The sequence below is a fragment of the Stenella coeruleoalba genome (assembly GCF_951394435.1).
Source record: "Stenella coeruleoalba genome assembly, chromosome: 1".
Lineage (NCBI taxonomy): Eukaryota > Metazoa > Chordata > Mammalia > Artiodactyla > Delphinidae > Stenella > Stenella coeruleoalba.
The window spans coordinates 107,695,881-107,979,737 of NC_137169.1; the positions used below are offsets into that span (position 1 = coordinate 107,695,881).

General features: G+C 43.2%; 12 protein-coding genes and 1 pseudogene across 34 annotated transcripts in view; 10 read left to right on the forward strand and 3 right to left on the reverse strand.

Moving 5' to 3' along the window:
- Nucleotides 1-11,802: 11,802 nt before the first annotated feature.
- On the reverse strand, nucleotides 11,803-26,443 carry ANP32E (acidic nuclear phosphoprotein 32 family member E). Of its 2 annotated transcripts, XM_079936587.1 has the most exons (7): nucleotides 26,137-26,443; nucleotides 23,144-23,293; nucleotides 22,538-22,660; nucleotides 21,256-21,421; nucleotides 20,019-20,200; nucleotides 14,832-14,886; nucleotides 11,803-14,093 (listed from the first exon to the last, which is right to left on the reverse strand). In XM_079936587.1, the coding sequence occupies exons 1-7, from the start codon at nucleotides 26,188-26,190 to the stop codon at nucleotides 14,023-14,025; spliced, it is 801 nt and encodes a 266-aa protein (XP_079792713.1). In that variant the 5' UTR covers nucleotides 26,191-26,443; the 3' UTR covers nucleotides 11,803-14,022. The 2 variants fall into 2 exon arrangements, with proteins under 2 accessions (XP_079792713.1, XP_079792714.1); XM_079936588.1 differs by lacking the exon at nucleotides 23,144-23,293.
- Nucleotides 26,444-42,439: 15,996 nt separating this feature from the next.
- Nucleotides 42,440-48,780, forward strand: CA14 (carbonic anhydrase 14; the record flags this gene model as incomplete). Of its 2 annotated transcripts, XM_079922890.1 has the most annotated exons (11): nucleotides 42,440-42,494; nucleotides 44,465-44,485; nucleotides 45,450-45,629; nucleotides 46,142-46,284; nucleotides 46,511-46,606; nucleotides 46,802-46,868; nucleotides 47,066-47,223; nucleotides 47,332-47,452; nucleotides 47,672-47,692; nucleotides 47,818-47,902; nucleotides 48,025-48,780. In XM_079922890.1, 11 exons carry the CDS (start codon nucleotides 42,440-42,442, stop codon nucleotides 48,086-48,088), a joined length of 1,011 nt encoding a protein of 336 aa, XP_079779016.1. In that variant the 3' UTR covers nucleotides 48,089-48,780. The 2 variants fall into 2 exon arrangements, with proteins under 2 accessions (XP_079779016.1, XP_079779015.1); XM_079922889.1 differs by lacking the exon at nucleotides 47,672-47,692 and having other exon boundaries at nucleotides 47,332-47,458.
- A 155-nt stretch (nucleotides 48,781-48,935) lies between these two features.
- APH1A (aph-1 homolog A, gamma-secretase subunit) lies at nucleotides 48,936-52,438 on the reverse strand. 2 transcript variants are annotated; one of them, XM_079927906.1, is made up of 7 exons: nucleotides 52,105-52,435; nucleotides 51,377-51,547; nucleotides 51,137-51,210; nucleotides 50,778-50,900; nucleotides 50,497-50,624; nucleotides 49,953-50,076; nucleotides 49,416-49,615 (listed from the first exon to the last, which is right to left on the reverse strand). In XM_079927906.1, the coding sequence occupies exons 1-7, from the start codon at nucleotides 52,215-52,217 to the stop codon at nucleotides 49,551-49,553; spliced, it is 798 nt and encodes a 265-aa protein (XP_079784032.1). In that variant the 5' UTR covers nucleotides 52,218-52,435; the 3' UTR covers nucleotides 49,416-49,550. The 2 variants fall into 2 exon arrangements, with proteins under 2 accessions (XP_079784033.1, XP_079784032.1); XM_079927907.1 differs by lacking the exon at nucleotides 50,497-50,624 and having other exon boundaries at nucleotides 48,936-49,615; nucleotides 52,105-52,438.
- Nucleotides 52,439-54,711: 2,273 nt separating this feature from the next.
- LOC307191437 (uncharacterized protein C1orf54 homolog) lies at nucleotides 54,712-60,286 on the forward strand. 3 transcript variants are annotated; one of them, XM_079931552.1, is made up of 6 exons: nucleotides 54,712-54,878; nucleotides 56,071-56,154; nucleotides 56,556-56,614; nucleotides 57,032-57,142; nucleotides 59,244-59,345; nucleotides 60,018-60,090. In XM_079931552.1, the coding sequence occupies exons 1-5, from the start codon at nucleotides 54,833-54,835 to the stop codon at nucleotides 59,340-59,342; spliced, it is 399 nt and encodes a 132-aa protein (XP_079787678.1). In that variant the 5' UTR covers nucleotides 54,712-54,832; the 3' UTR covers nucleotides 59,343-59,345; nucleotides 60,018-60,090. The 3 variants fall into 3 exon arrangements, with proteins under 3 accessions (XP_079787678.1, XP_079787679.1, XP_079787680.1); XM_079931553.1 differs by having other exon boundaries at nucleotides 59,247-59,345; XM_079931554.1 differs by lacking the exon at nucleotides 59,244-59,345 and having other exon boundaries at nucleotides 60,018-60,286.
- A 1,904-nt stretch (nucleotides 60,287-62,190) lies between these two features.
- Nucleotides 62,191-66,806, forward strand: CIART (circadian associated repressor of transcription). 2 transcript variants are annotated; one of them, XM_079940667.1, is made up of 7 exons: nucleotides 62,223-62,267; nucleotides 62,381-62,460; nucleotides 62,830-63,246; nucleotides 63,414-63,489; nucleotides 63,717-63,795; nucleotides 63,929-64,031; nucleotides 66,136-66,806. In XM_079940667.1, exons 3-7 carry the CDS (start codon nucleotides 62,842-62,844, stop codon nucleotides 66,661-66,663), a joined length of 1,191 nt encoding a protein of 396 aa, XP_079796793.1. In that variant the 5' UTR covers nucleotides 62,223-62,267; nucleotides 62,381-62,460; nucleotides 62,830-62,841; the 3' UTR covers nucleotides 66,664-66,806. The 2 variants fall into 2 exon arrangements, with proteins under 2 accessions (XP_079796792.1, XP_079796793.1); XM_079940666.1 differs by lacking the exon at nucleotides 62,381-62,460 and having other exon boundaries at nucleotides 62,191-62,267.
- Nucleotides 66,807-72,226: 5,420 nt separating this feature from the next.
- MRPS21 (mitochondrial ribosomal protein S21) lies at nucleotides 72,227-89,962 on the forward strand. 2 transcript variants are annotated; one of them, XM_079919599.1, is made up of 3 exons: nucleotides 72,227-72,303; nucleotides 72,737-72,851; nucleotides 85,272-89,962. In XM_079919599.1, exons 2-3 carry the CDS (start codon nucleotides 72,769-72,771, stop codon nucleotides 85,450-85,452), a joined length of 264 nt encoding a protein of 87 aa, XP_079775725.1. In that variant the 5' UTR covers nucleotides 72,227-72,303; nucleotides 72,737-72,768; the 3' UTR covers nucleotides 85,453-89,962. The 2 variants fall into 2 exon arrangements, with proteins under 2 accessions (XP_079775725.1, XP_079775726.1); XM_079919600.1 differs by lacking the exon at nucleotides 72,227-72,303 and adding an exon at nucleotides 72,310-72,521.
- Nucleotides 89,963-94,677: 4,715 nt separating this feature from the next.
- Nucleotides 94,678-114,126, forward strand: PRPF3 (pre-mRNA processing factor 3). The gene is made up of 16 exons (XM_079929255.1): nucleotides 94,678-94,930; nucleotides 96,910-97,100; nucleotides 97,774-97,904; nucleotides 99,910-100,056; nucleotides 101,640-101,723; nucleotides 101,934-102,154; nucleotides 103,124-103,430; nucleotides 104,108-104,274; nucleotides 105,056-105,135; nucleotides 107,115-107,258; nucleotides 108,204-108,303; nucleotides 108,476-108,589; nucleotides 109,960-110,078; nucleotides 110,348-110,431; nucleotides 111,483-111,544; nucleotides 113,764-114,126. The coding sequence occupies exons 2-16, from the start codon at nucleotides 96,956-96,958 to the stop codon at nucleotides 113,908-113,910; spliced, it is 2,052 nt and encodes a 683-aa protein (XP_079785381.1). The 5' UTR covers nucleotides 94,678-94,930; nucleotides 96,910-96,955; the 3' UTR covers nucleotides 113,911-114,126.
- A 7,538-nt stretch (nucleotides 114,127-121,664) lies between these two features.
- Nucleotides 121,665-211,268, forward strand: RPRD2 (regulation of nuclear pre-mRNA domain containing 2; the record flags this gene model as incomplete). Of its 6 annotated transcripts, none has more annotated exons than XM_079944461.1 (12): nucleotides 121,665-122,989; nucleotides 159,021-159,150; nucleotides 177,550-177,650; nucleotides 178,521-178,598; nucleotides 179,874-179,926; nucleotides 180,533-180,659; nucleotides 182,351-182,526; nucleotides 192,615-192,897; nucleotides 194,149-194,409; nucleotides 196,637-196,837; nucleotides 200,239-203,002; nucleotides 210,670-211,268. In XM_079944461.1, exons 1-12 carry the CDS (start codon nucleotides 122,785-122,787, stop codon nucleotides 210,761-210,763), a joined length of 4,473 nt encoding a protein of 1,490 aa, XP_079800587.1. In that variant the 5' UTR covers nucleotides 121,665-122,784. The 6 variants fall into 6 exon arrangements, with proteins under 6 accessions (XP_079800587.1, XP_079800588.1, XP_079800584.1 ...); XM_079944462.1 differs by lacking the exon at nucleotides 210,670-211,268 and having other exon boundaries at nucleotides 200,239-201,420; nucleotides 201,561-201,789; XM_079944458.1 differs by lacking the exon at nucleotides 210,670-211,268 and having other exon boundaries at nucleotides 200,239-207,812.
- Nucleotides 211,269-211,782: 514 nt separating this feature from the next.
- On the forward strand, nucleotides 211,783-223,128 carry TARS2 (threonyl-tRNA synthetase 2, mitochondrial). 7 transcript variants are annotated; one of them, XR_013831558.1, is made up of 19 exons: nucleotides 211,783-212,072; nucleotides 212,397-212,593; nucleotides 212,908-213,031; nucleotides 213,709-213,833; nucleotides 214,616-214,733; nucleotides 214,852-214,916; nucleotides 215,171-215,249; nucleotides 216,430-216,576; nucleotides 216,767-216,865; nucleotides 217,169-217,386; nucleotides 217,865-218,027; nucleotides 218,245-218,382; nucleotides 218,565-218,642; nucleotides 220,543-220,643; nucleotides 220,852-220,953; nucleotides 221,128-221,200; nucleotides 221,681-221,795; nucleotides 222,215-222,342; nucleotides 222,762-222,877. XR_013831558.1 is itself a non-coding variant. In XM_079944519.1 (18 exons), exons 1-18 carry the CDS (start codon nucleotides 212,007-212,009, stop codon nucleotides 222,784-222,786), a joined length of 2,043 nt encoding a protein of 680 aa, XP_079800645.1. In that variant the 5' UTR covers nucleotides 211,783-212,006; the 3' UTR covers nucleotides 222,787-223,128. The 7 variants fall into 7 exon arrangements, 4 of the variants coding, with proteins under 4 accessions (XP_079800645.1, XP_079800644.1, XP_079800646.1 ...); XM_079944519.1 differs by lacking the exon at nucleotides 222,215-222,342 and having other exon boundaries at nucleotides 221,681-221,805; nucleotides 222,762-223,128; XM_079944518.1 differs by lacking the exon at nucleotides 222,215-222,342 and having other exon boundaries at nucleotides 222,762-223,128.
- A 329-nt stretch (nucleotides 223,129-223,457) lies between these two features.
- ECM1 (extracellular matrix protein 1) lies at nucleotides 223,458-229,874 on the forward strand. 2 transcript variants are annotated; one of them, XM_079927931.1, is made up of 10 exons: nucleotides 223,458-223,788; nucleotides 225,043-225,105; nucleotides 225,186-225,287; nucleotides 225,393-225,470; nucleotides 225,565-225,645; nucleotides 227,012-227,334; nucleotides 227,603-227,977; nucleotides 228,492-228,712; nucleotides 228,882-228,969; nucleotides 229,397-229,874. In XM_079927931.1, exons 1-10 carry the CDS (start codon nucleotides 223,719-223,721, stop codon nucleotides 229,625-229,627), a joined length of 1,632 nt encoding a protein of 543 aa, XP_079784057.1. In that variant the 5' UTR covers nucleotides 223,458-223,718; the 3' UTR covers nucleotides 229,628-229,874. The 2 variants fall into 2 exon arrangements, with proteins under 2 accessions (XP_079784057.1, XP_079784058.1); XM_079927932.1 differs by lacking the exon at nucleotides 225,393-225,470.
- Nucleotides 229,875-231,032: 1,158 nt separating this feature from the next.
- Nucleotides 231,033-237,888, forward strand: LOC307197013 (serine/threonine-protein phosphatase 6 regulatory subunit 2-like; annotated as a pseudogene). Its single transcript has 2 exons — nucleotides 231,033-231,130; nucleotides 236,150-237,888. The product of its transcript is annotated as a serine/threonine-protein phosphatase 6 regulatory subunit 2-like (transcript).
- A 23,271-nt stretch (nucleotides 237,889-261,159) lies between these two features.
- Nucleotides 261,160-272,725, forward strand: ADAMTSL4 (ADAMTS like 4). 2 transcript variants are annotated; one of them, XM_079930764.1, is made up of 18 exons: nucleotides 261,160-261,267; nucleotides 263,673-263,819; nucleotides 264,038-264,095; nucleotides 264,399-264,754; nucleotides 264,939-265,620; nucleotides 265,862-265,964; nucleotides 266,734-266,870; nucleotides 267,229-267,433; nucleotides 267,661-267,833; nucleotides 267,988-268,099; nucleotides 268,204-268,389; nucleotides 268,585-268,714; nucleotides 269,052-269,256; nucleotides 269,589-269,765; nucleotides 270,083-270,289; nucleotides 270,382-270,561; nucleotides 270,835-270,979; nucleotides 271,130-272,725. In XM_079930764.1, the coding sequence occupies exons 2-18, from the start codon at nucleotides 263,800-263,802 to the stop codon at nucleotides 271,264-271,266; spliced, it is 3,213 nt and encodes a 1,070-aa protein (XP_079786890.1). In that variant the 5' UTR covers nucleotides 261,160-261,267; nucleotides 263,673-263,799; the 3' UTR covers nucleotides 271,267-272,725. The 2 variants fall into 2 exon arrangements, with proteins under 2 accessions (XP_079786890.1, XP_079786891.1); XM_079930765.1 differs by having other exon boundaries at nucleotides 270,741-270,979; nucleotides 271,130-271,263.
- An 8,630-nt stretch (nucleotides 272,726-281,355) lies between these two features.
- The window catches only part of MCL1 (MCL1 apoptosis regulator, BCL2 family member), a 5,126-nt gene continuing 2,624 nt past the window's right edge, over nucleotides 281,356-283,857 (reverse strand). For both annotated transcript variants that reach the window (XM_079915999.1, XM_079915998.1), the window contains one exon: nucleotides 281,356-283,857. This exon is cut by the window's right edge and continues 483 nt beyond it. The gene's annotated coding sequence lies outside the window, so the exon portion shown is untranslated.

Below are 283,857 nucleotides of genomic sequence, written 5' to 3' on the forward strand. Positions count from 1 at the left end.
AGGGTTGCCTGACAATGAGCTGGCTGGTATCTGGAGGTGCCTGATCTCACCTTCCTCCAAAGTCTCCAACTGCTGGACAGCTAGTGTTTCCAGCAGCTCCCTAAAGAGCTGGCACCCAAGCTCAGGCTATTTGACACCCAAATTCAGCTCCACTCTCAGCCCACTCCCATGTTTGACCACAGCACACCTGGTGCACTCAAGCAAGTACACCACTCTCCTGGAGAGTGAGTGCATGGCCCCTTGCATCCTCCTGAACCTTCTATTTATGAATTCCTGCTTGAACCAAATAATACTTGGTGTTGATTGCCTGAGCCCTTTGCTTGAGGAAATGGGTTTAAACCCTGACCTCACATTATGCACCAAAACTAATTCTGTAAGGTAAACAAAATAAAGTCAGTAAAATAAAGTTAACAACAACAACAACAAAGGTTAATAAAAATAAATCAAGACAATGAAAAGCTAGAATAAAGTAGAATTAAATGATTTTCAAATCTCTGGAGGGTGAGACAAATTTCTAGGTTTCATAAGAAGAAGATAAATCACAAATAAAAACACTAATTGATTTACTACTTACTACATAAATATTTTAAACATTCATATAACAACAAAAAGACAAAGAGAAGAAATATTTCATCTAATATGACAAAAGGTTAAAATCCCTATTACATAAAAAATTAATACAATTGATTTTTTTAAATCAAATCATTGAAGCCTAATTGATAAAGGTTATAAACAATCTACAAAGGACCATGCAACCAGTAACCAAAAAAATGCAAATGAAAGCAACAACAAGGTACCATTTTAACCTACTTTTCCTCCTACTTTTCTGACAGCTCCTTCTTAGGCTCTTTTGCTCTTCATCTCCCCAACCTCTGTATGTTGAAGTGCTCTAGGAATTCAATAGTATTTAGACTCATTACCTAATGACCTCAACCAGTCTCATGGCTTTACATAGCACCTATTTATCACTGATTCCCAAAATTTATATCTCCAATTCAGACTGGAATATCCAGCTGCCTACTTGCCATCTCCACTTGAATTTTTAACAACAGACTCAAACTTAATGCAAATATATCTCATTCTGTACTACTGATAATGCCCCTCTCTCCCAAACCAGATTCTCCTGCAGTCTTCTCCTTCTCAGTTGATGGCAACTCCATTCTTCCTGTTGCTCAGGCCACAAATCTTGGTACCATCTTGACTCCTCTCTCTCATATGCCACATCTCAGCAGTCAGCAATTTCTGTCAGCTCCACCTCCAAAATACACCCAGAATTCAATTCACTTCCCCCACCCCCACCAGGATCCAAGCCACCATCATCTTTCACCTGGATTATTGCAATAACCTCTTAACTGGTGTGCTGGCTTCTGTCCTTGCCCCTCTTCCTCTGTTCTCAGGAGAGTAGCCATAGTGAATCTCTTAAAACCTAAGGCAGATGCTCTCACTCCTTTGCTCAACTCTCCAATAGTTGCCCATTCCCATTCAAAGTAAAATCCAAAGACTTTACAAGCCCTACATGATCTATTCCCTTCTTACCCTACCTCATCCCTTATCGCCATGACTCCATCTAATATTGCTATCCCTCTTGCTTACCTTCTTCTACTCATGTGACTCTGGTGTCCCTCTAACCACACAAGCCATGCTCCTACCACAGAGCCTTTGCATTTGCTATTCTTTATCTGGAATGCTCTTACCAAGATATCAAATCGCTCACTTTCTAATTTCCTTTGGGTCTTTACTAAAAATTTGCCTTTATTTTCCTCCTCCCCTTTCCTTCATTTCCTGGCAATTCAGTCTTAAAGGTATTCAGTGGGGGCAGAACAAGGTACACTGGCCCATAGTGGTGTGTCAGAGCCAAGCAGGACCAACAGGGCACCCATGCAGAGGGGTGGCCTGGCATATGGGGTGTCAGACCTGAGCAGGGTGAAGACATGCTTACATGGAGTGGTGGAGCCCATATTGAGCCCATACTCAGTCAGAAGGGCATCGAGGCAGGGGAAAGGGTGGCAGCGGAAGAAGAGATTATTTATACACAGAGGGTTTGATCAAATAAGTAAATACATTGAGGATAAAGACAGCTAATTTCCCACTAATACAGTATAGAGGTACAAAGATGGAAAGGGATAAAACTAGAATGAAAACTGAAGTGTTGGATTGAAATTGAAGTGAACTCATGGTTTTCAATACAGTTATAGTATAAATATAGTATAAATAATAAACATAGTATAAATAAATATATGTATATATTGTTTATATATATGTATATGTATACATACAAAAATATTCTCGGTCCACTGAAAGTACCTGGAAGGAGCAAAATGCCAATAGCAATGAGCATACCTAGCGCACAGAGTGTGGCTTCAAGATAGCATTCTCAAGGGCTCCTTGGAGAAATGCCTGATTCCAGGGTTGGGGCAGGAAAGTACAAGATAAGCCTGGAACATCTTGGTATGCCAGAAAGCAAGGACATGTTCAAAGAATGATCGGGACATGATGAAAAGACACAGAAGCTTAGCTTGAAATGTTCCAACAGGAAAATGTGAAAATAGTTTTACCACCAAAATAATGATACTAGCTCACTGATTAAAACAGGAAACTATGAGCTCATATAGACATAGACAAATAAACTGAAAATTTGATGAGAAATGTCATCAAGTATCTCCCCACAAAACACTTAATTACAAAGAGAAGACGACTAACTTTAAAGTGGCGAAGTTTGGAAGACACCATTTAAATCAAGTGATCAAAGTAAACAGTATCAGTAATGGGCCAAATAGAAATTATGTGCCATCTGATAAGATACAACAAGAATACAGCATTGCTTCTGTGATATTCCTGCCAAAAATGTATAACTTTAAGTCTAATCATAAGGAAACAGCAGACAACCTAAATTAAGGGCTATTCTACAAAATAAGTGGCCTGAAATTTTCAACAGTGTCAAAGTCATAAAAGTTGAAGAAACACTGAGAAACTGTTTCAAACTGAAGGAGACTAAAGAGACAAGATAACTAAATGTAACAAGTCATAACGGAGAACTGGATCTTTTTGCTATGAAGGGCATTATTGAGACAACTGACAAAATTTGATGGGGGGGGTAGGGATGAGGATAAGACAGTAATAATGTATCAGGGTTAATATCCTTATTTTGATGGTTACATTTTGGTTAAGTAAAAAAACGTCTTGGGCTTCCCTGGTGACACAGTGGTTGAGAGTCCGCCTGCCGATGCAGGGGACACGGGTTCGTGCCCCGGTCCGGGAAGATCCCATATGCCGTGTAGTGGCTGGGCCCGTGAGCCATGGCCACTGAGCCTACGCGTCCGGAAGCTGTGCTCTGCAATGGGAGAGGCCATAACAGGGAGAGGCCCGCGTACCGCCAAAAAAAAAACAAAACAAAAAAAGTCTTTGTTTATAGGAAAGACACCCTGAAATATTTGGGGAAGGTGGAACATTATATAGGTAAGTCACTGACTTTCAAATGGTTCAGGAAAAAAAAGGTTTTGCTACTATGCTTGCAAGTTTTCTGTAGGTTTGTGATTTAAATTTAAAACATTTTTTAGAATTTTGTCACTTATTCAAATGAAACCTTTACTAGCCACTCTAAAATGCTCACCCCAATGACACTTCACGTTCTCCTTCCTGCTTTAGTTTTCCCCTTTAGCACACATATTTCATTTATTTATCTAGTTGACTGTTTCACCCAGGAGGATCTATGAGGGCAGGAATTTTTGTCTGTTTTATTCACTGCTGTGTCATGAGTGCTTAGAACATTGCTGGAACACAGCAAGTGCTCAATAAATAATGAAAAAATAAATGGATAAGCCTGTTAAATAAATGTTTGAAGAAAGATATAACCATTACAAGGATGGGTGAAATAAAACTGTTACTCTCATCATCAATGATAGTTTGTTAAAAATCCTTTTGGAATTGAAAGTCATAAAAATATTAATATCCTTTAACCTATAAATTCCACTTCTGGGAATTTATTCTAAGGAACTATCCTAAAATATGGGGAAGTAATCACAATGTCAAGGTGTTCACTAGAGTGAAAAACAATAATAAAGGAGAGAGAGAGATAAATATTCAAAAAGCATTGGATAAAGTATGCCATACCCACAGATTAAAATTCTATTTCAAATCCCGCCATCCTCTGAGCCACCTCTCGCAGTCAGTGCGTCCCAGTGCATTCCCTCCGTGCCCCTCCATCTGTACCCACATTTACACCTCCACACACACCCGAAGCCACAAAGTATACTCTGTGCGCTCCAACTGCACTCTGTTTTTACCTTCCTGGGAAACCCCACACTCCACCCACCTGGACCAGGCCCTGGCCCTCGCCCCAGCCTGCAGCCGTCCCCTATGCTGTTGAAAAGAGAACATTTCCGGATGGAGGGGCTTGGGTAAATGGGCCAGTTTCCCCATCGCAGGGTGCTGGCAGTTGGGCTGGGTCCGAGAGACCGGTGCCCTGAGTCTGTTCTTCAGGGGAGAGGCTCCAGGTACAGGCAGCGATGGTCTCCTGAGACGAATTCTAGACACCTCACTACTGCTGGGAGGAACAACCGGCCCCAACGATGTGCGTTCGGGTTGCTTTGGCCTTGGACCTTGGGGCCCCATGGTTCCTGGCCAGGGGCTCACGTCACTGCCCCAGAAGAGACTTGCGCCCCTTGCATGTTCAGTTCACTCCCCCGTTCTGGCCTCCGGCTGTCCTGCCCCTGCACAGCTTCGGAGCCAGAGCCCTGTCCCGGACACCTGGCCACAGGCCCTGAGCCAAGGCGGCGCTGCACTGTGACTCTGAGTAGGAGGGAAGGCACTGAGGAGGACTGGGGTTTGCTTAATAGGTGGGATGAGCCACACTCCTCACGAAGGAGTCTGGGACAAGGGGCCTCCAACACTGGGGCACCCAGGTGTAAAAGAAAAAACAATTAATTAATATATTAATTTAAAATAAGGCTATAGGTATAAAGTTTCAATTATGCAAGATGAAAAAGTTCTACAGACCTGCTGTACAACATTGTGTTTATAGTTAACAATGTAGTTAAATTTTAGTTAAAATTTTGTTAAGAGGGTAGATCTCATGTTGGTTTTTTATCACAATAAGAAAAAGGCTATAAAATATATATAACTACATGTAAAGGATGTTTTAAAAAATCTATCATGCCAATCTTTGTATGAGTACAGATAAGGAATTAATAAACACATTAAAAAATTCTATTTCATTTGAAATTCCATTTGTTTTGAAATTTCATTTCATTTGAAATTCTGAAAATGCGGGAAACTGCTTTTTTAAATGTATTATTACATGAAGGGAAAAAACAAACAGAATATAGATTTACAGTCTATTAGTCCAACTAAATAAAAATATGCACTTTAATAAGCAATTATTGTATTGGGGCAAATTTTGTTCTTCTCTATTTTCCAAATTGTTGGTAATATGGTTGTAATTTACATTCTTAAAATACATCTATAATAAATTTATATTTACTTTTAGAAAACACATCATGGATGAAATTAGCTAGATATAGAAAGTATTAACCCCATGAAAGAATAACTGTTTGGCTGAAGAGATTAGGAACATACAAACCAAATATTGACTAGTCTGCATTCAAATATGACTAAATATAAAAGAGGTAAAAAAAATTTAAACCTGTTTGAATAAAATGTTAATAGAAAAAAGTGATTTACATAAACTCAAAAGAAGAATTTGGCAGTATCAGTGTATTACTGCTGATGCAAGACATGTTAAATGCAACAAACTCTAAAACCACCAAAAAGGTACACTCTACTGGATCAGGGTAGGTTCATCATGCTTGTCAGGCCAATAAAGTATCCTTCAAGACTATCCAGCACCCCCCGTTCTGATTCCATGCTCACCAGAGAGTCTTCTGATTATTATCTTGGCCTCCCGGTTAACTTCTTCTAGGAAAGGCATATCCTAGACCTTCACATAGCCACATGAGTACTTGAAATAGGGCTAATCTGAATTGACATGTGCTGTAGGTATAAAATCCACCCCTGATTTTGAAGACTCTGTATGAAAAAACAAATAAATAAACTACCTCAGTAATAATTTTCTTGATTACCTGTTGAAATTATAACATTTTGGATAAGTTGGGTTAAATAAAATATGCTGTTAAAATTAATTTTACCTGTTTCTTTTTATTTTTTTAATATGGCTAAAAAGAAAATTTTAAATTACTTTTGGGGCTCACATTTGTGGATATTATTATATTCCTATTGAACAAGAACACTGAACAAGAATACTGCAGTTGGGACTTCCCTGGCAGTCCAGTGGTTAAGACTTCACCTTCCAATGCAGGGGGTGTGGATTCAATCCCTGGTTGGGGAGCTAAATCCCACATGCCTTGCGGCCAAAAAAACAAAACATAAAACAGAAGCAATACGGTAACAAATTCAATAAAGACTTTAAAAATGGTCCACATCAAAAAAATCTAAAAAAAAATAAAAGAACACCGCAGTCAATGTAATTATACCATCTCCCTATAAAGCAATAAATTGACCCTCTGGTTTAGACATTAGCCTCTTGTGAGTTTTCATGGCACAAGCCTGTCCCTCACAGGCTGATCAACTTTGCGTTGACAAAATTAAGCCATGCTAAATGGAAGATGAGACCTTCACTGAAGTGAGCAAGTCAAGGTTCTGGCATCCTCTGAGCTTCCTGGGCACAAGCTGTCAGCTCAGTCATTTCTCTACCTTCCATCATTTTCTCTCTCAGTTCATAATCTTGTGTTTAGACTGTGTTTTTCAAAGGATAGGGTTGTGTATTATTTATCTTTGTTTTCCTAGCACTTAGGTGCTTTAAACAAAGATATTAAAAAGTTTGTTAAATGAACATTTTTCTACATCCTTTGCCTTTGATCATAGCTACAGGCCTCCTTGCCTTGAAATACTGTGCATAACCTCCTCACTTCTTCATCCGTTAACTGCCACTTATAAAGATTGAACACATAAAAACCTGAAAGTGAACTTATACAGTCACGTGAGCTAAAAACAATAATATCTAATGTGGAGTGAAAGCTTCATAAGCACCACAGCACACTATATTATCAAGGACAGAGCCTTAGAGACAGACTACAGAATTGATATTTCATCATTATGCAATGACCTACATTATATGACCTCTTATTTGTCCCTGAACTCCAACAGCAACCTGAGGCTAATATAAAACAGTGGTGGAAGGGAAAACAGATGACACAAAAAGAAAAGGAGGTTTATTATGGGATCAGTGTAATGATTTGGCTTCATAACATAGACCAGATGGCAATAGCCCCTTTCTCAGCAGGTGGCTTCTCAATGTCCTATGGGTTGTAAAAAACAAATTCACTATCAACCTCCTCTGCTAATAATTATTTCTGAGTACTGTGGCAGTATCAAAACCATGGTGAAAACACACACAATCCCTCAACACAAGGAGAACTAAATAAATAAACTTCTAAATATTTACTTCTGACAAAAGGAAAATCCTCTTCTGAGAAATGCTGTTACCTAACAGATCTTGGCTTCTAAAAAGCCAGGTATGTTCTCATCTTTTATTTTAAATGAAGAAGATGGCCTTTGTTTTACCCAATTTTTTGGCTGTTTTGCAAAAGCCATTGAAAATGCCTGAGAAAGGATTGGCATCAGTTTTACTGAGGTTTAATATTTATAGTTGCTAATTCTGTAAAATCATGAACGCTTTTTCTTTTTTTTTTCTTCACCACGCGGCTTGTGGGCTCCTAATTCCCCCACCTGGGATGGAACCCGTGCCCTCTGCAATGAAAGGGTGGTGTCCCAACCAGTGGACTGCCAGGGAATTCCCCATCCTTTAATATTTTATAAAAATTGTGTATACAAGAATTCGTTTGCCTTCATTTTCCATACCTCCAAAGAAACCTTTCTGGTGTACAAGACAAACTGAATCAAATAGTCTCTGAAAGGTGACTTACCGATTCCAATAAAAAGTATAATTTGATGACAATTTCTCTTCAATAGTTTGAGACACTTCTAACAAACTACAATTCAGTTGCCTTAACTAAAAGCCTGCAAACTGACCTTTACAAAATTTTCCCAGTAGAAGCGTTCTTTCATTCTAGGAGAGAGAAAAGATCGTACATATGTTACAGCTCTTTATCATTTTACATATGGGCTGAGCGTCATCTTTTAGTGACTTCCCTCCAGATAGTTGGTTGCTCTAATATTTTCCAGAATTGATTCGTCCTTAGGTACCGACTTGACTGAACTATTAAGGCTCACATCAATCCAGAAATTCTGGCTTTAAGATAGGGAAAATGGGAATAGGAACCGCAGAGCTGGCTAACTCCTAGGGACAAGAAGCAAAGTTCACCACCAAACGAAGGTCACTCAAGTGCAAACTTGAAGCAGAAAGGCACAAGGAGAGGGAGAAACAAAGTGGCCTCAGCTCGAATCGCATTTAGAGATCTAGAAAACAGACATAACACATCTCAGTTTATAGTCGTTAAATCGGATGATATTCGTGAACGTGGGACTAAGAATCATGCAATATTTGAAAAGTAGAAAGGAAACAGAAGCTCTGTAAACCGTTAAGCGAGGGCTGTAAAACGTGAGTAAAGAAAAGGAAGGTCGTAAGGACCCCACCTTCCGGGAGAGTTCCAGTCCGCGTTAGCTGGCGGACTCAGGAAGAGGAGGAAGAAGAGGAGGGAACACTTCAGCGGGACCCTTGGCGCCCAGGCTCCCGGCGCGACTTGGAGCAACTCGCTGACGCATGCGCAACTCCCTGACCTAAAGACGAGGGGGCGCCCCGGCCCTCGTTTATCTAGAGGCGGGGAGGGCGGGGCGAAAACACGTGACCGGGTTGCGGCATTTCTGGCCCAATCCGAGGCGTCTCGGAAAGCGCCCTTGCAGAGCAATTCGGGTGGCCCCTGTTCGTCCGTAATTTCCTGGCTATTTGACTCCGCTCTTGAATCTAAGAATTTAGTTTGTCAGAACTTTCTTCCGTGTGTTCCGTGAATGAAATTAGTGGCACACTCTAAAGTGACTGGCGCTTTTTATTTATTTTTCTCTATAACTAGAGTGTATTTCTGTAATTTCAAGTCCTGTTGCTCTCTCCCCAGCACGCTCAGGTCCTCTTCCTACTGCGTGAGACTCCAGAATCGCTGGAGGGCGCCTTTATGTAAAATCAATCCCCTAGGAAGAGAAAAACTGCTTTATATCTCAGTCGTAGAGGATTAGGGAAATTAAGGTAAAAATTTGAAGAGGCAAGTGTCCCACAGGACTACCACAGATAGCCTCAAAGACATACCCTAAAAGACTACTTTATTTCAATATAAGCATTTAAGTAAAATCTCCCGCTCTGTTTATTCCAGGCTGCTATCAAGAATCTGAAGCAATGATACTGGGATAAGATTACCTGCAAGATGTGGTTGGTTCGCCCCAGAGGAGTGTTACGAGAAACAGGTTTTAGAGAAACTCAGTCTTAAAGCTGGAGTCCTTGAAGTGAGAAGGGCATGGAGTAAAAGCAAGATGGATGGGGCTGATTTCTAGGGTTCTGATCCATCATGAACTGACTTTTACAGCCCAGGAACCTTGGCATTGGGAAATCAAGCAGTACTGCAAAAGGATAAGATGCCAAATATGTCGAAACAATAAAAAAAGGAAATTTCCCTCCACATATCGCAATATGGATAGCTTGGTAAAAATAAGACCCCTCACCTGGAATCCTGTTCAGGAAGAGTTCACTCATTTCCTACAAATAATAAATCCTCAACACTGCAGAAATGAGTCTGTTCATAACTCAGAATATTCTCAGAAAACGGGGACGGGGTGCACAGCTAAAAGCTCTGAACCTGCACTGGCTTTTCTGCTAGAGTTGCAGCGTGATGGTAATTGCTGCTTCCCTTGCAGACACTAGCTTCCTCTGTTGCTGCTGTCATTGGTTCTTAAGAAATATAGTTGCTCCAACTTCAGTTCCTTCCATGATACTTATAGATTCTTCTACCAACCCTAGTATTCCTCAGACACAGCTGTCTATATAAATGACATTGAGCTCCATTGAGTACACTGCTACTGGCTTCTTGGTGCCAAGAGAAGATGACTGTGGGAGAAAATGCCTTCCAGTGGAGAAACCCAATAGCCTCTGTGAGTTAATTCTGGAGCTGTGGAGTGAGTCTAACCAGGAAAAGTTACAACTAAAGTGGAGGGCACAGGTCATGGCCTTCATCTGCAAGATGGTGCCGTCTGAGTATTTAATAGGAGAATCAGAGAAAATAGGGAACTGTTTACAAAGTCACTTCTTGAACAGCTAGAATGAGTTGTTTTCACCAGTGTTGTGTGCCTATTTGGTGGCGTCAGTATTGACAAGTAATGTGGATGTGTCCATTTTATAAGTAACCAGGTACAAATGATGCCTCAACAAAAATCTAAATTATTTGTAAATATTCATAACATTGAAAGTCATACTTGCTTCTGATTCCTACTCAAGCAGAACTGCTGTCATGGGATAACCCTGCTTCAGGGTCTTACCACCCAAAAAAGTGGCTAGATTTGTATAAAAGTATTTTACCAATATATAAAGCCTTTTTAAAGATTCTCCTGGAAATCATTTTGTAATTTCCATTTTGTGGTAGAATCTGTTCTCCTTCAAGTTAGGGCTCTTCATTAGACTAGTAGTAACACAAGTAGCTGCCTCAGGCCAAATTACCCAAGCCTGGTTCTCAAATCTTAGGCTGATTAGTACATGAAGAAGGAATACAGTAGTAGAATGCTATTATTAAGCAACAGCTGCAGAATATCATTGCATCCAGTACTAGGAACAACAGAGGGGAAATTTTCAGCAACAGGGAGAATAAATGTCACGTGTTCCAAAGCCTCTCTTTAAAATATAGAACAAGGAATAAACAATACATGAAAGTATTTTTGAATCACAATCTGTCACAGAATTGCTTCTTTACCTTCACAATCTGTCACAGAATTGCTTCTTTGCCTAACACCTCCACCAAAAACTTTTAGTGTATTTCTACCATCTTCTTTAACCAAGAGGGGAAAGGCTTTGAATATTTTAAGCCATAAAACCAAAAAATACCATACTAATTTCAATAAATAATTCCTGCAGTTGAAATATACTTCAATATTTTCCATCTGTCAGGAAGCAGAATTCCATAATTAAAATACCTTTTCGATATTAAACTGTAAAGCAATCATGAAAACATTACTTAACATTACACTTATGCCTTGACTTTATAAAATAGATTCGAGTTGTCTACAAATGAAACATTTTAAAAATCACTTATCACAGGAAAGCCAAAATGAGAGCAGAAAAAAATGTTTGAATCAGGTTGGATTTACTCAAGGTTAACATGCAAGAATTATTTATACTTACATTACCTAAGGACTCTGAAGGTAAACATTATACAGTATTAATGGAGACTTTGCACTCATTTTAGAAAACTATTTGGTGTACAAGAGGTTTATAATCACTTTAGTTAACTATAGATATAGTTACTTCAACTGTAGGTAATAAGTTATTACTTCAAATCAAAATACAAAAAGTACTGGCTCAATCTGCAACTCAAAAAGGAAAATCAATTTTTTCTGCTCTTTGGAAAAAAAGTTAGTAAGCTGATGAGTTAAACTATCACATTGTAGTACCTCATATCACATCCAAGCGTTTGAATGTTAACTTTCAAGCTGATTCTGTTTCTAAAAAGACCTTCAAAGCCCCCAATGGTGGTGTTCAAAAAATGAATGTCATACAGTGAAACTAATCATTAACAACAAATCTTCAATTTATTTGAAGCAATTCGATTTCAAAAACTTTAAGTTACAGCAGTCACAGAAAAAAAAACACGGAACAGTCAGAAATAATAAAAGAATAATGAGGAGTACTGCATTTTTTTGTTTTTAACACTGTCATGGCTTTATTCAAAACACAGTTGCACAAAAGTATTAACTTCAAAGTTTTTAAGGAGGGTTTCGAGGAATTCAACACACTATATACATACTGCCATACAAAGAGCATTAAAATAGGACCAAAAACTTCTACAAAATATAAAACCCACCCTTACTTATTTGCATGAAAATACCACCCACAAAGCTAAGTAAGTCTTAAAAAGTTTTTTGGAGGCTCTAAGTGTTGTTTTCAAACCAAAGAACTCTCATTTTGATTGCACAATAAGATGATTGATAAGAAAGTCAATACATAGATTTAACTTTTAAAATAAGTATTTTATAATCTGGCATACTATGCAATGAGAACCCTTAACGGACTAAAACAGGGCATTATAATTGTTAAAAAGGAGTAAAATGTTAGCCTTTTGGAGATTCCAATCCCCCCACTAAACTTATCCCAACAGTTTTATTTCAGTCAGTTATGCAAATTTTTTAGTTTATCCACAAATAACTTCATCATTTTTTACTTTAAATCCCCAAGTCATACATTTTAAACCAAAAAAGAAGCAATACTATATTCAGTAATTTAAATGTGTCCCAGTACGAAAGTGTAACTTCAATTAATTTGCTGATACTAACTTTTTAAAAACTTACAAATATTCAAAACAAAGGGGAAAAAATTTTTAGATAGCCAAGATTAAGAAAGCAATTGCCTTGAACATGGAGCCTCCACAACAAAAAAAGGGGATGTACTTGCCTACTCATAATATTATATTTAGTAGCTGTATAAGGAAACACACACTCACAGTTATCCCAAATATTTTTCTATTTTTAATGGACATCCACCTGAAACCAAATCTTAATTTTAATATTGATTTACTTTCAAATATTTTTCCAACTGTCCAGTATATTTCAATTAAATGCTATATCTGGTAATGCTTTAAAACTATAGAAAGAATAATTAAAGGTTCTACTCAGGAAAATTAGAAGTACTTTGCAGAGTGGTATCTAAATCACTTGGGAAGCTAATCTGATTTGAATGTCTCATTAATTATCAACACGCAATTGTTCTGACTTTTGAGGAACACACATGCTGCTTCCAAGAGCCTCCTCTGCTTCTTTTCTTTCTTCATCCTCCTAATACAGTCTGTACATCTTGTCAAGAAAGAGATTTACAGTAAGCAGAGTCTGTTGCATAAAACTGTATTGATAATAATATTCCTATTTCAGAAAATACTCAATTTCTTTCACTTAGCTTGTTTAAAGCTAAGACAGGTCTGAAAAGGTGGTTGAGGTATAAGACAAAGTCATCTTGGGTGTCCATAAGTTTCCCAACTCTTTTTTGAGAAGAGGGGAGTGAAACAAGAAAGGAAGGTGATCATAAAAGAATCACTGAGAGGAAAACAAAGAATGCACACTTAAAACAAAACAAAATAACAACCGTTGGCAGGTCATGATCTTCGACTTGAAGAAAGGGCTCTCCTACATGTCTCTGAAATCAGTATAAGCAATTTTTCCTTGGAAACTAAAATCTTCTTAGTCACCTGGCTTAAAAGGTTTTAGAAGCCTTCACAAAAGCCATGAACTATATTGTTGAATAGAACCTTTACTATTCTGCTCCTACTTTCCAAGCTACTCATGTGACAAAAAAGCACCCAAATACCCTCAGCCAAAAAAAAAAAGTCACTGCCTTCAAACTAAAGATCTCTGGGTTGCCCCTAAAAAAATAACCAACTTATCATTCAAGAGACTATTTTCATTCCAGATTCCAGCCAACTGTGATTTCAGTTAATTTATAAATAACTTTAAAATCCTATGAATGAAATGCACCATATTACGCCTGTGTAAAAGCAATCATGTTTTAATTATACTAAAAATGACTAACACAGTGAACTTCAATTAGAAAAATTAAGATTCTAAATAAATTGCTAGGGAATTTCACAATGGGGTCAATGAAAATTTGTCTCTACATACAATATGATCATTAACAGACTAGTTAATCTTATTTGGAATGGTAAGGCAAAAATAGTAAAACCACACTTTTCCTATAAAAAGTTACACATTATCTTCTGTAGGGATAGCTATCGTACATGAAGAAACAAAGAAGATGTGATCACTCTATTGCACACCCAGGAACATTAGGGAATCTGGTCTTAGAATGATCTAGTCATCTTCTTCCTCTCCATCATCTTCAGCATCTCGTTTCCTCTTTTCCCCTCGAAGACCTTCTTCTTCTGAAAGAGTAAAAGGAAAACTGTAAAATACTTAATTTTAACAAATGAATATTTGTTAAGCTACAGAATTTTGAATCTTAGTGAAAAGTTAATGGCGTATGAAAATTATAGGTTAAGTTTCTCCTCTGCATTACTTTCAATTTCAGTATTGAAACAGCCTTAATAGACTTAGAAATCCATAAATAATGACAGCTTGCTATGCGCCTTAATAGACTTAGAAATCCATAAATAATGACAGCTTGCTATGCACCCTTGTGGCCAAATCATGAAGTACAGATCAAAAAACCAAGGGCTTGACATCATTGGAATTGTTAGTGAATTTTTAAATTTCTTGAAAGGCCTAGGTAAAGAGAAGCAGAGAGCAAATCTAAAACGGGCATTATCTGGAGTTCAACTGTTCTTCTCTTATAAATAAAGTTTCACCCCCTCCAAAATGAAAGGCCCTAAGAAAATAATAAATTGAGCTTATGGTTCCATTATCTCTTCATTCCTGTTTAGAAAATAAATGTTACAAGCTGTTTTTTTTCTTTTAAATGGAATTAATGAATACCCTGAGAAAACTCCTCTTTAAAAAAGGTTTTACACCAAAAAAAAAAAAAAAGGTTTTACACCTTTCAAGGAATTCTATTATATGTTACCAACATCAAAGAGATCAGTGATAATTTGAATTATAGACTCATTCTTTAAAATCCATGAATAATAGCTTTTTAGGATTTTTGAATGGCTAATGTAACTCACCCTCTTCTTCTTCTTCTTCCCCTTCTTCAACGTAGTCATCATCATCTTCTTCATCCTTGAGATTCAAATATTCAGTTTGAATATGATGCAAATGAACTTATTTTCGAAACAGAAATAGACTCACAGACATAGAAAACAAACTTACGGTTACCAAAGGGGAGAGGGGGTGGGGGAGGGATAAATTAGGAGTTTGGGATTAGCAGATACAAACTACTATATATAAAATAGATAAACAACAAGGTCTTACTGTATAGCACAGGGAACTATATTCAATATCCCGCAATAAACCATAATGAAAAAGAATATGTATATGTATACATATATATGTATAACTGAATCACTTTGCTATATACCAGAAACTAACACAACACTGTAAATCAACTATACTTCAGTTAAAAGAAAAAAATTCAGTTTGAGAATAAATAAGCCATGACATGGGCTATTCACTGTTTGATAATAATACATTCCAATAGGAGCAAAAACTATGGTCATCCTGTGTTCTGACAACCTCTGCCTCACTTACAGAGGTCTTTTTTAAAAACCCAACTAAATCTAGTTTCTTCATGAAAACAAGTTATGTTTGAGACCAGCAACATTCAAAAGAACTTTCTGCAACAATGGAAATGTTCTGTACCTGTGCTGTCCAATACAGTAACCACTAGCCACAGGTGGCTCCTGAGCATTTGAAATGTGACCAGTGCAAATGAGGAACTGAGTTTTAATTTTATTTTACTTTAACTAAATAAACAAATGTGCCCGGTGGCTAATGGACAGAGTAACTTTTGACTATTTCAAAGACACAGTCTTCTGTTTTATAGACTGAGGAAGGATCACCTGAATCTTAGCCTGAACACAGCTACACGTGTTGAATAAGTCACTTAATCTCTCTGGACCTTAGTTTTCCAATCAATGAAAGAAAGTATTCATCTAGAAAGATCTCTAAGTTCCTTCTACATCTAAAAATCTACACATCAAAATAGCAAATGTCAATAAAAATCACAATAAAACTTGATCTACAACCCCTGTGGAATGAGTTGTTCTGGATAGCTAAGATTTAAACATAGCCTTGAAACATCATAACCATTTATTTTTTAATTTAGCCAACTGGGATAAAATCTCTAAAGTACATTGCACACTTCTACCATTTTATGCTAAACCTAACAAATCTTTTTCTTGAATTGTCATAGTCACCATTGTGACCATGAGCAGTACACTAATTAGTATATGCCAATTCTCTCAAAGCCTATTAATATATATAAGATGGTTTTCTCCTTTTTAAAATGACCCTGGCCTCTACTTTGAGTTGTATCTTTCCACAGTTTTTATGCCTTCTCTTTTGCAGTTAGTTACTATTTCAATTTTAATCTGCTATGGATTCAGAAAATAGATCAACAAGCTTACCAGAGAACTGAATATAAAAGAGAAAACAGGATTAGAATAATGGCTTGAATACTCTCCTACAAAGAAAATGTCTTTTGTTACGTATACCTTTCACAGTTACCGTCTTGTGCTTGGTTGTGTTCCAAATGGTTAAGTTCTAATATATGTTTGAAAAAATGGAATCAAGCTAGGGGTTGATTGGAGGGTCCCCCCTCCAACCCCAAAATAGTTTACCCCTCCTTAAAAATAGTTTAAATGGCAAATGTTAAAAACTGCTGGGTAGTTAGGAAAAACTTGGACAACCGACACTTTTCAAAGTATCCACAGCTCTATTTGTGTCTATAAATATTAAACAGAACCTATTTTTCCAGCATTTAGCTTAAAGCCCCTGAGAAACTAAACTGCATGACACTTATATCAGAAATCATTCTTATACAGTCAATTCAAACACGAAAACATTCCATACCAGAACACCCAAGCTGCCAGGAGCATAAGCAATAGATGGGGTAGCAAATAAACTAAGGAACTATAGTAAAAATCAGGAGAATGTGTGGGCTTACATTTAAAGAAGAAAAGAAAGGAAGAGAAGAGGGGTAGAGGAGAGAGGGGATGGAAGAGTGGGGAAAGAGAGAGGAAAAGAAGGAGAAAGAAAAGGACATTTTAAACATTTCAAATCTGCAAGGAATGATAAATGAGGGTATTTAAATATTTATAATTTTTTAAAAGCCACTTGAAATACTAATCACATTTATTCATGATAATTTAGAAAAGCCCAAGTCTAAAAAGCAAATCACTTCTCTGGATTTTGTTTTAAACAAAACATGATTAATCAATTCATGTTTTTATGCCTTTTAAAAAAATATATCATCTATTAGATTACCAGAGACTTGCTCTGTAAAGATTATGGTCTTAGTTCCTAACTAGTGGGTAATAAAATGTTTCCTCATTTGTACTATGAATAGTTCAAGAACACCATAATTCCCAATTCTTCTAAAGCCCCCATCTCCATTTTTAATGAAGTATACTACACATACATAAGTCCTTCTTTATACATATTAATTCCTTACCTCTGAAGAGCAGCTGAAATAGAAACAAGACTCAAACAAAACAGAGCTAATCAAATACCATTTCTGTTTCCTTCTAATTTCTTTTTTAAGTCTTATAGTCTCTGAAGTTTCTCTGGCTCTTAGCTTCTAAAAACAAGACTTCGGGCTTCCCTGGTGGCGCAGTGGTTAAGAATCCGCCTGCTAATGCAGGGGACACGGGTTTGAGCCCTGGTCCAGAAAGATCCCACATGCCGCGGAGCAACTAAGCCCATGTGCCACAACTACTGAGACTGCACTCTAGAGCCTGTGCTCCGCAACAAAGAGTAGCCCCTACTCGCCGCAACTAGAGAAAGCCGGCATGCAGCAACAAAGACCCAATGCAGCCAGAATACATAAAAATAAAATAAATAAATTTATTTTTAAAAATAAAAACAAGACTTCATTTTAAAAAACATCCAAATTATCTCATCATGATTGAAAACTTCTGGTCCCAGCTACCACATTGACTTAATGTTGTATGTATTATCTTAGAGATGTTTGCTCTATACTCCACATCATTTTTAGTTAATATTTCCCAGTACTCAATGGAATGATAAACATAAACATTTGCAGTTAGCTGAAGGTCATTTTTAAATGACTTAATACTATTTAAAGAAGAATTACTGGCAGAGAAAATAAAAAGTCAATTGCAGGGAATTCCCTGGTGGTCCAGTGGTTAGGACTCCGTGCTTCCACTGCAGGGGGCATGGGTTTGATCCCCGGCCAGGGAACTAAGATCCCGCAAGCAGTACAGCACAGCCAAACAAACAAACAAACAAACAAAACAAACCAAAACAAAGTCAAACTGCAAAATAACAAGTCCATTATTTTACTAAGTAAATTAAAACTTAGGGGAAAAATATTCAAGTTGTATGCTGATGTAAACTGAATAGGTTGCCTTTCTCCCTGAATACTTAAAATGCTTAAAAGTTCTGTTCTTCATTATTGTAAAGCTAACTCACGAAAGCCCCAAACAAGTTTAAGTCCCATTTTTTCTACACTAGTTTCATATTTAAAATGGTATCAGAGGGCTTCCCTGGTGGCGCAGTGGTTGAGAATCCGCCTGCCAATGCAGGGGACACGGGTTCAATCCCTGGTCTGGGAAGATCCCACATGCCGTGGAGCAACTAAGCCGGAGCGCCACAACTACTGAGCCTGTGCTCTAGAGCCCATGAGCCACAACTACTGAGCCCACGTGCCGCAACTACTGAAGCCCGTACGCCTAGAGCCCGTGCTCCACAACGAGAGAAGCCACCGCAGTGAGAAGCCCATGCACAGCAACGAAGAGCAGCCCCCGCTCACCGCAACTAGAGAAAGCCTGCCCGCAGCAAAGAAGACCCAACACTGCCAAAAATAAATAGATAAAATAAATGATAAAATTTTTTAAAAAATGGTATCTGAGAAACATCATCATTAATTAGTGATACTGTCTATCTAACTAATGTAAAAGTCATTAGGAGAACAAACAAAAATACAATTTCTAGTCTAAATAAGAGATGTTATTTTTAATAAATATTACTTTAAATTATGAATTATGAAAACAAAACTCAATAATTTAACATTAGGAGAAAATAACTTATCTAAACTCCCAGGGACTAAAGATCATTTGTTCAAGTCAACTGATTTCCTGTGAACCTACTATGTCCCAGTCAATGTACTGGATGCTGAGATAGAAAAATGAACAGCCCTCCCCTGAAGGAGCTATCTAGTAGAAAGTGGCCAAATAAACAAGTTTTTACAGAAGTGTCTACAGGCAACAGACACCTAATCAAGGTTCAAAGGTAACAGAGGAAGGAGTGACTGTCTCTTAAAAATTACAGAAAGCTTCAATAATGAGGCAACGCCAGAGTTGACTGTTTAAAGATAAGAATCACGAGGCATGATTTGAGTGGTAGTTACACAAGTATGTACGTATATAAAATTTCATGGAGTTGTACATAAAATCAGTCCACTTTACATGCTTTAGTATATTTATGTTTACCTGAGAAAAAAGAAAGTAAAGTTCATCAGAAGGCATGGGTAGAAAGTCATTTCAGATAGAGTAAACAATGTGTATACAGACAGAAAGGCATTAATAGCTTCGTGTGATGATTTAATTTGGTATTGAGGGAGATGAAGCTAGAGAAGGTAGCAGAGGCTAGATAATGAAGGGCCTTGTATGTCTTGGTGGCAACAGGGAAACATTAAAGGGTTTCAAGCAGGCCAGTGATATGATCACATTTGCATGCAGACTACACAGGCAAGCACTATGGAGGATACAACAAAGTGGTGACGCTGTTCTCAAAGAGACCATTTAGAAAACTACTAGAAAAGCATAAGCAAGAAATAATTAGGGGAAAGTTTTCATGAGTGCCTATAACGTGCCAGCAACTAGATACTTTACACATGTTAGTTTGTTAAATCCTTAACGACCCTATGAAGTTGGTATAATCTCAGTTTTATAAATGCAGAAACTGAGGCTCAGAAACATTTGTAAAATGTTTCCACTGTCCCATGCTGCTGAGAGAAGAACCGATTTGAAAGCTATCTAGGAGGTAAAATCATAGGGTTTATTATTATCTGGATATAATATGAACTGAGGGGCAGTGGGAAAAAAGATAGGCACACGCACACACACACAAGTTAGAAACAACTCTCAGATTTCTACACAGCTTACTTTTTATATTACTTAACCCTATGCCTAAACAGTTAATTTTCAGTGCACATAAGAAGGTCTATTCACCTGAATTTCTTCTTTCATTAAGTATGAGAGGCCCACCTCCTCTTCTCCCTCTCCCAGTTCTGAGCCTGCTTCATCTTCATCCTCATCCTCATCCTCGTCCTCCTCCTCTTCTTCCTCTTCCTCATATCCTTCAGGTGGACCAGCTTCATCTTCCTCTTCCTCTTCATCATCTTCATCTCCATCTTTAAAAATATTTTAAAAGATAAGCAAATGTTTTTGCCTTGGCCCCTCAAACTCGTAAGCCAATGGGTAGAAAGTATATCAGGGTGATTTTTTTTTTTTTTAAGATTTCTCTTTTATAACATCCCATTTACTGTTTGAGAAATATGGTGTCTAAATATTAAAATTTTCCCAACGTATAGATTTTTCATCAAAACATTACATGGACTGAAGTTTATTTTACTTTGTGGACACTTCAAAATCTGCCTGTCCATCATTCCATCATTTTATAACACTGTTTATCTATCAAATTCTTCTTACATGTGAAAAACTTTTCAACCAGTAGTAACAGTGTCCCATTACTGACAACAGCTTTTCTGTCATCAGATCTATTAGTCACCCATTTATCCAAAAATGTATATTCAACTCTCTAAAGCATTTCCATCACCACCACCACCCCCCAAAAAAAAACATATCCATTAACAGTCACTCACCATCCTCCTCTCCCGCAGCCCTGACAACCGTTAATCTACTTTCTGTCTCTATGAATTTGCCTCTTCTGGGCATTTCATATAAATGGTGTCATACAATATGTGGCTTGAGTACGGCTTCTTTCACTTAGCAGAATGTTTTCAAGGTTCACACACTGTAGCATGTATCAGTACTTCAATCATTTTTGTGGCCGAATAATATTCCATTGTATGGATTTATCACATTTTGTTCATTCATCAGTTGATAGACACTTGGGTTGTTTCTACTTTGTGACTTGTATGGATAATTATGTGATGAATGGTTCTTTTTTTTTTTTAGTACTATTTTAAAAGTTACCACTTTTACTGGGTGGTGGTTAAGTTTACAGAAATATAAAATTTCATGGAGCTTAATATTATAACAATCATTAAATTCCCCAAAGCTATCAGAAATCTGAATGAATACAAGACTAGGGCTATGAGTTTTTAAATTTTTGTCTTACTAACGTCTTTTTTTCCCCACACCTAAATACCCAGGCCCAATCTAATCTGCCAGCTAGACTGGAGACTATAACTGTGACACATTTATGAGTATTAAGAATGATTACCTTCATCATCCTCTTCTTCTGAGTCTGGTGCTTCATTATCCTCCTGGTCAAATCCATCTAAGTATGTGATTTGCTGTAGCAGTTCAAAAATACTTTCTCTATAATCTTCCAGGTTTGTGATCTCACAGTTAAACAAGTCAAGACTCTTCAAATTCTTAAGATTTTGCTGGAAAAGTAAAAAGTTAAAAATTACATTCAAGATTTAAAAACTCATGTTATTTATTTTTAATTCATGAACCAGAACATGTATAAAACTTTAAATCAAGAGAATGATTTTTGGATTTTTAGAATTTTATAATGAAGGGTTATTATATCAAGCACAGCTAATTCTCTTAATGAGGCCCTGGCACCTAAACTCCACGGGAGTAGGAACTTTGTTTTGGCAACTGCTGTATCTCTAGCACCTGGCTTAGTGCCTTACTCATAGTATGCACTCAGTATACTTTGTTGACTGAATCTGTGCCTAAATAGGCAACAACAATAACATGGTTAGTTTAAATCCACAGTCAAGCTTATTTTCAACAATTTCAACCTCCTCCCAAGCTTTTTTTAAAAAATCAGAGCAACAATTTTCAGAGTTTCACTTCATCCCCTTTTCCTTCCCTCATACCAGAAAACAAAGGAGCAAATAAAAATAATCAAGAAGAAAGAAAAAGGAATAGAATTTAAGAAAATACTGGAAATTTTAAAACCAGATATTCAGCTCCTGAAGTTGATGATAAAATAAATTTCTCACTGATTTAAAAATTTATCTGGGGCTTCCCTGGTGGCGCAGTGGTTAGGAATCCACCTGCCAATGCAGGTGACACAGGTTCAAGCCCTGGTCTGGGAAGATCCCACATGCCGCGGAGCAACTAAGCCCATGTGCCACAACTACTGAGCCTGCGCTCTGTAGCCCGCGACCCACAACTACTGAAACCCGCGCACCTAGAGTCCGTGCTCCGCAACAAGAGAAGCCACCGCAATATGAAGCCCGCGCACCACAACGAAGAGTAGCCCCCGCTCTCCGCAAGTAGAGAAAGCCCGCGCGCAGCAACAAAGACCCAACGCAGCCAAAAAACATAAAATAAAATCGTAAAGTAAATAAATTTATTTTTAAAAAATTTATCTGAATGTTTTACTCCAAAGGAAAATAAAGCAGTATCATCTAGATCAGGACATATAAGAAATTCAGAAGTTTCAAATGAGTGACATAAATACAAGTCAGTAAGATAAAATTCAAGCAAATCTCAGAAAAATTCAACCAAAAAAAGCAAGTCCAGAGACAAACCTTTCCACTTACCAGAGCTTCTACTGTACTAAGATCTTTGATTTTGTTTCCACTCAAATTGAGGTAGGTAAGGTTTGGACATTTCTCTGCCAGGACTTCCAAGCCTCCCGAGATTATATTGTCACTAAGTTCCAACTATAAATTCAACATGGGGAGAAAACAAAGAATGGTGAAGGCTTAGGACACATCAAAGATTTCTCAAATGTATCAATTTAAAGAAGAAAACAATTGTCATTCTCTCTGGCTTCAAGGGACTGTCACAGTCTTTAATTTCCAAAATCCCACCTATGACTGCCAAATAAAATATTAGAATCTCTATATAACAGACTTCTAACTCAGTTTTGGTTCCAGTTGTATAATAGTTGGATTTTATGTTTCAAAGAAAAACATTTGGTAGATGTTAAATTCATGCCATAAAGCGATTTCATTAGTCAATTTAAATTTCCAAAAGTAATATGACAGCTGATTTCAAAATCCTACAAAACCCCATTTTCCTACCTCTAGAAACTTAGAACCTTCTAATTAAAATGCAGAATGGTTGTTTCATTTGGGAAAAAAATATACATAATAGCCCACGGCATCAAAATCATGATGCTTTCACGCCTAGTGCCAGCTTACCTTTCGAAGTTTATTTAAGCTGGGCAGCCGGGCCAGTGAACTTAGTTCCACATTAGCCATACTCAGAAACTCTAGTTTTTTAAAAGTATCATTCAGGCCCTCAATTTCCCCATTGACACAGAGGCAATTATCAAGGACCAACTCTGTCACCTATAAGAGAGAATATGAATGATTCTTTAGTTTGCAGTCTGTTTAGCAAAAGACCTGGGTCCTGACACTCTGGAAATGTGAATATTAAAACCATCAATTCCCTCATATAGATCCTTTTCATTCTCCCCCCAAATTGAAATACAGTCTTAAGTCATCATTATAAGTTAACTTTTTAAATTTAAACTTGGACTAAGAAGTTCAATGCCTGTTTCAAATCACTAATAAAAAAATTTTAATTGCATAAAAAATAAGACTTTGAAAAAGGTCCCATGTGAAAATTGTTTCTGACCCTCATGAAAAAGACCCTCAACATTTGGCATATATTTATGCATGAGGGGATACCAAGGCTACTGAGAAAGGATTTAAGTGAGTCCTAAAACAGCAGGGAGAAGAAAGGAAATTGTTTTATTCACTTTTTCAGTTTAAACCCCCTTATTTTGGTTGATAAATGTCACCAAAACTCAAAAATACCTTGTTACCCTTCATGAAGAAATGTTAGAAAGCTCCTTCTGAGGCAGCCCAGCGTTCATATGTTATTTGTTCTAATATCGAGGCGAAACAATATCACCCAGGACAACACATCCTTGACAAAATGCTATTTTTCCCTGCCACCCTGGTAGAATTTTTGTGACTTCTCCCCAGTCTTGGGAAGGGGTTGCTGGATCCTCTCTTAGGTCAGAGTTGTAACAAAACTTTCCGGTGTGGGCCTAAATGGACTTAATCTTAAGAGGGAGGCAGGAAACCCTGGCTCTCCATTCTCAATGCAAAAATATGTTTGAGGTATTTTGAGAAATAAAAATTAGCAACAAGGAATGCTACCTTCTCTATTTGAACATGACATAATTATTTCAGGAAGCAAAGAAGGCATCATAATCTGTTTAGAGAGGAGGAAGCCAAGGCCCAGAGGGTAAGCATGACTGCCTAGGGTCAGTCACAGTATGTGGCAGAGCTGTGCCTCCACTTTGTCTTCTGACTCCTAGTCTAGCTGAGTGGAGGAGAGAGGGCCACTAGGTTTGGTGTCAGAAAACCAGTTCTTCCACTTGAGTAAGTAACTTCACTGCCCTGAGACTCCTTTTGCTAATTTGGATTCTACAACAATACCATCCACCTTACAAGTCTGTCGGAAGGAGGAAACAACAAACACGAAAAGTGCTTTGTAAACTGTAAAGGGCTATACAAATAGAAGACCGTTATTACACCACAGGGGAAGGAGGAGAGGCTGCAAAAAGGCAACATCCGGCACTCCCCAAAACTGGCAAGGAAATTACTAGGGATAGGATAGGTATAAGAATGGGGAAGGAGGGGCAAACCCACTTTTCCAACCCAAGACATAAAAGAGTATTCGAAATGTGTGCTTCTTTGAGAGAGCATTTTAACTTTGATTTTGTTTGTTTTTTCCTTAAGCCCCTAAAGACTAGGCCCTAGGAAACTTCAAGTTATCTGTGGGATGATAGTAGTGACTGTTTCCTCCTCCCTGCTATCTACCAATTTCAGCAAAACAGAGACTTTTTAAAAAGTACATAAGGACCTTGGATTCCCACCCTTCACGCCGCCACAGCCCACCGAACAGACCCTACTCATCCTCCACGCTGGTATGCACAAGCACCACCTCCACCCCTGCTGGAAAAAAATTATATCCCTTATATTGCAATTCTGGGGTTTATTTCAGAGGCCGCAATCAGCAAGACCCTATAGACATTTTCCTCTGCGACCAGAAATGCGAGGTTCCTCGTTGGCCATGGGCCCCGCTCTCGCGACCTGCCGCTCCGACCGACGGGAAACCCCACAAGGGGCGGGGACTCCCCAAGGAAAAAGGGGGTCGCCTCCCAGCCCGCGTTCCCCTAGCGCCTCCGCCCCGGGCGGGGAGAGCTGGGTGAAGCCGAGGAGGCGCCCGCGAAAAGGAGGCGGAAACGCCTCCCGCCCGACCCCCGAAAAGTTGACCACGACCCCGCCTCACGTGGCCCCTCCCAACCCCGTCTCTTTAACTAAGGCGACAGCAGCGAGAGCGCATCATTTAGTTTCGCCGAGCCCATCTTGAAAACACGAAACTTCTACGACCCATTTGTTGAGTTTTGTGAAACCGTCTCCAGGGATCAAAATTGGAGTTGCAGCCACCACTACGACACGCCGAATTTCGTTACACCGCGGGGGGACGAAGGGGATAAAGCCTCGTGTCCTCTCCCCACCTTCGGCCACTGCGACGAGTCCCAAAACTTACCCGCGGCCGAAGAACGGGCCGCTGACCCAGATTCCGCCTGGCGGCGGGCGGCGCGCACCGCTTCCCGGGGGAGTGGGCGCCGCCAGCAGTGGGCCGTCCGCGGACTCCGCGAGCGACCCCAGCCCGCGCCCGGCGCGACGTCGTCCAACGCCCAGGGGACTCGAGGCCGGAGACGCCCCCCAGCCCAAAAAAAAGAGTTGGCAGCACTGCAGAAAAGTTGGACTAACTTCTCAGGCGACGATGGCTGCGGCAGAGGCGAGTGGGACTGGGGGGTCGCGCCCACGCCGCCGGCCCCAAGGAGCTGGAACGTGAGGAGCGAAGCGGCCGAGCGGCCCCCAACACCCCGCTTCCCGCCTCCACGAGGCCAGGACGTCTGACTCGAGGAGAGGCGAAGGGGCTTAGCCCCCAAGCACACACAAAAACGCCCCTAGAAACTTAAACCCTTCGCCATTTTAAGTAAAAGATTTTAATGATTTAAAAGTTAAAATTAAATATTTTCCCCCAGCCCTACCCCCAGATGGGGGTTAATTCATTACCCCGCCCCACACACCCTCCAGGACCCCCAGAAACCCGATCCTCCGAATACAGGGCTGGTGAGGAAGGGGAGGGGGCTGAGTCATCTCACCTCCTCCGGGGCTCTGTCCCTTAACTCCAGGTTAATCCTCTTCTTCATCTCCATGTCCTCCTCCTGCTCTTCTGCTACTACTCTCCTCCCTTACCTTTTCCTGCCTTTCCCACTACCCCCAACCCTAAAATTTTAAAAGATTTGGAAATGAATGAAAAGAAATGCAAATATAAACGCCCACCACCACCACCAGATAGGTGTGGGGGAGAAAGAAGGGAATAGCAAATGGAGTCCAAGGAGTTGGGACTCTAACTCAGCTGCCCCCACCTTCTTGTCCACACACTCGCGCGCGCACTCACACGCACACACATACACACACCCGCAGTTCCTTCCCCTTCAATGGCTGCTCGGAGACTGAGCCTCCATGACACGGCACCGCCAACCCCCTGGCCTACACTCCACCCACCTCCCGAATGTATTGGTTGATTCTTCAGCATCTCACTACTCCATTGGGTTACATAAATGTCTATCAGTCTTTAGGGCGGACCTGAGCCAGAAACACTGTGCCTATTGGCTACGACCAAGCGCGCAGTTAACTCCGATAGGTCCAGGAAGGTGTTCGTCCCGGGGAAATGATTTTGAATCCCAGTAGCCCCCCTCCTTTTCTTTGTGTGATTGGCGCGCTTTCCCTAGGCGACCGGACGGTTTTGAAGCCTGTCGGGTTTCTTTTTGTTTTTGTTTTGCCTGATTTTAGTGTTAAAGGAAGGAAGAAAGCATCCTTCTGACGTGTGGAAGTTGCGAGACAGATAATTTAGCACACGGCACCCACCCCGCTCTTGGCGGTTTTAAAGCACAACTCCTGCTTTGCAGCCAAAGTGTACAGCAACGTGCACATCACATAAAAAGGACGCCTTCGTGGCACTGTCCTGCCGGAGATAGGCTTCTGGTGCAGAACCAGAGCAGGGATAAAGATGGTAGTTTAACTTCCAGCAGGAAGGACTGAACGATTTTGAAAGCAGTTGGGTGAGGTATAAGTTAGGCACCTTTAAATAAAACTATCCTGGAGGAATTGTTACTGAGGTAATTGTTGCTGTAATAAACACTAAGACCTTGGAGGGAAAACAGTGCTGGCCTAACGAAAATCAGACATCAACGCACATAGAAATGGTACTGCAATGCCTATCCTTTCTAAAATCCCTTTGGTTGGTTTCCATGGAAATCTGTAGTTTAAATGTGCTTTTAAAAGTCTGTCAATGTGGAATATAAAAGAGGTGTAAGAATGATTTTAAAAAATTTTGTCTTGAGAGTCTAGTTTTTCTTAGTTCTTGCTTAAATTCTGTCCTTTCCATTCCTTTATACCTTTCTCAGGGTAAATACCCAAAGAAATTCCAGATGATTTGGGGAAGGAAGTGGGTGACTTAGTACAACCTCTCCCAGAGCTGAGTGTTTTATTTGCTATTTTTCCAGCTTCTCAAGTTAGAGACCTTAGGATACAGATTTCTAACCACTCCACACTACCTCTCCTCCCATACTGAGACACACAGCTCCTCAAATAGCCTTACATTTAAAATGTAAATATCTGGTATTTGGCATGTTAAGTACTTTAAAGGAAAACAAAATAGTGATTGTCTTTTCCTTGCCAAGTGTTTCCTTTGAATTCCCTGAAAAGGAAATTTTATGAAGATGAAAACAAAGCGGGAGAGGGAGAGCTTTTGGTATAAAATGACATGGCAGGGGGCAGGTATTTGGAGTTAGTTTAGTTTGTTTGTTTGTTTGTTTGAATACAGGCCAAAGGAAGCCAAGATGATATAAAACTGAACCAAAATGAACTGAGGAACAGTTCAAGGAAGAGTTTAAAAAACAAGAGAAGGAAAAAAGGGGCTACAAAGAAACCTGGAAGCACATTTTAGTACCAGCTTAGGAAGAAGTCCTGTGTTCTGATCCCCCTAGCCATTGCAGAGTCTGGAACTCTGGAATGGAATCTCAGAGAGAGTTCAGGGACGGAGATTCAGATTTGGGAGTCATCCACATATGAGTGATAGTTGAGGGCATGAGAACAAAATAAGATGTCCACAGAGAATGTATATAAGAAGACTTATCAGGCAAAGGAGAGCAAAACATGGTTGAGGGGAAAGAGGAGAGAGAAGTTAAGTTGTCTACCATAGTTGTCAAAGAAATTGAGGAGCAGGTAGAAAAGAAGGAGGTGAATTTGTGGGGAAAAAATGTATGGAAGCCAAAGAATTTCAAGGGGGTTAAATGGTAGGGCTTTTGTAACAGAACACAGTAGACAGAATGCGAGAGTGGGCTAGAAATACTGAATGTGAGGAAAGGCCATGAATTCATTTCCCCACTGGATAGTAGCTGCAGAAAGTACACCATAGTAAGCATAAACAGGGATCCACGAAAGTGGGCCTTACCCCCCATACCCATTGTCCCCACCCTCATATCATCTCTTATCTCCATTACCTCAATACCCTGAAACTTTCTAGTCTTAATCAAGAAACCAGGATAAAAAAGATGCAGGGGAATAGAAATTCCCCACAGGGCTAGTACACAGAAAGAAAGGTGCCCGGGAAGGGGTTGGATGAAGAAGAATACTACCAGACTAGCAGACAGGTGTATGGAGCTAAATGAAGGATAAAAGAATGAAATACAGTCAGACATGGAAACAACCTAAATGTCCATTACAGATGAATGGATAAAGAAGATGTAGTGTGCATGTGTATGTATGTGTGTGTGTGTGTGTGTGTGTGTGTGTGTGTATATATACCTTTAAAAATGAAATAATGCCATTTGTAGCTACATGGATGGACCTAGAGATTATCATACTAAGTGAAGTAAGTCATAAAGAAAAAGACAAATACCATTTGATATCACTTATATGTGGATGCTAAAATATGACACAAATGAACTTATCTATGACACAGAAACAGACTCATAGGCATAGAGAACAGACTTGTGGTTGCCAAGAGGGAGGGATGGATTGGGAGTTTGGGACTAGCAGATGCAAACTATTGTATATAGAATGAATACACAACAAGGTCCTATTGTATAGCACAGGAAACTATATTCAATATCCTATAATAAACCATAATGGAAAATATGAAAAAGAATATATATATAGGGACTTCCCTGGTGGCTCAGTGGTTAAGACATCACACTCCCAATGCAGGGAGCCGGAGTTCGATGCCTGGTCAGGAAACTAGATCCTACAGGCATGCTGCAACTAAGAGTTCACATGCCACAAATAAAGAGCCTGTGAGCCGCAACTAAGGAGCCTGCCTGCCACAACTAAGACCTGGCGCAACCAAAAAAATAAATAAAAGAATATATACATATATATATAACTGAATCACTTTGCTGTACAGCGGAAACTAACACAACATTGTAAATCAACCATACTTTAATTTTTTTAATTTCTTTAAATTAAAAAAAAAGAAATAGAGTCAGGAAAAAAGCCAAACTTGTGAAGTAAAACATGTTTTAAGCTGAAGTAATGAGGCAGGGTTTAAATGGTAGAATAAAGAGTGAGGTTAAGGATTCAGGAGTCAAGGAGCAAGGAGTGGAATGAATGAGAGGACAGTTCAGAACACTCCTTTAATGCACCAATAAGAAGCATGCATCAGGATATTATTAACTCAACATCTTTAACGTTCAAAAACTAAAGTCATTTCCGCTGCCGAATATCTTCTGTTGCCTCTCCAGATCCACTCTTCACCCTTCTCCACCCTGCTCTGCTACCCAAAACCCACGTGAACTGCATCAAGTCCTATGACTTCCTGCATTGGGTCCATGGGGGAGGGGCACTGACAGGAAATTGGAAGTCTGCAGGAGACTGAGGTTGGAGTATTTTTTCCCCAACTGCCTCTGTGTCAGGTGGGTACAAGAGGACCAACTCCTTCTACTGAAAGCCACAGATCTGTTTGGGGCTATAGCCAACACTGTGATGCACCACCCAGATTTTCCTTCAGGAACGAGGACTTATTCCATGGTACTGGGAGTACTGCCGGAAGATGACCTTCAGCTGTCAGTACTTGTAGGGGTTGCCTCAGCTGAAGAAAGTTGCCTTGCCCAAGGTTATACCTCCTTCTGGGGGCATCCTACATCCAGTGAGTGATCAACACTGGGGTATAAAGGCCCAGCCAGCCCTTTTGCCCTGACAAGACTCATTCATCCCGGCTCTAGAGCACCCCCAGGGGTTGACTGAGAATTTTGTTGGACTGCATTGCCATTCAGTTTCTCCCACAGCTTAATCCTGCTTCCTTCTCCTCCCTTCCACAGGTATTGGTCCCAAGAGCATTCCCCTGAAAATATCAGTAAATATCCCGAATGCTATTTCCATCTCACAGTTGAGTTCCTAGGGAAGCAAACATGTGACAGAGCCCCTCTCCACATAGCTACCCTCTGAGAAAGCCCAAACTGACCTATGGGAGAAACTACATGGAGAAGCCTCCAGCCTACATGGAAAGGTGAGAGGTACCCAGCCAGCCCTCAGTTTCTCCAGGCCCCACTGTTTCCAGCTCCAGCCACTGTCTGATTGCAACCACATAAGAAATCCAGAGCCAGACCACCCAGCTGAACCTGTCCCCAATTCCTGTCCCACAAAAACCATGAGAGAGAATAAAATGATCATTTAAACCTCTAAATTCGGAGTTGTTATACAGCAATTGTAACTTGAACAACCCCCTCGATCACATTTTTCTGATCAAGACTCACTAGTGCCCTTTTGCTCTGTACTGGTGATAGTCATTCTACTCTTTTTAGTTTTTAGTTTTGCTTATGCTGTTCTTCTACTTTAACCAAAATGATTTTTACCTCCTCTGAATCCTTAGGACTTATTAAACGTATTCAGCGTTTATCCTATGCTGCCTTGCAACGTCTCATAGGTGTTATCTAATTCAATTTGCCCAACCAGATTGGAATTTCCTAGAGAAAAACCAAGTCAGTAACTTGGTTTCCTCTGGCATCACTCACAGGCCTTAGCACAGTGCTGAGCACACAGTGGGTACTCAAGACGTGTTCAGTAATTGATTATGTCTCAAATAACTCTGAGATGGTAGTTGAAATTCATACTTCCATTAGGAAATACAGAGTTTGGTTGATGCCTTCTTGAGGAATAAGTAATAGGAGCTAAGGATAACTGCAAACTTCTCTTCCTCTTAACTTTTTACCTTTCCGTTTTCCAAACTAGTTAATTCGCAGTCTCAAGACAAAACTAAGCTGGTGCAACTAATGCCAGTGCATTTTCTCCAGAGTTCAGGCTGATTTAGAACCACGAGAAACTTTTCCTACCCATACCTCTGAGAAATCCCAGAAAACCATCCAACAGGGTCGCTACTGCCCCTCTTGGCACCAGGATAGATGATCAATACTCAAAGAATATGAACAATTCTACAGGCTCATTGTGCTAATATTCTGTGAAAAGCTTCCAGGTCAACACCCGTCAAGGCAAAGTAAGTTGTTATATTTGTATAGGATCTTAGAGTTAAGGGCTATATATCTCTATATCTATATCTATACCTATATCTATAACTATCTAAAATGAGCTACCTTTCCAAAGGAAAAAAAGGAAGTTTATTGTGGCTAAATGGTGGGGTAAATTGTCTCCAAAGATGGCCATGGACGATTTCTCCCACCCTGTGCATATATGGCACTCATCCCATCAAGAAGTGGAGTGTATTTCCCCTCCCGTTGAATCTGGGATAGCTTTGTGATTTGCTTTCACCAACAGAATGTAGTGGAAATAACACTGTGCAAGTTCTGGGCCTAGCCCTTAAGAGGCCTGGTATTTTCTGTTTTTGCTCTCTTAGGGATCAGTTCTCAAATAAAGAAGTTCAACTAGGCTGCTGGAGAGAGAGGCCATATTTAGAGAGAGGCCCTAGAGGATGAGAGACTATAAAGAGAAAGAGAGCCCAGACATCCCCCAAGCTGTCCCAGCCGCCCCCGTGGAGGTCCCAGCCATGTGAGTGAAGCCATCTTGGATCGTCCAGCCCTTGTCAAGCTGTCCCAGCCAACATCATGTGGAGTGGAGATGAGCCATTCTACCATGCCCTGCCCAAATTTCAGAATCTTAAGTAAATAAAGCATGGTTTTGGTTTTTTTTTTTTCCGGCCACACCGCACGGCCTGCAGGATCTTAGTTCCCTGACCAGGGACTGAACTTGGGCCTGGCAGTGAAAGCACCAAGTCCTAACCACTGGACCACCAGGGAGTTCCCAGCACAGTTGTTGTTGTGGGGTTTTTTTTGTTTTGTTTTTTTTGGTTGTGTTGGGTCCTCGCTGCTGCACGCAGGCTTTCTCCAGTTGCAGCGAGCAGAGGCTACTCTTCGTTGCCGTGCACGGGCTTCTCATTGCAGTGGCTTCTCGTTGCAGAGCACAGGCTGTAGGCATGTGGGCTTCAGTAGTCATGGCACGCGGGCTCAGTAGTTGTGGCTCGCGAGCTCAAGAGCACAGGCTCAGTGGTTGTGGCGCACGGGCTTAGTTGCTCCGTGGCATGTGGGATCTTCCTGGACCAGGGATTGAACCACGTCCCCTGCATTGGCAGGCGGATTCTCAACCACTCAACCACTGCACCACCAGGGAAGCCCCACGGTTGTTATTTTAAACTACTCAGTTTTGAGGTGATTTGTTAGCAATGGATAACTAAACAATAGCAAAACTAGGGATACACTCAAGGTCCTACGATTAGTGCTTTGTGAAGATGAATCTGAAACCCGGTTCCTCTGATCAAAGTTCACATCTTTTTCCGAAGGTGACCATTATAATCCTGTTTAATTCATGTACACAAAATGTTCTGCTCCCTAAAATATTCTTACCCCATTAATGCCCAAAATGCCACACATAGATATTCAATCTTATGACCCCTGTTGAGATGTAAGAACTCCACTAAATTTTAATTTAGTTGAAGATATTTATCAGATTTTTTTTGAGAAAAGGGTTTGATTGGCACCATGAATACTATAAAATGATTGAACTGCCACACATTTTCCAGGTTTTTTCCAATCTCATTCTTTCTTTAATTTGGGAACCTTTTCTCTGTAGGGATTTTCAGTGAGTGGCGAAAAGGGAAGCATACCATTACAATAAACTCTTGAGTTTTGCTGTATGAATACCAAATTCTAGGAAATATCTGCAAAAGGATAAAATTCTAGGTTGATATTCCCCAGTTTGAGTCACCTCTTTATGAGGTGTACAAAGGGAGTACAAAACAGTTTTAACATTAGTCAAAGTAAAACAAAATTGGGAGAGTAAGTCTCCTAGAAATAAATCTATATTGCAATATCAAATAGAAATGATTTAGAGATTTTGCACTCTAAGAATTATTGCATCATTGCATTTCTCCAGTAGCACAGATAATAGTTACCTTAAAAAAATGTGTAACCTTGATAACAAGGTAACTTTCAAAAACTAACTTGAAACTTCTAGTTAAACATGGAGAATTTAATATAGTACATACTTACCTCCATTCCTTCCCAAACCTACTAAAATGACTTTGAAGGAATAAACTTAAACCCAAAATGACAAAGAGACTGAACAAGTAGAAGACAGTTGATGAGAGAGCCCAACAAAATTATGGAATCTGTGAAGCTGATGAACCATGTAGTTCAGAAAGGCTTTCTCCTCACTTCTGATGTTTTCCTTCTTGAAAAAAAAGAGCTCAGTTAGTACAGTTGGGCCTCTCCCAGTCCTTTGTTCATCCACCCTAAGTGGAGTATTCCACTTCCTTCCATCCTCTGTGCTCCTGGGAGAGAGAGCCTGTTCATCAGAACACACATTCTGCTGTGTTCCTCCACACTGAGGTCTGCCCCAATCCAAGCTGCCTGATTCTGGGGTACAGTTAGCAGGCCCACTGACTGTCAAACTAAGCTGCATCCTCCAATCTGGCCTCCAACAGTAACAAAGGAGATATGTTGACCTCCATATTTACTTTTTGCTTTATTTCTCAACTTGTTCAGGATGCTTGCACAAAGAAGGAATGCTATTATTGGGACCCCCTCAGAGACCCCATTAGACTAGAGGTAATTGTCTTAGCAGAGAGGAGAAAGTTGAAACCTTACTGCCTGCAGGAGATTGAGAGACAAACTGATTTACACTGTAGAACCCCACAAAGATTTTGAATTTGGAAACACTAAGAATCCTTGAAGATGAGGGTGAGCATAGGGCTAAAACAGAAGAAACAGGGCTTCCCTGGTGGAGCAGTGCTTAAGAATCCGCCTGCCAATGCAGGGAACACGGGATTGAGCTCTGATTCGGGAAGATCCCACATGCCACGGAGCAACTAAGCCCATGTGCCACAGCTACTGAACCTGTGCTCTAAAGCCCGTGAGCCACAACTACTGAGCCCTCATGCCACAACTACTGAAGCCCACACACCTAGAGCCTGTGCTCCACAACAAGAGAATCCACCGCAATGAAAGGCCCACACACCGCAACGAAGAGTAGTCCCCGCTCGCCGCAAGTAGAGAAAGCCCACGCACAGCAACGAAGACCCAACGAAGCCAAAAATAAATAAATAGTACACACCCCAAATTAAACCCAAAATGAAATATCACTACACACCTATTAGATTGGCTACTTTTTTTTCAACTGACTGTATCAAGTGCTGGAGCAACCAGAGCTCTCAAACACTGCTGGTGGGAATAAAATACACTATGAAGAACAGTTTGGCAGTTTTCACAAAGTTAAACATACACTTACCACACGACCCAGCACTAGGTATTTAGTTAAGAACAATAAAAACATACGTCCACTCAAAAACCTGTACTTGAATGTTTATAGTGGTTTTACTTGTGGTTCCTGAAAACTAAAAACAGCCCACATATTCTTCAACTAGTGAATGGATAAACCAACTGTGTACAACTGTATAACAGAAAAACTCAGCAGTAAAATGAAGCAAACTCCTGATACGCAACAACATGAATGAATGCTGAGTGAAAGAAACCTGACTCAAAAGGCTACATGCTGTATAATTTAATACATAAGACATTCTGGAAAAGGCAAACTTATAGGGTGAGAAACAGATCAGGAATTATGTCCGGGACAGGGTGATGTCCTGATTATGATGGTGGTTACACGGCTTTATGCATTTGTCAAAACTCATAGAACTCTACACTAAAAAGGGTGGGGCTTCCCTGGTGGTGCAGTGGTTGAGAGCCCGCCTGCCGATGCAAGGGACACGGGTTCGTGCCCTGGTCCGGGAAGATCCCACATGCCACGGAGCAGCTGGGCCCATGAGCCATGGCCGCTGAGCCTGCGCGTCCGGAGCCTGTGCTCCGCAATGGGAGAGGCCACAACAGTGAGAGGCCCGCGTACCGCAAAAAAAAGAAGGGTGAATTTTACTCCATGTAAATTACACCTCCAGAAACCTGACTTTAACAAAAGGAATGAGTTTGAAATTTTTCATAATAAAGAGTTTTTTTGAAAAGTATACACCCTCTTTCAATTCTACTTCTAGGAAAGAGTTGGACAAATGTGTAAATATATATGAACGAGAATATTCTGATTGAAGTATTGTTTGTCATAGGTAAAAATTTTTTAAAAAATGAAAAACACCTACCAGTCCAAAGGCAGAGGATTAGTTAAACACATTGGGTTTCTACTATACAATACTATGCAGTTTAAATTGCTGACAGGGATATATATTTATTGACATAGAAGAATGTTCACAAAGTAGTGTCAAGAAAAAAGGTTATAGGCCCATTATGTATATAGCTTGGTCCTATTTTTGTAAAAAAAATAATATTTATACACACAAAATATATGCATTTAGATATAGCATCATAGAAAAAAGATTGTAAGTTAGTAGAATGGTAACAGTGGTTATCTCTAATTAGGAGAATTTTGAGTGATGTTATTTTTCTTTTTTGCTTTTTGGAATCTTCTCTTTTCCTTAAAATAATCAGGTATTATTTGTATATTGTAAAATAATAATTAAGAGGAAAAGTGACAAGCCATTGCTAAGATCTGATATTCTCTACCATTCTGGAGCCAACTCCAACATTTCCTTTTTATTTTTTAAAAAAGGAACAAAAAGAAATTCTTGCCAATGTGCATGGATTTGTAACCAGCCAGTGATGGTGCTATTTAAATAAAATATATGTAATACATGAAACAATAAGCATGTTTGATGGTAGAAAAATGGGGAGAATGCAGGATCTATGAGCTCATAAATAACTGCATTTCACTTTTGCAGGTATTGCCTTACAAATGACTCGAACCTTTAAAAAAAAAAAAAGGTTTGTTGGTTTTGTATTTGTATTTCCTCCTCAAAGCAATGACTCCCCACCAGCTACAGGGAATTAACTGAGGCAGAAGCAGCCAGAGTCAAAAATGTCATCTGTTTCCTTTAAAGGTTTTTGGTTTTGTTTTTAAAGTATCTTACATTTTGAGTGGTGGGTCTGTCAGAGCCTGCTGCTTTGTCCTAGTAATATTTCTACATGACCCCAGCCAAGCCACTTTACCTTTCAAGACTCAAGCTCTTTTTTTTTTTTTTGCGGTAGGCGGGGCTCTCGCTGTTGTGGCCTCTCCCGTTGCGGAGCACAGGCTCCGGACGCGCAGGCTCAGCGGCCATGGCTCATGGGCCCAGCCGCTCTGCGGCACGTGGGATCCTCCCGGACCGGGGCACGAACCCGTGTCCCCTGCATCGGCAGGCGGACTCTCAACCACAGCGCCACCAGGGAAGCCCTCATGCTCTTTTTTTAAAAAAAAGTATAGATATTTTGAAGCAAATAAAATGTCGATGAAAGCACAGCAAGCTCTTTTCCTTTAAGGTTTCAAAGAAAACCCAAATCATTTGTCACAATCTGATCTGAGAACAGACTTCTTATTTGGGGGATGATTAAACCAGTAATAAGCTACCATCGTCACAAGATTTTGCTATATTATCATCTGATTCCTATTCCTATAGCAATTCAGACATAACAATTCTTTAAAAAACAAAGAAAAATATCTTTAACTAGAATCTTCTCACTATTGAAGGGAAGTGGCATAAGTGTTACTGTCTTTTGCTTGGGTTGGAACACAACCTTCATTTGAGTTAGATGAATGGTAGAGAATAAAAAGAAAAGGGAGAAGTCAGGCAGAATGAGGAGGCCACCAGAGTAGATGGAACAAATTATTATAATTCCAGGGCACCATGATATCCTTTCTTGCAGAGGAAGCAGTTTATTAAATATACTAAGGAGAATCCTGCTTTGACATAACGTATCCTTTGGCGTCATCTCAGAGACAGTGAAGCATGGGTCTGCCTGCTGTGGAGTGCACTTTTTATGTTCTCATATATAACTATAGGCCCTGGTTACGCACCCATCCTGTGGAAAGATTGTTGACATCAGCTAAAGAAAATCTCACTGCCAATTGTCCACCCCCCTTGGTTCACATAACACTTTGTTCTACCACTATTTAGAACTTCTCACTGTTGTATTCTAGTAACTGGGTAAGGTATCTGCATCCCCTAAAGAGATTGTGAAGTTCTTGAGGGCTGGGATTATGTCATTAATTTTTTCTTTCTAGGGCCTGCCATGTTGCCTAGCACCTAGAAGTACTCAATATATGTTTGTAAACTAGTGAAAGTATTGTCGCTAACCTTTGCAGAAGGGACTGCAAGAACAACTCCAGATGGCTGGAATCTCTACAAAGAATGGCAAACTCCTGGGAATTCCCTGGCAGTCCAGTGGTTAGGTCTTGGTGCTTTCACTTCCGTGGCCCAGGTTCAATCCCTGGCTGGGGAACTAAGATCAAGCCAGGCCGTGCGGCAAAAAAAAGAAAGAAAAAGCAAACTCCTTACCACCTCTGCACCTCCAATAGGTGTAGAGCACTGATTCTCAAGTGTGGGCCCTCAGACCAGTACCATCTAACAGGTCACCAGGGGACCTATTAGAAATGCAAGTCTCTGGGCCGTTCTCACCTTCTGAGAAGGACCACATTCTGCCTATGGAATGTGTCTCTCTGCTTTCACTTTCAGGGATTCAAGAATCCCTCTTGAATTCTTTCCTGAGTGAAGCCAAGGACCCTCACTTGGCAGCCTGTCCCAGGAACTTGCCCAAGACCTGGGACATGACCATCCTCTTGTGTCCCATTTTCCTCCAACCTCTTTACAAAGCGTTATTAATAAATCTACTTTTTACCTATCAAAAAATGCAAATCTCTGGACATACTCCAAACCTACAGAATCAGAAACCTTGGGTCAGAGGCCCAGAAATCCGAATTTTAACAGGCTTTCCAGGTGATTCTGATGTACAATGACGTTTGAAAACCAAAAAGAGAAAGTTCAATGGCGCCTATGTCCTTTTTCTGGTTTAGCTTAGCAGCTCTATGACTAGCCATGGGAAAATCCATAAATCCTTCAAAACTCAGTCTTTATAGGGTATAACAAGAGAGTTGAAATGATGCCTGAGGACCCTCCTGGCCTAAAATTCTCGGAAAAGGCAGAAAGAAAGTAAATAAATATTCCAGTGACTAGACTCATTCATTCAATCAGCAAATATTTATGTACCAGGCAGTGTTCTGAGCATGGAATCAATGCATGACACAAAGTTACTCCTTTTTAATTAAAGTTGCAACATTTCAGACCACAAACTTTGACCTGTCTTCTGTCTACAAGATTCTCATACTGCATCTGTCATGCGATGTGAACTGGAAAACCGAGAAAATGATCCAGAGTTCTGACCAGCCCCTCCCCCAAATTACTTTGACTTTAATTCTTGAAAGCTTTTGTGTTTGCTTAAGGGCCTTCAGTACCAGTGTGTTAGAAGACAAGCGTGTGATAATAAATGCGATTATCAAAATAGACTATCTCTATGTTACTATGTTACTCTATGTTACTACTCTGTGTTACTATGTTACTCACGGCGCAAAGTTGCTTGCCCTTTTAGGAAACTGAATCCATCTAATTCTGTCTCCTCATCGATTCTCTCTTCTAGGCAATTAGTCACCACCTGTACTGTTTGAGCAAATTTCTGTGTTGACCATTCCTCTTTCCTTTTGATCTGCCTCCCTCCCTCGCTGAACTCTCATATTCCCCACCACACAAACTCAGAGCACTTAGTGGGTTACTGCAAGGTGTTTTAGACTATTTACCGTATTTAGTAAGTTTAAATATCCTTTTAAGAAAGGACCCTTTAAGGAACTTCCCTGGTGGAGCAGTGGTTAAGAATCAGCCTGCCAATGCAGGGAACATGGGTTCGAGCCCTGGTCCGGCATCCCACATACCGCGGGGCAACTAAGCCCGTGCACCACAATTACTGAGCCTGCGCTCTAGAGCCCGTGAGCCACAACTACTGAAGCCCTCAAGACACAACAACTGAGGCTGCGTGCCACAACTACTAAAGCCCACGCGCCTAGAGCCCGTGCTCTGCAACAAGCCACCGCAATGAGAAGCCCATGCACCGTAACGAAGAGTAGCCCACGCTCGCCGCAGCTAGAGGAAGACCCAACGCAGCCAAAAATAAATAAATAAATAAATTTATTAAAAAGAAAAAAAAGGACCTCTTAAGAAAAAAACAAACCCTTGGGACTTACGTTGTGGTCCAGTGCTTAAAACTCCACGCTCCCAATGCAGAGGGGCCAAGCTCGATCCCTGGTCAGGGAACTAGATCTCACATGCATGCCACAACAAAGATCCCACGTGCCGCGACTAAGACCCGGCACAGCCGAGTAAATAAATAAATAAAACAAGGCAAGAAAAAACAAACCCAAAAGTCACCACACTTGGATACCTTTGACTCTCTGACTGGTTCATATTTCACTGCATTTGGAAGGACAGGAGATGGCGCCAGAAGGCAGCAGAACTTGGTTTTATCAGGGTTTCAGCCAACCCCAGAGTGAGCAAAGGGCTAGAGGGAGAAGTAGGAATTAAAACAAAGGCGTCAGAGTTTGAGTAGCAACTGTGGGGGCGTTTTTTTATTTTAACATGTAGGGGTCCTCCTGACACTACTCCAAATCAGCCTGGTGACAACAGGAATATCCACAGTAAAGCCAAAGGTAAAAATAAAGGTAACTCCAATAAAAATTTTAAAAAATAAATAAATAAAGGCAAGTGCCTGGAGTTTGCCTCCTTTCCCCCTCTCTCCTAGATACCAGGGCCTTCGTCCTTTTGGGAAGCATGAGGGCCTGGAGGGACTCCTCACTCAGAAGTGGGAAGATGCTGATTTGGGGCTAAGACATCTTTGTGAAACATTATTCAGTTGTGTAGGCAAAATGCCAAAGCCCACCAGTAGTGAAACACTTCCCAGAAGGAATCACACACAAAACATTTTGAATTGAAACTTTAAAAATTAAAAAATTCATAGACAACCAGGAGGTGGCGCCTGGTAAGACACGTTACCTACCTTGGGAGGCTGCATCACAGCCCCAGACACTCCAGGGGAACTCTGTCCTGGCAGAGGTCATTCTGTCCGGGCCTCTTCTTTCCTACCTTGCAAAAGATGTCTCTGCTTTCTTTCTTTTTTCTGTTCCTCTGTGTTAACTGTCCTGATTCCCAGGAAGTATAATTTACACTTTAAGCCTTTTCTTCTTCTTAGATGGGATGAGTGGGGCTTTGGGGGAATATTGAAACATAAAACTTATCTGTAAGGGAAAAGTAATTCGGAGGGTGATGAAAGAATTAAAAAGGAAATGACATCTGCAAAATGGCTTTGCTTTGCAGATCAACCACAGTGGACAGAAAAGCATGGTAGGCTCCTGCCTCTGCAGGGGCTGATGATCTAGCAGATGCATTATTCTGTTCACTTGGCTTTTATCCTGCACCCTTATTTAGCTTCCGCTCCCTTTGTTTTGGCTATTTATTGCTACTTGGCAGAAGCAAGGAGGGCAGAAGGAGCTCAAACGGGTGCATCTTTCTGGCTGTGACTCCGGTGAAGGGTATCAGGAAAAAGAGATTTCAAAGTCTGGCCTGAAGTTATCTTTGGGTTTCACATTCTGTAGTGAGGGATTTAGGATGTACATTCCAATCGGGATTTCCAGTCCCGTGGGGGAACAAACACCAGCCCACATTCCTGAGACTCGGCAGCCTCTATGCTCCACTTGCCCAGTTCTCTGGTGGCAGGTTTCACTCAGTCCCAAAAGTCCTGCCTCAGCCCTTTGTTGGGCAGGAGGGAAGACCCTGGGCCCCTCTTCCACTCCAACAGGATCACATGGTCTCTCTCTGCTCCCTCCCCTCTCTTGCCCTGGAGTCCGCCTTTTTTCTGATGGTGGTAGTGATTGTTTCTAAGGTCACCCCGTCTCTCCTCCTGCCCTGGCCACCGTGCCAGGGGTCAGTGTCCTCTTTGGTGACAAAAGCCGCCCTAGATCTGGGCTCCCTGGGGAGGGAGATGGCTGGGCCTCACAGTTGGAGCCGCTGTCTCTCCAGGGTGTTGCTGCAGCCCCGCCCCCCGCTGGGCACACAAATGGGCTTTATTCAGCAAACAAAACCACCCCCCTCCCAGGCCACACAGGCACGTGGACCCAGCCTCACCGTGGGAAGCCGGTGGTGACAGGCGCAGGAGAAGATCGCTCCAAACGAATTCCCTTTGCCTCACTTCTCTTCCTTATTTTCCACACCCCACGTTCTGGTCCTTGACTTCCTCCCCTCCACCCGCACCCTGAGTCTCCCAGCTCCTTCTCGTTTACCTCTCTCCTAACTCTGCACTCTTCCTATTCCAGGGCACTCACATTCTGCAGGGCGTGGGGAACGGGTCCTCCCACCATCTGCCCTACACCATCCAGGGAGTTGCTCCTCAGAGGAGAAGCCAGATGGGGAATAAGAACCCCTGAGGGAGCTGGATGGGACCCCAGAGGATCGGACCCCCAAACCCTCCGTTCCTGCCCCCGCCCATTCCAGGGGACACCCTTCTCAACAGTGTCTGTGTGAATAGCAGAGGAAGGAAGAGCTCACCCCAGCTGCGCTCCTGAGCCAGGGCCAGGTCCCCTGCGAAACCCGCTGTGCTGCGCTCTGAGCAAGGCCATCCTGCATGCTTAATCGGCTATTTAAGGAGCTGTTCGCCAACAACCCAGACAGTCCCCACTCCCCACGTACACCCGTCCAGAGCCACCTTAAAAGCGGGAGGCAATTGTGAAGTAGCTGGCCAGCAAGTGAAGTGAAGACTGCAGCGGGAGATAAAAAAGAGAGGGCAGAAAGAGAGGCAGAGAGAGATTTATCCTGGGAACCCGGAAACTCACGGTACCCCACTGAAAACCAAATCCCCTGGAAGCCCGCAGAGGCACAAAGAAAGCAAGAGAAAAAGATAAATACACTCAACTCCAGGAAACTTCTCTTCTCTCTCCCCCACCCCTCCGCCTCTCTCTCTCCCCTCCTCTCTTCCCCCCTCTCCCTGCCCTAGTCCTCTAGTCCCCAAACTCCCAGTACCTTGTGTTTCTTCCAGGGATACCATGTTGTTCTTCATGCTCCTGCTAGAGGTGATTTGGACCCTGGCTGCCAACGGGGGTAGGTACATCTGGATGTCTGTGTGTATGTCTGTGTGTGCTGATGTACACATGTTGCCATGCATGCTTAATGGAGGAGGAGGAGTGTAAGAGGAAGCCTAGGGCTGGAATAATAGGCTCAGGGATGCAGGGGAAAAGACAGGACTGGGGAGGAGACCACTTTCCTTCTTTTCCCTTTGCCATTCCAGCCTTGCTGTTCGTGGGGATGGGGGCAAACTAGCCTGGGTCAGGATGTGTACACACACTGCGGGAGTCACTTTGCAGGCTGCAAATTCTCTCCGGAGCTCCTTCCCCCGCTGCCCTGGTCCCAGGCAACCCTCCGGTCTTCTTTATCTACAAACTCATCCAATTAGGGAGCCAAAGAGGCCTGGAGTGAAAGGATAGAGGACTGATGGGGTGGGGGGAATACTCCTGCCTCCTGCCAAACTCACACCCTGATCCCTGACTATGAACCTCATGGCCAAAGTCCCTTCTCGGTTCTATGGGGCGACTAATTTCCCGGTTTTTCCTGAAAGCTGTAGCAATAACAGTCAACACTCTTGGGCCCTTTACAATTTACACAGGACTTTCAGGAACTCCCAGGAGAGGAGGATGGACTCTTGAGGGGGAACAGGCCGAGGTGCTCCAGGAATGTCCCCAGAACCCCTAGCCCTCATTTTTGTGATCCCTGTGCCTAGCACATAGCAGGTGTGTAATTAAAATTTGTTGGAAGAACAGGATGAGGGGGGTATCTAGAGGGCAGAAGGGGAACACAAAGAAGATGATGGTGAGGGGCACCCAGCCGAGGAGAGTTGTAAATTGCACCTGAGGAGAAAGGAACCAATTGGGGAAAAGGAGGAAGAGATGTAAAACTACTGTGCTGAGGATTTGGTGGGAGGGGAAGGGCAAGGCTCTCAGCCTGCCCAGAACCAGGGAATTCGAGTTGTTGAAGTGTCCCACTGAGCTGGTGAGTGAGAGGCTGCCTCCAGCCCTCCCTTGCGCTGCTTTTCAGAATTGTCTGAACGAAGGGATGGGCCAGGAGAAGAGCCCAACGATGAGATCAAGGATATCTTAGAAGTCTGAGGGGTTTGTTTAAGGGAATAAGAGAGAGAGAGAGAGAGACAGGGAGGAAGTTAGAATTTTTCTCCAAAGTTTCTAGCAGTTTGAATAATGCAGAGACAACCCACAGGAAGGCCTCCCTTTCCCCTTGAAGCAGTTTGGCCCTGGGTGAGAGCTGGACCAGCAGGCCCCCGACCTTTTAGCTGGAGACAGGACTGCACGAGAGCCTGGCATGTGACCCAGCTGGCAGTGCCCTTTTCCACACACAACGCTTCACTTTCATCCTGTCCCTGCCAGCCTGGCGGCCTGTGCCCACCCACTACCCTCAACGTGGAGCGGACCCTGCCCGATTCCCACCTTCCCCAGCCATCTGGGAATCTAGGGAGCAGAGGTTCCTGGTGATGGGGAAAGTTTCCTTTAGAGTTCCTGGGACCAGAGGAGGAACTTAAATGTTAATTCACAGCTCAGTGCCTTCTTTCGTGCAATGCTTCCAAGCAAAGGAATAATGGCCCTCTCCCCTCAGCAGCACTGCCCGCCCACGCTGAACTCCTTGCCCCTCTCTTTGTTCCAGTCCCTTTCTTCCAAACCCTACACCGTCACCTCAGCCCCATCTTCTAAGAGTTAGATTGGCTTGGCAGAGGCTGTAGAAAAGTGAGGGTTGGGTATTTTGCACATTTGGATCCAGGTTAATTTTAGTCTCCTGGCTTTATCTCTTTTCATTTCTCCTCCCCCTTTACTCAGCGAGCACAAGCACAGCCTGGTTGGTGATTTTAAATAGGGCCCCCCCCCACCCTCGACCTTTCCACCGAGGTGTCCAGTTTCAGGGCTTCCTTTGGGAAGTGGTAGAGCAGAGGGAGGAGAAAGGGGGGCGGGGTGGAGGAGGGCCCTGCCCCAGGCTGCGCTGGCTGTAACTCAAATTATTCTGCCTTGCAGGTCAACACTGGACATATGATGGTGAGAGCAGAACCCAAGGCCTACCGACACCCCTTTCCCACTGGGACCTCTTCACCTGGCGGGAAGACTTAGCCACGTGGGTTGGGAGGTTTCCTCCAGCTTCTCACCCTAGCTCCTTCCTTCCCCGACTCCCCATGCCCCAGCTTTCACATATATGATTCCTAGACGCTGTTCTAACAATCAAATCCCACACACCCTGATTCAGCAGAAAAGCCAGTTATGTCCTCAGTCAATCTGCGCGGGAATGAGGGAGCTGGAGTGGAAAGGGAACTGGGTGGAGAAAGGCGCCATAAGCTTAGCTGCCAATTCTCCTCCTGGCTCGCTTTCTATCCTGATGGATCCTACCCCCACCTGAATCTGGAATTGGGACAGAGCTTGAGGTCAGGGGTGAGGAAGAGGTCGGCAGGACAGTTTGTGACCCTGGCAGAGGTGGAACCCGATTCCTTTGCGTTTCTGATTAATAACTTAAACCGAATTCCAGAGTCAATGCAAGGTCCAGTGCGAAAGCAAGAAGTGAATGATGGAAAGTCAGCAGATCTGAATCTTAAGGCCACCTGATAGGGGGGCCCCAAGGAGACCCTACCTCTCTAGGACCATTTCATTTCCCCAGTTTTCCTGCTCCTACTCAAATCCCACCTTTCTGGGTATGCGGGCTTTCTATCCATCCCCTCTTCCTCTCATTTAGCTTTCTTGTCTTCCAACAAGAAGACAAGTAAGTAAAAGCAACTGCTCCCCGTTCATCAGGAGAGCTGGGGAATCATCACTGCCTCTGCGTAGGTGAAGGGACTGCAGCAGCAAGTCCAGGAGGGGCTCCTTGCTCACCCAGCCCCGCACACCTGGGGGCTTCATCTGGGGTGGAGAGAAGTGCATTTCTGCCTCCACACGGGTAAAGCTGGGTGAAGGGTTGCTGAAGGGTGGTTAGGGGCTGGAGGACAGGACAGATGTCTGTGGTAACCCCCACCAGGTCCACATGGTCAAGACCACTGGCCAGCCTCTTACCCTGAGTGTGGAAGCAACGCCCAGTCCCCCATCAACATTCAGACAGGCAGTGTGACTTTTGACCCTGAGTTGCTACCTCTGCAGCCCCATGGATATGAAGAGCCTGGCACCGAGCCTTTGGACCTGCACAATAATGGCCACACAGGTAAAAAGACCAGGCCTCCAAGGAGATATAAGCTCCAGTTCCAATCTTAGGAGTCAGAAGTGAAGAAGCATTCTCCTAACTTCTAAATTCTCAGAAGGTTTCATCTGTAAATTTGGAGACATGAGAATGGGGATCAGGCTCCTGTAGCCAAAGGTGGGAACTGAATGTGTAAGATCAAGCTTTATGGGTGGGTTAGCATCATGGCATTGACTAGATCTTTACGAGAAAAGCAGTGGCTAGGACTTCCAGCCAGTGGTCCAGTGGTTAAAACTCCAAGCTCCCACTGCAAGGGGGCACGGGTTTGATCCCTGGTCGGGGAACTAAGATCCCACATGCCGCACGCAGGGCGCGGCCAAAAAGAAAAAAGAAAAGCAGTGGCCTATGGGAAGAAGTGGGTGATGTGCAGGGAGACAGAAAAGGCTGGCCAAATCTCCCCAAAGTGGTGGCAACCCAGGGGTGGGAACGTATCCACATTCGTCCACCAACCCTAACTCGCTCTCTTTCCCTCACAGTGCAACTCTCTCTGCCCCCAACCCTGTATCTGGAAGGACTTCCCCGAAAATACGTAGCTGCCCAGCTCCACCTGCACTGGGGTCAGAAAGGATCCCTGGGGGGGTCAGAGCACCAGATCAATGGCGAAGCCACAGCTGCAGAGGTACCAGGGAGCAAAGCCTGGATTAGGACACAGTGGTAGGCACTGTCGGTGCCAGGGGCAAGGAAGGATCTGGAAACTGGGGAAAGTCATACTTGGGGGAAAAGGGCAAGCTTTGTGGGACAGATTTAGGGCGTGCTAGAGGTGGTGGTGGTGGCTAGGATAAAAGCTTTTGGGAGGGGGTGGTGGAGAAACATTAAATGATTCAATTCCCTCTCCCCTCCCTCAGCTCCACATCGTACATTATGATTCTGATTCCTACGAAAGCTTAAGTGAGGCTGCTCAGAGGCCTCAGGGCCTGGCTGTCTTGGGCATCCTCATTGAGGTCAGTGGCCCCCAATCCCTCCTTGGTCTCTCTCCACTTCCTCTGCATCCCTCAGTCCTATTTTGCCCATGTGTGCTGCTGGTCGCCCTCCCAAGACAAGTCAGCAACCCATTCTGACTATTTATCCTATACACAAGTGTCTTACTCCAAACATGGACTCATCCCGAACTCTCTCACCCTTTCCTCCCCATACAGGTGGGTGAGACTAAGAATCCAGCTTATGAACACATTCTGAGTCACTTGCATGAAATCAGGCATAAAGGTGAGCCCTAAAAAGCTATCTTAAGACAAAGTAACATTAATTAGGCTTCAGGGAAATTTCTCAAAAAGGCCTGAGAGGCCTGGAACGAGGCAGTGAGTTGGGGCCGGAGGTAGGTAGGGTGTTCGCTTCTAGGAGCCCTGTCTAGGTAAGCGAGGGTGCAGTGAGAGGGAGATGAGTCCTAGTCTGTTCTTGCCCAGATCAGAAGACCTCAGTGCCTCCCTTCAACCTGAGAGAGTTGTTCCCCCCACTGCTGGCGCAGTACTTCCGTTACAATGGCTCGCTCACCACACCGCCCTGCTACCAGAGTGTGCTCTGGACGGTCTTCAGTCGAAGGGCCCAGATTTCAATAGGACAGGTGAGTGGTGGAGAGGTGAGACAGCAGACATAGCTGTAACCTCAAACCCTTTCCCACTCCCGAGAGCGAGTGCCACTTGTCCCTTAATCCCACTCTTCTACTTCTCAGCTGGAAAAGCTTCAAGAGACACTGTTCTCCACGGAAGAGGAGCCCTCTAAGCTCCTGGTACAGAACTACCGAGCCCCCCAGCCTCTCAATCAGCGAACGGTCTTTGCTTCTTTCATCCAAGGTAACTGTACAGGGTTCAGAAAAGGAGACGGGAAACTGGGGGACTCAATGGCAGGAACTAGGGAACCCCTGGGAAGGAAAAGAAGGCTAACAGGGGAAGGGATTTCCAGGACTTGCTTGGACTGGGAACCATGCCCCAACCCCGAGTACTGGCACAGTGTGCTACTCCCAACTGGGGTGGGGATCTAGTCTCACTGACCCAAGTTTTCTTCCCTTACAGTGGGATCCTTGTATACCACAGGTAAGACAGGCCTACCCATGTATCGAGGGGTGGAGTGCAGGGTAGGGTTCTCCTCAGTGAGTTAGGGAAAAGCTCAATATCTATGTTAGTCTTAGGCTGACACCTTCCACCTTTATCTCTCCCAGGTGAAATGCTGAGTCTGGGAGTGGGAATCCTGGTTGGCTGTCTCTGCCTTCTGCTGGCTGTTTATTTCATTGCTAGAAAGATTCGGTGAGTTCCTATTCTCCATTCCTCCAGTCTTTTCTTTGGCGTTGAAAAGCATTCGCCTACTCCACCTCGAATCTGTTTCGCCTAGGACATTAGCCATTTCCACGAACCATTCTCCCTTTCAGGAAGAAGAGACTGGGAAACCGGAAAAGTGTGGTCTTCACCTCAGCACGAGCCACCGAGGCATAGACTCCTTCCCGGTCACCACAGATGGCTTCCCCTCGCCTATCAGGGAGCTTCTAAAGTGGGGTGCAGGGACTGGCCAGAAAATACTGTAGGAGTAGGCTGACATCCCTCCTTCCTCCAGACAGCCCCTACACAGAGGTATGGACAGGCTCTCATTCAAGGAAGAACAGAACCTTCAGCCTCTCAAAACACGTAGATAAGGACAGCCCTATGTTGACAATGCAGAGGGTGAACTGTGTTTAGTTGTAGGGGAAGCTGGGGATGTGCCCCAAAGTCCCCCACCCCCTCATCTCTGTATCCCTGTCCCGAGATATAGTACAAGATCTCCCCTTAGGAAAAAGGGTTGCTGCTGCTATGTTTTTTTCCCTCAATATATTAGGAAATTAAATTTGCCGACCCCGCCTCTGGCCTTACTTTGGGGGCTCTTGAGAATGGGAGAATTCCTTAATGCCTCAGATGGCAGAGGTGGGCAAAGGGTATGGAAAAGGACGAATGGGTGAGTAACTCCTTTTACCCCAATCCTGGAGAAGGGGAGATCCACTGCTGGAAAATGCTTAACCCAGAGCTTCTGACATGTTAGACCCCCAGCCCAGATTTCTGCCCTTGTATCGAAGCTATGCTTGGAGGGAACGAGAGGTTGCCAGGTTAGGAGGGAGGTTGGAAAAGAGACATGAGAGGGCAGAAACCTCAATCAACATGTTATCCCCTCCTTTTAAAGCCAAGTTCCCCCACAATTATAAAGTCCTTTTTATTGGTCAAAATCACAATCACCTTGATTAAAAGGATGGGATACGCCATCCTCAGCAGAAAATGATACAGTTTATAGAAAACCTCCCCGCCCCCCCCACATCCCCCAATTAAAAACTAGAAAAAAATCTGCCCTCCTTCCCTGCAATGTCACAGTAGGCTGACTCCCCCAGTGGCACTGCAGCTCTGGAGTGGGCCAGCTCCCCGCAGCACCCTCCAGTTCACCTTGGGGAGAGGAGGGATGCTGGTGGTCAAGGAGGTTGAAACATTAGTTCCAGTAATACCAGTTCCCAAACATGCACTTCCTTCCTTTCCCCCAAAGCCTGGGACCAAGGGGAAAGCTGGATAGATATAAGCCCAGCCATAAGGAGCAATTTGAGGAGGGAAAATATAGTCCAAGGAGGTTAGGAGAATTAACACATACTTCCTCCCTCCTCCCACTTCAAAAGAAAAAGGCAATTTGGGGGTCTTTATCACACCAGAAATGGTTCCCCTCAGACCTGAGAAAAAGACTTAAGATATCCAGTCTGGGGAGGGGGTACTGGGAAACTCAGAGCTCATCTACCCTTGAACCTCCAATTGACTTCATCTCCACAGCAATGGCTAAACTAGGTCCCTTTTCTTGGCAACCTGCACTGTCCAGAACAGGAGATGGAGAAATACAGGGCGAGGAGATCAGGAGGGCACCCCAGGCCCAGGGGTCCCCCCCAAGGTTCCCTCAGTCCTCGGGTGGGATGCGCAGGGCAGAATACACCATCACCCGACTGTCCTCCTGCCGTCGGCCTGCAGAGGGGAATGGGGGTGAGTCTCGGGCAGGGTGAGAGCAGAGCACTGACACATGGGGAGTCCTGGACAACAAGGGGGGGGTCCCCAGATGGTGGGGATAAGTGCAGATTCAAACCCACCAGTCACTGACTGGCTGAACCCAGACTGCTCCTGGTAAAGCCTAGAGACTAAAGGTCATGAGTGGACAAAGCAAAACCCTGAAGGTGGTGGAATAGACCGACGAGGAGACAGAGAATGGTGGGCAATGGACCCGGGCTAGGGCTGGGCTCAGTCACGGGCAGTGGGCAGGCAGGTGGGATCTGTCAGGCGATCAGTCCAGGTAGTCAGTCCTTACACGAGAGACTGCGCTGGATACTTCGGAAGGACCCTCCAGCTGTGATGAAGGCCCAGAGGCCCATGGAAACAGTGACTGCATAGATGGGCAGCAGGCTGGCCTCGTACCAAGGGTTCAGGAATGTCTGGGGATGGGGGAAAGAGTAGAAAAGAGGTTAGATTCTTCCTCTAATCCCCATATTCTCTTTGTGCCTTTGACCCAAATCTCCCCCAGGTATCTCACTCGAATCTCCCAGTCCTTCAGAACACCGATATCATCACAGTTAAGGGCATTTGTGATTTTTCAGCCCCCTCAGAGGTTTCTGCCACTCCTGCTCACCTCAGGCCATCTGCGTTAGTTTGACTAATCCATTCAAACTCCTCCCTAGAGCATCCCCGAGCAGGTTATACAATTGATGCTGAGGTGAGAGACGTCTAAAGACTCACCTTTCTGCCTCCTCCCAAGGTAAGTTTTTAAATGTTAAGAAGTGAGAATATATTTCCCCTCCATCCCACTCACCATTAAGTTCTTTTCTCTCTAACTCAGGCCCCTGTCCCCAACTCACCAGTCCCGATGTCAGTAGGTGACTCCCAACCACCAGGCCCAAAGCCCAGTACCGTCTCCTCTCACAGGCATCAAAGAACACAACTCCCCAAAAGGTATGGAGCAGGATAATGGCTGCTGTCAGAAAGGCTGCAGGGAGGGAGATGGGGATGAGATACATCCCTCATCTTCTCCCAGCCTCCTGAGATGTTGAGCCAAAGAAGTCTCCCAGGGAAGGCCAATAAATCAAATCAGGGTCAGGGATGAATGGGGCATGGAGGCAAGAAAGAAAGTGGACCTTACCTGAAGTCAAGAAGTAATAGGGTGAGTCTCCATGGATCCCAACCACACCTGGCCCAAGTGCATCGGCCAAAATATTGATAACAGAGAAGACACCACTGATGATACCGAAGGAAAGACCAGAAACTGGGGGGGAGGGAGGGCTTCATCAATGTCAAAGATCACTATAGCCTTATTACCAGTGATCCCTCCCCATTCCCAGTCACAGTTCCCCCACACCTACTCTCCCTCCAGACCACCTCTCCTTGGAAGTCAGGTATGAAGAAAAACAAGAAGCCGCTTAGGACATGTGGATGTTTAGAGACTTCCCTGGGAGAGAGGAGTGTCCAACTCCCTCCTCCAGTCCCTCTCCCTTGGCTCACCATAGGCCATCTGGCGGATGGAGATGGGTGATCTTCCGTCCTCACTCAGCGATGCTAACCCCTCATCTGCCTTCCTGGGGTGGGGTGGGTGGGATAGGGGAAACATGAGGGAGGGCAGGAATCGCCTTCCCCTCTAATATCTTCCCTTAGTACCTCCTCGTTCAAACCACCACCCAGGGCTGCCCCACTTATAGTTCAGTCTTCTGCCCTTCTCCCCTCCAGACCACCCCAACTCCTTACTTAAGCAGCTTGTAGTAGGCAAAGCGGAACACCTCCTGTAGAAGGACAGAGACTGCAGCACCAAAAATCAGAAGGCCATACTGGAGTCGGGCATCCGACCGGTCGGTCACATGGACCAAGATGAACCAGACCACAGAGGCCAAGAGCAGGGAGACCAGCCAGAAAAATGCCCTGAGGAAAGACAAAGGCAATCAGACAAGCAAGGGTAGGGGGCAACCAGGGAAATCAAAGAGGGGAACCAACCAAGGCTGCAGCATAAAAAGTGGAAGTTAGACTTCCGGATTGTCCAGGGAGACAGGGAGGAGATAGGATAGGTGTCTCCACCAAGGGAGTTTGTAGGGATCTGAACGCAGGGAAAGGGTAAGAAATCTGATTAAAGAGTCTTCAGAATGATGAGAGCCAGAGTGTAGGAGGACAGGAGGGCGAGGTATCCATTCCTGGATACTCCCTTAAGGCCGGCCGAGGTCAGCACAGCCCCCTTCCAAGTCTTCGCCTTGGGCCTCCTCGGACGTCGCAGGAGGAGTATAGGAGGAATCTGTGCGATCTCTGGAAGGCGGAAACCAACTGCGGGAAAGGGCGAATCACCCAGATCCCTGACTCGACCCTCTCCAATCTTCACCTCCGACTTGTCTCCCCCTCTCAGGCTCCCAGCTCGCCCCAGTTCCTCCAGCCCCTTTTGGATCTCTCTCTTCGGCGTCCTCCCGCGTCTCCCCAACCCCTTAACTCACCCCGCGACCAAGATGATGACGCGAAGCGGGTCTCCTGCCACAGTGATCAAGAAAAGCGCAAAGGCCGGGCCGAAAGCGACGAAAGTGCATCCGAAAAACACTGCGGCCCCCATGGCTGGGCAGCTAGGGGCGAGGTGGGGGCCCGGCCAAGAGAGGCGAAGGGATGAAGCACGCCAGCCAGGGAGTCCGCGTGGGGTGGCGACGCGACCCCGTGAGGGGCGCGGTGCAATGTCACCCCGGACCCCCGGGAAGGCGGGGACACCGAAACCCCAGATACAGGTCGGCGCGACTTCCTCTACGGAAGCCGAGGAGGGTACAAACCCCTGCCGCGGCCCCATGGCCACCTCCCATCTAATCCCCACCCCCCTGGAGGCCAATGGAGAACCCGCGGGGGCGGAGCTGCGGAGGCGGGGGCGTGGCTTCACGACGTGCTGGGAGTTGTAGTCCTGCCCTCCTCCTGGACCTCGGCCCTGGGAGTGGCTCCAAATGGTTAAACATGTGGGCTGGGCCCGAGCCCAGTTTCCTGGTTCGGTTCGACTTTGGTCGCTGTTCCCTTTCGGTATTTTATGGGGCAGGGTGGTAGCAATCCTACGCTTCTTGAAGAGCTGCAGAGGGGGGAAGATCCTGTTGGAACCTAAAGGACAAATACAAAGAAAGCACAGGATAGAGGGTGCAGGGAGATAGGGACGGGTATTGTTCTTACTTGAATGAGAGGAAATGAGCTAGAGCTACTGCCTAAGAGATGAAGGTTACACTTAAAAGTAGGAGCTCTTTGAACAGGCTAGTATAGGAAGCATGCAATACAGTGTATCGCTAATGAAGCCTTCATCCATAATGACAAGAGAATCAGAGGGAAGTAAAAGGAGCCTGGAGAGCAATGTTAGGAAGGTTAGAGGGGATTTTGAGTTAAAATCGGGAGTTGAAGTTGTTTGTAAAAAGCAATTCGAGCTATGGAGTTGGAAAATGACACCCCACCACCACTAGCCCACCAAGTTACTCAGTTCCTTTTATGTCATACTTCCTCCATTTATTTTCTGAAAATGAACCTCAGTAGTGTCTTTTCCTCAGGATGGGGGAAGAGAAGGCGCAGAGGATGCATATTAGAGCAAAAGAAAGTTAAAGTATGAGAAGAGGGTATTGTATCCTCATTTGGATGCAGGTGGGGTTAGTCCTTAGGGAGGATGTTTGGGAAAAAGAGTACCAGGATGGGAAAGTGAGGGAAACTGGAATATTGTTCTTGAGAGAGTAATCAAAGTACCCAAAAAATCTATAGAAATTCTTCAGAGAGAACCAGGCTTACTTTCCTTCCTGGAAATGATTTATGGCAATGCATAGATGTACAGCCACATAAGAGTTTTCCATTTTTTTCCAGGAAATTCTGGAAAGGAGCTGAAGGAATAGATTATATAGATGTACGTGAGAAGTCACCATGCAAATCCTCCCCCAATAAGGTTAAGAGGGTGGGAACATCCTGGCCAGTGCTCAAGACTCTATTGTCTTGCTTCTGAGCATAGCAATCCAGAAGAGATAGGGATAAGACAACTCTTCTCATCTCTCCTTCGAGCTGTTACCACAGCATTTGCTGACTTAAGAACGGGAATCAAACCTATCTTGTTCATTGGTAGTTCCACAGAGACTTGCATAGTGTCTGACTCATAGTAGATGTTGAATGGATGTTTATTAACTCCCTTAAAAAAAAAATACCTGCATTCTTTTCTTATTCCCTTGCCTCTGAACCCTGAATTGCCTATCAGACTAGGCCTAGCACACTGTGCCTAGCACATACATTATGTTTGATGTTTCTAAATTGAATTGAATGAAAATGGGAAATATAAAAGCAGAGAGAAGGATAAGATGAACTCCACCCCTGTAGGCTAGAATGAAGGGAACATACCAAGTGACTGAAAGTGGGAGAAGGGGTGTGGCATATACAGCAGGGAAAGAGACTACCTGCTTCCTCCCTTTTCCCATCCTGTGTGCAGAAAGTTGAGAAAGAAGTGAGGTGAGATCAGTACTTAGCAGAGAGGAAGTAACTAGTCTTGACTGAAAGTTGTTTTTTTTTTGAAATCAGAAGCAATGCAGCAGGTGCTTGGAGAGTCAGACAATGATGTTGATATTGTTCCCATACTTCATAGTCCGAGACACGCAGAGAAGGGAGACTATTTTCAGTCTAGAAAAAATGTTCATCCCTTCCTAAGAATATTTTGACTGTGAAGAAAGAGATTGTGATGAAGCCTCAGAGAGAAGGGCAGCTCTGGATAGTGATAGTAAGTTAGGGACAGTGAGAGGGAGGGTGAGCTTTTTGTGAGGACTGGGAACAAGGAAGGAAAGTAGGTGAGAGGGGAAACTCCTTGGTAGGCTGGGGTTTTTGTTGTTGTTTGGTTTGGGTTTTGGCGGGGGGGTTTTGTGGGTTGGTTTGTTTGTTTTGTTTTTCTGGAAGTGGCAGCAGGAGGCCTGAATGGATCTAGTCTAGAGCCAGAGGGTCTCAATGAACATGTTTCCATCAAAGTTCACTTTGCCTCTCTTGATCTGGGTAGCTGTGGCTGAGGACCGCACTGGTAGTAACTGATGGCCCAGTCAGTAAGCAAGTGGGCGGGGAATTCCCCCCCTGGGAGAAGATTGCTGCAGCTCCTTCCCTGCTTTGGAGGAGGGCAGAAGGCGGGGTAAGTTTGGTGGGAAACGCTGTAATTTCCTTTTTTACTTTCAAGGCACTAGTGCAGAATCCAGAATGGATGTCCTCTTTGTAGCCATCCTTGCTGTGCCACTCATCCTGGGTAAGTACACGTCTCTCTCTGAGCTTTTGAGCCAGGTCTTCTACCATAAATGGGGTGGGAGAAAAGAAAATGAGGAGAGGGTGGGAGGTGCAGTTCAATAAGGAGTGATAACACTTTCTCAACTGTGTTAGATGTCAGGGGCAGAGGGGAAACCTGGAAATTAGGGCCAGGAAAAGGGGAGGAGAGCATAGTCCTGTCAAAGAAGAGACAGCTGATGGGGATGGAGCCCCAGCCATGGGGAGGTCCTAACAAGAGTGAATTCAGCTCACCATAACCACAGAGTTGAACAAGATGAGAAGGACTAAAGTGAGAGTGGAGAGAGGTGGACTCTTTGAAGGTGGGGCAGTCTGAAACTAGCAAGGGAAGCCAGGGTATCTTCTTTCCCAGCGAGTTGGAGAAAAACTTTGTATTAGTAAAGACACAGAAGGGGTGGCTTTTCGATAGTGAGTACTGTCTGCCTTCAGGGACAAGGTCCCAAAAGTAGCTTGGCTCCTTCCCTCCTTTGTTCCCAGTCTGCCAGGTGCTCTTATTGTTTCCTTTTCCTCCAGACTCTGTGTCATTGCTTGGGGTTAAGAGAGAGCATTCAAGGAGCTTAGGGAAATATTTAGCAGGAGGCCTAGAATTCCTGACCCAGTCAAGTCCAAGCCACATATTTTTAATCCTGGAAAGGAAGAAAAACTAATGCAGATGGATCATTTAGTCCAGCTGACTCATTTTAAGAAAGCAGATGTTAACTGGCTTGTTCAGAGATATTCTACTAGTTAGCATTGAAACTGGAACTAAAGCCCAAGTCCAAGAGGCTGTGTGTGTGTGTTAGTTGTGGGAGACACTGATAAGAGAACATCTCTCACAAATACAGTAAGTCTAGAGCATACTGAGGAGTGGATTTGGAGGTCTTAATTTCTGGTGTCTCTCTGCTTCCTACCTTTTTAAGGCTTAGTTTGGGTTACAGTGTGTGAAGGGACCCGTTTTCTCTTCTGGGAGTTCCCGGATTGAAAGGGCACAGTGTAACAGGTCTCATCAGAGTTATGGAGCCCAGAAGACTGAGAAAGGTTTAGAGGTACAGAGGCAGGGAGATAGTAGAGTGGAGGCAGAAGGAAAGGAAACTGATAGAGCTGAGGTCAACGTCAGGTGTCCTTCTATTGCTAAGGAGTTCCAGATGCCCCCTGACCTCTAGTCCTTGTCCCCCTAGGACAAGAATATGAGGATGAAGAAGGACTGGAAGAGGATGACTATTATCAGGTGGTCTATTATTACACAGTCACCCCCAACTATGGTGAGTATGTATAAGGTTCTGACCCTTCGCAGGATGGAGAGAGGTTTGGGAGATGCTCAGTTCTGACACTTTGACGTTTCCTTTACAATGGTATAACTAGGTCAGAAAGAAATGTGGCTATGAGCAAAGACTATCAAGCTCATGATGTTATGTCTCAAACTAGTGATTTTCAAGCCTTTAGAAATTAGAAATTTTTCAAATTTGTACATGATTTTAGACACCAGATTGAAAATATAAATGCATACACATTCACAAACATTTTAACATCAAAAGCTCGTTAGAATTATACCAGTAAATTTTACAACTTGAGCAAATTGAAGTATTCTGAACAGTTTCTTCCTCTTCTCATTTCCAGATCTAGTGCTACCTTTGTTACTACTAATTTTTTTTCTCCTCCCCAGATGACTTTGGTGCAAACTTCACTGTTGATTACTCTATGTTTGAGTCAGAGAACAGGCTGGTGAGTGATATCTACATGACCCTCTAGGAGGATCAGGATAGGTAACAGTTAAAAAGAAACTGGTCATTGTTGAAATGTAAGTGACAAACAGGAATAAAAATTAGTTAGGTGAAGTGAAACTAGGTAGTGAGCCCAAAACAAATTTGTTAACCAAAGCTGGGGATGAAGCCAGAATGCAGTAGGTTTGCTAAGACACTGAAAGGGAGGAGCAATCCTTGAGTCAAGGGAAATGGTGAATGGGATGGGTACATAATCCATGCAAACATGAAGTAGGGAAGATCCCTGAGTTTAAGTCTTGGGGGATGGGAAGGGGGGAGAAGAGGTGGTGAAGGAGAAAAGAACTCTAAATAGAAAATCTGTGAGGATGTTGGATGGAGGCAGTGATAACTCTGTGTTTCCTAATCCTACTGAGGGCAGAACAAGTGGGATAAGGAGGTAATGGAAGCAGTAGAGACTACCATTAGTCGTGAAACAGACCCTGCAGACCATCAGAAGCCTGTAACAGAGAAACCAGTGACAATGGAACCAGTGAGTGGATTGGGGATAAGGGGGGGGGGCGGGGAGACAGACAACCCTTACCCTGGATAGATCCCAGAGCTGGTGACGTGCAGCAGAGGGAGGCTTTGGTGGATGGGGGAGCCAAATAACTAGTACTACAATGCAGGTGTTCATCTCAACTTGGCCATCATTTCTTTCACTGAGATTTAATACTAACCCGTATACAGAACACTGGGAAGATTTGGTGCAGTTAAATTTCAGTTGAATAGTATTTAATGTGTAAGTAACCTATGCCTAGAGCTGCTGCTGCTGCTGATGAGGATGAAAAAGAAATCTGTGATGTTGTTATTGTCCTCAAAGTATTCATAAAACTCAAGTTTACACTTATGAAACATTTAAAACAAAATGAAAAGATTTGTAACAATGTTAAATTGCATATACATTTGACAGCATATGACAAACAAGTGCTTTAGGCTGTGGAAGGAGAGAGATAGCACAGGCTGAAGTTGTCTGGAAGACTTTTAGGAGGTAATTATGCTTGAAATACACTTTGAAGAATAGGTGAGCTTTTGGTTGGCAGGAGGTTATGAAAGGATGAAAGCAATTAGGGGGAAGAATAGTTATTCCAAGAGTGAAAGAGCTGCATAGACAAGGGGGATAGAACAAGCAGGGTATGTTTAGTGGATGGAGTATGACTGAAGGAGAGGGTATGTGGGAAATTAAGAAATAACATTTACAATGCTCCAACTATTTGCTTGATAATCTCACATATGGGAAGATAGGGCCAAATTACAGAGTCTGAAGTATCAGGGAAGGTTCAGACTTATAAGCAATAGGGAGCCTAGTAAGTTCTTCAGTGTGGTAAACACACAATGAAAGTGGTATTTTTGAAAAATGATTTATCTGGTTGTATGAAGGATGCAGTGGAGTGGAGAGAGACTCATGAGATTTGCATCATTCCAGAAACAATCCATTAAAGGTCTGGACTAGGGAAGTGGCATTTTGAATGGAGAGGAGAAAAATAAGAAACATTTTGAAGAAAATGCCTTGCTCCAGTGATAATTTCATATGGGCAATAAATGAGGAGAGAGTTAAAATAACTTAAAAGTTTTAAACATGGATATCTGGGAAAACGGTTGACCAAAATGGGAACTGTGGGAGATTAAAATGATTTAGGAGTGAAGTTATAAATTTGGTATTGGCCAAGCTGAATTTATAATGACAGCCCTATGAGGGTGTCATAAAGGTAGCTGAATTAAGTCAGTGCTACAGTTCTAAGTGCCAAGTCACAGTCACAAAAGTAGAGCTCATTAGAGCCAGTACACACAGAAGACCAAAAGGCCAATGACTGTGCCGGTAGTTAGTAGAAGAGGAATCAACAAAGGAAATGGAGACGAGCTGATTGGAGAGGTAGGCAGATAGCCAAATTTGTTTTTTAAAGTCTAGAAGAGAAAGCTTAATACAATCAATCAAAAGCTACCAAGAGGCCAAGGAGAAGGAGGTGATTGATAATCACAGAGAAAGTAGTTTTAATTGAGTGGATGTAGCAAAAGCTAGATTTTGTGGTGTTAGAGCGGGAATACATTGTGAGGAAGTGGAGGGAGAGGATAGACCAACCATCTGAGAAATCTGGTAATGCAAAAAGAGAAGCAACAGCTAGAAAGGGCAACAGGATCAAAGTGCAGTCTGAATATAGTTGAACACAGATGGGAAGATTTAGTAGAAATGGAAAGCTGATGCTTGACAAGGACAGATAAATATTTTAAAGTGTATAGTAGGCTCTCTTTAGATTGTAAACTCTGTGAGGACAGAACCACTGTCTTAATTATATTTATGTCCCCCCTATGGCACCTAGCACAGTGACTAGTATAGTGTCATGCACATAGCTTAAAAAACAAAACAGAAAACATCTCATTGAATTGAGTCAGGTCTCCCTGGTATGGTCAGGAATGGCTGAAAGGCACAGAGGAAAGGACTTCTTATAGTGATGGGGAGGAGGGCTGGATCTTTCTCTAAGCTCAGAGGAAAGAAGACAGAGATTGGTGTAAAGAGATGGTTATCCTTCCAGAGTGGGAGGTGGGCAGTAGGAAGGGTGACACTAGCCTACTATGAGGGGATGTCTGTATTTTAGCAGAGTCCAGATCTGAACAATGCTGTATCCAGTCTGCAGAGTCCTGGTGCACTCCTCCTGTCCTGGGCCCTCGTTCAGGGGGGGATGTATTTCATGTAGAAGGTGAGAGTGCAGCCATTGGCCTTGGGGGAGTCTGTGAAGCAATTTTACCAGTATCTCTGGCTAGTGTTTCCAGCCTGGTCAATTCTGTCTGAGCTGCTTAAAGAGGGATCACATATAGAAAAATCTTATCTAACTTTAAGGAGGTTTAGGAGATGTTGAGGCAAAGGCCTTTGTCATAAGAGTCATTACTCTTTCTGAACTGGGAGGATTTCAGGACCTCCTAGAGCAGAAGCAGGTGGAATGGAGAAGAAACTTCTCCAGGTTTCCAGTCTGCCTCGAGGAATCAAAGCTGGCCTGGTTTAAGGCTCTTCAGGTGCTAGAGGGCAAAATGGGAGGGGCCCTACAACCTGGCAGAGTCAAGAGGCAGAAGTGGGGGTGGTTCCCTAATGTAGGGGAGAGATGTGGAAAGGGGGAAGGAAGAGAAACCTGTATTATAGGGAAGGAATTTACGTTGGTAATCTAAATAACTATGGGCATGAAGGGTTTAGCAGAAGGAAGGAGTAAAGAGGGGAGGGGGACACATGTAGTGGATGTCATGGGGAAATCTAGCTCAAAATAAGAAATCTGGGGGGTTTCCATAGAGGTGGGAGGGGCTTCCTGAGTCCCCTGACCCTGTTTTTTTGTTTTTCCCTTTCTTCGTTGTTTTTGTTTTTTTTTTTTTTTTTTTTTTAGGAGAGGGAACGCTGCTACGACTCATTGGATGGGGATTTGGGAAGAGGAGAATGGAAGATTAAATAAATAAATGAAGTAATCTGGTTACTCTCTACTCCTTTATGAGGGTCAGTTCTAAAGCTGCAACACTGAAGAGAGCACCAGGATATAGGTGTGTGAAGGGTAGATTAGAAAGGGAGTTAGGTGACAGTAGAGTTAGAGGGAATTATTAGGGCTGTGAAAAAATAAACCCTGAAATTTTGGGAAGAATGGAGAAAAACACCCACAAACAACAGGTTTATTCACAGCCTGTAATTCCCTCTAATTCTACTGTTTTGCTTTATCATATATGGTGTTGAGACAGTATATCTGGAGAAAGAAAGTTGAAGTGGAACCCTTTTTATAAAATAAGCACATTGTTAAACATACGTAAAATATCAAAAACTACTTAGAATAGATTTTTAAAATTCACACCCTCCTCCCCTTATCTCCCCCCTCCAGCCCCTAACTATGTACCTTTTCAGTTAGTAATTAAGGCATTCGAGGACAGACTGTTTTTTTCTTTTTATAAATTTATTTATTTATTTTTGGCTGCTTTGGGTCTTTGTTGCTGCAGGCTTTCTCTAGTTGCAGCGAGCGGGTGCTATTCTTGGTTGCGGTGCGCGGGCCTCTCATAGCGGTGGCTTCTCTTGTTGTGGTGCACGGGCTCTAGAGTGGGCTTCAGTAGTTGTGGCTTGCGGGCTCTAGAGTGCAGGCTCAATAGTTGTGGCACATGGGCTTAGTTGCTCCGCAGCACGTGGGATCTTCCTCGACCAGGGCTCGAACCTGTGTCCCCTGCATCGGCAGTTGGATTCTTAACCACTGCGTCACCAGGGAAGCCCAGGGACAAACTTTAAAAAGAAAAAAAATTTTTTTTTCCTTTTATCCTTCGACCCTAAAAAGAACTGGGCTGCCCCCTTGCGGCCTCTTCGATGTTATAGCTTCAATCAGCCCACAATCCCTGGGTCCTGTCCCCTTCTCTCCACTGTGCTCTCAATACTGCAAGGGGGAGTTCCCCGGTGGCTTAGTGGTTAGCCCTCCGGGCTTTCGCTGCGGTCACCCGGATTCAATTCCTCGTTGGGGAACTGAGATCCCGCAAGCCTCCTGGCACAGCAAAAGAAAACAAACAAAACAAAACAAAGCACTGCAAGGGCCAGTGAATAGTAAACTCCGGACTTGCCACCCTCCGTCCTTCAAATCTTCTCCAGAGGACAAATGAAGAAACTGAATCTGGACAAGTACATAATCTAGGAGATCAGAGACCTACCCACTCTCCTTTTCTTGTGCTAAGAAACACAGAACTAAGGCGCAGGGCCCGGGGAACCGGGGTAGAAAAGTCAGGAGCAACCCGGCGGGGCTTTGACCTCTGGAGTCGTGGCGGGCTGGCATCTGAGCTGGTAACGTGCGTGGCGGGTTACATAAGGAAAGGGCTGGTGGAGCCGCCCCAGCGGGAGCCGGGGAGAGGACGCGGTGTTCTCGGCAGCAATCCCCACCCTCCTCACCCAGCAGGGCAGGAGGCACCCAACTTGTAGGAGAAGGAGGAGGAGGGGAGGGTGAAACAGAGACCGGGAAGTCACGAGAGCTGGGCCGCCGAGAGGGGGAGAGTATACATAGTGGCACACATCCATTGTCTCACACACGTTGCAGACGCAAGTCGCTGATCGTTTCCACGTGCTGCACTCGTGAGCGGAGGCGCTGAAAGAGGGGGCAGAGGGGTCGGTTCTCAAGGAAGAGCCAAGAGTCCCACATCTCAATGCGCACTCCTTAGGTCACACAACCAGTCTGCACACTCCAGCTGCGCGGCTCCGGCACACCACCATCCTATTTAAAGCCACAGGCTCCGCCCTTTTCCTCCCCTCCCTTCTTTTCCACTCTTTTTCCATCCTCCTCCTTCTCTCATCACCGGGTCCTCCTCGCTAGCCGCATGTAGGGGCGGAGCACGGAATGCTTACCTTCCAACCAATCGTCACCTGACTGCCTCTTTATTGGCCGAGCCCCTGTATGCTGTAGCAAATGGAATGTGAACTTCAGTAACGAGAGTCACGTGCCACCGGCTAGACAACCAATGAGGTTGCGAGGTCTGTGTACGCCGGGGGAAGGCACGTGCGGAGCTGCACGTGTCTGGGAGGGGGAAGGGGCGGGACCCAGTGGGAGGGAGGCGGAGGTGGGTAGCCCTGACCCGACAGTCGGAGTAGGAGCTGGAGACAGCCTGGGCTGAGCCGACCGACACAGGTGAGGAGACTCAGGTCAGGGAGCGATCCGCGCAGCAGGATCAGACCCGGTGGGAGTGGGCTTAGGGACTCAACGCGGATATTGGTATTGAGAGGGATCGCATCACGTGGCAGGCGCGACTAGAGATGGTCCGGCGCAGGGATCCTGATCAGAAAGATTGGCAAGAGGAGGGAGGTTGCTGCCGGGTCCCTAGGTGGGTTCGGGTGCCGCAGATTTCCAGCTTGCCGGTGGCGTGATCTCAGGTAGAGAGGCTCACTACGGGGTCAGGATGAGACCAGAAGAGGCGAACCGGGGAAAGGTGTCAAATCATTATATTTACTCTGAACTAAGGGAAAAGAGTCTGTGTCAGGCTAAGAGCTGCTCTGCGGAGGCCAGAGAGGCAATCCAGGTTCTTAATGGAGGAGAGGAGGTGGGGAAGATGACTTTTTAAATTGTCCCTGAGACAGGTAATATTGGGGAGGGAGGGAGGAGATATTATGATCGCAGACAGTACACCCTAGTCTCCCAGTCCATTTCCTAATACTCAGATTCTGGTTTCAAACTCCCTCTCTTTGCTCTTCAGTTGCAGGTCCCGATGTTTGGGTACTCCGGGAGCTGCTCTCCAGCCCCTGCTTCTGAACCCATGGATTCTCCATCTAGCGTTTCTTCCTACTCTCTTTATTCCTCTTTTTCCACCTCCCCAGTGAACAGTGACTCTGGCTTCCCCTCCGATAGTGAGAGGGACGACAAGTGGGCCCATGGCCCCAGGCCAGACACTGTTGGTCAGAGGGGAGGTTCTCGGCCCAGCCCTGGTCCTATCCGCTGCAGGCAACGACCCAAGGTTTCCAGTAAGCAACCTACAGCATCTCACTCGGAACAGCGGGGCTTGGCTTCTTCTATGTCAGGATCTGGGGTCAAAAGATCAAGAGGTGGTGAATTGGAGACCAGTCTAAACATCCAGGGTTGTACCACAGAAGGAGACCTGCTCTTTGCTCAGAAGGTAAGAGAAAGCTGGGGAAAGGAGATACGACCAAGTGGCTTAGCACCCAGTTGGTTGGTAAGGACCCCATGAGGATAGTATTGGCTCTCAGATTGGGAGATGGAAGAATAAGTACTGGTGTGGGCAGTTCTTGGTCTTCTCATACCCTTTGTCCTGTTTTTCTACAGTGTAAAGAGCTCCGAGGATTCATACCCCCTCTCACAGACCTACTGAATGGACTGAAGATGGGTCGATTTGAGAGAGGTAGTTGTCTGATTACTTGTATTCATTTGAGCTACATTCATCTCTCTGTCTCTCAAAATATGTTTTGAATGTGTATTTCTCTTAAGTCTTTGTTTGGGGCCTGGATGATTAGCTTTTTCTCCTGTGACAATTTCTTTAGGTGAATCCATTTTAACCCCTTCTGTCTTTCCTTTACCTGATTAAATTCTTGAATCTCAATCCTTGATCTTTCTCTTTCCTGACCCCAGGATTGAGCAGTTTCCAGCAGAGCGTGGCAATGGACAGGATCCAGCGTATAGTAGGTGTTTTGCAGAAGCCACAGATGGGGTAAGTCCCCTTGATTCTTTCCTCAGTACTTCATAAAAGAGCTCTTTCCTCAGTACTTCATAAAAAAGGACCTATCTCCAGTCCTGTCCTGTTGCTTTTCTCACACCTAATGGCTTTTTTTTTCTCCTCACAGAGAGCGTTATCTCGGAACCCTGCTACAGGTAGAAGGAATGTTAAAGACTTGGTTTCCTCATATAGCTGCCCAGAAGTCATCATTGCATAGTCAGCTGACCAAGGTGAGAACTTATAAACCTGAGGAAAAGGTGGGGAAATAACCAAAGAAATGAAGTGTACATGCAGAAATGGGCTCCCTCTTGCATTTTCTTTTGGATCTTTTCAACAAGTTTTCTTTTCAGGGAAGGGAATGCCTAAACTTCCTTCATTGTCTTGATTCCTAGGTGTTTGGGGGTTCTATTTTGTTTGGATCATCTCAAGGAACTCCATGGAATTTAGCCCTGTTCCTCATGTTGTAGCTTATCTGCTTTCTGCATAGATACAGAATGCTTTTTACCTGGCCAAATGAATCATGCAGGAAGATTCCTCAGCTTCTCTCTGCAAATCTTTTCTCTTCTGCTGCCCCTAAACCCCTTTCCCTCTCCCTCTTTTTACTCCTTCCCAAGTACCCTTGTATCCTTCTGGAAGCATGGGTTTTGAGGACTGGTCACAAGAAGTACATCACTGGGAGGGGTGAAGGCACCCATGGGGCACCCATAAGGAGAGTGTTGCAAAGATTCTTTTATTTTTTTATTTATTTTTGGCTGCGTTGGGTCTTCGTTGCTGCACGCGGGCTTTCTCTAGTTGCAGTGAGCGGATGCCAGTCTTCGTTGTGGTGCGCGGGCTTCTCATTGCGGTGGCTTCTCTTGTTGTGGAGCACGGGCTCTAGGCGCACAGGCTTCAGTTGTTGTGGTACGCGGACTTAGTAGTTGTGGTGCACGGGCTTAGTTGCTCCGCTGCATGTGGGATCTTCCCGGCCCCATGTCCCCTGCCTTGGAAGGTGTAATCTTAACCACTGCACCACCAGGGAAGTCCCTGAAAAGATTCTTAGATCTAGTGTGGAATGACCTATTTTCTGTGCCTTCAAATAATAGAGTATGTAGGGGGCACTCAAATGATAGGGAGAGGAATGTTTCCTGTAGCTAATGGACAGTCCTTGTTTTCAACTGCTGTGGGAATAATTGAGTTGTAAATAAGCAGGAGGGGACTTCCCTGGTGGCACAGTGGTTAAGAATCTGCCTGCTAACCCAGGGGACACGGGTTCGAGCTGTGGTCTGGGAAGATCCCACATGCCACGGAGCAACTAAGCCCGTGCGCCACAGCTACTGAGCCTGCGCTCTAGAGCCCACGAGCCACAACTACTGAGCCCACGTGCCACAACTACTGAAGCCCACGTGCCTGGAGCCTGTGCTCCTCAACAAGAGAAGCCACCGCAATGAGAAGCCCACGCACCACAACGAAGAGTAGCCCCCGCTCGCCACAACTAGAGAAAGCCCACGCAGCAACGAAAACCCAACACAGCCAAAAATAAACAAATAAATAAATTTAAAAAACAAAAAAAGCAGCAGGGGGACTTCCCTGGTGGTGCAGTGGTTAAGAACCTGCCTGCCAATGCAGGGGCACAGGTTCAAGCCCTGGTCCAGGAAGATCCCACATGCCGCTGAGCCACTAAGCCCGTGTGCCACAACTACTTACTGAGCCTAAGTGCCACAACTACTGAAGCCCGCACGCCTAGAGCCCGTGCTCCGCAACAAGAGAAGCCACCACAATGAGTAGCCTGTGCACCACAACAAAGAGAAGCCCCCGCTCGCTGCAACTAGAGAAAGCCCATGCATGCGCAGCAACGAAGACCCAAGGCAGCCAAAAAAATAAATAAAATAAATTTATTTTAAAAATTAAAAAATTAATACATAAACATAAGCAGGAGGATCTTGCCTGCATATTAATCTACACTTCTTAAGGAACTCAACATAGGAAATTAGAACTTAAAATACAGAAATTGGGAAATGATGATTCCAGTTAAAAATAGACTTTTTAGAAAGAAGTTCTAAAATAAATTAGTTTATAAATAGTGAGAATCTATGGGACTGTTTGTTTTATTTTGTATACGTGTGAATAGCCAGCGCCTATATAGTGTGTGGTACAAGAATTTGTTAAGTAAATGAAAGTACAGTTTGGTTACTAAAACTTTTACTTAATCATGGCCTGACAGGAAATTATCTATTGCATAAAACAAGGTATGTTAGCATTACAGAGTTCCCAAGGAAAGCAAATGTTTAAGCAACCGGGTGGAGTTAATCTGAAAGCTTTCTCATATAATTTTTTCTCTTTTCTCCCTGTCCCTAGCATTCTCCAGGCCACCACAGTTATCCAGCTGCTTCCTCTCCTGCACTTTCTGTGGAAAAGATGGACCAGACACAGCTAGGACAGCTAATATTGAAACCAAAGCAGCCGTGGCACCTCACTGAATGGCCAGCTATGAACCTCACTTGGATCCACACTACTCCAATTTGCAATCCCCCTCTCAGTTCCCCAGGTACCATCTCCTTTAGCCATGGTCCTTTAGGCACTGGAACCAGCATCGGTGTCATCCTTTTCCTCCAGCATGGAGTACAGCCCTTCACCCACTCAGCCCCAACCTCTCCAGTTCCATCTACTACTACAGCGTCTCCTGTCATCCCTGGTGATCCTAAGAAACTATCTGGAGAGGGGCCTTGTTGCCACAATTTGCCAGTAACTCTGCCATCAGACTGGAGCTGTACCCCATCCCCTCCTGGTCTACCCACCATGACCAGAGAGATGACCATGGGAGACCTACAACAGATGAGAAGCCACCCTTCTGTTGCTCCTGATGTCCATCCTCTCAATCCCTAATGCAGGACTTGAGACTGTAGTTTCTAATTTGTGTAAATATATGTCTCTCTATATACTTTTTAAACTGTTAATGTGTGAATTTGTGTTGAGGGAAGAGAAATCCTTTCTGATTAAATAAATTTTATACCTAAACAGTTTGCTGACAGGGGGAAATTGAAACCTTCTGCCTCGAATACCAATATTTATCCTCTGAGCTGCAGGAAAGAAAGGGGATGGGAATGTTTGTGAACCCGAGCTCCACCAAATTAGAAGTCTGGATGGGACAATATACGTCCTGTGGGAGAGGAAAAGGGACTCTCTGCTGCAATCTTCCTAGGGAGCACCCTTGGGACAGTTACAGGGTTCAGAGTTGGGTTGTTTTTTCATTCAGGCCCAGAGACTAGTATCTTTCTGTTCGTGTCTCTCACTCTTGTAACCTTCCAGCTGGCCCAGACTAGCAGGTTCTACTGCTCTGGGGTAGCTCTTTGCTTTATTGGGAGCTGTTGATGCTTGTGGCTAAATGCATATGTAATCTACTGCTGCCAGAGGAGGGACACAAAAGCCCAGAACAGCCACTGTGGTTGCCAGTTTTGAAGAGGAAGCGGTGCCCCAGAACTGTCAGAATGGGAAGTCCCCTCAGATGCTGGGCCTCCTTCTTCAAAAACCTGCAGCTGCTAAATGTATGCTACCCAGTGTCATCAAAGGGCAAAACTGAAGTCTGTGAATTTACCTACGTCTACCCTTCTCCATGCATTACTGTTTCTGATTTGTCACAGTTTCCATCAAAACCATGTCCTCTCCCAGCCTTGGCAATGTTTCAGACTACTTAGTCATTTTAGTTATTGCACATTGGCTACTTAGCATATTTCTCATAGCTGGTTATACATCTTTCACCTGTTTCCCAAGTCCTCTGTTCTCAGTGAATTATTGTCTCATTTTATTTCAGACAACATGCCCTCCCCTTAGGGCAAACTTCTCCAGTTGTGCTTTTGATTACCTTGCACCTCTGGAACTTTTGCTGAGTCACTTACGCCCTCTTTACCTTGTAACTTCCATTTGTTATTGAATTATTTATTCTTTCTTTCTCCTACAAGTAATAATTATTCCTTGTGCAAGTATGATTAGGTACCCCTTCTTGAAAATATCTCTCGAGAGACTTCCCTGGTGGCACAGTGGTTAAGAATCCCCCTGCCAATACAGGGGATGTGGGTTCGATCCCTGGTCCAGGAAGATCCCATATGCCATGGAGCAACTAAACCCATGCGCCACAACTACTGAGCCTGTGCTCTAGAGTCCGTAAGCCACAACTACTGAAGCCCATACTCCTAGAGCCCGTGCTCTGCAATAAGAAAAGCCACCACAATGAGAAGCCTGCGCACCAAAACGAAGAGTAGCCCCCACTTGCCACAACTAGAGAAAGCCTGCGTGCAGCAATGAAGACCCAACGTAGCCAAAAATAAGTAAGTAAATAAATAAATTTTAAAATAATTAAAAAAAAAAGAAAATATCTCTTGAGCCCAACTGCCCTCTTTCTCATCTTTTCTCTATAATTCTTGACAGAGTAGGGACTTCCCTGGCAGTCAGTGGTTATGACTGTGTGCTTCCACTGTAGTGGGCATGGGTTTGATACCTGGTCGGGGAACTAAGATCCCCCATGCCGTGCAGTGCAGCCAAAAAATTAAAAAACAAAAATGAACAAACAACCCCCCCCAAAAAAGAAGAGTAGTCTAATCATACTCTTTCTGACTCCTTTCCACCACTCAGTCCTTAAATTCTTGCAGCCTAGCGTCCACTGCTATCACTCTACTGCACCTTCTTAAGTCACTAAGAAGATCTTACAGAATTAGAGTATTATAATGTAGCTTCCATCCAGTCAATAGCTTGATCCAGGGGCTTTTACAAAGCCTAGGTACTCCATGCTCTCAGTATCATTTGACACTCTTGGTAATGCCTACTGAAACTCTCCTCCCTTGGATCCCATGTCAGCACGCTATCCTAATTCTCCTCTTACCTATCTGGCAGCAACTTCTATATCTCTTAATAGCCTCACTTCTGCCCACTCCAGAGTATGCATGTTCCCTTAGGCTCAGCCCTTGGCTCTTTTCTCTAACTACATTCCTTCACTTCAAGGTTTCATCTCCTTTCATGGTTCTAATTATTGCCTCAACTTAGAAGACTTCTGAAGCTTCATCTTCAGTCCCAATCTTTCCTGAGATGACATACTGAATGTCTACATTTCTGCTGGACAGTTCCATTTACATATTACTAACACTTAAAACATTGAAAATTTCAGCATTTTAGTGCCAAGAGGGTACCATCTGTATCTAATTCAACCCCTTCATTTTATAGATGAGAAAACTTAGGTAGCTTGTGTAAGACAACACAATGTGTCATACGGAACTCATTTTCCAGTCTGGTACCTTTTCTAGTGCTCACCAATCAAACTATTATCCTTCTTTTAGAGATGTCCCGTTCTGCCTTTTTACAACCTCTTTTTCTTCTGTTAATGATGGTACCATCATTTTTCTTTTAATTCTTTAAAATATTTATTTATTATTTATTGAGGCCGCGTCAGGTCTTAGTTGTGGCACACGGGATCTTCATTGCCGCGTGCAGGCTCTTTAGCTGTGGCATGTGGACTCTTAATTGCAGCATGCGAACTCTCAGTTGTGGCATGCGGGATCTAGTTCCCCAACCAGGAATTGAATCTGGGCCCCCTGCATTGGGAGCACAGAGTCTTACCCACTGGACCACCAGTGAAGCCCCGGTACCATCATTTTTCTATATAACTAGGCTTAAAACGTGGTGTATTTAATCACCAAATCCCTTTTATTCTGTATTTGGAATGTCTCTTGAAATCTATTTCTTCCTATCCATTCCATTGCCACCTCTCTGGTCTAAACCTTAACTATAGCAATAGCCTCTCTTACCTCTAAACCCTTCTCACTGATAACAAGATTAGTCTTCCTGGAACAATGCTTTGCATGTCATTACCTATTCAATGGCTCCCTGGTATTTTGAGAAGAAAGTCTAGAGCCTTTAGTCAAGGTCTCTGTTTCTCCCTCTGCTCCCCTGTATGATCCCTCTGTTCCAGGTTTTTGTTGTTTTTGTTGTTTGCCCTGAACACTGTAAGCCTTTTTGCCTCTAAACTCCTGTTCATGCCATTCACCTTGCCCAGCCTTTCCTGCTTCTGTTAACTAAGCCCTACACTTCTTTCCATGACTAACTCAAGTCCTTCTCCCAATTATTCGCTCCATTAAAGATATATATGCTTAGTCTTTGGCCCTTTACTCCTTCAAATGAAGTCAGGTACATAAACTGCTTAGTACAAGGTTTGGTATATTGTAGGTTCTCAAAAATGCTACTTTTCCTCTTCTTATCTTTCAAAGTATTTTTATATTTTATCCCATTTGATTCCCATGACAAATTTTGTGTGATTGACAGCAGATATTAGTTCCATTTTACAAATGAGGAAATAGACTGAGCGTTTAAGTCAGGGCTTAGCAAGAGCCAGATAGATATATGCTTTGTGGGCCATACATCTCTGCTGCAACTACCCAACTTTGCCATTGTAGCCCAAAGCAACTATACCTAATATATAAACAAACAGCACAGCTGTGTTCCAATAAAGTTTTATTTACAAAAGCAAGAGTGGAGCTGGGTTTGATCGGTAGGCAGTACTTTGTAGACTACTGGTTTAAGTGACTTGTTCAAGGTCATATGCCTCAGTATCAGAATTTGCGTAGAATCCAGATCTCCTGACTTCCAATCCTTGCTTTACACTATATTATGTTGCCTATGTAATTTATTTTGCATTCAATATATGCTACCTTGTTTTACTATTTATTTTTTATGGCTACTTACTGTCTTTTGGTAGTCCAAGAGTCAGTGGCATGACACAAAGTAGGCATTCAATAAAAGTTTGTTGATAAGCATAATCATGTTCCAGTCTAGCTCTATTTTGGTACTTTGAACCTGGCTTACTCTAAAGCAGGCTTCAGGGTTTTTTTTATTTTTAGATTTTTTAAAAAAATAAATTTATTTATTTATTTTTATTTATTTATTGGGTCTTAGTTGCTGTGTGCAGGCTTTCTCTAGTTGCGGGGGCTACTCCTCCTTGCGGTGTGCAGGCTTCTCATTGTGGTGGCTTCTCTTGTTGCAGAGCTTGGGCCCTAGCCCCAGTGGTTGTGGCTCGCACGCTCTAGAGTGCAGGCTCAGTAGTGGTGCACAGGCTTAGTTGCTCCGCGGTGTGTGGGATCTTCCCAGATCAAGGCTCGAACCCGTGTCCCCTGCATTGGCAGGTGGATTCTCAACCACTGCACCACCAGGGAAGTCCAAGGCTTCAGTTTTTGTGTGAGGTCTATTAGCATAATTGATGACGATACATCTGTGTGTGTGTATGTGCCTCTGTGTTTTAGGGGAGGTAACCAAAGAACCTTATTACACAAGTACCTGGTTAGGACCTACTTTCTTCTGCGCCTTTCCCTACTGTATTCCAGTAGATCTGAACATATGTGAATAACCATAAAATGATATATATGTAGAAGTAACATACGAATAAAATAAAAGGAAAGCTGTTTCCACAATGAGGAAGAAATAAAAAAGGAGTTATTTATACTGTCACTAGGAGACAAATGAGATAGAAGCTGACATAAAAGAGTCTTTGATTCTAAATCCTGCAGGTGTTTCCCAATTCTTGTTTTTTTTTAATTTATATTTTTGTCTGCGTTGGATCTTCGCTGCTGCTCACAGGCTTTCGCTAGTTGAGGCGAGTGGGGACTACTCTTTGATGTGGTGCACGGGCTTCTCATAGTGGTGGCTTCTCTTGTTGCAGAGCACCGGCTCTAGGCGCGGGCTTCGTTGCTCCGCGGCATGTGGGATCTTCCCAGACTCGTTGCTCCGCGGCATGTGGGATCTTCCCAGACCAGGGCTCAAACCCGTGTACCCTGCATTAGCAGGCGGATTCTTAACCACTGCGCCACCAGGGAAGCCCTGTATTGATTCTTTCTTCAGTGATTTCACTGTATTTAGTGAAATGTCTGAGAAGGTGATGTTATAGGAATCTGATAGTATGTTCATTTCATTTTTTTTTTCCTTAGTTTTCAGGCAGATGAGGGGGTAAAACTCTTTTCCATCCGGAGAGCAGATCTCAAGGAATCTGTCCTTGGCGAAAACAGGAAGCATGCTCAGGAAGCTTCGCCTATTCTTATTTTCCTTCCAGAAAAAGAAATGGATTATCTATTTAAGGTTTAATAGGATTACAGCAGAGATTGGCACCACATTTTAAATCAACTATACTTCAATTTAAAAAAAAAGATTTAATAGGATTAAGGGGTACGGAATCGGGCTGACCTCTGATGCCGAAGGACGGCGACTCCACGAGAAAGCGAGGAATCCGTTTAGGGCAGAATTTAAGGCAACAAGTATTTTGCTTTGTCAGGTGTTGAGTCCAGGCCCGGGGGTTGGCGGTGGTGGGGGAGGATTAGAGAAACAGCCAACCCCGGCCAGAAGGACGGTTGCCATGGTTTCCACGTAGCTTCATTTCCCTTTCAGCCTCATTGTCTTCGCGCGGCGCTGGAGATCACGCAACTTCCGCTTCCGGTCGGGGCGGGCTTCCAGTCGGCTGGGCGCCGAGCGTTGAGGACCTTGTGCGGGGGAAGGGTAAAGTGAGGCGGGTGTGGCGGGAGGGCGGGGTTCTCGCGATTCCCCCCTTCCAGGCACGGAGAGACCCTGTTCCCGGCTCCCACCCCAAACCGTCCTGGGACGAGGAGCGGTAATTGGGAGGGAGAGGGGACGCCTGCGGCGCGTCCCGGTCTCCCATGACCGGCCAGATAAATCTACGTGGGGACGCCCTGCTACCGTCTGTCTTCTTCCCTATGGTAGGGTTTGTATTGGCAAAGAGATCGGGCGAATCTTGATAACAGTCGCGTATACTTTCTAGGATATGAGGACTTGCAGGTGCCCCAGTCGCGCATGTTCCAGAGCCCGTTGCATTTCCGGTTCCTGAATAAGCTACGTCGTTGTGTATTCTGTTGTGTTTCTCTTTATTAGCTGGTCTCTATACTTTACTACCCCTTTCTCCATCATACTTTAGGTCCTGCAGACTGAAGACTTAAATCCAAGGTCATGGCAAAACATCTGAAGTTCATTGCCAGAACTGTGATGGTACAGGAAGGGAATGTGGAAGGTGCATACAGGACCCTAAACAGGTAACTGGTTAGGGACCAGAATCATGCCTAGACCAACTCTTGAGAAGTGCGGTGGTTATTCTCTCACTTCCCCTGTTGTAGGTTGTCTCAAACCAGTGCCAGCCCAGGTGTTCACAGCCTTGAAACTTCTCAGACCCTCAGTTTACTATATTAAAAATGAAATTCTTTCCCAAACCTAACTGTGAGGCTTACTTATCAGCCGTCATTCCTTTGATAATGAACCTGAATTCTATCCAAGACTTTAAAAAGAGCCCAAAGGGAAAATCAAGTTATAAAATTGCTAGTAAGCGAAAACATAGTACATGATATATAGAAAGCTGAGTGAGGGATTGGTGTGGGACAAGGCTAATGGAAAAGATGAACTCAGATTTGGGATCTTAGAGAAGCAAGCAAGAGATAGAAAAGTGTTACAGGTTCAGAGAAAGGTTAACAACACAAGCAAAAACAAGATGGAAATGAACTGGCTGGAGTGGAGGAGCTGTATTGAAAGGTTTTGAATGCTAGGGTAAGAGATGTAGAATGACTCTAATAAAAAACGCCTCACAGTTGTGGTTTCTCAAGAAAATAGTTCCTTAAGCTTCCCTTATCACTAGTTGTAAGGATTTTGAGTTTCACTTATCATTTTTTCCCCAGTGAAGCAGAGTTTGGAGAAACAAATGCTTGTTGAGTTGAATTATCAAATAATTATATGAAAGAGATGTTAATATATGAGCTGGTCCTCTGCCTTAAGGCCACTAAGGTGGTAGCTTTATGTCAGAAGTAAGAGAAGCCTAGGGAGATTGAGTTATATTCCTTGGGTTACAATTGTTGAATGGTGGAAAGAAGCATAAATCACAATCTTCTAGTGCAATGTTCTTTGCTCTGTTACTACATTATTGACTAGTTTCTCTGGAAATGGAGAGACCTATGGCAGTCACTCTGCAGTTAAGAATCCTTATTTGATTGGGTTTAAATATAGGTGGGGTTCTTGGGGACTAAGAAGGTAAATGAAAGAGAACCAATTCTTATCCAAGCAAAGAGTTCTAGGTGTGGAGGGCTGGATGGCAGAGGACCATAGTAAATGAGGACAAAGGTGCTGTCAGAAGCTATGTAATTGAGAAGCAGTTGCAGGCTGAGGATGATTTGTATGTCTTTTAAAAGGATCTGGTCTTGGGTCAGCCTCTTCTTTCAGTGACTGTGCATGCCAGTCATATCCTTGGGCAGAAGCTGTTCCCTCTGCATTTTCACTTGCGTCTAAAGTAAAGATAATCAGTTAAGTACAGGGCAGTAAGATAATCCTATTTCATGTTTTTGTATTGCTGCTCATTCCCTACTCTCCTATTTTAGACCTTTAAGTGGCATGTCTGTGGGAGGGTTGAGATGTCTAATGATCTTTCTCTGCCCCTATACTGGAAGTACCAAGTGAATGTCTTTACAGATTCTGAAGTGAATTAGCTAGTGAGATGAAATGCTGAATTTGGGGAAAGGAAGTCTTGTAGATTACCTCACCCTTCTGACCTCTTCCTGTAAGTTTTTTGTTTGTTTGTTTTTTGGTTGTGCAGTGCAGCTTGCAGGATCTTAGTTCCCCACGAGGGATTGAACCTGGGGCCCCTGCAGTACAAGCGCAGAGTCCTAACCACTGGACCGCCAGGGAATCCCAAGTTTTTTTCTGTATGATTTATTTTGGTGGATTTAGATGGGTCTTCTAACTAGGGTGACTGTGATGTTTGTATTGTTAAGGGATGTCAAAGGGCAGCTGTTAACCTGATGGTAAAACAAATTGCCAGAGGCTCAGCTTTAGCTCCCCTCACCTCTTTTATTCTTAAAGAACAAATAACACAAAAGCAAGAATTTTGTTTTTAGGAAATTAACTACTCTGATGAAGAACCAAAAAATAATTTGTGCAGCATTATTTATTGAACTATTTCTTACAGTTGTATCAAGAAAGTAGCTACAGGGAATTCCCTGGCAGTCCAGTGGTTAGGACTCTGCCCTTCCACTGCATGGGGCACGATTGGGGGTGGGGAGGTGGGGGCGTGAACTAAGATCCCACATGCTGTGCAGCATGGCCACAAGGCCAAAAAAAGAAAGAAAGAAAGAAAGTAGCTGCAACTTTAATACTTTTTTTTTTTTTTTTTTTTTTTTTTGGCGATACGCAGGCCTCTCACGTTGCGGAGCACAGGCTCTGGACGCGCAAGCTCAGCGGCCATGGCTCACGGGCCCAGCCGCTCCGCAGCACGTGGGATCTTCCCGGACCGGGGCATGAACCCGTGTCCCCTGCATCAGCAGGCGGACTCTCAACCACTGCGCCACCAGGGAAGCCCCTTAATACTTTTGACCAAAGCCAGGCCTAAAAATAGTTTTCTCACATAAATGAGGCAGTGTAACTTAGTGGTTTAGAGCACAGAGCCAACTGACTGGTTCAGATCCCTGCTGTGCCATTTATTGGCCTCATAATCTGTGATTAGCTACTTAATATCTCTGCCTCAGTTTCTTCAGTAAAATGGAACTAATAATAGTGCCCACCTCATAGGGTTGATGTGAGGATTAAGTTAGTAATATAAATAAATTGCTTAGGACAGTGCTTGGCACATAGTAGGCATTATGTGTTAGCTATAATCATAATTTGGAAGTAACTGTAAGGGAGTTTTTACCCTTTTGGTTTTACTTCGTGGGTGATTTGTTTATTCATTTGTTTTGAGAGATTGACAGTTTGCTTTAACTGTTTTTTCTCTTATGCTCCCTGATTATCAAGTTATGCTCAAGGTGGCCTGGAGGTGAAAAAATGAGAAAATAATTTAGCTTTATTTTGTCCTGAGGCTCTAGTTGGCTGCTGGTATATTGGAATGACTTTTCCTATACATGCTGGTACTTTCCAACCAAGGCTTCTTCTCTATATGCTAATGCTAATCTCATTTTGAAATAACAGCATTTACTCCCTCTGTATGCACTGCTCCCTCATCCCCCATTTCCACTTACAAAAATTGAAAACCTGAAAAACAAAATGTTTCTAACTTCCTTCCTAAAGGAGTTGATCATCTCTCTATTGATGCCAAGTCTGCAGAAAGCATAAGGCCAATTCACCTTCTGAGAGAAGACTCTTCTTCTATTTTTTTGCCTGGGATTGTTCTAATTAACCTGGAAACAAATCTCTGTATCTCCGCCTCTTATGAAATCCTAATTTAGCAAATACCTTTGTATTTAAGCAACATGAGGGTTTTGCTTTTCCTGTTTTTTCTTTTCTTTTTTTTTTTTTTTTCATTTTGTCTGAAAATCTTTCCTGATCCCAGGTGTGGAGTGGGTGTAGGTGAGAAAAAAAGAAATAAATGACAGAAGGTGAGGTGTGTTTGGATACCTTCTGTCATCTGGCCTGACCTAATACTATCTTATACCTTCTTGTTCCTAAGAATCTGTTTTCAAATATCTCTAAATTGATTTCTTCCTTCTTTCCTTTTTTCTTCCCTCCTTCCTCCTTTTTGTTAAACAAGAGCCCCATACTTTTAAGATTCTCTTTTTATAGGTGAATTGCAGTTTATGCATACTTTTTTCCTGGGTAGAAATGCTCATTTTAGTCAGAAACAGCAGGAAACTGGTCAGTGTAACGCTATGTGGTTTTTGACCCTGCTGCCAATCACCTGGGGGAATCTTTATTTAAAACAAAAAACAAAAACCCTTGTGATGTCAGGGCCCAACCTGAGACTAAATCAATCTCTCGATGGTGGCGTCTGACCAGCAGCATTTTTTACAATGTCTCATGAGATTTTAATATTCAGCTAGGATTTTAATAGTCTTAAGGGTAGAGACCTATGCTTTTTCATTTGTATATTCCTTGCATTTACCAAAGTGTCAGGTGCATAGAAAGCTCTCAATAAATGTCTACTTAATGAATATAAATGTTCCTTTATCTTCTGTCACTCCCTAAGTTTAGTGTTTGTCAAACCTTTCCACTGAAGTATACTTAACAGGAGAGGAGAGTGAAGGAACTATAAGGGGTTCTTCCACCGCAAGCAAACATGGAATTTCTTTTTTTAATCTCTCTTTTTTAAATTAAAATTTTAGGTGATTTTTATTTGTTGTCTTTACATTTGTTTTAGGGCTAGCACCCCCACTTCCACTCTAGTTAAAGTTGGTCCTCCAGGCAGATGCATTGAATTTATCTAGAGATTTTTGTCTTTGGATAGTACCCTTGGCATTCTATCAAGTATCCTAGGTAAGAAATGTGGTATTACTTTTTCCTCACTCCAGGGAGGAACATAGGAATAGATCTGGGGGGGAAAAATAGATCTGAGGGGGGAAAACAATGTACATTGCTGAAAAAGAAAAGAATTTGATCAGAAAGGAGAGGCATGGTTAGGCAGAAAAAAAAAATGAAGAAATTCTGGTCCCAGATACTCAGGGCCTGAGGTGTGATAATCTCGTTTTAGGCTTCCTTATGAATTTGGAAAACTCGAACTTTGTGACTAAGGTTATCTAGGAAAACAGTGCAAGAAGTGCATGGTTGGAAGAAGCCAGCCTGGAGCAAGTATTATGGCAGTGATTTTTATAATCTTTGGGGAGGATATGTATTTTGTCAATGTAGATTTATTCTTTAGGAAGCTGCATTTATGTTCCTTTTTATCTTGGAGTGTTAGATACATATCCTTAAATTGTATTTTAGCCTCAGGAGAAAAAAGTGAACAAATACTTTGTTCTTAAAATAGGCAAGGACTTTTAAGCATCCAAATGTGAGCAGGTTGGTTCTGGAGTGTCCCAGCCTTCCTATCTGTCAGTCTGTCAAACACAGTAAACACAGTATTTTCTTTCTTTCCTTTTTTTTATAAATTTATTTATTTTATTTATTTTTGGCTGCATTGGGTCTTCGTTGCTGCGTGTGGGCTTTCTCTAGTTGCGGGGAGCGGGGGCTACTCTTCATTGTGGTGCACGGGCTTCTCATTGCGGTGGCTTCTCTTGTTGCGAAGCATGGGCTCTAGGCGCGCAGGCTTCAGTAGTTGTGGCTCACTGGCTCTAGAGCGCAGGCTCGGTAGTTGTGGCGCATGGGCTTAGTTGCTCCACGGCGTGTGGGATCTTCCCGGACTAGGGCTTGAACCCATGTCCCCTGCATTGGCAGGCGGATTCTTAACCACTGCACCACCAGGGAAGCCCAGTATTTTCTTTCTCTTTCTTTCTTTTTTTTTTTTAATTTATTTATTTAATTTATTTATTTTTTGGCTGCGTTGGGTCTCCGTTGCTGCGCGTGGGCTTTCCCTAATTGAAGTAAGCGGGGGCTACTCTTCGTTGTGGTGCACAGGCTTCTCATTGCGGTAGCTTCTCTTGTTGCGGAGCACAGGCTCTAGGCACACAGGCTTCAATAGTTGTGGCATGCAGGCTCAGTAGTTGTGGCTCATGGGCTCTAGAGCTCAGGCTCAGTAGTTGTGGCACATGGCTTAGTTGCTCTGCAGCATGTGGGATCTTCCTGGACCAGGGCTCGAACCCATGTGCCCTGCATTGGCAGGCAGATTCTTAACCACTGAGCCACCAGAGAAGCCCTTTTTTTTCTTGTATTGAAGTACAGTTACTGTATAATATTATATAAGTTACAGGTGTACAATATAGTGATTCACAATTTTTTAAAGGTTATACTCCATTTATATTATTGTAAAATATTGGCTATATTCCCCATGTTGTACAATATATTCTTGTAGCTTATTTATTTATTTATTTGGCTGCGCCATGCAGCTTTGGGGACCTTAGTTTCCTGACCAGGGATCAAACCCAGGCCCTGGCATTGAAAGTGGTGAGTCCTAACAACTGGACCGCCAGGGAATTCCTCTTGTAACTTATTTTATACCTAATAGTTTGTACTTCTTAATCCTCTACCCCTATATTGCCCCTCCCCTCCCCTCTCCCCACTGGTAACCACTAGTTTGTTCTCTATATCTGTGGGTCTGCTTCTTTTTGTTACTTTCACTAGTTTTTTGTATTTTTTAGATGCCGCATATAAGTGAGATTATACAGTATTTGTCTTTCTCTATATGACTTATTTCACTTAAGCATAATGCCTTCCAAGTCCATCCAAACACAGTATTTTCTGACACTTTACTTCTTTTCCTCTGGTTTTCCGTAATGTCCTCTGGCTGCCTTTGCTGTATATCTCTCTTAAATCCCGGGCTTCTCCTCGTTTCTCTCAGCTTTCTGATAGTTGGTAGTTTAAAAATAAGTTGCATGTTCTGTGGTCTAATTACAACAATAGGTATGAGAGCAAATGAGAGGAGAGGGAGGTGGTTAAAGCTTTAGCATGTTTGGAGCACAGATGTAGTCTTACATAGGAAATAGCCTATGTGTCTGCACAGTGAGACCACCACAAAATGCTTGTTATATAACCAAGGGCCCTCATTGGTGCCCTGGGATGAAGAGATGGAGAGTGGGGGGTCATTAGGAAGCCCTGCGTGATTGGCTGGTGCCCAAGTAAAGAAAGGCAAGCACACTGGAAGCATGCCCAGTTGAACCCTTTTATTCCTGGTAGGTGAGCTTCTGGGCCCATTGAGTCCTTCTGTGTACATGTTGATCCTGATGTAGGCTGGCTACACTGACATGTGAGTCTGCCACCCCCAAATTCCCCAGCCCAGACAGCTCAGCTCCTTTTACATAGTCTGTTGAACTGGCAGCTGAGTTCTCCTTAAATGTTAGGTTGCCAGGTGCCCAAACTCCAGGTTGATCTGTTTACTCTAAACCCCTTGGTTGACTAGTCCTTGAACTACCTGTGAAAGCAGAAGCATCATTAGTAACACCCTCTCTATTTACTTCATGAGTTCTACAAAACTCTTCCTACATCCTTTATTAGAAGTGAGTTGAGTAGATGCCTCTACTTTAGGGATTCTGGAACATTTGAAGATAATCTGTGCTTTTTCAGGATACCTAGAAAGTGCACGGTAAGGAAGGAAATCCTCACCTTGCACCTTGGAATTTATTTGGTTTGTGTTTTGGAACTAGAACCATCCAAGGAACACCATTTAGCAACCCCATCATTATGTTGGGGGCCACCGATCTTTTCACTTTTTTCACCTCCTCTAACATTCCTTTGGTACTTTTTTCTTGTCTGTCTTTTCTGCCTGACCACACAGGCATTTACTTGGTAAGATGATCACTTCTGTTTCAGAACCCTTTTGAAACTCCAGTAGGATACCTGAGTGTGTTTCTAAACTCCTCCTCCTTTTGCTGTTTTCTTTCATACTACTTTAAACTGTCTTTGTCATTCCAGTAGGCTCTTCTTCCTAGGTGAAGTCATATCTAGGGTCTCTGTTCTTTTCATAGTCTCTCCTCAAATCCAGTCTCCTTGCCCTTTTTATATTTCCAGTCTTTCCCTTTCAGGCACTTTTTTTGTTGTTGTTTTTTCTGTTTTTTCTCTAATATACTAGTCTCTAGTCCAAAAAGTGGCCTTCATTAAATAGCGGTAAACAGGGTCTAGACAGAAATAAATACTTAATTGTTTGGATCAATTCCTTTCCCTTTGTGTGCCATGTCTTCTTGGCTTGCATCTTTTTACTCTAATTAAGGAGCCTGGCCCAGCTCTTTCCTCCCTCATTTTTCGCTTTGCCCATGGGCACCGCAATAATTTGTCTTTCAAACCTCAGTGGTTTTTGTTTGAGAAGCAGAGTGCTATTACAGAGCACTGCACTAAAGACCTGAATTCTACTGCTAGCTCCATTTTGTGACCTTGGGCAGGTCAGCCTCTCTAAACTTCAGTTTTCTAATCTGTAAAGAGATGACGGGAACTCCCCTGGTGGTCCAGTGGTAAGATCCTGCATGCCGTGTGGTGCGGCCAAAAAAAAAAAAAGATGACATTACCTGCTTAATCAGTTTCATAGGATAATGATTAGGGTCATGGATATGAAAATGCTATCTAAAGTCTAATGTGCCATTTTAGTAAAGGTAATATTGAGGCCTTCTGAGCTAATATTCCCAAGAACTGTGTCTGTTAGAAAGTAACTTAATCCCTTGAGCTGTGGACATTTGTCAGTCACCAAGAGGATTCATTTTTGTCATACATTTACTGATATTTGCTCTTTTGCCAAGTACTATATTAAATGCAAAAATAAAAGACTTAATCTCTAACCTTAGAAAGCACACAACCCTGTAAGGGAGAATTTAAAAACTAAAAAACCAAACATGGCTAAATATAATACTGTCTGATCAGTGCTTTAAAAGTGTACTGTGGCATTGGTTCTCCCTGGACCATTAGCAGCAAAATCATTTGGGAACTTGTTAGAAATGCAGATTTGTGGGCCCCACCCTAGACCTGTGGAATCAGAAACAAGGTGGCACAGCAGTCAGTGTTTTAACAAGTTTTCCAGGTGACTGTTGCATGAGTCTCAAAGTTTGAGAACCACTGTGCGTTGGGAACAGAGAGAAGGAGTGATTAATTTCTCCTGGACCAGTTTACAAATATCATTACCCGTTGATCTGGGCCTTTGAAGAATAAATAGCCTTTCATAAAACAGAAAAAGAAAGGAATCATATTCTCAGAGAACATCATGAACAAATGTAAAAAATACATGTGTAGTGTGTTTGGAAAACACCTAGTTCAATATGACTAGACATAGGCTTTTTAGGACAAGTTATTAAAGATAAAGCTAGAGAGAGAGAGGGTGAAGCTCAATTGTTTAGGACTTTGAGCTTAGACTAGTGGTTCCCAAATTTATCTGCACATTGCAATTACTTAGGGAACTTAACAAACCCTGCCCGTGTCCCTCCCCTCTTGTGACTTAATTGGAATGTTTTAAAGATCCCCAAGTGATTCTAATGTGCAAACAAGTTTGGGAACCACTGGCTTAGACTATTTTGTTTATTGGGAAAGATTTTTTAACATCAGAGTACACAATCTGATTTATTTTTTATAAATTTATTTATTTATTTATTTTTGGCTGCATTGGGTCTTCGTTGCTGCGTGCAGGCTTTCTCTAGTTGGGGCGAGCGGGGGCTGCTCTTCGTTGCGGTGTGCAGGCTTCTTATTGTAGTGGCTTCTCTTGTTGCGGAGCACAGGCTCTAGGAGCACGGGCTTCAGTAATTGCAGCACGCGGGCTCAGTAGTTGTGGCTCATGGGCTCTAGAGCGCAGGCTCAGTAGTTGTGGCGCACAGGCTTAGTTGCTCCGTGGCATGTGGGATCTTCCCAGACCAGGGCTCGAACCTGTGTCCCCTGTATTGGCAGGCGGATTCGTAACCATTGCGCCACCAGGGAAGTCCCACAATCTGATTTATGTTTTAGGACAATAATTGGTGTAGGGAAGGAGAATGGAAATAGGGCAGCCTGTTTACCCTTCACAATTCAAATAAGGTATCCGTTAGAAAGCTTTCATAACCACCTTCTTATCAAATCCAGATTATATACCTCTCCTGTGTGCTTCCCTTATCTTTGCATCTATCACATTCTATTGTAATTCTTACATAATTGTCTTCTCTACTAGACTGCAAGGGTAGGGAACTATGCCTAAGTTTGTTTTATATCCTCAGCATTTAACACAGTGCCTGGTACAGAGTTGGGATTCCATAAATACTTATTGATTAAATGACCAGTTAGATGATTATTTCAGTATAGGTATAAGGACCATAATAAGAGCTGTAGCCATAGGGAAAGGAGAGAAGGAAAAGATCTAAGAACTATTTCAGGTTATAGAATGTATAGGATATTGTAAATGTGAGTGTAGGAAGTAAAGGAGAAGGCCTACTCCAGGAACATGGTGAGATTTTTAGCTTGACTAACTGGTGATGCCATTAGCAGAGAGAGTACAGAGGAGGAAGAATGAATTTTAGGAGGAGATAATAAAATTGGTTTTTGTGGGGTTTAAGGCAATTGGAAACATCAGTCTAGTTCTAAGATAAGATTGGGGCTAGAGATAATGATTTAAGAGTCAACCAGTGTCTGGGTCCGTTCTCAAGTGTGGCTCTACATTAGAATTACTGAGGGGTGTTTTAAAATATACCCAGTGTATAACCCCACTGGAGACCAATTAAATCAGAATCTCTGAGGAACGGGACCAAGGCATGAATACTTTTTAAAGGCTCTTCAGGAAATGATTGCATTGTGCACAGGGTTGAAGCCCGTGGTAAAGTTTAAGGGAATCATGTAGAACCAAAAAGGAGGTGGTTTACAGTCAGAATCTGGAGGGATACCAACAGTTAAGGGTAAATTAGGAAGAAAGCCAGCAATGGAGACCCTTTTGTGGGCCAAGATACTGAGTCTTTGGTGCCCTACTTTTTTTTGGCTGCGTTGGGTCTTCGTTGCTGCGCTCAGGCTTTCTCTAGTTGCGGCGAGTGGGGGCTACTCTTTACTGCAGTGTGTGGGCTTCTCATTGCGGTGGCTTCTCGTGGTGGTGGCTTCTCGTTGTGGAGCACGGGCTCTAGGCGCGTGGGTTTCAGTAGTTGCAGCATGTGGGCTCAGTAGTTGTGGCACGTGGGTCCTACAGAGCACAGGCTTCAGTAGTTGTGGCACACGGGGCTTAGTTGCTCTGTGGTATGTGGGATCTTCCTGGACCAAAGATTGAACCTGTGTCCCCTGCATTGGCAGATAGATTCTTAACCACTGTGCCACCAGGGAAGTCCCCTGGTGCTCTGCTTTTCTATTGTACAACTCTAGTGTTGGATCCACATGACTTCTGGGCATGACTGTGTTTTCAACAGAACCTGAATTATCTACTCCTCCCACTTCTGGGAGTTGGCAACAATTCCCTTGCCTCCCATCTCCCTGCCACTAAAACCTAGACAAACTGATCTTACAAATCAGCAGGAGCCTAGGAGAGGATCCCAAAGGATAGTGGTTCCCATGTCTATTCACATTTGTAATGTACCCAAAGCTCAAATCTTTTCAAGTACATGTTCAATCTATTATTGTTATCTTGGGCCTTTGGTATAACATACCAGCAATAAATAGGGTTTCCCACTGAGCGAAAGTAGCTGGTAGTTTCTTACTTTTATTTCCTTCTGCTGTCCCCCTTCCAGTTATAATAGCCATGTCTCAACTTCTCTACCTCCAATTGTGTTTTTGACTTACTTTTTACATGTAATGAAAGGAAAGAGTAGGCAGGAATGGGGTCGTGTAAGGTGCCTCCAGACCTCCTCAGGACCAACTGATGATGAGTTGAGAGGGAGAGACAAGTTTCAGATTGGAGCCAGAGCTCTCAGGAGCCCAGGGATAAGGTAGGTTATAGAATAAACCCCCGTGTCCTCTTGGCTCAGTGAGAACAAAGGGGCTGGTTTGAGTTAAGCATGTTATGAATCCAAGAGAAACTGTGTTGTAAGGAATTAGGTGGGCAGGAAAAAACAAATTGAACTAAATTAAGATTAATAAAATATGGTTTCTGTCTTCAGGGATTATTAGTCTAGTGAGGGAGACATTTGTATAAATAACTAACAGAATGGCAAAATGAAATAATCTCTAAATAGGTATACAACAAAATTATTTTCTCTAAGAAGATGAGAAAGCTTTTGTGGAGAGATGGCATCTGGATTTAGCATCAAAAAGATGTGGAAAATCTCAGAAGGTTGGCAGCTAGGGGTTGGGGATGGCATTCTAGGCTGAGGAAGCAGTGTGAGTAAAGACTTGGTATTAATGTGTGTTCAGAGAGTAGTCAGTAAAATAGTGTGGTTGGAGAATGTGGTACATGGAAAAATCATGGTTGAGGCTGTTATTTTTTTTTTTTTTTTTTGCGGTACGCGGGCCTCTCACTGTGGTGGCCTCTCCTGTTGTGGAGCACAGGCTCCGGACGCGCAGGCTCAGCGGCCATGGCTCACGGGCCCAGCCGCTCCGCGGCATGTGGGATCTTCCCGGACCGGGGCACGAACCCATGTCCCCTGCATCGGCAGGCAGACTCTCAACCACTGCGCCACCAGGGAAGCCTGAGGCTGTTATTTTAATGCTCCCATTTGTATCACTGTTGTGATAAGGGCCTCTTCTTTCCCTGTATTAAATGGGCCCAGATATTTCTCAGACTTACAGACTTCAGCTGCATCAGCTCTTAAACACAGTAGGGGTGGAACTACATTCTCCACTAAGGACCACATAGGAATCACCCCTAGTTATTTTTTCCCATTGCAAATGACTTACCCATTTGAAAATTCTGAAATGGCCCCTTGGTTGAGACTCACTGCCATAGGGAGCCACTGTTCTTTTGGGTCTGTGCCATATCCCTCAGGTGTGTTGTGGTAGGAAAAAAAAAAAGGTTGAGAACATGACCATGACTATAAACTCCCCAAGAACAAGGACTATATAATTAATTGCCTTTTTATTTCCCCACATATTACTGTTTGGTGCCTGGCCTCTATATGTTGGCAGTTAATGCTGTATTGTCACTATTTCACACCATTTTTACAGACACCAGTTATTTGGTCAATTGACTTCTGATCATTGTGAAACTGGAAAAGAACAATAAGGAGCCTAAGCCTCTAACTTCATTGCCTGTCTTTATACAGAATCCTTACCATGGATGGGCTCATTGAGGACATAAAGCGACGGCGATACTACGAGAAGCCTTGCCGCCGGCGACAGAGGGAAAGCTATGAAACCTGCCGGCGAATCTACAACATGGAAATGGCTCGCAAGATCAACTTCTTGATGCGAAAGAATCGGGCGGATCCGTGGCAGGGCTGCTGAGGCCTGTGGATAGGAGGCCCCATGTGAAAATCCTTATCCAGCTGTCTCCACCTCTTTTCTTTCTCCCACCCCATTTTCTCTTACCTTTCTTACAATAAACTCACATATATGCAAGAAGGCCTGCATATATAGAAGCAATCCCACTAGTCAGCAATAGACACTTTCTTGTATTAAGTCAAAGAGAAACCGAGTCCAAAAGTAGTCTGGGAGTAGAATGGTGGTTGCCAAGGGCTGGTGTTGGGAGGAGGGGAATGGGAAATTATTGTCTAATGAGAGCAGAGTTTCAGTTTGGGAAGATGAAAAAGTTCTGGAAGTGGATAGTGGTGATACTTGCACAACAACGTGAATGTACTTAATGCCACTGAACTGTACACTTAAATGATTAAAATGTTAAATTTTATGTTTTGTATATTTTACTGTAATTTTTAAAAATTATTTATTTATTTATTTGGCTGCGCCAGGTCTTAGCTGCAGGACACAGGATCTTCGCTGCCGCCTGCGTGATCTTTAATTGTGGCATGAGGGATCTAGTTCCCTGACCAGGGATCGAATCTGGGCCCCCTACATTGGGAGCATGGAGCCTTAGCTGCTGGACCACCAGGGAAGTCCCTATATTTTACTGTAATTTTTTAAAATGTAGTCTGAAGTGGGAAATTTTTTAAAATGTAGTGGAGTATATCTACCATGTCTAATTTTTATGAAACCCAAAGCAAGATCTTATTATTGGAAAACGATCTATTCCTCTTTACTGAACTGCCTTCCAACTATTAGGTAAAAGGAAGAGGAAACATGTATATATTTGGAATAAATTCTACTTCTGAAACACCCATCAACCGGGGTAGAGAGCTGGACCCTTCCCCAAAGGAATCCTTAAGACAGTCTAACATTCACCCCTGTTTTGTCTTTCCTGTGGTTTTCCTAAAGGAGGCTAGTGGAGGGTTGGTGGAAAAGAAAGCAGTAGATGGATGGTAGGAAAGAGAGAATGGGGGAGTGTTAAGAGAAAGAAGGGCACAAATCCAGAAATACCTACAGCAGTGGTTCTCAAAGTGTGATCTTCGGATCAGTAGCATCACCTGAGAAATTGCTAGAAATGGAAAATTTGGGACCTACTTTAGACCTTCTGAATTGGAAATTGAGGTTGAAGCCCGGCAATCTATTTTAACAAGCCCTGCAGGTGATTCTGATGCAGGCTAAAATTGGAGAACCATTGCCCTATAGTACTCAAAAGAGATTCCAGGTGGAGGTCCCAACTACCACCCCTGCCCTCCTCAACAGGCACTCCTGGGCATGGGACTCTTGACAGCTGGGGCATCTGACCACTGTGGGAAGACCAGCTGCTCTGCTTCCTCTCCTGCTGTGTTTCCTCTGATCTTGGTCCCCTAACAGCCATGCCTGCTAGTATAAGGAGAGTTGGTGCCAACCCCTGTAGGAGAATGCAGAGGGTAGGTGGAAGTGGCTAGCCCATCTCTCCTCACCCTGAGTGGAGCCCACTCAGCATAGTGTTAAAAAAGGAAGTAAACAATGTATAACTGATTCACTTTGTTATAAAGCAGAAACTAACATACCATTGTAAAGCAATTATAGTCCAATAAAGATGTTAAAAAAAGGTAAACAGAGCCAACTGCCAAGCCTCCTATCTCTCCAGATTACTAGTGTTCAAATATTGCCCCCTTGTGGTACAGTAGCGCGGCTTCAGATTTCTGGTCTTAATTCTGTCTTCAGTGTCTTTTTCTCTCTTTCACAATAACCATACTTACTGATTAAACAGCAGATATCATGGAACCAGTGTTCCTTGTGTCTCAGGGCTTCATTGTCTTTCTTCCACTCATCAGGAATAAGGCCCATGGTGAATAAAGCATATTATTGGGCACTACATAGAAACAGCTTATAAATAGAAGATCTGGTCCTTGCCGTCTAGAGACTTACATTGCGGTTTGAGAAATTCTATATACAGACTGTCTTCAACTCTGTTACTTTTGTACAACCTCATTTTAATAAGTTAACAAATTAGACACTGATACTTCTGAATCACCTTTCAATCTCTGAATTTGGTCTTCAGTACATTACTTCTGAATGATTTTGAGCCACAGCATGTTATCACCTGTTGCCGATTGCTGTTGCTAAAGAATAAAGACCTGGCTTCTGCCAAGATGGCAGGGTATGTTTGTGATAGCAGTACTAGGTCTGTTACTTGGCAGCACTTCTCCCTGTTAAGTGGCAGCTTTTCTCTGAGGCTAAAGTTGCTTCTGTCGTCTCTCCAAAATACTAAGGGGTGGCTAAGCTCTGGAATTCGTCTCTGAAATTATCCCCTGCTTGTCCTAATCTCCAGTCCTGACCACTGTCCATGTACCCTGGAGCAGTGAACAATGATGGGTTGTAGCAGGTGGCCAGTAGAAAAGGCCTCGTGTGTGAGAAGCGGGTAGCTGACTTGGTGAGGTCCCAATCAGCTTGTGCTGTCATGGAAGAAAGACCTTCCACTCCCTGCTCTGGGAAGCTAGAGGATACCTCATGGTCATTTAATGAGTGGGGATTGCCCTAATCTTTTTATTCCTGCATCACCTTCGGGAGAGGGGTGCTTTAGTATTTACACAGTTACAGGGCGATAGATACAATACCTCCTACCTTGATCTTTGGCACCTATGACATCTCTTAGATGTCCACTGGATTACCTCTGTCAGGCATGTTTAGTACTCTGGAAACAGGTACCCCTTTAAAATTGGACTCTGTTGAGTAACTTTGACATTGTACTTTTTAAAGTTTTCAGAAGTGCACTAAGTACAAAATAAGTTTGCCTATATGTTAACTGAAAATACTAAGGAATAACTACTCACTGTATACAGTAAGTCCTCTACATACAAACCTTCAAGTTGCGAACTTTCAAAGATGTGAATGTGCGTGCCAGCCCCTGCATGCCAGCTGTTGTACTGTACTACTGTACTTTTCAAGGTACTATACTGTAAGATTAAAAATGTTTTATTTTTTGTGTTTATGTACATATTATTTGTGTGAAGAGTATTATAAACCTATCACAGCACAGTACTATATAGCTGATTGTGTTAGTTGGGTACCTAGGCTAACTTTGTTGGACTTACAAACAAATTGGACTTACGAACATGCTCTTGGAACAGAACTCGTTCATACGTAGGCGACTATTCAGACTGTATTAAGTGTAGGTAGTTGAAGGAAAAGGAAAAGATTGGAGCTTCTAGTATGTGCCAGCTACCTTATATGCATAGTTTTTTACATAGTCAAAAAGATCTAGATTCAGGGGCTTCCCTGGTGGTCCAATCGTTAAGACTCCTCACTCGGGCTTCCCTGGTGGCACAGTGGTTAAGAATCTGCCTGCCAATGCAGGGGACATGGGGTCGAGCCCTTGTCTGGGAAGATCCCACATGCCGCGGAGCAACTAAGCCCGTGTGCCACAACTACTGAGCCTGCGCTCTAGAGCCCACGAGCCACAGCTACTGAGCCTGCGTGCCACAACTACTGAAGCCCGAGCTCTGCAACGAGAGGCCACGCAATGAGAAGCATGCGCACCGCAACGAAACAGTAGCCCCTATTTGCCACAAATGGAGAAGGCCCTCGACAGCAACGAAGATCCAACGCAGCCAAAAATAAAAATAAATAAATTTATTAAAACAAACAAAAACTCCTCACTCCCAGTGCAGGGGGCCCGGGTTCGCTCCCTGGTCAGGGAACTTGATCCTGCCTGCCGCAAGTAAAGATCCTGCATGCTTCAGCTAAGATCCCACATGCCACAACGAAGATCCTGCACACGGCAATGAAGATCCCATGTGCCGCAACTAAGACCCAGCGCATATATATATATATATATATAACATGAAGTTTACCATTTTAACCATTTTTAAATGTACAATTGAGTGTTATGTAACTATTACCACTATCTATTTCCAAAACATTTTCATCACCTGAAATAAACTAATCATTAAACAATAATTTCCCACCCTCCACCCCCTGCCTCCCCATAGCGCCTGGTATTTGTCTATTCTATTTGTCTATTCTAGGTACTTCATATAAATGGAATCATACAATATTTTCCCTTCTGTGTCTGGCTTATTTCACTTAGCATATTTTCAAGGTTTATCTATGTTGTACTATGCATCCGAAATTCATTCCTTTTTATGGAGGAAAAATATTCCATTGTGTTTATATATATGTATACATGTGTGTGTATATATATATGTGTATATATATATGCCACATTTTGTTTATTCATTCATCTGTCATTAAACACTTGGGTTGCTTCCACCTTTTCACTAATGTGAATAATGCTGCTATGAACGTGGATGTACAAGTATCTCTTTGAGACCCTACTTTTAGTTCTTAGGGTATATACGCAGAAGGAGAATTGCTGGATTATAGAGTAATCCTGTTTTTTGAGAAACCACCATGCATTTTTCCATAGTGGTTGCACCATCTTACATTCCCACTAACAGTGTGCAGGGTTCCGATTTCTCCATATCCTTGTCAACCCTTGTTATTTTCTGGGTTTTTTGATAGTAACCAACCTAATGGATGTGAGGTGGTATCTCCTTGTGGTTTAGATTTTTATTTCCCTAATGACTAATGATGTTGAGCATCTTTTCATGTGCTTTTTGGCCACCTGTATATCTTCTTTGGAGAAATGTGTAGTTAAGTCCTTTGCCCATTTTTTAATTGGGTTATTTGTATTTTGTTGAGTTATAGGAGTTCTCTATATATTCTATATATTAATCCCTTATTATATATATGACTTGCAAATATTTTCTCCCATTCTGTGGATTACCTTATCTCTCTCTTGATGGTGTCCTTTGATGCACAGAAGTTTTTAATTTTGAAGTCCAATTTATTTTTTCTTTTGTTGCTGTGTTTTTGGTGTTATATCCAAGAAAATTACTGCCAAATTCAATGTCATGAAGATTTTCCCGTTTTCTTCTAAGACTTTTTATGGTTTTCGCTCTTAAGTTTAGGTCTTTGATCCGCTTTGGGTTAATTTTTGTATATGGAATGAGGAAGGGGTCTCATTCTTTTGCATGTGGATGTCCAGTTTTCCCTCCACCATCTGATGAAAGACTGTCCTTTTTCCATTGCATGGTCTTGACACCGTTTAAAAAACACAACTGACTGTGGACTTCCCTGGTGGCGCATTGGTTAAGAATCTGCCTGCCAATGCAGGGGACACGGGCTCGAGCCCTGGCCCGGGAAGATCCCACATGCCACGGAGCAACTAAGCCCACGTGCCACAAGTACTGAAGCCCGCGCGCCTAGAGCCCGTGCTCCGCAGCAAGAGAAGCCGCTGCAATGAGAAGCCTGCGCACCGCAACGAAGAGTAGCCCCTACTCGCCGCAACTAGAGAAAGCCCACGTGCAGCAACAAGGACCCAATGCAGCCAAAAAAACCAAACCAAAACAACAACTGACAGTATGTGTGAGGTTTACTTCTGGGCTGTCTAATCTATTCTGTTGATCTATATGTCCATCCTTATGCCAGTGTCACACTAAATACGTTTTATTTGTTTTCTGTTGTTGTTTTTTAAAATCTATTTTATTTTTGGCTGCGCTGGGTCTTCGTTGCTGCACATGGGCTTTCTCTAGTTGTGGCGAGCGGGGGCTACTCTTCGATGCGGTGCGCGGGCTTCTCATTGCAGTGGCTTCTCTTGTTGCGGAGCACGGCTCTAGGCGCGCGGGCTTAGTAGTTGTGGCGCACGGGCTTAGTTGCTCCACGGCATGTGGGATCTTCCCAGACCAGGGCTCGAACCTGTGTCCACTGCATTGGTAGGCGGATTCTTAATCACTGCGCCACCAGGGAAGTCCCTAAATATGTTTTATAAGTTACATTTAATCTTCACAATATTCTTTTAAAGTAGAGACTTATTCTCATTTTATAATTGGGGCAACAACCTCAGAAAAATGTATTACCTGAAGGAATCACAGACTCACAGCTAGTAACTGCGAGACTAAGATTTAAACCCGTCTGATTCCAAATATTGGAAATAAAATCAGTTCCTAAAAAAAAAAAGAAAATCCCTATGGGGAATTGAATCCAGGTAGTTAAAAGCACTGAAAATAAATTTACAACTCTGCAGAGTTAGAACTCATTAACCCATTCAACAGACTTTTTGGAGTGACTACTTATGTGAGACATTGGTTTTAGGTGCTGTAGATACAATGAGGAAACTGAGGCATGAATTAGGTGAGCAAGAAGTACCCTCAGTTTGCTACTCAAAGCCAGGATTTATTCACTGTTTCATCCTGCACCATCAGGGAAGGTAGATTTTGGTACATACTTCTCAAGCTTATTAAAAACCAGACTTTAAATACAAAAATCTGGTGCTCCCTGGGAAATTCTAATAACCTCCCTAGAGAATAACTGCATTTTCCAGTGAACCTACTATCTAAGAAAACATCTTAGGGTTTTCATTTCTGTCATTTGTAATCTGGAAATAATACGTTTTTTTTGAATTTTCCATGTATAAAATTGTGTCAATTTGGGGGCATGCTTTTTCCAAACTATACTTCACTCACACACAATGCATTTCAGAAACACTGGTTAAAAGGGTATTTAAAGTAGGTTTAAAGCCTCATTTTGAAGAAAGGGAAAAATACAGGCTTATTGGTAAAATGAGAAAAACATTGAGCCCTTACTATGCCTGGCACTATCCTAGGTCCTGGAGATACAATGTAACACAATTCCTGTCTGTAAGGAATTTCCATTCTTTTTTTTTTTTTTTTTTGCAATCACCTTATTATTGTTTCAGGCAAGATCATCAATGAATGCTAAAATTAGAAGGTGAAAATTTGATGAGAAACATGACATTTATGTAGTCACCAAGCATCTCCCCCATATTCTTTTTTTTTTTTTTTTTGGCCGCATCTTGTGGCATGCAGGATCTCAGTTCCCTGGTCTCAGTTCCTGGACCAGGGATCGAAACTGCACCCCATGCAATGGAAGCATGGAGTCTTAACCATGGACTGCCAGGGAATTCCCAGGAATTTCCATTCTTTAGGACACCAGACTTCAGCAGGTTCTGAGGCCTGTAAGATCCACTGCTAAAAAAGATCTGTTCTTTAATTCAACAAATATTTAATTGTGCCAGGTGGTATTGTAGGCATTTAAGATATATCAATGAACAATGATTACTGCCTTTATGGAGTTGACATTCTAGCAGAGGGAGTCAGATGATAAGCAATAAATATAATAAGAAAATTACCTAGTACTAGTAGCATAAGTGGTGATAAGTACTATGGAAAAAGGAAAAAGGAAACAAAAAATGGGATAGTTAACTGTGCCAAGCAGACTTCAGAATTAAATAGGGTGGCTGGGGAAGACTTCTCTGAGGTTAATTTTGAATAAAAATCTGAAGGAGTTAGGGAGCAAACCATGCACATATCTGGATGAAGAGCAATTCAGGCAGAAAGCAACAAGTGCAAAGGCCTTGAGGTGAAATTATGCTTGGCATGTTCAAGGAACAACAAGGGGTAAGATCCTGGAAGTGAATGAGTGAAGAAAAGAGTAGTAGGTGAGATCACAGAGATAATGGAGTGGGGCAGATCTTGTAGGGCATTTTGCTCTGAGTGCTATGTAAAGCCAGTGGATAGTTTTGAGCAGGGAAGTGATACAACATTTCTGATGTGTTAACATGATCATGATGGCAACTGTGATGAAACTAGACTAAGTGAGGACAAGGTGGAAGCAAGAGAAAGCAGTAAGACTACTAAAATAATCCAAGCATAAAGGTGATAGTAGTGTAGGGTAGTGAGAAGCAGATGGTTTCTGTATATATTCTGAAAGTAGGGCCAATGGAACTTGCTGATTGGCTGGAGAAAAACAGAGGGGTTGAGGATGACTGAGATTATTGGCCTGCATAGCTGTCAACTGAAAGAAAAATGTACAACATGAGAGTTGTGAGTTTAGTTTTGTACAGGGTCTTACTGAGGGAGACACATGTTCAAGAAGCACTTGAAATGTGTTCCACCAGACTACAAAATGGGGGAGGCTTATAAAGGCAAAAACCACAAGGTTATAGTTAGTTACGTGAGTTCTTTATCAAGAATTATAATTGGAGCTGGCAAGAAGTAAGGGTGCTTGTTTTGGGGGGGTTTTTTTTTTGGCTGCACCACACGGCTTACACAATCTTAGTTCTGAGCCCAGGCCCTGGCAGTGAAAGCGCCAAGTCATAATCACTGGACCGCCAGGAAATTCCCAAGGGTGCTTGTTAAATAAGGGTTGGTTGGGGTCCGAATTGGTTGCACGGTTACAAGGGGAGACCTTGAGACCATAAGGATGCAGTGGCTGTGTTGTTCTGAATATGACCAGTGGTGTCCTTGGGTTCTGTACAGTTCAAAGAAAGTTCAGGTTCTCGGTGGGGCAGAATTGTGTCTGAGACCAGATCCTCAATGGCCTCCCAACTCCATTTTTTATACCTGTACTGTGGTTACTCCATTATAATTTCAATTTGTCATCAACTGTAAGAATATGGTTGCCATTAACTGAGATGAGAAAGACTGTGTTGGGAGCTGGTTTTTTGGGGATGGTGGTGGTTAGAATCAGGAGCTTAGTTTTCATCATGTAAGTTTAGGATGTCTACTATACATTTATGTAGCCAACTGGATATATTATTATATGTCAAGTAGCTGCATTGAACTCTGTGAGAAGCACTGTCACTCTTGTGGTCTTCACAGCAACCCTATGAGGTGGATTTTTTTTTTTACAAGTGAGGAAAGAGAGGGCTTAAGTAACTTGCCTAATGTCGCAGCTAAAGTGGGAGAGCTGGAATACAACTACAGACACTGGCTTTAAAACTCGTGCTCTTGCTTAATCATTAAGTAATACTGAATCTCAGTGGATGCCTGACATATAGTAATAGACACTCAATAATTATTTGTTGCGTGAATGAATGGAAGAAAAAAACAGTAAAGGGGAGGGATGGGCTACTATCTTCAGAGTCCTCCTATACTCGTTGTCTTTCTGGGTGATCTCTGGCACCACTGCGAAGTTAGGGAAAAAGGCTAAGGAGGGGGCCGGGGGGCGGCTAATGCTAGTGATCACGACTCTCGCAGGGTTTACTTTCTATCACAAAGTCCAGGTTTAGCCCAAACGCAGAAGCCCCGTTTTTAGTTCTACCATGACCTTAGCGCACTTATTCTCCACACTAGGAATGCTACAAGTAGCCCAATTTATGCTTCAGGGAACATTAACTTTGCAATAACCTAGCTAACAGATTTACCTGGGGAAACCGAAGGAGGCAAGTAACGCGCAAGCGGAAAACTTTAAAGCGCCGCCACGCAGGCGCTCCGCCGCCGGGAAAGTACCCACTACGGCTGCGCGAATTGGCGGCCCCGCCCTCCCTCGTCACGTGCTGTGGGACCGCGGCGTGGCGGCGGCAGTGGCAGTAGCGACGGCAGGCCATAGGGCGGTCAGAAGGTTTCCGGTTCCGGTGTAACGTTCGGGCTCCGTCTCAGGGGCTGAAGTTAGTGAGGTGAGTAGTGGCCCCGGGCCCGGAGAGGGTATCCTCGCGTCCTAGTGACTGGGGCTAGGGTTCCATCCCAAGGGGAGCACAGAGGCGGGAAGGTTCAGTGGAAAGGAAGCTGAGAAAAGAACAAGTTCTGTGGGAGAACGGGTTGGAATGAGATTGTTGAGAGGAAAAGGGCGGGGGCGGGAAAGGGACGAGCTGAGGAGACTACCTCTGAGATGAGGAGTTGGGGTAGAACGAGGCTGGGTTGGGGGCGGGTCAGAGAGACGGAAAGAGCAAAAAGAGAAGAATGGGGGTTTCAGGGAGGAAATTGGATTTGTAGCAAAGGAGAGCACCGAGTAAGGAAATGCTTCAGAGGATTAGAACCTGCTACCAGCTCATTCAGAGATCATTCTGCCTTCCTTTCCTTCCACACCATAACCACACCCCACCCCAGCCCCGCTCCACGCAGTTATTGTTGAATATTTGATTTGTGACAAAGCTAGTTACCGTTTGGAACTTTTATTTTGGCCACTGGCTGTTTAGTTTGCACGTTATCTTATGGAAGAATGGGTTGAAGTTGAGTACATTTGTTCATATGGTGCTTGGGCACACATTTCATCTGATAGAATTAGTTATGCAATCAATAGTTATTGAATGAATTAAGTGCCATATAGGAATGGCAGTCGTCCTCATTTTGTAAGATGAGTGAACCCAGTCTGAGAGGAATTACTTGTCAGAAGGCTGGTAAATGGTAGAGCTCGGTGTGAGCTCTTCATTCTCTGTGGTGTCTGAATATGCTTTTGAGCAATGCACATGTTGAGATTGATAGGCTCTACTGCTATCTCATGATGGGTAAATAGAGCCACTGTATTCATATAACGTGTCACTGAGGCACAAAATCTTTCACTCGTAGTTTCATGACTTGAATCTACTTGCTTCATATGGTTATACCAAAATTAAATACACTATTTAGCAACAGTTCTTATAGAAGATAAACCTGCCAGAAATGTAGAAGATAATCAGACTGTACCTTATAGGAGAAAAGATGTCTTAAAACATCTTAAAAGATTGAATCCCAGATTGGACCCTGATGTGTGGCACTGCTGGGAGGAGGTTAGCTTGGAATTGAGGTCAGTCTAGCTTATTGACTTTTAGGCAATATGGAGAAAGTCAGGGAAATAAAAATTTTCTTTATGCTCATGAAGAGTTTTGAGATTTAAGTAGGGGATAAAAACGTAAACATGAATAAAATTTAAGAACTGTACTAACTTACATTAAACAACAAATTAAAGATTGTTGTAGAGTCTTTTATGATGGTGTTTTCTCTATTAAGCTAAAAAGTAGAATAAAGGTGAAAAGAGAGAGAGTACATCCAAAACGAGGGTAATCTTTTCTGAACTGAGGGATTAGTTATGACAGAGACCCTGTAGAACATGAGAGAAAAGTATCTAGGTACAGAATTCCCACTGGGATGAATATGAGTACAGAGAAATGTGATAGAACAGTCTTAAGGATTAAGAGTTTTAATATAGGATGACTGACCTGGATAAGCCCTCTCATTTGTGTCCCTTAAAAGAAGGCCTGGGTTAAGGAATGCTTGCCCAGAAGTAGGAAGAATAGAACGGCTGGGCTCTGAGTGGGCTTTTTCAGTCTTGTTTTCATGTTATATGCTTGCCAGTCCTTGTTGAATATGACAGAATCAAAAAAGAAGCTAGGACTCATTTCTCAGACTAGGTTATTCCCAAGGTTTGCTTGTTTATTCCACAGGTTTCACTGATCCACTGATACTTACTGAGTTAGGGTTAAAAATCAAACAGAATGTAGTCCTTTCTGTTTTGAAGTATGAGTTGTAGGGAAAGTATTTGGCTTGAAATGAAGTAGAAGAACTTGCCTAGGATTGAGAATAGAGGTGGGGAAGGCATTCCTGATATACTTACTGTTGCCTGGGGTTATTTTAATCTTCTCCTGTCCTCTAACTTAACTCTTTACTGGTTTCTTTTTAGGTGCAGTATTGAATCCTATTTTGAGCTATCCTCCTTTTCCTGAGGAATGGCACTGTCTAAGAGGGAGCTGGATGAGCTGAAACCATGGATAGAGAAGACAGTGAAGAGAGTGCTGGGTTTCTCAGAGCCCACAGTGGTCACAGCAGCACTGAACTGTGTGGGGAAGGGCATGGACAAGAAGAAGGCAGCTGGTATGTACCTTTCTGAAACTTCTGGCTTAACATGTAGGATGACCCCAAATACTGCTTTGAACTTCCCCAAAATTCTCTCTGTTGGGAGTGTCTAAAAAAAGGTCAGGCCAGTTTCTCTTGCATTATAATGGAAATAGCCTAAATAATTAATATTGCTTTTTCTCTTATTTTTTATTTTTTATACTATTTGTGACATATTTTGAATCTCAGACTGATTTCCTTTGACCACTGCACTGAGTTACCTAAATTATATTTACTTAGGAAATATACTAAAGTCAGATGGGTATATTCAGATTCAGATCGACATCTAAACATTTAGAAGTCTCTATAAAATACATGAAAAATGTTGAGGAAGGCAGATTTTGTTAAGGTAGTCTCCTCCAACTGCTGTTTGGGAAAAGTTAGAGTGGTTATTCATCTTAAACTTTGATGCTCAGCCTAAACAGGTTACTCTGGCTATGCTACTTCCTATGCCAAAAAGTTATAACTATTTTTATCTCGTGGGGCAAGGTCATTCAGTGTAAGAGAATGTATGAGAATCCTACAAAGAACTTAAGAAAGCATTTCTCTCCCTCTTAGGGATAAAATTCCAGTGTTGGCATCTATTGTATGCCTAGTATTGGACTAAGTACTTTTACGTTTTCAACCTTACCACCTCTTTTTTTCTTGCCAGACCACCTGAAACCTTTTCTTGATGATTCTACTCTCCGATTTGTGGACAAACTGTTTGAGGCTGTGGAGGAAGGCCGAAGCTCTAGGCATTCCAAGTCCAGCAGTGACAGGAGCAGAAAACGAGAGCTAAAGGTAGGTTACAGTTAACTATCTGACGAGCTTGGAGTGTTTTGAATGGTAACAAAGTTGCTGAGCTTACCTGGCTCACACTTTAATATCCACTATTAGAATACCTAATATTTAAGAGAGGTACTTAGACATTGGAGTAGAGGGGGTGAACATGTATTATCACCATCTTATGGTGATGAACTACCTAAGTTCATGGGTTGAAACGTTCCAAGGAAACAGTAGGTAGCTTTGTCCTTTTTCATATACAGTTAGGAGTTTTGGTTCTCATGTTTCCCTAAGTCTCTCTCTTTTTCTTTTTTTTCAATAAATTGATTGCTCTAAGATTTTATGCTTTGATTTACTTGAGGCCTAATAGATTGCTTCACAGTGTGACTTCACTGCTACCTGAGCCATAGACCTCATTGTTGGTCCTTTAGAGATATTACTCTGCAATGGACTTCTAGATGGGACACCTAACAGCAATTGATTTTTTACTGTGTGTCTTGAGAGCCTACTGTTTTCCACATAGCATATTGCCAGTCCTCTGGCCCCATGAGTGGAATACTTAAAGGGACCATCATTACCTCCCTTACCTCCTTCTCTTTTTATCCTATAGTTGCTGATTGGTCATGGCCTCTTTCAATATTAGCAGTGTCAAGTAGCTGATCTATCTCTTTTCTCTGTCTGTCTCTTAAAAAAAAAATCTTTTCTGTGACTCCCATCAAAAACCTTCCAAAGTGCTTTTGATATCCTGGCTATCCTTTTGCTTTTCCTGAGGCACAAGAGTGAATAAGCAGTGTCTGCTTGGTCCCTGGCCAGGCTGTGGAACCAAGAGAAATAGAGATTTGTGTGCTTTTTGTGTTTAGGGTTTTGTAGCGTTATCAGAGGAATGAAAGATAGTCCTTGCCTTAAAGGAATTTGCAGTTTAAGGGTTGGGGGATGGGAGGACACAACAAAATACAGTCACAAATTATGAAATCTGAGTAGCAGTTTCATGTAAATTTTAGTGTTGACTATAGAGTTTCAGACTTCGTTGAATTTTGTTACATTTAAGGGGGAATGCTTGATGCATAGTATACACAGATCTGTAGAGTGAAGATTATGTTTTGATAGGGCGTGCTACTGTATAAGTGCTGAGGGCCTGCTGTGAATAAAGTGACTACATTGGGTGGGATTAATAAAAATGGTTTCTTGAAGGAGGTATCTAGATAGCCTTGGGATTCGGGTCCCATTTTGGTCCATTCAGTCCCCACCCCACACAATATATTATGGGAGAGTCCTTTTTCTTGAACTGTAGGAGTTCCAGGAAGCGCTCGCCCCTGGCCGAGGATATGTCCTTGCAAAACACGAGCCCTCCTAGTGAAGAGGGGATGTCACCCAAAGCCTACCACCGGTGTGTACATTTGCTTTTTCCCATTGTCCCTTCCAGTTGGCCACTCTTGGTCCTGTTAAGTTCACCTTGCAAATTAGTCAACATATTTGAGTTCCCATTGTTTGATGAGAACAAAGTGTTATTGGGGAATACTGAAAAAGAGAGAAAGCCCCTGTCCTGGAAGAGCTTAGACACTAGTTGGGAGAAAGTACGTACTAACATTGAAAGACTTAACACTTGGCAAACAGAATATCAGCAGTGTAATTTTACTTAGTATGAACCAAGCTCTTAAGCGCTAAAAGGATGTGAAACAACAGTTTGATCAGAGTGGGTTGAGATTATTAATGAGAAAAACTTCCTGGAGGAGGTGAGTTTTAGGCAGGATTTGGACTGGGGGAAAAGTTGAGGGAGATCATTACAAATGTGGGCAGTAAGATATGCAAAGACCTTGGGATGGGAACATTTATAAGCACATGGGATGAAATTTGTTTGACTGGAGTAGGAGAATAATGAAGTTGAGATGGGTGAGATGGTCCATTTGGTGGAGGGTCTAGAAGACTCTGGGAAAAGCCACAAAATGCTGATAAGGACTAGGATTATTCTTCCCTTCTCCCATGGGCAGGGATACAACTCTTCTTTCATCTTGGGTTCCCTTAGGAAGTGTTTGGTGATGACTCTGAGATCTCCAAGGAATCATCAGGAGTAAAAAAGCGACGGATACCCCGTTTTGAGGAGGTGGAAGAGGAGCCAGAAGTAATCCCTGGGCCTCCCTCAGAGAGTCCTGGCATGCTGACTAAGCTCCAGGTTAGTAATTAAGAACTGGAAGCGGTGGTTTTGAGAGTTGAAGAAGTAAGAGATGGATGGGTCCAGATTTATCGTGGCCTTAATTTGAATTAATTGTTAGCATTGGAAAAATTTTATGTCCTGCTTTATGTTTCATCATTTCTTGGTTTAACCAGGAGTATTCCAGTTGAAGGCTTTTGAAATAGCATTTACTGAGCACCTATTATGTGGCAAGGAAGGTGTGTTACGTACATCATTTGCCCAAATATCTACCTCACTGTGTCAGTAAGAAAATTATTGAAATGATTAGAACTTAACATGATGGCAGAGAAGTATTTCCAAATACTATAACACAGAAAAGATATAATCCACTTAAATAATTTTGAGTTCACTTTGTATGTTTTTAATAGGAATTATCTGTGTATTTAAAATGGGCACTGTTAAAAAATTTGGGGGCTTCCCTGGTGGCGCATTGGTTGAGAGTCCACCTGCCAATGCAGGGGACACGGGTTCGTGCCCCGGTCCGGGAAGATCTCACATGCCGTGGAGCGGCTGGGCCCGTGAGCCATGGCCGCTGAGCCTGCGCGTCCAGAGCCTGTGCTCTGCAAAGGGAGAGGCCACAACAGTGAGAGGCCCACGTACCACCAAAAAACAAACAAACAAAACAAAAACAAAAACAAAAAATTTTGATACTATGTAAGTAGTAAATATTTCTTGTACCACTTAAAATTTGTTACAGGAGAAATAGAATATATACATATATATGGATGGGTGGGTGGATGGACGGATTTGCATATTATATATGATATTTCTGAAAGGAAAGAAACTGATGGTGATGTTTTTTTATAGAAAATGGGGTGGAAGAATTCACAGTATACCCTTTTGTACTTTTTTGCATTTTAAACTATGTAAATATACCACCTATTCAAAAAAATGTTTAAAATAATTTTTTTTAAATATTTTGAAGTGCCTTGACACAGGACTCCTGGAAAATTCAAGAAGAGTTATTTGATCATGTCCTCAAAGCTTATTATTCTGAACTTCTTTAGGGCAGAGGAAAGTATTCACAGAGATTAGGAAGTAAGTCTTCACATTGTTGGCTCCCGTTACCCAAACTAGGAACTCAGGGACAAATAGGTGATTTTTTTTTAAAGTGTAATAATGTTTATGGGTTCTGTCAGTTTTGCATGCATTTTCTAAATGTTCACAGTTGCCCTGTAAGGTAGGTACCATTTTTACCCCTTTTAGACACTTGGAGGTTTAGAAATTAAATACCGTGTTCAAGGTCACACAAGCATTAAATGGCAGAGTTAAGATTCAAACTCAGGTTTCCCTGACTCCAGAGTCTTAATTAGCAAGCTATGTTACTATCAATACTTAACATGCCAATCCTGCCTTGGGAAGATAGGTTGAAAAATTCCAGTGCTCAGTTGTGTACGCTTATCTTTATTACATTTTCTAGCCTATGGTACAAGCAGAATATGATGGGGTCATTCAAAAATTTTTTGTTCTCTAAACCTGAAAGCCCTTTGAGTTTAGGAACCTGTATGAGAGAAATAAAAAGATGTTAACAGTTTTTCAACTTTTTCCCCCACTGAGAGCAGATCAAACAGATGATGGAGGCAGCAACACGGCAAATCGAGGAAAGGAAAAAACAACTAAGTTTCATTAGCCCCCCTACGCCTCAGGTATTGTAACCAGATTTCTCTGAAAATAAGAATCTTTAGCACAGAATTTCTTGCCACCCACTCAAATGAGAGTCCAGAAGATGACTGCATGTTCCACCCCCAATTTGCCACAGTCTACCACTCTGTGGCGGGTTGGCGGGGGGCGGTCGGGGGAGATCTGCCTGCCTGTCTAATTTTTCTGATTCTGATTTCTTTTTCTCTGTCTCACAGCCAAAGACTCCTTCTTCCTCCCAACCAGAGCGACTTCCAATTGGCAACACTATTCAGCCCTCCCAGGCCGCCACTTTCATGAATGATGCCATTGAGAAGGCAAGGAAAGCAGCTGAACTACAAGCCCGCATCCAAGCCCAGCTGGCACTGAAGCCAGGGCTCATCGGCAATGCTAACATGGTGGGCCTGGCCAATCTCCATGCTATGGGCATTGCTCCCCCGTGAGTATCTGTTTCATGGAACTCGTTTCTGAAGCTTGAGAAGCAATAAATACCTTTGAATGTTATTGATCCTCTTCTTGCAAGGAACTTAAATAATTTCTTAGACAGTTTCATATTTCTTACATATACTCAATAAATACCAATTGAATTTATTCTCTTGGTCACCTTGTTGCAGAGTTTAATTTATCTTCTTTTTACAATTGGTAGAACTGAAGTTAAGATTATTCCTCTAATATTGGAGCTAGGAATAGAGCCAGGTTTCCTGGATCCTAGGTCAGAACTATATCCATTAAACCACATTGAGTGAGACCAGATCTGAGAGTTCTCTACAACTGGGTAAAGGTGATAGACTTCATTTTTAACACCTTAGTTGGTTTGCCATCCCCTGTCTGACTCAAGAATTAAGGAGTAAAGGAAAATATGATTCCAATTTCTTACCATTGTAATTTATAAGTTCATTTCATCTGATTGTACTCTATACTCAACTGTCCAGTTTGATAGTTTCAGTCAAGATGTTATTATTCACTGATGGGTTTATGTTCCTTAGAATTTTGTAACCTAGTTGTCTTTGTTGGGTTTTGATTTTTCCTTTTTTTTTTTTTTTTAAATTTTATTTCTTTTGGGCTGTGTGTTGGGTCTTCGTTGCTGTGCGGGGGCTACTCTTCATTGCACTGTGCGGGCTTCTCATTGTGGTGGCTTTTCTTGTTGAGCATAGGCACGCGGGCTCAGCAGTTGGGGCTCACAGACTCTAGAGCACAGGCTCAGTAGTCGTGGCGCATGGGCTTAGTTGCTCCGCAGCATGTGGGATCTTCCTGGACCAGGGATTGAACCTGTGTCCCCTGCATTGGCAGGCGGATTCTTAATCACTGCGCCACCAGGGAAGCCCTGTTTTTTATTTTCTGCTTGTTTTTTTTTTTGCTTGACTTATTGTTCCAAATGGGATTTATTCCTTTGTGGGCTATTTTTCAGGAAGGTGGAGTTAAAAGATCAAACTAAACCTACACCACTGATTCTTGATGAACAAGGTCGAACTGTAGATGCAACCGGCAAGGAAATTGAGCTGACACACCGTATGCCTACTCTGAAGGCCAATATTCGGGCTGTGAAGAGGGAACAATTCAAGCAACAGCTAAAAGAAAAGCCATCAGAAGACATGGAGTCTAATACCTTTTTTGACCCCCGAGTCTCAATTGCCCCTTCCCAGCGCCAGAGACGCACTTTTAAATTCCACGACAAGGGCAAATTTGAAAAGATTGCCCAGCGATTACGGACTAAGGTATCTGGCTTAGAATATAATCTAGAATTTTGAAGAAGTTAGGAAGGTGACAAAGGAAATTGAATATAGTCCTGAAATAACCATCAACTCAGTTCTCTATGTTTTTGGCAATTAGATAAACAAGTAGTAAAGCAATGAGTAATTTTTAAAATACTATATTTTTTCCTGGAATACTTGATTTTTAGCTGATTTGTCTTCTCAGTTACTTACATTCTACTTAGGTAGAAATAAAATTGAATTTGAAAATTCTCCACATAAAAGGTCAGTGGAGGGAAACCGTTGAGAACCCTCAGGGCAACTAATGAAAGCTAGCCTGGTGTTAAAATTTACTGCAGACAGTCCACACACTTGGATAGTTTGATTGACTGTATATTTGATGACTTTTACCTTCTTGTTTTCATCCTCTCAGAATGAGGTTTTTCATAAAATTCCATTTCTGCATATTTGCTGCAGGCAGGCACTGTGGGGTAAAGGGCTAGTGATGAGAGTGAAATGTATGTAAATCAACCAAGTAAAGGATAAAGTAAAGCAGAACAGCTCCTTTTTCTAAGCTTTCAGAAAGTATGAATTTGTTGCATTAGATGTAAAGAGTTCAACAAGGGAGTGTTTTAAAGTTTGGGATTCTACTACTTCCCTGTTTTCTTTGACTTCAATTTATCTTCTTGTCTTGTCTTTAGGCTCAACTGGAGAAGCTGCAGGCAGAGATCTCACAGGCAGCTCGAAAAACAGGCATTCATACTTCAACTAGGCTGGCCCTCATTGCTCCTAAGAAGGAGTTGAAGGAAGGTGATGTCCCTGAAATTGAGTGGTGGGACTCTTATATCATCCCCAATGGCTTTGACCTGTGAGTTTGTTGGTTAATACCTTTTCATAAGGCTAGAGTTTTAATGGGAAAGATGGTACTTGTGCATTAAGTAAAAAATTTAAATCCAAGGAAGATAGATAACCGTATACAAGCTCATATATTTGTAAAGAATATGTTGTATGGGTTGTTTTAGTTTTTTCGGTTAATGTAGGAGGATTGGGCACATATAGTCTAAATAATCTATACAAATCTGTAAAATTTCTGCTTGCTTTGTTATACATTGTTATTTGTTTTTACCATATTTGTTTTCTTAATTATCTTCTTTTGCTACTTGTAATAGGTGTTTACATTTCTTAAAGATCCAGTCCTAGAATAGAGCAAGGATTCTTAGTTGATGGGGGAGAGAATGATAAATAAAGCGTATAAGAAACATTTGGCAAGCTTCAATCATATCTGCTCCATTATTCTGATACATGGCTTTAGGAGACTGTCTCAGCCTTTCCTTATGCTTCCTTTGTCAGCCTCTGTCCCAGCGAATTATTGTTACTAATGAGAGAATATGTGTCCATCAGGGGTGTTAGGGTAGAAAAAAAAGGTTGACAATGACTGGTGTAGCGAGTGCATCCAACCTTAGTGGGACCATTTTGTCATCTTGAAAATTATAAGTAATATATTACATATTATAGACATGCAAATACTGTAAAAAGTTCTAGAATGCATTATGGGGGGGTGGATTTTTTCATTGTGTTTCTGAGATTCCCTCTCTCTTGGAATCATCTCTACCCACATATCCTGTTTTCCCTTCTTCCTCCAATTTTAGTACAGAGGAAAATCCCAAGAGAGAAGATTATTTTGGAATCACGAATCTTGTTGAACATCCAGCCCAGCTCAACCCTCCAGGTAATGTAGAGATTACTCAATCAAAGCTCTAGAGAAGTATTAGCCAATAGAAATTTATGTGATAATGGGCATGTTCTCTGTCTGGGCTGTCTATACTATAGCTGCTGTGCACACATGACTATTGAGAACTTGAAAACCAAGTTGCATTAATACAGCTGAGGGACTGAATTTTTAATTTTATTCAATTTTAATTTAAATTTAAATAGTACATGTAGTTAGTGGTTACAGTGTTGGACAGTGCAGCTGTAGAGCATTGAGGTCTAATCTATAGATGGCCTCACTGATGTATATTACAAATTGGGCTTTTGCCATAGTGTTGACTCCCAACTCTAGTACACCACCATTAAACTCCTGGCCCTCTTCAATCTTCTTTTTCTTCAGCCTTTCTCTTTATCATTTTTGTAGTGAAAGTCTGTTGGCTCAGTCAGAAGAGATGAGTTTTAGTTGTGGCTGTGAACTAGCTGAATCCCTTGGGTAAATCACTTATAATACAGAATTTCCTCATATGTAGAGATAATACTGATATTCCCTCTTAAGCAATCACAGAAGATTTTAACATTTTCATCAAATTTGAGATGAATAGAGGAGGTTAGTTTTTACTCAGTAAATTTACTCAGTAAATTTGCTTGCCAGTATCTCTAATAAGTTCATAAAAATAGATTGAGACCCTGTGATAATAAAAGAATAATAATCATTGAATTATACTTAATCAGAATGTACTTAGCTGTCATCAGCATGAATCATTAGAAGAAAGTGGGGGATTTTGTTTGTTTTAACAAATTGAGTAAATCTGCTTTGGGAGCTCAGAAGATTTTTCCCAATCCCTATGACTCTTAAATTATAAATTTCCTAATGTTGGCCAGTGGTTTTCAAATTGTATTCCATAGGCACGTTGAGGTTCAATAAGTAGGATCCAAATGGGATTCTGGATACCCCCCACCTACTCCAAATCCTCACACAGAGCAGCCGGAGCAGCTCTAATTTTGTTTTCTATATTTGTCACATTTCAGTTTATAAAAGGGTTCAACTGCTTAAAGAAAAACAAGTTAGAACATTACTCATGAAAGATAAGAATGCTTTTGAGGGGCTTCCCTGGTGGGGCAGTGGTTAAGAATCCGCCTGCCAATGCAGGGGACATGGGTTCGAGCCCTTGTCTGGGAAGATCCCACATGCCGCAGAGCAACTAAGCCCGTGCACCACAACTACTGAGCCTGCGCTCTAGAGCCTGCGAGCCACAACTACTGAAGCCCATGTGCCTAGAGCCCGTGCTCCGCAACAAGAGAAGCCACTGCAATGAGAGGCCCTCACACTGCAACAAAGAGTAGCCCCCACTTGCCACAACTAAAGAAAGCCTGCGAGCAGCAATGAAGACCCAAGGCAGCCAAAAATAAATTAAAAAAAAAAAAGAATGCTTTTTAAAGACATAACTATAATACCATTATCACGACCTAAAATTAACTAAAAGCAAACTAGAGGTCCTTTCTTTTTCTTTTTTTTAATCTTAATTGGAGTATAGTTGATTTACAATGTTGTGTTAGTTTCAGGCGTACAGCAAAGTTAATCAGCTACACATATACAGATATCCACTATTGTTTAGATTCTTTTCCCATATAGGCCATTACAGAGTATTGAGTAGAGTTCCCTGTGCTATACAGTAGGTTCATATTAGTAGTGTGTATATGTCAATCCCAGTCTTCCAATTTATCCCTTCCTGCTTACCCCCTGGTAACCATAAGTCTGTTTTCTACATCCGTAACTCTGTTTCTGTTTTGTAGATAAGTTCATTTATACCCTTTTTTCAGATTCCACATATAAGTGATATCATATATTTGTCTTTCTCTATCTGACTTATTTCACTCATTATGACAATCTCTAGGTCAATCCATGTTGCTGTAAAGTTTCTTTTAATGTGATTGATATTCACCTGTATCCCTCTAATATGCTTATTGCTTTGGTACATTCATTTCTCTGCCTGACAGTCGACAATGACACACCAGTTACTCTGGGGGTATATCTGACCAAGAAGGAACAGAAGAAACTTCGAAGGCAAACAAGGAGGGAAGCACAGAAGGAGCTACAAGAGAAAGTCAGGCTAGGCCTGATGCCTCCTCCAGAACCCAAAGGTACGTATCTTAGAGGCAGGGAAGAAAGGGTGACGAGTTTATCTCTGTCATTCTAGAGGAACTTTAGCATCTCTCTATATTTGGGTGCTTTTTGTTTCTCAGAATCATTCATTGGTTTTTCCTTTCCTAAATTTTCTATTGTCTTTGCTTATTAAGACAGGTCAACATAGTCATTGTAGATGTCATTTAAGGCTTTTTTTTTTTTTTTAACTAATATTGACCATAAAACATTCCTATACTCCTGGAAGAATAATAGCCTTGAAATTCATGAAGATAGTAGTTGGAGTATTTGCATAGAGTTGCTATGTACATAATTCTTAAATGTTTGAAAAATGAAAATGCAGTTTAAAAAACCTCACTCCTGTAGTTTCCATTATCAGTAATATTTTGAGTGAGCACTGTTATGTATAGGATCTTTCACTAAATGCTATGATGAGAGTGAAAAATGCCAAAGGGCTTCCCTGGTGGCGCAGTGGTTGAGAGTCCGCCTGCCGATGCAGGGGACACGGGTTCGTGCCCTGGTCCGGGAAGATCCCACATGCTGCGGAGCGGCTAGGCCCGTGAGCCATGGCTGCTGGGCCTGCGCGTCCGGAGCCTGTGCTCCGCGACGGGAGAGGCCACAACAGTGAGAGGCCCGAGTACCGCAAAAAAAAAAAAAAGAAAAAAAAGGAAAAAAAAATGCCAAAGAAATTAAGTTCCTTGTCTTTCGTAAATTTTCAAACAATGTGAATAAATGCATACCAGTTATTTAGATTAATTATGTGACCTCCCTCAAATGCTGAATTAATTGGATGGGCTTTCAAGGTAAGAGTATTTGGAGGAGGTGAGTTTTGAGCAGAGATTTGAAATAGGTGAATGATATGAATTAGTAGAGAAGAGATTGACAGGTTATCCCAGCTGGAGTAATGACTTACGAGATTGATTTCTATCATCTCTTCACTGCAGTAAGAATTTCAAATTTGATGCGAGTATTAGGAACAGAAGCTGTTCAAGACCCCACGAAGGTAGAAGCCCATGTCAGAGCTCAGATGGCAAAAAGACAGAAGTAAGTGCCATGGGATTGGGTGGAAACCCAGGGCAAGTACCTTTCCCAGACTCTTCTGGGGGATCCATATTTGGAGGGAGGGGAGAGTTCTCCGTTGCTCTCTCTTTCCCTCAGCCCTGCCTCTGATCTTCAATGCCTTTCTCACTTGTGGATGTCCTTCCTGTCACGACAGAGCGCATGAAGAGGCCAACGCTGCCCGAAAACTTACAGCAGAACAGAGAAAGGTCAAGAAAATTAAAAAGCTTAAAGAAGACATTTCACAGGGGGTACACATATCTGTTTATAGGTAGGTGTCCAAACTGGGCCAGCCTTTTCCTTAGAAATACCAAAACATTTTCCAGGTGATTGAGGCAGAATCACTGGTGTAAAGCATACCTAATAGCAGCTCTACTCTCTTTTAACGACCCTAGTGTAAATCAAGAGCTAGTAGATCTTTTTCATTGGTGAGGGTTAAAAACTTAGTCTTCTGTCTCTGAGGTCTTAGTGAACTAATACTAGTTCTGAAGAATGAATGAACGAATATGCTTATTCAGGCCAAGATGTGAACTAGGGATCATTCATACTTTATGAAGCACAAAATATTATTTTTTTAGGAAGCATTAAAAGTCTTTTTCCTCAGTGAACTATATCCTTATCCTAATGTATTGCAGTAATCCTTTTATTCCCACTCCAAAGTGGACTTTATTTATTTATTTATTTATTTTTGATTTATTTATTTGTTTTTATTTTTGGCTGCATTGGGTCTTCGTCGCTGCACGGGCTTTCTCTAGTTGCGGCGAGTGGGGGCTACTCTTCATTGCAGTGAGCAGTCTTCTTGTTGTGGCTTCTCTTGTTGTGGAGCACAGGATCTAGGCACTCAGGCTCAGTAATTGTGGCGCACGGGCTTAGTTGCTCCGTGGCATGTGGGATCTTCCCAGACCAGGGCTTGAACCTGTGTCCCCTATTGGCAGGTGGATTCTTAACCACTGCATCACTAGGGAAGCCCTGGACTTTCCATGTTGTAAATATTTTCTACCTTTTCTGTTGATTTAATGTTTTCATTTTATTCTTTTATGTCAAGTACATGTGTATCTTCTGTTTAGACGTGCTCCTGTTTAGTTCTTTATTATAAAAACGGCACATTATTATAAAAGTAGTGAATGCTTACTAAGATAAAAAACATTCTAACAATACAGAAGGACATTTACTGAAAAAGTCCCCTTCCTATTCTCTGATCCCTTAGGACCACTCACTGTGGGTAATTGCCACTGACAGTTTTTCGTATATTCTTCAAGAAATTTTTCAGGCATAGCATTGTGACTACTTTATATTATAAGCACCTAGAGGGCAAAGAATTTGTTGGTCTTTATACTGTCAAGAACAACTAGCATATAAATATTTTTGGATGATGGTAAATATCTCTTCTTCATTCTTAGAGTAAATTTTGATTACCTGCTATTTGTTGTAAAGTGTACAGTGCTAGACTTTGAAGAAGTTTAAGACAGTAGAAATACTTCTGGATTCATCAATTCTACCTTTAAGCATTAGTATATTTGCTTACTCCAAATGCCTTTGTTTTTAGAGAGAAAACTATTTTGGATCCATTTTTATTTGCCATTCCATTCAGGCAACTGCTGATGCTAAAATGAAAGCCATAACTAAACTTTCCCTCTCCAGAGTTCGAAATTTGAGCAACCCAGCCAAGAAGTTCAAGATTGAGGCCAATGCTGGGCAGCTGTACCTGACAGGGGTGGTGGTACTGCACAAGGATGTCAACGTGGTAGTAGTGGAAGGGGGTGAGTCTGAAAAAATTGAGGCAACCGTAGGCCTTGAAGTGATTAACATGGTGGGAAGAAAGGAGAAAAAGATAGTATTTTAGAGCCATACCTGGGTTTAATATCTTGGGCCTCTGTTTCTGTGTTTATTGGAGTAGAAGGACCTAAGATGTGGTTCCTGGGATTGCTTCAGCTACCACATTAATGTCTGAGCGTTGAATGCACACAAACGTTCTTTCTACCCCATCGTCTTCCACAACTCTGGCAAAATTCTCCTTCTCTGTTTCTAGGCCCCAAGGCCCAGAAGAAATTTAAGCGTCTTATGCTGCATCGGATAAAGTGGGATGAACAGACATCTAACACAAAGGGAGATGGTGAATGGGGGTTAGAGGGGATTAAGTGGGAGGTGGGATGGTACTCTGTCCATTCATCTGTTCCCTCTCTCTGACACTCTTGCAAATACCAGATAATGTTTAAGAATTTTAGAAAGACCCATTTGGACTTTAAGCATGCTAGACATTCATACAGTATTTATTATATGATCATATGCATGAGTATTAGTTATTCTCCTGCCTGTCCTTTAAGGCCTTTCTACTAGCTGGTTTCCCTGTTAGCCCAGACTCTGGATACTGGCTACATGAGTGTATTTAGTTTGTGAAATTTCAGCAAGCTGCGCATTCATATGTGCATTGTCTATATTATATAACTTTTTGACAAAAGGTTTTTTAAAGGATTGAGAGCAAAAAATATTTTTCAGATCAAAAAAAGCTCTCTGCTTCATTCAAGAAAATAAACTTTTATTCTTTTGCCCAAGTTTATCTTGTATATTTATTTGACATCCTTCAGGCCATCTTCTTCCATCAATATTCATTCTTCCCTTCTTTGAAGACCTGAGTTAGCATTTAACATATGCAGAGAACCTTACTTTTCTTAACTTTGGCCCTTCTATACTTTTCTTTCTTCCCTATTTTTGTACTTAAACTACACTTTTTACTATAATTGATCTATATTTTATTTTGTTTCGCAAGTGTTCCTAAGATATTTTCATTCATTATATCTGTCCTCCTTCATTAGACTAAAAACTCCTTGAGAATGGACTCTTATCATTTTGGCATCTGAAGTGCTTAGGACAAGTTTTTATTGTTCTTTTATTTATCTCCTTATTCCCAGTACCTGTCACAGCTCTTGACATGTAATTGGTCCTCAATACATGTTTGTTGAATTAATTAATGTCCCTACCTGTTTGGAGATTTCAGTCTAATTGGGGGGAAATAAAGAGTAACAGAAGACATTTGATCCCAGTACATGAGAAAAGGTGATGATATTTAAAAGAATTTGGGTAGGCTTGAATACTGTTTGTTTAGGACCTAAATCTTGATGTCTGATCTAAGTCTAGAGCAAGATTTAGCTAATTGTCTTTTCCAGATGATGAGGAATCTGATGAGGAAGCTGTGAAGAAAACCAACAAATGTGTACTAGTCTGGGAGGTAGGTGATTAAACACTGAAGCAGGACTTTAGCTAATTCCTGATTGTTTATATTATGCAAATGGAGCAATATAATGGTAAAACTAAATAATGACTAATCCCTTAAGTAATTTGTATTTCTTTTTGGAATTCATTGTTAAGTATTTGGCAGCAAATCCTTCCTGATTATATTTTAGTTAAATTGATGGGTATATACTTTATGCCATCTGGGGAAAAGTATGGAAACTAGTGGCAAGAATACAAATTCTCGATTTATTTATTTCACAGTCATGGATATGAGACTTGGAAAGAGGGAAATGAATTGTAGAATTTTTCTTTGGATATAGTGAAAGAAGTACTAGACTTAATACAAAGTTGGGAGTCTGGGCAGTATCACTTACTAGCTGTGTAACTGGGCAAGACACTTAATGTCAAAAACTGTTGCTTTGTCTATAAAATGTGGATATTATTTTCTCCCTATTGTCAGTTTTATTTTGAGAACCTAATTTGATTATTATGTAATGATGCTTTGCAAAATGTGACTAAATCACTCTTAAAATGGAATTTTTTTATGGTTATACAATTCTTTCATCCCTCAAATTTTCTTAGTGAGCCACACTATTCTGAAGAATGAATGAATGAGTGAATATGCTTGTTCAGGCCAAGTTGTGAACTAAGGATCATTCACCCTTTGTGAAGTGTAAAATATCATCCTATTTCTCCAGGAAGCATTAAAAGTTTCTTTCCTCAGTAACTATATTCTTATCCTGATGTACTGCAGTAATCCTTTTATTCCCACTCCAAAATACATTTTATACATTGTAAATATTTTCTACCTTTGTGTTGATTTAATGTTTTCATTTTATTCTTCTAGGTTGCATGCGTGTGTGTATCTTCTATTTTTTAAATGTGCTCATATTTAGTAACTAGTTCTTTATTATAGAAGTAGTACTTTGGGACTTCCCTGGCAGTCCAGCGGTAAGACTCCGCACTTCTCCTGCAGGGGGCGTGAGTTCGATCCCTGGTCGGGGAACTAAGATCCCACATGCCATGCGGCATGGCCCGAAAACAAAAAAAGTAGTACTTTACTACCAAAGTAGTGAATGCTCATTAAAATAAATTCTGACAACACAGAAGATCACTTACTGAAATAGTCCCTTCCAATTCACTCATTTTTTAAGACCACTCTATAGGTAATTGCTACTGTTTTTCATGTATCCTTCTGTCTTACCCCAGATTCCTCCAATTTATGCATACTAAGTAGGTAATAATAACCATAATAACTGTTTCTGTGTCTCATAAGTCCCCATATGCATATTTAATATCCCCCAGCCCCTTCACCTCTTTAAAATTCTGTTCCATTTATCTCTGAGAGTCCTCAGGAATTATTTCTCAGGTTCAGAAATAAGCCAAGTTGTGCTTTAGCCTCCTTTTTGGAATCTGATCCCTGAAAGCCTCTAGCACTTTGTGACTGCCATTGCAGCTAGTCCCTTTGATGAGAATGCAGTTCCACTAAGTACTGAATCTTTCTATTGTAGTTGTCTGCAGGTTATCCCCCTTGGCTCCCATTCCTCTCTCCCCCGAACCCCTGGATTGTTCTTTGTCACTGGGCCCCAAAACCTCCTGCTTATATACATGGTCTCACTAAGTCTTATGAAAAGAGTCCTTTTAGCCTCTAACTCCTTTCTCCTTAAATGCCCAAATCTGGAGGCCTGGTGGGAGGCAAGTTCATCCCATCTCACCCTCCGTAGTCCTTCCTGACTTACTCTTCCATCCAGGCACCAGAGCACAGAACTCCTCATCTTCCATTCAGTCAAAAAAACAAACCCATATAAAGTCATGAAAACTCAGCAAATATCCAAGGGGGTGGAGGTTAGAATTGTTTGTTTTGTTTGTTTAATATTTATTTATTTAGGCTGCACCAGTTCTTAGTTGCAGCACTCAGGATCTTTTAGTTGAGGCATGTGGGATCTTTAGTTGTGGCATGTGGGCTTCTTAGTTGCAGCATGCATGCGGGATCTAGTTCCCTGACCAGGGATCGAACGCGGGCCCCCTGCATTGGGAGCATGGAGTCTTACCCACGGGACCACCAGGGAAGTCCCTAGAATTGTTTTTACCATAAAATTATGTTCAGGTAGGCATATTGCTACACAGGTGTTATTAAGTTTTATAAAGGAATATTATATCTGATTTAAATTAGAAATTGCAGTGTTTTTATTAAAAATTTTGTCTCTTTCCCAGGGTACAGCCAAAGACCGGAGCTTTGGGGAGATGAAGTTCAAACAGTGCCCTACAGAGAACATGGCTCGGGAGCATTTCAAAAAGCATGGGGCTGAGCACTACTGGGACCTTGCGCTGAGTGAATCTGTGTTGGAGTCCACCGACTGAGACTACTGCAAGCCCTTGCCTCTCCCTTCTTGCCTTTGTCTCTTCAGTCCTCTCCCTTATTCTCCTTCCAAACCCAGCCCTACTTGTGTGTGTGATCTCAGAACTGTGCCAGGCTGACATTGGGACAAAGGGAGAACACCTTGCTTCCTTCCCCAGACAGCCTGGTGCTGCCCTTTATTCCCCTTATGTGAATATGATTAAAGAGTTATTTTTAAAGTCGGTATGATATTTTTCACACGTTCAAAGGTATTGGAGTTTGGGTCTTCAGGTGATCTTTTCTCCAGACTTCTAGCAATTGCTGTGGAAAAAGAAAATTTTGTCATTGATATTTATGAATATATAAATGGATGAACGAATGGATGGATGATTGGATAATGGAAATTTCTGACCTCATCTTAGAGCAAGAATGATAAATACTGTTTTCCTGGAGCAGAATGAAGAAGGAAAAGGTATTAAGTGGATAGGGGAGAGGGAATTTCCATCTCTTAACCTTCAGTGGATAGTCACGAGGTTGACAGATTACTTCTGGTCTTGGCTGAGTAGTCTTAACAGGAAATTAGTTCCTCATATGGGTGAATATATGAGAAGCTGTGTCGTGGGTGAAATGGACACCGAAGGAGAGTCCAAAGAGGATGTTATGGGTCAGTTTGTAAAAGGGAATAGAATTTGGGAATTTAGCCTATTCTCTTTACTAATTAAAGAAACCAATCCTTTTCTAAAAGACAATGTGTAATTTCTTTTTCCCACCCACCCCCAAGAATCTGACAAGATGCAGTTCTGTTTAAGCATTTAATGTTTCTGGTTTGATTTTAGGAGTATTTGGGTCAGAATAAGTATCCATAGAAGTCCAAAATTCTTACCATAAATATCGTTCCATTTCATGTTGCCTGTTGAGGATGTATTGAGAATGAATTGAACATAGGAGCCATTAGAGTTCCTCCCTGCTAATTGGAGTTTACTAGGAAGTAGTTTCAGAATGAATACTTGACCAGAAGTTAAAACATTCTATGTTATCAAATTAACCCCTTTAAAAAAAATGTGGGGACTTCCCTGGTGGTCCAATGATTAAGACTCCATGCTCCCAAGGCAGGGGTCACGGTTTGGATCGTTGGCTGGGGAACTAAGATCCCACATGCTACATGGCATGGCCAAAAATAAATAAAATTTTTAAAAATTAAAAAGTTACTGTTTCAGGCCCTAGTTAGAGTTCCAATTTTAAGGCAGCATTAGAGAGTGCTAGGATAAAAAAGGTGGAAAGAGACAAGGGACTGCAAAAGGCCTTAAGGAAAAACTATACAACCTCTTTTTTAGAGATAAGCAAACTATAACCCAGACAGATGACATTACTAATTCCTAGAGCAGGAAGAAACCGAAAAAAAAGCCTATATCTGTGAGACTTAGGAGCTAGAGAATTGATATTTCGTGATTTAAGCAAATCCAGGGGAAAACATTGTCAGAAGTAAGTGCTTTTGCTTTTATTAAAGGATTTATTACAAATAATGCGTGTAAATAATTTATATACAACTTCAAAAATGTATTGTTTGCTGAAGACCTAAAAGGAGTCTTTTTGTTCATTATAAAGTTCAGTAAGTTCCCTACATAAAAGAATGAGTTCCAGGGCTTCCCTGGTGGTGCAGTGGTTGAGAATCTGCCTGCTAATGCAGGGGACACGGGTTCGAGCCCTGGTCTGGGAGGATCCCACATGCTGCAGAGCAACTAGGCCCGTGAGCCACAACTACTGAGCCTGCGCGTCTGGAGCCTGTACTCCACAATGAGAGGCCGCGATAGTGAGAGGCATGCGCACTGCGATGAAAAGTGGCCCCCGCTTGCCACAACTAGAGAAAGCCCACGTACAGAAACGAAGACCCAACACAGCAAAAATAAATTTAAAAAAAATATTCCATTCCACAAGCACATTCATAAGTCCAATTTGTTCGTACATCCAACAAAACCCAATTCACAATTGCTGTACTGTAATCGGTTTGTAATACTTTTCACAAAGTAATACATAACAAAACATTTTGAATCTTACAGTACAATACCTTGAAAAGTACAGTAGTACAGTACAACAGCTGGCATACAGGGGCATGTTTGCATCTTTGAAAGTTCTGAACTTGAAGGTTCGTCTGTAGGGGGCTTACTGTACCCATAGTGAGACTTAATCCTTGTTTTAAGTCTTAACTCCCTGTGCTTCAGGGTGGTGGTGGTTTTTTAATTTATCTGATCCTGTACTGTATTAAGCATTGTGCTCGATATGCATTGCCTCCTTTATCAGAACAAATTTATGAGGAAAGTAGATTTTTAGAGGTGAGAAATCTGAAGCTAAGAGTAAATCTGAAGCTAAGAGTAAGTAATTTGCTTCAAGGTTATGGCTAGTAAGTGATGGAGTTTAATTTGAACCCAGGTTTGACTAGAACCCAAACTTAGTCCCTACACATGCTGCTTCATTTGTGAAATAGGTGGTAGGGACAGATGTGTTCTTTCAGATGAATGCTAGACTCAGAATAATTCCTATCTTGGGATGCTGTTATCACTTAGAATACATTGTGAACTTTAGTAATTTCTTTCATAATCTGAAGTTATATCTTTAGTTAACGGCAGTTATTTGTCCTCTGTAGCGTTCTGGAGAGAACTTTAAAAGTCATTTGGAATTTATCATGGAGAATTAAGTGAAATGATCAAGGTAGATAATAGCTTTCTTTGTTAAAAAATGCAAATATAAAGTTACTGGACTGATTTGTCCTTCCTATATGTGGCTTACCTTGATGAATTTCCAGAAATATCTTGAACAATGGCAATATCATTGTAATATAGGTACCAAATAATTATTTTTGGATAAGACAATTCAGTCATAACTAACACTGTTTAGCAATCAGGGTGCTTTTGCATGTTATTCAATGCAATATTCTGTAGTTAACATACATGTAATTTTATTCAGGGCAGAAAATGCTACTGTTCAAAAGATTCGATCCAGTTGGAATGATCAGGGAAGTTTGCCTGAAAGAGGCAATTTAAGATAGTTCTTGAAAGAGGCAATTTAAGATAGTTCTTAAGATAGTGCCTGAAAGAGGCAATTTAAGATAGTTCTTGAAAGATAGGTAGAATTTTGGTAATAGAAGAGAATATTTTAGGCAGAATTAATTATAAATAGAAAATTACAGGATATATTTAAGGAAAAGGAACAGTTTGGAGCCCAAGGAACCTTGGAGGAAAGGCATTTGAGATAATACTGGGAAGTTAGATTGGAACCATTGTGGAGGGTCTTAAAAGTTAGGGCTTTTACTTAACTTGGTACATAACAAGGAAGAAGTTTTTTGGTTTTGTTTTTTGAGTAGGGGAAAACTAGGCGATTAGTCTGGTAATGTATATAAGCTGAAGAGATATACTAGGAAGCTGATCGTGATGCTGTTGATATGTAGAAAGGTGATAATCTTTAGGTAGAGGGCAAGGGGAATGAAAAGAAGGGAATTCACGCAAGAAATATCTAGGTAGAAGTCTACAAGATTTGATAACTAGTTGAAGGGGTAGAATCAAAGATAACTAGGATATCCAACTTGAATAAATCTGAATGCAGGTGATAAATTTAATCTTTGGGAGAGAATGAGCATAAAAATGAGAGAAGGGCTAAAAATGGAACTTTGGCAAACACAAGGGGGTAAGAAAACTAGCAATGGGCGGAGAAAGGATCCATTTAGTGGGATCTGATTAATGATTGTATATTTAACAGAAGCAAAGGGAAATGAATTTTAAGAAAGATTTAAGTATAATAAATAATAGCTGACATCAACATCATCAAGCCTTTACTAAGCCAGGCACTACTTTAAACACTGTGCACACATTAACTCATTTAATAATTATAGCACCACAGAGAGTAAATTGCCAATGGTAAGTGGCAGTAAAGTAAATTGCCACTCGCAAGTAAATTGCCAACGGCAAGTGGCAGAGCCTGAATTTGAGCAGTCTGGTTCTAAGTGTCTTACTCTAAACCATTGCACTAACAGAAAAAGCTGAAGGCTGAGACTGTAAACAGTGCACTGGAATTGGCAATTAATAGATCTTTGATGCTTTTTAAGAGTGTGCTTCCTCAGCACCTATTGCAGTGCCTACCTATTTCACTGAGAAAAGAGAAGCAATTGAAGAGAATTTCTGCACATTCTCACCAACACATCTATCAACCTACCTGAATCTCTCTACCTAGATTCTACCTTCCTGTTACAAGAAAGGAACTGTCTATGGACCTATCACCTGATCCTATCCTCTTCCACTTACTCAAGGAAATCAGCCAGCAATTGTCCCATCTCTATCCTGTATCAACTGTAGCATCTGATAATAGCTACATCATTTCCCACCTTGGAAAAAAGAAATGACCTTTTGAACCCACATTTCCCTCCAGCTTCAGCTCCATTTCTCTGATCCCATTTTATTTCTTGAAAGAGTTGTCACCACATTAACTCCACATCTCCCATTCTCTCTAGAACCCTCTCTAATCACTTCACTTCCTGGAAACAGCCCTTGTCAAGACCACCAGTGACTACTGTGTTTGCCAGATTCAGTGGTTATCTCAGTCCTCAACTTATGCAACCTATGCAGCAACACCTGACACAATTACTCCCTTCTGCTTGACAAATATTCATTACATGGCTTTCAGAACATTACTTTCTGGGTTCTCCTTCGCTGGTCATTCATTTTCAATATCCTTTGAAACTTGCTCCTTATAGCCCAGTCCTTGGTCCTCTATTCTATCTACGCTCACTCACTTCTGGGCAACCTCATCCATCTCATGGCTTTAAGATCATCTATATACTGACAATTCTTAAACTGATGTTTCCTACCAAGAACTTTTTCATGAACTTTAGACTCGCAACATCTGGTGCCATTTATGCCTCTGATACTCAAGATGTTTAACTGAAATCCCGATTTCTACTCATTTCTCACAGGACTGCTCCTTCCCCTTTCCTCCCCTAGTCCGTCTGAGAAAATGGCAATCCATTCTCCGAGGGAACAATATCACCCCACACGGAGAAAAAGTTGGCTCTTGGGGGATGAAAAAGTCTTAGATATTACAATGCTTTGTCACCTTCCAAAGCTCAACTCTACCAAACAAAATCTTACTCATTTAATTTCTCTCATTTTCTTGGGTGTGACACAAGCAGCAATGACATTGAGTTCATGGAAGATACAAAAATTGTATGCAAAGTCAGTAAGCCCGTGTGCCACAACTACTGAGCCCGCGTGCCTAGAGCCCGTGCTCCGCAACAAGAGAAGCCACTGCAATGAGAAGCCCGCGCACCGCAACGAAGACTAGCCCCTGCCTGCCGCAACTAAAGAAAGCCCATGCACAGCAACGAAGACCCAACGCAGCCAAAAATAAATAAATAAAACAAAGTTAAAAGTTCACTAAATTTTTTTAAGAAATTAATTTTTCAATTATTTTACTTCTGCTGGAAATATAACAGTTTTGAATGATTTTTTAAAAACTCATTCCCAGGCTTCCCTGGTGGTGCAGTGGTTAAGAATCCGTCTGCCAATATAGGGGACACGGGTTCGAGTCCTGGTCTGGGAAGATCCCACATGCCGCGGAGCAACTAAGCCCGTGCACCACAACTACTGAGCCTGCGCTCTAGAGCCTGCGAGCCACAACTACTGAACCCGTGTGCCACAACTACTGAAGCCCGTGTGCCTAGAGCCTGTGTTCCGCAATGAGAAGCCACAGCGATGAGAAGCCCGCTCGCGGCAACTAGAGAAAGCCCGTGCGCAGCAACGAAGACCAAATGCAGCCAAAAATAAATAAATAAACAAATAAAATTTTAAAAAAAACACTGATTCCCTGGTGGTCCAGTGGTTAGGACTCAGCGCTTTCACTGCCATGGCCCGGGTTTGATCCCTGGTCAAGGAACTAAGATCCCACAAGCCGCATGGTGTGGCAAAAAAAAAAAAAAATCAAAAACCGATTTCATTGCTATTATGTATTTATATAAATTGTTAATTTACATATGTAATGCAGTGAATTACAATTTATATACATAAATTACATTAAAGTTTATTCAGCAAATACAGTTATAAAGTTAAATATTATTAGCGTTAAAAATTTTAAGTTTTGGGACTTCCCTGGTGGCGCAGTGGATAAGACTCCATGCTCCCAGTGCAGGGGGCCCGGGTTTGATCCCTGGTCAGGGAACTAGATCCCACATGCATGCCGCAACTAAGAGTTTGCATGCCACAACTAAGAAGCCCGCGAGCTGCAACTGACCAGGCACAACCAAATAAATAAATATCAAAAAAAAAAAAAAAAAGAAGAATCATCCAATGGAAGAAAGACATCAAATTTTTTTTTAATTTTTAACAAAGATTTTAGTCACACTTAACTCTGCATTGAATAAAAAGTAAACTTCATGCTTACTCTTGTATAAAGCACAAATATACAGACAGTACATAAACAGATATACAATATAACTGTGGTATTAACATTTCATGGGGGTTGGGGGAATAGGAAAAAATATCTAAGAAGAATCTTTAGGGTCAACAGCAATGGAAAAAAAGGCTGAGAAACACTGTTCTAGTTAATCAGGTCAGAAACCTTGGTGTCATATTAGACTCTTTTTTTTTCTTCTTCTCATATTCCCCTTAAATCCATGAGCAATCCTTTCGGCTCTACCTTCAAACTATCCAGGATCTGACGCCACTCCTCTTTTTTTTTTGCCATGCTAGTAGAAGCCACCATCATTTCCTTGTCTGGATTACTCCAATAGCCTCTGGTGGCTCTGCAGTCAGTCTATTTTCAACATAGCAACCACTGTAATCTTTTAAAGAGAATGCTATGTAACTTTTCTGCTTAAAACTGCTCTGCTTAAGTGTTCCCCACCTCAAAGTTAAAAGCCAAAGTCTTTACAGTGGCCTTCCAGGCCCTACATGAACTCTCTCCCTTCACCTCTCAGATTTCATATTCTATCACTTGTCCTCTTCTCTAGCCACAATGGCCTCCTTGTTCTTCCTCTAATATATCAAGCCATTGCTGTTTTAGGTCCTTTACACTTGCTGTTCCACCTGCCAGCATGTTTTTCTCCCCCTCCCCCATATTTGCTTGGTTACCTTGTGCTCAACATTCAGATCAAGTATCACTTCCTTCCAGAAGCCTTCCTTGATCACCAAACCACCATTCCCATTCCCTTAAGGACCACACACACAACCCCTCTCTCTTCCTTACCTTGCTTCATGCTACTTCATAGAACTTATTACTCCCTGATATATTTTTTATGGTCTCCTGCCAATAAGCCCCAGAAAAAAGGGATATTTGTCTATTTTGCTATGTTACTCCCCCACATCTAAAACTGTACTTGGCACAAGACGTTCAACAACTTTTTGTTGAATTAACAAATACTATACGTGAGCTTGACAAAACAGGTTCCCTGCCTCAAAAAACGTGAGTCTACTGGGAAGACGTGAAAGAATTAAAATACAATAACTGCATGTGTTCAGTGGAACAAAGAAGTCTCCAAATCTGCCCAGAGAATTTACATAGGCATATGCAATTGCACGGTTAATCTAGGTTGTGCTAATCAATGTAATAATAAATATCTAAGGCTTTTGTAAACTATAATGTATTATGCAATTGTGAGGCTGTAACATATCTGGCGAAGGTGAGATCACATCTTGCCTTTTATTGTTTCCGCGTCTCGAAAATTCTACGGGGAAAATTTTCGTTTCACTTCATTTACTTCCTCTTCCTATAATCCAAAAAGTCAAGTGGCTGTGAGTGTTAATGTCCCAAGGGAGTGTAAAAAATTGTTTGGTCTGGGAGTCTGCGTAGTGACTGGCTCGCTGGAGCTGGCGCATGCGCATCCTCTGAGGCACTGCAAGATGGCTGCTAGCTACTTTGTGGCGCGTCGGTGCCCCGAGGAATTAGCAGCGGCGGCGGCGGCGGCGGCAGCTGCAGGTGCCAGAAAATAACAGTGGCCGCTGAGCGGTGGGAGTTTCTCGGCCCTGCTGTGTGAGCTGGACAGCCCCAAGGGAGACACCTCGCTAGGAAGCAAAACGCGGGGCGGAGCGGTGAAGCCCCTCCCCCAACCTCTCCTTAGTTTGACCAACTCCCTCTCCCACCCTTCTCTCCCCGTTTTTCCTCCCAGCCCGCTACGCGCTGGCCTGCTGCGCAGGCGCACGAATACTCGAAGCGCCTCCTTAGCCCTTGGGGCTTGTGGGCTTCTGCGCGCGCTTCCCGTTCTTCTCCCTTGATTGGCCAGATTGCCCCGCCATCACACCTCCCTCTGCTTTTTCTAGGTTGAGAAGGAAGCAGGGGGGCGGGGCCAAGCAGCGCGTGCGCGATCGTGTTGCTGTCCCTTTGCTGCTATTGCGTTGCAAAAAAAATCCTGACTAGGTAGCCTTGCGCCTTTCTGTGCTAGAGGATCTAAAGGAGAAAGATTTCTGCAACTGAAGGGGCAGTCGGGTAGTATTAACTTTAAGATATTCATGCCCGCTCTTAGAGGAGTGTGGGCAACGGCCTTAAGCGTTGAGAGCCGAAGAGTATAAAACCATTAATTTCCGGGCCAGGCGTTTAGAAAGGCTTTGCAGGACCTGTTTTCTGCGCAGTTCTTCCGTGATTACTGACTGGTTTAAACACAATCCCTTGAACAATTCCGATAAACCGTCGAAATCCGCAGCCCCTCTTTGCAGCGTGTAGGAGCCGCCAGCGTGCCCAGCAGCTGGTCCTCCCGTCCTACCTCCAGAAGAGCCTAGCGCGTGCACCATCCCCACCCCCTGGCCCCCCTCCCCACCTGCGGCTTTCACGCACTCGCAGTGATTGTTTTGCCCGCTCCCGCCGCCGCCGCCGCCGCCGCCGCGGCCGCCAGAGGAGCAGCAGCGCTTGTGCAAACCGGGAAGATGGCGGCCGGCGGCGGCGGAGGCGGCAGTAAGGCCTCCTCCTCGTCGGCCTCTTCGGCAGGGGCTCTGGAGTCCTCGTTGGATCGAAAATTCCAGTCGGTAACTAACACCATGGAATCTATTCAAGGCTTGTCGTCTTGGTGTATAGAGAACAAGAAACACCACACTACTATCGTCTACCATTGGATGAAGTGGCTCCGGAGATGTGAGTGTTGGGGGGTGACTAGGGAAGGGAAGACTGGGAATGGAAGGAAATACTACCCGAAACGCTTAGGGTTTCCCTGTGGAGCCGCTGCATTCGGTTGGGGTTGTTCATATTAAAGCTTCGACCAGAGTGTACCCAAACTCAGACCCTGTTCCTAGCCGGGATTGTCCTGAACTGCAGGAGGCTCATCATTTCTTGGATTTTATAGCGACTGACTTGGTGTGACCTTGGGCCGTTGGGCCCAAATCTGTTGAGATTTACATGTTGTTTCAGAGCTTTGTAAGGTGATGTTTTTACTGAACCTTCACAGAAATTGTTGCGTCCGTTTATTTCTTATAGGCCCTGACGTGTTAATGATTTCTTGTTTTCCTGGTGATAGACACGCTATGGTTTAAGCAGTAGTAAATGCACCTACTTCGCTGGAATATGTGGGACCATTCTATTTTCCACTGACCTAAAACGTGTGATGTGTAATAAGAAGGGCCTTACCTAGATGAAGAGGTAACGTGAGCTCCACATAGAGCTGAGGCGACCACCTGAGAGGTTTTTGTAGCTATGTTTGCTGCAGTAAAATACAGGCTTCTTGATACTGACCGGAAACAACCGTAGTCAGTATCGCCACTAACACCATAAAATGGAAAACATATCCGGCTACTTTTCAACCAGTTCAGATACCTTTTTAAAGAATAGGAATTGGTTTTATAGGTAATCAAAACAAAGAATCAGGAAGTGTGCTTTTTGAATAGGTACTACTTTTTTACCCCAGTTAATTGCTTTTTTGTCTACATCGTGGAGTTTTTTTCACTTTGCTGCGTTACTGCAGAAAAGAGGTCTGTTAGACTGTCAGGAAGCATGGATTGCAGAAAATTTCAGATCTTTTAGGACAAAGTGTGGAGAAGTCATTTGTTGCTTCCTGCTGAGAAGAGAGGGTTGACCCTAAATCCATGTATATCTATTTGAATTTTAGGTCTGCTTCCTGTCTATGGCACGTCACCAGTGAGACCCATCATTCACTTAATTCTTCTTATTCCACTTTTGCTATTGCCCCTATAGTGTTTTAATTTGTGTTTACTTTTAGGGAACAGATGGATAAAATTTACAAAATCATAGACCCCAAACTTCAAATCATTTGTGTATAAAGTTATTGTTGGGAGAGATGTTTTGTGGCTCTTTGGATAATATATGCAGAAACAGTTGTATAACCAAGGCAGGATTACCTATATTTACCAATAGCAGATCAAAGTTACTTTCTTTCCAAGAGGTAAAATTAGAACATACAATATCAAGTACCAGTCATTATCAAAGACTCACATAGTAAGTATCTAGTATGTACCCAGCCCTTTGTCATTTACAATATATCTAGTATCTCATTATACCTTAAACTAACCCTAAGAAGTAGATTTTTTAATAATTGATTTACAGATGTGGAAACTAAGCCTCAGAAATGTTAAGTAAGCTGCTTAAGTTTATACAGTAAAATGGTGGAGTTGGGTTTTGACTCCACCATATCAGATGACAATGGCCACATTTAACTTTGTAAAGTAATGTTTTCATGATTATTCTTTAATGTTTTTGGTATACCAGTGGTAGCAAGCAGTGCTCAAGCCTGAGGACGTATTCTCCTTAAACATATTTTTCTTCCTGTTTTAAAACATTTTTACTTTTTCTACCTTTGGGCTCTGGTGCTTTAACTGTATGGTTACATCATTTGCAAGGATAAGTTGGTCGCCATCCCTGCCTGTGGGATTACAAATGCAATTACAATATATTTTTTACAGTCAGTGATAACGAGATACACTGGAGCCAGAATTTTTCTGCCTCTACTTTTGATATTGTGCCTGAGCTTATTTCCCTTGTTGATATTTTAAGAGTGAAAAAAATGATTGCTCTAGGAAGACAGTACTTCATTTGAAGTGCATTATATACAGTTTGTATAGTTCAATGCTTTTGGCTTTCTATAAACCTGATTTTTTTTTTGTCTGGTGGAATGCAACTTAACTTTCTAAAATGGTTATGGGTAATTTGTAGTTGTTTTATGTTTACGTTGAGTGAACATCGTTTATCTTATTGTAAATAAAGCCTTTTGAGAGAAATATTCAGGAGATTGTTGTTAGAATTATTTTAGTTCGAGTTTGGTTTTTAAGTCAGCTTTAGGCAAATTTGTGAAATAGGTGTCTTTGGCATTCCCAGCCTTTCTGTCCATTTTCCTGATGCCACTTTTGCTTCTCCTTTTTTTCTTTGGCATCCATTATTTAGTAACTTATATTTAGATCTCAGTGGGAGTTTAAGTGACTATGTTAACTCTTCCTGAGATATTTTCATTTTTATCCTTTATTTCATAATGTGTAATAAGAGACTTTTGTTCACTTTAAAGGAAATACTTTAGGGAGTTCCCTGGTGGTCTAGTGGTTAGGATTCTGGGCTTTCACTGCCATGGCCCAGGTTCAATCCCTGATCGGGGAACTGAGAGCCCGCAAGCTGCGCAGTATGGCCAAAAAATAAATAAATAAAAATTAAAAAAACAATAAAGGAAATAACTTAGAGAAGGCAAGTAGTCTTCCTGAAGCACACTCCATGGTGGGTTATACTGATTTTTTTTTTTGTGGTACGCGGGCCTCTCACTGTTGTGGCCTCTCCCATTGCGGAGCACAGGCTCCAGATGCGCAGGCTCAGCGGCCATGGCTCACGGGCCTAGCTACTCAGCGGCATGTGGGATCTTCCCGGACCGGGGCACGAACCTGTGTCCCCTGCATCGGCAGGCGGACTCTCAACCACTGCGCCACCAGGGAAGCCCTGGGTTCTACTGATTTTATTCAGACTTGTTTTAATTTGTTTGATGGAAGCTTCCATTACTATCATTTTTCAAAAGTGATCTTTCTGTAGCATAAACAGATGTCATTTCTGTGCTTTAAAATCCTTCAGTGATATCCCATTGCAACAGGCTTAAAGGGTTAAACTTCTTTTTACTACAAGTAAAAGGTCTACAAGGTCCTACACCACCTGCCCTGCCTACTACCTCTCAGGCTTCTTCTAATCCTATCTTCCCATCATTTAGATCCAAGCTCAAATATTACCTCCGCAGAAAGGCCTTCCCTAATGATTTTATTTCAAATGGTTCCTTCAGTTGCATTATAACATATCACTTTATTTTCAGTATATGAAATTACCTTATTTATTTGTTTATATGCTTACTGTTTATTTTCTTCCACCAGATGACAGGGCTGTGTCTTCTTTGCTGCTACATCCCCAAGCAACTAGAACAGTGTTTGGCACACAATAAGTAATCAGTAAACATTTGCCAATATAATTTTGTGAAATAGTTAATCAAGAACTTGAATTGTTTTAATTTCTGTTTCTCAGAAGGCAGCATTTATAATTTAGTAAAAGAAATGATAGGTATGGTTGTTGGCAGTTTCAAAATATGGCTCTTATATGGGCTTGATGTGCAATTTGACTAGACTGTCATTTCTGTATTTTGTTCATCTGTCCCATTTTTAATGTAACATGGAAATAAGTATGGAAAAGTAGAAAAACACAGACTTTAGAATTAGGCCCAGGTTCAAATCTTAATTCCATCAGTTAATACCTGGGCACAGTACTTAAATTGTGAGTCTCAATTTCTGATCTGTGAGTAGAGATAATTATCTCTCATAGGCTTGTTGTCTAGATTTAAGAAGATAATGCACATATTTTAGTATAGGTCCTAGCATATACATATATGTTCAGATTATTTATTATGGTGACAACGATGATGTAGATAGTCTTAAGGTCCTGACTATTCGAAATAATTACTTTGTTTTGGGAACAGTGCTGGAAATTACATTCCCAGTCAGAGGGAGATGATTTGGACCAGCGTTTCTGTAGTGAATTAGCAAGTTCTCTGAAGAACTAGTAGGACAAAATGGAAAATACTGTGTTCATGATATCTCCAAGTTGTTTTGCTTCTAACCATTGCATGGGTTGGCCTGTTTTAGAAGGTGTATGAGAATTGAAATGAGTTTTTGAAGAAAAGGGGGTTATAGGAAAGTAGAATCATTTGTAGAACAGAAAAGCTGTTAAGATTTCCCTTCAGCTGTTTTTGGTACGAACTTTAAGTATGTACAAGATTAGAAAAGTAATAACATTCCTGCCACCACTGATCACCCCACTTCAAAAGTAGTTATCTTTTTTTAAATTAATCAATTAATTTATTTTTGGCTGCATTTGGTCTTAATTGCCGTGCGTGGGCTTTGTCTAGTTGCGGCGAGCGGGGGCTACTCTTCGTTGCGGTGCGCCGGCTTCTCGTTGCCGAGCACAGGCTCTAGGCGCGCGGGCTTCAGTTGTGGCTCGTGGGCTGTAGAGCGAAAGCTCATTAGTTGTGGCCCATGGGCTTAGTTGCTCCACAGCATATGAGACCTTCCCAGAACAGGGCTCGAAGCCGTGTCCCCTGCATAGTCAGGTGGATTCTTAACCACTGCGCCACCAGGGAAGTCCCAGTAGTTATTTTAATGGCCGATCTTTTTTCTTCTGTCCCCTTTACTTTCCCTTCTCCTCCTCATTTGAAGCAAATCTCAGTACAATCTGGTATTTTCTCCACAAGAGAAACTGTTATATAAATATGGACTGTCCAAAAAAAACCTCTTAATACAGGATTAATTTGTTGTAGTGAATTCGAAAAGTGCAATTTACTATTTTTGATGTATGGCAGTGGTTTCTCAGATCCTTGAATGGACCGTGAAGCTGGTAATAATTTTCTAGCTAACTTTTATTAAGTGCTTATTATGTGCCAGGCACTGTTCCAAGCATTTTACACTTATTAATTCATTCAATCTTCATAATTCTTTGAAGTAGTTATTGTTATGATCCCCACTTTACAGATGGGAAAACAGAGGCACTGAGAGGTTGAGTAACTTGCCCATGGTTAGAGAGCTAATAAGTGGTGGATCCAGGATTCAACCCAGTCATTCTTGATTTAGAGCATACACTCTTAGCCACTGTACTACACAGCCTTTCCTATTCATAAAATATTTTCTACAATATTAGGCCATGCAGATTAACTAGAATGTCTACATTTTGAAGCTTTGTGGGTATTTTTGTTTTTATTTTTGCTTTCTGTGGGAAAACTGATTATCTTGTATAGATTTGAAGTTCTGATAGTCATTTATAATTTTAAAAAAGGGAAAACAAGTTGAACATGTTAGTTACTAAAGTTGTTTACTTGATAAAAATCTCTAAATGTTAGGTTTTAGATAATAGAAGGATTTTTTTGGTGGCAAAAAGTTTGGGGTACCACACTGGTACCTCCATTGGTCAGTGGAGAGTGAAGTCTATAATCTTGTATTTGATATTGCACAAATCTGAGTGTCTGGAACTATTTTTTGCAGCTCTGGTATCTGAAATGTAGCTATTCCTTTAACCGTTTACTTTCCTTGTAATTCATCCTTTGTAGCAGATATGTTGGCTACACATATAGAGTATAACAGTACTGCCATAGCTTTTTAATCACATATCACATGTATACAAATATAGATGGACTAGGTACAAATTCTTACTTTAAGTTCCAAGATGAATTTTGCTTACAAATCCCTAGTTTACATTCAGTTCTTTTAACAAATATTTATTGAATACCTACTGTGCCAGGCACTGGGGACATAAGCAGGTGAATAAAATGGAGAAAAATTTTTGTCCTCTCAGAGCCTATACTGTTAGAAGAGGAGACAAGCAACAAACAAACAAAATATTAAATATATTAGAAGATAAAAAATATTAGGAGTGCTAAAGAGAAATATAAAGCAGGGAAGGGGAATACAGAGTGTTATAAGAGTTTGCAGTTTTAAATTAGGTGCTAAGGGAAGGCCTCACTGAGAATGTGACATTTGAGCAGGAAGGTGAGGTATAGGCAGTATAGATAGGAGAGTGTGAGAGGAGAATGTTCCAAAACAAAGAGAACAGAAAAATACAAAGGTCTTGAGGTTAGAGTGTGCCTGGTGAGTTGAAGGAACAACAAGAAAGCTTTTGTGGCTGGAAAGGAGTAGTGAAAGTAAGGATTAGCAGATGAACTCAGATTATGGTGGGTGATATGGCAGGAGGGGCAGATCACAAAGAATTTTATAGGCATTTTTGGTCTTTTATTTTGAATGAGATGGGGCAGAGGAGTGATGTGAACAGATTTCTGTTTTTAAAAGATCATTCTAGTTGCTGCAGAAATAGGGATGCCGGTAGGTGGCTATTGAAGTAATTCTGGGATAAAATATTGGTGGTTTGGACAAGCTTTATAAGAAGTAATTGAATTCTAGACCTGTTCTGAAGGTAGATCCAAATGGCTTTCTAGATGAATTAAATGTGGGGTAAGAGAGGAGAGTTTTCAAGAATGACTCTGGGGTTTTCTTGGCTGAGTGACTAGAAAGAGTTGACATTTATTGACAAACTTCACTCATTTAAAGTGTACAATTCATTTGTTTTAGTATATTCACAGAGTTGTGCGACAGTCACCACAGGGTATCTGCTTAGTATGTAAATTGTCCTTAGAGCCATCAGCCTGGAAGAGATGTACTAGGTAGTAAGTGTAGATAGAGAAGTAAGTGTAGTAAGACAGAGTAATAAGTATAGATAGAGAAGATGTCCAGAGAGAAGGCTCTGGGGCATTCTGGTATTTCAGATACCTCTTTCTGCTTACTTGGTCTAATGTGTTATTGTGTGTGGTTCTTTCTGAGGTTCAAGGTAAACTTTCAGCTTCCCAAAGAAGTAATAAATCTATTTTGATCTCTTGCATATTTCTACTCTTGGGTTAGGTTTAATGGCACTTCTGGATTAGTTAGGCATTAGGTCTGTTATAATTCCCAGTTGTAAAATTATTGCACAATCAGTCTTCTCTCTGCCCTTTGGATGCCTAGGTCACCTTTTCTTCCATCCATTGCCCTAGGTTCATAGAGATGTAGATAATTTCCATGTTTTCTGACAGTGTTTCAAAACATGAGCTACCGTGATTATTACATGAGATTATTGTAATGGTGTATACTAAATGAGCCTTTTTATGTGTATTATGAGACTTTACAAGCAGTTATATTCTTCATTTAGCTGCTTTGTCTCTCAAATGCAGAAGGGTTGTATTATATACATGGCCTTAGGTGGATTTAAAGCAATATGTAAAACATACTTTTGCTGTACATCCCATAGTAAGCTAAATGTTAAATTATATAGCAAATAAACAATCCCATAAATCAAAGTGTGAAACAGTATTGACAAACTTCAAGTGATTTTGTGGTGTGGAAATATCTTGAAAATTCCATTGGAAATTTCCATTTCCAATGTAAAATTACTAATATTAACATTTCCTTAAACAGGCCACCCCAAAATTACAGTCCTGTTGGTAGAGAAGGGGTGAGTGTACGTATGTGTGTAATTTCTTAGAGAGTGGAGACTTCTGATTTTATTCTTAGTGATTTGGCTTCCTGCCTTTCATAAACTAATAAATAATAGATGCATCCAAACTCCCTTTTCTCCTAAGCTTTTGTCATTCAGTTATGATCTTTCTTAAAAATTTTATTTATTTTTTAATTAATTAATTTTTTTAACCCCCCTGGCATCAGTCATGGACAGATAAAGCCACAATTCCAAGATTCCTAACACCCTGGTCTCCGGATTCAAGGTACAACAGTCAATAGCCTCTGTCCACCAGGCAGGTGATGGAAACCAGTTTGCAAGTGTGAAGCTAGCTGGTGGGAAGATAAGGAGGGGGCTGAAGGGGCTGTGAGGCTCTTTTTTTTTTAAATTAATTAATTTTTTGGCTGCGTCGGGTCTCTGTTGCTGCGCGTGGGCCCCCTTCAGCTGCGACGAGCTGGGGCCACTCCTTGCTGTGCGCCGGCTTCTCATTGCGGTGGCTTCTCTTGTTACGGAGCACAGACTCCAGGCACACGGGCCTCAGCAGTTGTGGCTCGCGGGCTCCAGAGCACAGGCTCAGTAGTTGTGGTGCACAGACCCAGTTGCTCGGTGGCATGTGGGATCCTTCTGGACCAGGGCTCGAACCCGTGTCCCCTGCATTGGCAGGCGGATTCTCAACCACTGTGCCACCAGGGAAGCCCAAGTTATGATCTTTTCTTTTAATCTTTTTTTTTTCCACTTTTCCCAAGTGTTTAGTGTTCTACAGCAGTACCTTAAAATATTTTGGGTTAGTTGTTTTAAAATTTCATCTGAGAACTAAGACTGCATGAGGTTTTTTAATGTGTAGAAGGAGCTCAGAGACCCTAGTAAAAAAAAATTACTCAAAAACTTAACACTGTTGCACAAAACACCTTGACTGAGTTTCTCATCTGTTTGTCAAGGAAACAAAAAGGAGTTGGTGCTTTGTAGTGCTTTTGATTCCACTGCATCCACAGATTTTAGTTATAGAACACTGGAGAGATGCACATCTTGTGGAGAAGTAGTAGAACCTAGTTACTCCTTCTGGGAAAAGGCAACAATTCCATTTGTGCTTTAGAACATTAAAGTCTTTCTGGCTAAGATAAAGATAGTCTAAAAAAAGAAACCTTGTTTTTCTTGTTCTCTTAGAAACATTGAAATAGAGGCTGTTTGATGAAAGAAATAAAATGTTTAATATGCTGGGTTTAAATTTTGGTTGCAGCCTTTTATCTTTCTCTCGTCTCTCTTCCTTCACTTCACTTGCTAGTGATTAGTTTCACTTACTTTCACCCTATGGTTCTTTGGTACCCACCACAGGTGGCTGGGGGGAGAAAGGAGATTGACTATTTCCTTTAGTGAAAGTTTCACTGTTAGAAGGGAAAAGATTTTTTAATGTTAGGCATTATAACTTACCATTTTTAATTAAAAAAAGACCCGAATGGATCCTGTGCTGTTTTTGTGTTCCCTTTACTGTCATTATAGTTTTAAAATGGTAGCATAACGCATTATTTTAAAATGATGATCTCTGTCCAAGAGGCAGTCAGTATTACTTGAGTTATTAACATTTCTTTTATAGTGTATTCCTATGTCCAAAGATACAGAATTCAGAAAATTAATTTAAGAATATTGGGTGCTTACTCTATGTAAAACTTTGTTAGGTTGCTCGCTGAAAGAGATGGAATTATAAGGAACTTAATGTTTCATAACTAAGATAAGAATTGAACAAAAATAACTTGTTCTGGGAAGTATGATAATATGAGTTTTTATATGCTGTACCAGTTTTGAAGAGTTATCACTTTTTGGTTGGAGTGAAGGTATCCATTCACTGAGCACCCTTACTAGATATCAAACATATACATACATATATATATATACATATATTCCTATAATCCTAACATAAGCTCTGGAAGGTAGGAGTTATCCCCACTTAAAATTCTTATAAACCGAGGCTTAAGGAAGTCAATTGATTATTTTGAGGAAATTGTCAGACCATTTTTATAGTATAGGAAAGGGAAACTGCCTGGTTTCAGGGTGGCTAAGCATAAGCTTAATTATTTTTCCCCCCTTGGTTTTGTTCTCTGAAGGCAGAAGGTGAGAGTGAGTGGGAGAAATACAAGAAATACGGTGGATTCAAAGCCTGAGTTGCTTACAAGTACTTTGTTATTATTTAACAATGTTCTTTATTAAGTTTCCAATCATTAATACAGTTAACTTCACAAACATTATCACTAATAGATTTAGTAATAAATAGTTAACATTTCCTGAGTTCTTATCGTGTGATCTCATTTAATATAACAATTCATGAGGTATTGATATTATGTAATTTTTATTACTTAGTAAGGCTATTAGTGATATATATGTAAAATTACGCTGGTGAAGGGAAAATAATAAAGAAAACGTTATAGATGATATAACTGAAGCACTTGAAGGCTCAGTGAGGTAAAATTAATTGTTCAAGTTTCATAGCTAGTAAGCAGTAGAGCCAGAATTAAAATCTAAGCAGTCTTGACTCCAGCGCCTACTCTCTACCTTTGTGCTAGACTGCGTTCCACTTCTTTCAAAGTCTGTTGGTATTTTGTAGTGTTCCATAGTGTGGTATATACAGTATAATGGTTCCCAAACAGCGCTTGTGCCTGTTTTTACCCAGCTTTTTTATATATTATTGACATATAACATTGTGTAAGTTGTGATGATTAGATCATGTATAAATTGCAAAATGATTACCACAAGATGTACTTAGTAACTTTCAAGTATATAATGCCATATTGTTAACTATCGTCACCATGTTGTATGTTGGATCCCCAGAACGTATTTATCTTATAACTGCAAGTTTGTACCCTTTGACCAACGTCTTCCCATTCCCCAACTCCCTGGCTCCTGGCAACCACCATTCTACTCTCTGTTTCTATGAGTTCTGTGCCTGTCTATTTTGATGATTTCACTAAGCTGCAGAGATGAAAAAAATTCATTAATTCGTATATAGCAATAAATTGAATACAGAAGCAGATATGAGAACTTAGCTGTCTTCTGTTGAGCCAAAACATTAGATTTTCAAGAATGTAAAACAGTGCTACTCTCCTCACTAAGTTTTTTTCTCTTGCAAATATAGTTATTTTTAATAAAATATGTATAACTTATTAACTGAATGGTTTTATCATTTTTAATGAATTAATAGATATTTTAAAATTCTTAGTTTTAATTTATAATACAGTGAAGAGCATAGATGTAACTAACTCACATAAGCAAAAGCTCTTTGGGGTCTTCAGTAATTTTTAGGAGGGTAAAGGTATCCTGAAACCAAAAGGTTTGAGAATTCACTGATTTATTGGTATGTTGTACAATGACCTTTATCAAGTTTCTGCAACGTGCACATCCATTGTCTCTCATCTTAATACTGTGTATTGCCCAGGGGTTACCAGATGTTATTTTATAACTATTTAATTACTGTTTTTTAATTTGTGAGATCATAAGTTTGATAACTTCTTATTTTGCCAAATAAGGATGTAAAATACACTACCATTTATATTATCACTATCATTTTATAAATTACCACTTTATATGAAAAATTTGCCTTAATGTCCTTGTCTTTCAGGTCTTAGCTCATCTCCTTAGAGGTTGATCCCTATCGTCCTAGCCAAAGAGCCTACCCTACCCCCCTTTGCTCCTATCTATCATTCTCTTATTGCATCACCCTATTTTATTTTCTTTATATACCTTTTCCCATTATAAGATATTACCTTATTTATTTGTTTATTTACTGAGCTGCATGTCCCCTCTCACCCTCAACTAGAATGTAAGCCCATGATAGCAGGGACTTTGTTTTGCCCACCACTACATCCTCAGCACCTTGAAGATGGTGTAGAACATAGAAAGTGCTTAATGACTTTCTTATATCTGACCACAGAGCACACTTCGAGAATTGTTGCTATAGAGGTTTTACATAGTTTTGTTTACACAGATTTACATATGTAAGGGGATATACAATATTGTATAGTGGTTAATTGGCAAAGTACATGGGCTTTGGACTCCAATAGGCATTATACTTGTTACTTAACCTCTTAAAGCCTTTAAATAGGATTAATAATAATACAACATACCTTATGTGATTGTTGGTGGTATTAAAAAAGATAATTCAGGGCTTCCCTGGTGGCGCAGTGGTTGAGAGTCCGCCTGCCGTTGCAGGGGACAGGCGTTCGTGCCGCAGAGTGGCTGGGCCCGTGAGCCATGGCCGCTGAGCCTGCGCGTCTGGAGCCTGTGCTCCGCAACGGGAGAGGCCACAACAGTGAGAGGCCCGCGTACCGCAAAAAAAAAAAAAAAGATAATTCATATAAAGTGCTTTGCAAACTACCTGACATTTAGAAAGCTCAGCACTGTACAACAGAAATTAACACAACATTGTAAATCGACTACACTTCAGTAAAATATATATATATATATATATATATATATATATATAAAGAAAACTCAGCAAATGGTAACTACTGTTGTTTTTAAATGCAATTATGGTATGTATTTTTATTACACCATGTTTCATGCAGGCCTGTGTGCTTAAGCTTTAAATTCTTCCAGTTAATCCTGCATACCCTAGGTGAAATTTTAAGGTTAATAAACCAAAGGAATGAACACAGATTTTTTAGGCCTTTTTATTAATACTAGAGAATGCCTGGAAAACACACTAATTTGGAAACTATTTATCTATTTTGAGTATTTCACGTACCTATTTGTGTAACAACATCTTGCAGTTCTAGAAGTTCATAGAATTTAAGAATCTTTCATATATTTTTATAGCTGTTGTGCTAATATGTAAATGCATCTCAAAGAAGGGATTTCACAGGGACAGCAATATCTTTAGTGCTGCTGGATTTTTAAAAATAACCTATCAAAAACAAGGGGTTTATAAAAATTTAAGTTGGAATAATAAAGACCAAATGTTAATCATATTTTCATTTAAAATTTTAAATTTGAAATTAAAGATTTTTTTAAAAGAAAATTTCATTTCAAGACACATTTTGGAAGATCAATTTTACTTTGTTTTAAAAGTCTTTAAAAACCTGGTAATAGAAAAGTGAACAGCTTTTGAAATCCATTTATAGGTCATCCTTACACATATATACTGTGTTTAGTATAAACTAGGATAAGAATGCATTTCTATTCTCCTATTCATTCTTATCCTCAGATTGCCATATACAGTACATATGTATAAACTGATAAATGTGGATAAGATACAGAGAAAGTAAAACATAGCAATAAACAAAAAATATGAATTTGACTTTGTACAACAGCATTTTCTAGAAAGTTGTGATGTTTAGTTTAGGTTGTCACTGTCAAAACTTAGGTACTACGAAGTTAAAGTTAAACCTGTTTCATGCTGCTAGACTTTAGTACCTTTAATAAAATGCTTCATGAATTTCCAGAAGGAGTGGAGGATAGGCTGTTCAGTATTTTCCAAACTTATTTGACCATGGAGTTCCTTTCTTTTCTAGCCATCTCATGTGATTACTGTTCTACGGAACACACATTGGGAAGCTTTGTTATGGATGTTTTTCTAGGAAACCCCCAATTAAAGAGCAGAGAGAACCAATTTATATTTGTGTGTAGTAAGAAAGGCTTCATGGAGGAAACAGTTGTTCAAAAAAGATGTGAAGCAGGTGAAAGAAGGCATCTCAAATACAAACAAAGGTGTAAAAGAATCAGAAGCAGAGAGTGAACAATCAGAAGTACACATAGACAAGTGAGGATGGAAAAGACAAAGAGAAGCAAAGAAGCAGTAAAAACCATGATTTTTGAGACACGGTGGGGAGGGGAAGGTATATTGAAAACAAAGTAACTATGTATGTATAGGCACAAAAGCTACAATAGATAGTGATTGTAACACTGGACCAAAATCACTTTTTTGTAATACTGGTATTAGTATATTTTCGGATTTATTCAAAGCTTTTAGAATTCAAAAATTGAAGTTAAGTCTGTGAGCCCAGATTTTTAATGTATTTCATATTTTAAAACATCAAGTAAAAATGTAAATTTATAAAAACATAACTATTAAGCATAGATTATCATTGTAATGTAAATCATCAGCTCCTCCTGGTTTTGCTGCTTCCTTTGACTTTGGTCTTTTTGTCGAGGTACCTTTGTAATTGCTTTGTGTGATGTAGCTCGTTGGGTTGGACTTTAGTATCTTCTTGCCATATTTAACTCCCCTGACCAGTGCTTTCGGAGCCACCTGTCTATGTTCAGTAGTTCAAAATTGCCGAAGTTTTGACTTCTTTCTTGGCCAAATTGGGAAACGTTTCCCTAATGGAGTTTAAATCCTTTCTTTTCCCTAGGAGAGATTCTTTGTTACGGAAGGTTCTTTCCCTCAGGTTCAGACTCTCCCTATAAGTGGGCCATGACAAAGGTAGAGGGGGGTGAGTCAGGGGAGTTTCCTGAACTGCATAGGAAGTAGGGTAAGGAGTTTGTGGTGAAAGTGAGAGGAATGGGGGTGGGTGAGTAGGTAGGAAAGAGATAAAGACAACTAAGGACAACGAATGAACTGCTTTTGTATTATGCCAACAAAAATATTGTATTTTGGTCTTTAAAATAGCAATACCTGAAACTGATATTACAGTTTCCAAAAATAAATGATAATATGTTTGGGGGAAATGTTCAGGAGCCACTATAATAATCTAACCAAATGACAAAGATTTGAAAGAATATAACTGGTAGTGGAGAGGACAGATAAGATCTAAGAGGTATTTAGAAAGTAGAATTCGGCAGAACTTGCTGACCGGTTGGATGTACGGGATGAAGTTAGAGGAAAGCTTGGAAGATGGATCCTGTGGATTCTGTCTTGGGTGACAGGAAATTTGGGAGGAAATAGATGATAAAAGCAGGCTTGCACACATGGAGTTGGAGTGTCTGGTGGGCATCTGAGACAAGTTGTTTAATAGATAACCATTTTGATAGTGCTTATAATCCTAATATTGGCTAATATTTATTGACAGTTATATACTTGATGCAATTCTAGGAGTTTTTTGTGTATTTTGTCATGTAATCTTGAGAAAAACCTTTGAATAAGTGGGTACTATTATTTCATTGTATAGATGAGAAAAGCATCTCATTGTATAGATGAGAAAAGGTCATGCAGTTGGAAATAGGGGCTGGGCTTTGAAACTAGTCCTGACTAACTTAAATATGTTCATAACCACTATATTGTATTTGGGAGGGAGCTTTGGACTAGAGATGGAGACTTGGGAATTGTAATCATATTGGTAGTAGTTAATGAATGAGCACTTCAAGGGACACAGTATTTTAAGTGAGAAGAGAAAAGGGCCAGTGAAAGAACTTGGGAAACACCAGAGTTTCAGAAGAAAAGGTGTCCTAGGTAGAGGAGAAGATCAGAGCAAAGTAATTTCTCAGAAATTAAAGGAGGAGAAAGTTTGCCAGTGGAGTTTCCAAGGAACATGGTTCTGGGAAAAGGCATGATTGTACTGGGGAGAAGGGTGAATAGGACAATTTCTGTTTCTGATGATACGACAAACTAGATATTTTGCAGAGAGACTACATTTTTTTTGCCCTAAAAAATAACTAAATCCTGCAGAAATTGTAACAAACATAACTTTTAAAAATAAACTTTATTCTAGAATAGCTTTAGGTTTACAGAGAAGTTGCAAAGATGGTATAGAGGGTTCTAGTATACCCTGCACCCAGTTTCCCCTGTTGTTAACATCTTACATTGGTATATGGTACATTTGTTACAGCTAATGAACCAATACTGATAGGTCATTATTAACTAGAGTCCATACTTTATTTGTGGATGTCCTTAGTCTTTGCCAAATGTCTTTTTCTATCCCAAAATCCCATGCAGAATTCCACATTACATTTAGTCATCATGTCACTTCAGGCTCCTTTAGACTGTAAACAGTTTTGAGGAGTATTGATCAGATATTTTGTAGAATGCCCCTCTATATGGATTTGTCTGGGGAATTCTCTGGTGGTCTAGTGGTTAGGACTCTGCGCTTCCACTGCAAGAGGGCCTGAGTTTGATTCCTGGTTGGGGAACTAAGATCCCTCAAGCCGCTAGGTGCGGCCCAAATGAATAAACAAAAATATGTGTTTGTCTGATATGTATATTTTTTCATGATTAATTGGGGCTATAGGTTCTTGGAAAGAACACAGGAAAAGTGCCATTTGCATCACATCGTGTCAAGAGTATCCTGTCAACATGACTTATCACTGATGATGCTAACCTTGATCACCTGGCTGAGGCAGTATTTATCAGGTTTCTTCACTGTAAAATCTCCCCCCACCCCCTTATCAAACTATACACTTTGGAAAGAAGTCACTGTGCACAATACACACTTAAGGAGTGCAGAATTGATGTTCCACCTCCTTGAGGGGGCAGTATCTTTGTGTATGGAAGGTTACAAGCTTAATTTTTAATGCATTACTGAGTATGCTAAAAAAGTTAGGGCACTCTCTAAGGGTCTGTTCTCACAAAAGTGAAGAGTCAGCTGAAGCAGGAACAATGAGCTGTGAGCAAACAGAAAAGGCAAGGTTGCTCTCAAAGGCAAATGCCCATATTAGCACTAATGGGAAACTAAGCCTTTGGCCCACAGCAAAATGGAAGAACCCTCTGAGAAAGATGATAAATTGGACCAAGGTCAGTACTACCCTGATTCTGCCATAGCACTTGCAAGTACACTTTGAGAGAAAGCTTTTTCTGGTTAGGCTCTTTGAATTCCCACAGATAAAATTCAACAGAGAATTACCAAACACAAGGAAGTAAGTCACTTTGAGTGAGATTTGATAGAAACAAACCCCTAAAGACTTAAACTATTAATGATAAGATACAAAATATAAAATAATCATGTATAAAATGTTTAAATTAATAAAAGGGGCTGCTCTTTGTTGCGGTGCGTGGGCTTCTCATTGCGGTGGCTTCTCTTGTTGTGAAGTGCGGGCTCTAGGTGCACGAGCTTCAGTAGTTGTGGCATGCAGGCTCAGTAGTTGCGGCACACGGGCCCTAGAGTATGCGGGCTTCAGTAGTTGCAGCGCACAGGCTCAGTAGTTGTGGCGCACAGGCTTTGTTGCTCTGCAGCATGTGGGATCTTCCCAGACCAGGGATCGAACCTGTGTCCCCTGCATTGGCAGGCAGATTCTTAACCACCGCACCACCAGGGAAGTCCCAGAAGGCGGATTCTTAACCACTGGACCACCAGGGAAGTTCCCCAACAGCATTTTAAAATTAAGGTGTGTACATTGTTTTTTTTTAGACATAATGCTATTGCATACTTAATAGACTACAATATAGTGTAAACATAACTTTTATATGCACTGGGAAACCAGAAAATTCATGTGACTCACTTTATTTCTATATTTGGAACTTTATTGTGGTGGTCTGGAACCAAACCTGCGATATCTCTGAAGTATGCCTGAACTGAAAGGAAAATTTACCAGCTTTGTTATCCTAGTGAGAGAGTTAAAATGTAGCTGTTAATTATTGGTAGTTTAAGCAGATACAAAATATGTAAAAATATAGAGAATTTATACTATACTACCATATCTGATTTAAGTGACTCACATATGGAGAACCCTGTGCTCTAAAATTAGAAAATGTGCATTCTTTTTGGAACAAACAAGGAATATTTAAACCAATTAGTGATGTGTACTGGCCCCTAATGCAAGATTAGTATAATTTTAGATCCTTTGTATCGTGCAGATTCATGTTCTTTAGCCATATAGTACTTTTAACTTAGAAGTTAATAACCAAAACAAAAATTTCCCCTTTGCTTGGAAATTAAAATGTGCATTTCCAGATAACTCATGGATCAGAGAATAAATCATAGTGGAAATTTAAAAATACATAGCACTGAATAGTAATAAGAACACTACATCGAAACTAATAACTCATTTTATTGAGTGCTTACCATTTGTTTATTTGGGATCCATCAGTGAATACATCAAGATTTCTGACCTTGTGGATCAATAAATATAATGAAAAAGTAAATTACCTATTATGGTAGAAAATGAAAAAATCTTATGGGAAAAAAGTAAAAAGCAGGGTAAAGGGCATTGGAATTAACGGTGGAGATTGGGGGACAGGTTGCAGTATTAAAGGAAGCACTTAAAATAGGCTTCATTGAGGGAGTGAGAATTAAGTAAAGACCTGAAGACACTGAGTTAGCCGGGTGCATATCTGGAGGAAGAGGATTCTAGGTAAAGGGAACAGTTAGAATTAAGACGCTAAATTATGAGTATATCTGGTATGTTCAAAGAATAGTGTTCCAGAACACTATGGCTAGAATGGAGTGAAAGTAGACGAGGTCAAAGAGATAAAGGAGATGGCAGATCACGTAGGGCAAAGTCTTTGGCTTTTACTTAGAGCAGAAGTAGTAACCATTGGAGAGTTTTGAGCAGAGAACAACATGCTCTGACTTACCTTTTAAAAGAATTCTCCACTGCCATGGCAAGAATAGACTATAAGGAGGAATGGACAGAAGCAGAGAGACCTATTATAAGAGTAATGTAATAGTCTACGTGAGAGATGATGATGGCTTAGATTGCAGTGACAGGGATAAAGCTCATAAGAAGTAAATGATTTCTGGATACGTTTTGAAGATAGAACGAATTGCTGACAGTATGAGAAAAAGGAGGAATTAAAGATAATTCCAAGGTTTGTGTCCTGAGTGATAGAAGGATGGAGTTGTCATTAACTACGTGATGAAGACTTTGAGTAGACAAGATTTGGGAGAGATCAAGAGTTTAGTTTTTAACACGTTGAGTTTGAGATATCTTCTAGATACTTCAGTGGAGATGTCATGTTAGACAAGTAGGTATATGGGTCTTGAGTTAAGAAGTCTGGGCTGAGATGCAGTAAAGCTGTACCTAAGGGAAATTTGTAACCTTAAATGCAAGAGGCTGAAACTTAACAAGCTAAGCATCTTTTGTTTAAAAAAAAAAAAAAAAAACAGGGAAAGAACAACAGAATAGGCCCAAGGAGAGTAGAAGGAAGGAGATTAAAAATAAGAGCAAAGAATAAGTACAAAAGAAAGATAAAATAGAGAAGGTCAGCAAAGACAAAGCTCGCTTCTTCAAAAAGCCCAGTAGGGGCTTCCCTGGTGGCACAGTGGTTAAGAATCCGTCTGCCAATGCAGGGGACATGGGTTCGAGCCCTGGTCCAGGAAGATCCCACATGCTGCAGAGCAACTAAGTCCATGTGCCACAGCTACTGAGCTGGCGCTCCAGGGCCCGCAGGCCACAACTACTGAGCCCGTGCACCTAGAGCCTGTGCTCTGCAACAAGAGAAGCCACTGCAATGAGAAGCCCGTGCACCGCAACAAAGACCCAATGCAGCCAAAAATAAAATAAATAAATTTTAAAAATAATAATACTAAAAAAAAAGTAAAAGATAAACCAAAAAAGTAAAAGATAAACCTTTGTCAGGACTGATCAAGGAAGAAAAAAAGAGGAAGCATAAATAAACAATATTAGGAATGGAGAGAGGGGACATGACTACAGATAAAGTAGAAATTTAAAAATCATACGAACAACTTTATGCCAATAAATTTGAAAACTCAGATGAAATGGACAAATTCCTTTAAAAATTAATAATCCAAGAAGAATTAGAAAATTTGAATAGCTCTGTAAGTATTAACCAGACTGAGTTAGTAGTTTGTAAAATCTTCCTATGAAGAAAAACATCAGGCTCATGGAATGAACATCTTTGGCCGGACGGCAAGAAGGTCTCAGGAGAGCTCAAAGATGAATGAGATCATATGAAAAGGATGTAAGAGCTGGCTTGAAAGGGATTTTACTAGCTAACTGTGGGACAGTTTGTACATCAAAAAGAATGACAGTAATGAATGAAGAAAAAACTCCCTGTGTCTATAGTTACATTCATTAAAAGAAAAGAGAAAGAGAACAAGGGGGGGGCAAGAAAGAAAAACTCTTTATAGAAGAATGTCATCTAATAAATTGCATACTTTTTGTATGTTTAATGTTAAATGACTAATATATATATATATATATATATATATACTTTTTAAAAATTAATAAATAACTTGTCCTAGGTGAGGACATGGAGAGACATCTGGCCATTGTAGTAGACAGTGTTCCAAATATTTGAAGGAGGAGGGAAGGTAAGAACTGAGAAGGTAGCTATGATGGATTATGTAATTAAGGGAGGGTTATTTTCAAATGAAAGTCACTTCAGTATACAGAACTAGGGAGCTATTAACTAGTTTTTTAACAAACTTTTTTTTTTTTTTTTTTTTTTTTTTTTTTGCGGTACGCGGGCCTCTTACTGTTGTGGCCTCTCCCGTTGCGGAGCACAGGCTCCGGACACGCAGGCTCAGCTGCCATGGTTCACGGGCCCAGCCGCTCCGCGGCATGTGGGATCTTCCCAGACTGGGGCACGAACCCGTGTCCCCTGCATCGGCAGGCGGACTCTCAACCACTGCACCACCAGGGAAGCCCTTAACAAACTTTTTATGATTATTAAAGTACATTGTAAAATTCAAACTATACATGTGTTACAAAATGAAAAGTAATTTACCCATCACTTTCCTCTATATGCCAAGTTCCATTATTAACAGTTTCTTATTTTCTTCTTATATACGTTAACATTGTTGTGCAACCATCACCAACATCCATCTCCAGAACTTTTTTTCATCTTCCCAAACTGAAACTCTGTACTCATTAAAAAGTAACTACCCATTCCTCCCATCCCATAGCCCCTAGCAACCACCATTCTACTTCCTCTTTCTATGACTTTGACTACTCTAGGTACCTCATATAAGTGGAATCATATAGTATTTGTCTTTTTGTGACTGGCTTATTTTACTTAGCATAACGTCTCTTCAAGGTTCATCCATATTATGGCATGTGTCAGAGTTTCTGTCCTTTTTAAGGCTGAATAATATTCCATTATGTGTGTGAGATTTATATATACGTATATCACATTTTGTTTACCCAGTGTGTTCTTAAAAGAGAACCAACTATAGACATAGATTTTTTAAAATTACAAATACATCTTCAGCTTTACATTAATAATTTTTAAAGCCTAAAGGAAATGGAGAAAATGTCCATAAAAATATTGGCTTAATATATAGAATGTATATATTCTTAATATATAGAACGCTTATTGGCTTAAGAAATAGAAAACCTGAAAAAGGCCTAGAACCCAGCTGGTTTAGCAGCCATACGATCATGTATGTGTGTTTGCTTTTATTAACATGTGTTTTGTGGCTGAGTATTAGTTTGAAATAATTTTTTGTCTTCAAAATTTTAAACAAGGCTGTTTTTCATATCCAAGTGGATGTCTTTGCAAGGCTGCGTCAGATCTCATCAAATTAAGAAATAATCTCTGTGACTTACATTCAAGGTTGTAACTCTTCAGGATTCAATCTGTATTATAGTTATTTGTCTGTGATGAATAATGCTGCTATGGATACTTTTGGGCACATGTGCAAGAGAGGAATTGCCAGATTGAAGGGATGCAACTGTTTGACTTAACAAGTATGTGTTGTCAATTTGTTTCTCATTTAAAATCCCATTAAAAGTACTTTAAAATGATCAATAAAACTGACAAATCTTTAGCCAAAGGAAAAAAAAAAGAAGATGCTAATTACTATTAGCAGGAATGAAAAAGGAGCAACAGTACAGATCCTGCAGACATTGAACTTCTAGAAGTTTTGTAGTTAGATTTTACAGTTAGGTCTGTAATGCATTTTGAGTTAATTTTTGCAAATGGTATGAGGTGTGGGTCAAGGTTGTTTTTTTTTTTTTTTTTTTTTTTAATACGGTACGCGGGCCTCTCACCGCTGTGGCCTCCCCCGCCGCGGAGCACAGGCTCCGGACGCGCAGGCCCAGCGGCCATGGCCCACGGGCGCAGCCGCCCCGCGGCACGTGGGATCCTCCCGGACCGGGGCACGAACCCGCGCCCCCTGCATCGGCAGGCGGACTCCCAACCACTGCGCCACCAGGGAAGCCCCCTTTGTTTTTTTTTAATGGATGTCCAACTGTTCCAGTACCATTTGCTGAAAAGACTGTCCTTTCTTTATTTCTTCATTAAATTGCCTATGCACCTTTGTCAAAAATCAATTAACCATATGAGTCTATTTCTGAACTCTTATTTTGTCCCATTCATCTGTGTCTGTCCTTTTGCTAATGCCTCACTGCCTTGATTACTATATCTCGTTCTGAAATCAGGTAATGTGAATCCTCCGACAAGATTTTCAAAATTACTTTAGCTATTCTAGGTCTTTTGTCTTTCCATTCAAATTTTATTTTATTTATTTATTTATTTATTTTATTTATTTATTTTTGGCCCTGTTGGGTCTTCGTTGCTGCATGCGGGCTATATCTAGTTGCGGCGAGCAGGGGCTGCTCTTGTTGCGGAGCACGGGCTCTAGGCACGCAGGCTTCAGTAGTTGTGGCACATGGGCTCAGTAGTTGTGGCTCGTGGGTTCTAGAGCACAGACTCAGTAGTTGTGGCACACAGACTTAGTTGCTCCGTGGTATGTGGAATCTTCCCAGACCAGGACTTGAACCCGTGTCCCCTGCATTGGCAAGTGGATTTTTTTTTTTTTTTTTTTGGCAGGCAGATTCTTAACCATAACCACTGTGCCACCAGGTAAGTCTTCCATTTAAATTTTAGAATCAGTTTGTTTTTTCTAAAAATCATGCTGGGATTTTGATTAGGATTATATTGAATCTATACATTAATTTGGGAGAGAATTGACATCTTAACAATATTGAGTCTTCCAACCCATAAATATGATATATCTCTCCACTTATTTAGGTCTTCTTTGATTTCTTTCGTCAGTGCTTTGTATTTTTTTCTCTGCATACATACCTTATTTTGCTAGATTCTACCTAAGTCTTTCTTGCTGTTATAAATGGTTCTATGTTAAAAAACTTTTTTTTCTATTATGTATTCTGCAACTCTACTAAACTCACTCACTAGTTCTTGTACCTATTTTGTAGATTCTTTGTGGTTTTTCTATGTAGACAAATCATGTTGTCTGCAACAAAAGACAGTTGTAATTTCTTCCTTTCCAATTTATATACCTTTATTCCTTTCCCTTGTCTTACTGCACTGGCTAGAACATCTAGTTGTAGAGAAAGGGTGAAAGTGAACATCCTGCGGCTTTCAGTATTTCACCTTTATGTATGAGAAAGTCTGATCTTGGGATAGGCAAAGATTTCTTAAGACACCAACAACACAATCCATTAAAAAATTGTTTTTATAAGCTGGACTTCATCAAAATTATGAGATTTTGCTGTGTTAAAGATGCTATTAAGAGATGTTTATAGTGGTTTTATTCATAATTACCAAAACCAAAAAAACCCAAATACCCTTCAACAAACGAACTGTGATACAAACAAACTTTAGGACATCCTTGAAATGGAATACTATCTTACAATAAAAAGAAATGAAATGTTATGTTTTGTATATTTTACCGCAATTTTTTAAAAAATGACTTAAGGGAATTCCCTGGCAGTCCAGTAGTTAGGACTCTGCGCTTCCACTTCAGGGGGCACGGGTTCAGTCCCTGGTCTGGGAACTAAGATCCTGAAGGCTGTATAGTGTGGCCAAAAAAAAAAAAAAAGACTTAAAAAAAGAAATGAAGTACTGGTACACACACATAGATACATGTCAAATGTATTATGCTAAGTGACTCAAAGGTTATGTATTATGTAATTTCATTTATATAACTCTTTGGAAAGGACAAAACTATATGGTTAGAGAGTGGGAGTAGGGAGAGGGGTTCACTAAAAATGAGCAGGAAGGATTTGGGGGGGGGTAATAGAACTGCGGGGGTTACACCACAAAATTTGTCAAAATTTATATACCTGTACATTAAAAAGGGTGAATTTTGGTGTATGTAAATCAAACCTCAATAATAAACCTGATTTTTTTTTTTTAAAAAAAAGCAAAACACCAACACAATAAATAAGATGACTTTCTGTTTCTCCACATCTTTGCCAAATCTTGGTACTGTCAGCTCTCCTTAATTTTTTGCCAGGCTTGGGGGGCGGGTAAATACTGTCTCCTGATCTTAATTTGGATTTTCCTGATTATTAATGAAGTTCTTTTTTGATTGGCTATTCAAGATTCCTATTCTGTGAAATGCCCATTTGTTTCTTTTGTCCACATAAGAAGTTACAAGGAGTTTCTCCCAGTTAGAGGTATGTCTTTGTACTCTCTTTATGATGTCTTTTTGATGAAGAGAGGTTCTTAATTTTAATAATATTAGATTTATATATGTATTGTGGTTAACCCACTTTTTATTATGGTTGGCACACTGTGTTTGGTTTAAGAACTCTTTCCCTACCTTATGGTCATAAAGATGTTCTCCTGTGTTTTTTGCTGAAGCCTTTGGTTAGCCTATTGTATTTGTCCTTATTCCATTCAGAACTGATTTTTTTTTTTTTTTTTTTTTTTGCGGTACGTGGGCCTCTCACTGCTGTGGCCTCTCCCGTTGCGGAGCACAGGCTCCGGACGCGCAGGCTCAGCAGCCATGGCTCACGGGCCTAGCCGCTCCGCGGCATGTGGGATCTTCCCGGACCGGGGCACGAACCCGTGTCCCCTGCATCGGTAGGCGGACTCTCAACCACTGCGCCACCAGGGAAGCCCCAGAACTGATTTTTGTATATGACATGATAGAGTTCATTTTCATTTTTTTTCCATGTAGAAACACCATTGTCTTATCTACTTTAATAAATAGCATTCTCCTTTTTTCCCAGTGATCTGCAGTGCTACCCCAGTCATAAATGTCAGTTAACACAGATCTGTGTATGGGCTCTCCATTTGGTTCTAATGGTCAATTTGGCCATACCTGTGCAAATTGCATAGCCTGTTATATGACGTCATGGTATCTGGGAAGCCACATTCTTCTACCTTGTGTCTTTTTATTCTTAGGCCTTTGCACTTCCATATAAAATGGAGAATCAGCTTGTCAAATTCCTTAATGTATTTTATTAGGATTTTGACTGGAATTCTATTGAATGTGTTGATCAATGTGGAAGAACTGATCTGATATATAAGATAGTCTTACCCCTATGGTACTTCACTCTTTGTATTTAAGACTTCATTATCAGGTTATGTGGTTCCTTTTTATTTCTAACGGAAATTGTTATTTGCTAACAGTATCTACTTCAACAGACACAGAATTTTATCAAGAATTTTTCTGTAAATATAGTGAATGATATTTACAGATTTTCTAAGATAAAGCCATCCTTAAGTTCTTGGGATAAATAAAAGACCATCTTTATACACTAATGCTGCTTCTGGCATTTTTGTGATCCACAGATCATGGGTCCATGTAATCTCAAGAAAGAAATTTTTCCAGCACAGTTAACACACAAGTCTAATTATTGATCATAAAAAGCAAACTAAGCAATGAAGTGTTTAAGCATTCATTTATTTTGGTAGCTCACAGTGAGTCAGGATCAGAGGAGATCTATTGGACTAGTAGTTTCTAGACATGGGCCAATCAATTTAAGAAAATAGAAAAACTAAAGGTGCTGAAATAGGATTGTTCGTATTTCCAATTGAGGACATTAAAATCATTACCATCATTTCATAAAGATATTTTAATTACCAGAAAAATAGGAAGAAGATAATAGAGAACCATTCTTTAACTTGGATACATTTTGCTTCAGGAAAAATAAGCTGCTATGTCCTTATTTTTCTCATTTCTCTGCAAACCAATGGAAATTTCATCACAGGCTATGGCCAGAATTTGGGAACTGCTGCACCAGGCCATATTATACTGCTTCTTGGAAATTTTTCTATAGTTATTAGATAGATGGAGAAAAAAGGGCACAGTACCTGACTTTGACAGCTGATTGGCTAACATATTATGAAAGTGTTATGGAAATTAATTCCTCTAAGTTTTTGGTAAATGTATAAGTTTATAACTCTTGGTTTCACATATACTTTCTTGGTGGTGGTGGCGACATTGATGTTGAAATATCATATGACACCCTGGTTATAAAAAGTTGATTGTTTTCTCACAAGTTACTCTTTCCTAATCTTGTGGCATCTCTCTTCCTTCTCTGTTAGAGAAGTATCAGGTGTGGAGAGTAAGGTAGATTATTGTGACATAAACTTAAGTACATAATTACCAAGATAAATTTGTTAAAAGAATTGATATATATTCTAAATGTACAGTGGAAATGTTTTGGGAATTAATTTGTTGGGATTAGCCACACTACTGTTTCCCTTCATTAATGTAAATAATAAATAGTTGTGCTCATAGTCATTGAAGATGAAAAGGAATAATCTGCTTTTTTTGGCCTCAAGTTAGACTATGGAAGTAGGCAGTCAGTCAACAAAAACATAATAAATGGCTAGTTTGTATTCAGCACTATGAAAGATGGAAGAGAAGTAAATGATATAATTGTTTCAAAGAGTTTACAATCAAGCCAAGGAAAAGCTAATGTGTGAAGCAGTACATGATGTTAAATATAAGAGCAGTGTAAGTTCAGAGTTAAGAAAGATGGAAGTGGTTTCAAGAGCTGTCTTTGAGGACCAGGGTTTTGACTTGGGTTTTGAGATGAGAATTCAAATAATAAAAGGAGAAGAGTAATGTCATTTTAGATGGAAGAAATAGTATGAACATTTTTTAAAATCCATGAACAGACAGCTTGGCTGTTTAATTAACCAACATTTGAATTGTTCCTGAACAGAGTTTTGGTTATAATCAACTTTTTAAAACATTTCGCTTATTAAATGATATGTACATAGTTATTCTGCATAGTTATTAGGTGTAAGCAATTAAACAACTCATATAAATCTCTATATTTAGTATTACTATAGACAAACCAAGCGTTTCTGAGGTCAGCTGAGAAGAAAACTGGTTGAGTTGAAGCCCTCGGACTTCTCCGAAGACTAGGGTTCCCAAGTGATTCCGCTTCTGATTTTTTTGTAACCTAGATGTTTCACAAGCCTCCTAGATGTCAGGAGCCAGAATAGAGCAAGGGAGTCCTGGAATTGGAGGAGCTAAGAATAAAATAGCCTTTTCTCTCCCCATTTTCAGAGGCCAGGGTTAAAGAGAAAGAAACTATTGTCATACATATCTTAATTTAGATTAGTTTAATCAAATGGCATTTTCCCCTCATACTCACCTGATATATACTAGCTTACAGGGAAGGAAAACTGGGAGAAAACAACTGCTGTTAGTGAAGTATTTGACTTGTTCTCTAGTAGGTACTATAAACAGACATTTAACATATTATTTATTCCTTCTAAAGTCTTGAGCTATTATATTCATTTTAAGGATGGAAATAAAGGCTCAGAGACATATAATTTTAGTCAAGGTCGTGACTCAGTTATTGAGGTAAAATTTGAATTGATGTATGTCTGAGTCCAATTTCTGTCTTCTTTCTGCTATACCATCCTCTGAAAGGAATGAGAATTCTGCTGTATGTATTTGAGACAGGACTCTCCTTAGCACTAAGGTGAGGCAGATTACATTATTTATTTGATATTCCTCTTTTCACCAGCATTTTCGTATTAGTGAAATCAGGGTAAACTTGAAAGAGTAAATGTTATGAAAGAGCAATGGTGGGGGGTTGTTGTTTAAGACTCTGTAATATAGACTTACAGAAGATGGATTTGGTTAACAAGGGACAGGAGTAAAAGGTTCAATCTCCTTCACATCCTAGATCATTGCTTGGTGTTATCTAGGAGACCCCAAAACATTTGGGGATAATTGATAAGAGAGAGAGAAAGATAATTTGGAGCATGGGGGAAGATGAGGCCTGGATGGGGATGATTTTAGAAGGGAGGCTTTGGTTAGTATTCATTTATTCAATAGAAGATATTAATTGTATACCTGATAAATAGTTGATTGCCATTGAGGTACCAAGCCAGTGTGCTGAAAGAACTCATGGTCTGATGAGGAAACATTTAAATGGATGTTTTAAATTCCAAGTGAAAAAGTACAGTATCTATATACAAGGTGCTTTAGCAGTATTGAGGAAGGACATAAAATGTAGTGGCATAGGGGTGTTTTCTTTTTAATTTTTAATGTATTATTTTGAATAAGTAAATACATGCCCAAATTCCAAAAAGTGTACGATAGAAAATGAATTCCTCTGTCATGACTGTCTCTATCTCTCTTGATCCCTTGGTTTCCTTCTGTAGAGGCATCACTGTTAGCAGTTTCTTATATATCTTCCCAGAGGTGTTCTCTATAAATATGAAGTATATGCTTGTTTGTACTTTTTGTACACATATACTAGCAAAGTAGACCCATCATATCTTTTTTTTTTTTTTTTTTTTTGCGGTGCGCGGGCCTCTCACTGCCGCGGCCCCTCCCGCTGCAGAGCACAGGCTCGGGACGCGCAGGCCCAGCGGCCACGGCTCATGGGCCCAGCCGCTGCGCGGCACGTGGGATCCTCCCGAACCGGGGCACGAACCCGCGTCCCCTGTATCGGCAGGCGGACTCCCAACCACTGCGCCACCAGGGAAGCCCAGACCCATTCTATCTTGTTTTTGCTTTATATCTTGGAGATAGTTCTAAATGAACTATAAAATGAACTATTAAAAACACAAGTTTTTTAATAGTTACATACTTTTCAGCTAGATGGAGGTAACAGAATTTACCTAGCGAAGCCCCTATTAAGAACTTTTAGGATATTTCCAGACTTTTTTTGGAAATAGTGCTGCAAGAATATCTTTGTACACAGGGACAAGCATACTGGTGGGATTAATTCCCAGAAGTCTGGAGAATGCATTTAAACTACAGACAGAGATCAGTTATTAAGAAGTTTGTTGTAGTAATGATGAGAAACTGAAGTAGGGTAGTGGCAAAAGAAATGGGGAGGGAAAAAATGAACTAGAAATTAATGTACTTCATCAGTTCTAGGATGTACATCGTCTTTTCACATTTTAACATGTTTGAAAGCAGTATGTATTTTACAGTTGATGGTTTCATTCAGCTAACTGGAAGTACTTTTAAAATTTCTTGGTGGTATATAAAATGTGCATGTTATAAACAATCTTATCTTAAATTCAGAAATACGCAGTAATAAGAAGGTAGGATTAACAGGACTTAAATGTAGAAAGTAAGGGGAAGCAAGAGGCAAGGTTGACATATATTTTTTGTTTTCTCCACTTTCAATATGTAAACCATTTTCTATTTTCTGTATGGTCTTCATATTTGATTAATGATTGTCAACTCTACTACTGGTGGATATTTAGATTCTGATTTTCTTTTGGCTCTTTACAGATCATTGATAACACTGAGTAGTTTTCTGTTTAGAGTTAGGGAATGTTTGGATTTAGTAGATTTCTAGATAATTATATATAACAATATTTAACAAATGTTCCTAGTGGCAAATTATTCAAAGAACTTCTGAGTTGATACTTCACAAATGTTGAGAGACCATTTTGAATTTTTTAGCTTAGATGTGGCTCTTTCAGTGTACATTGAAGTCATTTACTCGGGTTCTAAAATCAGTACCTAAGACAAAAGATTAATTCTTAAAATCGTGCACTAATTAAAGTACCTAACGGTATCTTAGATGGAAGTCTGGTCCCTATCTATTCTGTAGGTACTCAGAAGCCAGCTACCTTATGGGATTATTAACCAAACTGAATAGAAGACTATAGTACTCATTTTTATGAGTACTTTTTCTTTTCTTTGTATTTTCCTTCTCCTTTTTTCTAATTTATTTATTCAAGAAATAGTTACTGAAAACCTACTATGTGTTAGGCATGGTCCTAGGTGCTGAGAATTCAACACTAAACAAAACTGACGAAAATCCTTGTCCTCATTGGGGGAGACAGGCAAAAGATAAAGTAAGTAAATTATAGTATATCGGGTGGAAAAAACAAGGGGTGATAGGAGTGTTGGTGGTTTGATGTTGCAGTTTTCCTGGTCACGGAAATACAGAAAGTCACTGAGAAAGTGACATTTGGGCAAAGATTTAAAGGCAGTGAGAGAGTAAACCATGAGATTATAGGGGAAAAGAATGTTCCAAGTAGAGGGAGCAGGGAACTCAAAGGACCCTGAAGCAAGAGTATGCCAGGTGTGTTGTAGGTCTTGCAGTTGCAAGGTGGCCAGAGTGGCTGGAATGGAATGAATGGTTACCAGGACTGGGGATCAGAGAGATAATGCAAGGTCAGATTGTTTAGGACTTACAGGCCATAGTAAGGACTTTGATCTTTACCCTGAGTAAGGACGAGAGCCGTTATTGGAGGGATTTAAAGCAGCAAAATAATAATATGATCAGATTTATATTTTGAAAGGATCTAGACTGAAGTGGGGCAAAGGTAGAAGCGGGGAGACCAGTCAAGAGGCTAATTCAAGCAAAAGATGATATGACTTAAACCAGGAGGCAATGATAAGTAATAGTTGGAGTCTATGTATTTTAAAAATTTGTTATTTTTAAATAATTTCAAATTTAAAGCTGCAGTATATTACAAATACCTCTTGTGTGCCTTTCACCAGATTCCCCAGTAATTAACGTTTTATCATATTTACTTTAATCTCTTATTGCTCTCTTCATATACATGTACACACACACACACACACACATTCTTATTTGAGAGTATGATGCAGACATGATGCCCTGTTTAATACTTCAATGTCCTTAAAAGCAGTTCATTTCCTTATATAGTTGTATCAATAAGCTTGGGCTGCCATAACAAAATACCACAAACTGTGTGACTTAAACAGCAGAAATTTATTTTCTCACAGTTCTAGAGGGTGGAAAGGCTAAGGATCAAGGTCTGACAGGGTTCAGTTTCTGGTGAAAGTTCTCTTCCTGGCTTGTAGATGGCCACCTTCTTATTGTGTCCTCACGTGGTGGAGGAGGGTTTGGGGGGAGGCAGAGTTCCTCTGATGTCTCTTATAAGGACACTCGTGTCTTCTTATCAAGGCCCCACCATTATGTCCTCACGTAACCTTAATTACCTCCTCATAGACCTTATCTCCACATACAGTAACATTGGGGGTTAGGACTTCAACATATGAATTTTGGGGAGACACAGTTCAGTACATTGCAACAGTTGTTATGTAACATCTGTACAACCACCAAAACCAGGAAATGAAAACTGATACAGTACCACCATCGAATCCACAGACCTTAATTGAATTTTGCCAGTTATCCCAATAATGGTCTTTTTTGTTGTTGTTGTTTGTTTGTTTTTTGCGGTCCGCGGGCCTCTCACTGTTGCGGCCTCTCCTGTTGCGGAGCACAGGCTCCGGACGCGCAGGCTCAGAGGCCATGGCTCACGGGCTCAGCCGCTCCGCGGCATGTGGGATCTTCCCGGACCAGGGCACGAACCTGTGTCCCCTGCAGCGACAGGCAGACTCTCAACCACTGTGCCACCAGGGAAGCCCCAATAATGGTCTTTTAAAAGTCCAGGGTCATTTGTTAAGAGTTGTCATGTCTCCTTAGTTTACTTCAGTCTGAAACAGTTCTTTAGTCTTTCCTTATCTTTCATGACCCCGAATTTTTTGAAGACTATAGACCAGTGACTTGTAAAATAATCCATAAATTTGTGTTTGTCTGTTTTTTTGTTTTTGTTTTTAGATTCAGGTTATGCAGTTTTGGGCAGGAATACCACAGAAGTGATTCTGTGTTCTTAAAGCATTACATATATTTGGAGGAACATAATGTCAATCTGCCTCATTAATAGTGACATTAACTTTTATCTCTTGAATAAGCATATGTTTTCTATATATAACTGTGAATTCATACCAAGACTTCCAATTACAGTCCAGCACCACAGGGTTTATTCTAACCTCCTTCTTTCTGCATTTGTAACTTCCTAAATCTGTATATATTTCAAAGGTAGCGTTACTGAGATCTGCATTGTGAGTTTGGATAGGGAGTGTGAAAGAGGGGAGTCAAGGATGACCCAAGTTTGGGCTGAAAAAAACCACCACAGAAGAAATGCCATTTACTGGGATGGAGAAGACTATAGGTGGAGAGAATTAAGACGAAGAGATCAGAATATCACACGTTGAGTCTGAGCTGTGTATTAAATATCCCAAGAGAGATGTTGGGTAGGAAGTTGGATATTTGAGTCTGCAGTTCAAAGAATAGGTCCAGGCTGAAATACAAATTAGTTTAAGACAACCAGTTAAACTTTTTGGACAAAAGCGATTATATTTCCTTAATCAATAATGGAAGCAGCAAATATATATTACAGAAAATTATAATACAGGCAAGCAAAAGTGAAAAAAATAGAGATCAGTACTGTTAAAACTTAATTCCTTATTCTTTCTGATCTCTTTCACAGATTTTTTTCCTAACATGAGATCATTCTGTAATTACTGTGTTTCCCCCAGTTGATGATTTATTTCCATTTCCGTAAATTTTCATTTTATCTGATCCCAGACCACATTCGCATTTCTTCAGTTGATCCAAAAATGTCATTTACAGCTGGCTAGTCCAAACCTATATCCATTTCAGAAACACAAATTAGTTACATCAGATTGCTCTGTACCTTGAGTCTCTTTGGGGCGGGAATCTCCTGGTTAGGACTCCAAGCTTTCACTGCCAAGGGCCTGGGTTCAGTCCCTGGTGGGGGAACTAAGAGCCTGCAAACCACGTGGCATGGCCAAAAAAAAAAAAAAAGTTTGGGGTGATTTGTTTTGGGAAGTTGAGGTAGAGAGGGGTCAGAATCTGACATGAATTAAATTTAAAATTTTTGACTTTTTCCTGTGGGTGAGTAGAAAACACTGAAGATTATTTAGGATGGGTTATCATAGAAAAGGAAAGTTCTGTGAGAGAGAGAGAGGTGTGTTTCTGGGAACTGTGAGTAATTCATTAAAGGTGGAATTTTGAATTTGAAGGGGGAAGAGATGAGACTGGAAGAGAAGGTAAGATCCAGAATGTAAATGAAGACTAAGGTGTTTGGGCATTTTCTAGTAAGCAGTTGGAAATCATTGACAGATTTGATCTGAGAAATAGTTGGATACTGTTTACGTATTAGAAGATGAATTTAGCAACAATGTAGAGAATAAATTTGAGAAGACCAAGTCCAAGGCAGGATAACCAGTTAGGAGGCTATTTCAGTAGTAGTCCGGGTCAAAAGTGATGACCCAGCAAAGAGCAATGGTAGGAAGAGAAGAAGAGGGGATAAATTTGAAAAATGTTATTGGAGACAAAATTGGCTGGACTTGGAGATTTATCAAGAGGGGGTGAGGGTCAGGTAGGGAAGAAGAAGAGCCAAAAAAGACTGCTGAAATTCTAGCTAAATACAAGAGCAGTAACAGATGGAAGAGGAGGAAGATTATTAATAAAATATTGAAAAACCAAGTTCAAGGTATTTCTGAGACTTTGAAGTAGATGTGTGCATTGACTGGTAAAGGGAAATCCAAGCATGAAATCTATGGATATGGGAGTCATTGGTACTTAGTTGGTAGTAGTTAAATGTGGATAATTATGCTGATAGCATTCCATTTTCTGTTGGCTAAGCACAGTCCTAAATGCTTTACATACATTGTTTTATTTAATTCTTATAACAACCCATGAGTTTGTCATTTTGCAAAGAAAAAAAAAGTAACATATAGAAGTTAGGTAATGTATAAGACCCTAAAGCTAATAAGTGATAAAGCCAGGAATAGAACAGACTATCTGATTTTGAACCTGAAATCTTACAACTCTATGCTACGAGTGAATCAAGAAGAGTGCTCAGGAGAGAACCCTGGGGAGCATCAACATTTAAAGGAAGATGGGGACTTCACTGGTGGCGCGGTGGGTAAGACTCCACACTTCCAGTGCAGGGGGCCTGGGTTTGATCCCTGGTCAGGGAACTAGATCCCACACGCATGCTGCAACTGAGAGTAGCATGCCACAACTAAGCCCATGTGCCGCAACTAAGAAACCTGCATGCCACAACTAAGGAGGCTGCGACCTGCAAATAAATAAATATTTTTTAAAAAGAAAGAAATAAAGGAGGATGATCACAAGCAGAGCTGCCTACCTATCATGTCCACCTGTGTATATATATGGAGGAAGAGCTAGAGACGTCAGAGGAGAACTAAGAGAATGATTATAACAGAAACAAAAAGGGATTACTATAGCACATTATTCTGTGTGCCAAAGCCTGGTGGAAATGATAGTTCTTTGTAGAAACAGCATTTAAAAAAAATCTCCTTTTGGGGCTTCCCTAGTGGTGCAGTGGTTAAGAATCCGCCTGCCAATGTAGGGGACACATGTTCGAGCCCTGGTCCGGGAAGGTGCCGTGGAGCAACTAAGCCCGTGTGCCACTAACTACTGAGCCTGTGCTCTAGAGCCCGCAGGCTACAACTACTGAGCCCATACTCCTAGAGCCCGTGCTTCCCAACAAGAGAAGCCACTGCAATGAGAAGCCTGCTCACCACAACAAAGAGTAGCCCCCGCTCGCTGCAACTAGAGAAAGCCGGCACACAGCAACAAGACCCAATACAGCCAAAAATAAATAGATAAAATAAATATATTAAAGAAAAATCTCCTTTGGGTTTAATAAGTTGGGGTTTATTGGTAATATTGGTAATTGCTGTTTGAGTGAAGTGATGGCAACATAAATGAGATAGCATAATTTATATAAGCCTCCTCACATGGTAGATTGCATTTTTTAAAATAAATTTATTTTATTATTTTATTTTTTGGCTGCGTTGGGTCTTCATTGCTGCGCGTGGGCTTTTCTCTGGTTGCAGCGAGCGGGGGCCACTCCCCGCTGCAGTGCACGGGCGTCTCACTGCAGTGGCCTCTCTCGTTGCGCAGCATGGGCTCCAGGGCGCCGGCTTCAGTAGCCGTGGCGCACGGGCTTAGTTGCTCCACGGCATGCGGGACCCCCCCAGACCAGGGCCCAAACCCGCGTACCCCGCATTGGCAGGTGGACCCCCAACCACTGCGCCACCAGGGAAGCCCGCATATTTTTTAAGTACCAAAAAAGGTAGCTCCTATAATTATGGAGTTACTAGAAATTAGAGACAGTGAGTATATAACACTCTTTCAGATCCCTAATCTGAAAGATCTTAACTGACTTGGTAAATTGATCTGGATGGGTTTACGTATGGGTACATTAAAAAAAAATAAATTTATGTGTTTATTTAATTTTGGCTGCATTGGGTCTTTGTTGCTGCGCGTGGGCTTTCTCTAGTTGCGGTGAGTGGGGGCTCCTCTTCGTTGCGGTGCGCAGGTCTCTCATTGCAGTGGCTTCTCTTGTTGTGGAGCATGGGCTCTAGGCACGCAGGCTTCAGTAGTTGTGGCACGCGGGCTCAGTAGTTGTGGCAAACAGGCTTAGTTGCTCCGTGGCATGTGGAATCTTCCTGGACCAGGGATCGAACCCATATTGCCTGCATTGACAGGCAGATTCTTAACCACTGTGCCACCAGGGAAGTCCCTGGGTACATTTTTTGAGAGAACATAATTCCCGTCTAATGATTTCTGCTTCTCTGTGAAATAGCATATAAAGCTTATCTCCTGAGAGTGAGAATGTGGTAAGAGAGGGCGCTTGACAAGAGTGGTAAAAGTTTGAAATAGCTCTTACAGCAAATGAGAGAGGATGCTGATTAAAGACATATGGAAGGAGGGCCCACTGAAGGAAGGGACTGAATTTACATTGTTTCAGTACTTCTGGTGGTATGATTTTTCTTCAGCAGAACCCAGGGGCAGAAATAAAGGTGCAGTAAAGTCATTCAGTTAGATTGATCCAGATTTAGGATTTTGTTGAATACATGTGATAGAAAGCCTAAATTGTAGGGAGGACGAAAAGCAAATGAAGGTTTTGATATGAGTGGTTTTGATAATGGATCAGAAAGACTCTGGAATTGGTAGAGAAAGAATTGAGTACTAAAAGAGACTATATGTGAGTTAGAGAAAATAAAGAACTGAGATCTTGATGAAATTGAAGGACAAATATAATGGGCGGTTGTGGTCAGAAAGGGTGATTTTAAAATGTAGAAAGAAGTGGTTCTTGGAGGTCACTGCATTTGAGGTCGAAACTAGAAAATATGATGAATCATCTGTATGGACAGTAAAATTTTTCAGGATAATAATAAAACTTAGGGTGGCTTTGCTCAAGGTTCCAGATAGTAAATTGATTGGGCCCTGTCCTGGACCTTAAAAAAGGTTGATGTGGGTGAGTTTATGGGCTCAAATTACTTATTTCCCAGGACATTCGCCTAGTGATGAAAGTGGCAGCAGAGCCTCTCTTCCAGTAGATGGGAGGACTTAGGTGTATCTGGACTGGTTGATGAAAAGAGTCTGTCTGCAATAATAATGTAGAGGAGGTTAAGCAATTTGCTTGCCTAAGGTCACATTCTGATTGGATTCTAAAACCCATTCTCCTTCCACTAACCCTGGTGTTTTTGCAACAAATTGAACTACTTCAACTCAATTTTTTATCTTCCCAAATGTTTGGGAGAACAGTTTTGTTTTATTTGAGCTTCTCCAGAGTTAATGGGTTTTTTAGTGCCAAATACATACAAAGTGAAGTAGAAATTTACTAAAGGAATACCTAGAACAGAAACTTAACCTGAAGCAGTCAAGATTTTTAGGCATTAGGTTCAGTAATTTGATCCATTAGCTCATTTGTCTGTTTATTCATCATCCATCCTTGTAGTAGCAGTTATACAGTTGGAGAACACTGTTTGGAATAAGTTGTACTAAGTATAAATTGACTCATTTGGTCTTATTTATTGTCTTTTGTCATCTCCAGCTGCCTATCCCCACCGTTTGAATCTCTTTTACCTTGCCAATGATGTCATACAGAACTGTAAAAGGAAAAACGCAATCATATTCCGTGAATCGTTTGCTGATGTACTTCCGGAAGCAGCTGCTCTAGTGAAGTAAGTAAATTCTTACTCCTCTTTGGGATCTAAGCTTAGAAAATTTAGAATTTTAGTTTCCTGTTAGTAAGAACTGTAATAGTTGCACATGTTTGAAGATCCAAGGATATTTTGTCCAAATTGTTCATTGTAACTTTCCTGGTAATACACTTTTCTTTTAAAGACTCTTTCCTCCCTTTTTGAAAACTTGTCTGTTATTTATGCTCTGCCTCTTCTCTCCTAACTTGACCAGGAGAGTGCATCTCCTGGTCATACTCTCTGGCTGTACTTCTTTCTAACTGCTTTTTCTGTTTTTGTGTTTTTTACACATTTCCATTTTTCTTTCAGAGTCTTTCTGAAATCTTGCCCCCTTCATGAAATCTGTGTAATTAGGGAGAAATGAAAATATTTATTCTTAATTCCATATTGATTTACTCCATTAGCAAAGCTGTGTCCATCATTTCTCAAAGTGCTGGAACACTTATATTTGATCTTATTTTTGTCCTGTATTAATAGTGTTTTCCTTGTGTTTCATCCATCCTGTTTGCTTGGTGTGAGAAACACACACATCTACACACAATTGGAGGATAGACAATTATATGGAAAAATCAAAATAGCTAAATATTTCCTCGAATTATGTACTTATTAGCATAATATATATTTGAATATATGACTATCGTATATTATTGATCCATTTGTTAGTATTAACCCAGTTAGAATGGAATGATCCTTGTTACTTCCTTTGGATTGTAGACTTAAGATGTCTACTTTGGTATTACAAAAGATTAAAATGTCTTATTTTTATATACTAAGTAATAAAGATTTATACACATCAGAAGTACATAAAATAATAACAGTAATATCACCTACATTTATTGAGCAGTCATAATTGACCAGATATTATTATTATTATACAAAGTGCTTCGTGTACTTCAGGTTGTTTAAACCTGAGAACAACATTTAAAATGGCTATTACTATTACCCCCATTTTAAGGCAGAGGAAACTGGCTTAGAGACATTAAGTAGCTTGCCTAAGCTCTCACAGCTACCGGGTTGAGGGCGGGGGGCTGGTATTTGGCAGAATTCCTACCCAAGCCTGTCTAGACCCCGAAGCTTATGTTCTTTGCCACCTAACCACTAGTCTGTGCTGCTTCTTTACAAATATAAATCCAGTATAATTTTGAGTAAGAAAAGCAGTGTGCTACATGATCTCCACTACTTAAGAGTTTCTGCTGCAAATACCATTATAGTCTTAAAAACTTAACCTAATGTATCCTATACTTAGATTTCGTGACCTAGTTCATGGATTAATATAGGGTTGTCACCTTTTATTTTACCATGTAAAGATATTTTTAAAAACAACTACTTTGTATTACTATTTCACAGAAAAACGTAGGAATGGCATAATCTCAGAATAAAGTACAGTCCTTTAAAATTTTAAACTCTGAAAATGTTTTTAACTCAATGAAGGATATCTTCAGAAACCTATGATAAAATCAGACTTAATGGTGAAACAATAAAAGTATTTCAGGACAGTGATGCCCTCTATCATCATTACTGTTCACCATTATGTTGAGATTCCATTCATTTCTAAATAAATAAATAATGAGAAGGCATTTAGAAGAGATAGAATTATCATTATTTGCAGATAATAGGATTACCTACTTCAGGGGTGGGCAACCTTTTTCTATAAAAGACCAGATAGTATTTTAGGCTTTGCAGGCCATAGGATCTCTGTTGCCACTACTCAACTCTGCCATTCTAGCATAAAAGCAGCCATAAGCAAATGGGTGTGGCTGTGTTCCTAAAACTTTACTTACAAATCAGGCAGCTGGCCAGATTTGGCTTGAGGTTTGTAGTTTGCTGACCCGTGGCCTACATAGAATCAACTAATAAGAGAGTTCAGTTAAATAGCCAGATTCAAGTTCAACGTAGAAAAGCAGTAGATTTCCTATATATGCTAGCAGTAACCAATTAAAAATGTAATTACAAAAAAAGATTCCTTTTGCAACAAGAAGTACTGCCTCCCCCCCCAAATAAAGGAAACCCCACCCCAAAATAAATATAATAAGAAGTATGTAAGGCTTTTATAGAGAAAGTTTTATAAGAAGACCTGGATAAATGAAGAGATAGATACATACTTTTTTTTTTTTTTTTTTTTGGTGGTACACAGGCCTCTCACTGTTGTGGCCTCTCCCGTTGCGGAGCACAGGCTCTGGACGCGCACAGGCTCAGCAGCCATGGCTCACGGGCCCAGCCGCTCCGCGGCATGTGGGATCCTCCTGGTCCAGGGCACGAACCTGCGTCCCCTGCATCGGCAGGCGGACTCAACCACTGCGCCACCAGGGAAGCCCGATACATACTTTTGAAGGGAAAGATTTGGTATTGTTAAAAATATGATTCTCTCCCAATATGTAATCTGTAAATTCATTGTGTAATCCCAGTCAGAATCTCAGTAGGGTTTGATGTGGAAGGATATATATTCAAGATAATTGTTTATAAGAACATCAGAGTCAGAGTTCCCCTATCAATTATCTGTATATATTTTAAAACAATAATAGAATCAGGAGTAGAAGACTATATCAGTGAAACAGAATATATTCTCACTTATAAAGAAATTAATTATAAAGTATATGATAAATGAGAGTATATTAGGATATGAGCTTTAGTATTCCATAAACAACCCCATCCCATCCCCCTTTTAAATTTCTGTTCATGGTTATACTTTAGACTCATTTCTACCCTTTTGTGAATTCATTTCTCTTAATTTAAGGCTATCATTTAAATCCCTTTAATTGAGGAGGGGCAAATATTTAGAAGTTCCAGACAGTTAACCCAGGTGAGTGAAGTGGGTGGACTGTAAGGAAAAACCCATCTAAAAGGGGCAACAGCTACTCAGCCCTAGCCTGTGGCCATAAAGAAACATGAGTTCACTGTTGACCTATGCTTTCAGACCTTCCAAAGACTTTCTCATTTTTTAAGCTAGGTCAAAATCTAGATTCTTATATGAAGCCTCCCAGTTTTTAAATGTGTGAAGCTAAATCACATTCTAAAAAATTTATTGCTAGCCAAACAAAACACATCTGATGACTAAATTTTGGAGTTACAAATAAATTTTAGTAAGTGGGTGAATTTGCAAATACAGAATCTGCAATTAATGAGAATCAACTGTATCTAGAAATAAATCTTAACAAAAGATGTATAAGATCTCTATTGAAAAAATTATAAAACATAATTGAGAAACAGTATAGAAAACCGAAAGAAATAATTTGTGGATAGGGAAGACTCAATATTTAATGTCATTTCTTCCCAAATTGATTTATAAATCCAAAGCAGTCTTAATTAGGCTCTGAGTAGTGTTTTTCCCCCCTATTTTATTAATTGATTTTGAATTTTGTATGGAAGTGCAGAGAGCTCCTTCTTCCCCTTCCCCCACAAAGAGAAAGCCTAGAAACTCTTGAAGAACAACAAGGTGGGAAGACTGGCTCTACCAGATTTCAAGACTGATTATAAAGCTACGATAAATAAAACAGTGTGATATTTGCCCAGAGATAGCCAAAGAAACTGGTAGAACGTAATACAAAGTCTAGAAACAGACCAGTATATATACTTGGTCTGTGTATGAAACTATTAGGTAGTAGAAAAAGAATAACTTTTTCATAAATATTGCTGGGACAAATTGGCTATATAGAAAAAATTAGATCCCACTCACATCATACACAGAAATCAATTGCATATTAAATACTTAAACATGAAAGAACTACAAATCTTTTGAAGACAATATAGGAGAATATTTCATGATCTTACCTCATAAGATTAATAAATACAGCTACATTAAAATGAAGACCCTTCCATTTAATTCAAAGACACTATAAAGAGTGAGAAGACAAAGGGCTTCCCTGGTGACGCAGTGGTTAAGAATCTGCCTGCCAATGCAGGGGACATGGGTTCAAGCCCTGGTCTGGGAAGATCCCACGTGCTGTGGAGCAGTTAAGCCAATGTGCCACAACTACTGAAGCCCGGGCGCCTAGAGCCCATGCTCCACAACAAGAGAAGCCACTGCAATGCGAAGCCCACGCACTGCATCAAAGAGTAGCTGCCACTCACCACAACTGGAGAAAGCCCGCATGCAGCAACGAAGACCCAATGCAGCCAAAAATAAATTAAAAAAAAAAAAAGTGAAAAGACAAGCCACAGAGTGGGAGAAAATATTTTTATGCAGTCAACAAAAGGTTTATATCCAGAATATATAAAGAATTACAAAATAAGAGAAAGACAAAAAATTTGAAGATTTTAGTTTTACCTGGCACTTGTAGAAATCAAATCAGAAATTATTTAAATATTTATTAATGACTTTTAAAACAATAAACGTTAATAACCAACACTTAAAATTTTAGTGAAAAGAGTGGTGGTTTTTGCATTCTTGCCAGATCTCTTTAATGTCTGGCTTAATATCAGACAGCTATATTTTCTTACCTGCTTTTTGCATTCAGTCTGTTCTGATATCATGTCATATAGCCCTAGAACTGTTGAGACATATCATTACATATCATATAAGTTAGGTCCCAGTCAGGAGAGATAAATCACATATCAGTAATTTAAACAGGGAAAATTTAATATGAAGAATCGTTAAGTAGGTAAAAGGTAGCTAACTACTAGAAAGAATAAACTAACTCTAAGGTGTTATGGAATAGTATCTGCTGAAAGCAGCTACTACCTCTGAACCTGAGGGAAAAGTAAATAAGGACTCACCCCACCCCACCCCAAGCAAGATTCAGACCTGAGGAAAGAGTGGATTCCTGTAAGAACATGCTACCTGTCACTACTGGTTAAGAAACAGGCTGGAGAGCACTCACCGCTGAACTACAAAAGCTATGCTAAAATGCACCCAGGATGCCTCTAAGCTGATCCACTTGAAAATAGAACACCAAAAGAAGAATCCGTACTGCCTCTTCTAGCCTCTCGGTGTCACTCTAGGGCTCTCTGTTGTCAGAGTCCAACACTGAACCAAGGGGAAATAGAGTTTGCAGAGTCTGGCTCCGGTACCACAAGGGAAGGGCATGTTAGAGCTGAGAGACAGTAAATTAATAACCAGCACACATACGTACCAGATAAGGCATAAATCTTAAAGTCCACCAGTACGAACATTAGCAAGATTGTGGCACAGTGGAAGCTCTTATATACTGTTGCTTTGAGGGTTGATTGGTATAAAACAACCTCATTTAAAAAAGTTTATGTACAGGGCTTCCCTGATGGCGCAGTGGTTGAGACTCCGCCTGCCGATGCAGGGGACAATGGTTCGTGCCCCGGTCGGGGACGATCCCACATGCCGCGGACTGGCTGGGCCCATGAGCCATGGCCGCTGAGCCTGCGTGTCCGGAGCCTGTGCTCCGCAACGGGAGAGGCCACAACAGTGAGAGGCCCGCGTACTGCAAAAAAAAAAAAAGTGTATGTACAGATCTTGCAATTCCACCCATAGGCTTTTACCCCTGAACAACTTTTGCATATGTGCAACAAGATCAGTGGAAGGGCATTTTCATAGCAACATTGTCTATGGTAGTAAAAATTTGGGGAATTCCCTAGCAGTCCATTGGTTAGGACTCTTGTGCTTCCACTTTAGGGGGCCCAGGTTTGATTCCTGGTTGGAGAACTAAGATCTCACAAGCAGCGCAGCACAGCCAGAAAATAAATTAATAAAGTGAAAACCCTAATAAAAAAATTTGGAAACATTTTTCTACAGTAAAGTGAATGAATTGTAGCATACTGGAATACCAGACAGCAAGGAAAATTAATGAATTTCAGTTATATGCAGTGACAGACAAATCTCACAAAATATTGATTGAAAGTACAAAGGAATGTTTACGTATATATAGTATGAATCCGTTTATATAAAGTTCAAATTTGGTAAAAAATGAACTCTTGTTTATACCTACCTACATGTTAAAACAAAGAAGAGTAAGGAAACAATTATCACAAAAGTCTACCATCCCAGGTAGGTGGAAGGGATTGTAAACTTGAAGGCGTCCATTCAGGTCCTCTGGGGAGCTAGCAATATTTTATTTCTTGACCTGGGTTGTGATTACATGGCTGTTCACTTTTTAATCATTTGTTTATAATATATATCATATGTAATTATATGCAACTTTTCCATAATGTAAGATTTATTTGGACTAAACAATTTTCAAATTACAGTATTAAGTAAATGAATTTAAGAAGTTGATTCCTTTTGAAAATCAAATTGGCAGCCTAGTAGAACAAATTGTATAATCAACCGTAGAGCAGTACAGTATTCCCAATTAGGTATGAACTCTGTAGAGTTTTGTTTGCTCTATCCTTTCACCTTCCTTATACACTTAATATCCTCAAGAAATTTTCCCTTCCTGACTTCTACTTCCTAGTCTGGATTAAACAATTCTTCTTTGCTACCATTATACCTGTCTCTACTTCTGTCATAGCACCTAACACACTGCCTTGTAATTGATACACATGCTTTTTTTTTTTTTTTTTCTGTATGCGGGCCTCTCACTGTTGTGGCCCCTCCCGTTGCGGAGCACAGGCTCTGGACGCACAGGCTCAGTGGCCATGGCTCACGGGCCCAGCCGCTCCACAGCATGTGGGATCCTCCCGGACCGGGGCACGAACCCGTGTCCCCTGCATCGGCAGGCGGACTCTCAACCACTGCGCCACCAGGGAAGCCCGATACACATGCTTTTTGTCACCAGTTTCTATCTCCCAGACATTCTGCTCCCAGCACAATGCTTGTCACATCATAGGTGGTTGGTTAGCTTGATGCATGGATGGAAATACCATGGAGAGCTGTAAAGCTGTATTTCTTAAGTACAGGCCTAGATATTCCTAGATGGGTCCATAGATATAGTTTAAAGGGTCTGTGGATTGTCTAAGCGTATTCATTGTCATCCGTATGATTACCTTATTAACAGTTCTGTGACTCATTTTCAGTGGCTGTGTTATCATGTGTTTGTATTTTGACATAAGATAATATTACTTTATCAAAGGCTAATGAGGAAAGGTTAAAGATGGCTTTAATATATAAATAATGGTTTGTATCAGTTGAAGGCACTAATAATTTCGACTGAAAAAAAAGTTCATAGTAGTTCAAATGGAGAAAAATGGTGAAATAATTGAATGATAATAGTATTATAGGCTTGATAAATTAAAAAAATATTAAATTCAGTGTATATATTCAGTATCATGTTTGCATTGCACCTTGTACTTGGTTTCGACAATATTTATCACTTTAAATCAATGTTAGGATGAATGGTATTTACTGTATTTTTGTTTAATTTGCAAATTCTGATTTATAGTTGTTGAAGAACTATAAAATGTTTTCAGGGGAATCATATAGGGTAAAAAGATAAATGGAGACTTTGCGATCATATTCATAGGAAATCCAAGAGAATTTACAGACTAATGAGGATTCAGCCAGGTTGCTGGATACAAATCAACATATAAGAATCAATAGCATTTCAGTATATCAGAAATAACGAGTTAAAATATAATTTAAGAAAAAAGGAATATTATTAGCAGTAACAACAAAAGCTTATAGGTACCTAGAACAAAAGTGTGTTGAGACCTTTATGAAGAAAATTATAAATAGTTTCAAAAACACAAAAATCAGCATGTAAATACAGTACACTTTAATCAAGTTCCCAGTAGGACATTTTAAGAAATTCATTATACTGATTCTAAAATTCATATAGAGGAGTCAGGAGTAGTCAAGACTGTTGATAGAAAGCCAAGTTGGACTTAACCTATGAAATATCAACAATTATTATTTGGCTATAGTAATTAAAAGAGTATGGTATTAATACAAGCATAGACAAATAGATTTAAGGAACAAAACAGAGAGCCCACAAATGGACTCATACATATATGGGACCTCTGTAAATGGTAGCAGTTTCATTACAGTTCATTGGGGGGAAGATGAACTCTTCAATAAGTGATTCTGGGACATGGACTTTCTGTGTGGAAAAAATAAAATTAAATGTTAAATGTTTCCCAACACAGTACACAAAAATATATCCCAAATGAATTACCTTGATGTATAAAACAAAACGTTAAAATGTTAGAAGAAAATATGAATATGTTCATGACTATAAGGGTTAGTTTAGAAAGCTCTTAAGACACCAAGAACAGATAATAAAAGTGTTTGTAAATTTAAGTGCATCAAAATTAAACTTCTGCATTATAGAAGACACCATAAAATTAAAGACAAGTGACACACTAGGGAAAACATTTGTTATAGGCAAATAAAAAAGATAAGTTTTATAAATGGGGATTATTTTAGGAGATACAGAGTAGCAAGTTTTTAGAGATAAAAATCTCTCTCCATCTAATTTCTGAGCTACAAGGTTTTTTGGATTAAGTATTGACTGCCTCCTCCTTGAGTTGACCCAGTATTTGGTCTTCCATTCAGTCAGTTGGCAAATATTTATTAAGAACCTGCAAGATATATAGCACATTATTCTGATGATGTCCCAGAAATAAGATACTGATAAAGAAAAGATATTCTTGAGTGAGGCACAATATTATGCTGTTTGGTTCTGGTTTTGTTTTGTTTTGTTTTTTTGCCACTCTGCGCAGCTTGTGGGATGTCAGTTCCCCAACCAAGGACTAAACCTGGGCCCTCGGCAGTGAGAGCGCGGAGTCCTAACCACTGGACCGCCAGGAAATTCCCTAGTTCTCTTTATTTTATCTGTGATACCTGGGCACCTCTTGTACTCCTTATCAACTTTATACCTTGAAATAATTGGCTAATACCTTGCTGTTTTTAGAAGTGGTCCAGGGGCGAGGGTTGCTAGCATAGGAAGCATCTATTCAACATCCTAGCAATTCTGCAAGTCAGTCAATTTTTTTGTTACTTATAAGTCAAACAACAAAGTTTATATTTAATTATGTTGTGTGTGGTAATAATTGTATGTTCTGTAGAAATTAAGGTTGTGATCAGTAATGGCTGAAATAGAGGTCTAGAATTACAAGGTAAGTAAAACTGCTATTTTGGATTTTGTTTTGGTTTTTTATTTTAGTTGAATTTGTAAATTCAAGAGATGGTTGGATTGTGGAAGTTTGAGAGTTCTGTGTTCATATAAAGAACGAATCTAGCCAAGAATTTTAGAGCTAACAGAAATTGTTTAGTAAAAATCATTTTACAAATGAAGAAACCTAGTTTCCAAAAGACTTCTCACTGAAACCAGAACTAAAACCTCTAGTTTCCCCATCTAGTGCTATTTTTTACTATATTATACCCTGGTCTTACTTTTATGATTTCTTAGCAGTTGCTGTTTTTCCAGCATATTTTACTTGAGACTTCGGCGAATAGCTGTTGGGACTTCATAATGAATAGTTGGATTTGAAAATGACAAAATCCAGTTGTCATTCATTCATTTACTATTTAGTGAACACTTTGTAGGTGCTGAAGAAGCAACAGTAAATAAGTTATAACTCCTGCCAGGAGGAAGCTCTGTAAACAGACATTTACAGATAATTATGACTTGGCTTCTGGCTGAATGGCCAGCCATCAATTCCAAAGGGTCCTTTTTTATAAAACAATTACATTCTTGACAAAATATAAGCTGAACCAATAACAGTGGACATATTAGAATGGCAGAGCTGACATTAATTAGTATGCCTATCTCAGGGTACCTACCACATGATCTGGGCTCTGGAAAGGGGATAAAGTAGTCTTGAGTCATAAGTCCCCCTGGCTTCCAGTATAGATTTGCTCTCCAGGAACACATTTCCTACTTAGCTCACCAGGAATCTCATAGATCAAAAAAATATGTGCTCACCATCAAAGGTCGCCAAATACATTGGGAAACAAAGCACCACAAAGGAGAATCAGCAGATTTAGATCCCCTCACAATGAGCTTCAGATACTAGAATTATCAGACAGGGTATATAAGACAATTATAAGAGATGTTAAAGAAAGATTAAATGGAATAAAATGAACAATGGATAAGATATTTGGGCAAAAGAACCAGTAGGAATTCTAGAAGGGAAAAAGAGATTAAGCTAGAAAATAGTTCTGAAGAAATTAGAATGCAGCAGTAGAGAGAAGGAAGTGGAAAAATGAAGAATAGAATGAAAGGCCTAATTAACATCAAATGAGAATCCTGGAGGAGAGAACTTCTGAGTTCTTTCAAAGAGGTAATGGCTGAGAACACTTTGAAAGTGATGAAACAAACAAAACAAAACATGAATCTTCAAAGATAGGAAGCACAACATATACTAACCAGGGTAAATAAAAAATTTATATCTAGTCATTCATTGTGATGAAATTACAAAACAAAAAGATTTTTAAAAGCAGCCAAAGCGTTCACACCTACTAGGATAACTAATTTAAAAACAAAATAAAACCAGAAAATAACAAGTGTTAGAGAGAATGAGGAAAAACTTCTGCATCTCTGTAGGAATGTAAAATGGTACAGCTGCTATGGAAAAAGTTTGATCGTTCTTCAAAAAGTTAAACAGAGAATTACTATATGATCCAGCAGTTCTACTCCTGGGTATGTACAAAAAAAGAAATGAAAGCAGGAAATCAAATGGATGTTTGTACACCCTTGTTCATAACAGCACTTTTTACAATAGCCAAAAGAAGGAACCAGCCCAATTTTCAGATGAACAGATAAACAAAATATGGTATATACATAAAACAGAATATCATTCAACCTTAAAAAGGAGAGAATTCTGACATACAACGTAGATGAATCTTGAAGACATTATGCTAAGTGAAATAAACTAATCACAGAAGCACAACTATTGTATGATTCCACTTATATGAAGTAACTACAGTAGTCAGATTCATAGAAACAGAAGGTAGAATTGTGGTTATACGGGAAATATTGTATGACTCCATTTATAGAAAATGTCTAGAATAGGTAAATCCGTAGAGACAAAGATTAGAAGTTGTTAGGAGCTGGAGGAAAGGGGTAATAGGAAGTTAATTGTTTAATGGCTACAGAGTTTCTGTTTAGGGCAGTGAAAATTGTTGGAAACAGACAGAGGTCATTGTACAACATTGTGGATATAACTAATGCCACTGAGTTGTACATTTAAAAATGGTTAAAATGGCAAGTTTTATGTTATTATTTTATGACAGTTGAAAAAACAGTAAACAAAAACCAAAGTAGTCAAGAGAAAAGACAGAGTCAGATCACATGCACAAGGACTACAGTTAGACTGACAACAGACTTCTAAACTGCAACAGTGAAACCAGAAGGCAGTTACGAAAAATATTTTTATAGCACTGAAAGAAAATAGCCGTCAACATGGATTTGTGGGACTTCCCTGGTGGCACGGTGGTTAAGAATCTGCCTGCCAATGCAGGGGACACGGGTTTGAGCACTGGTCTGGGAAGATCCCACATGCCATGGAGCAACTAAGCACGTGCACTACAACTACTTAGCCTGTGCTCTAGGGCCCGCGAGCCATAACTGCTGAAGCCCTCGTGCTTAGAGCCCATGCTCCACAGTGAGAGGCCACGACAATGAGAAGCCCGTGCACCACAACGAAGAGTAGCCCCCACTTGCTGCAACTGGAGAAAGCCCGCGTGTAGCAATGAAGACCCAACGCAGCCAAAAATTAATTAATTTAAAAAAACATGGATTTGCATTACAAAGCAAGACTACTTTCAAGAGCTAGACAAACCATATAAAGATGATTCTCCAGAGAAACAAAAACTGAGAACAATTTACCATCAACAAACTTCTGAATCACTTTTACTCTGGGAAGTTAGCAGTAAGAGGGATGGTGAATCATACTAGCAATAAAATATATGAAATACCTAAGAATAGCCTTAACAGGAAATATGTGAGACCTTTATGAATAAATTGTATTTGGGAATGTTGAATATAAATTTACTAATGCTTTGCTGCAGTAAAGAATAATGTATTAATAATTCACAGATATTAATTAGAAAATAATGCTTTGTCTAAACTAATATATTCTCCTAATATAATTCAAATTAAAAATGCCAAAATAGCACCTCTTTTGGAACTTAACATTACTCTAAATTTACTCCAGGAAAATAAGCAAATGAGAATATAAGAAATGTTCTGAAGTATAATCGTAATGAGGGAAGATAAGCTACAGTTTTGAAGATAATACAGTATGGTGTAAAAATGGATCAGTGGTACAGAATTTACAGCCAAGAAAAAGATTAATAATTATATTCTAGAGGAAGCACAGTAAATGAGTGAGGAAAAGAGAAATTATGATATTGAAACAATTAATTGGAAATCTGTTTAGATTAGAGCTTAACTTTACATTTATACACCAGTGGTCTTTAAATGAATTATACAGCTGAACATTAAAAAGAAATATTAGGGTATGCCTATTTTCCATTAATTAAATTAATAAATAAACCAAAACAGGAGGAAAAAAAGAAACGTTAATCATGAAAAGAGAGATGAAAGAAAATAAGTTATAATGTAAAAAATCTCTGGTAGGAGGACTTTCCACACTTAAAACCTGGCAGTAGACAAACATTCAAAGAAGATTTAGTACCTGTCCTCCTCAAACTATTTTAAAAAATTGAAGAGGAGGGAACACATCCTAACTTATTTTACGAGTCTGGTCACCCTGATACTAAAACCAGACAAAGACAACACACAAAAAAGAAAATTACAGGCCAGTATCTCGTGAATATAGATGCAAAAGTTCTCAACAAAACATTAGCAAGCCAACTCGGAAATAAACCCACATACCTATGGTTAACTAATCTTCAACAAAGGAGGCAAGAATATACAATGGAGAAAAGATAGTCTCTTTAGCAAGTGATGTTGGGAAAACTGGGCAGCCACATGTAAATCAGTGAAGTTAGAATACTTTCTCACACCATACACAAAAATAAACTCAAAATGGCTTAGAGACTTAAATATAAGACGTGACACCATAAAACTAGAAGAGAACGTAGGCAAAACCTTCTCTGACATAAATCATAGCAATGTTTTCTTAGGTCAGTATCCCAAGGCAAAAAAAAAAATAAAAGCAAAAGTAAACAAGTGGCACCTAATTAAACTTAACAAGCTTTTGCACAGCAAAGGAAACCATAAACAAAATGAAAAGACAACCTATGGACTGGGAGAAAATATTTGCAAACAATGAGACTAACAAGGGCTTATTTTCCCAAATATTCAAATAGGTCATACAGCTCAATATCAAAAAAACAAACAACCCAATCAAAAAATGGGCAGAAGACCTAAACAGACTTTTCTCTAAAGAAGACATCCAGATGCTCAACAGGCACATGAAAAGATGCTCAGCATCACTAATTATTAGAGAAATGCAAATCAGAACTACAATGAGGAATCACCTCACCAGTCAGAATGGCCATCATCAAAAAGTCTACAAATAACAAATGCTGGAGAGGGTGTGGAGAAAAGGGAATCCGCCTACAGTGTTGGTGGAACTGTAAATTGGTGCAGCCACTGTGGAGAACAGTATGGAAGTTCCTTAAAAAAATTAAAAATAGAGTTACCGTATGATCCAGCAATCCCACTCCTGGACATGTATCCAGAAAAGATGAAAACTAATTCAAAAAGATACATGTGCCCCAGTGTTCATAGCAGCACTGTTTGTAATAGCCAAGATGTGGAAGCAACCTAAGTGTCCATCGACAGATGAATGGGTAAAGAAGATGTAGTGTGTGTGTGTGTGTGTGTGTGTGTGTGTGTGTGTGTGTGTACACACATACAATGAAATATTACTCAACCATAAAAAAGAATGAAATAATGCTGTTTGCAGCAACATGGATGGATCCTAGAGATTATCATACTACATGAAGTGAGTTAGAGAAAGACAAATATATGATATCACTTACATATGGAATCTTTTAAAATGATACAAATGAACTTATTTACAAAACAAAAACAGACTCACAGACATAGAAAACAAACTTCTGGTTACCAAAGGGGAAAGGGTAGGTGGATAAATTAGGAACTTGACATTAACAGATACACACTACTATATATAAAATAGATAAACAACAAGGTCCTACTGTATAGCACAGGGAACTATATTCAGTACCTTGTAATAACCTATAATGGAAAAGAATGGGAAAAAGAATATATATGTGTATAACCAAATCACTTTGCTGTACATCAGAAACTAACACAACATTGTATGGGGCTTCCCTGGTGGCTCAGTGGTTAAGAACCTGCCTGCCAGTGCAGGGGACACGGGTTCAAGTCCTGGTCCGGGAAGATCCCACATGCTGTGGAGCAACTGGGCCCATGTGCCACAACTACTGAGCCTGTACTCTAGAGCCCGTGAGCCACAGCTACTGAAGCCCATGCTCTGCAACAACAGAAGCCACCACAATGAGAAGCTCATGCACTGCAGTGAAGAGTAGCCCCCGCTCACCGCAACTAGAGAAAGCCGGTACACAGCAACGAAGACCCAGTGCAGCCAAAAATAAATATAAATAAAATAAATAAATTTAAGAAAAAAAGAAACTAACACAACATTATAAATCAACTATATGTCAATTTAAAAAAAAGGAAAAATACGTTAGCAAGCTGAATCATAAAAGGATCATACACCATGATCCAGTGTGATATATTCCAAGGATGCAAGGGTGGGTCAACATCTGTAAATCAACATGATACATTAACAAAGAGAAGGATTAAAAAACATGATCGGGCTTCCCTGGTGGTGCAGTGGTTGAGAGTCTGCCTGCCGATGCAGGGGACGCGGGTTCGTGCCCCGGTCCGGGAGGATCCCACATGCTGCGGAGCGGCTGGGCCCGTGAGCCATGGCTGCTGAGCCTGCGCGTCTGGAGCCTGTGCTCCGCAACGGGAGAGGCCACAGCAGTGCGAGGCCTGCGTACCGCAAAAGAAAACAAAAAATATATGATCATCTCGATAGAGGCAGAAAAAGCATTTGACAAAATTCAACTCCCAGTTATAATTAAAAACCCTCAATAAAGTGGGTACAGGGACTTTCCTGCTGGCGCAGTGGATAAGAATCTGCCTGCCAATGCAGGGGACACGGGTTTGATCCCTGGTCCGGGAAGATCCAACATGCTGCGGAGCAACAAGCCCCTGCGCCACAACTACTGAGCCTGTGCTCTAGAGCCCACGAGCCACAACTACTGAGCCCATGCACCACAACTGTGGAAGCCCACGCACCTGGAGCCCATGCTCTGCAACAAGAGAAGCCACTGCAATGAGATGCCTGCGCACCACAACGAAGAGTAGCCCCTGCTCGCTGCAGCTAGAGAAAGCCCACGCGCAGCAACGAAGGCCCAACGCAACCAAAAATTAAAAAATAAATAAATTTATTTATTAAAAAAAAAATAGAGTGGGTACAGAAGGAATGTTCCTCAACATAATATAGGCAGTATATGACAAACCCACAGCTAACGTAATACTCAGTGGTGAAGAATTGAAAGCTGTCCTTCTAAGAATAGGAACAAGGCAATGATGTATACTCTTGCCATTCTTATTCAATATAGTACTGGAAATTCTAGCCAGAGCAATTAGGCAGGAAAAAGAAATAAAAGGCATTGGAACAGAAGAAGTATAACTGTCACTATTTGCAGATGACATGATTTTATATATAGAAAATCCTAAAGACTTCACCAAAATCTATTAGAATCAGGGACTTCCCTGATGGTGCAATGGTTAAGAATCCGCCTGCCAGTGCAGGGGACACGGGTTCAAGCCCTGGTCCGGGAAGATCCCACATACCGTGGAACAACTAAGCCCAGGCACCACAAGTACTGAGCCTGCATTGTAGAGCCTGTGAGCCATAACTACTGAGCCCGCGTGCCTAGAGCCCATGCTCTGCAACAAGAGAAGCCACTGCAATGAGAAGCCCGCGCACCACAGCGAATAGTAGCCCCTGTTCGCCATTACTAGAGAAAGCTTGCGTGTGGCAACGAAGACCCAGCACAGCCAAAACTAAATAAATAATTAATTTAAAAAATTGTTTTAAAAACCTATTAGAATCAATAAACAAATACAGTAAAATTTCAGATATGAAATCAGTATACAGAAATTGGTTTCATTTCTGTATGATAACAATGAGCTAGCAGAAAAAGAAATTAAGAAAACAAAACAATCCCATTTACAATTGCAACAAAAAAGAATGAAATACCTGGAATAAATTTAACCAAGGAGGTGAAAGACCAGTACGTTGAAAACTATAAGACATTGTTGAAAGAAATTGAAGAAGACACAAATAAATGGAAAGATATTCCACGCTCATGGATTGAAAGAATTAATGTCAGAATGTTCATATTACCTAAAGCAATCTGCAGATTCAATGCAATTCCAATCAAAATCTGAAGGACGTTTTTCACCAAAATAGAACAAAAATTCTAAAATTTGTATGGAACCACAAAAGACCCTGAATAGCCAAAGTAATCCTGAGAAAAAAGAACAAATCAGTAGGTATCACACACCCTGATATCAAATGATATTACAAAGCCATAGTAACCAAAACAGCATGGTATTAACAGAAAAACAACAGAAAACAACAGAAAACAGCATGGTATTAACAGAAAAACAAATACCTTGATCAGTGGAACAAAATTGAAAGCCCAGAGATAAGCCTATGCATTTATGGACAACTAATTTACAGCAAAGGAGCAAAGAACATACAATGGAGGAAGGATAGTCTCTTCAGTAAATGGTAGTGGGAAAAACAAGACAGCAACATACAAAACAAACCCCAAAACTAGGCCACTGTCTCACAACAGACACAAAAATTAACTCAAAATGGATTAAAGACTTGATGTAAGACCTGAAACTATAAAACTCCTAGAAGAAATCGTAGGCTGTAAGGTCTTTGACATTGGTCTTAGCATTACTTTTCTGGATATGTCTCCTCAGGCAAGGGAAACAAAAGGAAAAATAAACAAATGGGACTACATCAAACTAAAAAGTTTCTGCACAGCAAAGGAAACCATCGATAAAACAAAAAGACAGCCTACTGAATAGGAGAAGGTATTTGCAAATCAAATAACTGATAATGGGGTTAATATCCAAAATATAAGAACTCATACAACTCAACAACAGCAAAACCAGTAACCTGTTTAAAAAATGAGCAGAGGGGCTTCCCTGGTGGCACAGTGGTTGAGAGTCTGCCTGCCGATGCAGGGGACGCGGGTTCGTGCCCCGGTCCGGGAGGATCCCATGTGCGGCGGAGCGGCTGTGACCGTGAGCCATGGCCGCTGGGCCTGCGCGTCCGGAGCCTGTTGCTCCGCAGCGGGAGGGGCCACAACAGTGAGAGAGGCCCTTGTACCGCAAAAAAAAAAAAAAAAAAAATGAGCTGAGGTGCTGAATAGACATTTTTCCAGAGAAGACATACAAATGGCCAACAGGCATGTGAAAAAATGTTGAACATCACTAATTATTAGAGAAATGCAAATCAAAACCACAGTGAGATATCACCTCACACCCATTAGAATGGCTGTTATCAAAAAGGCAAGAAATAACAAGTGTTGGAGAGGATGTGGAAAAAATGGAAACCTCATACACTGCTGGTGGGAGTGTAAATCCGTGCAGCCACTATGGAAAACAGTATGGAGATTCCTCAAAAAATTAAGAATAGAACTACCACATGTCCAGATATCCTACTTCTGAGTATTTATCCAAAGAATATGAAAATACTAATTTGAAAAGATATATGCACCCCTCTGTTCATTGCAGCATTATTTACAATAGCCAAGATAGGAAAACAACCTAAGGTGGTCATCAATGGATGAATGGATAAAGAAGGTGTGAGATATATATATATATATATATACACACACAGTGGAATACCATTCAGCCACTAAAAAAAAAAAGACGAAATCTTGCCATCTGTGACAACACAGATGGACCTTGAGGGTATTAGGCTAAATGAAGTTAAGTCAGGTGAAGAAAGATGTACCTTATGTTTTCACTCATACATGGAATATGTTTTAAAAATTAAAAATAAAATAACTGAACAAACCAAACCAAACACACACATGGATACAGAGGACCGAGTAGTGGTTACCAGCGTGGCAGGGTAGTGGAGGGAGTGTGAAATGGATGAATGGAGTCAACTGTATGGTGATGGATGGAAACTTAAACTTTTGATCATGAGCATGCTCATGAGTGTATAATCATTAGTGTATACAGAAGTAGAAATATAATGTACTCATGAAACTTATATTATGAACCAATATTACTCTCAGTAAATTTTTTAAAAGTTCAATGTGTTATCCATAGCCTCATCTATATCAGTAGTAAAAAGTGTTGAATAAGAGTTTTTAAGATTTTAGCCCTAGACACCAGGAAAAAATGTTTTAAAATAAACATGAGAAGACATTTGGAAAATAATTTTGTTGACAACTTTATTTTCAGATTTCTAGTTTGAGATGTAAGTTAACATTTTTATATGTCTGTCTCACTTTTTCTTTCTTCTCAGGGATCCATCTGTCTCTAAGTCTATAGAACGAATCTTTAAAATCTGGGAAGATAGAAATGTATACCCAGAAGAAATGATTATGGCGTTAAGAGAAGCTTTGAGTAAGTATTTTTTTCTCTCCTAAAAGAAAGATTGAGTCATTGTTCAGTCTTTAAAATTATATATATATATTTTATAGATTTGGTCCTTTTGCTTAATAACGAAAAATAAACTTTTGGATCTGGCCCTGTTTGTTTAAAATTAAATAATTGTAAAAATCGGTTTGCATTAAAATTTAAGTAGAATTGGTTTGGGGGAGGGTTGAATTTCGTTTTTATTGACTAAAGAAAGTAAAGCATATTAAGTGATGTTGACCATCTAATTATTTTCCTGCATTTGCTTTACTTCAGTTGAGTGCTTTAAACTGTTCATCTTTTGTGTTTAATAATTACTGCCCTGTCCTCTTACTTATGGGACAATTTTTGGACAGGGTTTCAGTTTTCAGTAAGCTGTTGGGTAGTAAGCATGTATTGGCATTCTTCGGTCTCTCTTTTGGTTTAGATTTGCAGTAAGTTGTGTACTGGTGTTATTTAAATTACTTAGTTCCTATGTATTAGATACGTGTAATTAAGTCATTGAATAGCAGTAGGTGATATCTGATACCATGACCATAATTTGACTAGAAATTTGCTTTAAAAATAGCATCTTCTAAGAAGCTGTTAAATTCTTCATTTGAATGTGTTACCTGGTGTTTTTAAGCTTCTACCCTATTCTCAAAATTTGTTATTTCATTGATGTAAAATCATGTTTATTTATCAGCTTCTTAGATCTGGTGGGTGTTTTTATCTTTTTATAAAAATGAAAGAAAAGGAAAGAAAGAAACAACACACAGTCTCGGATTGCCTTTTTTCATGCTTCAACTTTGACACTGAAGTGGACAGACAGAACAGCTTCCCATAACGCCAGATTGCAAAAACTGAAATGTTTTCCAGGTACCACTTTCAAAACTCAGAAGCAGCTGAAAGAAAATCTGAACAAACAACCGAATAAGCAGTGGAAGAAATCACAAAGTAAGGAACAAAATCTCAACTAATATAAATTACCTCCTCTTTTTGGAGCAGAAGAAAATGTAGACCATTTGACATCGTACCTGGCATAAACCATGGGCAAGCCTGTGTTTTGCAGGCCTGGGAGGCTCCCAGTGACTTGCACTAAACAAGCCATCATGGAGTTACTTCTTTAAAAAAATAAAAATAGAACTACTTTTAAACAAAGGAAATGCAGAAAAAGGGTTTAAATGAGTGAAGATTCAAGAGTAGTTGGGGGATTGAAAGAAGAAAAAAATACGTGATAGTGCCCAGGCTAACTTTCAGGTTCAAGGATATGTGAAGTTAGAGGCAGCTGGCATTAAACAACAGAGCTGAAGAGGAGACTAGGCATTAAGAAGCCTTTCTGTGGGAGCCATGAAATCCTTCAGATTTGGGGATATACTCTACCAGATTAGACATGGGCCTCAAATCCTGGCCAGAAGCTCATTCTCTAACAGGAGCTCCTGCTGTGTTTATCATGTTTACCCAGCATGAGATCAAGGGAGTGGAATACTGCATGTGATAGGCTGCTGTGGGCCAAACTGAGGAATATTGAGAAAGACTTGAAGGTGTGGAGGGAACAAGGTAAAAGACAGTGAGAATTGGGAGGTGAAACAAGACACTTGGGATGGTTTTGCTCCAGCAAGCATGTGATATTCATCATGATTAAGGGAATCCTCTCACATCCTTTTGGTCGTAAGTTGCATGCTTAGGAACAACAAGAGTCATCGTTTCAGCCAAAGTTCAACCACAGTGGTATTGTACTTAGAACTTTCCCTGCCTATTTTTGCTATGAATTGAGTCAGCAGAAAAAGAAATCCAGAATTAAATACATAGGAATAGAGTTGATGCTTCTAAGTAAATTTTCTTCAGCCAGTGTGCAGGATTAATTGGATGTCCTGCTCCTGAACACTCTTAATTTGAGGTGTTAAGATCCTCTTACACTCAGACTAGGCAAAAAGGTACTTCATGTATCTCAGTATCTCCAAATCAATAATTCTAGGACTTCAGACTTACAGGGTATGTTGGAGGTAAGTAGGTTAGACCTATCTAAATAGTGTATTTTTATATTTACCATGCTTGGGAGTGTTCAGATTTCATATTCCACTATTCTAGGAATTATACCATGATTTAAATGTGCATGTTCGACATATATTCAAAGAGTACACCCTTAACTATAAAACTGGAAATTTTCCTGAATATTAGTCAACATTTTGTGTCTATATTCTTAAATGACCTTTTGTTTAATTCCAACAGCATCCACGAATCCAAAAGCTGCTCTCAAGTCTAAGATAGTTGCTGAATTTCGAGTAAGTTACAGAATATGTTCAACATACCAAAATATTATTCACCCCTTTTGTGTCAGCTTTCTGTATAGTCCATCCTGAAAGATTTATTCTTATTCAGTTATACATCAGTTATATTTTAAACATGTTCAGACTGTCTAAAACTTAAAAGAGTTTTATCTGTATCTCTAAAGGACGAAGTAAGCTTCTTCTGAAGTATCTATTACCAGCTGAATTTTGTGTTGAATCCCAACAAGGGATTCATCTTTCTGTAAAACTGTATTAAATTAAAATTTGCTTAAAGTTAACATAATAAGACCATTTATCTAGTTAAAATTTAAAGAAGATATAAGTGGACCTTTGTCTGTTTCAATCTTAACTCTGTATCCATAAATTAGCATAAATTAGCTTTGAATAAATAAGGAAAAGTTCCTTTTAAAGTATGTAACTGAAAATATGGTTTTGACATGAGAATTGATGTTGATATTTGATATCCCTGATTATGAGGAAATATGAAGGGTTTTTGCCTCTCGTGACTTTGTTAGGTTTTATTCATGTTTTACTTCAGTGTGGAAAGGTAGAATAAGTGGATGATTTCATAAATTAAATATGACCCTGGTCTGTGTTCAGTCTCAGGCCCTCATTGAAGAGCTGTTGCTGTACAAGCGCTCAGAAGATCAGATAGAATTGAAAGAAAAACAGCTGTCAACTATGAGGGTGGATGTGTGCAGCACAGAAACTCTCAAATGCTTAAAAGGTAATACCTACATCCCTTTAAATAGAATAAGTCGGATTTTCTTTCTAGATATGTCATCTTCAAGTGATCAGACTGACTTCTTGCATAAAGACCTCACATTATAGAGAATAGTTGTGGTACCTCTTTCCCAGGTGGTGATTTCATGCATGTCAATTTCATAAGTAAATTCCTAGCCTTCAAATTGTACACCTTAAACAATGTTATATGCCAATTATATCTCAATAAAGCTGGAGAAGAAGTAAATTTTTAAAAAATTTTTTAAATAGTAAATTCTGTCCTTTTCCCCACTTCTAGTCCTTTCTTGATGTATTGGATTATGATAGGGGTATTTCACACGAGTGATTAACTGGTTTGGCTGTGCTCTTCAATAAGGTCATTGTAGGGAATTCCCTGGTGGTCCAGTGGTTAGGATGTGGCACTTTCACTGCTCTGGGCCTGGGTTCGATCCCTGGTCAGGGAACTAAGATCCTGCAAGCCACATGGTGCAGCCAAAACAATAATAAATAAATAAGGTCACTGTAATGCCTCATAAAATCTAGTGACTTGCTCTCTTTTCCTTACATTGTAGATTATAAATAATAATCATTAATTTATTAGAATGTAAATCTCATGAAAGTAGAAATTATCCTTATTTGTTCTTGCTGTATCCTAGTGCCTAGAGCAATACCTGGCACATAATAGGCATTCGATAACTATTTTTGAAATAATGAGTAAATGACTACCAGCTATTTGTTTTGGCACCTATTTTGTTCTTGTACCATGCTTTAAATTTAACATATGTTATCTAATTTAGTCCTCACAACAACTCAGAAGCATGTTAAAAACCTCTGTTTTGGACATGAGAAATCTGAGGCTTCATAAGGAGATAAGAAGCTTGCCCAAGTTACACAGCTGATAAAATGCAAAGCCTAAATTTATATCCACACCTAAGGCCATATTCCAACATCACTGGGAAAAAAGTACTTAGGAGAGTAAGAAACAGTTTACAATGTCATACAGTGTTACTATTGTTGAAAAAGAATTCATGGTACTCTTCTAATATCAAATTACCAGAGATCTTCAGATAGGAAAGAATAATCTTTAAGCCTGATACACAAAGAAGTCACTTTATCTTTATTTTTCTTTTTTTTTTCTTTTTTTTTTTTGCGGTACGCGGGCCTCTCACTGTTGTGGCCTCTCCCGTTGCGGAGCACAGGCTCCGGACACGCAGGCCTAGCGGCCATGGCTCACGGGCCCAGCCGCTCCGCGGCATGTGGGATCTTCCCGGACCGGGGCACAAACCCGTGTGCCCTGCATCGGCAGGTGGACTCTCAACCACTGCACCACCAGGGAAGCCCTGTCTTTACTTTTCTGAACCTCTGTTTTTTCATCTAAGAGATATATCTTATTATAGTCTATAGTATAAAAGTTAATGGTATAAGTGTACAGAATTGAGCCTCGTTCCATTATTCCTAAGTAGCAGTGTGACATCAAATTTGTGAATAAAAGCAGTCAACAAACTTTCATTTAGTTGAACTTTCTTTCTTTACCTTAATTACAAGTGTCTTCATCATGCACTCTTGCTTCACTACAGCAGGATCACACAAACCATTTAAATAATCTGTTTGGGATTTTTGTGATTTAGAGAAGCTTCTTTAAGGTGTAACTATGAGACTAAGAATATTACAGAATACTTCCTCTTGTTATTTTAGATAAGACAGGTGGGAAGAAATTCTCCAAAGAATTTGAAGAGGCAAGTGCCAAGCTGGAGGAATTTGTGAATGGACTAGATAAGCAGGTGAAAAATGGGCCCTCACTAACAGAAGCACTTGAAAATGCTGGAATTTTCTATGAAGCACAGTACAAAGAAGTAAAAGTGGTGGCCAATGTAAGTAATGATTAAAGCTGTCTTACATCAATTGCTTACCATATATCTGTGACTGTTTATATGTGTTATCTAACTCTATTAGGATAAGTATTATTATCTCTAGTTCACAGATGAAGAAGTTACTTTTATTTTTATAAATTTATTTATAAATTTATTTATTTTTTGGCTGTGTTGGGTCTTCGTTGCTGTGCGCGGACTCTCTCTAGTTGCGGCTAGCGGGGGCTACTCTTCGTTGCAATGCGGGGGCTTCTCATTGCAGTGGCTTCTCTTGTTGCGGAGCACGGGCTCTAGGCGTGTGGGCTTCAGTAGTTGCAGCACATGGGCTCAGTAGTTGTGGCACACGGGCTTAGTTGCTCCGCAGCATATGGGATCTTCCGAGGCCAGGGCTTGAACCCCTGTCTCCTGCATTGACAGGAGGATTCTTAACCACTGCGCTACCAGGGAAGTCCCAAAGAAGTTACTTTTGAAGAGGGTTAGTAACCTTGTACAAGGTAGTATTATAGCTAGCAAGTGAAGGTGTCTGAATTAAGACCTCGGTCTTTTTGATGCTAAAGCTCGTGAATACCCTGACCATTAAGCTTTGCTAAAGCCTCATGTGTTAGTGTTTCAGTGGGAGTGTGCCAAGTTACTGTTACGGGATATAAAATTGGGCAGAAGTATGTATATATATATTTTTAAACCCAGGATACTAGATGGAAACATTGTTTCTGAATTTCATCAACTCAATTAAGGAACCTCTTTCTCCCCACCTCAACTGGAAGAGGGGTTGATAATTCGACATTTGTCTAATGGCCCCTGAAAGAAACTGTTTTGTACTTTATTTTAATTTTTTTTTAGTTTTAATCACTATATATGGTTATAAAAGTATATAATACTTTAAGTACTTTTTTTTTTGGCTGCACCACTCAGTTTGTGGGATCTTGGCTACACCACCCAGTTTGTGGGATCCCGAACCAGGGATTGAACCTGCGCCCTCGTCAGTGAAAGCAGGGAGTCCTAACCACTGGACCTGTAGGGAATTCCCAGTATATAGTACTTTTTTTCTTTTTAATAAATTTATTTATTTATTTTTGGCTGTATTGGGTCTTCATTGCTGCGCATGGGCTTTCTCTAGTTGAGGCAAGCGGAGGCTACTCTTCGTTGCAGCGTGTGGGCTTCTCACTGCGGTGGCTTCTCGTGCAGCATGGGCTCTGGGTGCACGGGCTTCAGTAGTTGTGGCGCACAGGCTTAGTTGCTCTGCGGCATGTGGGATCTTCCGGGACCAGGGCTCAAACCTGTGTCCCCTGCATTGGCAGATGGATTCTTAACCACTGCACCACCAGGGAAGTCCCCAAGGTATTCACACTTTTAATTTCTGATTTCAACTCCACTACTCACTCCACTTTTTTATACTCATCATTTCCTTGATCAAAACTTCTCAGGGATTCTGCAAGACAGGTCAGCTCCTTTCCCAGGTATAACTCCCTTTCTGCATACTCCTAACCTCATTTTTCTCTACCCTGCCTCATTACTTCTTACTCTTACAAAACCTTTTCCTTGTTACTGGTTTATACCTTTGTGTTCCTTTACTATTCATTTTATAGGAGTCCCAGGAGGGAGAGACACTGAACAGGAGTGATTAGTTTACCATTTTTACTCAAAAGACCATTTTATAATTTTTGAGAAGTGAACCATCGTTACTTATTTATGAAATTATATAAAATCATTTAGTCTGCTTTGGAGGATCCTTAGCAAATGGCTGGGAGAAGTTTGTTCAGCAAGTATTCATTGAGCACACATAATTGCAATTCTGTGTAATAAATGCTATAATGAAGGTGACTATAGGGTGCTAAGAGAACAGATTGAATAGGTACTTTAGCTAATTTGGGAGTGGGAATGGAGGATATGGAGAAATTTTTTCCCAAAGGAGCTAAACTCTAAAGTTGCAGTAATTAGCTAAATGAAAGACCATATTCTCTGAAGAGCATTTTCAAAGCATGGGAATGAAAGAGAGCATGGCAAAATTGGTGGACCTGAAAGTAGTTTCTTATAGCTAGGCATTTATGAGGAAGTGATAAATAAAACTGGAGAGGGAGTCAAGAACATGGTCCTGAAAGGCCTATATTTATTCTAAGGTCTTTGAATTTTACCCTGAAAGCAGTGGAAGGCAGTTGTAGGATTTTAATTTTGCCGATGATGTGATCAAGTCTGCATTTTGGAATCAAGATAGCAGAATGGAGAATAGGAGACTATTAAAGGTAGGGAGACAAGTTAGTAGGTTATTGAAATAATCCAGGTTGACTTTTGTGGAAACAGTTAAACCTTAAAGCAATATTCTCAAAAAGATTTTGACCACAGTCCATATGAAAGAAAGATTTTACATGGAAACTAAGAACCATACACACGTGCACATATACAGCAAAAGTTTCACAAAATAAAACTTACTCTTGTTATATGCAGTACACTGGGAGATATTCTTTCTTCTATATTATTTCATTTCCTATACTTTTTCTGATTTTTTAAGATGAATATTTAGATAATTGATTTTCAGCTTTTTTAAACTATGTATATTTAACACAGTAAACTTCCCTCTAAGCTGCATCTCACAAGTTTTTTGTTTGTTTGGTTTTGGCCGTGCCAGGTCTTAGTTGTGGCATGCAGGATCTTCGTTGTGGTATGCGGGATCTTTTAGTTGCGGCATGCACGAGCTTTAGTTGCGGCATGCAAACTCTTAGTTGAGGCATGTGGGATCTAGTTCCCTGATCAGGGATTGAACCCGGGCCCCTTGCATTGGGAGCTCGGAGTCTAAGCCACTGGACCACCAGGGAAGTCCCACATCTCACAGGTTTTTATACTTAAATGTGTCTTTTACAAACAGCATATAGTTGGATCTTGGTTTTGTTTTATGCTTATTGTTTTTTAATCAAATCTGACACTCTTAACTTATTGCCTTAAATTAAATTATCTTAATTTAATATTACTATCTTAATATTGTTATAATAAAACCTTAAATTAATATTCTGTTACTTCATGTATAATGTAAGAACCTTAACAGTAGTAGGATTCCCTTCCCCCAGGTCTTTCTGCTATTGTTAACTATTTTACTTATGTATATTTTATGTGGTGTAATTTTTATTATTTTTCTTAAACAGTGAGTAGACTTTTAAAGAAATTAATTTATATTTACTATTTCTAGTGCTTTTCATTCCTTTTTGCAGATCCATGTTTCCCTCTGGGATCATTTTCCTTCAGCCTAAAGTCTTTAACATTTCTTATAGTGCAGGACTGTTGGTGATGAATTTCTCAGTTTTTGTTTATCTTAAAATGTCTTTATTTTACCTTCATTTTTGAGAAGTGTTTTCACTGGATAAAGAATTATATAAGTTGGCAGTTTTTTTCTTTCGTTACCTGAAAATGTTTCCTTACCTGTCATCCCTTGAGAAGTCAGCTGTGCCTAGATTTCTTCTTTGTGCTTATCCTGCTACAAAGGGATAAAAGGGGTTCACTGACCTTTTTGGATCTGTGGTTTGATATTGTTCATCAGTTTTAGAACCTATTCGACAATTATCTTTTAAAATATTCCTTCTTTTTCATTCACTCTCTTTTCCTTCTGGGACTCCAGTTATACGTCCCATGTGTTCTTAGATTTCTGTCCTGTTCATTCTTTTTTCTCTCTGGACTTATTTTTGGCTACTTTATATTTACTTGTCTTCAAATATTCTTTGTTCTACTAAGCCCAGTCTGCTGTATTTTTCAGTTCTAGAATTTTCATTTCGTTCTTTCTTAGAGCTCCTTTTCTTTGTTGAGATTTCCCATCTATTCATCCGTTCTTCATCTTTTCCTAAAAATTCTTTAACGTAGTATTTGTAATCACTGTCTTAAAGGCCTTATATGTTAATTCCAGTATCTGGGTCATTTCTAGGTGTACTCCTATTGACTGTTTTTTCTGTGATGTGTGTGTGTGTGTACTTTAATCATACCTATATATGCTATCTGTTTGCTTGTCTAAGAATTTATTTTATAGGAGACCTTCTGGGTGATACTTGTGGAAACTGTGAATTGTATCATTTTACCTTTAAAAAGTGTTGAGGTTTTTTTCTGGCAATCAGTTAAATTATCAGTGGATCACTGTGATGTGAAGGCTTGGTTTTAGGTTTGTTTGGACATAACCCTTAGTCCTGGGACATGATCCTTACTCCTAATCAATGGCCTTTGTGGGGTTTTAATAGGAAGTGAAGGTGTTTACTAAGCCTCTCTAAATTGACAGTGCATAAACTCTAAACTCTTTGCCTGGCACTGGGCAGCTGCTGAAATCACTGCTTAGGTCTTTAACTTCATAGCTTCCTTGGAGATAGCATCAAAGGAACTATTTCCACCATTCAGATTTATATGTTTATATGTTTTTATTGTTATATATTTTAATTATACACATACATATTCTATAGTTGTTTTATGTAGTCAGTATTTATTTAGTGTTATTAGCCTTTTTATTTTACTGCATTTGATTTGCTATTAATATTTTTATCTTTGGTTTCAGTAGTTATACAGTGATGTGCCTAGGTGTAGTGTTCTTCGTATTCATCTGGTTTAGGGTGTGCAGAACTTTTTGAGTCCGTGGTGTATTAATTTACTAGGGCTGCTATAACAAAGTACCTGAGAGTGGCTAGCTCAAACTACATTAATTTATTGTCTCATACTGTAAGGCTGTAAGTCCAAAATCAAGGTGTTATTAGCAGGGTTGATTCTTTCTGAGGGCTGTGAGGGAAGATTCTGTTCCTGGCTTCTCCTGTTTAACTTGTAGATGGCTGTTTCTTCCCTATGTCTCTTCACATTGCCTTCCCTCTGTTCCCAAATTTTCACTTTTTTGTTAAGGATACCAGTCATATTGGATTAGGGCCCATCCTAATGACCTTGTTTTAACTTGATTACCTCTGTAAAAACTCTGTCTCCAAATAAGGTCACATTCTGAGGTATACAGTTAGGACTGTCAGTGTATGATTTGAGGGGCACAATTCAACCCATAATGAGTAGCTTAATGTTTCTTATAAATTTTGGGATGTTTTCTTGCCAAGTATTGTTTCTATTCCATTATATCTCTTCTCCTCCTGGAGCTCTATTAATTTGTATACTAGATCACATCAGTGTTCCAAATGTCTTTTTATGTTAGTTTCTGTATTTTCTATCCTTTTCTCCTCGGTGCTTCCCTTCTAGATATTTTCTATTAACCAGTCTTCTAATTCATTAATTTTCTCTTCTGCTGAATCTTATCTATTGTTTAACCCATCAGTTAATTTAGTTGGCTTATTTTTCAGTTCTAGAATTGCCATTTGATTTTTCTTCAGAAATAATTCAATTTTTCTGGTAAAATTCTGTCAGTCTATTTTCATTTTTTCCTCTCTCATTTTTTTTCAGTCTTCTTTGTTTTATTTTGTAACACTCTCAAACTTAAAGAAATAACTTAAGTATATTATGAAGACCTTTTTGTGGGGGGGAGTCATTTGAAAATAAGTATAACTGATTCACTTTGCTGTACAGCAAAAACGAACACAACATTGTAAAGCAGCTATACTCCAATAAAAATTAATTAAAAAAAGAATGAAGATAAGTAAATATATACATAAATAAAAATAAACACACACCCCCAAAAAAAGAAAAAAAAGTTGCTGACACCCCATTACCCACAAATATTTTCATGAGTATTTTCCTCCAAGACAATTATTTTCTCCTTCATAACCATAAGGTGTAGCTGTTTAATCATGAAATTAATTGATACATTTCATGCATTATTATCTAATCCTCAGCCCCTATTCAAATTGACCACTTTTTATAACAAAAGCTCCTGTCCAGAATCAGAGGTTTCATTTATTGCATTTCCATTTTCCATTGATCTGGAACAGTTCCTCAGTCTTTTCTTTAATTTTCATGACCTAAATATGTTTGGAGATTACAAGTCAAATAGTTTGTCCAGTGTCCCCCAATTTGGATTTATATGATGTTTCTTTTTGATCAGATTGAGGTTATATATCTTTAGTAGGAATATCACAGAAGTGATTGTGTTCTTCTCATTTCATCCTTTCAGTTAGCACACAAGTTTGATTTGTCTTACTACCTGTAACATTCCCTTTCGTATCTTATTAGTGTGGCATCTTCCCAGCTTGTCCACTGAAAAGTTTTCACTTGGTCATTGCTGTGGGTTGAATTGTGTACCCCAGAAGATAATGTTGAAGCCCTAACTCTCTGGTACACGTGCAAATGACCTTACTTGGAAATAGGGTCTTTACAGATGTACTTAAATTAAGATGAGGTCATTAGGATGAGCCTTAATCCAATATAACTGGTGTCCTTGTAAGAAGACGGAAATTTGGATACAGATGCACACAGGAATAATATCATGTGACAACCAAGACAGATATTGTAGTGATGCATCTGCAAGCCAAGGAATTCCAAGGGTTGATGGCCACCACCAGAAGCTAGGAAAAGGCAGGGAAGGATTCTGCTCAGTTGTAGAGGGATCATAGCCCTGCTCACACTTTGATTTTGGACTTTTAGCCTCCAGAATTATGAGACAATAAATTTCTGTTGTTTTAAGCCACTCAGTAATAAAGTACCACAACACTAGGAAACCATACACTAATAAGTGTCTTGTGGGGAGGTGTTTTGAAACTATGCAAATATTTTGTTCCTCTTCAAAGTTTCAGTTTATTCATTTATTTATATCACTATGGACTCAGTCGTATTTAGTCAGTGTTCTAATTCATTACTAACTACTGATTCATTGCAAAATAATTATTTTGATGCTCAAATTGTCCCAGTGGGAGCTCCTTTCAAGCCGCTTTCTGTGTTCTTTTGACATATCCCCATCATTTTTTGAGCGTTTCCAGGTTCATCTTGCACTTTTCTGTCCAGCCCGGGAATCAGTCATTTCTCCAAAGAGCCTTGGTTCCTTTTAGTGAAAAACCATATTTTGAAACCAAGATCTGAGTACTAGGTGTACTTATTACTATTGGGATATCACTGCTTCCAGACCATATCAGTGTACAGAGGTAGGAAATATGTGTGTGTGTGTGTGTGTGTATTTAACCTGTATACACACATTTACATCTATATATATTTCTGTATCTGTCTATATATGTCAGAAACCATGAGTTCACACTATTATCTCCAATCCCAGTCTAACACTACAAGGTTCATTCTAGTTTTCTCCGTTCCCACATTTATAATTGCTTTTTCTAAAAATGTAAAATCTTGCTCCCCTTATCTTCAACATAATCACTTATTTGATCATTGCCCATGTGTATAGCCAGTTTTCCAGCACTTCCATCCCTCCCAGCCATCTCTGTTGGCTTTCTTTTTATCTAACTTAGGCTTCAACATCCCATGCAATGCCTTCCTCCCATACAGTCATTTTCCTCACCCTATTTTGGCTCCGTTACCTAACCTAGGCAACCAAGGCTTCCCTTCAACTCTTGCTAACGAATTTTGGACTGAATTGTTCAAGATGGGATTTTCTATATTTTCTTGAACGTATAAATCATAGCTATTTGGGTTTTGCTAGGTAATTCCAATGTTGGCTATACTTGTTTTGAGTCTGTTCATAGTGTCTGTCTTTTCTTTCATCTCTTGGCATGCTTGCTAATTTTTTATTGAATACTGAACATTGTATATGAAAATACTTCTGGAGTCTCAGTGATTTCTCTTCCTGCAGAAAGGATTCACCCTTTCCTTTGCTAGGCAGATATTGTGAGAGCTTATCATATATATATTTTAAAATTTATTTATTTTTTATGTATTTATTTTGGCTGCGTTGGGTCTTCATTGCTGTGCACAGCTTTCTCTAGTTGCAGTAGGCGGGGGCTACTCTTCACTGCGGTGCACGGGCTTCTCTTGTTGCAGAGCACAGGCTCTAGGCACACAGGCTTCAGTAGTTGTGGCACGCAGGCTCAGTAGTTGTGGCACGCGGGCTCTAGAGCACAGGCTCAGTAGTTGTGGCACATGGACTTCGTTGCTCCATGGCATGTGGGATCTTCCCAGACCAGGGATCGAACCCGTGTCCCTTGCATTGGCAGGCGGATTCTTAACCACTGTGCCACCAGGGAAGTCCAAGAGCTAATCATATTAATCAAATCTGAAACTGAACTGACTTCAGGCTGAATTGCAGTTTGGGCAAACTTTTGATTTTCTGTGGTTCATCCAGCTTCTAAGTCACAGATTTTTTCCCACTGAGAGCCTACGACATCACTAGGGCCCCTCCATCGTTGTGTGATTTGAATGCTAATCCTTGTCTCTTCTGCACCATGAGTCTATGTTTAACTCCGCTTTGCTTTTCAGAATTTTTCTGCTTGACTTCAATTCCCTCTTAAGCAAGCTTCATAATTCAGCAAATATCTTTTTTTAATTGGAGTATAGTTGATTTACAGTGTTCTGTTAATTTCAGGTGTACAGCATAGTGATTCAGTTATACATATGTTTGTTCTTTTTCAGATTATTTTCCCCTGTAGGTTATTACAGAATATTGAGTAAAGTTCCCTGTGCTATACAGTAGGTCCTTGTTGGTTATCTATCAGCAAACATCTTGAAGGAAAAGCAATAGCATATTGTTGAGCCAGTTCTGTCCTTCCTCTTTCATCAAAATTTTGTCCTTTCTAATTTTTTCTAATTTATCTCTACAGGTCAGCAAGACTTTTTAAAGTTCTCCTTTTTTCTTTATATTATTTAGTAGTAACCCTCTGCCTTTTCCTTTTGCCTGAATTCTCAAATTCTTGCCTAACTCCCCAAAATCAGCAGGACCCTGAGAGAAAAAGCAACTGCAGAATGTCAGCTTGACTCTCCTCATGGTTTCCCCCTGCTATAGAATTTGCCACTTGGGTTTTTGTTGCCTTAGCACTCTACAGTACATTCAAATATGTGTGTGTGCACGTGCGTGCGTGCGTGTGAGTGTGTATAGATATGTATGTGTATATATCTGGCTTTTCTAGTTGTTCTTGATGGGAGCATTTGCTGTGCTACAAACTACTCAATTATGAAACAAAATCTCAATTCTAGCATATTATTTTCCATTCCACTCCATTTTTAAAATAATGCTTCTTGTGCAGCCAACCAAAATGATGCCACAATCTAATGTTCCAAGACCCTTAACAAAAAAAAGAAAAAGACACACAGCTTCAAGACACTGGCAATTAAGATAATCAGATGAATAGGATTTAAGCCAGATGATCAAGGTTAACAACAACAGTGGTACATTGTATTGATTGTATGTACCCTTGATATGATGTGATGACAATCACACTTTACCTCTGTGGTCTTCCTCCCCAAAACCTATAACCCCAGTCTAATCATGAGAAAAACATTAGACAAACCTCAGTGAAGAGACAGTCTACAAAATACCTGACCAGTACTCTTCAAAACTGTCAAGTTCATCAAAAACAAGGAAAGTCTAACAAACCGTCACAAACAAGAGAAGCCTAGGGGATGTGACTACTAAATTATGGGATCCTGGAATGGAAAAAGAACATCAGATAAAAACTGAGGAAATACACATAAAGTATGGGCTTTAGTTAATAATAATTATCAAAATTGGTTTATTAATTGTGACAAATGTATCATGCTAATGTTAGGTGTTAATAATAGGGAAAATTGGATGTGGGTTATATGGGAACTCTATTTTATCTTCACAGTAATTTTGTACACCTAAAACTTTTTAAATAAACAGTTTCTTTTTAAAAAAAAATCAATAGTATTTAACCTCTCAGGCTATGCTTTATTTATTGATTTGATTTTGTCTTCTTAGTCATTGCTGTATCTCCAGTACCTAGAAGAGTGGCCAGCACATTTAGGCTCTTGATAAATATTGGTTGCTTGGAGAGATACAGTGGAGCAAGGGAGGATGAATTGCAGATAACTTCTAAGTCTCTAACTTGGGCAGCTGTGGATGGTAATATTGACTTAGGGGATATAAAAAGCAGAGATTGGAAACTACTCCATGCTTGACAGATGATATTTTCTTGTTTTATACCAGTGATATAGTTAATAATAATGAAGAAATCTGATCAAGTCAAAATGGTAGCTTCTTGGTTACTTCTCAGAGGAGTAAACTCTTCTTTTTCTTTTAGGCATATAAAACCTTCGCTAATCGAGTGAACAATTTAAAGAAAAAGCTGGATCAATTGAAGTCAACCCTTCCTGATCCTGAGGAATCACCAGTCCCTTCCCCAAGCATGGATGCTCCCTCCCCAACTGGCTCTGAGTCTCCTTTTCAAGGAATGGGAGGTGAGGAATCCCAGTCACCAACCATGGAGAGTGAGAAATCTGCCACACCTGAGCCTGCAACAGATAATCGTGATGTGGAAGACATGGAACTCTCAGATGTGGAAGATGATGGGTCAAAAATCATTGGTATGTCCTATATGATTAGTAGACAACTTGCTCCTTATCTGTTTTGCCTTCCCCACCAATAAATCTATCACAGGCAGGTATTAAAAGATGGTTTAATCCTCATAAAATTAGAACACCAAGGTAGTAGTATTGTCTGTAGAGCAGTGGTTCAGGATTTGGTATGCCACGTACGTTGAGAATCATTGCTTAAGATCTGTGCTGTTCAGGGAATTCCCTGGTGGTCCAGTGGTTAGGAGTCCGTGCTTCCGCTGCCAGGGACCCAAGATCCTGCAAGCGACGTGGTGTGGCAAAAACAAAAACAAAACAAAATACACACTGGATTCTAGGAACTTGGTGCTTTGAAAAAGAGTGAAAATATCTCAATAATTGTTTATATTTATAACTTATTAAAATGAAAATATTTGGGCTATATTGAGATAAGTAAAATATATAATTAAAATTAATTTTACCTGTTTTTCTTTTTTTGATATGGTTACTAGAAAATTTAAACTTACATATGTGGCTTGAATTACATTTCTTTTGAACAGCAGTGCTCTAAAGGGAGGGCCACTTATGCTGGAATTCCTTATTCTCTGTCACTCTTGATCTTCAAGATTCCAAAGCCACATTTTGTTAACCACACTTTCAGAATTAACCTGGATTGGTGAACTGTTTCTCTGACATCCCCAGCTTTTATAATTATTCTTATTAGGCAGTTTGACTTAGGTTGAATTTAATGAACTATCCACATAGTGCATTGCCTTTAAAGTATTAAGAGGAAAGTATTGCAGAGGCATCAAGAGTTAAAACATTGCATTAGTGCCTGATTGCACCCCCAGTAGACCAATTTCAGGAGGCCAAAGGATAATACATTAACATATGTACAGAGTTTCTGTTTCTTAGAAAGCTCTCAGGTTAATAATGGCAAAGAAAAGACAGGACAATTTATGACATAAATATTACTGAAAGACAGAACACAAATGTGTACCAAATAATAACATGCTTCCAGAAATGTACAAATTTAATATACAGATACTAAGAAGATGTAAAGAAATCATTAAATGTAAGATAAAAGATGCATTTGGGGAATTCATTTTAAGCAGCTATTAAAGGTGGGAAGGTTCATAAATGATAAAGAGCATGACTTTTTAAAAAAATCATGAATGATTTTTCTGTAAAGCATAGTACTTTTTAGGAAATATTGGGACATGTTGGAAGGAGAGTCTGGAAAGTAGTAAGATGCAATACTATCTCTTTTCTTTTTTTAAACAGTAGAAGACAGGAAGGAAAAACCTGTGGAGAAGTCAGCTGTATCCACTGCTGTACCTACAAAGCCAACAGAAAGTATCTCAAAGGCCTCTTCATGCACTCCAGTGCCTGTGACCATGACAGCAACCCCACCTCTTCCAAAGCCTGTGAATACTTCTCTTCTCTCCCCTACTCCAGCACTGGCTTTGCCAAACCTGGCTAATGTGGATCTGGCAAAGATCAGTTCCATCCTTAGCAGCCTGACATCAGTCATGAAAAATACTGGTAAGTAGCCCTAGTAAAGAAGATAAAAGGCTTATTTCCACCTTTCTAATTGAACCATCAGTCTGGGTTTTGTTTTTTTTTTTTAATTAAAAGTAACTTTTTAATTAAAAAATAAAAATAGGGATTTCCCTGGCGGTCCAGTGGGTAAGACTCCACGCTCCCAGTGCAGGGGGCCTGTGTTCCATCCCTGGTCGGGGAGTTAGATCCCACATGCATGCCGCAGCTAAGACCCAGTGCAGCCATAATTAATAAATAAATACATACATACATACATACCGCTACGTGGTCATCATAGAAAAATTAGAAGATAAGTTAAAAGAATAAAATATCCATAATTCTGCCATCCCAAAGGAAACCACTTGTGTTTAACCTTACAAGTGTGCAAGTGTGCGTGTATATGTGTGTGTGTGTGTGTGTGTGTGTGTGTGTGTGTTTTGGGAAATAAAATGTTAGTAATAATTTTTCTTTCAGTAATTGAAGCATATTGCGTATACAGTCGGTCCTCCATATTCACCGGTTCTGCATCTGCAGGTTCCACATCCAAGGATTCAACCAACCATGGATTGAAAATATTTGGGGGAAAACTTTTTTCAGAAAGTTCCAAAAAGCAAAACTTGAACTTGTCATGCCCCAGCAACTATTTATATAGCATTTACATTGTATTTACAACTATTTATATTGTATTATGTATTATGAGTAATCTAGAGATGATTTAAAGTATATGGAAGGATGGGGACTTCCCTGGCGGTCCAGTGGTTAGGTCTCGGTGCTTTGACTGCCATGGCCCAGGTTTAATCCCTGATCAGGGAACAAAGATCCAGCAAGCCATGTGGCATGGCAAACAAACAAACAAAAATAAATAAAGTATATGGAAGGATGTGCATAGGTTATATGCAAGTACTATACCATTTTATAAGGGACTTGAGCATCCACAGATTTTGATATATTCAGGAGTCCTGAAACCAACCCCCCATGGGTACCGAGGGACAACTGTACTCTTTTGAAAGCAACTACTTAAAATTTAACTACATATCATGGATGTTTTTGTAAGTCATTAAACATTCAGCTATATCATTTAATAGCATTCAATAATTTATGTAAGCCTTTATTATCAGAACATTTAGTGTGTTTCCAGTTTTTCGCTGTTACAAAGAATACTGTAATGAACAACCTTGATGCTAAAATTTTATGCACAACCCTTCTTAAAAGGGTTGATAAGTATATGGGACTTTTTTTAATGGAAGATTTAATGAAGATAAATAAAGTAGAGCTCCTCTACATGCTCATCACTCATCTTCAACACTGTAAACACATGGCCAATCTTGTTTCTGCTATGCCCTATCCAATCCTGATTATTTTGAAGAAAATCCCAATTATTTCATTTCTTCATAAATAACTAAGTATTTCTAAAAGATAAAGACTCCAAAAAATTCAGCATGTAAGTCTTTCAGCATTCAGCATTTAAGTCTTTTCATGTTATAACTAAAATGATCTCCAAAAAACGTACTATTTTATGTACCAAGTATATGAAAGTTCCCATTGTTCCTCAACTTCTCCAACCTGTTTTGTTTTATACTTTGTCAAATTCAGTCTTAAAAAAATTGTTCGTTTGCATTCCTTTGATTAAAGATGTGGTTAAAATTTCTTTCATATGCTTATCATTTTTTTGTGTGAAATACCTGTCTATATTTTTGATTGTTAAAAAAATCAAAAATCATTTCTTCTTTATATACCATTTTTCCTATGTTAAGAATCAACCCAGTATTTTAAAATGTAAACATGTAAAGATTGCTTATATAACCCTCATTTTAAAGTCCATTTCAAAAGGAAATAACTTACTTATCACATAGAATTATGCAGTGGCCCAGTCTGATCATAATTAGCCAGCAATATCTGTTGAGCACTTAGAGGAGTCTGAGGTGTAGGTTCCATTTGGTAGAGAAAAAAGAAATAGGTTCTCTGGTCTCTATTGGGACTCTGAAAAGTAGTAAATACATATGAAAAAAAATAACTTAATACTTATCTAATTTAACAGTGTTCCAAGTAGATAGGAGCAAGTCTTAATCTAATTTTCAGATTTTCTCTTTGTACAAGATGGACAATTTGTGGATCATTCCCAGAAGAATTCCTATTGAACATACCATACTCAATTAAGTGACTGGAAAGTATCATGAATTTATAGGTCATTTTGAATTTCATTTTCTTGAGTTAATCTTTCTGCCACCAGGGGTCAGTCCTGCATCAAGACCTTCTCCAGGAACTCCTGCAAGTCCCAGCAACCTCACCAGTGGTCTGAAAACACCTGCACCTGCCACGACAACATCTCATAACCCTCTAGCAAATATCCTCTCGAAGGTGGAGATCACCCCAGAGAGCATTCTGTCTGCTCTTTCCAAAACCCAGACACAGTCAGCCCCTGCACTGCAAGGTAAACTGACATGCGCTAGAGGGACTTGAATTGTGAATGTTTGTCTCTGGCTTAATCCTGGATTCCATTTCTGAGGAATCCAAAGCTATGAAATGTATAATTCAGAATAATTCATTATTCTCTTTATCATGTACAAACTGACATTTATAGAATTCTGAAATGTCAAAGCTGAAAGAGACTTTAAATGTCCTCTAGTCCGATACTCTCCTCAGGTGAGGAAATTAACACTCAGTGAGGTGATGTGACCTGCTTAAGATCACACATCTGTCTGTTCAGTGAAGAGCTGAGACTAAAAGCCAGATTTCTTGACTGGAGTCCAGTATTCTTTTACTTAAACCATGTATCCCAACCTCTTAGTATAAGTTAGTACATGTTGAGTTCTACACATTTTAATGTTAACTGAAGCTAAAGACAGTAAGAAAGATCAATCTGTCAGAACTCTTATGAGACATGATTATCTCTTTTTTTATGTCCTAATGTTTTATAGAGGCCTCTATAGATATCATACCTTTTTTTATTTTCTGCCTAGCTATTATCGCTACCTTATTTGAACCTGTCTCTTCACCTTTGCTAATTATCTTGTTTTGTGCTAAAACCATCTGCTTCTAACATTTTTTCATAAAGCTTACCTTGCTCTTTGTTCTCAGACCCTCCAGATACCAACCTCAGTATAATTATGCAGTGAATTACAGCTTCAATATAGTGACTTACTCTTTATCAGTAGTTCTCAACCAGGAGCCTCCAGGGGACATTTGGCAATGTCTGAAGACGTTTTTGTTTGTCACAGCTGGGGTCGGGGTCGGGGTGCTATACCTCTAGTGGGTGGAAGCCAGGGATGCTGCTTAACCCTACAATGCATAGGACAGTCCCAACAACAAGGAAGTATCCCGCCCAAATGTCAGTGGTGCTGAGATCCTGCTTTATATGAATAGACAGCAGCAGTACAGGTATCTGTTAATTTTCTTATTTCCTAAACTGTTCTGTAAGTGTATCCGCCAGGCACTGTATTATAGTGAGCTTTGTCTTACCATGTAAGAGAATTTTGTTACACATAACTAAATACTGTGAAATAGTAATCCACAGCTCTACATATTGGAACCCGCAAAATAATTAATGATGATGCTACAGTGCATCTCATACTACTGATTTCAGGGATAATTAGTTTGAGAGATTGGCATGTTTATATGATTTCTACTTTCCACTCCTTCTTCTATCACCATCCTGTAGTTACAGTAAAAATTTTGAACTCGTATTTTAACTTCTTATATAGATATAATACTTAGATCTTAAAGAAGAAGCCTTTTTTTTCAGCAGATTGTAACAATAGTATCATGTGGACCTTCTCATCAGGCAAAATTTGAACAGAACTAGGTGTGTTATGACAAAATGAAAAGTGGGAATCTCAGGAAACAAGCTTTGTGGAATAACAGGGCAGTTTATCACCTTTCAGTTCCTTATGGAAAGTGGAATTCTCCTAGCCTTTTATTTTTATTTTATTTTATTTTATTTATTTATTTATTTTTGCGGTACACGGGCCTCTCACTGTTATGACCTCTCCCGTTGCGGAGCACAGGCTCCGGACGCACAGGCTCAGCGGCTATGGCTCACGGGCCGGGGCACGAACCCGTGTCCCCTGCATCGGCAGGCGGACTCTCAACCACTGCGCCACCAGGGAAGCCCCTCTCCTAGCCTTTTAAAAGAACTGTGTCCGGCAACTTAAATAGATACATTTCTTCAAAGACCATAAAGGAAATCTCTTAGAACTTTGCTCTGAATCACCCACAGCCCTTATTGACTGATTTCAGCACAAAAGAATGACTTCAGTAGGCAGAGGCCGTAGACTACGGTTTAAGATTGAAGAAAATTAATATTTAGCGGTAAGAGATTATTTCACCTATTACCAGAAATCTGAGTAGTATCTTTGTTAAGAAGATGGTCTTCTGAAGAATTTATTTCACAACAGCTGAAAGATAATACTGAAATATCTTTTTAAAATCATGATATTATCATATCTCACTTTCTAGTGCTTGAAGACTTCTGGTTTTGGTAAGAGCAGTTACTACTAAGAATTAAATCAAACTGTTAGGAAGGGGAAAATTATATAGCCAGGGACCTTTTTGGAAATGAAACATGGATTTTTTTTTTCAGGAGGATAATAACTGAAATAATATTTCAATTATTTGGATATTATCAAACACTGGATAGTAATAAAAGCCGTGCATCATTATTTAGAAGTTGATGGGATTTGAAAATGTCACAAGGATGGAGCAACCTTAAAATTCTTAAGACCTTAAATCTCTTAGCAAATAAGGATCAAAATTGATATTTTGAAGAAACACTAATTGAAGTATCATATGAAATATTATTTTCTTTCACATATCGTTATGAAGGAACAGTTTTAATGTATGACTGAAAGCTGTAAATTCAGGTGAAGTATACATAAACTTTTCATTTGTGATCAGAAATTGAGGAGATTTTCCAAAATGTGATTGAATATAAAAGACCTTCTGTTATCTCTTTATCAAGTATTTTTCCAAGCATTTTTCTGCAAGAGCAGTTTGCTTTGGTGAACTTTAGTCTTCTTTGCCCCAAAGAATTCTTTCTCAGTGCTTCTGAGAAGGTTTTGTCTGTCAGTGAGTGGGGGTGAATCTCATCAGTGTCAGCCTGAATAATCCTTGAATTTTCCAAGCTATAAGAAGGGGATTGTATGTTTTCTTGTGAAAGAATCAGTGCCCCAATGGTCTAGCTGTATAAGCTTTGTGGTGTATATTTATTATTGCTACATTTTACAACTAAAATTTTTACAACCAAAGCTCTGTTTCCCCAAAGATAACACCAGTGTGGCAAGAGATGCTCCTTGAAAAAAGCATCCCAGTTCAAATAAATTCCTGCAATTTGCATATTGCTATCTCTCTCCTGAGAATAACAGTGTAGGTTAACTTGTTAGAGACAGTTGTGGAGGTTGGAAAGGAAGGATAGGGCAGAATATCTATTCGCATTTAGAGAAACAGTTCCACAGACCAAACATTAAGAAATACTGGCTTAAAGTGTTACTTTAAAAGTAATTTTGCACCTTTCTTTTCCTGCTTTGTCTTGTTTAAACTGTGAATGATTCTGACACTAAAATCTCCCCCATCCTGTTGCCTTTTATTTTGCCATGTTGGACTTGTTTCATGACTACTAGAAACATTTCAGTAATTTGCTCTTCTTATATTGATAAATAGGTCCAATGTTTTCTATGACATTTAGCCATTACTTGTTTGGTCTGGATTCCCTTTGATCTCATATTTTAATGTCTATCTGGTTCCCACTGGAATGAATAAGAATATCCAATTAGCCTACATTGTTTTCATTGGAAGGTAGGGAGTTCTTTTTAACTCCTCTAATCTTTGTTTCTACAGGCCTGTCATCTTTACTTCAGAGTGTTACTGGGAACCCAGTTCCATCCAGCGAAGCTGCATCCCAGAGCACTTCGGCTTCCCCTGCCAACACCACAGTCTCTAGCATAAAAGGAAGAAATCTGCCCTCCAATACCCAATCCTTTATTCCGAAAAGCTTCAGCTATTCCCCTAATTCATCAACTTCTGAAGTCTCTTCAACTTCAGCCAGCAAGGCCTCAATTGGGCAAAGCCCAGGGCTCCCCAGCTCTACTTTCAAGCTACCATCCAACACTCTGGGGTTTACAGGTACCCACAATACTAGCCCTGCTGCCCCACCTACTGAAGTTGCCATGTGCCAATCTTCAGAGATCTCCAAGCCAAAGCTGGAGTCAGAGTCCACCTCCCCAAGCCTGGAAATGAAGATCCACAACTTCTTAAAAGGTAATCCTGGTTTCAGTGGCTTAAACTTAAACATCCCAATCCTGAGCAGTTTGGGATCCAGTGCCCCAGCAGAAAGCCATCCCTCAGACTTCCAGCGTGGCCCTACTAGCACATCAATCGACAACATTGACGGAACCCCTGTGCGGGATGAACGAAGTGGGACACCCACCCAGGATGAGATGATGGACAAGCCCACATCCAGCAGTGTAGATACCATGTCCCTGCTTTCTAAGATCATTAGCCCTGGTTCCTCAACACCCAGCAGTACAAGATCACCACCCCCGGGGAGAGAGGAAAGCTACCCTCGAGAGCTCTCCAATTCTGTATCTACATATCGACCCTTTGGCCTGGGCAGTGAATCACCCTATAAGCAGCCTTCTGATGGGATGGAGAGACCATCTTCCCTGATGGACTCTTCACAGGAGAAATTCTATCCAGATACTTCTTTCCAGGAAGATGAAGATTACCGAGATTTTGAGTATTCAGGGCCTCCACCCTCTGCCATGATGAACCTAGAGAAGAAACCAGCCAAATCTATCCTGAAATCAAGCAAGCTTTCTGATACCACCGAGTACCAGCCCATCTTGTCCAGTTACAGCCACAGGGGCCAAGAATTTGGGGTAAAGTCTGCCTTCCCTCCATCTGTGAGGGCCCTCCTGGACTCTAGTGAGAACTGTGACCGTCTCTCGTCTTCCCCTGGGCTTTTTGGTGCCTTCAGCATAAGAGGGAATGAACCTGGGCCTGACCGGTCACCATCACCGAGTAAGAATGATTCATTTTTCACCCCTGACTCCAACCACAATAACTTGTCTCAGTCTACCACTGGGCATCTCAGTTTGCCACAGAAGCAGTACCCAGACTCTCCTCACCCAGTTCCACATCGTTCCCTTTTCTCTCCGCAGAATACCCTTGCTGCTCCCACGGGCCACCCACCCACGTCAGGCGTGGAGAAAGTCCTGGCCTCCACCATTTCCACCACATCGACGATTGAGTTTAAGAATATGCTTAAAAATGCCTCACGAAAGCCCTCAGATGATAAACATTTTGGCCAGGCCCCCAGCAAGGGCACTTCAAGTGATGGTGTCAGTCTCTCAAACCTCTCCCAGCCCAGCTTGACAGCCAGTGATCAGCAGCAGCAAGAAGAGCACTACCGCATAGAGACCCGAGTCTCCTCCTCCTGCTTAGACTTGCCTGATAGTACGGAAGAAAAGGGGGCCCCTATAGAGACCTTGGGTTATCATAATGCATCCAATAGGAGGATGTCAGGGGAGCCAATACAGACTGTAGAGTCCATCCGAGTTCCTGGGAAGGGAAATAGAGGACATGGGCGTGAGGCTTCAAGGGTGGGTTGGTTTGATCTGAGCACCTCAGGCAGCTCTTTTGACAATGGCCCCTCAAGTGCCTCTGAGTTGGCATCCCTTGGGGGTGGGGGCAGCGGAGGCCTCACTGGCTTTAAAACAGCACCATACAAAGAACGAGCACCCCAATTTCAGGAAAGTGTCGGCAGCTTTCGTTCCAACAGTTTCAACTCAACATTTGAGCATCATCTCCCCCCGTCCCCATTGGAACATGGGACACCCTTCCAGAGAGAGCCAGTGGGGCCATCATCTGCCCCACCTGCTCCTCCTAAGGATCATGGTGGTATCTTCTCTCGAGATGCACCCACTCATCTACCCTCTGTGGATCTTTCGAACCCCTTCACAAAGGAGGCAGCCCTGGCCCATGCTGCCCCACCTCCTCCTGGAGAGCACAGCGGAGTTCCTTTCCCCACCCCACCCCCTCCTCCGCCCCCTGGGGAACATAGCAGCAGTGGCGGGAGTGGCGTCCCTTTCTCCACTCCTCCTCCTCCTCCGCCTCCTGTTGACCACTCTGGGGTTGTACCCTTCCCGACCCCACCACTGGCAGAGCACGGAGTGGCGGGGGCTGTGGCAGTATTTCCCAAGGACCATAGTTCCCTCCTTCAGGGGACCCTGGCTGATCATTTTGGGGTGCTCCCAGGACCCAGGGACCATGGGGGCCCCACCCAACGGGACCTCAACGGCCCTGGCCTTAGCCGTGTACGCGAGAGCCTGAGCCTACCCTCCCTTTCTCTGGAGCACTTGGGCCCAGCCCATGGAGGAGGAGGTGGGGGAGGCAGCAGCAACAGCAGCGGCCCCCCCTTGGGTCCCTCACACAGAGACGCCATCAGCCGGAGTGGTATGATCTTGCGGAGTCCCCGGCCAGACTTCCGGCCTAGGGAACCTTTTCTCAGCAGAGACCCTTTTCACAGTTTAAAGAGACCCAGGCCACCTTTCGCTAGGGGCCCTCCGTTCTTTGCACCAAAACGCCCATTCTTCCCTCCCAGGTACTGATGGAAACTAAGGGAAAGGCATTTTGAACAGTCTAGAGAGAATTGGAAGTAGGAGTTTGGTTTCTTATTGTTGTTTTTGTTTGTTTTCCCTCCTTTGATTTATTTTTTCTTTTTTTTATTATGACAGAGGACCTCCCTTCCAAATTAAAAAGTCCCATGTGCATATGCCCACATTTCACTATTCCATCCAGTCCTGCCTCTCACTGCACTTACACCCACCTTCTCCAACTTGTTTGTATTTTAAGGGGGTGGGGGGCAAAGAAACACAACCAAAGCCACTTCATTTGGCTGGGGGTTTGAGGGGTGGGGAGGAAAACAGCTCGTATCTTACCCCATCTATGGAAGAGTATTATTACATTTGAAATAAAACTTCCATCAGTACAGATAATAACATGTGCAATGTTGGGATGTTATTTTGGGCTTGGCATGTCAAAAGTAGTCAGTGGAAGGATTCCTGTCCCCTTCTCTCTGCAGCTCCGTTACTGCTGTAACCAGTGTGGCTCTCTTCCCTGTATGCTCTGTGGCCTGCTGACAGCCAGGAGATGTTGCAGGGGAGAAATGTGGGAGACCTGGGACCTGTCAAGTTGTTTTGTTCTGCTTTGTTTTGTTTTTAAAGGCATGTTGCAGTTGAGTTCTTTACCTCTCTCCTAAAATCTAAAGCTTCTTTTTTTTTTCTTCTTTTTTTTCCTCTTCTAAAGTACTATCAGGCAGTAACTTTGAGGAGATACGGACCTCATTTTATCCTAGTAAAAAATTTTCCTCTTTATACTTGGAGTGAAAGAAAGGGGGCTGGATATAATTTAAAGTTTAAAATAAGGAGTAGCTACAATATAGAGCGCTAGAGAAAGGAACTGTTAAATGGTGTGTTGTGACCTGCCCATCTGTCATAAACAAGGAAACATTTCTGAGGTAGTTTCACACATCTTGCACCAAGTTCTTGCTTCCTGCTTTTCTTTCTTGACTTTTTCCTCCCTCAGTTTTCATTTCTGCTTTAGCCAGAGAGAAAGTCACTACAGTTGACAATTGATATGAAGGTGTAACTGAAATGTTATCAAATATTATCCCTGTATTTTTTAATAAGTACACATTTTTACCATGGTGCCTCCCTAACGTAACTGACATTTATTGGTAGTTTTCAGCAAAAGTTAACTACAAGGGAAAGGGAAATATTTGTCTTTATCTTTCTTTTCCCCTTGACCTAGTCCTGTATTCACCCCTCTTCTTGGTATTTCGAAGGAGGAAGTTCAGTAGCATCTTTCTTTATATTATACCTCTTTAGATCTGTCTTAGTGACAAGTGGATATTATTATATGTATCTTTACAGAGAAACAGGAGGACCCGATAAATTCAAATTTACCCCACTTTACAGATAGCAGCCTGTCACATTTCAAGGCTCAATCCTTAACCTCACCTCCCACTCTCAATAGAAAATAATGTTTCTGCCCTTAGTCATTTTCCACGAGAAAGGAATGCTTTTCTTGTCCCTGAACTGAAAGGCTTCTTATTTGTATTTCTACAACTAGTACTGGGAAAAAGACAATCACTGCATTCTGAGTGTTTATATCTAGGGACACTGAAAGGCAAATGTTGCTTTACTACTCTTTTTTATTTAGTGTCTTACCCCAAGGTACACACTGGTCATCTCCAGCCAGATGAGTAAAAGAAAAGGAAATTCTAGCAAGTTTCATATTTTCTTCCAAGTTAGTATAGGAGTAACTGTAGGAAGTATGGGGATTGCCCTGGATTCCTCCAGCGAAATATTAAAGATGGGAGAGAGTGGGCAGTGTAGTGACAGAAGATGATTATTTGTCTCAAAAGAAACTTGCTTTTCAGATAAAGAGCGTTTCAGATAAAGAGCACCTTAAACCAGGTGTGCATCATAGTTTGGGAGTTTTTGTGTAATTTATTCCATATTATTTATTTGGGCTCGTCATGTTTTCTTTGGTTAGGATCCTGCAAGTCATTCATCTTCCTAATGCGTTTCTGGTTTTAAGCCAACTGTTCTTTCTTTCTTTGACCTTCTCAAGCCTCTCTGCCCTGTAGCTTCCCCCCCCCCACCCCCCGCAAAAATGCATGATACCACGACCTTGTAAGTGGGGTGGGGTATATAGTGTAGCAAAGCAAAGAAACAGTACAGTTATATTGAGTCCTAAGACATTTGTTTAGAGAAAAGTATAAGAGAGTGTGAGGGTGGGGGTGGGGGGAGGGAAAGGGAGAGTTCTCTCTGACTCGAAACTGGGATAGGATTTTTCTTCCTTTGCAGAAAAGTGGGATGTTTTTTTATTCTAGAATAAAAGAATGTGAATTCTTTTTGCTGCTCTCGTTTAAGCTAAAAGTAGTGTTTACTTGAAAAGGCTCTCTGACCATTTGATTTTATCAGAAAATGCGGGGTGGTCAGGACAGTGGCTTCCTGAATGTTGGGGCAGGGCTATTGTCCTCAAAAGCATGATAGCTAATCCATGAAAGAAGGACCTTGTTGTACAGTTTAAAAGATGGACTTTTAAGGGTTGGTTTTTTTGTGGAGTGTTTTTTTTTTTTTTTTTAAGCCACAGAATCCTCAGTGCATTTGTTTCAAGATGGAAGTGAGGATTTGTATGTGACTTGTCAGCTGTTGTTAACTTTAAGGAAATCTGTCTACAGCAGTAAATGAAGACAACAATGTATATATGTGATATAGTGAAACAAAAAAGACAATTCTGGTATTCATAACATGAAACAAAGGGGTTTTATTCTTTCTTTGTCTGTGATTTAAAACTCCGTGCCCATGCTCTGACTTTTGTATTTCAACCTGAGTTTAAAAAATAAACAAGATTTTTTTAAAGAAAGCATAGCATAGTGTATCTTGGCAAGGACATGATTCATATGCAAGCAGAATATGTGAAGTTGTTACTAACGTCCTTGGTGCTCACTGTAAAATCACAGACAGAGAATCAGTGGGTGGGGGTCATGAATACACTGGTACCACTTAAAACACAGTGATACAGTATCAGAAATTGAGTCCTTGAGTATTTTGTAAGAGTTTACTCTTCAGTCAGCTTAGATGAAACCTGTCTCCCTGCTCCCCTCTGCCCTCCCAAAAGTTGAGAATAAACAGAATTTGGTTTGTTTCCAGGGAGGGTAAAATGATAAGAGAATAGGCCTTTTATCCTTTCCGATCCCAGGAGTACAATGTTTGTGATATATATGGTACAGCAAACCTATCTAGATAATGTGAATATGCTAAACTTCTAATCGCAAAATATTCACTATCAATCCTGAAGTTACTGGTTCATGCAGAATTAAGCTTCAGCTGTTATTGTTTTGAAGCCGCTGTAAATGACTGCTTTTTCCCCCTTTTTCTTCCCCTCCTCCCCCTCCCCCCTTTTTTCGAATGGGCTGGGGTGCCTGTTAAGATTAAAATTAGATATGTTGGATTGATATTCTCACGTGTTCAGTGTGGAAAACAAAACAAGTACATGCTTTAGAGGCAACAACAATGAAATCCTTTTGAAATGTGTATTAATATCATTTAATAAAATAACTAGTTCTAAAGGTTTGACATTTTTCTTTGAGATCTGGGGCTTTGACCAAGGGCCCCTGGCTTCTCTGGTGAGTGCCAATAGGAGGGAACTTCTCCAGGAGTTGAAACCGCTGCTTTGTGGAACAGGCCTATGGTTGGAAAGACCTAAATTTTCTCCAGCAAAGACCCTCCATGACTGTCCAGGGCTGAAGGTGAAACCAGCTACAGAATGCAGGAAGAAAAGCCTGGATATATCTCTGAAGATACAATTGTATTAGCTTTTTGGTCTAAGAGTGCATGGAGGGTAGAGGGGCTGGTGTATGTGCCTGCACGGTTCTAAGGCAAACACAGATGCCACAGACCACCCATCTCATCCCTTCCTTGTGACCACTTGCCCTTCCCTCTCTTCCAGCCATTCCTCTTTTTTTTTTTTTAAATCTCTTTGCCCCCAAAATTGTTTTTGTTTCCTGTTTAATAAAGTATGGTTTCCTTTGTTGTGTGGTTGACTTTTCCCCTCTCGCACTGATCTTGTCCAGCTGTCGTCCCCTTTGACTTCTGCATTCAGTGTCACTGAAGGCAGTCTGAGCCTCTTGAGAGATCTTTATGGCCTTGTGGTTTTCTCTTTGATCCTTTATGAAATTCAATTTTGAAAGGGATGATGGGTGGGGTGAGATCAAGATGTTCAGGGAATGGTTGGTAATGAAGTGGGTATACTGTATGGATGGTAACTTGTGTTATGTCTTCAAAAAGTTGTACAGTCGTGAGCGAAGAAGCATTTTTAAAGCAAACATAAAATTGGGGTAGTGGTGATAGGGATCCTTCTGGTCAATTCTTTGCCCACATCTGCCCTTCTTGCATATTGACAGTCTGTCATACAGAAGCTACACTCAACCCCTCTCTCTTGCCCCATCCCTTTTTCATAACCCAGGGAGGCTTAATAAATCGAATGTTGGCTTAAGGGTTAAAGAGAGTTGCTGCGTCTGGACCAGGCTGGGTCACTGGCAGGGTAGAATGCTCTAAATAGCAGCCTTGAATACGTGAAGCTACAGATGTGTCACCAGACACTTCGGAAATAGCCTAGGAACACGCCCAGCAGGTAGGGTGTACCACTATGCCAGCTGCTTCTGGAATCTGGCTCACCCTTACTTCCTGGTCCCCAGTTGGGACCTTGACTTGCCCTCCTGATTCCTGTCTTCACCCCAAGGAAGCAACAGCTTTTAGAATTCCTCATCGGCCTTTCTGAGCATGTTGAAAATACATAACTTCCCCAAAATTGTTCTATTTAAGCCAATATGGTATAGAAGGAATGAGTTACCCCCTCATGTATGTAGACAGAATAACATAAACACTATCTGAGTAGGTTTTAGGGTATTGAGGCGTTTCTCATACTTGTTTATGAGTAACTGTATGGACAAGTCCGGTCAGCTGCTGTTTACAATTGCTGAGTAATAACTCATTGAGTCTGCACAGACAAAGCTGCAAGAGGGATACCCGTAAGTGAGATGGCTCCTAAGTAAACATCCTGTTCTCTCCCCACGTAGAAGTAGAAAGAAGCACATAATGCCTTAAAGGAAAGGAGCAAGTGCAATGTAGAATTAAATATCAATTTCTGACGAACTGCTGGGGGAGGACAGAAGAAACCTTTAATGCTTAGTTACAAGTTTGAGGGGAAGGGGATAAGAAGGCTGAGATCTATCTAGCAACTGATATTACAGTTACCTTACGGTTCTATTTTATTTTTTTCCTGTCCTTTCCCTTTGTTATCACTGTGGCAAGAGTCAAACGTTGAGAACACAGATATGGGTGGAGGGGCTAGTGAGCAGTGCCAACAGAGAGAACAAATACAGGCTGCAGTTGTTTGTGTCTGACTTAAAAGGGTGTTGGCTAAACCAGTACACCCTGGATCTGCTGAGGTTCCTAGCAAATTAGATGTTCCAACCACATTACCTCCTTTCCCTTCCCCATTGGATCCCCTTCTTTTTGAGAATTAAGTCCTTTGCCACATAATTTGTGGGAAGGAGATAAGACTTGAAACTTCCTACATTTTTTTTCTTGGAGTATTTCAGTTGGAATGGGTAGAAAGAAGATGGGCAGCATCCAGTTCCTTCTGTTTTCTCCTCCCCTGGCTAGGAATCCTTTGCATCCACATGAGGCAATACTTAAGGTCCCATTTTCTAGGTATCCAATCATTGTCAAAGGCAGTAGAGATTAAGGAAGTATTAATTTGAAATCTTGGTTTTTTGGGTAGTGGGCCATAGTTGTATGTAATCTTCCGTAGATGTAACTAGGGCCTTCTTTCAGAGTACTTTGCTCTTTGCTTTGGTTTTTTTTTTTACTTCAGTATCAAACAAGTTGGCACTGACTCCTGTGTTTGGGAGACTTCATATTTTTCCGTTGGTCTTGACCTGACCAACCAGGGTCATTTAAAAGGCAGGGTGAAAAAAAAAAAAAAAAAAAAAGGCAGGGTGGAGGTGGCTGTTTCCTTGTTTCTCAGGCTCAAGAAATGTCTTGGGAAAGGGAAATGTTAGTAGAGATTTTTAGGTGAGCCAAAGGTTTTGTCTTCAAAGTTCAATTTATCCCCATGCTCTGGGTAGGAAGCTTCCCCCTCTTGATTTATTCAGCAAACTTGGCTGGACTTTCTCTTTGTAGCATCTTTAAGGCAAAGTTAAAGTTTGGCTGCGTCCTAGATCTTCATTACTAAAGAAAAAAAAATTTTTTTTAACCTAAACTCCCCACAGTACCTACTGTAGGCTTAACCACTTGGCTAGTTCTTTGGGCCTCAAAAGCATTTGATGGCAATGATGTAAACCTTTCTTTATGTATTTTACCTTTTTACATTTCTCTCTTTTACCTCCAATATCTTTTAAAATTTCTTTGGTGCAGGGAAATTTTGCTTCTAAAAACTAAGATTTGGAGGTAATGTGTTGATCCTGATAACAAGTGGGAAATGTACTTTACCTTCAATGGAGAGAATTCTTACAAATAGTTTAACATTATAAAAGCAGTACCTCCTCAACCAAAGCTTTAGCTAACAGGATGTCTATTCTAAAAGTGGAGTAAAGCTGAGAATTTCCCAAAATTAAGGGTCCAGTATACCCTTTACTGAGGATTCCCTTTTCCCTAGACTTCTGTGAAATCTTCTGCCATTATTTCCTAAACTCTTCTTTTTCCTTAACCTTAGTGTGGTAGAGGATATTTGGTAAGATGCCTCTTTGCCTCTTTTCTTGGCTTTCTATTGGACCTTTTTCTCCACCCTATATTAAAGACCTCTTAGGCCCCAGAGGCTCCTAGAAGTGTACCCTGGAGAGACAAAAAGCTGTGCTACCAAACATGATGCATTATGATTATCCTGGTCCCTGAGAGACAGCATAGTATGGCAGAACACAGGCCTTGGTTTCAGACGGACTGCAGCTTGACTTGCCTGAGAGTCATTTTCAATGTTTTAAAGGGAGCGTAAGAAGAGCTACTACTTGTCGGGGTTCTAGGAGTTCAATGAGATAGTGAAGCATGGTACTTCGCACATAGTAAAATTCCGAGGCTGAGACATGCTAGTCATAGATCAGAATCACTGTGAAGGACCAGTGCTTGATGCGTTGGCCTTAGCTAGCTTGCTTTTGCCTGCTTGCTTGCTGGCTTGCTTGCCACACAGGGAGGAATGGAATAACTTGACATCCCTTCCTTCCTCCCTCCACTGCAAAACAGGTTACATACGTGATGATATAGTAGTTGATTCATTGGCACCTCCTGAGCACTCAGCTCAGTGCATTGCACACAGTAAGCAGTCAGTAAATGTTTGAGAGATGAGTGCCGGGAGCTACCATAACTGTAATCTACTTATTCCACCATCCCTCTACTATCCTTACAAAGTAGAATGATTGAAGAAGGTGTGTATCAGTATATGAATACTTTGGACTTTTGAGTCAGTACAGTGATTGGTGTATTCTTAAGTCAATAATTATTTATTGAGCAGCTACCAATTTGTTGCCTGCAATGTAACACTCCCCTGTCCCTTTTGGTGCAGAGCCATGGGTAAAGTTTGTCACACTTTCTGAATGCCATTTAAAAATTCTCCCTACCTTTTCCCAAACACACACACACACACACACACACACAAAGTAATCTTCCTCTTCCACAGTCTTGTTTATTTCTTTTTGTATTTCAGGGTGTGTAACATACCAGAAGATGGAGCCAAGATCCAGGGTGGTGCCTGTGACTCAGATCAACTGCTGCCTCTCTCAGAACCTCTGGAAACTTAGATTAAACATCTTTCTCTGACAGCTTTTCCTCCACAATCCTTGATAACGTCACCATTGGAAACTTGAGAACCAACTCCAACCAGCCCCACCCCCAGGTGAGGGGACTAATGGGAATTACTGAGAACCTCACAGCTGTCCCCAAATCCATTTCCCCTCATACTTTACTACATATCTGGTTGTGTTTCAATTTTTATTGTGTAAAACAAATCAAATATACCTAGTACTGTGTTCTGGATATAGCAGGGAGAGGGAAGAGAAGGGATAAAGGAAGTTGAGAGCTAGGATGGGAATGAGTGGCAAAGGTCTTGTGTAGGAAGCAGAGAGCTAAGATTCTAGGGTCAGGCACTTCTTTCTGAAGTGAAGAGGGAGTTGCATTGGAGTAAACTCTATTACCAGAGAAAGTCTGGTGTGGTAGAAGAATACAAGATGTGGATTCAGAATCCAGCGTCAGTGCTTACTGTTTGGCCTTAAACCACTTACCTTCTCTGACCTTAAATTCCTCATCTTTAAGATTAAGAGGTTTCTAAGGTCCCTATTTAAGCACGATGAGTATGAAGGAACTCCAAGGAGTGCCCTCTGCAGATTTTTCGCTCTAGCCCCAAAGCGGTTATATTCATTTGTTCTCATAGCTTGTAGCTATTGTTGCCCATTACTGTGTACCATGCAGTATATTAGGCGATTTACATAAAATTAACCTCAACAATTCAGAATGATAACTATTATTATTCCCATTTTATAGATAAGAAAATTGAAGCTTATTAGAAATTAATTTACCCAAAATTACATAGCGATCCAGGATTTACACTAGGTCTGTCTTGTCCCAAAGTCTATGCTTTTACCTGTTACCTACCTGCCAGTGGAGACTACGTAAAAGAAAATGGTTAAAAGAAAATAACTACCCTTTCTAATCTGTTTTTCTCCCGCTCGCACTCTGGAGAATTTTCCTGCCCCTGCCCTCAAAGCCGCAGGATATCTTATTGCTACTTTGGTCTGAAACTGCAGGTCTCTGGAATTGCCCATATGTGTAACAGTTTAGGTCTTCCGGTCAGCCGGAACCAGTCGCAACGCTGCTCTCGCTGTGTGGGGTGTACCTCTTCGGAGTTCCTGGAGGTGGTCCCAGACTGGAGTGGCAGCTGTAATAACCAATAGGCATGGACGTTGTTGGGCCGGGAGCCAATGAGGAATCTGGCGATGGAGAAGCGGCGATCATTTATTTGAGGATGTAGGACGGGTCTGAAGGAAAATGGGGCTGTGTCAGAGGTGGCGGCGGCTTCGGATCCCAGGGTTACAAGCCTGCGGGCTGCACACGGTGCGTGAGGTACCCAAAGATTCCGAACCACATTGGACCCAGCCCAGCGGAACCCCAAAGTGTAGGCTCTCAACCCAGCCTGACCCCCTCTACTCCCGCCCTGCGTCTCCAGACCCGGCTACTGTAGCCCTTAGATGCCATCTTTTTCCTAGGGTCAGCAGCCTGCGGGGCCTAGGGCTCCCAGCTTAGGACCCGTTATCACCCAGTCCTTTTAAAGACTAGAGATTAGGACCACGGCCACATAAATGTTCTAATTTCCCACCGTCCCCAATCCCAAGAAGGAATGGTGGGACATGTGTTACCTCCTAACATCTTTCCCTCCAGGCAGCTGTGCCGACCCCTCCACACTGGTTGGTAGAGCGGCTTGGCCTTTTTGAGCAGCTATGGACTGCTCAGGTAAAGAGGTTAGCAAGCCTGGCACAGAAGGAACACCGGACTATCAAGATATCACTTCCTGGAGGCCAGAAAGTGGATGCTGTGGCATGGAACACAACCCCTTACCAACTAGCCCAGCAGATCAGGTATCAGGCCCATTCTGTACCCACCAGGATAATCCTTCTATCTCTGTACTTTCTCGATTTGAGCAGGGAAAGAGCTCTGTATGTTTATTCCATTCCCATCAAGACAGCTTTTCCTGCTGATCCCTTTTTATCTGCATTAGTTTCATAGTCTCTGCCCTTCCTCTATTATGCATGGGGGAAAACAACGATAGGTTCTGTTGCTCTGGTAACACATTTCCCCTTTCAAGTTTGGAGTTGCTAAGAGATTAGTCCCTCTCTACCCCTTTGGATGGTAACCTTGTTTTTCTCTTTTTCCCCATCCCCCACTGCTGAAGTTCTAAACTGGCAGATACTGCAGTGGCTGCTCAAGTGAATGGAGAACCTTATGATCTGGAGCGGCCCTTAGAGACAGATTCTGACCTCAGATTTCTGACATTCGATTCTGCAGAGGGGAAAGCAGTAAGTTTCTTCCTTATCAGGGATACAGTGGCTACTAAACGAAGAGATGTTTAAGTGGGCACTTATAGCATTTATTTCTTTTGCCTCAGTTTCTCCATTTGCAGTTGAGAGGGAGGCCTACCACAGATTGCTTGTCTTGATTATTCCTGGCTAAGCTGGAAACTTAGGGTGAAAGTTTTTACTTAGCCTGGGTCTGTTAAGCAGTGATCATTGTGCTAGTGAAAGGGAGAGATATAAAGTTGAAAATAGAGGATGATATGCCACGTTAGCCCTCCAACTCTTGAGACATGCATTATAAGTCATCTGTAGCATGTATTTAATTTTAATGTGGCTTGCACAACCAAGCACATCACCTGGCCTCCTCTCCACTTTTTCATGTCAGCTTGGATGGCATGAAAACTGACTAGCCTCCTACTATGCTCTAGAACCGGAAGCACTGAGGAGTGAGGCTTACTCTCTTCTGTGCGTTGCTTCTAGTGGCCTTCTTTCTTTTCTATTCAGTTGTTTTTGTTTTCATTTTACTTTTTACTATTTAATGGTCACCCCAAAGTCAGGGTCCCCATTTTGTGATAGTTATTCATGCTAGTTTCATGCCAGCTTCTCTGAGGGGAGGATCCGAGAGCTAGGGGCTAAAGGAGAAGGTTAGGAACTCATGAACTCCTTTCTTGTGAACCCAGGTATTCTGGCACTCCAGTACCCATGTCCTGGGGGCAGCAGCTGAACAACTTCTAGGTGCTGTTCTCTGTCAAGGTCCAAGCACAGGATGTGGCTTTTACCATGATTTCTTCCTTGGAAAGGAACGGTGAGTAGTGCAAGGAAGGAGGAGAATGATTCTGGAGTGGTTTCTTTTTCAAAGATTTCACCATATTTTACTTTATTTTTCTGTTTTTTTGAGCTATAGTTGATAAATAAAATTGTAATATAAAGTGTACACATGGTGATTTGATGCATGTATACATTGTGAAAGGATTCCCACAATCGAGTTAATTATCACATGCTTTTTTGTGTGTGTGTGAGAATGCTTAAGGTGGGCTCTTAGCAAATTTCACTTATGCAATACAGAATTTATCGACTATAGCCACCATGCTATACATTAGTTTTTCAGACCTTATTCATCTTATAACTGAAAGTTTGTACCTCTTTCCTGGGGTGTTTTCTGAGGCCTTTTTCTGGGGCCTCAGGCATGTTCAGTTTGGAGGAGAAAGAAAGCTAGGGGCGGGTCCCTCCATGCCTCAACTGTGACGTAGGTACCACTTTCTCCACTAGTCCATGTCTTTCCTTTTCTAAATCTGCTTGAAACTTACCTTCTCTAGCTTTTATGAATTCTTCAACTTTTACTTCATCCCTCATTACTGTTGCTCTAGTTTTCTTTATCCAGATTGCCTGCACACAACATTTAATTTCGTACAAAGAGCTTTTGCTCCAGCTGTAAACTTTGTACCTGATTTCCTATTTGTTTTCCCCTAGTCTGTTTGTCTTTGCCAATAGTTTTAGATGTTTTTGGAAGGCAGGATTTCATCCCATGGCCAACACCCAGGTGATGCTCCTTAGAGGATGGAAGCCAACCAACCCTCATCTTTCCAGGACGATCAAGGGCTCAGAGCTGCCTGTTTTGGAACGGATTTGTCAGGAACTTGCAGCTGCTGCTCAACCCTTCCGGAGACTAGAGGCTTCCCAGGATCAGCTTCGGCAGCTCTTCAAGGTGGAGTGGAGACACACAAGTTTAGGAGGATAATCTAGAGACATGAGGGAAGGAGTGGCTCTCTCTCAGGACTTATTCGTGGGAATAAAGACTTGTCTTCACTCTTCCCTTCTTCCAGGATAACCCCTTTAAGCTTCACCTGATCGAGGAGAAAGTGACAGGTCCAACGGCAACAGTATATGGGTGAGAGCTGTCAAGACTGAGGAAAACAGGGAGAGGTGGGGATGCACTAAAGAAGGCCAGAAATGGGATAAGGGAAAGAAGATAGAAGGTAATCTGTTGCTCCCAAAAAAGAAATGGGAATTGATTTTTATCTCCCATTGCTTTCTCTGTGGAATAGTTCTTTATGTCTCTTTCTGTCAGCTAAACACCCTAGAGGGAGAATCCTAGAAGCTCAAGAATCTGGAAATCACTAACTGGCCCCTTCTTTCTCCCAGGTGTGGTATGTTGGTTGATCTGTGCAGAGGCCCCCACCTTCGGCATACTGGACAGATTGGAGGCCTGAAGCTGCTATCGGTCAGTTGTGAGGGCTGGGTTAGGTTGAGATTACTGTTTTCCCTGGAGTGAGCTGGGGAATGGGAAGGTGATCCTCTCTGTCAACCCCTTTTCTGCTCTGATAGCTAAGGGGGGCAATCCAGAAATAGAAACTTTGTCCCTGCCTTTTAGAAATCCCCATCTGATGACAGATACTGGACACCCTGCCAGGGCCCAGAAGCCAATTCCGAGTCCATAGTCAGACATTAGCACTAAGGGAGATGGCGAGGGAGGGCACGATCAGGCTGGACACGGTCATGTAGGGAAGGCTCCTGTGGAGAGAGCCAGTGTGGAACACCATTTGACAGCCACAGAGAGAATACTCTAAAGTCAAAGGCCTGCCCTTTCTGAAAATATTGCTCCTGGGCAAGGTGAGCTATTAGTCGGAATAGGAGCAGAGAGAGAGGGGAGAGGCAGATGTGCAGAGCAGAAAGCCCTGGACTGAAAACCTAGGCATCTGTTCTTAGTCCTGTCTCTGTCACTGATGAAGTATACGGCCTTGGGTAAATCTCCTTACACGTTTTCCCCATCTATAAAATGAAGCTGTTGATTCCTGTCCTACCAGTAAATCCACATCATAGAGACAAAACCAACTAACGCAAGAGAAAGTGTTTGAGGAAAAGTTAAAAGTGCTATAAAATGCAGGCTGTTCCTTATTAGTACCATACAATTGTTCAAGGAAAGAACAAGCAGAGGCATTTGAATTTCATGGATCCAGGAACAGGACCTAGTGTGGGAGACTGAGTTTTCTAGCAGCTGTATGGGAGATTGATAAGGGGATGGATAGACTAATATTTGACCAGAACTTAGGGTTACTTCCCTGAGCAGTCATTGATTAGAAGGGAAAGGAACAAAGTACACGGGTGCTGGTAGGGCAGTGGTAGTGAGAATGGGGACAAAAAGAGGTGGCAGGGTAAGGTTAGAATTCAGCAGGACATATGTAGAAATCAAGGCTCAGGCACCTCCGGGGTGATATACATGGCAGGGGGTGTCTGGAGGATGGCGGGGGCCATCCTCCTGGTGGTGATGGTGGGAAAAGTAGAGACAGAGAGATGAGATGGGATCGTTGTCATACCTGTGATGCTTATGCTCAGAGTATCATATGAGGATTGAAAGAGGGGTTGTCCTCATCTTCCCTTTGACTCCCTTTGTCCTCCCACAGAACTCATCATCCTTATGGAGGTTTTCCGGCACCCCAGAGACACTGCAGAGAGTGTCAGGGATTTCCTTCCCCACTGCAGAGGAGCTGAGGGCCTGGGAAGAGTGGAGGGAGGAAGCAGAGTTACGGGACCACCGGCGCATTGGGAAGGTACAGAGACTGGGAAAATGGGGGCAGGGTGGGGGTGATGATGAGGGTTGGAGAGAGATGAAGGAACCTGACTGTGAAGTTGAGAGCACATTCGGAATCCCGCAGACTGAGCAGCTTGGTCAGTTATCTCTTCTGGGTTCCCAAGTCCCCGCTTCCCCGTTGAAGTGACCGTTGCCGTTCCCGACTCCAGGAACAGGAGCTCTTCTTCTTCCATGAACTGAGCCCCGGGAGCTGCTTCTTCCTGCCTCGAGGGACAAGGGTGTATAATGTACTCGTGGCTTTTATCAGGGTAAGGAGGACCCATGTTCAGGGGAAGGAAGACTGGGTAGGGACTGAGGGCCTAGAAGAAGCCATGTGTTTAAAAGAGGGGGATTAGAAGTTTAAACATAAATATTGTAAAGTGCTAGTGACTTTTATCAAGGGCCTAGAAATGTGTGGTCTACAGTGAGGAGCATAGTGAGGGAGGATGGTGCTTACTAGGTTGTAGCTGTGTTCAGCATGACCTGAGAGCCCAGAAGAATCACACAGCTGCCATCCTGCTTCCTCTCCCCCTAGTCACTCTGGCCTTCCATGTCTGTACCCTCCTCTCTAGGCCGAGTACACCCGCCGTGGTTTCTCAGAAGTGAAAACCCCCACGCTGTTTTCTACGAAACTCTGGGAACTGTCAGGGCACTGGGAGCATTACCGGGAAGACATGTTTGCCCTGCAGCCCCCAGACTCTGACAGCCATGCCGGCTCCCAGAGTGACCACTCTACCAGCCATCCCACAGGCACGCTTGCCCTCAAGCCCATGAACTGCCCTGCGCACTGGTGAGCTGGGATCCAGGAGACCTGGGTCCTCCCAGGGCTAGGGCTAGGCACCTGGTTACTAAGTACTAAGTTGTAGAAAACTTGGAATCGTATTGGAACACTTGATTTGAGTCTTGAATCTGCCCTGTAGCTCCCTATGTGAATTTGGAAAAATCATTGCACCTCCCTAAGCCTCAGTCTCCTCATGTGTAATATCAAGGGTTTGGAGTTGCTGTCTAAGGTTCTTCTTTCAGTTCAGTGCCTATCACAGCACAGGGGCACAGTAAGTGATGTCTGTTATTGTTGTTACTGAGATTCACTTCTGAACCAGGCAGGGCCCAGATTGTGATGAGTGGGATTGACAGGACTCAGGCATGCCGAGGCTGGAGAGCGCGTTAGCTGATGGTGCAGAGAAGGGAAGCAAGCAGCCTGGGCGGAGGAGAAGTCTTCAGGGGCTAGTTTTCCCTGTGGCCCTGACTCCTCCCCACCCCAACCTCAGCCTGATGTTCGCCCACCGGCCCAGATCCTGGCGAGAGCTGCCCCTGCGACTGGCCGACTTCGGGGCCTTGCACCGGGCCGAGGCCTCTGGCAGTCTGGGGGGACTGACCCGGCTACGGCGCTTCCAGCAAGATGACGCTCACATCTTCTGTGCACCCGATCAGGTGGCCCTTCCCCAGCTCCACCAGAGCATTTCTAAGCTGCCTTTCATTCTCCTTGTGAACTGCCAACATTCCTGACTCTCAGTTGCCCTCTTTATATATGATAATTTAGCTACATTCTATCGCAGCCTTTCCTTTATGTTTTTGCCCTCTTTTCCCCAAACTACCACCACCCCAGAGCTCTAGCTAGCACACAGCTTATCTGCCCTTATTCCCCCAGCTGGAAGCAGAGATCCGAGGCTGTCTTGATTTCCTCCGCTCTGTCTACACTGTCCTTGGGTTCTCCTTCCGCTTGGCACTGTCTACCCGGCCATCTGGCTTCCTGGGAGAGCCTTGCCTTTGGGACCAGGCTGAGCAGGTGAGCAGGTGGTAGGGAAGCAGAGGCAGATAAACCAGTCTCTGATGGAAGGAGAGGGGAGATGGGAATCAGGGTCCCTGGTAGAGGCGTATGCTGAGAGGGTCACTGTTGGGGACTAGAGGGATCTGTTGCTCATAAAGTTTAAGATGACATATTCCTCTCTTGTATCCTTTCCTCTAAAGGTCCTTCAACAGGCCCTAGAAGAATTTGGAGAACCCTGGGACCTCAACCCTGGAGATGGTGCCTTCTATGGGCCTAAGGTAAGCTGGGGACCGTGGTTAGAGTCTTATTTATTCCTTTTTTTGTCTTATTAACTGTTTAATAGATACGAAGGAATGTTTTTAAATTTGTGTAAGATATAAAGAAGAGCAGTACATCTCCCGCTCTCATGGAACTTAGGTCTGGTGAGGGCTCTGAGAGGTAAATAGGGTGTTTCAGCACCGTGGGATCAGTGCTGTGTAGGTACTAAGGGGGCACGTTACTCAGGAGGATCAGGAAAGGCTTCCCATAGGAATCTCTTTCCGATCTGAAAGGTAATCGTTGGCCAAGTAAAAAGGTGCTTCAGGAGGGAATGTTGGGGGCTTCCCTGGTGGCGCAATGGTTGAGAGTCCGCCTGCCGATGCAGGGGACACGGGTTCGTGCCCCGGTCAGGGAAGATCCCACATGCCGCAGAGCGGCTAGGCCCGTGAGCCATGGCCGCTGAGCCCGCGCGTCCAGAGCCTGTGCTCCACAGTGGGAGAGGCCACAACAGTGAGAGGCCCGCGTACAGAAAAAAAAGGGAGGGAACGTTGTAGGCAGAGGCTGGGGCGAAGAGTAAAAACTCACATGGCAAATTGGAAGAGGTGAAAGAAGTCAGGGAAAAAGGACTGTAAAGTGTCTGCTGGATTTAGTGAAAAGGCTGTTAGGTTTTGAGGGTCCATTTTTCAGTAAAGTGGGGACTGGATGTGGAGTCAGAAGTGAATGAATGAACCTAACACTTCCAAGAACATTGGCTCTTATAAAGGCAAAGGAGAGTAGCTGGCAGATCCAAAGAGATGTTGATGAAGGGAGAGACTTGAGAATGTTTAAATGCCGTGATGAGAGGGAGCCTGTTTGGGTCAGGGAGAAGTCGAAGTTGTAGAAGGGGTTTCAGTAGAGGAAAGTTTCTGGGGAGTCTTGAGGGTTGGAATCCAGAGCCCTTCACAGAAAGAAGCACCTGTGCTGTTGTTTAGGGGGTAGAAGGAAAGGCTTGGGGGTAGGTGCCAGGATATTTATAGGTGTGGTGACAGAAGTTGAGACATTTTCCCATCTCATGATACCAACTATCAGAATTCTCCATGAGATGGGAGGCAGGATCATTTGCTGAGATAGGAGTGGAGAATAGGAGAGTTGTCAGTGCGGGGGTTGAGGATGGGAAGAGAGGAGAAAGCTTGAAAATCCTTGAGGAGAACAGGATGCAGAGCTGATTAGGGCAGCCAGAGGATTGCAGGCAGCAGCAAGGGTTCAATTGAGGTTCACAACAGCGACTTGCATCAGTTGCTGTTTTTGCGTCTGTGTGGTGTGTGGCGTGTTGGGCAGCACTGGGCACTTCTGTTCCAGGGCCAAGGAGGTGGGATGCTAGGGTGCCACCAGGGTGGGGTTTTGTCATGTGGATGTGACAGAAGAACAGTGATACCAGGGAACCAGGGAGAGTGGTTACAGCTGCATGGGGAAAGAAACAGGGGTGGGAGAGGCTGAGAGGCCTGTGACTGGGAAGAAAAATGAGGAGTTAAGGAGCCGAGAGATTGAAGAGCCATTAATAGGAATAATTGTCAGAGCTGGAAGGACAAGAGATAGTAATCAGAGCAGGTGTCTGATGGACTGTTTCAGAGGTGCAGCCATTCTGGGCGATGACAACATGAAGGATGTAGCCATAGTGTGGGTGCGGATGAAGGTCTCTGAGATGAGGAACTCAGGGAATTGAGAGGCCAGGGTGAGGGTGGCCTCATGTGAATGTTGATGTTCCCTAATAATATACCACTATTAAGTGGAAAGAGCCACCGCCAGAGTCTGCAGCACGATGCAGCTGGGTGACACGTCTCTCCACACAGCCTGGGATGTGGCTAGGTAGAAGGAGGTGGCACGCATAATGGAGGATACTGGTTCTGGTTTCTTTCATGTCCTCCCTTCTGTCTCCTCCAGATTGACGTGCACCTCCGCGATGCCCTGGGTCGGCCCCATCAGTGTGGGACAATCCAGCTTGACTTCCAACTGCCCCTGAGATTTGACCTCCAGTACAAGGGGTACAGAACCTTGTCCTGTCCCCTTTTCCCTTGGCCCGTGGAATAGGTGGAGAACAACTTCCCTTTCTGCCTTTGACCCTAAAAACTAAACCACATCCTCCACACCCTCCCTTGCCAGGGCTGAAGATTCTTGGAAACTGGAAGGTGATCTTGGGTGCACATTGTGTGACACTTTTCCATTCCATCCACCCCCCCCTTTCCCTCCAAGGCAGGCGGGGGCCCTGGAGCGTCCAGTCCTCATTCATCGAGCAGTGCTAGGTTCTGTGGAAAGGATGTTGGGAGTGCTGGCGGAAAGCTGCGGGGGAAAATGGTGAGACCTCTGACTCCCGATTCCTGCTCTGGCCCTCAAGCCAGGTAGTGCGTGCTCCACATCCTGGCTCCCTTCAGACTCCACTTCTGTTTCCTTCTAGAATCTGCTCCCTGCATCCACACTTGGGGTCTGAGCCAGGACAAATAATTTGCCTTCCTCTGTTCTCTCAATCAGGCCACTATGGCTGTCACCATTCCAGGTGGTGGTCATACCTGTGGGGACTGAGCAAGAGGAATATGCCAGGGAGGTGAGGAGTTGGGGGTGAGGATGGGGACGAGCAGTGGGTAGCAGAGGCCACATGGGGTAGTGAAAGGGGCACGGCACTTGGAATCACAAGACTGCACTCAAATAATAAATGTTAATTGCTGACAACTGAGCACTTGGCACAGAAGGGGCCTTGGAGAAATGTTTGTTTTATTTTTCCTTTCTAGAGAGAAGTAAGGATATGGACAGTACTAGAGTCGAGCAGCTGGTTGGGTAGAGTGGTGTCTAGAAACAGGCAGCGTCCAGGGAGGCCTGGCTCCAGGAGGAGGCCGACAAGGAGGCTGTGGGGCTGGGGAGAGGCCTCAGTGTAGAGAGTGAGGAGGGTTTGTCCCTGAGAACTGGAGAGCCTTGAGGCAAAGGAAGGAGGGGCAGATGGGGGAGCTTGGGGAAAACTGGCATCAGACTGTTCTAGCTCCTCAGCCTTCCGTTAAATCAGGTTCCTGTCAATGATCCTCTACCCCAGGCACAGCGGAGCCTGCAAGCTGCAGGACTGGTTGGCGACCTGGATGCTGACTCCGGACTGACCCTCGGCCGGAGGATCCGCCGGGCTCAGCTTGCCCACTACAATTTTCAGTTCGGTGAGACCGGGTTAGCACAGCCCTCAGAGCCTTGCACTCTTCCACTCGGCCTGTATGTTGTTCTTCCCTGTCTACTACGTTTGGTCATCCGCATATTTGGGTAAATTGCAGCTCATTACCTGAGCTGGGCAGGAGCCAGGATTCAGAACTTCTGAGCCATTTGGACTCTAGGCTCCTTCACCCCCTGACCAGCACCTCTGACCCTCAGAACAGTTTTCTTCTGACCCCCGCCCTAGCTCTTGGTGTCTGTTAGTAATTAGCCAAGGGAGCATCAGAAAGGAACAGGAAGGGTTAATAAGGCGTTAATTAGCTAGCTTTGCTTATTCTAGACCTAGATAGAGTCAGCCCTAAGGGATGAGGAGAAAGGCCTTAAGAAAAATAGTCTAGGCCTACCTTGCTCCTTTTTTTCATTTTCCAAGGTTCAGAGCTCTGTCTTGAAGACAAGGAGTAGGAACGTCTCAGCCAGATTACCTGGATCTCTAGTTTTACACATCCACTCATCCTGCCAGCCTTGGAGCAAGCTGCCCATGATCCCTTGGACTTGCACGTGTGTCATCCACCCTGCCACCCTCCCCTTTCTCTAAAGCACACACACACACACACACACACACACACACACGCACGCGCGCGTGCGCACTCTCTCTCTCTCTCTCTCTTTTTCTCTCTCTCTCTGGATCTGCTTCTTGATCTGTTTGTCTTTCTTTGGCTGACCCTACTAGCTCTGACCCCTGGGATCCTGAGTGGAAGTGATAAAGCATGTAAGAGAATGTCTGGAATATTTCTTTATCTCCTCAGGATGACCAGGGAACTGGAGAGCAAAAGATAGCTAAATATATCCTTTCCCGGAACCATGTCTGAGCTCTGCTCTTCCTAAAGATTTCGGTCTCTTAAATTTCTGCATAGCAAAAGGAGATATCCTCTGGATAAATTTGCCTTGAGATTCACAAACCTCCCCTCTTTCTGCAGTGGTTGGCCAGAAAGAGCAGAGTAAGAGAACAGTGAACATTCGGACTCGAGATAATCGTCGACTTGGGGAATGGGACTTGGCCGAGGCTGTACAGCGGCTACTGGAGCTACAGAACACCAGGGTCCCAAATGCTGAAGAAATTTTCTGAGCTTTTGTGTATAGATGTGGCAAAGACCTGTAGGAGCTATCAGGCCCCCTTAACACGGAGGGGCCCAACCTAACTGCCAAGAGTCTGAAGTCCCCCAGACCCCTCAGAACTCGTGTGGAGGCATGAATCTGCTCTCATGAAAAGAGATTTGGTCTGGGGGAAGCTGTAGCTGTTTGGATGTGAGGAGAGTGAAACTAAAAATAATAAACTTGAAGCTACTGGGAATGTGTCTTCATCTCTGACTCCTGATGGGGACATAAAAGGGAGTTTGACTCTGTCTCCCACTCTTTTGTCCTAGGGGGTTGGGGTAATTGAAAAGGGGCAGCCCATGGCTCTCACTGGTCGGGGAGCTCCCTGGGATAGCTGTCCTGTTCCCCTGTCTAAACTCCTCAGTGCCCTGTTTCCCCAGCCCCAATTCAGCAGGTGGTCAGATCCATTCTCCATAGAAGGCCAAATGGAGAAATTGAGGCACAAAACAAAGTCTCAGACCTCTCTTGCTCCAGGATTCTCAGAATCAGTTTCTCTTGGGGTTGGGTTCACCATTGTTCTCAATCCTGTCAGGAGCCTTCAGGGTGTGTGGGAGGAGTGTCTGCCAGAGGAGGAGCAGCTGGGACTGAGTCATGGCCGGATGCTGAGGAGGGCGGTAGCTGTCCCCAGATAGACTATAAAGAGGAGAAGGAACCAGCCCTGAAGTTCACAACAGCAGTAACAGCAACTGGAGAAGCAGGTTTCCAGAAGCCCGGCTCTTCAAATCAGATCTGCCTGAGAGGACCTACTTGGGTGGCCGCTGACCAGTCCTTGCCCCAGGATGGGGACCACGTCCAGAGCAGCCTTGGTCTTGGCCTGTTTAGCTGTTGCTTCTGTAGCCTCTAAGGGAGGTGAGTTGGGGTCAGAGCCAGCACTTGGAAAGGGGGCCTGGCCAGCATGGGCCTGGGGCCTGGGTCCAGCCATCCCAGATGGCTCATCACCAGCAAAAGGATGCCCCATTTGGCTGCCTTTTTCTGAGCAGGCCTGTGGTGAGCCTAGGCACTGGAGCCTTTAACCAGGGAGGGGAGCAGGGGTACAGAAAGAAAGGAGTTGCTAGAGATTGCTGCCAAGAAACACATATTGGAGTCAAACGGACAACTGCGGGGATGGATGGATTCACAGAGTGAGGGGCCTGATGTGTATGTGGCACCTATTAGCCAGAAGTGAGAAGAGGAGCTCCCAGGCTGCTCAAAACCAGTCTACTGACCCAGAGAGCCTTGACTGGCTCCCTACCTGGTTAGGAGAAGAGAGGGCATCATCCATCTACAGGGGACCAGGCACAGCCACTCTCTAGCTCACACACACGTTATCTGCTTGGATGCCAAACAAAACGTTACTGTGGGAAACTATTGCATGAGGGTCATAGATCTAATCTATCTGGAAGGCCCTGTCTTGTTCTTCCCAGGTCCTGGTCTTTTGTGACTGCAGATCAGCTACAGGTGATTACGTTCCCTGTGGCTTTCTCTTACATGCCTTTCTCTTTTCTAGTTGTGGCGCATAGGCTCCAGGGCACATGGGCTCTGTAGTTGTGGTGTGCAGGTTCCAGAATGCGTGGGCTCTCCATATTGCCTCAGGAGTCCTGAACCATCCCAGTTTCCCAGGTCCTAAATTGAGACCTGAACTAAGGGGGATCTGAGACTGGCTGAAGGGGAGGCACTTCAACTTCTGCGTGGGCTCCTTACCAGAAGGCCCAAAGATGTTTAAAGGGCCTGTGGTAGGCAGGAGGGTGGAGGAGATGGGCAGGTGAGGCTCCAGCCAGTTCAAGGTCTGGACTGTGGAGAGAGCCCAGAAGCTGTAAGGGAAAGACACTGACACAAGATTAAGGCCTTCCTCCCCAGCCCCATGTGTCACACTCCCTTTAGGCCTGGACTTGGGAGACCCAAGACTTTGAGCATGGTAGAGGTGAGGCTGTCAGATTATCACACCCAATCGGCCTTGACCAGGTGTGTTTGGGGGGTGGCTTAGGGGACATGGGGCAGGAGCAGTACAGAGAGGCTTCTGGTGTCTTGGTCATCTTTTCTAAGCTCTTAACCTCTACTGCCTCCCCTTCCCATGCTCAGGGCCAGGAAAGGGAAACCACCCCTGACTCACCGTTCCTCTTCCAGGTAGCAAAGCTTCAGGGCAGAGGGAGCTGGGGCCAGTGCACCTCACCCACCCCTTTCAAGAAGGTAAGAGTTTGGGGGAGTGGCATGGGATTGGGGTTCCAGGAGGAAATGTAGGCTCTGACCATCTCCCTTCTTGCCGGTAGTTGGCTATGCTGCACCCCCTTCCCCACCTCTGACCAGAGCTCTCCCTATGGATCACCCCGACACCTCTCAGCATAGCCCTCACTTTGAAGGACAGAGTGAAGGTAAGTCTCAGTTGCACCTCTAGGTTTCTAGTCTGACTTACTTCCTGATCTTCAGAATGGGAGGGGAAGAAGGAGTGGGCTACATACATACTCCGCTTTCTGTAGTACAGCCATCTCCATCTCAGAAAGCCAACCCTGTCCAAGAGGAGCTGCCCCCTCCCCAACTCCCTGTGGAAAAGAAAGGTGAGTGCTTGCCCTTTCCCTCACCCCCACCCACTACATCTTGCTGACATCAGCCTGAGCCTTGCTCTTTTGTGTCCTCGCCCCTATCTTGCAGGGGATCCGCCTCTCCCTCAAGAGGCCGTCCCCCTACGAGAAGAGCTGTCCCCTCCCCAGGTCCCTATTGAACAGAAGGAAGGTAAGTGACTCCTTCCCCTCTTTACCCTCCTGCCTACCCGTGGCTGACAGCATGGGCTTTGGGGCTTCTGCCACTTACTAGCTGTGTAATAACCTTGGGTAAGTTACCTCTCTAAGCCTTAGTTTCTTTATTTGTAAAATTGGGGAAATAATACCTATTTTATAAAATTATAAGATTACATGACACAAAAGTAGCATTTATTTTCACTTCTCTATTGAGTTCCTTTTTTTTTTAAAGCATATATGCTATTTCTTTTTTTTTTAATTTTATTTATTGATTGATTTTTGGGCTGCGTTGGGTCTTTGTTGCAGCACGCAGGATCTCTGTTGAGGCATGCGGGATCTTTCGTTGCGGCATGCAGGTTTCTCTCTAGTTGTGGCGTGCGGGTTTTTTTCTCTTTTCTAGTTGTGGCGCATAGGCTCCAGGGCACATGGGCTCTGTAGTTGTGGTGCGCAGGTTCCAGAATGCGTGGGCTCTCTAGTTGAGGCGTGCGAGCTCAGTAGTTGTGGCATGCAGGTTTAGTTGCCCTGTGGCATGTGGGATCTTAGTTCCCTGACCAGGGATCGAACCCGCGTCCCCTGCATTGGAAGGCAGATTCTTTACCACTGGACCACCAGGAAAGTCCCTCTATTGAGTTACTTTTTTTATTTTTTTTATTTTTTATTTATTTATTTTTTTATTTGAAGTGGGCCTCTCACTGTTGTGGCCTCTCCCATTGTGGAGCACAGGCTCCGGACGTGCAGGCTCAGCGGCCATGGCTCATGGGCCCAGCCGCTCCGCGGCATGTGGGATCTTCCCGGACTGGGGCACGAACCCGTGTCCGCTGCATCGGCAGGCAGACTCTCAACCACTGCGCCACCGGGGAAGCCCTATTGAGTTACTTTTTATGAATGGGAACTGGCCTGTCTTCTAGAGATGCCCGTCCCAACATGAATGTTGTTTTACGCATCTCCTTCTACCCCAGTAGACCCATCTTTCCTTTATCAAGAGGAGATGACCTTGCAATCTAAGCAGAGAGTGAGTGAGTGACAGCTTTAGTCTGTTCATCCCCCAGCTTTAATGCTCAGACCCTGGTCGGGGTAGTGGGGTGGGGGAGCAGGTATTCTGAGCCTTGGGAAGCAGCAAAGGGAGCAGGCGTGATTCGGGGTCAGGGAGCTATAAGGGTGACACCTTTCATGACTCAGGTCTCTTCCTTTTGGTCAGTCATTCTGAAGTTAAGAGCCACGAATTCATTTGTCCCCTTTTCCTCTATATCCTCCCAACACTTTCTCCTCAACCCCAACTTCTTTCAGTCCTCCCAACTCAATCCAGCCCTTCTCTATCCCTCTGCATGTTCCCCCTTCCCACTCTGTTCTCCCCATTCTAGAAAAGCTGGCTCCCTTCATGGACCACAGCCCCCCAGAGCCTAAGTCTTCGAATCCAGCCCAGCGCTGCCAACAGGGCCGACACCAAGGTGGCTGGGGCCACCGGCTGGATGGCTTCCCCCCTGGGCGGCCTTCTCCGGACAATCTGGACCAGATCTGCCTTCCTGATCGTCAGCATGTGGTGTACGGCCCTTGGAACCTGCCACAGACTGGCTTTTCCCACCTTGTTCGTCAGGGTGAGACCCTCAATTTGCTGGAGACTGGATATTCCCGCTGCTGCCGCTGTCACAGCTACACAAACCGCTTGGACTGTGCGAAAGTCACGGTAAGGGTTGGGCTCTTGATCCTGGGGATGTCCTTTAACCCCCAGACAGTATGTGTGTGTTTCAAGGACTAGAGGCCTAGGCCTGGGTATGCAGGAACCTCAGGTCCCTTTCATTGGCCCTACCTTGGGCCTCCTCATTGTGCCAGAAGAGCAGAGGACAGCCTCTGCCTCTTTATTAGCTGCATACCCAGGGTCCTTTTTGGAGTCTGGGAGGAAAACAGGTATGTGGAGAGTGGGCTACCAGGCTGATCTACTCCTCTTGCTCTAGTGGGAGGACGCAATGACCCGGTTCTGTGAGGCCGAGTTTTCTGTTAAGACCCGACCCCATTGGTGCTGCAAACGTCAGGGGGAGGCTCGATTCTCCTGCTTCCAAGACGAAGCTCCCCGGCCACACTACCAGCTCCAGGCCTGCCCCAGCCACCAGCCTGGTATTTCCTCGGGTCCTGAGCTGCCTTTTCCCCCTGGGCTACCCACACTGGACAATATCAAGAACATCTGCCACCTAAGACGCTTCTGCTGTGTGCCACGCAACCTCCCAGCTACTGACCCCATCCAAAGGCAGCTGCAGGCTCTGACCCAGCTGGAGGGGGAGTTCCAGCACTGCTGCCGGCAGGGGAACAACCACACCTGTACATGGAAGGCCGTAAGTGGGCATCCCAGCATCCTGAGAGCCTGTCTGCCTGCCCTCCTGTCTCTGACCTCTGATCCCACCAGCCTATTTGTCATCCATGTACCTACCCCCTGTGAGCATGTCTGCCCATTCATCTGCTTGTGAATGTCCGTGCATCCACTGTGTTCTTTGTCTGAGTTTGTTCATCGTGCACTTTCATCCTGCACTCCTGGCCTCGTCCACCCAATACCCTACACATGTACCTGTCTGCCATCCATCTGTCCAGCTCTGGCCTCACCTGACCCTCTCTGTCTACCGTTCCAGCACATCTCCTGTGGCCAGCTCCGAACCTCATCTGTTCTTCTACCCTTCCACCTTCCCAATCCCATACATCCACAGCTGCCTCCTTGCCCTCTGGTTCTTTGCCCTTCCCTTTTGGCACCTGGGGCTGAAAGTCCCTCATCTCATAGCGTAGGGCAGTGAGGGAAGCAGTGGGTCAGGAGGGCCAAGTGTCCAGGCTTCTGATTTTCCTTTCTCTGGCCCACAGTGGAAGGATACCCTTGATGGCTACTGTGATCAGGAAAAGGCTACAAATACCCACCACTACTCGTGTTGCCACTACCCTCCTAGCCCTGCCCGAGATGAGTGCTTTGCCCGGCAGGCTCCCTATCCCAACTATGACCGGGACATCTTGACCCTGGACCTCAGCCGAATCACCCCCAACTTCATGAGTCATCTCTGTGGAAATCAAAGGGTTTTCACCAAGCAGTGAGTCTCGCCCAGTTCTTCCCCAACTCTTTTCCCTTCTCCAAAACCTCCCTTTTGGGGCACCCTCTGGGGCACTCTTGGGAAAAGCAAAATCATGGTCTGCAAGCACCATTTTGATGCCTGGAGACACCCAAAGACCCTGACCCCTACCTGTTTCCCACCAACATAGTAAGCAGATTCCTGGGCTGATCCAGAACGTGACTGCCCGCTGCTGTGACCTGCCGTTTCCAGAGCAGGCCTGCTGTGCTGAGGAGGAGGTGAGTGTGAGGGCAGGGGGTCATAGTCTCCAGAGGAACGCAGAGGAGGGGAGAGAGAGGGCTGGAACTGCAGGATACCCCTTCTTTTAGTACCTCAAACCAGCCCACAGAAATAATGAGGACTACTGGGGAGATCTTTTTTCTTGGTTCCAGGAGTCTTCACTCCTGACCTGACCTGCTCCCCATCTCTAAGTGCCTATTATGCCTTCTCTGGGCCTCTAGCTTCTGGCATTTCCAGATGTTCACATCTGTCCATCACAAGGAGTCTAGCTGTGGAAGGCAGCCTTGTACTCTCTCTGAGCCCCAGAAGGGATCTAGGGAGAGAGCAGTAGAAACTGAGGGAAGGGGGACTTCGGACATCCAAGTAACCAGGCCTGACCTCTGACAACCTTCCTCCCCTATCATGTCTGCTTTACTCCTTCATCAGAAATCAGCCTTTATTGATGACCTGTGTGGTCCCCGACGTAACTTCTGGCTAGACTCTGCCTTCTGCTGTAAACTGAGTCCTGGGGATGAACAGATCAACTGCTTCAACACTAATTATCTGAGGAATGTGGCTCTAGTGGCTGGAGACATTAGGGGTGCCAAGGACCAGAGGGAGCAGGGCCCAACTTGGGGAACAAATATCAGCCCCACCTCTGAGCCCAAGGAAGAGTGAGTCACCGCAGACAGAGCCTTGGAGGATCAGATTGGGGGACCCCATCCCACCCTCCTGGAATACTCGTTACAGTAAACACCTCTTGGATTTGGCCTCATTGTGTCTGTTGTCTCACACAAACACACCCTCCTAAGCCTGCCCGATTTTCTTCAGTGTCTGGCCCCTGAGGCCCACTGCCCCACCCCCACTAACTGAGCTGAAGTCTTTCCAACAGGCTTTGTCGGGACCAAAACTAAATGGTTTAACTTCAGTATTTGTCATCTTGAATTTATTCACACATTTAAAAGGAATGTCACTTTGTTAGCTGGCTATCAGGATTCAGAAGGGAAAAAGATATGATTCATGTCTTTGGTGAGCCCCCGAAATGCACAGTCCTGCCTGACACTTTTTAATCTTCACTCTGATCCGTGGAGTCCATGTGTTTATTCATTCAGTGTACATTGATTGAACCGTCGACGTGCACCGTGCTAGACTGCGGGATACACATTCGGAAACCATACAGTTCCTTCCTTCAGGTTGCTCACATTCCAGGAACCTAGCAGGTGTGATTAGTGTTGTGGTACAGGGCTGCCAGAGCGCCAGTATGCTCAGAGCACTTGATAACCGGGCCAGAGCTGGGAGTAGGGCTGGGGGCAGTAGGGGTGCACCAGGGAAGGCCTCTGCAGGGGTGAGGTCGGAGCTTCTCCAGGAGAAGTAGAAGGTACAAGAGGCAGGTACGGACCAGGCGAAGGGGCAACTCATGCAGAAGCACAAAGGCTGAAAGGACCTGACGGTGGTTGTTCCTCCCAGATGAGTCTGGAAAGATGAGCAGGAGCTCATCACGAATGACTCATCTGCCCGGCTTAAAGGGCCTCTTGGCACCTCTGCCCGCTAGGCACCGGCCCGCTAGGGCACTGGTGGTTTCAAGCAGAATATGTGTTCACATTTGCCTTCTAGTCGGCAGCCAGCCAGGCAGGAACCTGGGAGGCCAGTTCGGACAGTGTCGTGCCAATGCCTGAGGGGAGGGCGCTGTAGCACCCAGACCGGAGCTAGACCACAGGGTGGCGGGACCCTGCGGTCCTTCGAGGTTGACCACAGGAAACCGGAGCCTCCAGGCTGGAGCTGAAAGAACTGGAATGAAGGCTTAGTCCCGTGGGACCCGTCCTCTGTGATTCTGCTGCCTGGACAACTTTACAGAAAGCAGGACGTCCCCGGCCCAGCTTATGGAGGAAGAGGGTGAAACAGGGACTGCCGTCCTTCCCCAGCCGGGGACTAGATAAGCCCCAGCAGCTCTAAAACTGACACCCGCCATTCCCTCCGCTCCTCCACCGCCTTTTATTTATTTACTTACACTTTGCCCGCATAGCAGTTCTTAACCCATCAGCGTCTTAGCAGCTCCTTCGCCTGTCCGTCAGCACGAGGGCCAATGAGCGGGCGAGAGACACTCCGTGCCCCGCCCCTGCGACTGCAACCCGGCCAGCGCGGGCCTGCTCGACCCCGGCCGCGCGCTCGCGTAGCGCTCTCGTAGGGCGTCAGCTTCTATGCGCGGACGTCTGGGCCCATTCTTTTTTTTTTTCTCGGTAGGCGGGCCTCTCACTGTTGTGGCCTCTCCCGTTGCGTTGCGGAGCACAGGCTCCGGACGCGCAGGCTCAGCGGCCATGGCTCACGGGCCTAGCCGCTCCGCGGCACGTGGGATCCTTCCGGACCGGGGCACGAACCTGTGTCCCCTGCATCGGCAGGCGGACTCTCAACCACTGTGCCACCAGGGAAGCCCTGGGCCCATTCTGATCGCCTCTGGGCGTCAGAGACCGGGCTGGCAGAGGCAGGGTCGTCCGCCCTCGGTGTACTGGTCCAAACCAGCTCGCGGGGCGGAGCCCCGGCCGGTGGACGGACGGGCGGGCAGCTCCGCCGGCAGAGGCACCACTAACGGGCTCTGTCCCTCCAGGAGCTTCCCGGAGATGCATTCTTACTGCATTTGCAAAGCGCCCCGCCAAGTCTGGAGAGGGAGTCCGAGACGAGTTGGACCACAGTCCCAGCCCCGAGGAGTTGACAGTCTACCGGGGAGGAGAGGAAGGAAACCAGGAAAGCAATAGTAAGCAGCTATCATGAAAGAACATCAAGTGCTAAATAGATATAAGCATCAAGAACTGAGTTAAAAGAAGTAATTATCTGTAGGAATCGGGGTACTGTTAAATGGAGGAGGTGGCTTTCCACAGAGCCCCGAAGCATGGATAGGATTGCTGTTAGTTACCATATGGTGAACCTGTTAACACTTATGGCAGTTCGTTGTATAGAAAAACTTAAAATATATTAAATTCAATACAGTGTTGTATGTCAATTATATCTCAATAAAACTGGAGGAAAAAAATAAGTAAAATAAAATGTACTAAGTTCAGATAAAGGAGTCAGAGACCCTAACTACTTGGAGGGGCCGGGGAAAGCTTTATGGAGGGATGCAAGCTTGAGTAGGATTTTGCTGGAAGGGAAAGGGAGGATGAACAAAGCACTGGGTGTATGCAAAGTTCAGCTAAAGTAAACAGTGTATGTTTGTGTTAAACAGAGTGCTAAGTATTCTGGCTATAAAGAATATTAAAAAATCGTCCTCAAGGATTTTTAGCTCTATGGAGACCTGAATATCTAATGATAGATATTCTCAGGATTCTTCGGGAGCCACCTAGCCTGGCTTTCAGGTAGGTCTTCTGGAGGAGGAAATAAAGCAGGAAGTGTGGTTGGTATATTTGAAGAGCCACTAAGTAGTAAAAATACTGTGGGGGAGTAGCTAGGCATGAGGTTGGAAATTTCAGGCTTTCTGGAAGATCTTGAAGCACTATAGAAGTCACGCCAACTTGGGGATAAGCACCTATAAAGGGTTGTAAAAGAAAAGTGATGTGAACAAATTTATTTTTAAAAAAGATACATTAGATGGACAGACAAGTGGATAGGAGTAGATGAGCTGGAGAGAGGGTAGAGACCCGAACCTGTTCAGAGGTTGAAATTGTAATTCTTCAATATCAATAAAACTGAGAAACTCTGATATCCAGAACTTTGTTAATGGTAGAGAGGATGAAAAGGGAAGGGACATCTTTTAAAGACATTTAGGAGATGGGATTGACAGAAGCTGTTCGCTACAGGAGATGTCTAGGAAGACTCCCAAGTTTGAGGTTTGGGTAAGGATATGCAGGGTGAGGAGCAAGTTTTACAGGACGATGATGAGTGTTCAGTTTTGGAGTCCTCAGTAGTCAGTGTCCTTAGTGAAAAGCACCTTCAGGAGGAAGATGTCAAAAGCCAAATTCTAGGGAATTGATTGTGAATGGGAGGTGAAAAAGAGGAGGCAGCATGTGTAGCCTGCTCTTTGAATGTCCTTCTAAACACGACACTTGGAAGTCCCTTAGGTAGCACAGGTTCAGCTTGTTCAAAAATGAATTCCTCTGGATATATGGGGAGATGTGAAAAAGAAAATGTAGCAATAAGTGACCTGTAGAATCTGGGTGGTGGGCATATGGGTGTTCACTATTCAATCTGTCAACCTTTTTCTTCATTTTTGACATGAGCTTATCATCTCTACCCTCCAACTATCCCTACCCCTGTGAACCCCATCTCAATAAACAGAACCACCATCTACTCAGTTATTTAGGCAACAGACCTGGGAGTGTCATTTAATTAGTCCCTCTCCTTCTCCCTTCTATTCCAATCAGTCACCAAATCTCCTAAATATCTCTTACATCCAGCAACAATGGAGTTGCACCTTATACCAAGGTTAGGTTCTAAAGTCAGTACATAAGGCAAAAGTTACATAGTCAACATAACTTTTGGAAATCCCTTAAATCACTCATAAAATACAGCAGTCATGGGACTTCCCTGGCGGTCCAGTGGTTAAGACTTGGCACTTCCACTGCAGGGGGCACAGGTTGAATCCCTGGTTGGGGAACTAAGATTCCTCATGCCGCACCGTGGGGCCAAAAGTTAAAAAAAAAAAAAAATACAGCAGCCATGGTTTTGTGTGCACAGCTCTGTAAACAAAATGTATGTGCAAGTATGTATGTATAAGCCAGTGTATAGTAATGTACAGTATATAATAGGTTATACAATATAACATTAAAGTATTTTCAACTACATACAAAAATGAGATAGCGCTCTCTCCAGCTGCAGGACATGTGGAAGCACAGAGCCTGAGGCCAACACTGCCAGGACCTCAGCGGGAGAGGAGGGTCTCTGCTCTTGTATTTCAATAAACCTGTTGATGTTAAAAAAAAAAAAAAAAAAAAAGTTAAATGTACACAGGGCACAAGGATGCTGCATTTCTCACCTCTTCACTGCCTCTACCCTAGTCCAAGCTTCCATCAACCCCCAGGATTATTGAAACAGCTTCCCAACTAGTCTCCTGGCTCCTTCCCCAGAGCCTGTCCAATCCATGCCCTACACTCCAGGCAGATTGACCTGCTGACTGATTTGAGCAGGTCACTTTGCTGCTTTAAAACCCCTCAATGACATCCCTCTGGTCCCTTAGGACAACGTTTAAAACACCCCCATATGGCTGCCCCAGCCTTCTGCCATCTGGCCATCTGGCCTTCTGCCATCTGGCCTCTGCCCAGTCTCTGGACTTCATGTCACACACACCTCTTTCCTCTTGTTCTCTAAGCCCTGTCAGAATTGGGCTTTCTGTTCCTCAGGTTCACCATACTCTTTTGTGCTTCAGGGACTTTCCCATGCTGCTCTGTCCGCATAGAACTCTCTTACCCCCTCTGCTCAACTGGTTAACAAACACTTCTTATCTACTCAACGAACCATCCACCTCAACCCCCCAATACTTTGTTCTTGCTAAATTTTATTATTTTAAACTTTTTAATTTATCTTTATTTTTTGGCCACGCAGCATGCGGGATCCCCGACCAGGGATCAGACTCGTGTCCCCTGCATTGGAAGCATGGAGTCTTAAATGCTGGACTGCCAGGGAAATCCCCTTGCTGAATTTTAAATTTAGAAAAAAAACATTGTGAAAAATAATCCACATATTTAAAATGCACTAAACATAAATGTATATTTCAATGGATTATTATAAAATGAAACCCCCCTGCAACAGCAACCCAGTTCAAGAAAAAGGACATTGCATTCACCCCAGAAATCCCCCATAATACTGCTTGCTGGTCATAGACTCCTTCAACCCTCCCAAAGTAACCACTGTCCTACTGTCCTGATATTTATCGTAACCACTTACTTGCTTTTTCTTTATTGTTTTACCACCTAAATATGAATCCTAAAAACAATCATTTAGGTTTTCAAAAAACCTTTACTGGGATATAATTCACATACCATACAATTCACCCAATTAAAGTACAATGCAATGGTTTTCAATATATTCCATTATTAACTTTTTAAGATTGTGGTAAAATATATAAACATGAAATTTGTCATTTTAACCATTTTTGAGTGTACAATTCAGTGCCATTAATTACATTCACAATGTTGTGCAAACATCACTACCATATAATTTCCAAAACATTTTTATCACCCCAAATAGAAACTCTGTGACCATTAAGCAATTACGCCCCATTTCCACCTCTCTGCAGCCCCTGGTAACTTTTTTTTTTAATTAATTAATTAATTTGTGGCTGCGTTGGGTCTTCATTGCTGTGCGCGGGCTTCCTCTAGTTGTGGTGAGTGGGGGCTACTCTTCATTGCACTGCACGGGCTTCTCATTGCGGTGACTTCTCTTGTTGTGGAGCATGGGCTCTAGGTGTGCAGGCTTCAGTAGTTGTGGCATGCAGGCTCAGTAGTTGTGGCGCATGGGCTTAGTTGCTCCACGGCATGTGGGATCTTCACGGACCAGGGCTCGAACCCGTGTCACCTGCATTGGCAGGCAGATTCTTTACCAGTGCACCACCAGGGAAGTCCCCCTGGTAACTTCTAATCCATTTTCTGTCTCTATGAATTTGCCTATTCTAGGAATCTCATGTACAATATTTGTAGGTACTTCTTTTTTTGGCTGCATTGGGTCTTCGTTGCTGTGCACACCCTTTCTCTAGTTGCAGCGAGCAGGGGCTACTCTTCGTTGCGGTGCACGGGCTCTAGGCGCACAGCCTTCAGTAGTTGCAGCACATGAGCTCAGTAGCTGTGGCTCGCGGGCTCTAGAACGCAGGCTCAGTAGTTGTGGCGCACGGGCTTAGTTGCACCGCGGCATGTGGGATCTTCCCAGGCCAGGGCTTGAACCCGTGTCCCCTGCATTGGCAGGCGGATTCTTAACCACTGCCCCACCAGGGAAGTCCCCCATACATCTGTTGATGGACACTTCAGTTGTTTCCATCTTTTGGCTGTTGTGAATAAGGCACAATCATTTAATTTTGCCCATTTTTTAATTTTATGAGAATGGAACAGGACAGAATATATTCTTTGTTATGTCTGGCTTTTAAAGCATGCATTCGGGGCTTCCCTGGTGGCACAGTGGTTGAGAATCGCCTGCCAAAGCAGGGGACACGGGTTCGATCCCTGGTCCGGGAAGATCCCACATGTCGCGGAGCAACTAAGCCTGAGCACCACAACTACTGAGCCTGCTCTCTAGAGCCCGCGTGCCACGACTACTGAAGCCCCTGCGCCTAGAGGCCGTGATCCGCAGCAACAGAAGCCACCGCGATGAGAAGCCACCGCACGGGCTTAGTTGCTCTGCGACCCCCCAGCCTGCTGCCAGCCGCCCCGAGAGCACGATGGTGGCGGCCCACCTGTTCCAGAAGTGTTGCCTGGTCCAGAGGATCCTGGAGGCCTGGGAAGCCAGTGACCACACACAGGCAGTGGGTGGCATGAGGCACGGGAACATGGGGCACCTCACCTGATTGCCAACACGGTGGTGCAGAACCTGGAGGGGGGCCCCATGCAGACCCAGCTCAGCGAGGTCATCCGAGGGCTCCCCTGGGACTGCCGCGGGCGCTGGGAGAGCTTTGTGGAGGAGACGCTGGTGGAGGCCAACCGCAGGAACGCGGTGGACCTGGTTAGCACCCGCCATCTTCACCCCTCAAGTGAGGAAGAGGACGTGGGGGGCATTTTCCCTAATGAGCTGGCCCTTCAGCAGGCTTTCTCCGGGTACCAGGTCCAGCAGATGACAGCCACCTTCGTGGACCAGTTTGGCTTCAGCAACGAGGAGTTTGCTGAGCAGGACAACAGCGTCAACGCCCCATTTGACAGGATCGTGGAGATCAACTTCAGCGTCGACAGCCCCGGTGCCGCTCTGTTTGAGGCCTGCTGCAGTGACCACATCCAGCCCTTCGACAAGGACGACGACCTCTGGGAGGACGTCCGTGTGGCCCAAGTGACCAGAGCCAGGTTCGGGGGCCCTCATGCTTCAGAGAGCTGCCGGAAGGACGGCCCGGAGCTCCGAGGCCAGGGCAGGGAGGAGAGCTCGAGAGCAGATGGGGACACGGCTCGGGCGGGCGGGCGCCCCTTGGGCTGCCGCCCAGAAGGAAGGTCCTCGTGTTAGGGTGGCTCAGAAGCAGGTGCCCCGTGGACGGTGTTTGATGAGCCGGAGAATTCCATGGCCTCGGGCCCGGCCCCGGCAGTGGCGATGGGCGTGGGTTCCAGTGTGTGGGTGGCCAGCTCCTCCAGTGCCTTGGCTCCAGAGGAGAAAGGCTGGGCCAAGTTCGCTGGCTTCCAGCCTTTCTGCTGCTCTGAGTCAGGGCCCAGGTGCAGCTCCCCAGTGGAGAGAGGTCATGGCGATGCCCAGGGTGGCCTGAACCAGGGCCCAGAGAGAACCCTTGGCCCGGCCACTCCGGGTGCCTGGAACACATGTGTTACCAGGAAGGCGCCCCTGGTGGCCTCCAGGAGCCGTGAGGACAAGCTGATGGCGGCTGTTGCCTCGGAGGCTGTTAGTGTGGGTCCTGGTCAGGAGGCCGCCCCCCGCCGCCCGTGTCAGTCCCCAGGTGTGGGCGGGAGTGTTGTGGACAGACGTGGCCTGCAAGGTGTCCAGGGAAGGGCCCTGGGCCCGTGTGGCCCACAGAGTGGGCTGAGTGTGCCACCAGCACGCCTCCAGACCTGGCCTCCCTTGCACCTGTGGAAGTGACCTCTGCCCCAGTCGTGGCCGTCCTTCCCGAGGCTGCCATGGCGGCCACCACAGTACTGAGCAACACCGGCCCCTCCCTGGCCACCCTGGCAGTCTCTCCTATGCTGGCTGTGGCCGTCACCACTGCAGCCCCAGCTGGCCCAGCTGTCTCCATGGCGGCCGCCCTAGGGATAGTGACAAAGGACAGGCAGACAGACGGGCCGCTGCCTGCAGGAGCTGCCTTAAGTGGCCTCATGTGATGCTGCTGCTGCCACCCAGCTTTGGCGCCCCAGCCAAGAAAACTACCTGGTGACGCATTTCGTGTTTTTAAATTTAATTTAATTTAATTTAAAAATAAATGCTGCATTGGTAAAGCTGGCAGTTGGAACCAGTCGGACAGCCCAGCCTGCATTTCTCCTGCCTGACTCCGGGTGGGCCTCGAGGGTCCAGCCCCACGCACAGCAATAAGGCCTCAGACAGGGGCTCTGCCTGCGGGGGCCGTGACTCCAGACGACGCAAGGACCGAGGTCTGGGCTGGGCGCCACAGGCTCTGAGCCTGTTTTTATCCATTATTTAACAAACGCAGATAGAGCCACATGTTTGCACTTTTTATCCAGCGCAGGAGAGGGTCTCCGAGGCTCTGGGGACAAGTGTGGGTCTGGAGCTGGGTTGGCCAGACAGGGTTTTAGCTGCCTGGTGGCCCTGGGAGCTGGCCTTGAGCCAGGCTGCAAACTTGACTGACTTAAAAATAAAACGAGCCCCCCGCAGCCTGGCAGGGTGTCCCAGGCTTCCCGCCGCAGTGGGCAGTGGGGCGCCTGGCAGGAGCTGGCCACGGGCTGCAGGACGGGGTGCGGAGGGCCCAGCAGTGCCCAGGGGTGGGGGGCTAACCCTGCAACTGCTGTGGAGGGTGGGGACGAGCTGTCCTGGGGGTGTGCAGAGTTATCTCATGTTACTCTTCTGATAATCTGACAGGGCACCCAGATCCCACAACTCCCAATAAAAGTTGTTATTCTCACCGAAAAAGATATTAATTAAAAAAAAAAAAAAAGAACAGCATGGTGTATATCCAGAAGAGAATAGCCAAACTCTTACAGCTCAGTACTAAGAAAATAAACAATCCAATAAAACTATGGGCAAAAGATTTGAATAGACATTTCGCATAGGAAGATACAAAAATTGTTAATAAGCATATGACAAGATGCTCAATATCATTCGTGATTAGGGACATGCAAATCAGAACCACAGTGAGGTACCATTTCACACCCACTAAAATGGCTATAATCAAAAAGAGACTTCCCTGGTGGTGCAGTGGTTAAGAATCTGCCTGCAGGGGCTTCCCTGGTGGCGCAGTGGTTGAGAGTCCGCCTGCCAATGCGGGGGACATGGGTTCGTGCCCCGGTCCGGGAGGATCCCACATGCCGCGGAGCGGCTGGGCCTGTGAGCCATGGCTGCTGAGCCTGCGTGTCTGGAGCCTGTGCTTTGCAACGGGAGAGGCCACAACAGTGAGAGGCCCGCGTACCGCAAAAAAAAAAAAAAAAAGAATCTGCCTGCCATTGTAGGGGACACTGGTTCGATCCCTGGTCCAGGAATATCCCACATGCCACGGAGCAACTAAGCCCGTGTGCCACAACTACTGAGCCTGCACTCTAGAGCCCGCAAGCCACAACTACTGAAGCCCTTGTGCCTAGCGCCCGTGCTCTGCAACAAGAGAAGCCACCGCAATGAGAAGCCCTTGCACCGCAACGAAGAGTAACCCCTGCTTGCTGCACCTAGAGAAAGCCGACACGCAGCAACGAAGGCCCAACACAGCCATAAATAAATAAATAATAAATAAATAAATTCATTAAAAAAAAAAAAAGACAGAAGGACTTCCCTGGTGGTCCAGTGGTTAAGACTCTGCGCTTCCACTGCAGGGGGCGGGGTTTGATCCCTGGTAGGGGAACTAAGATCCCTCGTGCCCGCGTCGGCCAAAGAAAACAAATACCAAAACAAAAGACAGATAAAAACAAATGTTGGCAAGGTTGTGGTAAAACAGGAAGCCTTAGACATTCCTGATGGGAATAAAAAATGGTACAGTCACTTCAGAAAACTGGAAGTTTCTCAAAAGGTTGAAATATATTTACCATATGACCCAGCAATTCCACTCTTTGGTGTCTTCCCAAGAGCTATGAAAACATATATATCCACATAAGAACTTGCACACAAATGTTCCTAGCAATATTATTCCATAATATAATAGCCAAAAAGGAAACCAAATTGGAAACATCCTAAATGTCCATCAACTGGAGAATGGATAGATAAAATCTGGTATGTCCATACAATGGAATACAATTCAACAATTAAAAGGAACAAAATACATGTTATGGCTTGGATGAACATCAAAGAGCATGCTCAGTGAAAGAAGTCAAACACAGGAGACCTCATATTGTATGATTCTATGTATGGGAGCTATCCAGAGAAGGCAAAGCTATAGAGACAAAGAGTAGATTAGTGGTTGCCTGGGGAAGGAGCGGGAGAACAGGATTAAGAGTAAATGTGCCATGAGGGATCCTATTAGAGTGATGAAAAAAAAATTTTTTTTGGCCACACCACATGGCTTGTGGAATCTTAGTTCCCCAGCCAGGGGTTGAACCCAGGCCCTCAGCAGTGAAAGCACACAGTCCTAAGCACTGGACCACCAGGGAATTCCCGAAAATATTTTTAAACTGATTTATGGTGGTGGTTACCCAACTTAGTAAACTTTTAAAAATGTCATTGAATTGTACACTTGAAAAAGGTGAATTAAATGATATGCAGAATAGGCTTTAATAAAGTTATTTTTTTAATTTATTATTTAGTTGGGCTGCATTGGGTCTTCGTTGCGGTGCGTGGGCTTCTCATTGTGGTGGCTTCTCGTTCTGGAGCACAGGCTCTAGGCACAGGGGCTTCAGTAGTTGCAGCACGCCGGCTCAGCAACTGTGGCATGCAGGCCCTAGAGAGCGCGGGCTTCAGTAGTTGTGGCTCGCGGGCTCTCGAGCGCAGGCTCAATAGTTGTGGCACACGGGCTTAGTTCCTCCGCGGCCTGTGGGATCTTCCCGGGCCAGGGCTCGAACCTGTGTCCCCTGCATTGACAGGTGGATTCTTAACCATTGCACCACCAAGGAAGTCCCTAAAGTTATTTTTTTAAACATGGGTATAGAAGATAGACCATTTAAAATACTTAAGACATGTTAAATACATAATTATGATTCCAAATTGCCATTGATTTATGCTTTGTATTTCACCAACATGTATTTATCCACTATAGAAACTACTCCCCTTCCCTGCCTATGGAATGTTAAGTTTGCACTCAAAGTGATATGTCTCCCTTAATTTGATATGCCACTAATTTATGGTTGTGCAGAAATATCAACAGCCTCATTTAAAACACACACACATGCATTTACATTTACCTAAATTTGTAAAAAATAATGAGGTGAGGTAGAATTTCCTCCCTCCTGAAAATTTGTTTTTAGCTACTAAAAAACCTAATGTTTCCAGGGCTACTGAAAATATACATTTACAAAGTCATTTACAAACTATTTTGAGGGTTAGTATTGATACAAGGACCACTGATAAACCTGATGTAAAATGTCCCAGACGTGACTTCCTATCTCCTGTGCACCCAAGGCTGCACCAAAACCCTCCTCGTTTTCTCTAGTAAGTCTTCCTCTCTTCCTCCTCCTCCTCCCTTTTCTTTAAGGTATTCTTTACATACCATTCTTGTTTTTTTTTTTGAAATATCATATACAGCTTTATTATTACCATGTCATTTTTTTGTATCTTTATTGGACTATAATTGCTTTACAATGGTGTGTTAGTTTCTGCTTTATAACAAAGTGAATCAGTTATACATATACATATGTTCCCATATTTCTTCCCTCTTGTGTCTCCCTCCCCCCCACCCTCTCTATCCCACCCCTCTAGGTGGTCACAAACCACCGAGCTGATCTCCCTGTGCTATGCGGCTGCTTCCCACTAGCTATCTATTTTACGTTTGGTAGTGTATATATGTCCATGCCACTCTCTCACTTTGTCACAGCTTACCCTTCCCCCTCCCTCTGTCCTCAAGTCCATTCTCTAGTAGGTCTGTGTCTTTATTCCTGTCTTACCCCTAGGTTCTTCATAACATTTTTTTTTCTTAAATTCCATATATATGTGTTAGCATACGGTATTTGTCTTTCTCTTTCTGACTTACTTCACTCTGTAGTTTTTTTTTCTTATTTAACTCTCTCTTTTGCTTTTCCTCATTTTTTATATTGTTTAGACTTTTAAAAAAAAGAAATCTGGAGATTTATCCTTTCCTGTCTCTTTTGATTGGCTTCAACTTTTTCAGGTCAACCTTGTACATCTGCTGTGGATTCTAACTCCCCTTCAGTGGAACTGGCAGTGGAACTGGCTTGTGAACTGCAGGATGTGGTCTTAGGCGCTGGCATCCCAGAGGTGACCGTGGGAGGGAAAGAAGATGTGCCTTAACTGTAGAGTCTTTGGGATTTTCTATGCACGCAATCACAACCACTATGAGTATCAATAGTTTTGTTTCTTCCTTCTAATCCTCTTGTCTTTTATTTCTTTTTCTTTTTTACTCCCCTGGATAGACTTCGAAAGAACACTGATGGGAAGCAGAGATTGAGGACATCCTGACCTTGTGTGGTTCTTGATTGTGGCAGGCAGCCTCCAGGATGGTTCCCACTGACCCTTGCCTACTGGTGTTCACACCCTAGTGTAGTCCCTCTCTCATGTTGTTTATGTGACCAATCAAACATGGCAGAAGTGATGGTATGTCACTTCTGAGGCTAGGAAGTGAAAGATGTAGTGGCATCTGCCTCTCTATTATCTATGGTACCTATTGTTCTATTTTTTTTTTTTTAGATTTTATTTACTATTTATTTATTTTATTTATTTTTGGCTGTGTCAGGTCTTAGTTGCAGTGCACGGGCTCTTCATTGTGACGCGCGGGCTTCTCTCTAGTTATGGCATGCGGGTTTTTCTCTTCTTTAGTTGTGGCACACAGGTTCCAGGCGTTGTGGCGTGTGGGCTCTGTAGTTTGCGGCACACGGGCTCTAGTGGTGGCGCGTGAGCTCAATAGTTGCGGCACGCAGGCTTAGTTGCCCCACGGCATGTGGAATCTTAGTTCCCTAGCCAGGGATGGAACCCACGTCCCCTGCATTGTAAGGCAGATTCTTTACCACTGGACAACCAGGGAAGCCCCCCTGTTGTTCTTATTTATGCTGTTTTATACCCTTGGGTTATATCTGTGTGCTGGACACTGTTTTTGATAAATTATTTATAGAAATTCCTTGAGGCTCAAGATAATATCTCCACTAAACAGAACTTATTTTGCCAGCTCCTGAGGGCACTAGCAATCTGGAGCCACATAAGTCTGAAATTTTCACCCTAGCCCCTTGAGGCTGCCAGTATTGCAGCTCAGCCTTTTCCAAAACAAGAACCCCAAGGCATAAGCAGCCTTTAGGGAAGGTTTCATTTCACTTTCTCATGCTCTTCAGTATCTCAGCATCCCAATTCAGCAATTCTTCAAATCTCCTTATTTCTCCGATGCTTTTAAGATGACTTTTTAAAGTTTTTGTTTTGGTTTGGTTTGGTTTTATTGGTATGAGGGTTTGTCTGAACTATCTAGGCTTCCATGTCCAGAACTGTTGGTCCCTTTGACCCTCATTTGAGGGATCCAATAGGCAGCAATATCTTCACTGTGCTGTAGGATGAATCATAATTGGGCTAGGTCCATCATGGTAACCCCCTTCTGTGCCTGAGGTGGGCATAGGACACACTTCTGAGGGAAAAAAAAGACACAAGAGGAAAATTCCTGAGAACTTGTGGATGAATTTTTGTGCCCTTTTAAAAGAGAGCTGATCGGGAACCAGAGCCTTTTCTCTTTATTGTGCTTTGGGGTGACGTTATGGAAGGAAGTCACACTTGAGTCTGTGGCACCCCTCTTTTTTTTTTTTTTTTTTTTTGGTCAAATGATTTTTGTTTTAACATCTTTATTGGAGTATAATTGCTTTACAATGGTGTGTTAGTTTCTGCTTTATAACAAAGTGAATCAGTTATACATATACATATGTTCCCATATCTCTTCCCTCTTGCGTCTCCCTCCCGCCCACCCTCCCTATCCCACCCCTCCAGGCTGTCACAAAGCACCGAGCCAATATCCCTGTGCCATGCGGCTGCTTCCCACTAGCTATCTACCTTACTACGTTTGTTAGTATGTATATGTCCATGACTCTCTCTCGTGGCACCCCTCTTATAACTGAGGGAAAAGCCAAGAAAATTGCAGAAGTGTCAACTCATGGTGTTTTATATTGTGGAGCCACTTAAAAATCCTGGAACCCTTTGCTTCCAAGCTTCTGAAATATTCTTATGGTTTCACTGTTAGTCAGGTTTTCCGTTATGTGCAGTCCAAAGTGTTCCTAATTGACATATCATCCTTCAAGACTCAGCTTTAAATAACATTTCCTCAGGGAAGTCTTTCTGAAACCTCCAGATCAATACATTGAACAATACACTCTACTTTCCCTTTAGTGCCCCTCATCATATTTCTAATATCTGTTGAATGATAGTCTCTCTCTGGGCTGTAAGCTCTATGAGAACAGAGACCATGGTAGGTATCCTAGAGTCCAGCCCAGTGCCAGGCATGGCAGCCTCTTATAAATAAATAACTATCCAAATAGACAAATAAAAGCATCAAGAGCACAAGTGGAGGGAGAAACTAGATAAAAACCCTGGAGGGGCCTTCCCTGGTGGTGCAGTGGTTGAGAGTCCGCCTGCCGATGCAGGCAACACGGGTTCGTGCCCCGGTCCGGGAAGATCCCACATACCGTGGAGCGGCTGGGCCCGTGAGCCATGGTTGCTGAGCCTGCGCGTCCGGAGCCTGTGCTCCGCAACGTGAGAGGCCTGCGTATCGCAAAAAAAAAAAAAAAAAAAAAAAACCCTGGAGGATGTGAATTTAAATTTGTGCAACTGTTCTTCTTCTAACAGACGAAAACTCTTAAAGCTCAAAGAATCAATACAGGGCTTCCCTGGTGGCGCAGTGGTTAAGAATCCGCCTGCCAATGCAGGGGACACGGGTTCAAGCCCTGGCCCGGGAAGATCCCACATGCCGCAGAGCAACTAAGCCCGTGCGCCACAACTACTGAGCCTGCGCTCTAGAGCCTGCAAGCCACAACTACTGAGCCCGCATCCTGCAACTACTGAAGCCCGCATGCCTACAGCCTGTGCTCCGCAACAAGAGAAGCCACCGCAATGAGAAGCCCGCACACTGCCATGAAGAGTAGCCCCTGCTCACCGCAACTAGAGAAAGCCCGTGACACAGCCAGGAATAAAAAAAAAAAAAAAAAGAAAAAGAAAAAATCATTACACAAGGGTTGGAATGACCATCGTGAGAACTGGGTATGACTGTTCATCTGGGAAAAGTAAGAGTTGCCAAGTAGTGTTAAAGACCCAGCTGGGATTAGAAACCGTGTATGTGCATTGGCATCACTCGGCAGAATTATGAGATTTCTTCCAGCAGTGGTCAGCTGTCTGGGTGTGGGAAAGAAGTTGGGTAATTAGATTGATCCAAAGATGGGGGCTCTCAGGACAGGCTGCCTCCTGTTCTGGTCTCTGGTAAAGTAAGTAAAAGTAGATATGGAATTTTATTGAATTTATTTAATCTCTCAATAGATTAAACCTTGTAGAACTCAAAAGGCCTGCCCTTTCATTCCAGACTGGAGAATATCCCTTGGCTGAAGCACTCACTGCAGAGGTCTGCCCCCATCTCCCACTTGCCATGGAAAGGCTTATGAGGGGGATGTGTGAATTTCCTAAAGTGTGTGTGTGTGTGTGCTTGTGCATTTTTCTGGGGTGAGTGTCTATAGTTTCCACCAGATTCTCAAAAGGGTCTGTGATCCAGAAAGGCAAGAAGCACTGGCTTGGGGTTAGCTCCTAGCCGTGAGCCACTGTGTGGATCCACTGTGACAATCAGGGCTTGACTATGGGTGGTCACAGCCTTGCTTATTAACGAGAGGTGGCATGGCACAGTGGTAGATGTGTAGACTCCAGGGTCAGAGGCCTGGGCTATGCCACTTAGCTCCTCAGTTTCTTATCAAATGGGAATGATAATCACAGTTCCTTATCTCAGAGAGCTGTTGCAAAGATTAAATGAGTTAGTACATGTAAGTGCTTAGGACCATGCCTGGCACTTAGTAAGAGTTGGTTTTTTTTTTTTTTTTTTTTTGCGGTACGCGGGCCTCTCACTGTTGTGGCCTCTCCCGTTGAGGAGCACAGGCTCCGGACGCGCAGGCTCAGCGGCCATGGCTCATGGGCCCAGCCGTCCCGCGGCACGTGGGATCTTCCCGGACCAGGGCACGAACCCGTGTCCCCTGCATCGGCAGGCGGACTCTCAACCACTGCGCCACCAGGGAAGCCCCAAGAGCTGGTTTTTATTATACCTAATGGTTAGTGATGCGTCAGGACCCACATTCAGGACAAAGAGGTTGAATCAGGAGGCATCATTTGGGGGAGCAGTCTCTTCTCCCTGATACTTACTGTGTGATCTGGGGCAAGTTCCTTAACTGGTCTGTGCCTCAGTTGTCTTATCTGTAATATGGAGTTAGTAATAGTAACTACCTCATAAGATTGTTGTAGGTCTTCTATATGGGCTCAGAGCAGTGAGTCCAACTCACTAAATGTTGGTATTATTATTATTATTAATATTATTATTACTGCCTTGGTATATTCAGGCTCCTCATTTTGATGAGAGCAGCTCTTTGCAGCTGGCTCCCAAGCCTTCCCTCACACTGAAACCTTCACAACTCACAAAGCACCTCACACGTACCGTGTCTACCTCACAGCAGCTCATTGAGGTGAAGACTCGAGACCCAAAGAGAGTAAGGGACTAAACCTAAGGCCCCTCTACCTGCCCCCTTCCTCATGGCATCCCTTCCTCTCCCTGGTTTCCATCTACAGCAATCCCACTTGTGAAATCCCACACCGACTACAAAGCCTTTCTGGTTCCCCTAATCAGAATCCCTGTTTGGAACCAACTTCATGGCCTGCTCACAGTTCTGCACTGACCTCACGGCTCGCCTCCCCACTAAGCTGCAGACTCCCAGGCCCTGTCCTACTCCTTTTATTGCACCTATCACCGCTCTTTGGACAGAAAATGCCTTCTCTAGAGAGCTGCTGAGTGAAGGAAATTAAATCTTGATGATTCTACTATTCCAAGGTATTCACATGTCTAAGGGAAGGGAGGAAGAGACACTGAAATGCTGATCTTCCCTGTAGACCAAGAGACTGAGCACATAAACAGTGGCCAGATCGTATGGAAAAAGAGAACTCACCCACAACCTTCTGAAAGCTGCCCAGTTAACCAACCCCTTATCTACAGTAAACCAACCAGGAAGTCTATAAATCAGATTTGTAGGAAGTTAGACTATCTCTAGCAACAATCTGGGAAGATAAACAATAACTTCTAGGGACTTCCCTGGTGGCGCAGTGGTAAAGAATCTGCCTTACAGTGCAGGGGACACGGGTTCCATCCCTGGTCAAGGGAACTAAGATCCCACATGCCACGGGGCAACTAAGCCTGCCTGTGTACCACAACTATTGAGCTCGCACGCCTCAATGAGAGAGAAGGCCATGCCCTGCAACTAGAGAGAAACCTGAACAGACAGCGCGCCCTAACGAAAAAGATCCCGCATACCTCAACAAAGATCCCATGTGCCTCAACTAAGACCCGATGCAGCCAAAAACAAACAAACAAAAAACCCAATAACTTCTATAACAATTGGATCAAAAAGGCCAGGACTTGATTAATAACTGACAACTTGCCTAAATTTGGTCCCCACTTCCAATGTGGGAGCAACCATAGAAAGCCAAATATGTACCCCTAAGCAGTCATGCCCCAGGATGCCCCATTTCTAGTTAGCCCGCCTACAAGCTTCCCCATGCCAAAAGCCTCAATCAGGGCACACCTGAAACCTTCCCTTTTATCCGCTATGAAGCTTTCCCATTCCTCTGCCTGCCTTTGATTCTCTCCTAAAACACAAGTGACCTTGGCTGACTCCCTTGCTATAGCAAGGACAGAATACATAGCCCACCTGTGCTTTTCTCATTTGGCTGGTTATTTCCATGAGACCCCGGAATGAAAGCACAGGGAGCAGAGACCCAGACCTCTGTCAGTTCCCTGGTTTCCCCTGGGGTGGAGCTCTGAGCCCTCAAACAGCAGAGCTGCTGGCTGATCCACTGGAAATGCTGAGCAGACCTTTGGACTCAACTGAGGGAGAGCTGGGGAGGCCAAATTGACTCAGATTAAATCCCCCAGGCATAAAAATCACAAAAGAGTTTTTGTTAGATGCTGATTGGGAGGGAGAGGCTCCAAAGATCTGGGAAAAGGATAGGACAACTGGGAATAGAGAAATGAGGGAAAGGCAGGAATCTTGCCTAGAACCAGAGCAGGGATTGCCTGGAACTGCTTGGGTGGGATGGAGAGTTGAGTCAAAATTCTTTTCTAACCTCCACCAAAATCCTTTATCCAAAACACAGATATTTGCTGAGTGCGTAGTGTGTGCCAGGCATGGCCACTGACTTCATGGAGCTCACACGCTAGTGGGGGAAGACAGACAATAAATGACTAAAAAAAAAATATATATATATATATATATATAATTTTAAAATATATATATAATTTCAGAAGTGGTAAGTGCCCTGAGGAAAATAAAATAGGATGTTGGACAGAGAGAAGGGGTGCTGGGGTTGGCAGCGCAGCGTACGGAAATGTGGTTGGGGAAGACCTCTCTGAGAAATGACATTTGCACTGACACCAGAAGGAACCAGCAGTAATTCTCCCAGAGGAAGTTGTTTTCCAGGCAGAGGGAGCAGCTTAAGCAAAGGCCCTGAAGTGGGACTGGGTTTGATAAGTTCAATATGGAACAGAAAGAAGGTGGAACAGAAGGAAGGTGGGTTTGGCTAGAGCAGCGTGAGGGAGGGTACTAGTGGTGGGATGAGACCAGGAAAGGAAGCTCAAGTCAGACCAGGCATGAAAGGAGGGCTTTCGAGGCCATGTTAAGAGTTTAGATTTTATTTTATTCTAAATATAATAGGAAACTATTGAGAGAAGGCACTAAACTCCTTGCCTGCCTCAGCCGTTTTGTCAAAGCCTTAAAAGAGCTCCCTTGTTGAGATTTTGTCAAGATCCTGGTAGTCGGGGGATGTGTGTATGTGGGGGGATGGCACTGAGGAGATAGGAGGTGGCTCAGGCCCAGTTGCTTTACATCACAACCAGAATCTCTTGTTCAGGAGGACAAAATGGTCCACAGAGAGTGTGTGAACCCCTGAAGTTGTACGCTAATTTTGTGCATGTGTGTACCCTATTTTAGGGAAGAACCCAGGCTTTGTCAGATTCTCAGAGGAGTCTCTGTAACCAAAAGAAGATAGAAAAGGAGGCTACTGACTTGTATGCTTGCGTACGCGTATGCCATCTTAGTAAGGACCCACGGATGTGGCCAGCGAGGGGCAGGGGTAGGGGGGGAAAGCAGGGAGATGCGTTGTACTGTGCACCATGTGCTTTACCTATTTTTATTTTTTTTTAAGTGAAGTATAATTGACTTAAAACGTTATATTAGTTTCAGGCGTACAACATAGTGATTCAATATTTTTATACATTACAAAATGATCACCAACTGCTTTACCTATGTTTAAAAATCCACTTCAGTGTGAAGGACTGAAGCCAGAGGAGAATGGATAGGGTGAGGAGGAAGGTGCAAAAGTCTTGGTTGTGGCCAGGGCAGGGCGGTGACGTACCTGCTGGTCCTAACTTGGCCCACCCCACCGCTAACCTGTGCTCACAGCCCTCAACTCTGAAGAGCTTGTCCCAGAGATGTGGGTCTGTGGAGGAGGGCTCGGCTGCCCAGCGAGCACCCACTGCACTGCTTTGGGAGAGTGGTCGTGGTCTCGGGTGGCCTCGGCCTGCAGCGGCTTGAAGCAGGATTTCGGTTCCCGGCCAGTGATTGAGGTCGGGTCGCGGCGGTGAGAGCACCGAATCCTAGGCACTAGATCAGTGGTCAGTGACAAGGCCCGGGCCCTATGGCTTTGCAGAAAAGAATTCCCACAGAGATGGAAAGTGGTGAAACAAGTATTTATTAGGAGAAAAAAGTACAGTACGTGTGGATAGACACACAGGCGGGCGCAGAAAGAGTCGCGCCCTCGTGACAGTTTGAATCACTTATATGGGGCAATTTTTCCAGGTTTCCTTTGGCCAATCATTTTGATTTGCCTGGTTCAAAGTCTGAATTTGGTATAGCTCAGGATTTTCCCATGTATGCACTCACATCTCTTAGCCAAGATGGATTCTACCGAAGAGGCCTATGGGTAAGTGAGCATTAGTTGGCATCACACCCCTTTTGACCTCCAAGGAGCCTTTCTGTGCATGTGTAGTCGGGGAGGTCTCCTGACTTCGAGAATGAGGAATATGTGCTCTCTTATCTTCTATCTGGGCAGGGCCCAGCCTCCTCTCTCAACTGTCCTGTTATTCCCGTCTCCACGGAGTATCGGTCCACAAGGAACGAACTCAAACTGTTTGCCCCGGGGGCCCATCTGTCTCCTGCCTCAGTCAGAATAGATCCCCTTGAGATGCCCTTGCTCAGGACCTGAGGCCAATGTCCTCTGCCTGAGCCCCAGGCTCCTCTGAGCCCTGCAACTTCACCAAGAGAAGCCGGGGCTTCCGGAGCACGGCACACTGCCGACCCCACCAGGAGCCTTGGGCTCAGATCTGAATGCATCTCTCAGCTGCTTTTATGAGGGATCCATCCCCAACAAATGATCTTTGTTGGTCATTTTGCTTTGAGTAAAAGTTCCCTTGCTCTGCCTGACATCCATGCCAGCCCTAGCCAGGCAGATGGAGGCTGAGACGGGAGTGTTTTCTCTTAATTCTCTCCAGAACCTCGTGCTTTGCCTCCCCACAAATAGGTCTGGCCCGACCTTCAGCACCCACCTGTTCTCAGTGATCAGTAAGTGGGCAGGGACTTGCCTCCCTAGGGTGTTCAGATCCGCAGCAATCCCGGTCCACGAGCTGGGGAGTGGAATCAGCTGCTGATGACAGGTTCCTGGCAGGGTGCAGAGCAGGCCAGGGCCTCCTTGTCCGCACTGGGGGAGGGGATCAGGGTGGCTTTGTGCAGGCCAATTAAACCGCAGAGCTGCTCTCCTGCTGGGGAAAAATTCAGACCTTTCAATAGCTTCCTCCTGGGGCCACCTCTGTGGTGTCAGCACAGGCATTTATAATTGTGTAGCCTAATAGAATTTTACCACTAGGTCTTCTAACTCTAAATTAAATAATAATACCATCCAATATTTACTTACTTAGTTACTATGGATCAGGTGCTATTTAGTTAAAGACTACATGTATCATCCCATTTAAACCCCACTGAGGGACTTCCCTGGTGGTGCAGTGGTTAAGAATCCGCCTACCAGTTCAGGGGACACGGGTTTGAGCCCTGCTCCGGGAAGATCCCACATGCCGCGGAGCAACTAAGCCCGTGCGCCACAAGTACTGAGCCTGCGCTCTGGAGCTCGCGAGCCACAACTACTGAAGCCCAAGTGCCTAGAGCCTAAGCCACCACAATGAGAAGCTAACGCACCGCAACAAAGAGTACCCCCGCTCACCACAACTAGAGAAAGCCCGTGCACAGCAATGAAGGCCCAACGCAGCCAAAAATTTAAAAACACACACACACAAAAAAACCCACTGAGCCCCGAGGTAGTGGCATGGTCACGTCCCCCTGTCACGCAGCCAGTTGGTCAAGGAGGTGGCATGTGAACCCAGGCAGCCTGGGAACACTGTGCCTATAGCTGCATCAATAAAAATAAAGCGGTTCGCAGAAGGGCCCCACAGTCTTGCATCAAATGGGATGCAATCCGGGCCCAGTAATCAGAGAACAAACTTGAGGGTCCTGACTGTTGCACACAAGCACGCAGTGGGGATACCGGCTGCTGGCCTGGAGTCAGGGGCCCCAGGCTGCCGTTTCCTCTGTAAAATAAGGGGACAGCCTGTACTGCTCCAGCGCTCCCAGCTCTGAAAGGCTGCACATTACTTCCCAGAAAAGTGTGAGCTCCTCCTGCTGGGAAAACCACTACCAGGCCTGCCAACACTTCTCCTTGCCCCAGCGGCTCAGAACGGTGCCGGGAAGCTGCTGGGCCGGGGGTGGGGGGACCTGGGTTCTGGCTCCAGTTCTGCTTCCTAAGTCAAGCACTTGGCATCCTCTCCTGCCTCATTTTTCTCATCTGATAAATGGAAGTAATGTCCACAGGCCCACCCCCACTTTATAAGGTTTGGGGAGAAGATAAAATGAGATGATGAATCTAAAAAAGCCCTTGGAGGGAATTCCCTGGTGGTCCAGTGGTTAGGACTCTGTGCTTCCACTGCAGGGGACACGGGTTTGATCCCTGGTCAGGAACTAAGATCTCGAAAACTGCATGGCATGGCCAAAAAAGAAAAAGGAAAAAAAATAAAAAGCCCTTGGAGACTGGAGGTTCTGTGCACAGTGAAGAATTGGGGCCAAGGCAGGTCTCTTACCCTCTGCATCCTGGAGTTTCCGAGATGAGGACAGGCCCTGAAGTGAGAGACAGGCAGGCAGTGCTGGGTATAACTGCCCCTCACCCTCCACCAAGGTCGCCCTGCCTTCCAGGCGCCCTCTCCTGGGGCAGCAGCCCCTCCCCATGGTGAGAGGACAGCCAGACAGCAGGGGGCTGAGGTGAGGAGAAGACACAAGGACTCAGAAACAGGGATTTTCTTTCTGATGCTGACCCTGGGCTGACCGTCAGGGCTTCAAAGGGGAGGCTCAGGGAGCTGAACCCCAGAATGATGAGTCACTCGTTAATCAATGTAATTGAGCACCTACCAGGTACCAGACACTGGAAAACAGTGAGCTCCCAAGTGCCCCAGGTGGATGCCCGGCGGGTGAGTCTCGGAGTCTCCTGCGCACTGACTGAGCCAGCAGAGCCGAGGGACCGTGTGGGGCCTGTCCGGGAGCGTGGACTGAAGAGAATCAAGTGGGAGCAGCGGCTGAAGCCAAACTAGGGAAGCTGGGGAGCCAGGCTGCAGTCCCAGACTGAACGTGAGGCCACAGAGCAGGGACCCTTACGCTTCTCGGCCCCAGGAAGAGCAGTGGTCACCTTAGAGCCCCAGAAGTCCAGCTGGGGCCAGTGGCTCAGCCAGAGTCCAGGCACATCCGTGCATCTGGGGGCAGGTGACCCTGGACCTGCGGTCTGAGTGGCAAGCTGGTTACCTCCTGCCTCCACCTGCACCTCCCCCGCGTCCCCCCCTGCAGCAGGCCTCCACCCTCCCATTTCTGACGTCAGGTCCTTGGTATGTAGAGCCTTTCCTCTTGTCCTGGAAGAAGACGCCTGCTGGACTGTATCAGTTCTTTCCGTCACCCTCAGCCACTCTTGGAGCTTGCTTACCCCAGAAATTAAACATTTCCTTCTCAGTTTGTGTTCCCGGTTCACTTGGGCCAGCGGCTTAGTGGCCACCTCTAAGCATTTTGCTAAAGTTTCCCCTCTTAGCATACACCACACAAGCAGCAACTGCAATTTTATCATGTAGTCCTCGATGCCAGGCCCTGTAGGGGAAACCAAGAAGTGTAAGGCAAGTCCCTGCTCTTAGGAATTTCTCATCTAATTACGGAAAACTGAATAGCGTACAGGTGCAGCCTGCCTACCGTCTCACCTGCCGGGAGCCGTTGGGGCGCGGTGCTAAATGCAGCTGGAGGGGGAGAGGACACATCGGGCCAACACCTGATTTTGGAAGAGGTGGCATTTGAGCTGACCTTGGAGGATGAGTAGGATGTAAGGTATGGGAAGGAGAGAAGGCATTCCATGGACACCAGGAGCAAAGTGTCACACATTAGTATTGGGCACTGTCACCGTGATCCACGCAGGAGGTGAGGAGAGCTTTGTCGGGTGGTGGCCACAGAAGGGACGAGGACACATAACTATGTGAAGGACAGGAAGTCTCTGGGCTAAGAGGACTGGACTTCATGTCCATGACAGGATCTGGGATCTAATTCTGGGTTTGCCAGAAATTGCCACAATCTCTTCACCTGGAAAATGGAGGGACTGGGCAAAATAACCTCTAAATTTCCGTACTATTCTTGAATTAAAGGAGAGAAAGGAATAAAGATGACTCTAGGATTTTGAAAAAGAGGACCTCCTCCAAAACAGGAGGTCAGGAGAAGTGAGGAGAGGAAGCACGGTTTGGGGAAAGGATGTCAGTTTTACATGAATTTGAGTGTAACCTCTCCGTGACCCTTCCTTCCACTGGGTTCTGGTCCCCACTGCCACAGGCAGATCTGTTCTTAGTCTCGCCTGGCATCCGCTGCTTCCCTCCCCTGGGAGAGCGTGACCCTGCTGCATCAAGGTCAGAGTACGGAAGAGGACCTTGCCTTTGCTCCAGGAGGTTTGTCAGCTTCTCCTCTGTGAATAAACACCTTCTCCATCACCAACACAATCTTGCTAGGAAATGTGTGGCTGCCCAGGGCCCACAGGTGAGGCTGGGAAGCCCCTAAACTGACAATTAAGTTTCTATCCCCCCCGGGGGAAGGGGGGCTTGAATCAGAAATGTGGCTGTTATTGAGAAATGAAGTGTGGTTCCTGCATACCTGGGTTGGAGGACCCAAATGGGTACCTGGTTCACAGGCAAACTTCCCAAGGAGTGGCTTAGACCAGTGGACCTCCCCTGTAGGTGTGCACAGGACCCCCGTGGAGCTCAGGAACGAGATCACCCAGATTGGGGACCAGGCAGCTGTATTTTAATATCCTCGCAGGCAATTGTCAGACACACCTAAGTGAGAGACTCCTGGGCCTAGAGAGCTGCCAGGGCCAGGGCTTTGGGCCAAGGAGAGAGAGGGACAGAGGTGGTCCTGGGAGGTGAGGGGCTCACTGATAGAGAGAATGTGCTGGGGCATGGAAGGTTCCAACCTCAGAGGAGACAGATGGGGGTGGGCATTTCAGGCAAGGAGGCACACAGGCCCTGGCTGGGGGCTCTGCCTGTTTGGGGTGGTGAAGCCGGAGGGGCAGGCTGTGGCCAGGAGGGCAAGGCTTTGAATGCCACGCTAAGAGCTGGACTAGATCCTGAAGCTGCCAGGAGCAGGGAAGGCTGTGAGCAAGAGAAGGGAGACCTTTCCAGCACCAGGAGCAGATGTGGCCCCCTGCTTGTCCACACAGGGCCCTCAAGGTCTCTGAGATGAGCCTGGGCCTGTGGTCAGAGGGGCAAGCCCACACTACCTCCTGCCTTGACTCATTTCGTTCAGAGCAAGCTCTGAGTCTTCCATTTCTGACTTCAAGTTCTTGGTATGTACAAAATTCTTGCCTCTCCTTTGGCTGCCCTGCCCGCCTCTCTGGCTGCAGTTTTGAGTTTTGTACCCTGATTCCTACCCTTTTATGTCTGCCTTTCTTAGGCCTTCAGCACAATTTGTCAAAATTAATTTGACACCAAGCTGGCTTTCTGTAGAAAGTCAGGGAAACTTCTAGGCACGAGAGCAAGATTCATGTGGGGAGAATTACCATGGCCCTTTCCTTAGGGCAGTCCTGAGGTTAGAATCCTCTGTCTCCAGCGGCAATCCAGTAAAGAAAGAAGCCATTTCTTGAGGCTCAAGTGGTGGAAATAACTTGCTCAGATTCTGTCCCATAGAGTCCAGCACATCAGCTGATCTCCCCGCTCTGCTCTATAACTGAAAGGGGTGCCCTGTTCAAACCACAAACAGGGCCCACATCAGCCCCAGAGCCTGCCTCTCTGTATACCTCTGCTCTGCTTGGAGAAATTCTTAATTTACTTCTGGAATTAGGTGAGGGGTTGGACACTGGGCCCAGTTATCACCGGACATTTATTCTCTCTGTAGGAGCCCCTTTGGAGAGGAAAGATGGGTTTCTGCCACCTTCCTTACTTGGGACAAAACGCACTCTTTCCTGCTCTTAATTCACATCTGTAGTTGATCTTGGAATTGGTCACAGTACTATGTGTGGCCAGTACATTAAGTGCAATTCCAGACTCAAGAACAAAACAATAAGTTTCTCTGTTTTCTCAAAATGCTTGGAGGCCTCAACCCTCGCCCTACCTCCACCAAGCAGGGCCTGCCCTTTTTTCTGTGACTCTGGGACAATGTCTTCCCAGTGCATCTTTGCCCTCAGCAGCTGCTGAACCTGTGCCAGCCCAGAGCACCTCACCTTCTGGCCCACGAACCCCAAGGCACAAGGAGCCTGCCAAGCTGGGAAGACATCACAGAACTCAGTCCTGGTGGCCAATCTGCTGCCAGATTTCTTAGTAAGGAAGATCGCTTCTACCCAGACAGCAACATAACTTTTTTCCCCAACCCCTGGCACAGAGGCTGGGCCACCGTTGTCAACCTGCTGTGAGAACACATTTAATATGTGCTCTGTCACTGGCAAATCCTTGTTGAATCTTGCTGGGCTCTGAGAGAGGATTCTCAGCACAGAACGTGGGCATCGCGATGGGGCAGGTCTAAGTCTTTACACAGTGCAGAGTTTTGATCTACGCGGCACGTCAACTAAAATAAAATTTTAAATGCATCATTAATCATAACGCTGACTGACTTTTCTCTATGACTCTACAGCTTCACACACCTGCTCTTCTTTTTATTTTGGCTATTGCAATAATCCATGAAGTAGATAAACTGAGAACTGTTGTTACTCCAATTTTAGAGATGAGAAGCCTGAAGCTTAGCATGTCCAAGGTCACACAGCCCCTGAATGGCAAAGTTGGGATGGAATCTGGATCAGCACTTAATCTCTTTAGGACCCAGGGCTGGATCTTGCAGCAGCAGCAGTAGCAGCAGTGGCAGCATGGGACGGTCGACCGCTCTGGGCTCCCCAGGCCCTAGTAGCCAAGGGGAGTGTGGCTACTTGAGAATGTTCTCCAAGATCCTAAGGACAGGACTAAGTGGAGGCTTGTGTCAGAGGAATGGGTCCTGGCTAATTGTTCCCCATGCCTGGTGATGGGTACCATTTTATTAAATCTGTACATCGGTTATATTGAGACTATAACAGAGGAAGAATATCATCTGAAAATCTTCCCAATTTAGCAAACAATGAATATTCTCAAACATTCTGGAGGCCTAATCCAGAAGCTCTAGCTTATGGCCATGTTTCCCAAGCACATATGTAAGAAGATGTGCACATGAGTTCAAACCACTTAACATAGTTGTCAAAGTACTGACGATTTTGTAAACTTAATGGCTGCCAAGGTTATGTTTGATCAATTCATTCAATTCCATAAACATTTACTGAGCACTTCCTGTTTTTCGAATGCCGATGGACAGACAGACACATGGCTCAGGGCCGTACTGAGGCAAAGTCTGTCACCAAGGACCCCAGGACCTGCCTGAAAGGACCTGGAAGATTGAAATATGGTAATCAAATTTAAAAGAATCCTGGGACTTCCCTGGTGGCGCAGTGGTTAAGAATCCGCCTGCCAATGCAGGGGACACGGGTTCGAGCCCTGGTCCGGGAAGATCCCACATGCCGCAGAGCAACTAAACCCCTGTGCCACAACTACTGAGTCTGTGCTCTAGAGCCTGCGAGCCACAACTACTGAAGCCCGTGCGCCTAGAGCCTGTGCTCCGCAACAAGAGAAGCCACTGCAATGAGAAGCCCACGCACCACTCACTGCAACTAGAGAAAGCCTATGGGCAGCAACGAAGACCCAAGGCAGCCAAAAAAAAAAAGTTTCTGACCAAATTTAATGTCTCCAGAGCAGTGACTGGGAGACCAGAAAAATCCCATCCTCATCTTGCACCTCATCTTACCAAACGGGCCACTTCCTGTTTCTTCATGATTTCATCATCCTAGAACCAGCTCAGCCAAAATGGGTTGACACAACAACCAGAAAGTGCTGGAATGTGACCATAGCTGAGGCAGGGATCACCATTTCTAGTTCATGGCTTATCCCACAAGCATTTATTAAATGCCAGGCGAGGTGGAGGACACAAAGGTAAACATGGCCGGGTGGCCCCCACCCTCCAGGTTCCTTGCAGAGAACAGGTCACAGAGGCTGTTCTCATAACTGTTGTGGGGAGTAAGCTAACTAGGCCAATGGTCAGCAGAATGGCATCAGTGACAGAAAGTGCGGAACAACGTGACAGGACACTGAGAATCAACGGCTGGAGACCAGGCTGGTGCGTAGCAACTGGGAATAGAGTGGCTCTTCTGGAACAAAGGAGCTGAGCACGATTCCCATAGGCAGGAAGGCAAACACTGGGCTTTCTGAAAATGGGTGCTATGGCCACAAACCAAAAGACACACAGTTTCACACTAGTTTCTGGGCCCCACCTGTGCACACTGGTATCGGCATCAGCATTATGTTGGAGTAGGGACAACGTCTCACAGGAAACATGAGTTTAAAATGTTATTCGGTTCAACACAAATAAAACTTCCTTATTCTACTACCAGAAAAAAGAATTATTAAGTGAACTTAGCTAAATTTCTCAAACATTTCATTTGCACCCAACATACACAGGTAATAGCTTCTCACTGTGAGGTTTGGGGCAAATTACCGAATTTTTCTTTGTGTCTTTCTTTTTTTTTTGGCCACCCCGTGAGGCTTGCTGGATCTTAGTTTCCTGACCAGGGATCAAACCCAGACCCCTGGAATTCCCTGTGTCTGTTTCCAAATCCGTTAAAATGAGGTCTGCACACAGAGTAAGTGCTATATACATGTTAGCTATATTATTATTATTATTAAATCACTATGTTAAGCTCAAAGTCAGACGAATACTTAGCCTGTTCCCTTTTTGTCCTTCATTTGTCCTAGCCCTACAGGTACTTTTGGGTGAACATCTACTTACTGCATAATCTTTTAAGAAATTTCTTTTTATCCTTGAGACAGTGTCCACAAATTTCATCTGGCCTTTTGCACACTGCCGAGGCATAGGAAATTCCTTTCCTTATACAATCTTTTCAGACCACCAAGTCATGGGAGGTGATAGCTGTAATAAATCTCGTGAGCTCTTTGGCTCACAGCCACTTCTTAATGGAAAGGACTATATCTGACCCTCAGTTCACAGCATGACAAATGTCAAAGGCGGACCTTTCCCTCGGGCCAGGCTTCCTTCCCACTCTGCTGTCTTCGGTCACACCTTCTGGTCCTGAAGCTTGCCTCCTGGTAGATAAGTGAATGCTGCTGGGGTGTGACTTGGGGGCACTGAAAGGCCCCTGACCTAAAATATCTTCCTCTGTCCCTGTGGACTGGGCATCTCATCGTCAGCATTGTACTCTGAGGTCTGAGCAAAGGGGCTTCCCACTCCAAATCCAGAACTATAAATATGCCTCTGGGTTAGGACTGCATGTCACCAACAGTCCCAAGATAAACCACCCCTACCGGGAGGGGGCCTTAACCCATTATCTTCCCAAGCTCTTTAGGAGTATGAGACCAAGACTGAGGACATTTTCAGAAGAGGCACAGACTTAAGGCCTGCAGACAAGTCTGAGCAACAGTCATGTTTTGGAGGTTGTACTTGATGTCTTAAAGTTGTTTTTTTAGTGACTTGTCAATATTTTAAAACTAGGATGCTTTATAATGTCTCTTAAAAAATAAAAACTTAATAACAAAGCTCTAGCAACATTGTCCTGCACCCGCACAAAGTAACAGGGGTCTTAGGGGTTCCCAGCCAGCTTACCCACCATCCTGTGGGCCTGAGCTTGGGTAAAAAAGTTGGAAAGCAGGCCTGGGCACCTGGGACTCATTTGTCTGTTGTATATCATTCCAATTAAAATATTTCTTTTAACTCAAAAAAAAAAAAAAAAAAAAAAACCATAAAAAAATATGAAAAAATACAGATGACACAAAGTAGCCTAAAGTTCTTTCCTTGTGTTGAAAAAACTTAGGGATTTACTGAGAAAACAAAATATGGATGTTAAACTTCAAATAAGGGTATACCTGTTACACGTCAAAGCATTTTAGGGCTTCCCTGGTGGCGCAGTGGTTAAGAATCCGCCTGCTAACGCAGGGGACACGGGTTCAAGCCCTGGTCCGGGAAGATCCCATATACCGCGGAGCAACTAAGCCCGGGAGCCTCGAGCCCGTGCTCCGCAGCAAGAGAAGCCACCGCGATGAGAAGCCCGTGCACCACAACGAAGGGCAGCCCCCGCCTGCAGCAACTAGAGAAAGCCTGCGCGCAGCAACGAAGACACAACACAGCCAAATATTAAATAAATTTATATTAAAAAAATATATTGACAAGGGACTTCCCTGGTGGTCCAGTGGTTAAGACTCTGCACTTCCACGGCACGGAGCGTGGCTTGGATCCCTGGTTGGGGAACTAAGATCCTGCATGCCGGGCGGTGCCGCCAAAAAGTTAAAATAAAAAAAAAAATAATAAAATATTGACAAGTTACTGAAAAAAAGCCAAAACCTTTCAAATACTGAGTAGACCCAGCAATACAGGACCGTGGTTCATGAATAAATGGCAAATAAAACTTTAAAAATAGTAGTGACCATTTATTATCTACTTTGTCATACACTTTCATGTATATTATTTATTTCTTTAACATAACTAAAAACATAGATAACGCTTGTGGTTAAAAATTCAACAACATATAAGCATGTAGAGCAAAAAGTGAAAGCTGTATTTTTTTTCCTCTCCCAACCCCACAGCCCCTGCCCAGGTGTTGCCCCCAATTCCGAGTTTGGGGTATATTCTTCCAGATATAAATGAATAGACAGACATATCTCCAAGCTTATTCGTATATATCAGATTAGCTCCATTTTACAGATGAGGAAAGTGCAGCACAGAAAAGTTGTAGTATTCATCCAAGACCACAGAGCTGATAAGTACTCGAGCTGAGATTCAAACCCAGCTCGTCTGATTCCTAAATCAGCGCATTCCTTCCGCTATGCCCCGTGTGTAAAATTTTATGGATGAAGAAACCGAGGCTCACAGAGGTCCCTGTGCAGTCAGAACCACATGGTTCACAGCCCACCTCGGGAGAGGCAGGGGTGACTGGGCTTGCACGGGAGGCTGCGTGGAGGAGAGGGCCTTGACCAACGCGGATCTGGGGTCGGGTGGGACCATCTCGGTCCAGCAACGCCCAGATCTGGGGCCCGGGGCTTGTCCACGCCACTCGGGTACAGGCACCACCCAGCCCCTTGGCGCCACTCGCGGCCGCCTGGCCTGGGCAGGCGCAGCGCTCGCACCGCCCACTCGGAGCCGGTCTGGAGGCCGGGGTCCGGGAGTCCCGAGCCCCAGCCGGGCCTTGGGACAGCCCGGGAGCGATGGCTCCCTCCGAACCGGGCTGGGACCCCCTCGGCTTCGCCCCCTCGAGCCGTTGGCGGGTGCCGGGCTGGGGTGGCCAAGGCCCAAAGCCCGGGGTGGGTGGCCCCGGCGGGCAAGGGGTTCGGGGTGGGCCGCCGGGACCCGGAGGCCGGCTCGGGACGCGGGCTGGGCGCGTGGCGGGCGGGCGGGCGGAGCGGGAGGCGGGGCGAGGGCGGAGCCGCGGCCGGAGGCGGCAGTGTCCGGAGCCGGGCTCAGGGGCAGCCGTGGCCGCCGCGGAGCAAGGCTGCCTGGAGAGAGCGCCCGGGCGCAGAGGGGTTAACGGGCCGCCGGGGCCGAGCAGAGCAGGTACAGATCTTCCCTGGGACCCCCGGCCCCGGCCGCCCTCTCTCCCCGGTCCCGTTAGACCCCCCGCCCTGCGCGCACGCGCCGTCCCATTTCCCTGCGCCCCGCGGTCGCGCCCCAGCCACGACCCCAGCCCCAGCTCTTATAGCCTCGAAAGTCCCTGGGGTCGAATTCCTGGGGAGGGGGTTCTGATTCCTTGGAACTCTGGCCCCCATCACTCGGGCGGAGAATCAGCCAAAATTCCTACGAAGTCACAGAGTAAAATTGGAAAACGTAGCCAGGACCTCCCGGCACACGCCCGGCGCCTCCTGCCCTCCTCTAGATGGGTGCTCCTGGAGGATGTGTTTCCCTCATCCCCCAACCCCGCCACTCTCTTCTGTCCTGGAGTTGGGGGACAGGGACACTATGAGGGACGCATGTGGGTGCCCTTGATCCAGCTCAGCCTGACGACTAGAAAGGAAAGATGCCTGTTGGGATGGGCCTCCAGGATCCAGGAGTGGAGGGCACAAGGAGGACCAAGGAGTTCTCATCCAAGATAGGGACTCTCCAGCCAGCCCTGGAGCCTGCTGTGGGGCGCCCTGCCCCGCAGCACCACCCATTTCCCAGAGGTGGGTCCCCTGGGGGTGAAGGGGTTAGTTCTGCCCAGGTCTCTCTTCCTTGATCTTCACTGGCCAGTGTGGAGGTGTGGCCGGGAGGAGCCCAGGTTTGTCTAGACCAGAGTCAGCCTGGCCCAAGAGTGACCACTTCTGACCTCTCCTTTCTTCATCCTGGGCAGTGAGACACACCAGATGAGGAACATGAGAAGGGGTGAAAACCACAAATGTGTATCTGTTTCTGTAGGGGTGGAGGGGGAGTGTCGGCCCCCTGCCCAGCTATGCAGGGGGTGGGGTAGGACTTTTCCAGAGAGGGAGCCAGGCCTGGCCCTGGCCCCAAGAGCTCACGCCACCCCACCCCTTACTTCTCCAGGGAACTGCCAAAGCCAAACCCAGCTCAGGACAGGATTATGTGTACTGGGTAGACCCATGGAGAAAGAGGTAGCAGAGAGAAGCAGAGGCAGAGAGGGAGTAGAGAGGGGACCCGGACCCGGCAGCAAGAAGTGGCAGTGATCATCACCCCATCTCTCCTTTCCTTCAACCTCCAGTAACAGAGTCAGGCAGAGAGCTGAAGTTTTGGGTGGAACGTTGGCCCTTCTCTGGAGCCCCTACCCGCCCCCCCCATCAGGGTGGAGTTGCTGACCTCAGTGGTCAGCCCAGCCAAGGGAAGGAGCTGCCATCAGCAACCCCCTTCCCAACCCCAAGCAGCTGAGGAGACCCTGCAGCTCAGGCTCAACCACTGTGATCCCTCCCTTAACTTCGCAAGTCCTGGGGTTTCAGGGAGGGAAGTGGGGCTGAGAGTTGCTACCCCCAAGCACATTCCTGCCCTTCTCTCTGTCATTTTCCTGCCCCTGAGCTGGCCCACCTCGGCATTAGCTCCTTGGATTCCTCTCCCGGGTGCCTTTCAGATCCAACAGAAACATTTTTTTTTTTTCCTGGAAAGCAGAACTCCGAGCAGCATGAGGAGTGGGGGTGGGAAGGGCTCATTGTGAGCAGGAAGGGGCTGGAGGGCAAGGGGAGCGATGGGAGAGTCAGGCTTAGACCAAGGGAGGGTTCCAAGCTCCACTTCCCCAAGGATCAAGTTTAGCCTTCAGGAGGACTTACTGGCTCTTCAGAAGATAGACCGTGCATGATTGGGGAGTAACGGCATCTCTAGCTGCATATCCCCTTCCCAGGTTTCCCTAGCCCATCAGAGTCTTGCCTGAAGTAAGGCCTCATTGATCTAATGCTGGACGCTGGCCCCTAGAGAGAGGTTAAATCTCAGTGGGAAAAATCACCTGCTTCTCTAGAGATTAAACCATCAGCCCATTTAGTTTATCCCTTGACTGGGAAGTGTTTGAGGCAGGCAGAGATGTGCCTGAGTGTTCCAGAAGGAGCTTTATTAGCTAAGAGGGGAAGAAAAAGCTGGGAGTCAGGTAGGAAACGGAAAGCCCAAGGGGCTTCCAGTCAGCAGCTCAGAGGGGGTGTCTGGTAAGTCCTCACTGAGCCTCCCTCCTCAGCTTTCCAGGACCTCTGGGAGGGCAGGAGGGAGAGCCAGATGAAAACCATCTTAAGAAAGATGCGTGTGCCTGAGCTGGCCTAGAGACAGTTCCTAGTTAGGACAGGGAGCTGAGAAGTTCCTGCAGTTGAGGAGGGGGACTGAGCCTGAGTTGGGAGGCTGAAGGCAGACCACCACCCCTCCAGCCTGGGCGGATGGACAAGGGCAGTGTGCCTTCTCCCTCCCTCCCTCAGGATCATAAAGGGGTGGGCCTGTCTTCACCCATCCATTCTCACTCTGAGATGTCCTTCTGAGGAGTCATCCCTCCCAACCCCCAGCTTTCTGGAGACTGGACCAGGCTTCGGTCCCTGCAGAGCGCATCCCCCACCCCACGCCCAGATGCCGGAGTAGAGTTGACTTCCGGTCCCCTCCTCCCTGGCCCTGGGGGCCATCAAGGGAGGAGAGATGGAGAAGTGGGCGGGCAGGTAAGAGGTGGGGCGGCCCTGGAGGAGGGATGGCTGGGTCTCCGGTCTCTGGAAGGGAGAGAAAGGAGCTCTGGGGGAGGCTGGGGGAAGTGATGAGTTACTTCTGATCTCTGAGCAGCTGGCATCAGGATGTGCAGAGCCTCCTTGGGGTGAGGGCTGTGTCGTAACACCTCCTCCAGCTCCTGTCTGACACCTTCACTCCTGCCTTTGGTTTGCAGGCCCCGGATGTGTCTGATGCTGCTTCTGTTCCTCCCTCAGCTCTGCCTGGATCAGGAGGTGAGCCAGGGACTAGAGACTACGATCCTTTCCTCTCCCTGCCTCCCGGCTTCCCACAATCTCCAGGCCGCGTCTGCATTTTCCACAGCCTCTGATAAGCCGCAGCTCCTTTCTCTCACACTTGGCCCTCCCAGCCTCCCTAACTCCCTAACTCCTCGCCAAATCACTTCAAGTCCCACCTCTGCTACGGAATGGGACCTTGGGCCAGTCACTACTGCCCCAAGCCTCCAGCGTTGGACTAGATATTCTGTACAGTTCCGTCGAAAATCATTCTAATTTTGGCTGAACTTTTTGTCTACACAGGTGTTGTCTGGGCACTCTCTTCAGACACCTCCCGAGGAGAACCAGGGCCCTGAGGGTGTCTGGGGTCCTTGGGACCAGTGGGCCTCTTGCTCCCAGCCCTGCGGGGTTGGGGTGCAGCGCAGGAGCCGGGCGTGTCAGCTCCCTACAGCTCAACTCCACCAGGGCCTGCCCCTCCCACCCCGGCCCCCAAGACATCCAGAAGCCCTGCTCCCCCGGGGTCAAGGCACCAGACCTCATACTTCCCGAGAAACCCTTCCCCTGTACAGGCCACCACCTCGGGGAAGAGGTGGCCCCCTTCGAGGTCCTGCTTCTCATTTAGGGAGAGAGGAGGCCCAGGAGATTCAAGGAGCCAGGAGGTGAGGGGTGGGGCTTTGAGGGAAGAGGCGGGGCCTTGGGCAAGGGGCAGAGCTAGGGATGAAGGAAAGGGGAGCAAAGGATCCAGGGTTTATAAAGGCTTATCTTTGGTGCTAGGGAGTCGCCTGGGGAGCCAGGCTCCGAGGTAGCCAGCACTGTGACCCCACGTCTGCTACACTTTCTCAGGTCCCGGGTTCGAGACCCCATCAAGCCAGGAATGTTTGGTTATGGGAGAGTGCCCTTTGCTTTGCCGCTCCATCGGAACCGCAGGCACCCCAGGAGACCACCCAGCTCTGAGCTCTCGCAGACCTCAGATCTTCCATCCCTGACTCCAAGAACAGAGCCATCTTCTGCAAACCACACCCCGCAAACTGAACTCCCTCCTACTGAACCGTCTGCCCACACCCCGTCCCCCCCAGGAGAACCCCCAAGCCCCGAAGCTGCTCAGACAGAGGTGCCCTCTAGAACCAGGCCTGCCCTCACATGGCCCCACCCCAGAGCCCAGGCCTCTGGCACAGAGCCCTCCTTGTTCCCTCCATCCCCAGGAGAAGGTAGCTCCTTTCACATGTCCCCTCAGCCAAGAAGGCCAAGTTCCCAGGGTTGGGCCGGTCCCCGGCTGGCAGAGAGACACCCTAATCCTTTCCTTTCTGTCCCTCGGAGCCGAGGCCAGCAGAGCCAGGAGCACTGGAGACCTGGGGGGAATCTTCACGGGTCCCTCACGGAGTCTGCCCCTCACTACCCAGATGGCTGGTTGCCTCTGCTGAGTGCTGGCCCCCATTCCAGCCCCCTCTGGAGCCTCTTTGCTCCCAGTAGCCCTGTCCCAAGATGTTCTGGGGAGAGTGAGCAGCTGAGAGCCTGCAGCCAAGCGGTGAGTTCCTTCTTGGACCCCTCCCCAGACTTCCAATTCTGCTTCCCTGACCCTGAGCCTGGGTCCTCAGCCTGTCAGATCTGGACCTGAGGGAGAAGGGCCTTGGCATCTGACCTCTTCAGGGTAGGGACCTTGGAGCTCTTCCATAGACCTGACCTGCCTCCTTATCCCCCCAATCCAGCCCTGACCCACACCCCCATTTTCCTCCCCAGCTTTGACTCCTCTGTATCCCCCACCTCAGCCCTGCCCCCCTGAGCAGCCAGACCCCCGGGCCCTGCAGTGTGCAGCCTTTGACTCCCAGGAGTTCATGGGTCAACTGTACCAGTGGGAGCCCTTCACAGAAGGTGAGGTTTCTAGCCCACTCCCTGGACAGGGTGGCTGGAGATTGGGGGATGATGGGGAGGGAGACACTCAGCCCCTCTTTTTCTTCTCTGTAGGCTCTTGTATTTCTTCTGTGTCATATTGTCTTCCTTATTTCCCAGGGCTGGGGAGAGAGACAGAACAGGCCCAGAAAGGGCTGGGGGTTTCGGACAGAGCCCTAGCTGTCAGATGGCGGTGTATGGTCAGCAGAGGGGTCAGGCTAGGAGAAGGGATGTGTCCAGAGGTGCCCTTTGGCTGGTCTTCTCTGGGAAGAAGCCCAACCCAGGAGGTGGGATGGATGTGACATGAGCAGGGCATGGTCAGAGAGATCCTGCCCAGTGGTGACAGCTCAGTGGAGGTGCCCCATGGATCCTGGACAGTGTTGTATCACTTTCTCCCAAGTTACCATCCGTTTGATTTTCAGCCTGTGTCACCTTGATACCAAGACAAGCCCTCATGAGCTCTGAACTCACATAATCATAGTTTCAAGTATCTGTCCTCTCTCAGAGCTCACAACCCCTTTTCTGGTCTTAGTGACCTCAATTGATCTGACCCAACTTTTGTGTGACCCTCAAACTGACCTTTCAGAGTACAGAATTGTCATGTTCCCTTCATCCACAGTGACCTCGGCAACCTCAGGATGCCCTATTGCTAATATAAGGCAAGCCAAGCCGCTCTCAGGGCCCTGGGTTCTTTCTCAGTTAACCTCCTGCCCGGGACCCCAGCTAACCACCCTTCTACCCTGTCTCTTAGTTCAGGGTTCCCAGCGCTGTGAACTGAACTGCCGTCCCCGTGGCTTCCGCTTCTATGTCCGTCACACCGAAAAGGTCCAGGACGGGACCCTGTGTCAGCCTGGAGCCCCAGACATCTGTGTGGCCGGACGCTGTCTGGTGAGGGAGGACGGGGTGTGCACATGGGGAGAGAGGCGATGTTAATAACTGCCACAGGCACACACACAGAGTCTCCTTGCTCATCATCACAATGGCAAAACACCAGACTCAGGTTGCAGAGAGGAAAGTTCTTACCTGCCAAGCAGGGCTGAGCAGAGTCTAGAGTCGAACTCCTTAAGCCCATCCAAGCTTCCCAGAGGCTGGCTGGGAATGGTGGGGCTGACAGAGAAACTACAAGTCTCACTTGTAGTGCAAAGGTCAAGACACGTGGTGAGCCGAAGACTCCAAGACGACCAGGCCAGGGTTGCAGGTGGTGTCTGGCTTCTGGCAGCCCCTGCCTCACTCCGCTTTCCCCTAGAGCCCTGGCTGTGATGGGATCCTCGGCTCGGGCAGGCGTCCAGATGGCTGTGGAGTCTGTGGGGGTGATGATTCTACCTGTCGCCTCATCTCGGGGAACCTCACTGACCGGGGGGGCCCTCTGGGCTATCAGAAAATCCTGTTGATTCCTGCTGGAGCCTCCCGGCTCTGGATCGCCCAGCTCCGGCCCAGCTCCAACTACCTTGGTGAGTCCCTGGATTCCCCGAGTCTTGGTCCCCTGTTCCATTCCTGGCCTATTGGTTCTGCCCTTCACGCCCCCATTCAGCACGGCAACTGACCCACCCGGGAAGTCAGGGCTCCCTTCCTCCCTCCCGCGTGGGCACGGGCTATGTGGGGTTCTGTGCTGTCGGGGAAGTGGTGGGAGAGGGGGACAGTATGACTAACCTCGCATGTCCTGATCTGCCACCTCCAGCACTTCGTGGCCCTGGGGGCCGGTCCATCATTAATGGAAACTGGGCTGTGGATCCCCCTGGGTCCTACGCTGCCGGCGGGACTGTCTTCCGGTACAGCCGTCCTCCTCGAGAGGAGGGCGTGGGGGAGAGTCTGTCTGCGGAAGGCCCCACGACCCAGCCTGTGGATGTCTACGTGAGTGAGGGGCCTGCACCTGGGCCAGAGGTGGAGGCCGCCCCGCTGCCTCTCCTCTGAGGGGAAAGCTGTGGGTCTCAAGATGGGCAGAAGGCTAGTGGATGCCGCCCCTGGCCACCCCCAAACATTCATTACCTTCTCTTTTTCTTCCCAGATGATATTTCAGGAGGAAAACCCAGGTGTTTTCTACCAGTATGTCATCTCTTCACCTCCCCCCAACCTTGAGAACCCCACCCCAGAGCCCCGGCTCCCCCAACTCCAACCTGGTAAGACTTTGATCTCCAGACCTAAAAGGAGGTGGGGAGAGGCTGAGGGGAGCTCGAGGCAATGGGGATGCATCTAATTTGTCTACCCGACTCTCCCTGCGCAGAGGTTTTGAGGGGAGAGCCCCCACCTGCTTCAGTACCCCGCCCTGCCCGCACCCCAGGCACCCTCCAGCGTCAGGTGCGGATCCCCCAGATGCCTGCCCCGCCCCATCCCAGGACACCCCTGGGGTCTCCAGCCGGATACTGGAAACGGGTGGGACACTCTGAGTGCTCGGCATCCTGTGGAAAAGGTGAGACTTCACCCACCAGCCTGTATTCCTGGCACCCTCAGCCCAGATGCCCAGCTTGGCACTCCTGACCCCATACCCTGGATTGTGGGTCCACACCTTGAATCTGTGCCGAATCGGACTTCAGTGCCTGGGACCCCACTGACACTGGATGCCGAGCTATCCTGCCTCCCCTGGCTTCCCTTTTATCCCTTTCAGGTGTCTGGCGCCCTGTCTTCCTCTGCATTTCTCGTGAGTCAGGAGAGGAACTGGATGAACGCAGCTGTGCCGTGGGCACCAGGCCCCCGGCCTCCCAGGAACCCTGCCACGGCCCCCCGTGCCCACCGTAGTGAGTGCGCCCCACGGGAGGGTTAGGGTCCTGGGGACACGACGGTTGCCCCGGGGAAACACATCCTCGCCCCCATAGGATCTCACCTGGACTCTGCACTCAACACAAGATCTCCTGGCTTCAGAGAGACGTTATTCAGTGAGAAAGGCTGACATTCCATAGACAACAAGGAAACCCTGAGCCCCACAAGGGATCCCAGACTCCAAATATGCCCACTCTCCTCTGAGGGGTCCCCACCCCCAGTCTGTCGTCCCCTTCCCCAAACATGGCAGTCCCACACATCTCTGTTTTTGCCCTCTGTGTCTCTGTCCCTTCCCCTCCCTGCCCACGCCCATAGCTGGGAGGCCGGCGAGTGGACGTCCTGCAGCCGCTCCTGTGGCCCCGGCACCCAGCACCGTCAGCTGCGCTGCCGGCAGGAGTTTGGGGGCGGCGGCTCGTCGGTGCCCCTGGAGCGCTGCGGACATCTGCCCCGGCCCAACATCACCCAGCCATGCCAGCTGCGCCTCTGCGGCCGCTGGGAGGTCCGCTCCCCCTGGAGCCAGGTGAGTGGTCCCAGGCAAGGAAGCTCTTGGAGCGGGAAGACCCTGGAGGCGTGGGCACCAGTGAGCTAGAGCAGTGGTTTTTCAACTCCGTTCTAATCAGCAGAAACTTTTACAAATGAGATCTCATGTAGAACCTCCATCTGTAAGTCTGCGAAGAGACGGAACCGGGGCTTGGGGGCCCAGAGCCCCATACTCAGCCTGCTCCTCAGCCCACGAAGCCCCGTAACCGCTGAGCCAGGCATCAAAGGCACATCCTGGTTCAGAGGCCCCAGAGCTGGAGGCTGGTGAGGCAGCGGGGGAAGCCCAGGCCTGAATGCCCCTCGTCCCCTCAGTGCTCTGTGCGGTGCGGGCGCGGCCAGAGGAGCCGACAGGTCCGCTGCGTCGGCAGCAACGGTGATGAAGTGAGCGAGCAGGAGTGCGTCTCAGGCCCCCCGCGGCCCCCCAGCAGAGAGGCCTGTGACATGGGGCCCTGCACCACAGCCTGGTTCCACAGCGACTGGAGCTCCAAGGTGGGCCCCACACCCCCTCAGCCGAGCCCCACGCCCCTGGTACCCCCCACCCAGGACACCCTCCCGGGGCCTTTCCAGCACAGTTGCATAACGTTGATTGAGCAAGCACCTGCCGTCTGCTAGACACTGCTGATGCTGGGGACTCAGAGAAAAACTTACGCTGACATCCTGACCCCTGCCTGGCAAAGTTTCCCCATATCTGGCTGGTTCCCCTGGGGCATTCCCTAACTCCCGGATCCGGGATGTGTCTGTCCTCAGCCCCCTCCCCTTCCTCTACTTGTCACTCCAGCCTCCCTTCACACTCTGCTTCCCAACAGTGCTCAGCTGAGTGTGGGACGGGAATCCAGCGACGTTCTGTCATCTGCCTCGGGAGTGGGGAGACCCATGGGGAGGGCCAGGAGGAAGCAGGGGCAGGAGCCACTGAGCAGACCTGTGCTCCAGGAAGCCGTCCCCCTGACATGCGTGCCTGCAGCTTGGGGCCCTGTGAGGTGACGTGGTGCTGGTACACGGGGCCCTGGGCAGAGGTGAGCTGAGAGCCTGGGAGGGGGCCCGTCGGTGGGATTCCCTGGGGGGAGGTCAGAGTAATCCTGCTCTCCCTTCCCATCTTCTCCATCAGTGCTCCTCAGAATGTGGCTCTGGCACGCAGCGTAGAGACATCATCTGTGTGTCCAAACTGGGGACTGAGTTCAATGTGACTTCTCCTAGCAACTGTTCCCACCTGCCCAGGCCCCCTGCCCTGCAGCCCTGTCAGGGGCAGGACTGCCAAGACCGATGGTTTTCTACACCCTGGAGTCCGGTGAGTGCCTGGCACCCTTGCCCGCTCAGCATGGACTTCCAGGGGAGGGGAGGCGTCCCTCCTTGTACCTCCCTCTGTGCCCCAGGCTAAAGCCAGCGGCAGTTTAACTTGTCTCATTTCCTAGACCAGGAGGACAGGTGGGCCCCCTCCACGTGGGGTTTCATAATGCTCCAGGATAGCCCCCCAATTCTTTTCAGAGGAGGAGGAGGCCTGGGGTTCAGGAGGAGCCTGGGGCACAGCAAAGGTCTGATTTGATAGCTGGGGTCTCCCCAGTGTTCTCGCTCCTGCCAGGGGGGCATGCAGACAAGGGAGGTCCAGTGCCTGACTGCCAACCAGACCCTCAGCATCCGATGTCCTCCTCACCTGCGGCCCTCCAGGAAACGATCCTGTAACAGCCAACCCTGCAGCCAACGCCCCGGTAAAGAGCTCCCTCTCCCCAGTCCCCAGCAGAGCGGGGTCAGCTGAAGTGTGGGTGGAGATTAGGAAGGACGAGTGGGAGTGGGCAACACACCTCCAGCGGGATGGATCTTGGTGACTTCTTGTGCCCAATGGCCTCCTCTGTCTCCAGATGATCAATGCAAGGACAGCTCTCCACATTGCCCCCTGGTGGTGCAGGCCCGGCTCTGCGTCTATCCCTACTACACAGCTACCTGTTGCCGCTCTTGCGCCCATGTCTTGGAGCGGTCTCCCCCGGAGCCCGCCTGAAATGGGTCCAGGAGACCCTCTCCTCGTGGTTTTTTCATGCCACCATCAGTCACCTGTCAATCAGCCCACTCTGTACCCTCTGGCTCTCTAGCCTGTCCTGGTCTCACTAGGGACGTCCCCCAGGGTGGTCGAAGGTGGCAAGATGACGGACAGTAACTGTCAAGACGTGTGGTTGGGTCTGTGCGGTGGTGTGATGGTGTGTGTGCACATATGCCCCCAGATGTGTATATGGGCCTGTGGATGTGTGTGCGCCCATAAACCTGTATCACTTCTCAAAAAGAAGTTACACAGACTGAGAAGGAACCGGGAGAGGGGACGATGCCTGTTTCTGTCAGAGTTTTCTAGGCTGAAAGGAAAGCAAGTTTGCAACTCTTTGGGAATCCGAGCTACTTAGAGTCTGGCCTTCCCATTAATCCCAACTTTGTGTCCTCAACCTCATTTCTTCTGTTCAGGCCACACATCATCTAAACCATCCTTTTGTCCTCTGACCCTTTCTCCCCTTACTTAGTCTCTCTATCCCTCCCTCTCATAGTTAGCTAGGGATGGGGTGAGCCATTGCCAATCCTGCTTTTCCCCAGGAAGAGAGACTATCTCCCCAGAGCAGGGACCAGCTGGGCAGAAGATGGCAAAGAGAAAGGTTAGAATAAGACAACCGAGCCCCTGCTCCCGCTCCCCACCTCCTAAAACAGTTCCCACCCCAGAACTAATTTATTTTTTATTAAAGATGATTATGACAAATGAGAAACAGGCTCTTCATTGTCCTCGTGGGAACCCAGCCATACAGGCCACCTAAGCAAGCAGTGTGAGATCAGAATGAAGGGTGGGAAGGGGACTAGTACTTGGAGCCCAGGTGGAGAGAGTTTGGGCCCAGAAAGGCTAATGAATGAGCCCCAGTCAGCTGAGACCAGGAGCCTTGGTCAGAGAGGGAGAGGATCCTGGCCGACCTCAGGCCCTGCAGGTTGGTCATTGACCACTAGAGGTCACCACTTCTCCCAGTTTAGGTATGGAGTTGGGCACTTGGGTCCAGAGCTGAAGAAGAAACTGCTTGGCCTATGGTGGGTTTCTTGGTAGGCTGAGTCTTTCTGTAAAGTCTCTTGTAATCTAGTAGCACTTTTTTCCCATCTGGGGCTGAGCTGAATGGCGGCTGCCTTTTCAGGGGTCTTTTTTCCTGTTCCCTTTCTTTGGCCCTGCCTTCCTGCCCCTCTCATCCTTTCTGCTATTACCCATTTCCCTATTAAGCTCTTGGTTTATTGCTTTTTATAGGGTGGGAGGAAAGGAAATGATTCACACCCCACACCCCACACCCCTCTCCCTCAGCAGAAACGGCCGGAGGAGGAGCCTGGCCCAGCTCTAGGGGACTTGGGGGTGGAGTCGAGGGTGGAGTCAAGGAAGTACTGGATGTCCTGCCAAAGACACATTCTTCAGAGATGTCTCACCCTAGTCTCCTCCCTCCTCCCTCCCCCACCCATGTCCACTCTCAAGGTAAATAGCTTGCTAGAGGTGGTGTGAGAGTGGGCAGCCTTTTCCATAACACAGATCCTCTCCCTGACCCCTACAGTTCTGAGGTCTGAGTCCAGATCTCCACTTGTGGAAGCCAGACTTCCCAGGGGTCCCCATGCCTAGGAAGAGGGGAAGTGCAATAGAATTGAGCTTCTCTCCCTATTAGAAGCATCCCTCTCCCATCCCTGCACCTCTACAAGTCTGGCCGGGTAAGACCGTAAATAAAGGCCTGCAGAAACAGCTGAACTCAGTGACTACTGTTTCCTGAGCATGCACACCCAGACACCCAGACACTGGGGAGGACCCCAGAGTTGCCTGAGGAGACAGGCCGTCTCTGCTCTGGCAACTCCCTCACATCATACTGTTGCCTTGGGAAGCAGGCTTTCCCTGGGTTGGAAGTGGCTGAGAAGGAAGACTCCGGACAACATCTTGGGAGGACAGTGCATGAGGAAGGAGGCAAAAGAAAATGGGGGTAAAGGAAAGAAACTGACTTTAGTCCAGGGCGAGGAGTGAGGAAGGGGGTACAAAGAAAGCCCAGTCTTAGTGTCTCTGCTCAGTGTAAAGAGAAGGCGTCAGATGTGTTCCTCTCTTTGGTGAACCCCTAAGGGGATCAAAGACGCGGGGGGGATCAGGGAAGTGGGACCTGACCCCGCCCTGTAGATACTGAGGGCTGAAGGCGGAGCCCTGAGACCGAGGGAGGGGTGTGGTGAATAGCTGGGGCCCTCCCAGTGATTCCTGGAAGCTGAAGGCTGGGCGGTGGCCCCAGCTCAGCTGACTTCCCCGAAGTTCCTCCTCCCTCTTTGGGCCTCTGGGCTGTTGCCGGGCAGGTTTGGAGTTTGGCCTGAGCCTGAGAACCAATCACAGGTGGGGAATGCAGCCACAGCCCCTCTAAGGGCTCCCCCAGCTTCAGTAACTCCCTTCTCTTTCTTTTTTTTTTTAGGATACATTTTAACATTTTATTTTTTATTTTTTTAACATCTTTATTGGAGTATAATTGCTTTACAATGGTCTGTTAGTTTCTGCTTCACAACAAACCCTTCCCTTTCTGATAGCCCCCAGCTCCCTCATAGCCTCCAGCCTCTGACTGCTCAGGATGTGGGCTTTCATCTGGGGGGTTGCCCCCTTTCACCTCATTTTAAAGCGAGGATTCAGTGCAGCCCCTAAGGATTCTTTTCTCTGGTCACTGAAGTCAGTATTGGGGAGGGGGGTGTCAATGTGAAAGTCTTCAGGAAGGGAAACCTGACCCCAAGCACCCCTTTTCCTGGCCCCTTAGAGGGGAGTAGTGTGGCCAGATGCCTCTTTGATGACCTCCGAAACCCTCTGGAGGGCTGGGAGAGAGGAAGCTGCAACCCAAGGTCAGGGAGATGTGCTGGAGGGGCCCTTAGGTTTGGCGCCCTGGGTGGAATTTAGGGAAGAACTCAGAGGAACTGGACCCCTGAGAATTGAGGTGGGGGTGGGGTGGTGATAGGAACAATCTTGATGTGCACAAGAGAGATCAAGCGTGCAGAAGGCCAGCAAATTGCTAGGGCTTCTCGTTTCTCGGTGTTTGTTGGGGGAAGGCGATTGTGGTTCTGTGTCAGTGGACTTAGGGGTGAACTTGTGAGGTCTCAGTTCAGCTGGGTCAGAATTCCTCTCCCCTCCCCCCTCCCAGTTTCCCCAGGGTGATCACCACCCAATTAAGCTTCAGCCTTCAGACTAAATTTAGCTTCTATACTTCCCCAACCAGGGGCCTCCCTGCAAGCAGGTGCTCACAGCTGCAGGGGTGAGTCTGAGGAGACCAGACCCACACTCTTCACTCATCCAGATTCAACCTCTGTGGTTAACTTAACTAGGAGTGAAGCAGAGCACAGGGCCCCAGGTGCTGACCTACAGCATGAGTGTCTCAACCTGAAGATACCCTCCCTCAGGAGCCCTTTAGGGGAGGATCTAGATAGACCTGGAGGGCGGCAGGAGGGCAGAGGGATGAGAGAACAAAATGCAAGGAGGTCCCTTCCAGATTCTCTCCAACCAGATCCTCTTTCATTTCCTGTTTCCCCTTCTCCCCAGTTTTACAGAGACTTCATTTGAACTTAACACCCTTCCCCCACCAGAGTAAACTGAATCAGAGACCTCTCCTCTCCTTGAAGCATGGGGAATCATGCTAAAGAGTACCTCAATAGTTTGGAGGTGGAGTGGGGGCGTGGGTTCCTGCATTCCCACCCTCTCTCCGACCAGCATCCCTCAAATCCATCATCTCTGGTTCTGGGAGTCAGGTGGGTGGGGAAGTTAGAGCGGAGGGGGCTTATCTGTCACAGGCAGATGATGAAGAGATGTCTGCTTTAAAGGGTGAGAGGCACCTTCTACAGGAAGTAGAAAGCCTCTGGAAAGTACCTAAGACTAAGTCAGTCAACAAGAGAGAGAAACAATTTGGGTTAACCAAACTAGACAGTGCAAATCTTCAATCTGACTTTGGGCTCCTTGACCCTGGAGATTGGGGGAAGCTCTAGAGGGGGGTGTTTCATGGCTGAGGTCAGAAGGTAGAAAGGATTGGAGGGAGGAATGTGCAAAATTAGTCCAAAACAAGGTATGCATGAGCCATAGCAGTCAGATGCTAGGAAACCAATCAGCCACACCAGCTGAAGGGGAGGCGCAGGGATGGCTAGAAACCAGATCAGAGCACTTTCTCAGCGAGCACCAGACAGCTGTCTTTGAATGTCCTGGGAAAGAACTTCAGTATTAGAGGAGAGATGGGTTCAATTTCAGCAATGTCCCAGCTTGGGGTTAGGATGTATGTGTATGTGTTTGTACCCCTCTGAGCCTTGCCTGAATCTTTTTAAGAGACAGCTCTACAGAACTTTGAGTGAGGAGGAAAAGAAACTAGGGGTGAGAGGGTGGGGTTGCTCATAAAAAGAAGACTGTGTGTGTCCCTGGGATCCCTAGGCTAAAAGGCAAGAGGCCCTGCCCTTGATGGGAGGGGCAGAGTTAATCTGCTCTGGAACCAGACCCCCTCTTTCATCTCTTCCTCCCTCCCCTCACCTACTACTGATTCTTGGTTGCCTGCCTCTTTCATGACATCATAAGACGCCTTTTTAGCTCTAGCAGAGGAGTGCGCAACCTTTTTCTCTTAAGGACCAGCCGTAAATATTTTCGGCTTTGCAGGGCATAGAATCTCTGTTGCAGCTACTTGACTACTGCTGTAGCACAGAAGCAGCCCTACACAATTTGTAAACAAATGGGCATGGCTGTGTTCCAACCAAACTTTATTTATGACACTGAAATCTTAATTTCACATAACTTTAAGGTGTCACCAAATATCTTTTTTCAACCATTTAAAAATGCAAAAACCATTCTTAGCTTTTGAGCCATACAGAAACAGGCAATAGGGCAGATTTGGCTGGCAGGGAGTTTACTTACCCCTGGGATTTCTTCCATCTGGTTGAACTCCCACAATGCCCAGCTGTGGAAAGTCCTGTTTGTGTCCCCTCTGCTTCAAAATACAGCTGTAGACCCTTTTAATTTAACATCCTATCTATTGACATCGGCTTCTTAGTGGTTTCTCCCTGGGAATTCAATGACTTGGACATGGCTGATAGAGTAAATCCTTAAGGGACGTTTCCCGAAATTCCTTAAAGCACTTTGTTTAGTGCTTTAAGGTAAAGCATTTGTATATATTCTCTCTTTGAATCTTCTCAATAATAAGATGGGGGAAGACAATTAAATCCAGTTTACAGGGGAGAAAATTAAGTCTAGTCTTTTAACTTTTTAAATTCTAATTCCTTTGATCTGCTATTCAATTTCATTCCCACAGAGCACCCTTTATCAAAATACTGAGTTCTTTGGGCCACAGTGATCTGGAAGTTGGATGGGATCAAGTGTTTTTGTTGTTTTCAAACGTCTTTCGTGACTTCTCTGCATTTTAGGAAAATCCTGTCTAAATTTCATTTTTCAACTCACAGTTTCAAGGAATTAAAAATCCTTTCAAACATATTCAGTGTTTAGGCCCCAGGAAATAATTAAAATAAATATACATGGTCTTTGTGTAAGGTACACACACTGTCATACAAACATAAGCTTATATATTACTAATTGAGTCACAGTTTTTTTCCCTAGAACAAACTTTATCAAAGTTGTGTATTAATATGTTCTGGACTTAAAAGCAATGCAGCTGCATTTCTTTTTAAAATAACCTATTTCTGGGATTGCTTACCAAGTCCTTCTTTTGTATTAGAGGTTTTCTTTCACTCAATAGTACCATGATGGATTGACATATCTATCCATCATGCTTCATGAGGGGGGAAAGGAAGATACAGAACCTCTATCCTGTTTCAGACCTGACCCCAACTATCAAACTTTGAAGTGAGAGAAAGAGGCAAAAAAGCAGGTAACCAACCACTCCCCCACCATTACCAAGCTCCTCTGTACAGCTGTTGTTCCTTAAAGCTGAAAACAAGCCACCTCATTTCAAAACACACACAGACAACCTCATTTCATTTCGACACGAAGTTGTTTCCCTCTTTCTGTTTCTCTACTTTGCCTCACGGAGGATTTCTCAGAAATGAAAAAATCACCTCCCACAGTCACAGTCTGCAGTTTTGTTTTTGGGTTTTTTTTTTTTTTTTTGGTATGATGAAGAGGAGAGACAGGAAAGGCGTACACTGGGCATACAGTATTAACCCAAAGCTTTACAAAGTAAGCAAAATGCCCTTCCCATAGCGCTTCGGCCAAAGTGGGCCCCACCTTACCTTAGATCTGGGCGTTCAGGGTCTAGAGATGGGTGGGAACCACTCCAGGCAACCTCAGGAATAGAGGTGTGAACTGAGGATGGAATGCATGAAAGATCTGGGCATAGAGATTCAGGAATAAAATGTTTATGAAACCAATGTTTCTTAGGGAAAACCCCTACCTCCCCCCCGACCCCAAATCTGAACACCTGAGTCATACCAGCCCTGTAGGGGTGTCTACGAAATGTGTAGGAAAATTTCTGCAACCAGCTCCTCCTATTAGACTAGAAAACGAACTGTTTTTAGGGGCACGGAATTGAAGGCGTTTCTTAATCAAAATAAAGTAGAAAACTCATCTAATTCAGGTAGAAACCCAACAGTTAAATACTCTTTTCCTTGTCTGCTTCCTTGGCTCTTTCCCCCGCACACCTTGTTCCAGAATAACGTCAATAAACATACACATGTGACCACAGAGGGTGGGGGGAGGGGAGACCAAGTGGGGGTGGTGAAATTCTGAATGGAATGCAGCCCCAGCTAGCTAGGGGGCTGGGACTGAGACTTCGGACACTGTCTGTGGACTTATACAGGCAGAGAAGCCAAAACAATGAGCTCATGGGCAAGAATGCAGCCTGTGGGGAAGTCTGGGCAGTCAGAGCAAACTAGTTTTTTGAACCAGGATGCGAATAGCTGTAATTGAGTCTCCCACGGGAACAGGATTAGGGAGAGTGGAGCCATCATTCAGTATCTTAGGGTCCAGTTAAATAACTTTTGGGGGCTGTTCTTTATTAAATTCTGTTCTGCAGAGAGCATAGCAGTCTCGGGTCCATGTTCAAAAACCTGGTTCCTTTCCCTGACTATGTGAACTTGGGTGGGTGAAGATGGTTGGTGAGATGTGTGAGCGAACTTAGGTGATGCTCTTAAGACATCTTTATTCAAAGCAGGTCTGCCAATGCCAGCTCCTACACCAGGATCCAGTGATGGCTATGATCCTTAAGTTGTGTGTGTTCAGGGCTACCACTTTAACAAGACAGAGGAAACGGCCAATACAGTCTATCTTCTTTACTTCCCAAATAAACAGTCCACCCAGCTGTATTTATACCAAATTCAGACTTCTACGACCAAAGAGACATCTTTTTTTTCCTACCAGTGTTTTCCAATACTTTTATATAAGGCCCTAAATGGAAGAAACTGAAGAGATACTACCTTCACTGGCCATGTATGGTGAAGGGGAAGGAAGGCAGGGAGGGAAGATGAAATGAGAAGAAAAAAGATTATCTACACATCTCCCCCTTCTCCTACCCCCCCACCAGAGGTTCCTTCTCAGCTCCATGCTTTTGTGCATGTTTCCTACTCATGTTAAGGTCCAACCTCAAATGTTTATTTTGAAGCCTTCTTGACCACCTTCTACTTCCAGAAGTTGTCCCACCCCTTGTCCTATAATATCTTTATTATAGTATTTTGTGTACTGTATCCTAATTATTTTTGTCTGTTATCACTCCTATTAGACTGTGAGCTTTAACTTTGTGCTACAATTGCTTTCTTTCCATGGATTTGTTATGCATAAATTCTTCAGATGTATTTCCTAAAAACGAGGACATTTTCTTATATAACCACAATATAATTAACACACTCAAGAAATTTAACATTGATACAGTACTAACATATTGCCCATATTAAAATTTTCCCAATTGTTCCCAAGTCCTTTATAGCTTTTTTCATCCAGGATCCAATCAAAGATCACCCTGCATTTAGTTGTCATGTTTCTTTGAGCGTTCCCTGGTTGTTGTTTTTTTCCATTCTATACATAAAAGCTTACATCTGCTAACCCCAACCTCCCACTCCACCCTAGTCTTTTTTGATTGCGTTGAGGGTAAGAATTAGTCTTTTCATAACTCCAGCATCCAGAAGTGCATGGTGCATAGTAAGCAGTCCCCCGCCAGGTAATGGACAAATGAAGAAACTCAACAAACATTTGGCTGCCTTGAGCTCATTAAATGTCCCAGTTCATTGAAGTATTGAAACACTCTTAATAAACTAAAGTAACCCCTGAACAGGGGAAGAGGAGAGAAGGCAAAGTGGGTAAGAATACAGAAACCCAATGGCAGAGACAAGCCATGGAAATGGATACTTGGAAGGGGTAAAATCCAGAGTAGTATTCTTGGCCCAAACACATTTCCCAACAGTCAAGAACTATTATTCTATGCAGGTAAAGAAAGGAACTGCAAAAGAAAGACCAGGTATAGCGTGGGAACAAAAGCCTGCCCTATTTTTTTTTTTTTTTTTTTTAACCTCACAAGAATCATTAGTAAAGAACACAGAATTCCCTGAGAGGTCTGTTACATCCGCCTGCAGGCAGATTCCCAACTCCCAACTTTCCACATGCTTCACATAACTAAGATAACACTGTAACAACTTTGAAACTAAAGAAGAGGGACAGAGTTAAGCTTTCAAATCTTGAAACTGAGAAGCCTTTAGAGTGTGGGAGGGTTCCAGAAGACAAAGCTCTGTAATCATTGAAAAAGTGGGGCCAAAAAGAACTAGGATAAATTAAGACAGACTCAGCTGATCATCTTGAACTCCAGGAATTAATGGCCTGTGCTCTGGGCATCTGGCTGGAGCCGTGCTACACACCAGTTGTACAAATTATTTCACTTTAACTTTGGTAAAACCCTCCAGCTGTCACAACTGCTTTAAGAAAAATGTTCTGAAACAGTCTGAAGCAAGAGCTGGCACTAAAGTAGCAAAACAGGAACTGAAAGAAAAAGTCTGGTTGTGTCAAATGAGGGGAAGTGTTGATTATTTTGACTCCCTCAGTGACTCATGTTACTGGTTACCATTTGACCCAAGTTTTTAAGGTGTTAAACTGAGGAATATTGCCACAGAAATAGCTTCACATCACAACAGAGCAATGGGAGCAATAGTATTTGCACAGCAGAACTTGACTCTGACCACGATTTGGGCGCTCCTGTCCTGTGCTACTCTCCCTCCACACCTGTTTGGGAGTTAATTTGTACAAAACAGCTTTCTTTGTAATGAGAAAAAACTGCCATCTTCTGGTAGTTAGGCTCCAGAAAAAGAGGGGCTGCCAAACAGAAATGCACAAAACCTGAAGGGGGAAAAGCGCAGAATCCTGTTTGCATGATTAGCATTTGGTGCTCAGGGCTTAAAACCAATATGCAAACCTCATATTTGCACATTTCCATGGTGATTCCCCTCCCTTTCAAGGTAGCTGAAAATAAAGACAGGATAGGGCTTCTGAAATTGACTTGCTTATTCTCACCTCCTTTTTGGGAGGAAAGGGGAAAGGCACTTAAAGATTAGTACCAACAACCTTATGGAAACTTAACTTCGGGTGTTAATTCTTCTAGCTCCTTTACTCACCTCAAAAGGTTGAGTGAGATAGGGAGATACAATAACTGTTGTAGTGAACCCTCTTACCCCCAAGTTATACCAACATTTGGTGACTAAAAGAAATGGGGATGGGGATTATGATTTTTGTATTAAAATATACTGCTGTACTTTTGAACTACTACAAAGTACAACAGTAATACATGTAATTAAAAGCCCGGGACTTCCCTGCTGGTCCAGTGGTGAAGACTGCGCTTCCAATGCAGGGGGTGCAGGTTTGATTCCTGGTCAGGGAACTAAGATCCCACATGCTGTGTGGCGTGGCCAAAAAAATATTTTAAAAAAAGCCCAACAGCTCTAATTTGAATGAAAGAAGGGGTTATTCTGAATGGAACTGACCTTTGCTCTAAGGCAAATCAGTTTTATGGGGCTTTTGCTGGTTAATTCACCTATACCTGTTTGTTCAGCTAACTTCCCTCAGATGCTTGCCTAAGAGGGGGAAGGAAAACAGGCATTGATTAGAAAACACCCGTACCACACCTTGCATTTGAATAAAAGATTTATTATTTTCGTCTCAGGAAAAACAGGAAGTTAGGGAAACACACTACATTTTACAGCCCACATTAGTTTGTAGTTGGTCCTAACCCTTCCTGGCACAGATGTCAACAGCATTAGCTGTTTTAACCAGAACCAAGATGTTCACCCCCAACAGAATGTACATAGACGACACTAGAGGACTGCAGGGTTTTCCCTGAGAGAAGCATCAGACAGACAGAAGTTGCTGAGAGAGCCATCTTTCCAGGCAGCCCCTCTCTTTCTATTTTGGAAGATTTGCCTGAACTATGCAGCTAGTCAGCACTTAAAACATGTGCCTCTTCTCCCTACAGAATCACCCACCCTGCCCCGAAGCACTTGGGCTCCCTAAGCCCTCACAGCCTCTGACCCAAAATAGCAACTGAAGATTCTCATCTACATTTCAGCAGTCACACCTAGTAAATTGGGAAGTGGGGCCCCTAAACTCCATCAAGCTACAGCTCTGTGCTTATTTCCATAACTGGTTATGGGGAGACAGGCCTTTTTAGTCACCTTAACTAGATCTTAAGATTAATTAACTATATAAAGTGCTTTTAGGTCCTTAGAGATAGACATGATATAAATAAGTGGTTTATGATCAAGAATGATAAATACACAGATAAAAATAGCTCTAGCTAGATGACCTTAAGGCTTGGAGATGGGCGGGCAGGGCAATTGTTCCCTAATTACATTCTTAGTCATTTTATTCATGCCTATTTTTGTCTGGAGTCCACATACTAAAGGTCACATTCAGAAGCTAAAGGTTTCAAAATGACCCTGGTTCCACTATAAAAGTTTTCTCCAGTTTACTAGTAGCTTTTATATAACTCTGAGGTTTAACAGAGCCCATCAATTTCTATAATTTTAAGTGAGCATATTCAAATGCAAAAGAACCTAGAGAAAGTCACCTAAGATATCATCCCCTCCTCTGAAAATCCCTAAGGGGATTTTGAAAATTTCTCCCCAAAGACAGGATTAAGCAACAACCAATAAGATACTAGTCCAAGGAAAAGGGACTCTTCTCACCTCGTCACTGTTACTGTCAGCACCCATTGTACTGCCACCTCCTAAGGATAAAATTCAAGAAGGATGAAGGTCTGTGGACTCCTTGGGCGGTCACTTAGGTTCCTAGTGCCAAAAACTAAAAGGGCTAGTAAGAGTTCAGGGATGGCAAGGTAAATTTGTAGGAACTATAAATATCTGTAGAGGGAGCCGAACAAGCAGCAAATATTTCAAGGAAGGATAGGAAATAAACAGTAAGTTTGATAAAACATCAAGTCTGAAGTCCATAGAGATGCCAATGCAAAAATCTGAAACAAAGTTTGAGAATCATTAATAGAAATGAAATAAGTATTCGTTTTATTAACTCACTAGGCTTAGACCTGTGTTTAACAAGCAAGCCTAGTAATAGCACCATGGTTAGACTATAGCCTGCTTTTCCAAGCCATCATTGTACAGTTTATTAACAAGGGATCAAATGTCTCTCATCCACCGAATGTGCTCTTTTTATACATACTCCTAATAAGTCCCATTTGGAACAGCTGAAAATCTTTCAGCAAAAGCTTTGAAGATGAGCTCATGAACTCAGTTAAAATTTCACCGGTTAAATTAAGACAAATGGAAGGAACTCAAATGAGTAGTTGCCCAATCAGAGCCCATTATTTCTAAGTCATCAGCCTATGTGCCCCGCCCCCCCAATAAATCCTTAAAACCTTGACTCAATTATTGAAAACCCACATGTAACAAAGTGAAAGGATTAATTTCCATTCCTCAATTTCTCAGCCCCAGGTTAAAAACAAAAAACAAAAAACCCCCAAACAGGTATTTAAGAAATACTTACCAAAATCAGATAGGAAAATTAAAGCCTGCATAGTTATGAATCAGAATTGTTGTACTACAACCAGGTTGCATACAATTACATCAGTTGGTTCTGTATACAATCTAGAACTGACTAGCACAAAATTTAGAATAGAAAAAGCTATAAGAAACAGGTTCCTAACTACAGAAGTTGTAAATTTCAAAAGGGTATGAAAAAACTAATGTAATTTCAGAGTTTTCTCCCTTTACATTTCAAACAGATGTTCTGTAAAAATATATACAATTTTTACAGACGATTACAAGTTTTTGTCTTAAAAACAGGATATTCCAGATTTGTAATTGAGCCTTAAGTCAAGTATTCTTGGCCATGACACTAGGCTAATAAACTAGGAATCACTCAAACCAAGCCAAAGTAGAACAGGTATAAACATCCTGAGCATTGGACTTTCTATTCAAGAAGCACATCTAGGAAAGCTAATTATAGAGGATAAAGCTTCCCTTCACACTCTGTTGTACAGTGTTGAGGCTTCTAGTCATAGGTTCTATTGCTTGTAGCTTAAAATCCATTTTACACATGATGCTGGCATTGTTAGTGCTTCTATTTTAACACTATAGAAGTTAATGGATTCAGTGAGCATATTTAATGAACTCT

Coding starts and splice junctions, on each gene's coding strand:
- ANP32E (XM_079936587.1), bottom strand. CDS start 26,190: ATGGAGATGAAGAAGAGGATTAACCTGGAGTTAAGGGACAGAGCCCCG. Junction 20,201..21,255: donor AGAAGAAGAGGATGATGAAG/GTAATCATTCTT, acceptor ATATTTTTAAAG/ATGGAGATGAAGATGATGAA. Junction 14,887..20,018: donor TAATGAAAGAAGAAATTCAG/GTGAATAGACCT, acceptor TTGAATCTCAAG/GATGAAGAAGATGATGATGA.
- APH1A (XM_079927906.1), bottom strand. CDS start 52,217: ATGGGGGCCGCAGTGTTTTTCGGATGCACTTTCGTCGCTTTCGGCCCG. Junction 51,548..52,104: donor GTCATCATCTTGGTCGCGGG/GTGAGTTAAGGG, acceptor GTCTTTCCTCAG/GGCATTTTTCTGGCTGGTCT. Junction 49,616..49,952: donor TATCCAGCGCAGTCTCTCGT/GTAAGGACTGAC, acceptor TCCCCTCTGCAG/GCCGACGGCAGGAGGACAGT.
- LOC307191437 (XM_079931552.1), top strand. CDS start 54,833: ATGGATGTCCTCTTTGTAGCCATCCTTGCTGTGCCACTCATCCTGG. Junction 54,879..56,070: donor TGCTGTGCCACTCATCCTGG/GTAAGTACACGT, acceptor TTGTCCCCCTAG/GACAAGAATATGAGGATGAA. Junction 56,615..57,031: donor TTGAGTCAGAGAACAGGCTG/GTGAGTGATATC, acceptor TACTGAGGGCAG/AACAAGTGGGATAAGGAGGT.
- CIART (XM_079940666.1), top strand. CDS start 62,842: ATGTTTGGGTACTCCGGGAGCTGCTCTCCAGCCCCTGCTTCTGAACCC. Junction 63,490..63,716: donor GATGGGTCGATTTGAGAGAG/GTAGTTGTCTGA, acceptor TCCTGACCCCAG/GATTGAGCAGTTTCCAGCAG. Junction 63,796..63,928: donor TTGCAGAAGCCACAGATGGG/GTAAGTCCCCTT, acceptor TTCTCCTCACAG/AGAGCGTTATCTCGGAACCC.
- MRPS21 (XM_079919599.1), top strand. CDS start 72,769: ATGGCAAAACATCTGAAGTTCATTGCCAGAACTGTGATGGTACAGGAA. Junction 72,852..85,271: donor GCATACAGGACCCTAAACAG/GTAACTGGTTAG, acceptor GTCTTTATACAG/AATCCTTACCATGGATGGGC.
- PRPF3 (XM_079929255.1), top strand. CDS start 96,956: ATGGCACTGTCTAAGAGGGAGCTGGATGAGCTGAAACCATGGATAGAG. Junction 104,275..105,055: donor ATCCCCAATGGCTTTGACCT/GTGAGTTTGTTG, acceptor CTCCAATTTTAG/TACAGAGGAAAATCCCAAGA. Junction 107,259..108,203: donor GCCTCCTCCAGAACCCAAAG/GTACGTATCTTA, acceptor TCTTCACTGCAG/TAAGAATTTCAAATTTGATG.
- TARS2 (XM_079944518.1), top strand. CDS start 212,007: ATGGGGCTGTGTCAGAGGTGGCGGCGGCTTCGGATCCCAGGGTTACAA. Junction 221,201..221,680: donor AAGAGGAATATGCCAGGGAG/GTGAGGAGTTGG, acceptor CCTCTACCCCAG/GCACAGCGGAGCCTGCAAGC. Junction 221,796..222,761: donor CCACTACAATTTTCAGTTCG/GTGAGACCGGGT, acceptor CTCTTTCTGCAG/TGGTTGGCCAGAAAGAGCAG.
- ECM1 (XM_079927931.1), top strand. CDS start 223,719: ATGGGGACCACGTCCAGAGCAGCCTTGGTCTTGGCCTGTTTAGCTGTT. Junction 225,646..227,011: donor CCCTATTGAACAGAAGGAAG/GTAAGTGACTCC, acceptor TCCCCATTCTAG/AAAAGCTGGCTCCCTTCATG. Junction 227,978..228,491: donor ACACCTGTACATGGAAGGCC/GTAAGTGGGCAT, acceptor TCTGGCCCACAG/TGGAAGGATACCCTTGATGG.
- ADAMTSL4 (XM_079930764.1), top strand. CDS start 263,800: ATGGAGAAGTGGGCGGGCAG. Junction 263,820..264,037: donor ATGGAGAAGTGGGCGGGCAG/GTAAGAGGTGGG, acceptor TTTGGTTTGCAG/GCCCCGGATGTGTCTGATGC. Junction 267,434..267,660: donor GCCCAGCTCCAACTACCTTG/GTGAGTCCCTGG, acceptor TGCCACCTCCAG/CACTTCGTGGCCCTGGGGGC.